The sequence below is a fragment of the Genypterus blacodes genome, unplaced genomic scaffold, assembly GCF_046128005.1.
Source record: "Genypterus blacodes isolate CSIRO-AG114 ecotype Tasmania unplaced genomic scaffold, CSIRO-AGI_Gbla_v1 ptg000061l_1, whole genome shotgun sequence".
NCBI lineage: Eukaryota > Metazoa > Chordata > Actinopteri > Ophidiiformes > Ophidiidae > Genypterus > Genypterus blacodes.
In genome coordinates this window covers 61-274,057 of record NW_027466873.1, presented here as the reverse complement: position 1 = coordinate 274,057, position 273,997 = coordinate 61, and the positions used below count along the sequence as shown (strand labels likewise).

General features: G+C 41.3%; 9 protein-coding genes, 1 long non-coding RNA gene and 1 other non-coding gene across 21 annotated transcripts; 7 read left to right on the top strand and 4 right to left on the bottom strand.

Annotated features, from left to right (window-relative positions):
* The first annotated feature begins 65,710 nt into the window (after window positions 1-65,710).
* Window positions 65,711-65,782, top strand: trnae-uuc (transfer RNA glutamic acid (anticodon UUC)). Its single transcript has one exon. It is a non-coding gene; the product is annotated as a tRNA-Glu (tRNA).
* A 16,344-nt stretch (window positions 65,783-82,126) lies between these two features.
* On the top strand, window positions 82,127-115,513 carry arhgef39 (Rho guanine nucleotide exchange factor (GEF) 39). The gene is made up of 12 exons (XM_076154075.1): window positions 82,127-82,209; window positions 83,704-83,882; window positions 85,583-85,677; window positions 89,704-89,824; window positions 90,631-90,749; window positions 99,443-99,513; window positions 104,363-104,491; window positions 107,187-107,416; window positions 111,051-111,139; window positions 113,563-113,677; window positions 114,022-114,119; window positions 114,543-115,513. Exons 2-12 carry the CDS (start codon window positions 83,733-83,735, stop codon window positions 114,577-114,579), a joined length of 1,254 nt encoding a protein of 417 aa, XP_076010190.1. The 5' UTR covers window positions 82,127-82,209; window positions 83,704-83,732; the 3' UTR covers window positions 114,580-115,513.
* Window positions 115,514-117,909: 2,396 nt separating this feature from the next.
* il17ra1a (interleukin 17 receptor A1a) lies at window positions 117,910-124,835 on the top strand. The gene is made up of 11 exons (XM_076154261.1): window positions 117,910-118,131; window positions 118,588-118,612; window positions 119,124-119,270; window positions 119,377-119,498; window positions 119,629-119,755; window positions 120,212-120,259; window positions 120,627-120,763; window positions 121,567-121,644; window positions 121,737-121,806; window positions 122,074-122,181; window positions 122,340-124,835. The coding sequence occupies exons 1-11, from the start codon at window positions 118,021-118,023 to the stop codon at window positions 123,785-123,787; spliced, it is 2,421 nt and encodes an 806-aa protein (XP_076010376.1). The 5' UTR covers window positions 117,910-118,020; the 3' UTR covers window positions 123,788-124,835.
* A 2,586-nt stretch (window positions 124,836-127,421) lies between these two features.
* Window positions 127,422-128,600, bottom strand: tmem121b (transmembrane protein 121B). The gene has a single exon (XM_076153999.1). It carries the CDS (start codon window positions 128,598-128,600, stop codon window positions 127,422-127,424), a length of 1,179 nt encoding a protein of 392 aa, XP_076010114.1.
* Window positions 128,601-129,199: 599 nt separating this feature from the next.
* mkrn1 (makorin, ring finger protein, 1) lies at window positions 129,200-139,816 on the bottom strand. Of its 2 annotated transcripts, XM_076154269.1 has the most exons (8): window positions 139,728-139,816; window positions 139,023-139,154; window positions 135,327-135,511; window positions 133,672-133,895; window positions 133,304-133,518; window positions 133,103-133,213; window positions 132,349-132,493; window positions 129,200-131,468 (listed from the first exon to the last, which is right to left on the bottom strand). In XM_076154269.1, the coding sequence occupies exons 1-8, from the start codon at window positions 139,799-139,801 to the stop codon at window positions 131,256-131,258; spliced, it is 1,299 nt and encodes a 432-aa protein (XP_076010384.1). In that variant the 5' UTR covers window positions 139,802-139,816; the 3' UTR covers window positions 129,200-131,255. The 2 variants fall into 2 exon arrangements, with proteins under 2 accessions (XP_076010384.1, XP_076010385.1); XM_076154270.1 differs by lacking the exons at window positions 129,200-131,468; window positions 132,349-132,493; window positions 133,103-133,213 and having other exon boundaries at window positions 133,300-133,518.
* A 2,818-nt stretch (window positions 139,817-142,634) lies between these two features.
* LOC143003408 (uncharacterized) lies at window positions 142,635-145,847 on the bottom strand. 3 transcript variants are annotated; one of them, XR_012963863.1, is made up of 6 exons: window positions 145,756-145,847; window positions 145,443-145,533; window positions 144,654-144,767; window positions 144,137-144,250; window positions 143,484-143,770; window positions 142,640-143,080 (listed from the first exon to the last, which is right to left on the bottom strand). It is a non-coding gene; the product is annotated as an uncharacterized LOC143003408 (long non-coding RNA). The 3 variants fall into 3 exon arrangements; XR_012963862.1 differs by having other exon boundaries at window positions 142,636-143,770; XR_012963864.1 differs by lacking the exon at window positions 144,654-144,767 and having other exon boundaries at window positions 142,635-143,770.
* A 691-nt stretch (window positions 145,848-146,538) lies between these two features.
* cnot4b (CCR4-NOT transcription complex, subunit 4b) lies at window positions 146,539-161,928 on the top strand. Its single transcript, XM_076154182.1, has 14 exons — window positions 146,539-146,784; window positions 150,169-150,357; window positions 150,861-151,048; window positions 151,173-151,370; window positions 152,262-152,348; window positions 152,431-152,532; window positions 152,859-152,984; window positions 153,177-153,301; window positions 153,413-153,616; window positions 153,896-153,953; window positions 154,339-154,594; window positions 154,775-155,407; window positions 158,437-158,652; window positions 159,327-161,928. The coding sequence occupies exons 3-14, from the start codon at window positions 150,875-150,877 to the stop codon at window positions 159,608-159,610; spliced, it is 2,463 nt and encodes an 820-aa protein (XP_076010297.1). The 5' UTR covers window positions 146,539-146,784; window positions 150,169-150,357; window positions 150,861-150,874; the 3' UTR covers window positions 159,611-161,928.
* Window positions 161,929-167,043: 5,115 nt separating this feature from the next.
* On the bottom strand, window positions 167,044-215,328 carry tmem178bb (transmembrane protein 178Bb). Its single transcript, XM_076154295.1, has 4 exons — window positions 214,947-215,328; window positions 186,956-187,069; window positions 168,203-168,340; window positions 167,044-167,294 (listed from the first exon to the last, which is right to left on the bottom strand). Exons 1-4 carry the CDS (start codon window positions 215,326-215,328, stop codon window positions 167,044-167,046), a joined length of 885 nt encoding a protein of 294 aa, XP_076010410.1.
* Window positions 215,329-218,445: 3,117 nt separating this feature from the next.
* mrps33 (mitochondrial ribosomal protein S33) lies at window positions 218,446-220,567 on the top strand. Of its 2 annotated transcripts, none has more exons than XM_076153995.1 (3): window positions 218,446-218,503; window positions 219,260-219,476; window positions 220,011-220,567. In XM_076153995.1, the coding sequence occupies exons 2-3, from the start codon at window positions 219,262-219,264 to the stop codon at window positions 220,114-220,116; spliced, it is 321 nt and encodes a 106-aa protein (XP_076010110.1). In that variant the 5' UTR covers window positions 218,446-218,503; window positions 219,260-219,261; the 3' UTR covers window positions 220,117-220,567. The 2 variants fall into 2 exon arrangements, with proteins under 2 accessions (XP_076010110.1, XP_076010108.1); XM_076153993.1 differs by having other exon boundaries at window positions 218,446-218,620.
* A 1,947-nt stretch (window positions 220,568-222,514) lies between these two features.
* braf (B-Raf proto-oncogene, serine/threonine kinase) lies at window positions 222,515-243,878 on the top strand. Of its 7 annotated transcripts, none has more exons than XM_076154109.1 (20): window positions 222,515-222,670; window positions 226,552-226,653; window positions 226,731-227,015; window positions 228,315-228,418; window positions 229,211-229,313; window positions 229,464-229,612; window positions 230,445-230,564; window positions 231,077-231,236; window positions 231,401-231,440; window positions 232,150-232,269; window positions 233,247-233,383; window positions 233,468-233,585; window positions 233,736-233,820; window positions 234,533-234,709; window positions 234,904-234,950; window positions 235,155-235,273; window positions 236,106-236,237; window positions 236,565-236,699; window positions 237,227-237,380; window positions 239,231-243,878. In XM_076154109.1, the coding sequence occupies exons 1-20, from the start codon at window positions 222,515-222,517 to the stop codon at window positions 239,251-239,253; spliced, it is 2,466 nt and encodes an 821-aa protein (XP_076010224.1). In that variant the 3' UTR covers window positions 239,254-243,878. The 7 variants fall into 7 exon arrangements, with proteins under 7 accessions (XP_076010224.1, XP_076010223.1, XP_076010227.1 ...); XM_076154108.1 differs by having other exon boundaries at window positions 233,465-233,585; XM_076154112.1 differs by lacking the exon at window positions 232,150-232,269.
* A 9,030-nt stretch (window positions 243,879-252,908) lies between these two features.
* LOC143003381 (xylosyl- and glucuronyltransferase LARGE1-like) lies at window positions 252,909-273,584 on the top strand. Its single transcript, XM_076153998.1, has 3 exons — window positions 252,909-253,426; window positions 267,009-267,195; window positions 273,253-273,584. The coding sequence occupies exons 2-3, from the start codon at window positions 267,090-267,092 to the stop codon at window positions 273,582-273,584; spliced, it is 438 nt and encodes a 145-aa protein (XP_076010113.1). The 5' UTR covers window positions 252,909-253,426; window positions 267,009-267,089.
* Window positions 273,585-273,997: the final 413 nt, after the last annotated feature.

The following is a 273,997-nucleotide window of genomic DNA, read 5'->3' as shown; positions in this document are numbered from 1 at the left end:
AGTTGGTCCATAGTCGGTAACAAGTGTGTCAGGAAGTCCATGCACTGCACTAGTTCCAGTTTGTGGTTGTGGTTGTGGAGGTTGTAATATTGTTCATGACATGGGCTTCTATCCACTGAGTGTGCTGTCACCATTATAAAGAACACCTGCCTGACGAAAAGTCCAGATGTAGATCCATTTTCTTTTTCGAGTACAGAGTACTTGACCTTGCTCTTTATATCATGGTCCATATTTGGTCACAAAACAGAAGACTGTGCCAGTGTTTTTATGCCCGATATACCTGGATGGGCCTCATGAACTTCCACAATCAGTGATCGGCCGGGAGGAGGCACAATGGACCAAGACCCCCAGAGAATGCAGCCATCCTGTCTAACTACACTATGTCACATTTAACATCTATCCTTTGTGGGAAGGAGAGTGTTTACCAAAATGTTACCTTTGTTCATTGAAGCACCTCTTTAGTTTTAGATGTTATGATTAAGAACAATATATACAGGAGCATAATGTTGTGATAACCACAAGTCTTTACCTGCAGACCCAAAAGAGTATGTTTTCTGGACACAGTCTTGAGCACAATGTCCTTAAAAGGAAAGCCAGAATGACTGACAACAACATGCAATTACACAAGGCAGGGAGCAACAACAGAAACAGACCCTGGTACATAATGCCAGTAATTGCACTTGTTGTTGCGGAACCACCTCCCAATGGGTAAATTGTTGGAATGTTCTTATCAGACCACAACGCAGCAGTGAGGGGCCAGTGGTCTGTCTCTCTCCATTCACCCAGCGAGGATGCCTCCTGCTTGTGAGCATTGCGGGTAAGACCAGTTTTCTGGGGTCCACCAGAGTTGGTTGACAGAGCTTGGTTGGGTTGGGCTCAGTTTGAGATCTCAGAAGGTCTTTGAGGTTGGTAATTCAGGTTTACAGTTACAGGAAATAAAATTATTCCACAAAATAATTATGAAAGGTACTCCCGCTGGCCGATCAAAACTAGAAAAAATATGGTGCATTATTATTATTATACATTTGTTACAAAACTAGCTTGGACATGTATAGGAGAGGAACAGAAGGGAGTTTATTAATTCTTCAGGAATTTGATAAAATGTATGAAGTTGTCACTGTGGAGAATTTGTACTATTTTTGGATGAAGGCCATGAGTATGCCTTCCTGGCCTCTGGACCAACCTGCTCTATTCCCTCTCGAGTTTACGATGATGGATCCTGCAAACTGAGACTATTTCTCTCCTAACTGACTGTAGACCGTAGTAGTGGTATTGTTAATATTGGTATGGCACAATTTGAGACTTTTTGATACATTTAACAACCCTATTACAGTTCTACTTCTCCATCTTGAACAAACCCATCAAACCCACAAGATACCTTTTGTTTTCTTGTATTGTGCTGTTGAAATTATATCACAGGGTTCCACAAGGCTACCTTCCAAGGCCTTTCTAGAATGCTGCAACTTACATACAGCAGACATAAATTATCTGAAAATCACGACATTTTGAAATGAATATTACTTTAACCTGAGAATGACTGGTATTGCTCACTTGCTGTTATTGTTCTTAATGGCATGTTCATTCATAAATACGGAAATCATACTGTACATGTTGGGCATATAAATAAAATGAACTTGAAAATCTTCTTCAATATGTCTTCAAAAACCATATTTTAGGGATATTTTAGGGAATTTATATGATAAATTCCATATCATACAGGCCTCAGAAGTACTGTGCCACTTGAATGTGAAACCCATATTTAAAATACACTAATGAAACTATTTTTTTTTGTTTGCATAATAACACTCATGTAGCGTTCACTAATAAGGAGAGATTAAAGAGGATATAACGTCCAATTTTCCAAACCTTTTGCACACTGAGTATTTAATTTGTGTTAAATGTTGACATCATCATGTCACATACCAATAGAAATGAGGATTTCAGTAGCATTGAGTTTGTCCTACTGGATGCATTTCGCTGGGCATCAACCTCAACTTCCGCCTTTGCAATGGGTCTTAGCCCCACCCATTAAAGACACAAGACAAAGATGACAGGAAAAGACAATTTGGGGACAATTGTCACACTATATTACATGTAGTAGAGTAAAGTTTTCACTGTAGGTTGGGGCAATATAAGAACAGTTAAATTATTCATATAAATTATTGAATTATTCTTTTTTTTTTAATTATATATATTTACTCTTCATTCATCCACATAACCATAACGTCACCATCATCATCCCACTTTTACAAGATAAAGAATGTCCCCTTAGTGCTTAAAATGAGGTGCGTGTCTTTGTCTTTCTTAGTCCTCACATTTTGTGACAAACAACACCGAGGATACAATGCTGAAAGACTTTATTGCTTTTCGAGATCAGAGCTCGAGAAATGAAGACAGTAAGGATGAGAGGTCTTTGCTCCGGTCTGGTAAGCTGATGTCACATGTGCAAATGCTGCAACACACAAGAAAACATCTTCAGATATCACTTGGCTTGTGGTGCGTTCAGTGTCTAAAGTAAATGTTTTTATACTTACTGGATGGACCAGAATTTGCTCCATATTTATCCACGACCATATATGCACATATACATCAATTTCAGATACTTCGGACTTCTGTCACAATGCCGAGGTTTTCCCAGAGTGTTGATGTTGACGTCCACCTCACAGTGTCTCTTGTTGACACAAGACCTGGGGAGGTTTTCAAAGAAATGGTAATAGCTTTTGACTGGCAAACATTACAAGAATCATAATCTGCTGCTGAGTAGAATAGAACTCCCCAGTTGTAATCAAATTCAGTAGTAACTAAATTGACCTGCAAAATTCTGAAGACCCAGTGCTTACTTGTATATCTGGCTCATGCTGCTGCTGAGTAGAATAGAATTCCTCAGTTGTAATCAAATTCTCACATTTTTTTCTGACAACATTAGTAACTAAATTGACCTGCAAAATTCTGAAGACCCAATGTTTACCTGTATATCTGGCTGTTACGAGCCCTGCAGAAGGTCGCGTATGATTTTCTTTTGGTGCAGGTGTGTTGGTCAAGACGTCCATAGTTGGCCTTGAGGATTGTGATCCTTTTGTTATTTCCTGGCAGTGAAACAGACATAGAGTGATTGAAAGGGGTGATTAGAAAGGAGTGTTAGTTATCCTACTTAGTTAGTTCTTTAGTGGTATTTGGATTGGCCAATTTTGTCATGCATATACTTCAGTACAAATACAACCTCAGATATGGGTGACATGTTCAACTTGTGTGCCCACTTTTATCTCACGAATGTCCCATGCACTGCCTGGGTGTGTGTTGCCAGGTAAACCAACATAACAGATTGAAAGGCTGATCAAATGCTAGGCTTTTGGGCAGTTCAGGACATATGGGCTTGTTGAACTGTGAGCATTTCTGTAGGGATCAGCCTCATATTGTGACACTTATATTCAATCAAAAGATTAACAATTAGATTCATATGGATACTTACGACAGCTAAGCTTTGCTTTCTGTCCATCACAAGTGGAAATGTATTTTATGCCTGTGAGAACATTAAAAGATAAAGATACTCAGTGTATTAGCAGTATCAAACTAGTATCTGTACACAATTTGTTGCATATGTAGAAAACAAGCACAAGGCATCTCTCTCACCTGCATATTTTTTGGTACACTTGTATTTGAATTGAATGAAGGTTTTCTTCATATCAGGCTTAGCTCTACACTTAAACATGCCTCTAGTAGGCCTGAGCAGCCGGCAGTAATAAAAGTTTTTTACTTAGAGGTTTTACTTATGAAATGACTAAAATGAGTAATTAAATCTGTTTTAGAATGATGCACTTCAAGTCAGGATGAAATGCTAATGATGTGTTTATAATTATAGATAGTTTTTTATGTTTATTTCATATGTTAGTTATATCCTATTGTCTGATAAAAGAACTAAATGTTTTATTGATATTTGGAAATAACAATCTCAAAGCCAAGCCTGATTCGTATGGGGATTTTGTCCAAATATAATATTTCATAAAAATGTTAAATTAAATATATAATGTGCATAAAAAGAAGGTTTTATCATTTTATTTCTATTCAAACTGAACTCTTTTTTGAAGAATAAGTAAAAATGATCTTGTGTTGTGGCTGTGGTTGTAGAGTTTTACGAATCACTAAGTCCTGTGTGTGGTTCTGTGTTCCTGGACATTCTTTTTATAGCATCCGCAACTGTCACAGGCATGCTCTGTGCGTGTCTCACACACCCTTCGGTTGACAACGCCACTTGAATTAGGGCTGAGGAGACGTGTCGACATAATCGACATAATCGACATAATCGACATAATCGATCATGGAAAAATGTGGATTTGCATGAACGTGCGTTGATGCATCGCAATGACGTGAGCACCAGGTAAAAACATGGAATCAACCTGAGAAGCATCTAAACTAGTGTGGAGTATTTTAGATAGACACCAAATAATATAGTGCTCTGTAAGTTCTGCAAAATGGAAATGTCTCATCGCAGCAGTACAACTGCTATGCTAAAACACCTTAAGCCAAAGCATCCCGGGGCACCGTAAAGACGGCACCGTAACACCTGTTTACTTTTTGTCCCCACCCTCCAGGCGGGAAATATTTGAATAATGAACACACTGAACATGCTTCTGTTTGTCGTCACTGTTTATATTCTCTGTTGACTTTAATATAGAGAGAGAGAAACAGTGTAACACAAGCTGCCTGTCTCTATCTCATACTAACATGCAGACTCATTCAGCAGCACGAGTCTGAATAATATTTCTGCAGGGCTTTAATGAAAACCTTGAGCTGTGCAGTGCTGGTAACTGCTACATAATATCTATCGATTCCATCTGCAGCGATTTCCTTCAGTAGCTCGGCCTGAAATTACTTGTGTGTTCAGAACGGAGCATTTCAAACAGGCCACTGTATACCTCAGCAGCAATCAATCAGCTTTAATCCAAAACCAATTTACTCTGCCTGAAGAGGAAAATATCTTTTAATCTCTTGCTGACAATCCCTGATTGCAGTGCGAGCATCAGTTGACAGTCAAACTGTGCTGCTCAGAACGGGATATTTATATTGGATTTGTGGTTACCGTTTTAACAAACACATGAATGAACAGGGTTTAATACCTGTGAGTACACTTTTCCTTCACTGATGATAGAATATTATTTTCACCAACATCATTTTCATAATCGTTTCCTGTTGCTTTTTTAAACAAACCAAGAAAAAGACAAAAGGTCATGAGAGCTTTTACATGTTTGCCAATAAAACCAACCTCACCGGGGCTTATCCTCATTCTGCCTGTCTCTTAGCAGACCAAAGGCGATGTTTAATTCAATGAAACTTTATTTATACAGTGCCAAATCTAAACAAACGTTATCTCAAGGCCCTTTCCATATAGAGACGTACAGCTCCCAAAATGTTCTCCTTTTCTGTACAATTCAAATTGTGTTTTACTTTATATTCAAGCAGCAATTCAGCAATCTTCCAGCAACAAAAAGAGAATGACATTTTCTAAACAAGTGAATGAAATCATAACTTTATTAGACATTATTCTGTATATACAGTATATTATTATACATTAATAAAACTAATCTATTTTCTCCCAATTATCTTGGTCTGGCTTACAGAAGCACCATGCTACCGCAAAGTAGCCCAGATGTCCCTCAACCTTGCCACATTCTCTAGCTCTTTCTGGGGCATCCCAGGATGTTCTCAGGCCCAAGTTACAATCCACAGTAACGTACAATCACAAGGGGGTCCGGTGCATGTTGTGAAAAATGACATTGTTTTGTTTAGGTTTTGCTGTAGCCATGAAAAAAAGACATTCCAGGTTTCCTTTAAGTGACGGAATAACTTTATTTAAGGAAAATATTTGGCCCAGAGCCACTGTGTGCCGACTTGTACATTAGGTTTTTAAAACTTACTGCAGCAATATTACAGCATTTCCAGCACAATGGTTTCCTCTGTATTCACAGCATTAATGAGAGGACAATACCAAGTCATAATCTCCGCTGGCTATAAACAATAATGTGTCAGTACATTTTCTACCACAGCCTTTACACGAAAATAGTATAATGCTCTGTAAGTTCTGCAAAATGTCTCATCGCAGCAGTACAACTGCTATGCTCAAACACCTGAAGCCAAAGCATCCCGGGGCACTTTGTCAAGACGCCAGCAAGACAGCACCATAACTCCTGTTTACTTTTTGTCCCCACCCTCCAGGCGGGATATATGTCAATATTGAACTTCTTCTTTGAAATTCTCTGACTTTAACTGTCATGTATGAGTGAGCTGAATGCCGAACTATGTTCTTACTCTGGACACATGGAGACCCCTGGCCTAAGAGAGAAAGAAGGGGAGAGAGGAAGAGGGAGAAAGAGAGACATTGTGTGTATGTGCTTTTATTGAGATTTTAATCAGATTGAAAGTTTTAGTTCTTCACACAGTGAAGTATTCTTGTGTTACTCAAATTGCTCTAGTTTTCACAGCAAGATGATTTTATGTTTAGCTGCTAAACTTGAGGTTATTCCTTTTTTTCTATACAGTCCCCGACTAAACAAACTAATTGAGGGCCATATGTAAGCTAGTAGTCCTTGCTTTAGAGCTGCACAGGGAGGGAGTCTTACAAATGAGCCCCCCTGGAGGGAAACACAGCTGAGCCGCGGTTATGACAACAGCATGGGGAACAGCACACAGTGAGGACAACAACACATAGAACAGCACAAAGTGAGAGCAATAACACATAGAACAGCATAGCAAAACATTAGAACATAGACCAGCACAGAGCAGGCAGAGCAATAGCACCTAGAAGAACAACAAGAGAGCAGAACAATAACAAGTAGACCATCCTGACTGTTCCATTGTGGTTTCAGGAGTGATGGGACTAGAAGATATGCTCACCTCCTCTATATGGAGATTTCTATCTTGATTTAAGAAATGATTTGTATTGTCCACAAGTGGCTTACCTCCTTTTGGTAAATTGAGAGCTATGTGATTAACTGTGTGCTGTTTTGAATGATTGCTCATTTGATATGCTTCCCATTGTATGCATTATTAGAGGTCCAAGCACAAAGTGCAACACAACACATTTGGAGTGTAGGTAAAGGGATGAGATCTCGCCAATTCTGAATTATGGCACTTGGCAAAAATGAGGCCAAACTGTAATGAAGTAAAACGAGTAATGTTTAATAATTTCACAACTGTGGTGCACCTATTTAGAAAAGATATATCAGCGGGTATGGTCCATTTCTACCAAATTTTCTGTCTGTCCGTCTGCCTGTCTCTATCTGTCTCTATCTGCCTGGTATATACAGTATACTAAATATACTGCACAGTATACTAAACTACTGTATATACCAGGGGTGCCCAATACATAGATCAGGTAGTGCGGGTAGATTGCTATCATCTTTCCTCTCTATGGCTTTTGCCACTTGATTGATGTACAGGGCGGCTTCGGCCAGTCTTCTCTTCTAACACACGGGTCACCCCGCACAAAGCGTGCAAACTTCCGAAACCTTGCGTCAGAGCTGGAGAACGCGAAAATGTAATCTGAATAAAAATATAAGTAAACAAACATGTTGTACTTTTAGTAACCTTCCACGAGTCATGGAGTGAATAGATATGTGCTCAAAAACCTACTGTTGAGATCTGTACCAAAATAGATCTTAATAGGTAAAAGGAAAACTATTTTTTTGAGCCATTTGCTAGAAAGTATCCTGTGTGATTGCACACACTAGTGTATATGCGGGTACAATAGTAAAAGTGCACCCGCACCCGCAAAACACACACACACACACGCACCCGCAAACATACACACACACACACACACGCACACGTGCACACGCGCACACGCACACACGCACACGCGCACGCACACACACACACACACACACACACACACACACACACACACACACACACACACACACACACAGAGAGCTATGTCCGGGCTGATTGATGTTGCTTCCAGTTTAGATTACGTGACAGCGCCCCCAGCTTGGTGGTGATCGTTTCAGGACATTACAAGCTTTTAAATACCAGGTGAGTTTGCAAATGTAGTCCATGAGATGGAGTTATGGCTGGACAGCTGATGTCAGGGCTCTAGTTGGCTGCTCTGTGGTTGTGTGAACTTCTGAGCTAAATTGCTGAACACTTTGCTGTTGGGAAATATCACGTCCCGACACTTTAATGGCAGTTTTAGGGAAGTTTGTTTGTGTGTTGTCATAGCGTGTTATTTGTTCTTTTAAAGAAATCCAAGGCAGGTAGGACATTGCAACTTGTGCGTGTTTGTGGCATTTATTTGCTCGTCTCGAAAGCATTCATTCCATGTGGCTGTGGTTATTATGGATTATTTGAAATTAATATTAATGTGGGTAATGCATGTTTTATTTTCTTCACAAAACACAACGCTACTGAAGACAGTTATGTCTCTATAAAACCAAGTATTCAAGATTGCCTTACATGCCAAAAAAGATTCTCCTCTCTTCCCTTACAACTTGGCCCATGCGAACATGCCATGGTTTATGGATTGTGTCAGGATGCTTGGACCCCTTCATACTAGCTTGCTGGTCTAGTTTTTTTCTTCCACCAGAATTGCCCTTAAAATGATACTGCAGCCCAAGCGGTGCAACATGGAAATGTGAAATTTAGAGGGTAGTTAAAGGATTATGACATGTAGCCATATGTAGAAATTGACAATAGGGAACCATGTGGGGGAGCTATAATGAAGCAAAACACCTAATGGTTAATAACTTGGTAGTTGTGAGGCTCCTACATAAATAATTTATATCAGTAGAGCTGCATCTGTTGGCTTAGGCCAAGTTCATTTCTGACAAATGGTTTTTTTCCTCAAATGTGCAGAATCTGGAGAAGTCCTTTATCGAACTAGTCCCTGGATGTTTGACTTAGAGACAAACAATTGTTGAAATGTCCTGCTAAAAAGTTATCAAAAATGTTACACTAATACAAGTCAGGATTTTTAAAAATCTGATTTATTTCATCACAGACCAATCTAAGGATGACGAGCCATTGTCTCCTGGATCTACTGATGATTGAAAGAAATGTTAAGAATTCCTTGGATTGCCTGTGAACTTCACCTACTGCCGGAGTGTAGGTAGTCTGAATTGCTATTTTGTGGTTGGGCCTAAAGATTTCCCTTTTATTGTAATTTTCCTTTTCTGAATCTGTAAATACTGAATCAATGTTCTTGTTCAATTTATGTATTAAACTGAGTGCATTCTGTTTGATCTATTTGCTCATCCATTCCTGCTCCAGGCGAACTAAATAACTAGTCCTAATGTCCCAACAAAAAACTGTAGTCCCAAATTCATTCATTTGAAAAAGGTGGTATAAATGCCCCTAAAATATGATATCATTTGCGTTTTTGAAATTGAACTGCTATTCTAGTTGAACTAGTTTCATTCAGTAAAAAGCGTTAGTTAGAAAGTTAGTTACAGTTAGTTTGTCTGTGTGTAAGATTCAATATTGAGTAGGTGTCCATGTGTTTTAATTTGTGTACTTCACATGTTAGCTCTACATTCCCAGTGAGCAAACATGAACTCATATCCTTTCTGATCTCACTTTAGGGTGCTTGGACTTCTTCATACTTGCTTGTAAGTCCAGTTTTGTCACAATTTGTTATTTTGTCTTGAGTGGTTGTGCAGGGGTGATACCCTGGTAGATTTTGTGGAAATATGAACAAAGCCAATGTTTCACTTTTTCTAAAGTTGGGATCACTCTCTGAAAAATCATCAAATTTAGACATCGTGGCAGGTAATTTCTGACCCTCAAGACAACACAAGGCTGACACAAGAAACATTACTTCAGTCAGATGTGAGGTGTTTGCATCGTATAAAAATATACTGTAAATATGTTTGCGTTCCAGAGGCACTCCAAGACAGCACATCCTCTTTTTTGAAAACCATAGTTACCATAGATTGAAATTCATGGCATTTAGAGTAAATTTATTGGACAGATTTTGTATCGCTATGGCATTAACCATCCTTTTCTGCTGTAATGTAACTATAGCAAAGTCACCTACATCTCAGTCCTTGTCACGCAATGTGCCCTAATTCAGCCTACAGGTGACATTATTCTGGCTAGAGAAAGCACTGGAACGTATATTTGCTTAGTTATAGTTATTAGCTTTCCTATAGTATATTTTCAAATCACAATTTTATCAGACAGCTTCAACACTGATTATTAGGACCTGGAATACGGAATACAAAGAACTTTCGATTTTCAGATAATTTGTTCTTGCAAAAGACTTCTTCAATTATTGCAGCACACTTTCCATTAATGCTAATTGAGACACCAGGTCAATGTGTTGACTTTGACATCAGTCGATCTCAACAGAAAGAACATTTACATCCATTCATTGGATGATTACATGACCTGGGCTGATCCCAAAAGAAATTACATGACATCCTTTACTCTGTGACCCTCCCACATTCTTTCTGTTTTTCAGCTTGCAAGTGTTGGACTTGTGAATGAAAAAGAGACAGTGGGTGGCTGTTTTGCTCCCTATCGATTTTCAGAGCACAACTTTCCATCATGCAGAGAAGGCTGGGGCCAAAGACGACAGCTAATTAAGATGGCTAATCACTTAATTTCACAATGGCTGCAGGCACTGTCACTCTTCTTCGGTGATGTGATAAACACACACAAGACATTTCTAACATTTCTGATCTGCACTAATGTGGAGAAAATCGGGGTTGAGTGTCTAAAGGAGTGCTGAGGGATCTTCTATTTTGACCATCAACAATGACTTCAACATCTTTCTGAGCCATGTATGAAGAATTTGTGTTTTCAAGCATTAAATATGTAATTCTTGCAAAGATACCTTTAAAATAACAATCTGGAAAATATGGTGGACATAAAATGCAATCAAATGTTGCCATGCTGTAGTTTTGAGCTTTTTTGTAATTTCTCAAAGCTAAATGAGGTTATCTTAGATCCAAGGCCAAAAGATACTCAGATAAAATTGATTTAAAATGTATTCCACACATCAACCACTTGACCAAAATCGTCTTTTTCCACCTTGGAAGCTATGTCAGCTCCGGCAAGGTTAGACTACCGCAATACCATTTTTTTGAATACTTTTTTTATTGAAGAATGCATTTGTCATGACAATGAGCATGCAGTTATGATGTGGATTGTTTTTTATCCACAGATAGGGGAAGAAAAAAAATAGTTTCACTTAATTTTACCAAAAACATCTTCCATTCACTTGTTAAAAGTTATGGAGGTTATAGCATTTCATTCCATTTATTGGGATAATGATTAACACTAAACATGAGCTTAATCAGGGGTGGTTAGAAAATGAAGATCCCCAAGGCAAGAATCTCTGAACATGTGAACACACCTGATTTAGTTCAAGTGTGTAGAGCAGAGAGAGATGAGAAACATGCAATGCTTAAGTACTCTAGGACCTGGATGACTACTACAGACTGAGTAAACAGTAGCAAAGCAGCGACACTTTCTGGCCTCTCGTGTACAGATGGGCAAGGATTTGATGAGGATCCAATGCGGTGTCAGACTATATATGAGACGTGTGGCTCCGGCTGCTTTGGCGTTCAAAGCCCCCTGGGATGGAAAAGATTTTTACTACCTGGTTTGCACACAGCAGAAGATGACATTCTTGATGTACAAGAAAATTATCTTTACATCTCACCTCTTTATCTGCTTCTTCTTCTTCTTCTTCTTCTTCTTCTTTTACTTTCACAGACTGTTTCCATCATTCTCTGTAATGTTTTAATTGGCTGCTCTCTGAGAGTGTCCAGGCACCCAGAACAGTCTGCTAATCCCCTGGTGATGAAAGCACCTCTACCCATCCTCCAAGGACAACATAAAAAAATCCTGCTTGATCCTGCTTACTTACATCTGCATGTCATTTATGGCGCCATCTTCCATGGCATACTTCTCAGGCATACTTTTGGAAGGGGATGCATGTGTTGCTCTGCCGTGATACAGTCTGCATCCTGGAGGAGAGTCACTTCCTTTTCAAAATCACTCACCGTGAGGTATTGGCTGCTGCTCTTTATGTCAAGAGGAGTTATTTTAATTCTTGAGAAAAAAGAGAGTTAAACACTGCTGAGCCTTAAAGCGTTAGAGGATGGGTCAGGCTGTTTATGCATGGTAGCTGAAAATCACCTCTTGGTCCCATTTTTCAGTGCAGCCACACGCTTTGCTTCTTTGAAATGATATTGATAACTAGGAGCTCTATCTGGAAAGCTGACCGGATTGGATAGAGAGATTGGCTTGGCCTCAGCGTCATTCTGATCATTTATATGCTCTTTTGACCATTTTGAAAAGTGATTTGTGCACCAAAGTAAACACAGTGGAGCTGAGCTGCGATAAAAGGAAAACATTTGGAAATGATTTCCCATCAGGATTCAGCCCGGATAAGCAGTTTTAAACTGTTGACTGCATTACTGAGTCTGTGTGTGAGGCCGCAATATTACATTGCTCCTTCACTGTCTGATGTGGGAATGCCACTGCGGCACAGCTTAACTGTAAGAAAAAAAGCGTAAAGAAAGACTGTGAGAAGTGGAGTTAAATCATGCCAAGTTGTACAACATACAAACTTAGTGAGAGTTTATAGCTAGAGTCACTTCACAAAAGGCAGATTCACCAGGGAGGTAATGGAGACAGGAGAAACAGGACAAGCTGTTTCATTGGGGGGACTGATATGAAGGAAAAAGGACATCATACTTAGAGATCTACACATTGGGCTAGTTATCATCTGTAGCCATGTTCCTCCTTTCAGCTTGGCTAAGGGCTGTTTTCATTTCACTCTGCTCATCAGTGAGTGGGAGAATAAACAACGGAATCTCGCATGTTAGGAAATCCAAAACAGTTAACTGAAAAAAGCTGAATTTCGTATTTAATGTCCTCACATGTTGATGGTGTTAGCTGTCAACACACTGTAACTGTCAGTGAATAGGAATTTATTTTAGTCAGACACAACTAACATGCATTTATATGCTGTTGGATTATATATGGTGCTGATGCTGGATTATGTTAAGAAGAACTGACATGAAAAAGGAAATTGCAATTACAAGTAAAAATCATCCATTACAATTTTAAATTCAGTTTCCGCATTATTATTATTAGAGAAAGTAGAGTTTCAATCATTTTTGGTCACAGGTCTGCAATAAGTTAGAACTTGTCAAAGATAAAGGTCATCAATAATTCTTGAATTTTGAACGGTAAATTCTTAGTTTCTCAGAGTTTAACAGACTTAAAAAAAGAAAAGAAAAAGTACAATGTAGGTTTTGGAGCTTCCAAGTCAGTTTTTCGTTTAGTTTGTATTTCCTCATAAAGTTATGGCCATTTGCCATTGGTTACTTTGAACATCATCTGACACACATAACAAATATCTGTTTAGAGACATGTTCTACACAGTGAAATGTTTCTCCCTTGTAGGGGTGGTGTTTTATGGAGCTAACTCAAAGCAGCATCAATAATTTATCCAACAACAAGTAGAGCCTATGCTAATTTAAAAGCTGAAAGAGGCCAGTAATAGACATTCATGAATAAGGTATTAACATGGCGGAGACACTACTAACTCTAATGTACTTACATTTTCTAGATTGTGCATCTTTCTGATCAACTGACATAACAGCAGAACAGAAATGTGCAGTGAAGAAAGGAATGGGGGGAGAAAAGGTCAAATAAGAAGGAATAAAGAGAATAAAGCAAGGCGTATTTTCTGATCAAATGAGTAAGGAAATTAAGGAAATAACTGGAAAAGGGGCAAGGTTAAGACATAAGAGGAAGATTTGAAGAAAGAAACATGGAGTAGCAACAGAGGGATGAAAAAAGTGAAAAAATGTCAAAAGGAGAGGTGCTGTTAGTAGTTCTGAGAAAGATGTTTTAAGGAAATTCATGTAATTATAAATGCAATGTGTGAATCTGCAGACTAACTCCAGCTGCCCAATAAACTATAAAACTTGTGGAAATAATTTGTACTTTCTTTCTTTTCTCCTCAGACTGTGAGGCTGAAAGGCTCTGAGGACACAGGATAATTGGACTCGTATGGACGAGAAAACTGCAGAATGCTGCAAATCTGAGCTATGAGCCCTGTGTCAGGATGTATTAAATGGAGCTGGGTCATCTGTAATTATGCCTCTGTTGCAAGGAGGAGGACATATGATCATTGTGTCTGAGTTTTGGGAGCTTTTCAATCTCCATTTTGATGTGAAGGGTTCGGCCTGGTGCTGACTCAGGCCTGATCTGCTGCTCCTCTTTCAGTCTTTTCCCACTCTGAGATCTGATTGGGACGTTTTATCAGCTGACGCCTGTTCACACACAATCTTGGAGGATGACTTTCTTACCTTCTCCTTCTTTATTGGTCTCAGAACAACAGCAAAGGGAAGTTTGCAGATGCCCTTCAGCCATCCTCAAAAGCAACCCGCAACAACCTCTACGATCCCTGTCTGAGGAACATCTGAATAATTACATCAAACGAATGAGCTCTTAAAGGTCCATTAGACAAGTGCTGTCCTCATCAAATGGTGTGTGATACGTAGGGTCACATAGAGGGCTGCTGTATGAAACAGATGGGGCAATCATGACAATGACAATCAAAGCACAATCATCACCCGCTTTATAGCATTTACACATTAAAACAAGATCTGTATCCAGATAGGTTTTCCAGAAAATCACTAATGCAAGGTGTTATTGCTCACTGGAGGCATTGTGGTCTGATCTGATGGACCACATAGGCTATGTTTACACTGCCAGGTTCATGTGACATGTCACTGTGTGTGTTATTTCTCATTTGGCATAAATCAAATCTGCATGGGGAATGTAACCAGGAATAAAATAATCCTTTAATCCTTTATTTGTCCCACAACAGGGAAATTTACAAAGCACATCGGTTACACTAGTTACACGAGTTTACATTAAACTCGATTACTAGGTTACACTAGTCTCATCATGTCACTTCTATAATCAGAATTTGAAAATCTGATGAAAAATCTGATTGAAAAGGAAGTGAATCTGAACTTCCAATCTCATCAGGCCAGCTTGGCCATAGTTCGACTATATTTCATGTGACTTATAGAAGATATATATATATATATATATAAATATATATATATATAAATCTCAGTCACAACTATCCACATCTTTACAACTGGGACGCCTTCACGTGATAAGTTAAAAACCTCACCTATATCATCCTCCTCTCATTAATAAAGTTATTTTGAATCAGGATGTTGACTCATTGTAAATGTGTATGCTGACAGCAGTTACATTACATTGAAAGGTTTTTGTCTTTTTGTTTTTTAAAGGATGATCATTGTTATCTCCCAGGTAGGCGGAAGAAGTTTGTCACAAGACGTGCCAGCTCCACCATGCTACAGAGAGATTTTGTGTGTGTGTGTGTGTGTGGATATGTGTGTTAAATGCCCCCATTTGTGTTTTTATAGAATAGTTTAATAGAAGGGACTTGCCACATACACATACACACTGTGTTCTTCAGAGGGTTGAACCATGCTTCTGACTATTTTTTGACTCATTAAATAATTAAGCACCCTTCGTTCTTGCTTTGGCTGTATGTTGCCTCATCTTTTGCTCTCAAGGCAGAAACAGTGCCTCGGTGGATCGCCACATTGTGAATATTTAAAGAAAGCACCCTGAATAAATCAATGACCCACAACTGGATGTACTTATCAGCAGCCAGAGCCTCTGACTGATGGCAGGAGAACGCCCAAACATCTTCTGCAGCCCATATACAACACAGGGCCCTCTCTGCAGAAATCCTGCCAAAGGGTACCTGCATATTAATGCAACTTTTTACAAGCTGGTTTTATTGGGGGCACTGAATCTTGGCTGGTCTTCTTCCTGTATGCTGAGCCTGAGTTTTTGTGATTGTATCACAAATATGGTACAGTAGGAACAGAGGCACAGTAGGCTGGTTCTCAACTTGTTGCTGCATGTGTTTAGATTTAGGAAAGTAAACTTTAGCATTTTTCACTTTTAGTTTAACTCCCTTTTATTGACCTTCACTAAGTGGGTTTTAGAGCGATAATCATGTGATTTCACAAAATTAAGAATTAAATATTAGCATTTTTCCAAAATCATGTATGATGGAGAAACTCATTCTTCATGGAGCAGACTGGCGTATATTATTGATCCCAGGGTAGTTCTTTTCAAAACCCACCCTTCAAGCTCTACGATTGGCCAGGCCCATGCTTGCGTGAGGCAGTGTAAGGGTGTTGTTAAGCACCGGTCAATCATAGCACAATGCGGTGTAGACGGGTCTCTCGGGTCATTCCAGTTTATCGTATTTTTCCACACATTTAGCATATTTCAAACATTTGAAAGTGATTGTAGGATCACGTTTGGGCCAAAGAGTCGGCCATTGTCAGTCAAGATAACTAACTTATCAAACTAGAATACCATAGTCTAAAGTACTGAGACACTGCAGATCTGTACCCAAATATTGATCGATGCCCGTGTTTACTGCTTCAGTCAAGCACTCATTCAGTTGGCGTGTTCTCTTCCTCTCCCTCTTTCTCAGCCTCTCTCTCTTTCTCTCTCACACATACAGCCAGAACAATTGACAGCAACAACATGGCCCTTGATTGAACAATTGATTGAAATGTAATTGTTTGTTGTCTTCGCCAAAAGACATTGGAGCAGTGAACATTTTGTTGAGCATGATCGATGTTAACATTAATATTAACTGTGCGTGTAAAAGTGTGTTGCTTTTTGAGCAACATTTCTATTCTATTGTGAATTCTCTCCAGTTTTCCTAATGGAAGATCTGGCTTTAATGCCTAAGCAGAGACGAGACCTGATTTAAAGTGGAAACTTTGGTAAAGCATCAGAATCGTGTATGACTTGACTTATGACTTGCTTGACCTGAACAATGACTTGAAGATTAAGACTCGAGACTTGCTTGACTCCCATCTCTCCTTACCAGATCCATCGTCTGTAGAATGGATCCATGGAAAACAGGAAAAAAGCTCCATTTGCTTCAATCAAGCATGGTGGGATCTGTTTTTAGGGACAGTAGTTTGCAAAAACATTGGCACCAAATTTAACTGGTGCTTATGAACACAGCTCATAAATCTGTTGGTTCAATTACATGTCTTAGACAGAATATTGACTTTAGCTGGACTATTGTGTGCATGTAAACATACGCACAGTTATAGCCTAAAGTCGTTACTGCCTGCCTGAATATCTCTTAACAATCTAATGATAGAATGGCCGCAGACTAGGCCCCTCAGACTCTATAGTTCAATATAGTTCGCCATTCGACTGCCTTTGCCTCTGCGAATTGGATAGCTCTGCCTCCACTGACTGTCTACCCGTGTACCGACCTTATAAGTTATTAAAGACTGATTTCTGGAAACCTGGTTCCATGTGTGAGTCCTGCATTTGAGTCCAACCTGTTCCCAGTCAATACACAAGGACACATTTTCAATTTTAGTTTGATTCATTAAAAAGCACTACATTACAGTAACTCTATTAATGCTGTCAGAATGAATGCAATTTAATGATGGTGAAAAGTTGCACAGAGCATAATTTACCTCACGGCTGCCACAAGAGGGTAAACAGAAAAGATGCAGCACAAACAACAAAATGAATCAGTCATACAAAATAGCGAACAAAGTAAAAACTTCCATACATGTGTGTATGTGCGCTGGATGGGGATCTAATAAGGAAGGAAGCTCAACCAGCACCAGCGCTGCTCCCTCCCAAGCCACCAGTATCAATCCAGTCAATCAGAGCTTATTCCACAGGCTAGGCTAGGACACCAGGACCTTATTTCCACATAGAGGCATGGCATTATCATTCATATTAAACAATAACCCAATGGCACTGATTTTCACAGAACAATATCAGCGGTCAATCAATAATGCATCCAAGGTTCAATTTGAAATTGATATTCTGCTTGCAGTTAATATGATGTGGCTGCTGGGCTGCGGCTCAGTGTCTATGACAGAATTACCTGGCTAAATAATCAAATGCTGCGGTGTGAGTGGCTGCTACACAGCAGATATTTATCTCCTGGGAGGACGGCTTAATATCGTAGGAAACATTAATATAAGAAGAGTATAAGCAAATACTTGTGGAGATAAGATGACTGCTATCAAGCAGCTAAACGATTTTAGACGACCACATGTCATAATGGGAGAGCTTATGCATTTGTAAAAGTTCTGCTTTATTGCCGATTTACATAGAAATTGCCTTATTTTAGGCTAAATAAGGACTTCTTTCATTCATTTATTATATCTCTTTATCCGAGGTGTGGAATAGGATATGGTATTGATTGAGAGTGCTTCTATGCTTGTGCACTGCACTGATGGAGCAATTTTCATCACTTAAAGAAGCTTTCCACTCAGCTACTTAAGTACATTTCCTTAATACTGACACTATACTTTCTACTTTTTCTCCATTACATTTTACAATGGAATCTACTTTTTTACTTCGGTAATTTCCCTCGGGACAATATTCTTTTATGTTATCTTATCTTACTTCACTGCATTTACTGTCTGCAAAGCATATAGTTGCTGGTTATGTTGCAGAACTCACATATGAAACGTGCAATACATACATGTTGAGATCATACAACATTATGCAATAAATTGTACTGGCTTCAAAAATTATGTACAAGCAGCATACCAAACAGGTGAAAATCACATTTGAACAAAAATTCACTGCAGAGTGACAGGTGGCTAACTTCATCTTTGAGCTGCTTGAAGTTTGAATGAGCCTTATGACAGATTGGAGCTCACTCTAAAAAAGTGAAATGGCATTCTGCAAACCTGCTGACAAGAAAAAGGCCCCTATTACATTCTAAAATGTGATCTCAATGGTTATACATTATGTGGATAATGAAATCTAATGTCAGGAGTTGCATTTATAGTACGTGTCACATTAAAAAGCATGATCATAATCTGGACTGGTTTGTGATTAGATCTCTATCCGTGGGTTTTGAGGTTGTTTGTGTCAGCTTCAAGTCCAATCTTCATCTATTTGTAAAACTAGCTGCATATACCCATACTTTGCACAGGTATTTACAAACTGCCATTCCCTTTTTAATATTCATTAGTTGACACGGGCCAGTCCCATGTTCATTGTTCTTGTAAATGCAACTAAAATGTTGACTGAGGAAAATTTGCATTTAACATTAAATGTACTGAGAAATGTGATTATTCTATGAGACCAGTGTGCTTGATTTACAATGAAACATTAAAACACCATTGTCACACCAAACCCCTGTGTTTCCTTCTGTTGTAAAAATGTGTTTTAAGGTATTTTGAGTCTGATTACCTTCAGACACCACAGTGAACAACAACCAACCTGTATTCTAACATGGTCCATCATAAAGCTGAGGTAATGAGTCCATGTCAGAGATATTCCTGTAAACAGTGAGGCATGACTTACAGCTGCCTTCACACCACACACACGATTACCGGTGGAAACATGAGGCTGGGTTCTGCTCTCCCCCGGTGCCTTACTGTTAACACACAAAGACCCGAAGAATAATTATTATTTCAGGAGAACAAATATTACCCCTTGGGCTCCAATTATTTTCATGCTTTGGCTCCTTCAGTGTCTGACGAGATTCTTTTTTATGCTTAAAAATATGTTGTGCTTGCACGTGATGCATAATAAAGCGTGCTCATGGTATAAGCTGTTGTCTATATGACTTATACAGCTGGATTCACGTGAAGCGGTAATGAATGTGGAGTCACTGTGGTTCCATTGGTTTGAGGTTTGGAACACCATACCTTTTATTTGACACTCAGTGCATAATAGGAATCTGTTTTTAAAGCTTGTTCAGTGGGGTTCTCAGCTGTATCAGACCTGGGATGTTTTTGTCCCCTCAGCTGATTTTGACACCTACCTCCGATTAACTAACTAATGCAATAACTAAATTGCTTTCTAGCTAGACATACATGTTGCTGGTTACAACCTCATGGCTGATGGTGATTATTGATTATAATATGAATGCATACATGTTTTTAAAAAATCTGAAGCTAATTATTGCTTAGTAGTCTTTTATAATATGATAAACTAAATACAGGCAGATTTTCCCCCAAAGGCATAAAAAGTCCCCAACTTGGACCGAACTCCAGGAGTCGAACAGGGGAGGCAATGAGGTGACTGCTGCAGGCGTCGGGACAGAGGCTGAGGCAGGCAACCAGGCGAATGTTGGTGCTGCCGGAACAGGAAAAGATGTAGGTGTGGACGGCAACTGCTGCTACTGGCCAAAACAGGAACTGATGCGGGCACCGAATGGGATGACTTGGAGACTGTGGCAGGTTTAGCTGACCTGGAGGCTGGGGCAGCTCCTGCAGATTTGGAGGCTGGAGCAGCTCCTGCAGATTTGGAGGCTGGAGCCAGTTCTGCAGATTTGGAGGCTGGAGCCGGTTCTGGAGACTTGGAGGCTGGAGCAACAACTGCAGACTTGAGTACCGTGCTTACTGGAGCCACATGGCCAGAGACCAAACAGCAAGGAATACTGTTGATTATCCTGCTGTCCGTGGAATTAGGACTGGATTGTTGATGGGCAGGAAGTTGAACGGCTGAAGGTAGCCCACAGGAGACAGCCACCGGGAATAGGCAAGCTGCCTACCCACCATTGACCCACTGAGTCCATTCTGGCCAGTTTGTTCTCTCATGAGTTACTTAGGAGGGGTAAGGTGAGGACTCAAATGCAGGCCACAGAAACAAATAAAGTTCATGAGTAGTCTTTTATGAAATAAACTCAATAATTCAATAAATGTTTGCATACGATGGGGAGAAAAGTAAAGGAAGAGAAACTAAAACTAAAACCAAAGAGAACCAGGCTGTGTAATGTTCATGTGAATTAAGACTTTTTCAAGATCCACAAATGAAATGTCACTTTGGTCACCTGACCATCAAAAAAAACAGTCAGACTCAAAGGTAACCCCAAGGTTGCGGGGCTCTTTTTGAAACCAGGTTTCGCTTGGCCACAGTGCACTCAGTCTGGCAGTCTCCACTTTCTCTGAGTGTAGCGACTCACAGAACTAAGTTGAAATAAACAGAGTAGCTGAGTTTACTTCTATATCAATGAACTAGGAACAGAGGATTTTTCTGTGAATGTTTGTTGCAGTTGGATCACAGCCAGTGAATCTTAGTGAAGTTGTGCCAGTAGCCATTTGCTAGCCTTGCAGCCAGACCTTTTGCGGTGGCCCCCTTTATCACAACTTCGTTGGTGGGACACTTCACGGTGCTTCCGCGTGGCCCCGGCGTTACACCCAGAGGAAGCAACAACTGTGACACCAAAAATAAACAAAGTTGAGGACCGAAAATTTGCAAACACAAACATACCATGTCAGAAAACATGACTACTGAAGACAGTTATGTCTCTATGAAACCAAGTATTTAAGATTGACTTACTAATTTCCTTCGCAGTGAGAACATACAAGGAAAGTTCTCCTGGTCACCTGAAATGCCTACAACTGCCCCCAGACCATGGTTTACCATTCACATCAGGGGGCTTGGGCCCCTTTCAAAGTTGCTTGCAAGTCTAGTTTAAACTTGCTTTAGCTTGCTTGCCCCAGTTTATAACTTTGTAGTGTTACTCTTTGCAACTGCAAATAAATTACTTTCAATAAATTATAAATTCAGTAAACCTTCTTTTAAGTAAAACAAAAGATGTGTGACCTTATTGGGTTACTGGGTGAAACTGGCGTCTGTTCCCTCCACATTTCTTGCTCTCGATGGTATTTTTTATCTCAATAGAAGTTGATTTGTAATAAATACATTTAAAATTAATGTACTGTGAAATTATATATTTCTCTGGTAAGTAGCCATATAATAAGCAGGGGAATGTATTGTCAGCAGGAGGTTACAAAAAGGGACAAACCCTGAGAGAGCAATCAGGACAATTCATTTGATGATTGTCTGATGTTTGGAGCTATTTACTCATAAGATAATATTACATTTACTGATCCCCAGAGAGGAAATCCAGGTGTTACAGAGGCATAAGAGACAGACCAAGAGGAACAGTATGTAGTAGGGTGACAAGATTTAGACAATATACATGTCTTGACCAGCCATCTGTCAAGTAATAAGTGACAAAGTAACATAGAATATGTGCACATAACTACAGGACATACATCAATACAATATAACATACAATATAGTGAGTAAGAAGTAAATAATTATGGATTTAGTTGATCATCCACATGATCCCTTTGTAGCTTTCAGGGCATTAGGGTTCTCACAGCTAAATGAGTTATTGACCCATTTTATATGAAAGTGACCAAATGCAGCACAGGAGACTCTAGCCAAAGGCTGATATCATCAAAGACACAGTAAAGTTTATTCCAACTAATTGGCAACAACATAAAAGGGAGATTGAGCAGCAAAACACCAAATCTTTTTTTTATGTGTCTAACTGATTTCTTTCATACTGCAAAAACAAAGCATTTGCTCGTTAATGATGAAAGAGTTCCATAACTCCCATGTTGATTGACGATCACTGAGATGTATGACACCTCTCAACTTGTCATAGAGGAGTTATTTGTACTCTGCTGCGATCCATTCTGTGAGGAAAGACCAGATGTCCCGTCTTAATTAGGCCGGCAGTGATGTTTTTAATGACTTCTAGCCCATTACAGGAGACGGAGAGTTTTCAGATCTTCCTCCTGTCACTCCTGTGGGCCTGCTGCTCTTTGTTTCAGGCTCCAATGTGAATTTTGACACATTTAAATCCTCCAAAGACAGTCAGAGAGAGAGCGGACGTGTGTATGTGTGCGTGTGAGTTGTTGCATCTCGTGGAAGAATGAGAGCGACTTTCCCTAATGTCTGCAATGTTGTTCGTTTATAATTCACACTTCGTTTATGGAAATATGCGCACGTATTGTAAAATATATTTAATTCATAGTATATAAAGTTGAAAAAGTAGGCCATCACAGTTGATGCAGGATGTGCTGTGTGTGCTCCTTAAATAATAGTGCAATGGAAGGAAAAAAGTGTCCTCAGAGGAATGCGTGTAGTTCTCTCTCTAAGGTTTTGATTCAGACAACACCTTCTTTTTCCTTCCTTCCCTCCCCCACTGTTTTCTTCTGTTTGGTTATTCTGTACTTCTGTTTCTCACTTCAGTCTCTCCATCTTTTTTTCACTGTGATATTGTCAGGGAATGTCTTCCCTCTCATCCATTTTATCTGGATCATTGCTCAAAAACAGCCCCAATGAAATAAGCATCAGAAATGACGGCTGATTGTAGAGCCAGAGATGAAATATGAATATAGTCTATTTGAAATGAAATCCCTCCCTGTGATGTGTCGATGAGCTACATCTGCTCCACTGTGTTTGAGGATGATGAGGTGAACAGTCACACCACCTTAATGGTTCAGCTCATGAACCACCTCAAGGTAAAGACAGAAGTAAGTTTCTGAACAAATGTTATTGCTTGCCGTAATGAGGGTATAAAATGTTATTAATATTTTAGAACAAGCCCTATTTTTCATTTCTGAAACCCACTGTGGGGCTTCTTTTCAAAGGGTTTCAGTCAAAACCCAATGGGAGATTCAATTGACTTTAATCTTGCATTCGTTTGAAAATTTGAGCCCATTAGTTAACTTTGCCTTCTCTGTGCAGTTTTCATTGCATTTCAATGAAGCCGCTTTCCTGTGGTGTTAAAACACTAATAGTCGCTTCAAATGAGAGAGAGGGAATAAGAGCATAAGAGAGAATAAGAGAGGGAGGAAAATGGAGAAAGAGGGAGAGGAGAAGATGGTTAAGACCGTCAAAAACATAAAATATCTATATTTTCAATTCGAACATTCTATGTGACCTTGGGCGTTGAAGAAATCCAATCGGTGCTGTAAGGTTCAGTTATTAAAAATGTATGCAGTGAGTGAATCATTTGCAGATTGAGACACAACATTAGGTATTCAGTGCCACCTCTCATCCTCTGACAACACATCAGCTGCATCCACACAGCAAAACTAATTGGTGAAACACATTGTGGCTACAGCGATGAGAGGTCAGAACGGCCGTAATCAAATAAAGGAACGACGCTGAGACCTGAATTATTCTCTTTGATGTCAGGTGAACCTCAGAAGTGGGACTCTCTAATTGCCGTGGCTCAGTACCATTCCTCTCAGACAGCGTTCACTCCTCTCTTTCACCTGCTGTCACCGCACTCAGCCTGAGCCAAACTTTTGAGATCCCTCCACATCGGGCAAGCTCATCTCCACTCAGTATGATGGATGTGAATGCTCTTCTTACAATATATCCCCTTTAGACTTTAAGTTCCAAGCATCTCGGAAATTGCCTTTTTGTGGATTCATGAGCGAGGGCTTTGAAAGTCTCCCAGCAGTGCTTTCACCAAACATTTTTCAAAAGGTGTTTGTGTCACCTGTCTTCAGGCCTCACCCAGTCACACTAAAGTGAAGCACCCATGAGGGTCAGTGGATGGAATGGATGAACTGCCCACTGCCTTTAACCAGTAAATGATGTCATTATGCTTTTCATCAGCTACCTTTTCACTGAGAATCCTCATTAATGAAAGGTAGGCCAAGTGCAGATCTCCAAAAGGAATGCCAAACTCTCCTACTCCAACCACCAGCTCAACCTAGTGAAAAACCGTGCAGAGGCAACCATTTCCACCCATTTGTCACACTTCTCAGCTTGCACTGGCTCATGTTAATATATGTACACATCTAAGGAAATGATGAGAATGGCTATTTCACCAGTGTTAGCCGCATTGTTACATTACTTAAATGCTTCTCCTGCTGCTGAAGCAACATGAGTCAACAGATCTTGTGGAAATGTATCCAATGGATTGGATGGAGTGCGTACTTCAGGGACCCTGCTACCTTAGCGCAGTCACCTCACAGAAGAGAGCAGGGGTTGTTGTTTCTACTTTCTCTGTTTAATCAAGAATTCCCATCCCGCCACCCGGCATCATCACAAGCTACTGACACAATGCCCGACTAATCCTACACCCAGCTCTGGGATATGGCACCCACACAGTCAAATGAGCAAACAAAGCAGCTTAAGTCCTCTATACTGGATTAAAGAGGTATAGGAAGAATGGTGGGCCATGGATACTCTCGTCAGTGAGCATGGCTGCTGTGGATGCTAACTCCAGGCACCCAGCCAGGCCGAGCGTGTATCTCAGACAGTCTGAGCCCAGATGAGCTGAACCCATCTGTCATGACCCTAAATGCAACTTCAACAACATGCACTGCTTACTTCCTTAACAGGAAGCTTGAGAAGGATGGCCTCTGCTGTGTGTCCACACAGGACTTCAGTGTGACAGCGTGTGTAAACACATCTGCTTAACCAACTGGAAACCATTCAAATTAAATGTCACATCGATTAGGGTTTAGACAACACACTCACCAACACACCAGCGGTATTAGATGGTGCAAAATTGTGATCAGTGCCAATCATTTTTAGCGTTTTATGCAAAAAATATCCTAACACAGTATCATCACAGTATAAATAAAAGTAATACAATGATTGTATTGAATTCTTGAAAATGATGTCTTAATTAGATCAATCTTTTTTTATTTTTGGTATTTACTTACCGAGTTCATGGACCCGTATGGATTCATGCAACACAAAGTTGAAAGGTCTAAATTAAGTTAAGTTTGATACAAATATGTTCACTGATGTCTCAGAAAGGTTCCTATTATATTCAATGTCTCTTAAATACCTCACCAAGCAGCAGTCTGTAATGATAAAGATGAAGGGTGTGGAATTCAAGAACGTCCTCCCCCTACCTACCTGCTGCACCCGAGTCCTGCCTTCTCAACTCCTCCCACCAGAGGGGTTTTATACATTACATAGATAAAGACAAGGTCACATGACAGGCGAATCACATGCTTAGACTAAATGAACAGTGCATTGATGAGATATGATGAATATTCAGGTTACAGTGACACAATGCTATGCTGACGTACTTAAAGATTGTATAAGAACCTGGTGACCAGTCAGTATTACATGGTATATTCGATACAGCCATCAGATGGTCATGAAACAGTAAATCTGGATGGAGCATGGAATAATCAATCCAGCATCAAGGAGGGATTTAAACATTGGTTTAATGGCCTCAGCTGCTTCTTCCTTTAGTAGATATTGTTTTTTGTGAAATCTATCAATTTACACTCTGTTTCTGGAAGGAGCTCAACACTTCTGACTGTATTTATCTTTTTTTGCAGTGCATCTTATAAACCAGGGATCAAAATCAATGTTAGGATCCGTTTTCTTTTCTCTCTCATAGCATCATAACTTGTTTAAGTCAGCTGCCTTCTCTTCTCTTTGCTTTGCTGTTTTCTGTGTAGACTCAATTTGTTCAATTGCTTCTGAAGTTCTTTGTTCATGTTATGTGTGTGTTTTGGTGGTCTCGCGTGTTTGAAGTGTAGGTTGACCTCTTGTCTGTCGCTGCATCAAAACCAGAACAATCCTTCACTGTCCTCGGCTCTTCTGCTCGTCAATCAGCCTGTGGGGTTCCACTCTCAGAGGACACTCTCTTGCTCAATGTCATCGTTTTGCCACACAAAAGTCTTTGACCTTTCTCTGCCTCCTCCTCGACCTTCACGTCGACCTGAGCCTGGTGAGATATCCATAAACAGTCTCATCTCTTCGTAGAACATGGTGGCGATTCGGTTGCTGATCTGGATCCAGCCACATCAGCTTTTCCCATTCTGCCACTGAGGTCTGTAAAGAATAATGTATACCTTGGTGGTTTACATTACTTTGATAGAACACATCTGTTCAAGATAGACCAATCACATAGCGCTTAGACTAACTGAACAGTACATTGTTGAGATAGATATGATAAATATTCAGTCAGGTTTCAGTGACACAATGCTATGCTGACGTACTTGATTGTATAAGAACCTGGTGACTGGTCAGTTTTACATGGTGTACTAGATTCAGCTATCAGATGGTCACAAAACAGTCACAACAAAGAAGGATGTGTCCTGTCAGTAAGTAAAAGTAAAGATTATTCCATTACAAAGATTTTTTAATGACAAAATGACACAATTTAGTGATAAAACTCAATGTTAATTTTGTAATAAAATCATGCAATCACCGTACTCCCCCTGTAATCAGATCACAAGCAAAGTTGTTCTCTTTCTTTCATTGATTCATTTTGTCATTTGTGTTACTATTTAGCATTCATGTAATATTAAACACTGCTGGTGTGTTCATATTGCTTTAAAAGAATGTTCAGGAACAAGCAGCTGGTCAACAAAGTGGAATATCCAATAGATTATGGAGCAGGTGGGTTTTGACCTGAACTGACTGACCTATTCAAAGCTGGTGTACATATTTCTAACAGCATATGTGCTGATGTGTATGATGCTTTGTGGTGTGTGTGTGTGTGTGTGTGTGTGTGTGTGTGTGTGTGTGTGTGTGTGTGTGTGTGTGTGTGTGTGTGTGTGTGTGTGTGTGCATTTCTGTGTTGATGTATATAAATAAATATATAAATATATGTTTGTAAATGTGTGTGTATCTATGAGTGTTTAAAGGCTCAGTCACTAGACCTGAGAAAGGAAAATGAAGGAAATGGCACAGGGCAAAGTTGCTGCTTGGTGGTCTCTATCGAACCACAGCCATCTACCCACGATCCCTGCTGCATCCAATTTCAGCACGAACGCTTCCTGTTAAACCCCATCAAACAGACACACAGCGGCACAAAGGAAAACCTCATCTCCACAGGAAACTAATCCGCCGGTGTGCGCTGTAAGCCTGTCAGTTTTTTTTTTTATTGAAAGAAGTCATCACTCATTTTGCCAAAGATTAAAAGTATGGCTAAATTGAGAAAATCCGCTTAGGAATTCCTGAATTTAAATAGTGAGTTGGAGGGGCAGCGAGGAGAGATGCCAAGGCTTGTGGGGAGCACAGACAGGTATGGGAGGTGAGATAAATTGAAAATATACATATTTGTTTTTGTAGTTGGATTTCCCAAAACCATCAGGCTGTTTTTCATTTCTGAATGAAAGCAGAGGGTGGAGGGCAGAGCAGGCCTCCACATCCACACATTGCAGCTGTAAGAGTCAACTAACCTCAAAGGCAGCCTCCTTATTGGAGATTTCAGCTGCACACACACGCATGTAAAATGAGCTCCTGTGACTTTAATTGCTTCGCCATTGGCAACAAGGTGTTTCAGCAGGAAAATGCCAATTGCTTACCGGTTTGGTCACAGAGGGCGGGTCAGTATACCGACTCTGAGGGAAGCACTGTATTTACTGAGGGAAAAGACAGAGAGGGAAATAATCAGACACTTTTGATCAGGAAATAAACACCTTTCAGACTGAGCTCTGTCATGGATAACAGTCTTAATCTAACCGTAATTTTACTTTATCAGTCGAGGGAAGTGGTGATCTATAGAAGGTATACATGCTGAATGTTCTGGATGTTTTGACTGAAAGATCCCTCTACTATCTGGATACAATTTTTGTTTATACCTTGCATTGAAGTGTTCTTGTTAACTGGATTCTGCTGCATTTTAATTGGATCTCAGTAGGTGAGGAGTTAGGTGGTTAAAAATATTTAATAACTTTTATTACCTTAACCCTTTATACTCCACTTACAGTGGCACTGGCATTGACTTAACCTGCATTAATCTTGTTATACTACACTCATTTTGTCTACTCTGTCTACTTTAGGAGAACTTGGACTTTCATGGTAGTGCAATTCTGTGCATAAGTGGGATTTAATACCAAATTTGCGCTCTCCCGTAATCCAACCTCAGACTTACCGGAGGATTTGAGCATCTCTCAGGTGCGTTATGCGAATGGGGTGCAGTTTCCCATAAAAGGGGAGTGTCTGCTGCCATCCAGGATTCAGACTTGGGACTATATACGATCTATAAACAAACTGCATATACATATAGGTGTTTTTATATACACCAATATTTTTGGTGTGTGGCTCATTGTCTGTCTGCTCAAAATGTGCCCAACAATATCCATACAGGTGTTCGTGTGCAATCATACGCAGATCGAAACCATTTACCAGCCTCAACTTGATGTAACATTGCTTATAGATGCATACATAATAGTGAGACTACCAGCAGACCATATCCTATCATGGTATTTGGTGTGATTATAGTGTTTATCCCACCATTTTCTCCTTATGAATAAAACAGACAGCATATTGCACATTAAAAAATGCCTATTAGTTAATCAGTGTTTTTCTTATGGTACAGGTTTTGGAAAGATTACAGGCAGGTCTCATTGCAACGATCGCTGGCAGGTATCCTAAGATGACATGACAATACATTTTTAGGAAAATAAAATGTCAATCCCAGGTTCTAGCTTGACTTTTCAAAATGATAAACATTATTACATTTTACATCGACCTTTCCAAACCTTTGGGATACTTCATACATTTCCAGGCCTAAAAAACACATTTTGAAATTGCACTTAAAATGTTCACAACATAAGTCAAATCAATATTATTCACCAGTAATGGTGAATGAGTGTAAATGCAATCCATTGTTTTTCCATTTTTCCAGTCATGCTGATCCCTGATATGAAACTTTTAAACTTAATGTTTTGATGATACAGTATCTGAGTGTGTCATTAAATGTAACACATCTAACTAGAAGCCTTGCCCATGACATGTCATATTACTGAACCATGCTTTCCAAACAGTGATATGGCTGTATGATCTATGTATCAGATGTGCCTCGGCTGTTATTGTTATTTCATGCGCTGGCCTGAGAGCTCATGTCTTTTCTGATAATTATGTCAGCTCTCACACCAAATGATGTATTATTTATTTAGCTCCCTTTCCCTCTAACTGCTGGCTGAGCTGTGGGCCCCTGGAGTGGTCATTAATCTGATATCTGGCCGGCCTGGGCACGGCCCCAATGATCCTGACCCAATCTCAGATCCTTATCCAAGGAGGAAGAGGGCTGCGGGCCAGGATTTGGAGGCCCCAGCTATCTCTCTCTATATAATTGATAGGTTTTAGGCGATTATACGCTTCACGTGATTACGATCTATAACGTGGTATTGATTGGACTGTACCAGGATTCAACCTGGCTGCTTTTCACGCAGGAGACACCTATACCTCCTCTCCATCAGCTAGTATTGGCTGCTGAACGTTATGGTTTGGAGTTATTTTAGACTTTGAAAGAAGAAGGACAGGCACTGATATTGGGTAAGATATCATACACACAACTTTCATGAACACATTACACACAGGAGCGATCATTTTGAATAGGGCTAACCCAATTAAGAGGCTCATATTGACATTTTATGCAGTGTGAATTTAAGGTGGTGAGTGTGCTGATATGATGGAGGTTTCAGCAGAGCACACATGACATTTATCACCAAACACTGTGACAGTGATCTGCGTTAAAGCTCTGTGATACAGCAGCAGGCCCCTGGCCAAAATATTGAAGTGCAGTTTACCTGCCAATAGTAATGTGTTGGGTTTTTGTTGCAGTTAAACAATGCATTAACAGAAGGAGATAATCCTACTGTTGAATACATATTCATATATATATATATATAAACAATTTTTTTTTATAACATTGCAACATGATTTTGTTAGAGATATTACATTACGTAACATATTTAAGCCATGTTGATTGGGGTTAGAGCTGGCTTTACACAGACAGAGAGACAATTGCATTGGTGGGCCAAATAAATATACATATATATATACATACTGTATATAAATATAGCGATTTTGGACATGCTTTTCTTGATTTATATCTCCCAAATAGAAGAACCAGACCACCTTTTCAGTTGCTAGCTGCTAGTAAGCTATAAATAGGATGTTAGCTCGTGGTCAAATCCATTTATCTAAGATTTGTAAGCAAACAACTTCCATTGGATTTTACTTTGATCTACAATTGCAACTTTAACAGTTTAACGTGTTTCACATCTACATGATCTAATCCAGTTCCTCTGTACATTAGAGGAAAGTGCTGTTGGAAGAATGTAGGTTCTCTTTAAAAGCGCTTTGTGAAAAGTGCCTTGAGATAACTATTGGGGGAAAAAAGTTGTTTGTTTGTGTGAAGTTGCAAGGAGAACCATTCTCTACAATCGCAACTTGTTTTTTATTCGCATTAATTAACCATAGTGGGAGACATGAAAGGAACCATTCTAGCACGCCAGATAATGATGTCATGAATGATGTCACAGTTGACATGAATATAGCCATCCTTGAAACCCCCTAACACACATGTTGAGAACACATTGGAATACAGCTCTTAAGTGAAAAAACATTCTTTTCCAAAGATGAAGCATTTGCAGCATGCTGAAGAAGAAGCCACTGTCACTGACGGCAGAGCGTGTGCATGTTTGTTTGTCGTTTGTTTGTGCATGTGGCAACAAGGTGCAGGATAGGTTGCTTTTTATTTAATTGACATACAATTAGTAATTCTTACTTGCATTAACCTTATAGTAGTCGGAGACATAAATGGAGCCACTCAACAATATTTAATTAGTTGCTTAGATCATAAACTACAACAATATTTGATTAGTTGTTTAGATCGTAAACTTCTTCCACTTTTGACAATTTTCACATTTCTGCCCAATATGCATGGTGCCCGGGTGTGATTAGTGTTGATTGGGATAACTCCATGATCTCTATCTGCTGATCAACAACCATGAGCTTCACAAACATGAGGAACAGCTGACGGTGTGGGAGACCCAATGTTACATCATGGAATGTATTTAAAAAAGGAATTAAGGTTTCGTTTTGTGCCTGGTGACTAAGACAAACTTTATTCTTGAAAAGAAGGAACTGGCCTGTTTTAACATGTACTACAACTTGACAGGCACAACACTAAGGAAGGCAACTGGGGACTCAAGAGTGCTCTGCTAACCCTGCTTCTCTCCCTCATGTTTAGTCCAAATATTGTAACTGTGTCAATAACAGACTTTAACTGAGACTGTTTGATAAGGATGTAAACATCTTATAAAGCACATTTTATTCTTCAATAAATCATGCACACAAAAATTTGCCAAAATATGATTTTGACAAATGTATGTGAAATTTACGTTTTTAGATCCTTCAGAAATTGTCTAAACAATTGGTGTCACTTAGCGCTGATTAATTGGATAGAAGCTCTTCTAGCTCGGTGATGATAAATTCATAACTGTGTTCAAGTTTTTTCTGATTAATTAATCAATTCCTTTCAATCATTAACCGTTGCTGATTCATAATGAAATTCATTAAGCTGCCTTAAATTCATGTTTTGATACACTTTAATTTAATTTTGCATTCATTCAGATGGTAGTCTATTTACTTAACAATAAAAAATAATTTATTATGTTATGAAATTAACTTCAGATGTTTATGATTGTATATTTGGGTTTGTTTGTTTTTCTGTTGAGGGGCAGTGGCAAGTTTGAAATGTATGTGTGACCCAATGTACTGTATTTACTGTTTATTGTGTGCTGAGTGAGAGAGTGAGCTCAATATAACAAGATTTAGTCCAGGCACCAGTGATCATAGCAGAAAAACATAAAGGAAACCTATAATATCTCATTCAAAAAACCTCTCGAATGAACTCCAGAGCTGGGATATAGAAAAACATCTACTCTGTTTGTTGTTCTCTTTGTTTCCCATAAAAGTGTGACATTTTACAAATCTAAATCTTGAGAGTGAAATCTGTGTTGAGGAAAGTCAGGAACACCTGCACTTTGAAATATCCCTTAGTGAGGGATGTTAATGTTTAATGAGGAATATTCTGTTTCGGAGTAAGAAGCACCAGCGCTCCTTCCAGTAGCATTTAGACAGTACAAACATGACTGCCATTGACCTTTGAGTCAGTGAGGAATGTTGGTGATGCTCACAGTGATTAGATTTCCTGTTTGAAGTGAATAAATGGTTATAATGAAGGGTAAAATGAATGTGTGTTGTGCTGCAGTGAGCAGTGGCACTGCTGGTGGCTTCTCCTCCCAGAATCCATCTCTTTCAGCAGCAAGCCATGTGGGGAGAAAGAGAGGGAATTAAAGAAAAGCAGACAGAAGCACTTCTAGCTCATTCCAGCATTATGGCACATTTCCATTTTTCGCCTCGGTCTTAATCTCCATTGAGTGACTGTCATCACCCTGCGGCAGTAATTAGGTATGGACTTTGGACAACAACAGACGAGCCAGTCTAGCTCGTCTTGAGAAGCAAATTACCTTTAGCTTATGGTAAGCAATATTCCGTGCCAGGCAACTTTTACTGCTGATTAGCAATTAGCCCAAACTAGCGGCAGCCGAAGCGCTAATGTTTAATTTGCTCCTCTAATGATATACGGTGCGGGGGTGCGGGCGGGCAGGGACGGGAGGAGGGTTGGAAACGTATGGATTTCTACTTAATTCCTTTTCATTTACGACCTGACAGGCCCGCAGGTAGGAAAGGGAGGAAATTTCTTAGCGATTAGTAATGGCTGCTCCTCAAAGGGAAGGCAGCAGGCGAATGCTAAGAAGGAGCACGCACACACACGCACGCTTGCACGCACGCACGCACACACAGACACACACACAAACACACACAGACACACACACTCATTTCTTCCCAGCACATTCACTTGCTCAATTATTCACAGTGAAGTTTGAATAATAACAACGTTTTCTCAGGGAAAACAGAGTGATTACTGTCTGTGTCTCCTCCTTCTGTTCGAAGGAGACGCAGTTGTTGCGAATATGAGCTAAACGTACCTGGAGAGTTATTACAGAGACCCCTCTAGTAAATGGATTGCAGCATGCTGTCTCTGTGATAATGTTGTTTCAGCTATGAAGCCTGCTGAAAAATCAGGAAATGACATTAATGTGTATCATCAACATCTTAATGAAATGATGAGGTTGGTCCTGCTGTATATGTGTTTGATCACTGGATTCAGTTAATTACTTTTTCTGCAAAGAGGCTATGTTTTTGTACGTCTGATTATTAGCAGGATAACTCAAAAAGTTGTGAACCAATTTTCAAGAAATTTGGTGGTCAGATTGGACATGATCCAGGAAAGAACCCATGACATTTTGGTCAGGTTGCTCAGCCTGACGGTGGCTTTGTCATTACCACTTTTACATTTTGACCTCTAACTTTTGATCTATGAGTCTTAGAATCGGATTTCTTCTGGTCTATCCACATCCATATATTTGATTTTCCAACATTATTTTAATTTTCCACTGCATTTCTTTGTTCATGTACATACAGTATAGTGTACTATGTCACATGTAGAATGTCTGGACAAAAGTTTTTATTCCTGTTTTTTGATTTTCCTTACTGATTTGCTAGAATTGTCAGGAAAACTTGAGACCTCTAAAAGTGCTGTACCACAAGAACAAATCAGTCTATGTTACCAATCTTGTCCCTCTTGTTCCCTCACTACTTATACAAAAACAAATTAACATCAATCAACCTAACGGTTAAATTTTGTCAATAACATTGGAACCACAATCCACAATCAAAAATGTGTTGGTTAGTGGGACGGGGTGATCATGGTCTACTCTAGACAATAACCATTGAGAGACATAATTGGAGGCCTGTTGGGCCTTGGCAGAGGTATGGGCTCTAATGAGTGCCCCTGTAGTTTTAGTCTGAGGTCCATGTTGGGTGTTTTTGGTCAAATTACTGTGTACTGAATGAGGCTCTTTACCTCCTAATGCCTTATTGAGTACACAGACAGACTCCAGCCTTGTTTGCAAACACAAGCAGGCGGTGTGAGAGAGGATCCAGGAGCTCCCATAGGACCTCCATAATCTGGGGCGGGTTCCTGTTTATACTAAAATGTGCTAGTGGGCTGGACTTGACAAATCAGGTGGACTCGTCAACTCTCTGGTGGGCTGTGTCTGGAACAGGGGCTTGTTAAAAAGTGCAATGGGCACTGTGGGAATAGCACCTCTCCCCCCGGGGTTAGGGACTCCTCCACTCTAATGAAGCTGGAGGATGAGGCTCGTTATGGGCTGCTTCTACCCGTTATTCTTTCTCAGCCTCAGCCTCGTTTTCTTTCCCACTGGCTGTAGTGTAGTGACTGCAGTGTGGAACCAATTGGACAAAGCATTTCAGTTTCACACTGCACACTAGATGCTTCAGAGAGGAGTGATTTAGAGAAGTGTTGAGACAAATGGAGGCAGTCAGGACGGCTGGCGAACGTTCACAATTTGGACAGCAGTACTGTGTGGATGGTGATGATAACAATAAGATGAGATGAGTGGCTCATTAGAGGGCTAACAGTGATGATCATTCACACACTGGAGCTGTAGATCTGTGGGAGGGCGTCACAGGACACACATTTCCCATATATTTGAGACATTTTCATTCATTTTCTACCATGTCCACAGACAATACTTGATCATTGGCAAAAGGGTGAGGATTATTTTCAGCTAAGCACAACGTTCTGATGTAGACTCTACACTAACATACATTTTAAGACATATTTGCTACGTGTTGTATGAAATAAATATTTTCAATTAATTCTCACTGGTATAAATTAATAAATAACTTAAAAAATTAGTTAAACTGATCATAAATATGTTCACAAGATTTAGATGTCACAGAAATTTCCTTTAGGTCTGTTCTCCACTAAGCTTAATGTATATGTTGTTTTACCGTGTTTAATAGCATTTCTCATACTGTTGCCTGTTGTTGCGGCTGAATGCGTTACTTCAGCTTTTTATATGTTTAACTTTTCATATTAAAAGTGAAGAATGCAATGTTGAAAGAATGGGTGGAGGAACGTGCCTGTCCTCTCTGACTGTGTGCTTCACTCTCAGCTTTTACTTCACATTTCCTATCCCCATGCAGACTGTGCTGAGATGGGGCTGTTGTTGTGTATGTTGGTGATGTGAAAGTTGAAAAGCAAGGTAGGTTTTCTCTTTCCCCTTTTAAAGTCCACAACTTTTCAACTTTCCTCAAACCCATGCAGGAGCTTGGCCCAGGCTCTGGGGAGAGGTAGCATGGAGGAGGAACAGCGAGCTCTCACTCATCTCCTCACACAAAAACACAGAAAAGACTGACAGGTAACTGGTTCAAAGCTCCTCTCCTCTCTCTCTCCTCTGGTGCAGAATTTCAATGCTGCATTTTTGTTTTTTTACCTCCACAAAAGCTGTTCTTTCAATGATCCTCTGTCAGTCCCTCAAAGCCCCCCTGCTCATTGATGAATTAAGATAAACATCAAAACTACTGCAGCACTGCGCCCTAAGAATCGCATTGCAAACAGAAAACCATTTCCTTTGTTCTGTCCTTAGAAAACACATGCAAATGATCTTCATATACTCACTACACACCAGGGAATTACAGCCTACAAGCAAAACAAAAGGATCATTTCCAATCATCGTTTTCATGTTAAACAAACATACTGTATGCATAGCAGCAGCTTCAGGCTTACCAGGCCGCGCAACATGGTGTCACAACAATATGCAACAATGTACATGTGGTACTTTCACATCATCATTACATACAAATACTCTATGTGCACGCTGTCTAAGAATTAGATATGCAGTCACAGTGAGGACACACACACAAACCCTGTTAGTCATCACCAAAAGCTGTTAATTTATATCCACAATAGTCATTAGACACAAGTTATTAGACACAAATTTAAATTTTTTCCTGCAGCTAAAATTTGAACAATATTTGGCCCATTTTTATTCAATTGCATAATTGGAGCATAATTGTTGATACCAGTTATGTTGTTTTATAATGCTGCAGTGAGGTCAGTGCTGTCTGTGTGGTTGCAGCTATGGGGTGATGACAATTCTCTGGCCCTACAACTGTAGTGGGGTCGACAAAGGTGCCATTGAGCAAGGCACCGAACCCCAACCTGCTCCACGGGCGCTGCCTGCTGTGCCTACTCTGGTGCATGTGTTAGTAGGAGGGGGGCACAATTTCAAATTGCATTGTGTGTTGTGTATACTGCATGAAATGTAACAAAATGCATGTGTCTGAAAAATGTCATTTCTCAACTGCTGGGATCAATAAAGGTTCTTCTTCTTCTTCTTTTTCTTAAATATTCCAGTCATTTCATGTTCATGTGCATAGTTAAATGACAAACCCATTATAAGTCATGAAAACATCTTAAATTTAATCTATGAGCTGCTTTCGCCCCTGTAAAAAAGCTGTAGGTTCAGTCCTTGTTCCATTTCTCCACCCGATCAGTGCTGTGTCAGTGTTTTTCTTTATGAGTTAATCTCATCAGCCATGTGAATAATTATCTTGTAACCAAAAAGGGTATTATGCATTTTGTGTATTATTCAAGAAGTTATTCAATAAATCATTTAAGTTCAAGAATACTTGTGCCTTCTTCACATTCAATACATTTCACTGAAATGTCTCAGATAAAAGACACACTCTGGTAGTAGATTTTCTTTTCTCCATAAACAACCTAGAAAGTCTCCTACACACTCCCCCCACTCTCTGGCACACTAATTAGGAATTAATCACCCATTTATTTATGACAGGATTTATATGGAAGGAAATAGAGTTGTCGTTCAGAATTAAGTATAAACATAGACTGATTATGAGGGTCTAAAAATGATCCGTCATTGGATACAATATGAACACTAGTGCCATTCAAACTTCTTCATGAACTCCAGGCGGTCTAAACGTCAAGGTCTCATCTTTTCAGTCGATCCGGAGGTTTGATGGACCTGCGGGTAGGGGGTGGTGTCACAGCTCTGGGCCAGCTTTGTTATCAGTCCTTCACTAGCCCATGGCTGCACCAAAAGGATGCCCTGGCTAAGGGTCCTCAGCTCTCCACCGCACTGATAAGGAAAGATCAGCTCACTGCCGGAGGCTTGGCAGACAATCCAACAGAGGCTCCAGCATGTGATGATACTCTCCATTTTCAGATTGCCCGTGCGTATAGTTGCATTTTGACAGTTGTGTGACAGAAAGTGCCTGGTTCAATGTCAACACTAATTACCGTTTATCTCCCTTTTCCACTTGATGATCTTCATCCATTCATTATTGCATCAACGGATGAAGAAATTACTATTTTCATGGGCTGTTACTTTTTCATGCTCCATGTGCAGATACACAGTTATGTTGCTATTGCCCTGGACTGCTGGGGGACTTCCTGCAGAAGTCTTGCAGAATTAACCCTCCACACCTTCCTGCTAGGGCTCATCCCTAAGCAGTTGCATCAGCATGTTCGCAATGGCTCGATCCCTTTGCTGAGGTAGTGCTCTCCACACAACAGAAGGCCCCCAATCACAGGTCACATTGGTCGACTACTCCAACAACAAGTACACACCGAGTTGAGAGCCCACCTCAGCTTCAGAGACGACAGCCACCAACCAGGTGCCCACCCCAGCTGACTGACTTCTCCTACTGGTGCAACAAGCCTGCAACTGCCCTGCATCAGCACCGAACACCAGCGCCTCCACAGTCGGGTGAGGAATGGACATCTCTCGCCCGGCCCAAGCCAACGTTGGAGTGCACCAACCTGGCTGGGGGCAGCTGGTGGGGCTCCACTAGGACTAACTGTGGCCTTACCGCTGCCCCCTTGTCCCACTTGCTGCTGGGTACAGGAGGGAGTGAATGAACTAGCCGTCCACTGTTGATTTTTCTACGTGTGAATATACCTTTATATCAATCAGACGCTGCTCAATAGTGGAGGAATTATGAGAAAGTGTAGTATTTAGAATGTGGTCAGACATTCACTGTCCAGTGTTAGTCCATTGCTGCCACTCACCAAACCAATGGAGATTATTTTATGTTTTCCCGATTACGTTTACCCAGCACCCACAGACATAAACCAATATGTCTTCCCATTCCGCAACCCCTCCCTCCCTCACACACTGTGTTATTCCTGATTAACCGTAAATGAGCAAATATTTTCCCAGTGTTCTCCAGGTTAGATCCCCATTTAATTAAACTGGCTCATTATGTCGCTCTCTGATTAGTGGAGGAGAATCAATTATTCAATTCACAAATATGGGCCGCAGGAGCTGGAGGTGCACAACGAGCTGCTCATTTAATTCCAAGGACACTAATTAGCTACAAAGCAAGCAGTAACTTTCCTCGTCTTTCTTCCTCCCCTGCCTTCTCTTCTAATTAACGCACACGCAGGACACTGAAATTTAGCTAGCAGAGGAGGAAGGAATCACAGGATGGGGCTATGGGGTTGTGTTTGAAGGAGGTGTTCTCAGAGCTGGGATGGGAGGAGGAGGGATGGGTCATTCTTTGCCTTATTTAGCCTGATTCTCCTCTAGTTAGTGAGGTCAGGAAGGAGATGGAGGCAGAATGGAGGCGTATTTGCTGATATGTAGATCACAAAGCCGAAGCGTTCAGGAAACGACCCCTGGGATTTGCAGATGTGTTGAGTCGTGGCCGCTTACTTTTGTTCTCTGCAATCAAACAGCAGGCAATTATCTGAATTATTGACAGCAGATTTCTCATTTCAACTGCAAATTAAGGCTATCAATACAGCTTTCTGATGCAAAAGTGACTAATTAACCAACGGAGTGAAGCTCTGAAGCCTTGATATAAATAAAAAAAACATTGCACGTTGTGGAAACACAGGGGAACTAATTAGTTTAATTATCAAAACAGCTAATTAAAATTACACAGTTGCCTAATTAGTTCTGTGCTTCTTGCTGTCTCCTCTCCCCATTTCTTTTTTCTGAGTTGCCCTCTCACTCTATAATTGACAGGTTGTAGTTAAATATAAAATAAGAGAAAAGAGAGCTCTGGTGTATGTGTGTGTTTAGATGTATGCGCATGTATGTGTGTGTGCGTGTGTGTTTGAGGAGGGAGGCAGAAGCAGCTCATGCTGTCGAGGTATAAGAACAGTATAATAGATGACTCATGGCTTGGCCAAATGTTCCTCCCATTAATTAGTTCTCAGTGTAGCAACAGGTGGGATGGCTGAGAAACGAGGGGTCAAAGCTGACAGATGCCCTGCCAACCTACCAAGGCTTTGTATTTACCATCCCATTCAATAGGAAAACAACACAAATCAGCTGAGAAAACACAAAACATCAAGCTGTTAAAGCTACATGCGTACATACATCAAGATTAAAACATTTTCCATATTTCATACTTTTAAACCTGACCAGTACCAGGTCTGAAAGGAGGTTCTGTGAAATACTATAAAAAACTATAACCCAGATTGTCCACTGAGGGATACTGTAGCAATGGGCAATTGGAAGGGATAGTTACTGTCCTTCCCAAGAGTAGGTACCTCCCTGCAACATTACTGAAAACACATACACACACACAATCACACTCTCAAATACACTGCAACTCTCCCCGTAGGTAACGGGTAATTTAAACACCTACATCACAATGCTACACTGTTTTTCCCAAGATATTGAAATTGCAATATTGCATTTGAAGACTATTTGCTATGATTCTATGATGAAGTCAATGATTTGTGACTAATTCGGCCATGTCTTGTTTTGTTGTGACCTTACGGTGCGTTTTTAGGATAATAAATTAGTGTGTTTGTTTCTGAAATCATACCGTAATTCTTATGGAATACACAGCAGAAAGACATTTCCGCACATTTATCAAATCATGAGCAGCTTGTAAAGCAACCACTTCAAAATTGCTCTCATAATAGCTTCTCCAACACTGTCATAATGAATAAAGTTAGGTAAAAAGAAAATGTCCCATGAGAACTCTAGACTAAAAACATAGATTTGTCTAGTGCGGTAGTACATTACATTACATTACGATCATTTGGCAGACGCTTTTATCCAACGCGACTTACATTACATCATATTACCACCCTTCGCAGAGGGGGGAGCAATTGAGGGTTCGGTGCCTTGCTCAGGGGCACCTCAGCAGGGACTCGAACCGGCAACCCTCCGGTTCTTAAGCGGAAGCTCTACCCACTCGACTACTGCCTCACACACAGTGGACTCATATGACATTGCGACACAAGTGATAATACTTTATTCATGTTGTAAAAGACATCATTGAGACTTCCAATGTCAACAACAACTTCAACAGCAACTTCACAAGTAGTCAGGTAATGTGTTGTTTTGAGAGTTCCTGCAGCAGTTGAACCCTTTATTCACTTACTTCAAGTATGCTTTTCTGTTGTGGATTACATTTTGGCACAAAAGTTGCCCTTCATCACCTCACGGAAAAACCCTATTTCATCCTATTTACGTGTGCATGTTGACACGTGTGTACCTCATACAGTCAGTGAATGCGGTGTGGACAGGATTTATGTTATAAGTCCAGCGTGGCTAAAAACCAGACAGCAGCATCTGCTCAAGGCCACCACAGGAACAAAGTCAGAGTCATTAATAAATTGACAGAATAATTCATTGGAAGAAAACCAAAGCCTCAAAACAAAGTTCATCATGATTCTAACAAACAGTACAGGAAAAACATGTCAGTATGTGAGTTACTGCAAACCACTGACTGGGATAAAATACATTCCTTCAACATGAATAATAATGTACATATAGTATTCACACATTTTGTGTGTGTGTGTGTGTGTGTGTGTGTGTGTGTGTGTGTGTGTGTGTGTGTGTGTATCCACAAATTGATGCCATTGACTGATCAAACCATTCTCACTTCTTTCATTCGATGTATAGAATGTGGATCACAAGAGCAGTATAAAAAAAGCTACCTGGTGTGAAATAGCTGATGTCCTTGATACACTACATTATTTATGTTCAGACAAAATCTGTGGAAAAATCGAACATTAGCAAGGAAGCAAGCAAATTTCAATGAATTCAGTAGTGAGGACAGAGGATTGTAGAAACAAACATTGATGTGATCTGACAGTCCTGTTTCGCAGGCACAGTCACCATTTTTTGGTGGCCGGTCCACAGCTGCAATTGTGATTGGTTCACACTTTGGTGGATTGGTTCACGTTGTGATGTGAAAGCCCTACCAGTGAGGATTCGTTAACATTGCAATTTTGCTGTCGAGTCACTTACCAAGTGTGGAACTAACGTAAGACTTGCACATTGGGAAAGACAACAGAGCTCACAAGTGTCAGAGTAAATATGAGTGAAATTTGCGACAGACAGATCAACAACATAAGACACCTAGAGTTATGAAAGACCAATCAGGAAAATTTTTTGTCATTCTGAGAACATTTAAACACCTATTCCAACAACATCACCACTCTGAATAAATCAATATGTACTAGGTTTATTATTAGATTCTTCCATGTTACACAACACAGCAGAGAATTCCTGGACACTAATTACTGTGAAGATGGCAAATGAAATGAGGGTGCTGATAAATAGACTCCCAGGATGCAAATGGTCAGGGAGTGAGCACAGCGAAGCCGGTGTCTGTTCAGCCGTGGGTTTTTTAGCCGCACTAATCAGGGAGCTTATTATTTCTCAGGTTCAGAGGAACTTTGAACTCCAGGCTCTCCTGGCCTAAAAGATTCATGAAGGAGAGGATATCAGGGGACCTCCTCGAGACCAGAGAGGCCAAAGGTTGGCGTTATCCCTACGGCAACCGCAGAAAAACAAATTACACGTGTTAAGGGTGTACTGGTTGTACATTTATATGTTTAATGTACTGTACTGTGGGTGTATCTGATTTCTATCTGGATTGGCATGCTGCAATATAAAGCCAGCCTTGCTCCCAGACCCAATGAACTAAAGCTAAGCACTATAAGAAGAGAAACACAGAGATATCTTCAATTATGGTCTAGTGTAGTGTGATGTTGATGATGAAGAAGAGAGCAGATTGCCACCCAAAATGATGGACCTCACACCTCACATCTTTGTGACAGGTTGAGGTCTTGAGACCAGTCTTCTGGTGAAACAGTTAGCGGAGGAAATTACTGTAGTGTCCCTACTGATTACATAACAAAAATAATGACTGAGCTATTATATAATGGATGTGATTGGATGTCATTTTAGTGCTGAATGAGTGTGGAAATAGTTTTTGTTTTCCATGAATAGTCCAAGGACAGACAACCATAACCCATACACACACTGTATGTGCAGTATAATTGCTCAAGCTAATACAGTTCCAAGATATGATGTGGCATCTTTAAATGTAAAGGCAAAGCTCTACTCTCACTCTTTTCCCTCCTGAAAATTACAAAGCCTCCTTGGCATCAAAGGCCTTCTTGGAAATCAACTTAATTACTGTCAGTCTCTTAGATTTCCATTTTACACAGGAGTTTTCAGATGGCTTTCACAATCTGTGTGAGTTAGTGTGGATGCACTTGTAAATCTCTGCACCTTATTAGATTGGGAGTGAATGCAATGGCCTTGGAAAGGAAAGCCTTTTGTATATAAAATGCAATCTAGCTGGGGCCAGCCGGTGAGGGAAGCATGTAGATTACAGGGTGAATTGCCTGCAAAGCACTGTTCGATTTGAATTGTCAATGTGGCTCCTCCATTTGACTCATACAGAGACCATTTTGACTCAGATAGAGCAAAGACAGATTCCATCAGGTCCTTATCTGTTACAAGTTGCATTGCTTGCAATTGGATTCAATAGGTACCAATAATGGTGTTATTTTTTAAACATTACGATCCCCGATTTTCTGCACTGGTCAGCACTGGGCAATATGAGTATGAGAAAACCATATACAACACACCCAGCGTCTGCCTCCACCCCCTCCCTGCTGTCCCACACCATGAATGGTGTATTATTCCTATCATTTTTCTGACTTTCTGCAGCAAAAAAGTAATTTTATCTTGTAAAGCAATGTATTTTTTCCCGTCCGTCGAGTGGTGTGTATTGTTCCGGGATGAAGAAGTCTCGCTGCTGCACTGATACATCATCGCAGCCAACCACAATCACTGTCTGTAGACTGTCAGGAAAGACCAATTTGGGCCACAGACACTCTGACCATGACATTTAAGGAAAATTAATCCCACTCTAAGCCTTCGAGGAGAATTAACTCCCCCACAAAAAAAGGCTATCATCAAACCTCTACAGATATGTGGGGTCTTATCATTCTGCAATTCACGTGTGCTGATCAATAGAAGTGAAACCATCTGACAGCTGTTGGGCAGGTTGGCTGATTCTTTTGTTGTAGTGGATGGCGGCAACAGAGGCATTTCTTCCCCCGATGTAGATGTACCAAAACATCTGAGTGTGATGACAGACCGAATGTTGAGTGAGAAACTCTGAGTAACCATTTAGTGAGCTGTCAGTCGCAAAACTGACATTGCTGTTTTCCGAGTGTTGATAAAGTGAGATCAAGGTGGCGGAAAATTGTACGACCTACGAAAAGCACTGAAGATTCTCCTTTCAAAGAGAGAATCCCAACAGCAATGCGAAGCTTTCATCAAGCTCGTGAGGGACGCGCCTCTTCCCTCAGTACAATTCATGAGGAGCAAAAGCATTTGGATAATAGCCATGTCTCCTGCGTGATAGAGACTGAAAAGATGAAGGCTTTTTACCCATTAAGGCTGCAGCTAGCACTCACAGATACACAATCTTGGGTTATTAGTGGGCCTGAGCACTCAGAAGAAAGCAACCAACATGACAGTGAGACAAATCGCTTCACTCACACGCAAACATACAATGAGCATCACATGTTGTGTCATAACTTTAAAGCCAGTCAGACAGCAGGAGGCAGTAGCCACTTCTGCGTCACTGCTACAAACACAAAGCCTGACTTTTTGTACACAAACACAAGACAATTCCTAATATTCCTTTTTCTTCATAATCAGAAATTGCATTTCCCTGCCTCTATCAGGCCAAACAGCGTATGTATGTGTTTCCACACTATGAATTAGATTAGTAAAAACTCTCTATGTAAAGGCCCTTTGATTGCTTTGCATGCTGTGCTTTGCAGTGGAACAGAATAAGCTGCCGACTCCATCTTATTTACATTTCCCTTTTCATAACCCTTCTGTTCCAGTGAGAGCGAGGAGAAGGCAGCGGAGGAAGGCAGGAAGGAGGGAAAGAATGGAAAACAGACAAGAAAAAGAGAGTGTGTTTCAATGCCAAGGTGCCTGGGCCTCTTTTAAGCTGTAAATGTTCTGACGGGGAGAAGAGAAGGCGATAATGAGAGCAGAACTCCCTTCCAAGACAGTCGCATTGTTTTAATTGTTAAGAACGGCGAACGCAGGGAAAAAGAAGCCGAGTCTGTTTTCTCTGAGCCAATGTTAAAAAAAGAACAAACCTGGCTTTTTCCCGGCAATGTGTTCGAGCAATTATGTACAAACCCACTAATTATGCATATCTTTTGGAAACATGTAAAAGCTGTATGGAAATGAGACTAGGCTGCTTTAACGCTGTGCGGCATGCCCCCCACGGCTCTGCATTGTTTGATATTTTAGGCAGTTTGGCAAAGTAATGGGGAGTTTAAGACACAGTTCTGTTTCTCCTGTGTATGTTTGTTCATGAAACTGTGTCTATGTGAAACCAAGGTGGGAGGATGCCCCCCCCCCCCCACCACCACCCCCCCACTGCCACACACACACACACACACACACACACACACACACACACACACACCTCCCCCGCCTTCCGCCAACCCTCTCTCCTTTCTCTTCCCCCTCTCCTTCCCTTCGCTCTGCATGTGCTGGGTCCCACCCTTAATTAAGTCTGCTGGGGTTTAAAGTGTTGAAGCTTGTTTAAAGCCCATCTCAGCACATTTAAAAGGACTGTGAGAGCGTGCATGGTAATCAGGACATCCATAGCCGTTTGGCCACTGAGAGCCTGATTTCAGACTTGATTCCTTCAGTGTATTTTTTTTCCCCTGCATGTATTCTTGGAAGGGAGGGAGAGGGTGTGATTATTCCCGACTGTCATACAGTATGTTTCTTTTGTATGGGCTCAAGGCTCCTGCTGCTCACAATTACTACAAGTTAATCTTATCAGAGGAAAATTCAATTACTTTTATCAAGGTTATTTCCAGGCTACAGATGTAGCCCTTGCAGACCCCATTCTGGTGGCCATTGTGTGACTTTGCAGTGTTTCTATACCAATAATGGACCTCTGCTTTTACCAGAACGGTTTGTCCCACGTAGCAACAATTCAACATGTAACAGCTCTGTGAGAAACCAATCATGGAGGCATTACCGCAGTTCAGCGTGGGCCGAGCACCTGTTACAGCTTCTCCATCCTGAGCTCCCACTGACATTTAAAATGGACACTTCGGCCTTGATAACAGGTTAGTGGCAGGTTGTGAGCCTGGAGTCTGATGAAGGCTATTTAAATGCTCGCAAAGTAGCAAGATTAAAATCGAATAACTGCAGCTTTTTCCCTCCCTTTTCTGCTTGACTTATCTGGATTCGTTCCCCCAGACCCTCGCAGCAGTGGATTCTGGGTAATTCTCCCCCCTACACACCAATTACCCCTGGATGGATTTTTTTTAGTGAAGCCGGATAATTGTGTAATTATCTGGGTGAAATGGGAAGTCTAATGTGTTAAAGTGGGATTTTTTTTTATCTGCTGTGAGGTGGTGCAGAGTGGAAGTGGCATTGGCAGGACTGTAAGCACTGGTGAAGTTGCATCACCGCCCGAGAACAGAACAGATGGACAAATACTGTATATGATGGTGAGGAAGGTAAACGCCTGGCAGACTATGCAGGGCTGACATCACCTGGCCGCAGTACATGCGCATAGCCTGCAGGGGTCTCATGAAAGGCAAGGCAAGGCAATTTTTATTATATAGCACATTTCAGCATCAAGGCAATTCAAAGCTCTCAAGCGTTGCACTAAAATATTAAAAGCATCAGGAAAAGAAAAGGACACCTACATACAATTAAAAATAGAAAAAAAAACTAAAGAAAAAAAGGACATCTGAAGCTTTGCGCACACTTTTTGGGGCCTTGTAGTGGCAAGTGTATCAGGTGAATACCTCAAAAAGTCAGTCGAAAAATAATCATTGCATTGTTGTATCCATGTTGTCATGTCTCGCCATGTTATAGTTTAGTTTTGTGTTTAATGTTATGTCCTTAAATCATAGTCACGCCATGTTACAGTTTAGTTCATGTTCAGTGTTTAATGTCTCGTCCTTGTCTCACGTTGTGTTGAGTACTGTCACTCATGTCTTGTGATCGTCTACCCCACCCTTGATTATTGTCACCTGTGTCTCATTACCTCATGTTATAAGTAGTCCATGTCTCCCCTTGTCCTGTGCCAGTTTGTCTTGTAACGTCTTGTCAAGTTGAGTGTTCAAGTCCAAGTATAAGTCTAGTTTTTGGCCTCATGCATATTTCTTGTAAAGCCTTGTTTATTAAGAGTAAAGGATTTTGTTATTTGAACCCCTTTGCGAGTCGTGCATTTGGATCCTGCTTTTTGTGCTGAGGTTCCTGACACATTTTGTATTTCTCGCACAAGTTTGAAGAACTTATTGTTTACTGTTGCTACCTATTATACCAGTTTCAACGTTTTGGGAAAGTGGGTCAATCCAACCAGCTTTCATTCAATTTGCACTCTCCCTTACTTCTTGTGAGTTTAGCAGTAGTTGTTAATGATCAGTGAGGGTTAAGGGGTGCTTTTGAGGCCGCACATGCACATGCGGTGCATAAGTGTAATTTAAGGTGGTGGTCTTCATTGAAATGAGAAAAGAGGGAAGAAAATCTATGAAGAGCATGGAGGTTTTTTTCCCCAAAAGAACACATTGACCCTAATCCAAATCCACTCAGAAACCAGGCAATTTCTCACTGCCAGTCTTTAGGCCGCACATGGGCGGTAAACACTCACTTGTGAAAAGGGGGAAGGCGAGGCGGGGACACAAAATGAAAATTCAAGGAAAGGGAACATAAGATATGTTGTCTGCTTTTAGCGGTTGTTAGAAAATAAATTGCTTTTGAAAGTCGAAATGTTTACCTCAATTGAGAAGCATTTTCTGCCCTTGACGGGAAATTATTTCACAGCTTCTCTAGCAGTTGCTCTTTCCAATGGTTATGTTTCCTTAACCCCACCAAATAGCTTGGCCTTCGCATTCAGCTACAGTATAAATAGCTTCCTTCTTCCGTGTTTGGAGGCCTTTCTCAATACATTCCCCAACTCATTTCTCTCCTCTATGGAGCAGTCTGAGGAGCTGAATAGAGGGGGGAATGCTGTTCTAGTATCGACCCACCACTGGATGGAATCTGTAGGAAAACAATGATCAGATATGGAATGTTGTCTCAAACTGGTTCGATGAACATGACAATAGGTTCAGTGTTCTTCAATGGCCTCCTGAATTTCCAGATCTGATTTGGGATGTGGCAGACCGGGAGATTGGCGGCGTAAATGTGCAACGATTATGTGATGCAATCATGTAGACAATCTTAAAGAACCGTTTCCAATTCCACACACATACATGGAATTCATGCCTCCAATAATTGAGGCTGCTCTGAGAGCAAAGAGGGGACCCCCATATTAAAATGGTGCTCTTGATAAAGTGGGTGTGATTGTACTTATTTTCACAGGTAAGATATTGAAAAAAATCAGTAGTGTGTAAATATCCATCCTCATTATTCAACCACAGTGTGAAGTGCAACCAGGCAGAGAGAACCCAAACAAAAATTTAATTAAAACATTTTCAGGAGAACGTGATGTGGGCTAGGCAGACCTTTCTCTTTTGTGCTAGCAGAGATTCTGACATTGTAATAGATGCCATTTGAAACCGACTGTAAGCACTGCTAAGTTCAACAAACCCTCATTTTTCTTGGTTTTGACGTGTGAGGTCCCATGTACATCTTGACTTAGAATGTGATCTGATATTTTACGTGGATAAAACCAAAGCTACTTTTACACTGCAATGACCAATCCACATGCTTTGTAATGAGTTTAATAGCTGCAGTCTAGACTTGACTAGACAACACACATTAGCGAAGTAGAGGCAGCAGAGACAAATAAGACTGAAATACTGTATGTCGTTACTCTGTTAAGCTCTCGAGATCCACATCGACTTAATGGAAGGTGGAGGAGACATTATCGCATTATATGAGGCATGAGCAAGAATATAAGAAAATTGTGATGTTTAGGTGGCTCCGTGACTCCATGCAGATCTAGTCTATAACTGTTTACATATCTGATACGTGTGACACGTGAGTCAAACATCACAATTGTGTCATATGAACCCGGAGGCGTGAGTGTGGACCAAAACATGCTGCACATCTCTGTATTAATTTAGTCCTTTTCATCATTCCAACCACCTGTGCTTTTATGACGAGTGGTGACAGAATCAAAACTGATGTGATTTCTCTTGATTAGACTCCACATTCTAATTTAAAACTTCAGCAGGAAGTTTTGAAGGCATATTACAGCACGGTTATTTCAGAGCCCAGGAAAGGCAACAATAATGATGATTGAATAGTGATGACTACTGTCATAAAGCTATGCTTGTCTGCTCAAGTTAGTTCACCAAGACTAACGACTGCAACAACACAGAAGAATTGACGATGACTAATTAGCAGATCCATAATGTTTCCCTCCTTTAAGCATCTCCCTTGAGGCTGTTTTGAATCATTATGCAAATTATGTTGTCAAATGTCAATTAACGTGAGGAGAAATCCTGTGATTTATTATTTTGAGGACTTTGTTTGGAGGAGGAAACTTTATTCTCCAAGTCATTAAAAGTGTGTTGAAGATAAGACGACAGAAAGGGAATATAGAGACGACACTTTACCTGCAGCTCCATCACTGACCACAGGGATTCTGAACTGAAGTTTCTTGATAGAACATGCAAATATATACGAGAAATTTGAGAGGAAATGGACACCTAAAATCAGGAACTAATTGGATAGTCAAATAATGCAGTGAGTAATCTACAACACATGTAGTATCGAGACTGGTGATTCAGTCTCTTCAATTGTTCTTCGCTACCTCTGATACCTCTACACAAAAAGATGAAATGCTTCACTTAAATGCACATACGCCATTCAAAAATACAGATATAGATTTTTCAAACGTTATGAATGGTTTATTGCAATAATTCAATTGAGTAGCGATGACTCAAGGAGTTGTTTGCAGTCATTTTGTACTTAGTCATCCTCATCCTGTTGGAAGTATAATCAAGGCTTCAGAGTCAGAGTGAGCCCAGTGCTAGTCACAAAATCAACAACAGTCTTGACATCATACATGACCACTAAAGCATATTAATCTAGTCTACTTCCTGCTCAGGTTTTCTTCAAGTTAAAGAGCTTTCTGCTGTATCTAGGGCATAAACCAGAATCATACCAAAGTACAGATGATAGTGTTTGACTCAGTTTCTTACTTGAGTAAATTTATCCATTAAATTACTTTGCAAATACAACATAATAGACAGAGGACTATTTTACAATACAACTTAATTTTCACATAATTCTGATTAAATTTGTTACCATTTTGGCGTGTTTGCAGAACGTATGTTACAGTAGTGACACTTCAGGGCTTCAAAGGATTTAGAAACCATCAAAAGAAAAAGATGAAGAGGTGGCACAGCCCAGCAAAGCACTCACCGTCCAAGCAAAACACTTACAACATGCAACAACTGCAATTAAACTTGATGACAGCTTTGTTCAATCCGTTGTTTGGAGTCTGATGAGAGCCTTGTGACTACGAGTCGCACTCCAACACAAAAGGGTGAAGTGGCATTTTTAGAGTAGCACAATTAACCAATAAATCAACCTATAAAAGACAACACAGGGTGTCAATTAGCTTGTGTAATTGAATAATGACTGGCCAGAGCGCCGAGGCACAGTGACTGCAAAGCTCTGCTCCAAATGTCAAAAAGCAATTGAAATAAATTACATAGCACTTAAACTACTCAAATCATTAAGATTGCCCCCCCAACCCACACCCCCATATCCACGTATATACAATCCCAGACAGAAATACGGCCAGATACATATTTATTAATTTATCTGCCTCTATGACACATATGTAGGTCTGGTTTATATTTTTTTCTGTTAACTCTGCATGCGCTTTCAGAACATCCCTGATTGGATTTGTCTTCACACAGTAAAAGGTACAATCACTTCCGAGACTTCTAAACAAACGCCACACTCTTGCAAACTGTTTTGTGATTGGTCAGAATTGAACAAGAAGTTTCCTTCGGCCCGGCATTGAAAATGGAGCATCAGCAGCGCGTGAGCCCAATTGCTGTACTTGCTATCGTCTCATTAATTTATCAGTGTGATGTACAATATATCGACAATACTCACATTTTGAGTGTGAATCAAGGCTACGATTGGAATACAATTTGTTGTTGCATTTAATTAGAAGATGCACTCATTGTTAGTTACCGTATATGTGGTAAACTGAAACTGTTGCAGGTTTGTTTGGGAAACAGATACAACTCACTTGCTACACTAAATATGCAATGCATGATGGGAAACTTTCACATTGAATAACCGGCAGCACATTCAGCTTACTGCATATACAGTAGCTAATGCAGTTGCAATAAGTTGTGTGCAAACGTGCAACGTGGTACAATGCCTCGTAGAGATTTGGGCAGATGGACATATTGCTCAGATGCTGGAGAACACACACACACATTGAGTTATTTTGTAATGAATATGTTCAATAGTTTAATAAAGAATATCAGATCTCAAGTGGACCTCCTCCGTTTCTTATTAGAATGTATTATTATGTATTATTTGGCTTTTTATATTACGCTCCATCCCTAGAAAGAAACAGTACGTAATCAAAGTTTTGTTTTTAGCCAACACACATTGCAGTTATAGATCTTTTTTTTTTGAAGACAAAACCAAAGAATACATTCAAAATAATTTGTCCTCCAAAAACCAAAGTTATTAAAACTTTGAATGCATGTACTTTTGTGATTTTAAAATTTTAAAATAAGATTTGCTTCTGGTCCCCAAGTCTGTATGTGTATGTTCTGTTACTGTTACTGTTAATTTAAACTCCTTCATTGTAACATATGTGATGTGACAGAATGCATACAAATATCCCTCACAGGCCTGAACAGCACTGATTGGTCAAACAAGCAAGCAGGCAACCTCCATTTTTATAGACTTGTTTTTGTACAAAGCAAATCATAATCTAGCTCCTTTTTCAACACTGTGACTCATTACTCATAACATGGAGGAAGTTCAGAGAAAGAAATCAATAAAACAAACAATGATCACACTGATCAAAGCAGCTTTGACAAATAGCAGTGAGCAGTACAACACAATTAATTCTTTTCTCAGACAGTGACCAACACAATCTAAGAAAGAGGGACATTTTGGTGTTTGTGTTGTGGGAATGACACAGTTGTAGCATTGGAGCCTTATGCCATCATGCAGGATTGAATACTATCCACAAGCTATTGATATTTAAGATGGAATGTCTGGCTTCAAAGCTTCCTTCTGCCCCTGTATGTTATGACATCAACAACAGCATATGTTTTAATATATTTGTGGCAATTAAATTCTTCAGTACATCTAGTTGAGCAGGCAAAAGTGAAACTGAAAAGTAAAGTGGAAAAAAAACTTATTTATATCACAAGTTCACACTCAAAAAATACACAAATTAAATGGTGATGTCAGAGTAGAGCAGAAGAGCTCTAGGGCTGTTTAGCACTCTTCCACTCAGTTCATGAAGTGCTATTTGTTAGTAAGGACCACTTGATAGTCAGTGGAAGCTTCAGCGTCTCCATGACGGCAGAGCGAAATAAAGACAAACGCACAACTCAAATTAAACTCAGTATTCCCTTCATGTCATATCAACTTTGTATTAGGTGTGTCCTGATACTTAATATACATTTTAAACTGTCAGTTGGAGTTTGATGGAATCATGACCACACAATGATTTTCTCTACTCATGAACCAAATCACATCAGGGTTGGTAGGTGAATGGTTTATTCATTATCCAGAGGTTCATTTCATGGGCTGACTCATTTAGACCCTCATTATCAAACTTTGCAACAGATCATATTATCCTGCAGTTTTGATCTTTTTGAAGGACGTCAATGTAAAGAAAGGATAAGAGAGCCGAGCTCAGATCTGAGCTTTGATTAAACATTGAAGCATTGCCTCTCACAAAGTCCAGCGTCGTCTCTCTCCTCTCTGTCTCCATGGAGTCCCATGAGTCTCCTGGCCTCTGCTACAGTTCAAGCTTCAGCTCGGCCTTCCGCCTGAATTCAGATCGCCTCTTAGGCCACACCAACCTTTGATCATGCTGCACAACAACAGTGTTTGTGCTATTCAGTCTTAATCTGGTATCAAAGTTAGGATGATAATGAGCAAACATGGGTGATTTTGATTGGCAGGATAAACCATAGACATGGGGTATCAAGGTCATTCTTAATCAGATGCTGTTGATTCATGTTTGTCATGATTCCACCGGGTCTACAGAGATGATGTCCCATGATAGTATGCACTCAGATTTGGAAGAAAATGGGATAAAAATATGAATAAAACAATGAGAGACAGACGCAAAGCTTTGCTTCATGGGTAATTTAGTATTTGTCCGTGTTCAATTTGTTTGATATGCATAATCATGTCACCAAACTCGGAGGAAGAAACGACTGACAGACTTGCAAAACTGAGAAATGAAATGAGTGAAAATGGGGTGGCAGATATTAATGAATGTATCAGAGAACCTACAATGTACAACGCTGTATTGAGACTGAAGGGCGAGGGTGGTGGAGAACAGAACAAACGGATCTAACAGCGCCAGAATTACAACTATAGGGTCGAAATTAAGGATTAAAAGCAGCCAAGCCAATTCCTCAATACCATCCACATTTTCCCATGCTGTGTTTATAGAAATAAAGTCCTGTTTACTTAGCAGCTCCTCTGGTTGCATCAGGTCTTTAGGTATGAGGAATCAATCAGCATTTACTATAAGAAAGAGGAGTGTGTTTGAGATGGAGGCTGTGTTGACAAGTTCTTTCTCCTCTAATTTCCAATCAAAGTGTCGGAAAGATCACTGGTTTCCCAAATTAAACATCACTCACTGCTGAGTTATTCAAGAGATTCCAATTAGCTGGAAAGTGGTTCTCCATGATTGTGTTTTCCCACTACCACCCCCTTCCCATTCAAACACTTTGTGGGAAGCCTTAAAGGAGAGCCCCCAACCCCCCCCCCCCCCCTTTATCCGGTGTGTGCCTCTGCTAGTGAGCTCTATCAAGTGGTATAAATCTTTAATTTTAGAGATCAGCATTAATGGTCGAAACAGCCTCAGATCTGCCCCGCTCCCTGCTTTCATCCTCTCGGCTGGAGGAATTCCGGGGTGGGGGTGGGTACGGCACTCGATCGTTTGCTCCCATAAGTACACAAAATTAGCTGCTTATCTGTTGATCTCTGTACATGATCCTTCAGAAATCTTTTTCCGTGCATCCAAAGGCTGTTGCCTCATGTCCCTGTCGGCCTCAGAGAGAGTGGAGGAGCTCTAATTAAATTGCTTTTCAGAGACAATAAGGCCACAGCGTCTTCCTCTTCCTGAACTTCCGCAGTCAACAGCTTCAGGCTTTTAACTCGCACCTCTTCAGGGAGAGGAAAATTGAATTGTCATTAATCTGTTTTAGTTTCCTGTATCGCCAATTTTATCAAAATTCAGCGAGTTAAAATAAACAGTGTGAGAGGTGCATACACTGCGTAGAGGGAAAGACAGTCTGAGGGAAGGAGAGACGGAGGGAGGAATACAGAGTTGTGAGCTGCTGTTGTTTTGATGTATCCCCTCATTTGTTAACTCGGCTTTTTCCTAATAAATCAAGCACCATACATCGTTTTGCTCATCTATTCTGACTTCTTTAGCCGAATATGAGCATTGGTTATTCTCCAGGCTGCTTCATGATGTTGCTGTTGCTCTGTATTTCTCCACATTAATGAGTGCAGCCTTTAGAATTAGGTTGGTCGCTGCCTGTTAATGGGGCCTGTGAAAGCTGGAGAGTGGCTGCAGCTCTCGTTAGCCAAGCTGGCTGCTATTGATTGCAGTGGGCCACTGGGGGCTCCCTACCTGCGGTTGACTTTGTACTTCTGCAGGAGTTGTAAGGGTCTGCTGAACAACAGGGACCACGCACATCTCAAACAAGGTCTATGAAAAGCCTATCAATTAGGCTTTGAAGGTCAAGCAACCCCCCACCCCCCGCGCTCCATCTCTGTCTCCCCACTCCTGCCTGGTCTTGAGCCGCCGGTATCTCCTCTGCTCTCTCGCCTGGTTCTCTCCAAAATACATCTGAAGACTCCATTCAATTAAATATCTCTCGGCTCCAGCTGCTCCCTAAGTGAAAGGTCAACTAAGTCCAGGAGGCTAAAAGAGAAAGGCATGGCTTCTTCACAGCCCCTCCCCACAACAAAGCTTCCCTCGAGCAGGAGCCCTCTCTCTTAATGATACCCACTGGTCAATCCCTAACTAGCAGTGACAGTTACCCCCAGAAGCACCACTACAGACCAGAGACAATCGATCAGGTGAAAAAAAAAAAATACATATAATGATAACCTGCAGACATAATGTCAGGCGCTTGCACTGTCCCAAATGGTTGACATTCAGGTAGATAGTGGGGAGAGAGAGCTGGCCAGACATCAAAAGGGAGGTGCAGCAGTGTGCTGTCTTGCTCTCTTGCGCCCACTGAGGTGGGTTAACCCTCTCACATGAACTCTAATTATCCACACTGTGGCCTCGGGGAGTCCCTCAGGGACAGCCAAAGAGCCCAGTGACACACACTCAATAACCATCGACACAAACACCACCTAATTGAGTCAAATTGGGCCTCATTACTTAGCTTTACTTTCAACGTGGCTGCGCTAAAGCTTAAGTGTGTGTGTGTGTGTGTGTGTGTGTGTGTGTGTGTGTGTGTGTGTGTGTGTGTGCGCGCAAGTTGGCCAGGAATGTTGCACACCTACAGTACAAGGATTAAAAAACAGATAAACTGCAGCAGTAAATTTGGAAATTAAAAGGCCTCAGAGAAGCTAAATCGGATTTGACCAAGATAACATTTGTTATCATCACAGCTTATTGTTTGTTGCTCTGTAACATACAGTGACAGCACACTACTGTTGGTTAATTTTTTAAGAGCTGCCGGCAGTCCTAGCTAGCTACAAGCTAGCGTTGCTGCTATAAACAATGCCCTGTCAGTGTTTATTCTGACATAATCATCTGATGACAATACATTCTCTCTCAGCGAAAGAATGTGCACGATTTTCCCGTCTGACAAAGTTTCCAATGGCTGCACATAGAAATGCTTTTCTGGCTTATCGCTCTTAAAAAACAACTAAATTACCACATAATGCTAACTTTAACAATAGTACATGTTGTTCACTGGGAATGACACTGGTTAAAACTCTCCATGTTAAAGCTTGTGTTATTCTTTGAAAAATCTGTTTATTGATTTAATCAAACATCATACAGTATCAACAGAATAATCTGATTGCTATTAGCATAATTACCGGTAAGCTTACTCTGAGTAAGTATGTATCTACTTATTTAGTTTGTGAGTTTGATTTATTGTTTAGGTCAGGGTTGTCTATCAAAATGTCCTCGGGCCAATACATCAAGGATCCTGCAGGTACTGTGACGCTAATTTCCAAGTGAGTTGATTGGTCAAGAGGTCTTGATTTAGATGTCACCCTTCTAAACACCAACAAATTCTGCTGCGGACCAGGATAGCCATGGAGCATAAGTTACCATGGTGACAGAGTGAGCTCAGAAGTGAGTCGGTTTCATGATAAAAGTCAGACATGAGCTTCAACAGAGCCGACTAAGCCCTTAATAGCGCCTCGTAGTACAGGCTCATAGTCTGTTTGTGTCAAGCACCAACACCTAAATGATTGCAAGACACAACTTACAAGGTGCTGATTTATGCACAGAGAAGGAGGGATGGAAAGAAGGAAAAAAGGGTTGCTGCTCCATTCCGCTCCCCACATACAGGCTCGATTGGCTTTTTTATCATGACAAAGAATATTTGCAAGTCACACTTTTGTGCCTAACCATAAATATTATCTGTGACTAAAATTTGTCTCAAATTGCGACTAATACAAGGATGATATTCTTTAAGGAGGATTATGTTTATTTTGTATATTTTTACCCAATATGATTGATTATAATGGATTTTAATGTGTCAGAATGATGAAGTGGAATCCCCACCTTAAAAACCAATGCATCATGATTCATTGATTATACCTTTACACCCATTGTGGCCTCCAAATAGTTTGTGTGATCAGTAATAAAGCGTAAAAACTCTTATTATTATTGTGGAATCATACATCTGCACCACTATAAAAGCTGATCAACCTGATTTAAAACCCCTTTCCAATGTTTCCACTTAGAGTTAAGGACATAGCCCTTCTGCATTACTTCTCAGATTTAAGACTTGCCATTCCATTTTTGGATCTGAACTGGACAGGCGGTGTGACTCCAGTGGCAGATGAGAAAGTGCTGGGCTGGGCCGCCCAAAGTCCCATCAATAGGCTGTGGAGTGGCAGCCAAGCAGCATTAAGACAGGATGGCTGTCGCTGCTTCACTGATTAGAAGAGCAGACTGCAGGATCCCTTACACACCATGTGTCGTCTCTCTCTCTCTCGCTCCCTCTCATTCCTCTAACTCTCTTCCCTAAATGAAAAAGCGCAGACTAAAGGGGATCAGATTTCCCATATTATCAATACTATCTGCCCTGTCGCCCCACTGTGATCCAGTCGCCCATGGCTTTGTAACCTTCTTCTACAGTCTCCGTCCTTCTCAAATAGTTCACTTTCCTTACTGGAAGCACTAGTGCCACTGCAAGTGGAGAATTATTAGACTTGCATCAGACTGTGTGATATATTGTTTCAGGATAAACATTGCAATTTACACACATATGATAAATGATTCAAGTGATTTAAGGCAAACTAGGTATGACTTGGTACACAACAGAGTATGAACCACCAAACTGCTCAATAGAAAGACACCAAAACATTCGAAGAAAATACATTAACATCAACAAATATATCAACAAAAGTCAAGAGAACACTTGCTCATGACATTGGTCAAAAATGTCTGGCCGGAATTACAACATCTAACAAAGACGGAGCTGGGATCATTTCCCAGGGGTAGCTATGATTGACCTTCTGATGGCTGAACAAGAGAATGGAGCTTATATTGAAAACATGAAACCACATGCTTATTTGATAAAGATGGAGTTTGTTTCATGTTAATCACACATTACCCTCTCTGGTTTTGGATCAAAAGATTGTCTTGTCATTCTATTATTCTTGGTATGTCGCTTACCAAATCCAAGATCAAGTGAGTTATAATGGGTCTCCTACTTGTACTAATTTATTTAATCAATAACTTGGAAAAAAGGTGCTCCTCAAAGTGGTCTCAGTGTGATTTAGTTTTGCAGACGAGTGTGATTGCTTGATCAGGTCGGGTCAATTTTATCTGTATACCATATACTTTACAGACCCACAACATCAGGAAAATTCCAACCCCCGCCCAAAGCTATCGAGGAAGACGAGAAAAAACTCCAGAGAAAACCTTAATGTATAAGGAAAAAAGGGAAGAAACCTCAGGAGAGAGGCAGATCCAAGAGAGATTCCCTCTCCATGAATGGCTGGGTGTGCAATAGGAACTTCCAGTGGGACAAAAAAAGGCATGCAAGAAAGTACATACAACCAGTCATGCTATAGGAAATAACATGCAAGACAGAGACGAGGGAGAGAGAGAAATAAAGGGAGGGAGATAAAGAGAATGATAAAGGCACAGTACAGTGCAGTCCTATTATTGAGCGTCTCTCCTGGGGCAGCAGTTCATGCAGGTAGTTGGGGGAGCAGTCCAGGTATGCAGGTAAGCTGACGATTTTGCAGATGGTGCAGAGGTTAGTTGGGGGTGAGAAGAATGGTAGGATGGGAAGGATGTGGCGGTGAGGGGTCTGTCATGGAGGATGGGATTGGGGGAGGCAGTAGATGGCAGAAGGAGCCGGAGAGTCCTGAAGGTGGAGCACCCCGCCGTCCCTCTGGGAATGAAGCTGTCTATCGCTGAAACAGCTCAGGAGCGACACAGCTGAAAGACAGCTGACCTGTGGACCCCACACTCAAGGGTGTGGGGCCCACGGGCCAGTGAAGTTAAGTTAAAATGAGCGGATTAAGGAAGGACGGGGAGATGGAGAGTTCAGATCTTCACAAGCAGCCCGTACCAAGGTGGGGGGAACCCTAATCCATTTGAATTTAACCCAATCACATAGGTGGGCCTTCACTGACTAACATATATCAATCTGGTGTAATGAAATTTGATTTGCTGGTTTTGTACGCACTGTTCACATGATGAATGGACATTCATGAGCAAACTCTCTCTGAGTCCTTTTGCATACAGAAAAGAATGGCTAACAGGGGTTTTCAGTTGTATTAGATATTCCCTTGATGGCTCATGTGAATCTAAGTCAGAACAAAAACCATGTAATCATAGCCTCAACAATTCATCTCAGCAGATTCAATGCTCATATTTATCCTTTTGAGCATCATCTTAATCTTTTCTTTGGTCCTTTCCATTGCACACTTGGTTCTATGTTTCATAGTGGCTTTTCTTGGCTGTTCTGAAAACTGTTGCTCACTTTAAGAACTCATAATCAGACAATGAGAGTTTATTTGTTCACTTATGGCACACAATATTTACTTCCAGGCTGTTCAGCATTAAATCTTAAAACTTCTTTAAGAAATCATCTGAGAAAAGTTTCGCTTCAGGTTTGCTGGATGTGGGTGAAACTGAGATGGAAACTCTAGTCCCGGGGTTGTGCAGTTTTTTGTTTTTCCTGCAGTCACTCAGAACTTCTGAGAGTTCGGGCAAAAGTTCAGTTCAAAATTGTATCAGACTTGAGATTGAGATTGAATTGCATAGGACAATAACTAATTTATTGCATATTCCCAATTGTTTTGCCACCATTAACAGTTTAATAATTGGAAAGCAGAAAACACAAAAGGGAAAATATTAAAAGCAACAATATTTGTATTTCTATCGATTTGGGATGATTATGCCCTCAATGTCAAAGACTAAACAAACGATGTTGAGCACTTTGATTTCTCATCATATTCATGTCTCCACAGTTCTCCAATCGATACCTTCTGTTCTCAATGTATTGCCATAGACAATGATTAGCTATTGACTCTGCCTCTTCTGGGAATGCTTAATATGACAAAGGGTCTGTTCACATATTCAAATATCCTGTAAGCATCTCATTTCAGTAAACACTAAATCTATAGCTGGCTTTGTATTTCTACTGCTCTGGGAGAACTGAGAATATCCGAATATTACTGTATCATATGACAGATTAATGCTGCAGGAGTGGCTTGTGCTAGACTTGCTTATTATATGACAGTGCTGACCAATTTTCTGGAAGCATGAAAGACTTTTCATTGATTAAACATTTCAGCGGTTTTTGGTTTTGGACACAAATAAAACATTTTCTGTCATTTAGAGTCAGTGCTTTCATAGATCCTTTTTTTTCATATACAGAATCCCCTTTTATTCCAATTTCTGTACACTTGGAAAAAAATGTGTTCCTACACTGTGACATTTTCATACATGTTCTGATGTATTTGTCACGCTTGAATGATGAATAATGCTTTAAACAAACAAGACACCATGTTAAATGTGGAAGCACCATTAAATCAAACACAAATTATAATTTCCTCTTTGCTCACTGCACTGCGACTCAAATTCTGAACTTAATTTAACCTCCTTTTTGTTGAATATTTTTATTGATGAAAGCATTTGACATGACAATGAGCATACAGTTATGGCGGTGAAGGGATGTTTTAAAAATTGTTAGAGGAAAAGTGTCTGATTTGGAGATACAAAAACGGTTAAAACCACCATCTGAATACAGAGCAAGGAGACATTGTATGCCTTTGTGAAACGTTACTGCGAAGGAAGAGTCCAAGAATGAGGGAGGGAACAGGTGGTTGTCGCAGACTAGATCTAGGGGTCATAGATCATTTTACGGCCCAAAAGGACAAAGTGGTTCCACTTTCTTCTCATAACCCTACTTTCATTTTCTTCTAGCAGAGTCGAATATTAAAAGTCCTAAAGAGACCTAAAAGTGAAACAGGCTGATTAAATTCTCATTCCTCTGTAAGCATTTCACCTTCTGCTCCTGCATCCATTTCTACAGGTGCTGCACTAAGACTCTTTCATTTCCTTCAGCTCCTTCTTCTCGCCTTTATTCTGAAAGTACTACTTGCTCGCTTTGATTGAACTCAATGGGATTACAACAGAGTTAATCACTCCTGGGTTTGTCCACTTATTATCATGTGAACTCCCCCCTTGGTTCCCATTGTTTCCAGGCCTTCCATAAAGATTACCTGCTCTTGCTGCAGAATTGCTCTATTGTCTCCTCTGGAGCGTGGGCTCCAAATGAAAGGTGAATGGCAGATAGTACAATAGAAAGGGCCACTGTGGCAAGAGGTGGTTGTATATTCACTAATGAAAGTATAGGCACAGCTTTTAAAAATAGAAATGCTGCCAGCTCTCAGATTGAGCTGTTAGACCCCAGTGATTCGACATGCTATTTACCAGCAGGTAAAAAAAAAAGAAAGAAAGAAAAATCAGGAAAAAAGTGACTATAAAATAACTCCTGGTACCTCAGGCCGTGTCTTTCTATGTGTGAAAAAACACGATCCGTGATGCATTTCACAGGTTATTGTCTGGACTTCCTTCTCTGTTCAAGGCATTTCATCCTGGTTGCGCAATATGTGGATGTAGTTCACCAATTAGATAAAAAAAGGGAGTTGCCCAAGTAGGAAAATGCAATTTGCATTCTTTTGCGTAGCGCTACCTTGTGGCAAAATTTTGATTTCAGTGAGGTGAGTAACAAAATTTCTCAGGTGGTCTCATCGATCTATGGGCCACATCATTTTCAGAATTTCACATGTTGGCAAATTGGTTAACACATCACAGCCTTTCTCCGATAATCTCCAAATAATTGAAAGGCCAGATTGTGCAACGGTGTCGAGAACTTTGCTGTAGCCTTGACGCTGGAGGTGCTGCCACTGTAAGCATTTGCAGTTTTTTTGCTGGTGTGCCTGCGTAGCTCTCCAACTACCTGGCCAAAACATTAATTGGCAGTAACAAAGCGGAAGGTGCACTCCTGTATTTACATACAGGGTAGTAAAGGAGGAATTGGAACTGAGCGAGTCTTGGAGTTAGACTACAAAAAAAACAAAAAAACAAACGTTTACACTATCTACATATTTCTAGCAGCCTTGTCCAGAGCAGAGCAGACCTCCACTCTATTTACCAATCTTCTTCTTTCCATCTGTTCATGCTGGCTGTGAAGCTCTACTTTAAGGCGTTAAGGAGCTTTAATAGAGATTGACTAGGTCATGAGACGCATGTGGTATTGGGTGACCACTGTGTGGAAAAGGATGAAGTCGTTGAAAGTTGCTGGATGTCTGGGAAAGATGAGTAACATCTCTGGATGACCAGATGATGAGAATTTCTCTCAGGAATTGTATTGTATGAGCCTACACGGAGCCCCACACTATACCAGAGAAGTGACACATGGATGCAGTATGCATGGCCTCTGGTTGAATGAAGAGAGGGATGAGAGAATGATAGTATTAGTAGGGAAAAGATGGATGATGGATGGTCGGGTAGGTGGCTGAAGGAAACCGAGACATACAGAGGAGGATTGGTGGCAGGTTGATGTAAGCTGGACAGGTGATTAGAGGTATGGCTTGGGTGTGGTTACTGCTCTCAAACATAAGTTAACCTATTACCTTAATTAGTATTCCCCTTACATTAAGACCTCAAGCCCTGATAAGCATGTCTTCTCTTTGTTATTACAAAATAAGCTCCCTGCTGGTGATATATATTCAGCTCACAGTTTAAGCAGCTTAAGGGACAGCAGCCTAAAGGGTAAATGTAAAGTGTAAATAGTACACATGGCCTTTAAAACCATGTTAAGGTGAGGGCCGTGCTGCTCCTCAAGGCCACGGCACTAAAGGTTGAACACCTCTGAGTTGGCAGAACCTCATAGTTCTGACAGTCGCTCAACACCCGCTTTCCCAGTGGCAAGGCAAAACGCTGCAAAGGCTTTGGTGAAGAGGTCCGTATGACCTTTTCGCATCATCTCAAATGTGTGTGTGAGTGTGTGTCAGTGGAGGGGGTTGGGGGGTCATAACTACAGGTTTAAGGGTGAACGGCGCTTCGAGGTGAGGCTATGTTGGCACCGTTTGGGTGTGTTGACACTGGGGGTTAATTACCAATAGTTGCTGGCTGACCTTCTCACAGGTCTACGTGTGCAATGCTGAAGATGTTTGAAAAGCACCAGCACCAAGTGGAATGATGTCATGCTTCACCAGCCACAAGTTAGCACCATTTCCCAGGGCTGGTCCATAAGAACACTGTAGAACACCAAGGTTCGGAATTAAATTAAGAACTACTTACCCAGGATATGAATTACAGTATGTTGTGCGTTCATCCAGGTTTCACCGTGTTTCTCTCTGTAGCTTAATGTGCAGAAAGAAAAGAGATTTTACTTTATCAAAACTCACATGTCAGGCCAACTTGTCTGCTCAATATAGTTTCCAGCTGCAATATAGCAAATAAAGCAATACAGTTCCACTCTTCCTCATGTACCCGTTACCGTAACGCGCTTAATCATCAATAACCTATAATAGAACAAACAGGGAAAACATAAAAATTTAAATGTAGGGATACTACAATCTACCATCTTGTTGGGATACAACAAGATGGCCTCACCAACATTGTTGTATAGGAATAAAATGGAAAGAAGGCCTTAATGTATACTGAAACACGTTTTTTCAGACACTGAACCTGTGAAGTTGTTGAGTGAAGTCATATCCTTGCCTCTGACAAATCCGAAAATACAAATTGGCCAAGTGATTTTTATTTATTGGTTAATAACAGTAACCTCATACATCAGTTTAAGTGGAGTTGTTCCAGCCAGGCTACTGGTTCGTTTGTAAGAGGAGCTGCATACAAAGTTCAGTCCCATCTGTCTCCAGTGGAGGTAAGAGTCGATGTTGGTGCCACAAACATTCATCCATGACATTTGTAGTCGGCTCTGAGACACAAATCATCCAGCAGGGAGCTTTATAATTAGGAGTGTTTTGCATGATTTAATCGATCAACAGAAAAAAAAAAGAGTAATATCCACAAGGTATTAATTAAGGTTCTCCACAATTTTTTGCTGCCATATCCACAATTCACACAAGAGGGACACAGTTCTGCTCAGTGTCTCCCTCCACAATGAAACATGAATGAGCATCCAGGGTGGTCCCTGCTTCTAACTATGCCCTGAGCCAATGCCATAGGCAAGGCTCGTTTCTATACAACATCCCTCCAGCCAAGAAGCAGCGCCTTTTCAAGTGTGTTACACAAAGTGGAAATGTTGAATACGAGGAGGAAGGAGGACTGCACACACACAGATACATGAATCAAAGGCCTGTTGGCATCAGGGGAGGGGAATACACACACCTTAATCAAGACAAGCTTGTATATTTTATTTATTGCCTATTTATTATTGAGTATATATCGCTGTTAAATAATTCAGAAACTTCTCCTTTCTTACCCGTAACTTGGGTCTCGGTGCACAATTCCTAGCGGGTACATTTTCACATTCTTTTTTCCAAAGTATCACTGCTACCATTAGATCTCAACTTTCTGTTACTACCCTCGGGGCGCTTTGGATTCATAAGTCAATCATTAATTCCTTCAAGGTGACAGAGGACTTCCACCAGTCTGGGTTTAGCTTTGGTAATGTAATTAGCCATTAAACAGACAGTGAGACGTTTTAAAGGAGACATGATCCATCTATGTCAAACTTCATCACATCCACCCTTAAGGCTCACAATCAAATGAGGATATGTCCAACTGGAATTATACAGATTACCAGTGTAATCACAACGGGTGAGATGGTGGCAGGACTGTCAATCTGCAGGCTGCTGTAAAGGGGGTCATGAGGTAGTCATTGTGTTCTGGAGTTGCTCCCGGAGAATGTGAGAAGTGAATAAACAGAGCGGATGGGCAAGCAGGCTGCCAAAGACACTTTAATTAAAACTGTGACATTGTATCATAAAAAAACAGAAACCTAATCGTGATGGAATAAGTATAATGTAATTATCAGCCAGGTTATAAATAGCTTTAATTTCATGCTTTGCAGAAAATGAAATGGAAATGTTTTTGAGGGGAGGATCATGTGTGTGTGTGTGTGTGTGTGTGTGTGTGTGTGTGTGTGTGTGTTTGTGTGTGTGTGTGTGTGTGTGTGTGTGTGTGTGTGTGCGCTTGCGCGCATGTGTGTATGTGTAGTTTACAGAGCTTGTTGCCACCCTCTGCCAGCACCAGAGACAGGAGCCAAATCCAATTCAATTCAGGTCACATGTCTGTCCACTCAAGTATTCTTCAAAGTTCTCTCTTTGTCTGTCACCCTCATCATCATCATCCTCACACACAACATTATCCAGTGTGACTCAGAGGGGAGGAAGTCACCTGCCAAGCTACAAATATCACTTTGTTCTCTCTCTCAGTGCAAACTGAAACTAAATCCTGAGGAATTACCTGAACTTCACAAAGTGAATGTAATAAAGTGACAGAACTTTCAACAACCTAATGAATGCATAATTACCATTGAAATGCTTTTTCGGGATTTTTAATCACTTTATCCCAGGAATTCACTCCACTCACTAAACCAAGAAGTTCCTCTTTATCTAGAGAGAATGTCTGTCAAAAATATTTGGACCTGTAATACAAACCTGTGGACGATCTGCCTGAGCCCAACGTGCATAAATGAATTTTCCTACAACAGAGAAAAAAATTAAGAGAACACTTAGTCATCAGGGATATCAATTGTCATTTTAGGAAGCATAAATGCTTGTGAATCAATGTCACCTGCTTTGGTACAAATGAAAGTGACAACAGATGCAACAAAGAGGCAAAAAGCAAGACAACCCCTAAAAAGAGAATGGAGTGGATGTGATGAAGGCATTGATGCCATCAAATTGAGCCCCTATTAGACGTCATGTATTGGTCATCAATCGGTTCTTCATCATCATATGCATCCCATATGGTCTAGCGGTTAGGATTCCTGGTTTTCACCCAGGTGGCCCGGGTTCGACTCCCGGTATGGGAACATGGATCCGGTCTATTCCAATCTATTAACCCCGATACATCTGGGCTCACAATATGAGTTCCTGTGATGTAATCGACCCAAGTTGGATGACCTGTGATTTCCTATTTTTAGTTTGATCTTCAGTGTGAATTTGAATCCATCCCTCAATCTGCTGATTTTGGTTTCGATTATCCATTAGATCATTTTGTTCCTACACGTGCATCAGTAAAGGTTTTCAACTTGAATAATTAATTCATCAAGAACCGATATGCGATTTAAGTGTTCCCTTATATAGTTGTGTTAGGTTAACACTGTATGCCTTTAAAGTAGTCCATGTTTTCAGTGTTTTATGGGCAGTTACACCACCGCAGCAAAATATTAAAATTGCACAAATAAAAGAAAATTGCTTGTGGCCATTTTAAGTAGCTCCTGGCCTGGAAAAGGTTAGTGATCCCTGCTCGAAGATTACCAGGCCCCACAACAACCCATTTTACGCCTGTAGCTCTTTGATTTAAATGGCATAAGCGTGAATATTAGGTCAAAAGACGCCTCAAGCGTGGACCTCAGGATCATTTAAATCTGATTATCCACATGCTACTTAATCCCTAAAATACCACACATAAAACACACAAACTCAAACAAGACCAAACTCAAAGTATTTGTGCATCACAAAAGTTCAAATGTGGCCTTTGTCTCAGATTTTGTTCCTCATTATGTCAATAATGGTGACAAATGAGGTGTTTCTGTGTTTTTGTGTCACTGTTTGTAAAATCTGGGGTTAAACTGTATTTCAATTCTGAATTCTCAAAGCAAAGGAAGAAATTAGAAGCAAATGTGGGTAGGCCTTCTCCAGCCCAGAAGGTTCATTGTAAATTGAATGCATGAGATTAAAGTATATAACCTGATTTAATGTGTCACATAGAGGAAACATGTTGAAGCAGTTTTGTGTCTTAGTGGAAATAATTATTTTTGAAGAATCTAGAATCTGCGACAGCTTAACACGTTTTAATGTAATTCCATACAATGTTTCCCCCATATTTTTTACACTTTCAATACACACTGAATTTCCTTCTGACAAAATAAAATATTGTTGGGACATCAATGGTCAAAGTTTAAAAAAATAGAAAAAAAGGTCTGTTTTTTGTTCAATCAATATCCAATTGTAGGAGACAGAGAGGGAAGCAGCACAAAGAGCATTGCTGATTTGCTTGTTTGAGGCAGGGAAGGTAAAATTTATGAAGGAGGTTCACAGGTGTGAGAGGTGAAACCGCCTGAGAGCCTAATGATCTGAGGGGGCCATGAAGCACTCCTCAGGGAGCCCCAATAAAGGCAAGAGAGAGAACGACCACACCAAGGAAAGACACGGTGGTCTCACTGTGCCGAGTGGAGAGTTTCCCTTTCAATAATGCAACAGCTGATGAGGTTTGATCATCCGAAGAAGCCTGAATGTTATCAGCCAGCACAGAAACAAACGTGATCTGATTTAACTATTTCATATCTTTTCACATGTTTCTATGATGGCATCATCACGACATACATTAAGTGATTGTAGTGATTATATCTGTGCAAATACATCCGGTCTAAGTGCTTTGCTAAATGTCCAATCTGCCACATTGTGTCAAAATTGTGTTTATAAAAAAAGTGAGAAACTATTCAGAATGTGTCAAAGTGTAATTAAAATCCAGAGCCCAGGTCAGTCATTCAATTCATCAGTAGATACAGTCTTTGAAAGAACACGGTGGACGTGAAGGTCTGAGCATCGGTGGCAGTATTTAATAGAAAAGCTTCAAATTAACACCAAGCAGATAGAAGGCTACACTAAAGGAATAATACTGAGCTTTTACAAGCCTCCGCTATAAAGGACCAAATGAAAGGTGAGTCTTAATTCTACCTGCAGTAATGGCCCACATATAGTGACGAGTGAATGAGCTCAGACCACACATCACACCAAAGGACAAAGTCGTTTGTTCCAGTGTGTCATAAAATTAAATTCCCAGTGTTCATTAAACTGAACCTGCTCATTACCCCAGTTGCCATAAGCTCACTGATTATTAGAATGCCTTTAAAATCTGCAATTCCCTGTTTATGTTTATTTCAGCATAAACCTTTGAGGGTTATTTATGCTTTTATTTGCCCCTTCTGTTGGTCTGCATTTTGCTTTTTATTGTGTCGTTTTAATTTCCCCCTGAGGTGACATCCAGATAGGAGCAGAATAGATGGAAATACATGATTGTCCCGGCAAAATTCATCATGAAAAATGCATCTGACACCTGTGTAATTTGCCTAATCATCTCTTCCTAATAAGCTCCCTCCATTAATTATGCAATACTTCCACAATGCAATCAAGATAAAAGTAAATCTGATGACTTAATACCCTTCAAAATAATTACCCTCTCCTACCCCTTCACAAAGCCCGAACCCGCACCCCCTCTCTGGGACAGCTCATCTTCATTGTTCCTCCCTTTTTCTACAGGATTTTAATTGGGATTAAAGGGAACAGGCCAAATGTGGGTTGTTGTCAGGGTGAGAGTGAAGCTGACTGTAATGTTGCTGTGAGAAAAGGATCCAAACCCCAACATACACAAAGTTTTACCAGTTGAGCCAATTCTTCATTTTCTTTGTGCTCTCGATTTATTAAAGGCACTTTGATTGACGTCTTTGTACTTGGGGCATACCGTGTATCACAGATACGACTTCTGTGCCAGAAAATGCACAATAAGTATCACCTTACTACATTTTGCCATAGAGCCATTTGTATATTGTCCACAGACATGTATAGAGAGGACTTTGTTGCATGCACAAAAGTTATTTTTATACACCGTAGTAACGTTTCATTTCATCAATGAAAGGCAGAACATAATCTTTATTTTGTGAATGGCACATAACGTCATTTTGTTGAAGGAATACAATGAATTTCATTTCATTCCTTTCATCCACATCGATGTTAATTTATTTACCAATACTTAATATTGTGGACGGCAGTTCTTGCTTCATTCATGCCAGGTCAGGTCATGCAATGCATGTCAGGTGGATTGACTCTTGCAGTACAGAGTTATTTCATCACAACAGAATCAAAATACATGCATACATACTGCATTTGTCTTTTGTGTGGCCTAAACGTAAATGTTATTCAATATTTTTTTAATAAGGTGTAGCAGTGGCTCACACCACTCTATGATTAGTGTAAAGGCAGAAGGAAAGAAGATTTTCTGTAGGAGAAGAGTCTGCTGTTTAACTATATTGAATTTAACTGCCCACCCTACTCACCCATCCATTGGTGCTGGTGTTGCACCCCATAGTTTCCAGTGTAAGCATGATTACATTACAGTCATTTAGCAGATGCTTTTATCCAAAGCAACTTCCAATAAGTGCGTTCAACATAGGTAGGCAATGATGACAGACACAGAATAACTGCTGCTCCCTTTTCCTGTAAATGCACAGCCAGTGTCGACCCTACACACTTTGTCAACATGCAACTAACATGGTTTGGCTAAAACCGATTTTGATGTAAGAAATAAAAACACTCTAAGAATGATTCACTTAAAAGCATTAAACATATCAATCTCTATTCAGGAGGTGTAGGCAAATATGATGCAAGAGAACAAATTCATCTAAAGAATAGAGTAAAAATTAGAGGAGAAAAGAAAATATGCCTAAGAGTAATGTTTGTTTATCATTTTGGTGTCTCTGTAGATGCACTTCTGAGTTCATTGACAAATTTAACGATGCTTAGTACACAGCGATTCTACTGTATGTCTCCATTCCATTTCAAGGATTTTTCTCTGGATCTGAGTTTTCTTTCACATCTTCACACCTTGTCATGTTTTGCACTGTTCTGCATCCGCTGTACTGTCATGCAGAAGGCTTTGTGATATTCACTTTCAGGTTCAGTAACACTCAAGCAAAGTCAGATCACTTCGACATGAGTATGATGTTTGTCTGGTGTCTTGTCACAGGTAAGGCAAGTGTTGTTGAGGCTGGCTGTGGTACTTACAGTAGCTGGCCTAATGAGAGTGAACCTTTGTTGGTTTGGTGTCATGCAAATGACCTATCCAGGCTCTGTGTGACTTGAAATACTTTGAGCAGCTAAAAATGTGACAGCGAAGGGCAAACAGCTGAGGTGTGACAGACAGTCAAAGCATCTGTATGTCTCCATTGGTGCTTTTAACAAGCATTCAGTCACATCAATGGCCCTCTAGTTACTGCTTTCTGAGGCTCATCTTTATTTTCTAAGTTGCTAAAGCACACCATAATTAAATCCCTCCTCCTTTTTGGATTTCAGCAAATCCTACTATTCCTGATTAATCCCACATTCCACCTTTGATCAGCTGGTGCAGTCTCGGCGTGAGATGCCGGCTAATGGGAGGTAATGTTTCTCTCCCAGGTGTTACCTGCAGTGCTCTGTGCTTAGCTCACATCAATGGCCATTAGGCTGCCAGAACCCACACAGAGATCTTCTTTTATTACCTCCATAACTCTGAGATATCAGCTCACACAAGCTCCTGTCCTTTTTGTTTCAGAGTGGTTCTTTAAATTGTGCCATAGCTCGAAAAAATGGTTGTGATCCTTCTTACCTTGTTTGACTTGAAATGGGTCCAAACATAAAGAAAATGAGATCAGGCTTTATAGGTACACACAACAACTTTGTTATATAGTGCCCAAATCCAAGGAGGCCAAGATTTTAAGTTAGCAGCTAAACAAACTAAACAAACTGTGACACTGTGTCACAGTGCTAAATTTTGAAACAAACTGGACAATAACTCACTCTTTTATTGTCCTGCAATCCATAGTGCCAAGAATTCAGACCCCTGTCCAAGAAATATAGCATTTTGGAATTCCCAATTTGAAACTAAGCAACATCCACTTGGCCTGATTCATCTGACTGACAACAATATGGAAGTAACACATTTCCCTTTGCATCATTTTGAAGTTGCTGTACTTTACAATTCTACCTCAATTAATTTAATTGTAGTGTAATGTGGTACTCAGGTGTTACTACTGCATATTGAGACAATGGAAGTTGTGTGTTCTTGATTGGAAGACAGGATCAGAATATCGAACTCAGAAAAGAATGAAAAGTCAGAATTCCTATTACTAGGTTCAGACCTATGTGGACAGGGTTTCTCAGGGGTTCATATATGAAAATCATTTTCACATGGATCCTCGTGTGCATCTGGAAGACAGAATATCAATGGTGCTTGAAGCACAGTGGAGTTGTATTCAAGGAACTTGCTGGAGGAACTGTGTAGTTCTTATTCACGACAAAGCTTAAACCTAATTTAGTTAGGAACGTTTGATCTGAAAGTGTGAGAGCATCTTAGTAATTGACACAGGAGTAATGTCAGATTGTGTCAACTTTATAGAATGTTGTCAAATTGAAAATATCTATTTAGGAAATACTGTCATATTGTTAACGTTTCCATATGAAATGCAGTCATATTGTAAATATTTATTAGAGAAAATCTTTTAATGTCTAGAAATTAGACGGCACTAACCAATCAAACTGTCTCTGCTCTAATGGTAGCATTCCTAATTTAACACCTGCACATCACAAGTGATGCACTGCTGCTTTAAGTAGCTGTTTATGGGAGCTTTTACTTCATTAATTTGGCTACCGCTGAAGTGTTAATCAGTGCTGTTGCTGTAGCAACTGAACACACAGCAAACCTGACTGCCGTGTTAATTGTGTTTCATTGTTTCTAACACATGCAAAAGGAAAGCAGAGCATACATGCAGACAGAACTGTGATACTTGAACTGGTAGTATCTAGTATTTAAACATAAAATATTCATTAGCAAAATCATTGTCTGAGGATTGAAAAATATAATAAAAATCATACATTTAGAAAGAAAATAACAATTGACAAATCTGACCTGAGATGGGAACCATGATGGTATCATAAGTGGGTAGGTATTAATTCAACCCTTGCAATGGTGCCACAACAAATTGGTGGAAATGAGGGCCGATGGAAACAGATAGCACCTTGGTTCCACAGACACTGATGGTTCCACATGAAGACCTTTTATTTGGAAAAGTGGCCTGACTGAACAGAAGAAACTCTCTGAAATAATGAGAGAAAGTGTGATGTGTGGGGAACCATCACAGCTATACCCAATATTGTGGAGCTAATAGCTAACTACAAGTCGTATAGCTACTAACTCAACTACTTGGAGAAAAAAGTTTTTTTTGTGAAAAACTTCTGATCTATAAAAGAGGGGCACATTAACATGTTCACATTAACGAGCAAATGCAACAAAATCTGTAAATTATGTTAGATTAATGATGGATTTGATTTTGTTACCAGCTCTGTATTCACCAAAACAGGTGCCAACAACAGTGCTGCAGTGAGATAAAATGTAATTTCTTTAGAATATGAAAAATGCTATAAGCTGTAAAAAGTTGTCTGTGGAAAAAATCAATAGGAAGTTTTAATGGGTTTTAGGTTGGTAATGATAGAGGAGGTTAAGAGGCGAGGGCGCAGGTTAATGGCACTATCAGGACACAGACCAAGTTAAGTGCAAAGGAAAGGTCTACCACTAGAGGTTAATTAACCTTTCTAAACCCAAGGTGTCGGAACGCACATACATATTGAATGGAAGCTGCCACAAAAAGCCTGTAGGTCACGGCTAATACATTCTGCAAGTTACAATTAAAACATCATCAGACCAACGGCTGATCTCCTTTTAAGAGCCATTTATGAAGCCGCGATTCAGGAGGCAATTTATTACAGTCAAAAGCCATCTGAATGGGGGCAGGCAGGTTAGCAGATATGTAATTTCACTCAATGCAAAAGCAATGGATGGGAAGGAAAGGCCAGTGATGCAGGTGCTGAAGCATTTACTGCATTCTCCTCCCCTTCTTCTCTTTTTATGGTTTCTGAATATAATAGAGAGAGAAAGAGAGAGAACATAGAAATTACTTCCTCTAAAGAAAAAGAAAGAAAGGTCTTCTGGTTCATTACTGGTGAATGTTGGATTATTCTGCATTAAGAGAACACGTGCAAAAGATGCATACATGTATATGTGGAAGGAAAATATACACTGGAAATATAATTAAAAGATGAATTAATATTAAGTCACAATTGTATCAAATTTGATTTAAAATTATATCTTAACATTTTATGACAATTGACAGCTGACTACTGAATATCAAATCCACAAAATCTGTCTACTTAATAAGAGCAGCTAGATAGATATCTGGCCTCAGATCATTGCCCTTAGACATGACCAAAGGATAGTCCAGATGAACTACCGGAGGTGTGAGGTCAAATATGATATTTACAAAACTGATTTATTTGAGTCCATGTAGTTATAGCTGTAGTTGGAAATGGAGGCTGTCAAAATGAGATGCGCCCACATGCCCAAAGTAACTTTATCAAAGACAGCATCCACTTTGAACCAGCTAGCACAGCAGCTTCTGTCATTCCCTCAGTGACTGCTATCCCTGTTGAAGCCTCCATCTTCTAGACTTCCTTAAAGGCAAACATTTCCAAAGGGAATGAACATCGGAAGCAGTTTCCTGCATCCTGTTTCTAAGAAGCTTTCTTGAAAAGGTGCAACATCGAACAGAGGGTTGGTGTGAGGTGGGATGGATGTCTATGATGTCAAAGTTGCTACTGAGCACTTCTTTTCTCTAACTTAGGTCTCTCTCTCTCTCTCTCTCTCTCTCTCTCTCTCACACACACACCTACACACACACACACACACATACACACACACACACACACACACAAATCTGCACTGAATGATGCGCACACACAGGACATTTATCTCCCCTCATCTTCCCATGAGTCTGTCAATCTCTAAACAAAAGACAACAAAGCAATCCCCACTGGAGAGCGGCCATTCCTGCATACATGCACCCTACTTCTTGCTTCCCCATACTCACACACACCCACACACACACACACACACACACACACACACACACACACACATACACACACACACACACACACACACACACACACACACACACAAATCTGCACTGAATGATGTAATGAACCTGCAAGGCTTCTTCTCCCAATGCTCTCCAATTTTTTGTCAGCTCCACTTTTGATTCACTTTTAGGGGTAAAGTTTTTAAGAGTGTGCCTCACCCCTCTCCTTGTAACCCAGCTTACCCTCCTCCACCCTACTTTAACTATTTAAACCCAACGTTGGAGTTGGATTTGCCGCACCCAGTCTCTGGATGAGGTCTATTCCCTGGGCTCACGCTTTCCGAGTAATTGCCCTGTTTTTCAGCAAAGTACCAATTCTTGTGCCACACCGATGCAGAGCTTTAATTTGTGGGTAAATAGGCTTTCTGCTGAGTTTAAAGGCGCAGCGCCCATTGGGGGATTCAGCTTTGGGGAGATACTCCGAGGCTGAGGGAAATCATTAAGCGAGGGTGGGGGTGCACTTCTTTCCTTGAGCGTCAAAAGCCTGGGAGCAAAACAGGAACACTGTGGATCAACTTCCTCATGCTAAGCAGCAGTCGGCACTGACAAGAAATATTAACCTGATAAGCAGATGATGTAAACCATATAAACATTTAGCCTAGTGTATAAAGGTTTATCATTTAGACATTGGGTATCAATGGATGGATGGATGGATGGATGGATGGATGGATGGATGGATGGATGGATAGATGGATTGTGGATGGAGAACATTTTATTCATACAACACTATGCATCACATTTCTTTCTGCATTGCCACTGAATGATGTCACACCATGTCTTGGTTTTGTTGTGTGTGTTTATGAGGCTATAAATGTTCTTACTCCCTGTCAGTGATAATACAGGTGAGCTTGAAATCATGGCACATGCATGTGTATAATAGAACTGTGACAAACACCATCTATCACAGTGAAAAGCTGGGGGAGTTTTGGCTAATGTACAGAACTGTAAACTTGTTTCATACAAGCATTCTACCATCTACATACCACCTTTTTTTAACACAAGCCAGCCCTGAAGTGCATCAGACCCACACGTATTAAATATGAAAGCTCTTGTAATATTCATTTACATTTGTCTCATAGGTAAAAACTAAAACAATGTGTAATATGACCTGAGGCTCAACGTTTGTGTCTGTTAAGTCACAGTCAAACATTTCTAATCTGGCACAAAGGCCCTTTGCTTGTCGTTATGACTCATTGAGTCAGAGCCTTTATGAGACCTGATCTATCCTGACCCAGTCTTGGAGAGTGGTGGCCGGTCAATAGCTGTGACACATGCCATGTCCTTTCTTGACAGAGGGAAGACATGATTGCTCCCAAATACATCACTAAAATACATGTGTTTATTTTTAACCAAGAAAACATCACAAGAGATGTAATTCAGAGTGTAGTTGCTTGTCAAAATACATGAACTACATTTGGTTCTCCCTCAATCAGTTCACCAGGCTCTCTTCTGTTCTCTGTTGGGATGGTTGGGAGGAGGCTAGCAAACATCCACAATTAATCAATTACGAAATTCGGAATCAAACTTCCATGCATTCCAACTCACTGTAGTAGAAATGGCAGGGGTCTTAAATTTTGTGCACCTTGACTGCTGAAGATGATACATTTAACACACAGTTTAGTCTGACTGGAATATCTCTGATATTGTGAAAGGAGAACAAGCAACAAACCTGACCTTGACATTTTTTCAGAAATAGAGTACAAAGAGAGAGGAAGACCATTTACTGTCACTTTTCAGTGTTTGTGCTACACAACTAGGCAATCGGTAGCTGGATACAATCAAGCTAATTCATGTTTCATTTTTCCTTCCTCCTCTTTCACAAGACTGCACTGGATGTTCCATGGGCTCTGACTAGATTAAAGGATGAAAACACCATGTAACTGTTTCCAAGGCCTACATTGGGTGATGAGGGAAGCTACAGGTGGTGTGTGGCAGAAGAATATTTAGAATTATTCCCCAAATGCACATTATATCCAGCCAACTTAAAACCTTATTATGCAGCAGTTGACCTCTCACACCTTAAATGTCAGCTAGTGGTTGTGGTGAAGCAGTAAATCGTACAGTGTGCAATAAATATTATTAAGTGGGCAATTGCCAACTGATGTACCAGTAAGATTCATCCCATCAACACCTGGAACTGCAAGAATCCTGGAGCATCTCAGAGGCCCCCGACAATATCAAACATCATCACAGATATTGTCACAAAGAGATGAACTGGTCCTCTAGATTAGGTTCTCTAACAAGTCCTGAGAAACAACTGTGCAACTTCCTCCTGGCTCTTTTTTGGCTCCATATGGAACTTTTGGGTGTGAGGTTTCCAAAGACACGACTTCAGATGTCGATGATCTCCTCCCAGGTGACTGGTGGCTGAGATTGCTTGTCTAGTTTGAGCATCAAAAGATTGTGAATACATCAGATTACAGGATTTCTCAAGGGAGGAATCAGAGATTTTGATAGGTGTTAACATGATGTGGATGATGCTCCTAAACTATTTCAATCCAATAATGTGTCATATCATAAATACTGAATGGACGAAGATAAGATACATGCTGCTCATAACAAAAACAAGCCTATATCATGCAAAAAAGCTGAGTTCTCTTACCATACCATCTTTCCTCTTTGATTTGACTATCAAACAATAAGGTTTATATTGCATGTAATAATTAACACACAAAATCTGGCCCCATAGATTTAGGGGATTATATTGGGATGATTTTTATTCAATTACAAGACCCTTTGTGTACTGGGAAAAGACTTCACTCACTATTAACTTGGCAGGTTCTGAGTAGGCACCGAAGTGCCACAAACACTGTTCCTCAGTATGGGGCCTACGCTAAAGAGACTTTTCTTTGATTTCACTCACAAATCTTCTGATAAATAATTTCACGCTCATTTAAGTTTCTGAGTCTCCATGATAGATCAAAGAATGATACAGTATGGCTGCTTTTCATTTTACACGACTCCAGACAAGGACTTGTAATTGTTTAGGAAATTAGGATCAGATCCAAATGTATTTCTTGTCCTGTGACATGCAACTGGCCAACTTGCCCCAACAAGTCAGTAATTACTCTTCTGTGGAGAGTCTGCTTCTAGCTGTTATTGACAATGATTAGAACTGGGATAATGCTACCCACCACACTGAAACCATTGAAATGACACAGCGCATGACGATTTTCAAGGGAAAATGGTTCAGGTTAGAAGTTGGGACCCTTGCGATGTCTGTTCATAGCCCAAGGGTCATAATGCGCAATTTCACTCCACCAGTCAGCTGTCCACCAAAAACACAGTTCCCTTTGCTCCAGTGAAGAACAAGGGTTTTGCTGTGGAAACACTCTAAATTATGTTGCGTTTCTCCACCACCCATATTCCAACAAGAAGGATGTGATTGGTGACAGTAAAATGTTGCTTTCTTTCGTTTTACATGAACATGGCTGTATAGTGTGAGATCAGGCTACTGATGAACAAGAAGTTGGACTGCCCAACTTCTTGTTGGAATATGAGAAGTAAAAAAATTATTCACATGGACGTCTCTTTTTGAAAAAAAAATTGTTGCAAGGTTGTTTTTCCAGTGGTTGTAATAAAATATATACACTGTTTTTAATACTGTAAGAAGAATGAGACTGTATGTGGCATCAAAGCTATCTGGTGCTGATTTGAGGGAAGGTTGGGGGTGCGGCTTCAACAGTACAGCTTTATATCCTGCAGCAATTCAGCAGCCCCCAAAACTCGTCTAGCTGACAATTCAGTAAGATCCATTTTGTAGTTTGACAGTTGAGCGACAGCCTTTGAGTGAGTTAGTGTCCCTGACCATCAATTAGGAGCAGACCTCATTGACACAAATAAAAATGCTGCCATCCAGTGCTTTCAGTAATTGCGGGCGTGACAGTTAATCATTATCCATGAGAAGCGGTGGGTTTTGCAAACATGCTGCTGTTTGGATGGTCCTCCATCACTAGAGTGTCACTCAGTTTTGTTCGGGTGTTTGTGATTATTATTTTCTCTCCCAAGGCCAAATGGTCATTTCATTTTAATGAGCTCACTATTGTACAAAACACAAAACAGCATGGGGTGTGGAGTACCAGGCAGCAAAGGCCGACTCGCAGTTTTAATCAAGGATTCTAAAGGTAGACAATGGCCAATTACAGCTAATTGCTTCTCATAAGCATACAATTGTCATTTGTGTTTGTTGTCACCATATTTTTATTTTATTTGTTCATGCAAACAATTTGGGTTTTAATATCCAACATGGCTTTGCACATGCTGCAAGCAAGCAAACTGACCCCAAACTCAAACACTCACTAATGGATATCCACCGGCAGCTGTTTCATATTGTAGTGTGCAAAACATAAACCAAAGACAGTTTCAAACGATGATATCTGGTCTCACAATGGTCTGAGGGTCTGTCTCAACTTCATGGATAAGTCGCTCTTCATCTGGAATGGTGTCAGCTGTCATCACGTGGTGGGGCAGGATGTGAGCATGGTTTGGTCAGCCAATGGCATTAATTTAGAGGCAGATACTGACATGACAAATGTTGACCAGGTGAGCTATTTATGGTACCACAGTGACATTATGCTAATAGTTTGCTGTTACATGCAACTCCAAAGTGTGTTTTCTGTTAATTTTGTCTTTTGCTCTGTGGCACAGCGTCCTGTGTGGAAAGAATGTTGGCTTTTAGAAAATAATGAACTCTACAAACAAACCTACAAAGCAGAGTTTGTCCTTCTGATGACAGCTGAGACTTCTGCCAGGAGTGTTCCCAAACAATTACTAAAATACCAAACACAGCCAAATTTTGTGACTTAATACTAACCGATTGAATTTTAAACAAACAGTACTTGTCAACACTCACGAGCCCAACTCAAGTGTCAACACTTGACGCCATGATTATCATTTGACAAAAAAATTGTTAATTACAACTCTGAAGTTAAGTGAAGAGCCTGGCTGAAGCATTTAAAACATAAATTAAGCCCTTACAAAGGTCGATAATGGGATTCCACATCAAAAAACACTTTCTTCACATTGAGTGCCAACACCCTAGAAAAAAACGGTCTATTTGACAGTACCGTTTCCTCTGTGTTCACTCAGGAGATTTATGTCTAACACAGCTACTATTTATTTTGATGGGATTTTTATTTGTTGTATTTTTTTCCTTTTATAGCCGAATCATTTCATATCACTTGGTCTTGCAACCTTGTTTCCTATCACATCTTCAAGCTAAGGTAGCCTTGCCTCATATGAGTTGAATAATTCATGATTTACAATCCAATACTATTGGATTGGAGAGAGGAGGACTCAAAAGTTGAATTACAAAACATCATATTCTTTCATCTCATGAAGTTTTTTTGTAAAGTGCAGGGGTCAATTATAAGTCCTCTGGCAATAGCTGCTATGAATAATGCACCGATGGGCTACAAACCTTGGGAGAGTTACACTCCTCGTGTAGATTATTGACGCTTAGACTTTTTTCCTTCCTGTCCTCAGGTAAAAAAAATGGACTCTTTGTCTGTGGTCTCCTGCACTGCTCTGCTCTACATCGCCTGAAGGCAAAAGATGTCTAATTTGCACCTGTTTTGGGGCCAATTATAATAATACCAAATGTACTGGAAACACAATCAATTTGAAAACAATAAAGAGTTGACGTGCTAATATCATACATTTTAATAATCCTCTAATTAAAGATGCATTTTATCTGGTCAAAAATTAGGCGTGGTTGTGTTACACATTACCTGCAATGTCACGCAACTGCCACGTGACACAACTTACATGGGAAAAATAACTGCTGTTTTCTCTGTGTTTTGCCTCTACTTTGAATGAAAAGCATATATGATCTTGTGAAATTAGATAAAACAATATCTACTGCGTTGTGTGTTGTGTATAAATACTCTCTGGACACAGAATTTCACATCGGAGGCAGTTTATTCTGTACAAGGAAGAGCACAGTGGCACTCATTAATACAGGACATCTCTCAACAACCTCCTCTCTCAGCATCTCAGAACAGACTGAGCTCCTTTTAATTCATACTTTGTGTTTGCCAAAGAAACACCTTCAAATTATCCATGAAAGTTCATCTCAGGCAACTGGATTTGCTGTTAAGGGCTTGAAGACGTTTAACCTCTTATCCGAAAGGCTTCGTCAGTTCTGGTAGACATGTGGGGATTCCCTGGTTTTAACCTCTGCAGAGTTGTCGTCAGGGTTGTTGATACTCCTGATTACTCATAACCAGGGTAGTTGATATTCCTGATTGTTAGAGTGATCTGAGTCCACTGTGGCGAGGATGTGGATAATCAGTCGTTGGGGTTTCCTTTCTCCTGTAACAATGTTCATTAGAGGCTGAATGATTGTTTTTACGTTGGTGATAGGTGGTGTCCTAGACCTACTCCTCTGTTAAGAGATGGTTTCTCTATCTTTACGAGATAGTTTTACCCCCCTTAAAATCATCTGTCTTCCCTGTCCAGGATATGTACGTTGTCGTCCTCAAAGGAGTGTCCCTTGTCCTCTTCAGGAGTCCCAGGATTTCCTATTCCCCAGTTTTCTTTCCAAAGATGCATAGCCCATCATGGGAATTTACACCCTCATTCAAGTGTAATGATCAACCTCATCTCATAAGCGATCTGGTTTATGTTACAGTGCAAAATTCATTAAAAATAATAGGATTTGTTGGATATATGATTGTCCACATTAACATTTTATTTTTAATATCAATTAAAAAAAAAGGCACTTTCATTTTTATTCCCAAAATATGACCAAATTTGTGAGCCAGGATTTCTTATTTTTTCATGGTCTTTGAACTAGACTAAGTTTGTTTACTTTTCAATTGTCACTCTCCCGGATCACATTCAACAGATAAAACCTTTCAATCTCCGAGTACCCACTAGTCAAACGTTTTCGCTGTGTTTCATTGAACTGGGCAGTTTTGTTGTTTTTGGTTACCTATGATGATCCAAGAATGGATTTTCTGCCATGCCTAGAAAGGGGCAATGTAAAAACTAACAATTTAAGTAAGGAAAGGTAGAATACAGCCTTTTTTAGAGGAAAGAGAGAGATTTTGAAATTAACTGCAGGAGGGCCGCATCATGTCCAAACTTTAATTTCTGTCACCATACATTTGTTATATTAAAATCTCGCTCCTTTACCAGGAAATGGGAAGCAGAGACATGGAGAACAACAATTCCATTTTTAAAGGTAACAAAAGTAATGTTTTGTCTGTCCAGCTTGTGTCCTTTTCTGCAGGATGTGGCCTCTATCAGCACTAGGTGTCAGTGTTCTCGTTGCTCTGTGGGGCTGCTGCACCATCAGTTGGAGACGAGGACATGCTCAACAAAAATGCATCCAGTTTAGTTACTACATTACTTTCAAGGTTGTTGTTTTTTTTTACATTGCCCATTTCCAAAAACTCATCCATCTTTATTTTGGAATGACTCACACACATGGATGACCTTTTTTTTTGTGTATTTTTTTTAGTAATTTCTATGTTGCTTGTTCAAATAGATGTATTAATAAAGTATTTTGCAGGGGTAGAGATGTTGCATGGTACCTCTGCATACTTAGGGCCTGGAGTTGGAAATCACTATGAAGGGCTTAGTCGGCTCTGTTTAAGCTCAAGTCAGACTTTTCCATATCACAATGCTGACTCAGTTCTGATCTCACTCTGTCGCCATGGTAACTTATGCTTCACCAATCCTGGTATAACCTTGCTTGGAAATGAGCATCACGGTATCTGCAGGGTGCCTTTGATGTTTTTTCAGGGGGTTTCCCTGTACGTGTGCATATTTAGATAGCAGCTAAATATGTCACATGTGATATTCAATCAACAACAAACCGTAATGACACTGAAGACAACTTGTAATTTGCAAGTGAAGTCAGATCAAATACAGCTTTATTTGAAGTGCAGTTGAACGTGAATGGTTCAATACATTATAAAAGGATACAAAAAATGGTACAATACACACACACAAGGGTGGCATTAAGAAATCCTGCTGATTAGAGCCGTTGTGGTAACGATTGTGGGGTTTTGGATTTTGTCTAGCCAGTTTAGGCAAACAAGGCGGAGTTCAGTTGACCTTGCTTTGACCCTTACTATTTGGTTTAATGTATGTTTGGTGTTTTTTTTTATATACATTTATAGTTTTTTTTTTTATTGAAGAAAGCATTTGACATTACAATGAACATACAGTAATGGGTCATTTTGGAGATCATGTTTGGTTTTCAATAAAGGATAACAAAACATTTCAGGCTGAATCTGTAGAACAAAATGTCACCTTCATTTACATGATGAGCTTCTGTAACACACAACAGAATAAGACATTGAAAATCAATCACGTAAAACACAAACAAACAACAGATAAGAGACAGATTTCAAAATGTGACGTAAGAGCTGCAAAATCTACGAACGCGGAAGTGTGAAGCAGCCAATCAGCGTGCGTGTCAACACCACAACCCAGAACACGGAAGCTGGTTCGGAAAAGACCGCCTTGATTTAAACTTTCAACAGAGACGTTGAGTGAAGGTATGTCATTTTACACGGATTTGTATAACATATAGCGACAGTTTATTTCGATATAACAAAGATACAAACACGAAGACGTTTTGGGGTGAATAAGGAACGATGTCCGTTTCCTGTAAAAGTGGCTAGAGTTACCCAATGGTTTCCTCGTTGTGTCGTGTTCAGTTATTGAATGTTCAGTGGAATTGAACAGATAAAAGACATCGGCAAATTTACAGTGGTGTGTATATAATGTAAATCTTCCGTTGTATAGTCCTTAAATACACTTAGTATATAAGGACATTTATGTATTTACAGTCAGAAAATCGCCACCTTAGTTAACGGAAAGCAGAGGAATGCAGTGAAAAGTGAATTAATCAGGGAATCTACACTCACAAGACAAGAATATATTACAGCTATATTACTTTTTAGACCTTACAAATATTTTAACGGATGATGCAACTGTAGGTAAGTGTAATATGTGCAGTTTTGCAGGCCTTACTGTAGCATTAGAATGTGCACTGTGGGTGTCCACTGTTCATTAGCTACTCTCATTTGGTCATCTCTAAGTGCAACTCGGAAAACCTAAACTTAAAGATATAATCCCTATTGGTGCTTACTGGGTGTTTTTTTTTAATATAAAGCGCCGAATAGCAGCATCCCAAATAGCTGCACGCTGTTTTGAAAGAAACAGTAAAGCTATCCCAGTTTTCCCCATGACGTCAGAAACATGTGAACCTTTTACCTTGGACTTTTCTCTAAAGCATCTCTCTCATTAGTCTGACCTTCCTGTCGTAGTCCAACCAGTAATGGTATTTAATGCCTGGTTAGCTGAGGAACACAGTGAACACTTCTCCGAGCATGTACAGGTCCACAGTGCGCTGCAAGGATGTTTGATTGGTTGAACTGCTTCTTTAGTTTGACTCATCAGCTAGTCACATGAGGCCACTGTGGGAGAACTGGACCTTGGTTAGCATTGATCGGGTCCTCTTGTTTACAGCGCAGGACCCCTCGGGGACCGTACTGAGGTTAATTGCTGCTAAAATGCTGCTCTTGCCTTCACTAATACAGAGGAGATGACACTAATGAGGGAATACAGGGAGGACACTCGCTGTCCATTGCTGTACGAGAGGTGGGGGTCGGGTTGGCTCCCAAGTGGCTCTTGGGAGAGAACATTTTTACAAGACAGATTCCCACTATATATGTTTATTTTTCACTGCTTGGGTGTGTGTGTTTTCTTTTTCATTCATCACTGAGGCTTTTACCAAGAAGGATTATTTGTCCATTGAAAATTGCTATATTGTATTGGTAATATTCACATTATATCACAAGCCAACACGTGTATTAGACACAACAATTAAAGAAATTAACTGAACATGGTCATGGTCTTATTATTATTAATATTATTATTATTGTAGCAATTCTCTTTACTTCCCATTCTCAGGTGTGCATTCAAACAGGTTGGAAGCTGCAGCAGGTTTAACCTTTCACCTTCCCTGTTTGCTTTTCTCTCTGAAGCCTGCTCCTACCCCCTTTGCCCTATAGCCATGAGTTTTTCTCCCGGTCCCTCCAGCCCCCTTGTGTTCAGGGGCATCCAGGATCAGGGGGAGCGGTGGGAGAGGAAACGATGCCGAACAGCCAAAGAGTTGGTGCAGACGGAACAGCTGTACTGCCAGCAACTGGAGTTGGTCAACACTGTACGTATAAAACAATCTACAATCCTAACCTTACAAAAACACAGTGAAGAGCTGTGGAGGTCCTTAAACCTTTCACGTTGACACACATTTTTTAAATGCTCTGTATGTAAAGTGCCTTGAGATAAGTTAAGTTAAGTTAAGATAAGATGAGTTTGTTGTGATTTGGCACTATACAAATAAAGTTGAATTGAATTGAACTTCCCTACTATATTTAAAGTTATGAGTTGTGCATGAAGGTAACACTCACTCACTCAGTGAACAGATTTACATCACAATTACTCACCCCCACAGTACAATTAGGAGTCAATTTAGGCCTAATGCACATTCAATTTACTAATCCAATTTTCACTTTAAATGACTTGTGACCAGCACAGCTGTTGCTTTATTGTGAGTGTGGTGGTACAACAACATCTCTCTGTACTTGAGGTTCATATGAGCCATGTGCATACTGTTAACTGTTTACTATGTTGCTACTAGTATGGCTAAACCCCACCAACCAGTCATTCCATGTACTTTATAGCTGTGTGTGTCTTGTGCAGTTTGCTATGTTTCTCTTTGGTGTCACAGTTGCCCTCTGTGTTGAGAGAGTAATTGAAATGTCAGTAGCACAAGCACTTCCTTATCAAAAAATTACATTTCCCTTCAAAGGTATCCAGTCAGAGCTGACAGCGCTGTCACACATAAGGACAAGTGTCAAGGGGTAATTTTTGAGCAAGAGTATTAATTTCAGACTGACTCAGAGAATTTAAGAAAAAGAAAGGATGAGCAGGCAATCATTTGTTTCCGCAATGGTTTATTGCAGCATAACAAACTAGGATGTACAACCAGACTTGCAGCTTCCACACAAGCATTTGAAGTCCTACGTCTACGTCATTTTGCATCGTCAAACTTATTTTGAGAAATGTTTATTCCACTGCTTTTTTGGCTCCACTTCCCTACACCAGGGAGCCCCTCGGTTCGGATCTTGGTTCATCTACCTCCCCATCACCCAAATATGGCAACCAAATTCCCCCGTACACTATGATATCCTGCCAACACTCCTGCAGCTGGGGTTCAGCATGACAGGTCGTGTTTTCCTAACCTTCCTCATGCTGACAGATCCCAGCTCTAAACAACCCAACACATCAATAAGGCTCTATTACTGTGATAGAGACTGCTCCTTGACTTAGAAGATACTTTGCCCATCACTGGTCTTCTTACTCCCTGAGGCCTTGAGATGCTGCAAACCTCCAGCATTCCCTCCCGTTGTTGCCCAACAGGTATCAACCTAACCTTCAAACCTACGTCCCCTAGTTATTGAACCTCTTTGCATTCCAGGTGTGACATCATTGCATTACTCCTTACTGACACAAGTAATACTCATGTAGGCATCAGCGGTCCACTCCAGAGCTGTACTAGATCCCAATGTACCCCTTTCATCAGTGCTAAAGTGACAGTTAAGCATGCTGTTAAGTGCCATGTATGGTTAATTGACTCCTCCAACATGCTTGGTTGCCCCAATGTTGCCCCAATGGGTTTGAACCTGGTAATGGTGCGAACGGTTACACATGTACTCTGTATGTGCTCCTGTGCCTTTGATTATGTGTGTGTTTCACTGCAGTATGAGACTGTTGTTCTGTTACTAAGATTGATATAGACCTTACCTGCTTTATTAATGGAAAGTCTGACAAAATGTTAAATTCGTGTCTTCCTTCTTTCAGTACTTTGTGGAGATTTTGAAGGCCAAAGGAACCCTGAGGCAGGACATCAGAGAAAGCATCTTCAGTTCAATTAAATCTATTCTTTCAGTAAACCAGTAAGTATCCTCTCAATGATTAAATGAATATCCATATTTTATAGTGTGATTAAAAGCTTTTTAATGAAGGGTGGTTGAGAGATAAACTCCTAGTTTACTAAGCATCGTCCTTATCTTCACCCTTAGTAGAAATCAATGATGTGTTCTTCTAACACCATGTTAAATTATTGCATATCCAGTGTAATTACCTGGTGATATCACAAATGTACGTCATTATCATTAGCATACATTATTTATGAATGCTTGGTTCCTGCTTGACCTTTTGTTTCCTGAGAAAACTGCTGTGCAAGACACTTGGAAGTGAAGTTCATAATAGCTTATCTTACCAAAATGTAGATTTGTGATTGATTTCCCTCAAGTTATTGCAAAACATGTTTTGTCACATGATCAAGTTTATATACTGAGAAACCAGAGTCGGCTCCGTAACCAATGTACGCACATCTTCAGTCATGAATTGAACTGAATTTTAAACTGTGGTTTCGCGTGCAGGAATTGCTTTTTGGAAATGACATAATGTCCCAAACGTTTCAGAAAAGTTAAGGAAATTCTTAATAATGATTTTAAACTTGTATATCTTCATATCTTGCAATGGCACAATTATGGTTTTACTAACATTTTCTACCTACAACAACAACAAATAAACAAATAAATCTATAAATGAATATACTAATATAACTAAACACATCACTGACACGATGTAGGGCTGTTGTAATTGTCTTTTCTGGTTTAAAAGGTTTTAGAGTAGCTTACTTGATTGGTAATATGTAAGGAATGACTTGGGAAAAGCACAAACTTGTGATTTGGTACGATTTAATTCACGCATGTCTGAAAGCAGACTCAAATAGAGCAAATGTCTGATCTTAATGCTACAAGGGAAATGTCTGAGTGAGCCCAGAGCAAGGAGCTGCATAGTATTTTATCTATTGCATACAGGCGAAGTCACGTCTGTCTTTGACAGATAGACAAGTCAAATAATGCTTAGACTAAATTAAAAACACATCAATGGGATATGGCGATTATCCAGACCGGTTTCTATAAGAAAATGCTTATGCTGTCATACCCTGAGATCATATAGGAGCCTTGTGATCAATCAGTAATGCATGTTGTAAAAAAAATACAGACATCAGAGGGTACAAACATGGTCACAGCGAGGCCAGATGCACCCTGGGAAGAGAGAAATGAGGTTTTCCCAGTACATTCCCTTATATGTGGAATCTTCTTCTCTTAACTGTAGCTGTGTGGACATCAAAGGAGAACTGCACCCTCACATGTTGGATTTGAAAATAGATTTTATAAAGCACAACAGAACAACAATGTATAGCGTATAATACACCATCTTATCAAATAATAGTATCTGAGCTGTTAATCATATTTTCTTAATTGATTACATTCATAACAGCGATGAACCAATAATTGATAAATCATTAACTTCCCCAATCACAACAACATGGTTCAGTATGACACTATGCAGCATGTTAAACAGTGCGGTGAATAGTTGGGCTACCTTTGATTGGTTATTCCATTCCAAGTCTCAATAATGAGTCATGTGGGTTCCCCCCTGGGCCCTCATCCTCTACACACTGACAGGCTTTCTTGTTGAGAGTGCTTCAATGAAGATTGAAGTATGAATTACACAGTCTGATGTATTGGATAAATGGCTCCACAGTTGCCATACATCTTCATTATGAGACCCTTATTGAACCAATGGTTGAAACATAATGACAAGCACTCAATTAAAAAAATGGTCCATAGAGAGAGAGAGTCTGTTAGTGGTGACTGTTTTACAACTGCTTTGGAAGTGATTGATTATACATTTTCTTGTATTCTTTTCAGTTTATTTTCTATCATTTGGTGGAGAGTGTCACACATATTTGATGTGTGTCAGGTGTTTGATGGTAAGCTCTCATAGAAGAACCTTCCTGGTGGACACACATCAGGGCACAGGGATGGAAAAGGGAATAGCTGCTTCGGTCAGTGCAACTGTGACATTAAAAAACAACAACACATTGATGGTTGAGGTCAAAGGTCATGTTTGGAATCATTCATTAAATTGACAACTAAGGAAGTTACGCAATTAAATTAACACTTGATTGAAATTCCTGGACCATCCTTACACAGTCAGTTAACAGGTAACTCATATTTGAGAAAAGTATTCATCCAGTGCTACAAATAACTTTCTATTTGCAAGGTACAAGGAAAACCACTTGATCTGTTCTTGACAAGCCAACATATTTGCTCTGTCTTTCTGAAAGGATTTGAGGTTCTACTGTGTCAAAGGCGACATTAAGATCCAGTGTTACCTGAACTGTAAGATATTTGGAATCCAAATTGAATCTAATGAAATATACTTCCCTTTCTGCCGTTGCTGTGCTTTGGTGAGCCCTCAAACTAAATTGACAAAGTTATATAAAAAAGGAGACATTTCCATATATTGAAATGCCGTGCTGTTCATCTTGACTATTTGTTCGCCTATGTGAGCCTATGTGACTCAAGGAGCAACCCAATTATCCCCACCTGTTTACACTACAAACAGGAATAAGCAACTTGAAAGATCTGTAGCTGAATCCAGTAAGTGGTATTGTAAACCGTCAGTGTCTTTGAAAGTCAAAGGTATTAAGTCCTAATAGGGTTCATGTGAATGTATTTTGGAAATTAATCGGGCGCAGACTGCACAAGTCCACAGTTAAGGTAAACCCAGAATAAGCTAAACTGTGCAGTCTGGCTATTTGTGGTTGTGTTCATTTGTTAAATTATTTGCACATTTATGTTTAGCAAATGCTTATAATGTGCTGCTGCAATTAGTATTCCTCTGTTTGAGCATTCCCCAAATGAAGCCGCCTTGCCTGCATTGTTTGGTCTAGGTTGTATCCACCCCAGATGTCACAACTGCTCAGAATTAATGTGGTTTAACATGATGCCTGATGAATGCTAATGTTATCTTCGTCCTGCTCCTGATGACCAGATAATTTAATTGCTATGGAAAAAAGTATAAAAAATGTAATTCATAATTTCAAATTTATCATAATAGCCTCTGGCAATGGGGGGGGTTGCTGTTTTTCCCACCCTTTGCCCTTGTTTAGAACTCTTTTGCCTGCTTGGCATCTCCTGATTATGAACAGAGAATACCTTGGTGCGCAACTTCATTAAAATCTATTTAAATCAACTTCAGCGGCAGAGTGCTCCTTCTCCGAGCATGTACCAACAAAAGTCTCCGGGAACATCATTAGTGCTGTGAAGTGTGTGTGTGTGTGTGTGTGTGGTGGGGGGGCACTTCCTTTAAGTTTGGATAACAAGCTACTTCATAAGTGTCAACACCCCCATCCTATTGCATCCATGTTACTGTAATGTGCCTGACAGGCTGAACGACTGCTTTGCAGCCTCCTTGATCCAGTTGTTTTGTTCCCAGGTTCAGCAGCCGTGTTCTCACTACAAAGTGGCCCTCTCTGCCATGAAGGTAGTCCCGCCGTCTGGGTCTTAGTAAATATGCCACCCACACAGAGAGGCCTTCAAATAACTCTCCAGAGTTTAGCCTGCTAAACTTCCCATTAACTGGGGAGCATTTCTCTGAACTCAGCTGTGAACCCCTGCACTTTTTCCAAACATGTGTGCCTTTGCTCAAATTGATGCTTCAGATCTGATCTTGCTTTATTCCAGCTGCTTCTTGTGCTCTGATGCAGAGCAGCAGTGCATTCTCAGGCACTCGTATGCACTAACTCAAAGTCCAATGTGGTTTGACTGAAGGCTAAATGCTCACTGGGGGTTGGGGTGTGTGTGTATGTGTGTGGGGCGGGGGTGCACTTTGAAATGAATGTGTCACAAGTCCATGACACACAAATGATGTGCAACAATAGTTACTTCCACCATGTTCTCTATTTGAGTTTTGGATGGGTTTGTGACCTAAAAGTTATTTGTGCCCACTTTGCAGGTCACATTCCCAAAAACATTGGAATGTGACCTGATGAATTATTATCTTTAAACAGAATATTCACGTAGACTTCTAAATTCACCGTTGTGTCCTTTTTGCAGGTCTCTGCTGGTCCATTTGGAGAATGACTACTTTGGCCGGGGTTTGGACCAGTTCTGTCCTCAGCTACACCACTACAACACATATGTGGACAACATCTACAACGCCAACAAAATGATAAAGGTATGCAAATAGACTATAATTGAATTTGATTGAACACGCATTAAGACATTTGGGGAATTGTAGCCATTACTGGTCAATGCCATTGACATCAGTATTGCTGGTATTGCTTTGGAAATGAGTGACTTTAACTTTCAACATTTAACGTTAGAACTTTTGAATCACAAGTCATTGAATAAAGAGTGTATAAATAAACAAAGCCCATACATGAACATTGCTTGAGGTTTATAATTGCTGCAGGTACATTCTACCCCGTGTGTCGGTATTCTTGATTGGCCTGCCGGGAGTGACCAGTAGTGATGGCTTGATGCTGGCTACTCTCTATTCTTACTTATCAATGCTGCAAAGATAAAATTGTGTTAATTAAGACAGAAGATGTGTTGGTAGAACATTGACCGGTTGCATTGATTATGGGCTGAGCCATGCAAGTGAGCATTGATCCTTCCTCCAAGTCCCCATGCATCTAATGGGCTGAAGGGAAGTGTGCTATTGTGACAGGCAAGCTTGTTTACTCAGGTAAAATTCTTTACGTTGTTTTCAAACTTATGTGCGAATACAAAAGATGAAACTGAAATATGTAGGGAGCAGGAATTTCCTTTAAGTTGGAGGAGCAACATGTTGAGATAGGACATTATGTTGCAGCTTCTACTTGCCCTCCCCAGACTGCAACAAGTTGATACTGTAATTAGCCTGTGTAGCGATTAGGCTGGATATTAAGTTCCCTTTACTTAATTGTTGCCTGAATGCTTACATCCAACGTTTAAATCAATGTTGAAGTTATCAGTGTCTCGCCGTTTGTGTTGTCTCAGATCCAGTTGAAGAAGAACAAAGCATTCAGGCGTTTCAAGAAGCTGCAGGAATCCAGACCTGAGTTCATCAACCAGACACTGGAGGACTTACTGCAGCTCCCTGTCACCAGGATCCAACAGTAAGACCTGTGTTTCTGTTTCCATGAAGGATAGTAACTCTCCTTTGTGTGTTGTTTTGTTTCATTGTGCCTCCCAGGTTGCGTAGTTCTTCTTTAGCCACAATGAAATGTTTTGGCGCATCCAAATTGAAAACTTCATCAATGCGCAACTTACATAAAACGTTTGTACTTTTGGAGGAAACATTCCAGTGTTTGTGGATGTGGTTGAGCTGTTTCACACTGCAGCAGACCGGTCACACGTTTCATGCTTGAGTTCTTTTTAGCTGTTTTGTTTGTTTTTCTTTTCACTAGTCACCAACTGCATTTCTAAATGTAAAGGCTGTGTGACAGATGTAATAATTATTATTGGATGGATTGCCCATGTAAGTACTCAGACTATCCTGAAACTGTCAGAATCTCTTTTGTTAAGCAGCAGCATTTGTTGGCTGTAATTTCATGCGGTCTTGATCTCGCTTGTTAATTAGTTGAACAAGAGGATGAAATGGGCTGAAGTATGCTTTCCGATGCTACAGATCACATGACACTGGTTTATCAAGCTGCCAGCTTGTATCTTAATTAGGCCCTTCTCATCTCTCCAGATGTATAATACAACCAGCACTCGATATGTTACATCCATCCATCATATACCGGAGAAGTTGTCTTTGAGATGTGCCGACTCTTCGTCTGAACATCTGAGACACTTCCACTGTTTTTCATTTATGTTCACTGTTCTGCAGCAAATGCTTACCTCTCTTTTATTAATCCTTTATCCCGGCGTCCAATACATCCTGGTAAACCTTGAATAATAATGGAGTTTTTCATTATTTTGAGAAGAAAGTAATCTTTTTCTTTACTGCATGTATTGTTTACAGTCCGTGGCATGTAGAGGGGAATTGGCAGAATCCTCCTGATGTTGAAGGAGCTGAATCTTACTATGACCAACATGCAGTCGGCCTTCTCTCGGCTGTCTCTTTTTTAGCTTTTCTCTTTGCACTTCCCATCATCATCATTGATTTGTGTGTCATTCTCTGTGAAACTCAGGAGACTCGAGGGACGTGTCTAATTGTATGATGATTTTAAGTGGCGACCAGATAATCATCCAGGGCTGGCGCCTTACCTTGCTCTGACTCCACCGCTGGGAATAGCAGGAAATTGTTGTCACTTATCACCATTCAGTGATGATGGATGGTGAGCAGGGGCCTTGAGTGTAGATACTTATGTTGCTGCTGGGAGAGGAATAAAATCATTGCCTTTATTAAGTGGCATTCACTAGAAGTGGATGGAGCAGTCATCACCATCCTCCCCACTGAGCTCACCATTATGACAGTGATGGGGTCTGGGGTTGATTGTGGCGGTGAATAACAGCCCTGTCTGTATTGTTCGTGTTTGTGTCGATAATAGAGATGTGGCTCTCACAGACATGGCTGCAGTCAGAGGCCTTGGGATAAATCTGTTCCAAGCTGAGCACCATTTAGTGGAACAAGGGATTGGTCCAGTGTTCGGCTCATTGTAGTGAGTGCATGCATCATATAAAGGACAAACAACTCAGGAGGTTTTGGGGTCATTGCCATGCTGACAAGTGTGGAACCCTGTGCTCTTCTGGCCATGCTGGATTTTTTTTTTTAATTAACTGCTTTATGTGCAGAGACTGATGAAGTTTCTTTATTTCCAAAAGATGAGTCCTCCAACACAAGGCCATAGTTTCTCTATAAATGTATTTTGTAGAGTTTTGAAAGGTGCAGACCAGACCGACCTAAAGTAGCTTCTGTCTGTGGCCTGCTGGTACTAGGATGTAGGCTATTTCACTTAACAAGTTGTCTTACTACCAAAGTGCGGGCCATGAAGGTACTTTTAAATTAACGTCAAACATTTCAAATGAAAAAAAAAAAGTTTAAATTATCAGTTTTTTAATTGAGTTGAAAATGTCCATAAAATACTTATGGTTAAAATGGAGCGATGGCTATCAAGTGACCAAAGCAAAGCTGTTAATGGAGACTCAATGTCAACAAGGTTTGGGTGGGCTTCAATAAAATTCAATTAGCGCTTCCTTTGTATAATATTTAAGCAGATGAGATTTATTTAATCAGATATGGTAGATACCTTCTTTGTGCATACCTTACGAAGTGAAATGGTTTGCTCTGAATCCAAGTCATCACCATATCACCGTTTGTGATTGTGATGTACCAAGTCTACTCAAATCTCTTGCTGCACTGAACTCAAGCCCCTATCCACACTAATGCAGATACATTTCAAATCACATTGTTTTTTAATCCATTTAGGCCTTCCTTCCACACTAAAACTGTATTTTCAATCCCTGAAAATTGAGCTTTTCAACCAAACTCTTCAGAGTGAATACATCTGAAGACACCTGCTCATTGTTTTAACGTGGACAGGGAAGACATCAAGCAATTCACGCTCTGTCTGTCACATAACAGTGGCGGATGAGTGCGTCGGGCTGTTTTTCCTCTTCACTCTCTATCTTGATTGCTTGTTTGCTGTTAAATTTAGCTTATTGTAAGACAAAGTGCTTTACAAGCGAGCTGCTGTGGTGCGGATTGCAATGAGCTCAGTGCCGTTTAGAGCCACACAAAGCAGTGATTTTAGACCTGGTCTAGAAGTGCCTGTACCTGCCTTTGGACTGCACACGAGCTATAGGGAGTTTGGGTTTTCAGGAGTTGTTGTGTGGATGGCCGGCTTTTCTACTGCGCTGTGAAAGTGCGAGCATGGGCGAGATCGTTTTCACTCCAAAACTGAGTCTTCAAAAGTTTCCAGATTACTGTGGCGGTAGACTCACACGCTTTTTCACTTGCAGTCACTATCTTGCAAGAACGTAGTGTTTCGTGGCGGGGCTCTACCCTATGATCTCATACCTGGACTCACAAGACTATGCAGAGTCGTTTAGAGATCACTAGCAACACAACAATGAGTTGAGAATAGCCGAGAAAGAGCCTCACCCTGTGTTTACAAAACTTGCCAGATAAAGATAGCAGTAAACGATGTTGCTAAATTCCCCATCATCATTGTTTGGTGTGGCTCTGTCATGTCTTGTAATATTTTTTGGAACTCTGTAAAGTTTGCTTAGAGAACCTGTAATCAAATCAAATCATTGTTGATTTGACCTCGTCATAGAATTAGTTGATAACAGGGAAAAGATAAAATGCCAGCAGCCTTCTCCCTCCCTTTGTAACCAAGCTTCTGTGGGTTTACAGACTGATCCACTGGCTGCTGTTCGACTGAATGTTTCCTAAGTATCCACACTTATTGCAAGTTGAATTTCTCAGTCCCAGTTACTCACCCTTGTAGAGTAAGATAAGACACCCATCACAATCACTCCTCATTATTGCGTTTTAATTGCACACGTTTTTAAAGCTGGAGTATCTCTCGTCTTTCAGGCTGGATCTGCATTCCTTTCCTTTAAAGCTATTAAAGTGGAGTAATTAGCCAGCAGCCTATGCCTGTTCATTACAGCATGCAGGAGCCTGCCAACTCCTCTTGTCTCTTAATTAGAAATTTGAATCATTAATGCGTGTATGTAAAGAAAAATAATTAGACAGATATTTCCTCCATCTCTCCTTTTTCTGTGACATGTGAGCAAATGCCCGTATGACCCAACATGTTCACCAGGGGAGAGTGAGAGGAAGGATGGCATATCAGATGCATATTACAAAGGAATTAGTAACTCCAGCTGTGATTTCTTTCTGCTGAATTCTTCATTAGAATATCTGAACTGTTATAGATACGGTTCAGATTATGTTATTGTCTCATTATCTTGTCTTTGCTCTGCTGCTAATGAGCAGGACAGAGCAGCTAAACGAGCGAGTTCCGTTTACATTATTTGGAATGTGTCGTAATAATGCTCATTAGAGTCTTCCCTTTATGTTACACACCCGCCTTAATTAGATTTTCCTCTGCACTCCTTAAGAACAACAGCATCCACTGCTAATAATGCCTGTAATGTATTTGTTATAACAAGATGAGACAAACGGAGAAAGACGCTGTGATGTTTTTTTCTTCTTCTGTGTAAGCATTAAGTGTACAAGGCTTAATTGGAGCTTGCTCGACTTCAGTTTATTCAAACACAAGATCATTTGGAAAAGTAGTACGGCCCTGCTCTCTTGTTCAGTTACCTTCTGTTCTGTATTAGGAGAAAGTGTGTCTAATAAATAACATTACAGATTGTAAATATATACTGTAAGTTTTGTATAATACATAGTGAAAAAAATTATAATTTTGATTAAATAAGTTGCTTTTATCACTGCTTCATAGTATGAAATAAAATATTCCATAGGGAGTTCAATTTAACAATAAAACATTGGCATAACAGGACGGAGCATTACTTGACCCAAATTAAGTTTTTCACAGTATAAATGATAATTGATGAACGCAAATATTTTAGTTGAAGCAATGAACAAATCCAATAAGAGCCTGCTTGGTGAACAGAGCTGTGTGCGAGTGTGTGCAAAGTAAGTTTGTTGAAGCCGTTTTCATTCTCCGGCAATGCTCCCCCTCATTTAAAATGCTTGACTAGAAACGGACCTCTTAATATTTTTCGAGCAGGATGTCGGTCTCTAAACTAAGTTGGTGAGAGTACCTTGGCTGTGTGAACTCGTAGCTGTAGCTTCTCCTTGTTTTCAAGGTGTGTTTTTGCATGTGTTTGAGTAACCAACACTCAACCAAGCAACACCACCTTGAAAATTACAAAATACAGGTTCCATTAGGTTCTTTTAAATGTAAGAAAGACAGACGGGATTCAAACTCAAGAGGATCACTTTATTCAAACGGTTTAGAAAAATGTATAGCTGCAAGTTTCCCTGGGGAGGAGCTGTCACTTTGATAAATAAATGGGGTTGAGAAGGAAACTTAGAAAGACTAATTGTTGATTAATTCAATCATGACCATGACCACAATCATGACCACATCCAGCACACTGCTGCGCGCACCATACTACAAGTACATCCAACTCAAACAGGAAGGAAGGGAGTGAAGTGAGAGCCTGGGGCAAACAGGAAGTCAGGTGAGCGGTAGAACAATAGGTGCAGACATGTTATATAGGGTCATAGGTGATCACTAATGGAACACAAGGAGAGAAATGCCACATCCCTCTGCAAGTTGAAGTCAATAGTGGGCTGTCCTACCTATTACAATGAGAGATTCCATGAGAATATGAACTATTTGGATTATATTTAAGACTAATTGAAGATTGACTCATTGCTTTAGAGATCATTAGACTAATGTCTGTGGTCTGTGTGGGCTCTACCACTGATCAAGAAAACCAACACACAAGCAAAAATAAAATGAAAATAAAAATCAATTGGGATACTTTGATTATATTTTCTAGGTTTATTATTAAAATGGTTGTTTCAGACCTCCCAGAGCAGACGGCAGATCATCTAATCCCTTTACATAAATGTTCTCTACTAAATCTGTTTGGGGGACACTAATAATGAAGTAGCAAAGTCCATATTCAAGAATCACCTTTTCATTCTCTATCTACTTGCATGGACACAAACCTTCACAAACCTCTCGCCTACTCATTCGTCTAACTATGTTTCTAGAGTGTTGCAGCCAGCTAACAACGTCCCACCATCTACGGTCACCCCCACCTTCCCCAGTGGCACCACTGTGTCTCAAAAACAAGCCCAGATTGCACAAACGGGGAGCTGGAAAGGTCGAGACAGACACAGTGGAAATCAATGTCAACTGTCAATGCATTTCAAGGTCATGTCTTCACTGGGAACAGGATAAAGATTTCTGAGCAAGGTATTACTCTTCACATCTGCCACTGTAGATGGAGAGTGAAATTCGGGATGATTTGTTACTTAGTTGTCCCACCAGATTAGAGGAGATATATTGAAAATGTAGAATGTAGGTATAATTAAAAATCCAAATCTGCTATCTAAAGTTTTTAGGGTGAACTTCTTTTTGGTTCATTAACTGATGGCTGTTTCAGGAGGAATTGTCATTAAATAGATTCAGTATGAAAATGTGTCAATTATTGCCTGTACCATATTGATAGAATTAAGACGAAGACACTACAACTGTGATTACAGTCTAGAACATGTAGTGTGCCACATGAAATGGTTTTAAGTGAAACAAACTTCACTGTAGTCCACCACCAATGGCAAATTTACAATTCTCAAAGTAGTGTGATGTCATTAACAACGTGAGATCATTTGAGATGGTGTCATCCATTATTGTCTCCCATCTCTCACTATAATAATGCATAATTGGATTATTTTAGATTAAACCAAAAAGTATATAAATTACTTGAAAAGCGTGTCATGTAATATGTATTAATATTTTTTACTTCATTGATTTCAGCATCACTGAATTTAGATTTTCCTAACTTGTTGAGGGATCCACGATGGACAGGTTCCACCGATGCAAACTCTCACATGTCAAATGCACTTAGTGGGCGGGTACATTAACTGATTGCGTAATTAGCTGCAACCTTAATAAATTAGACATTCATCTCTGCTAATTGCAAACACTCCTCAACACTCTCATATAGCTGCAATTTGCACACTGTGTTTCATGTACGTGCATCTGGCCCCGTCTCTTTCTTTTTCTTCTCCAGTTTCTTCTCAGGCCATGCCTTTAGAGGTGCTGCACGAAATTCCTGTTAGCTTGATGTGTTATGTTTCAAAGTCTAGGTGCTCATAAACAAGAAGAGCACAGTATCACAGACCGGGCGTATCTGATAATTAAACTAACAACAAGCATACTAATAAATAAAATGGTTCATGCAGATAGACGAGTACTATGACTTAAGTTACTGGTGCCAATAGTTGGAACATGAAATCTATCCTCTTGTCATAAGGAGTGATACGCAAAACCCTTCAATAATCGGCAAAAATCTTCGATTATTATTCCCTTCACTCATAGCCAGTCTGACAAACTGACTTTGAAATTATCGCACAAGCTTGGATTTAAAAAAAGAAATGTTATGGTCTTGATGTGAACGCAATATGTGTTCCTTTCAAAATGGCGTTGCACATTTCTTTGAATTATTACTGTTTAATTCAAATCAGCCCCAACGTGAACAGACCTTTAGTCTGCATTAGGAGAAACTCTCCAAAGGCGGAATGATATATCAGATCAGCACTGAACAAGCCCCAGATGTGATAAAGTGCTCTCCTTTTTTTCAAGCTGTGCTTTTCAAGAATGCGTTTGAGTTATAGTTGACTGAGCTCATCCTCATATTTTTTAATTTTAATGATGTAGACCAAGGGGGCCATTTCCTGAATGGTTGGTCTCTCATCCTGGTGCAGTCAGTCATTTTTAACAGTAATAGTCAATATTTCATTTGTTCCCTGCCAAGCAATCTATCTGAAGAGGACTCATGTAAAACCACTGCAGAGATTCATTCTGTCATGTGACAGCTGTATCTGTCAGAGGTTGTCACCACCATCACAACTTGAAAGCAAAACCTGCTTTCTCCATCTGCATCACTTAGAAGCAGAAATCAAACTTTAAAATTCTACTTACTGTATAATTTCTACATGTTGTTCCTTGTTTGAATCGGTCACAGTTGCCAGTTTCCTGTGTGTAATGTTCAATGACGGCACAGACACTCTTACTGTCCAGTGTTTCCCCTATGTTGATGCTTCATTTGGTGCATTTTAGGGCTATTTAGGGGTTAGAGATACAGATAGCTCAGCCCTTTCAGACATTGTATGTGATATTGGACTAAACACAGAAACTTGACTTGAATCATAATGTAAGCAATTCATCCTTTTTAACTAAAACTATTAACTATTATTGACTTCCTGTGCTTGCTGGTTCCTCTTGATGACTGTGGTGAAGGCTTCAGCAGTCGTGATGATAGATGTTTTCTTTATTTCATGACATTTCATTGAGATTATAAAACAATCATGGGTAGAGAAAGCAGTCACGGTCACTGTGAAACCACATGAGTGAAAGCGGGGTGCTCAGCATTTCACCAGGAATGATGTAGGGAAAACCCAGGCATAGTCCAAGCGCTGCCAAAACATTGTGGTAACGCTTTCAATATCAACTCCACCAAACGCTGGTAGATATCATTTGGTAGCTTGCGATGAAATGAGGTGCAAAACTGGCAGGAACGATAATTGAGGCTGTTCCCATTGCATTTGCATGGCATGTGATAGCCTGGGCTGTTTATATTTACATAATGAAAAGCAACATTCTGGCCAAGCGCCGCCCCTACTGGTTAAGCGACTGCCGCACTACGGAGTAGAAGGGGAGACACTGGCGCATGATCTGATAGCGTCACGTGGCTCCACAGCAGAAGGACTACATGAATAATGTTTGATGAAAATGGCAAGATCAGTCTGAGGAACATATAGCCAGGGCTGCAGAGTGACACACTGATACACATGCAACAGAGTGAGGGGGATGGGACAGTGGCTTCTTTGACCGTGTGTTTGATTCTAATGCAGTACATTGAATTCATTGTGAAAATGCATGGGAGTTGAGCAAATGTTTCCATCCTGTGCTTATTAACCACAGTGGAGAGGAGCCACTTGTACCCGTTGCAGGTATAGAACCATGCTTAGCTTCTATCTGCCGCAGCTTACAAACAACTGTCAGCTCGACATTCCGGTGCCGGTTCCAGTGCATTCACATACTTTTGTCACTGTTGTTTGTTGTTCCACTTTGATTTTAAAGCTGTTATATATTATTTTTAGATGGTCTGCACAATCCCACCTCATTTATTTCCTCTTTTCTCACAGGTATGAGCATTTTCTACAGGACCTGACTGCCAACACAACTCCGGACAACCCAGAGTTTCAACAGCTTTCAAGTGAGAATCTTTGTCACTAATCACTGTGTTGTGATTTGCCTTAAATGCTTTTATTGTCCAGTGACGTGTCTGGAGCTGCACACACTCATACTGTATGTGTGCACGTGTGAAGCTGAGGCTTTGTTTTGATTAGTACATTTCCCTCTTTCCATTCATTCAAGGTTGTTGTTGTTGTTTTTTAGCAGAAGAGCAAGTCATTATGTGCTCTTTTTCAGATTTTTGGCAAACCACTCTTTCTACTTTTGGCTAACACATGACAGTTAAACAAATCTCTGCATTTACAACATCGAATACTGTTCCAAACAAACACAAACTCCTGCTTCCTTCCAGTTGCGCAGCGTCATTGTGAAAGACAGCCCTCATTATCTTCATTTGAGGATCAAAGGGAAATGCTCTTTCCTTTTCATCACTCATTTGTTGTTATTGATGTAGCCGTGTTTGGCAAGCAGTGGTTAGCGAAATGTAAGTCAGGCGAAGCTCAATATGAGTAACTTCTTAGTTTGATGTGGATTTTGACATAATTAATTGGGACTGGATCAGAGGGTGTTAAGCGGGAGCTATATTAATAAATAAAATCTTCAGCATCAGCAGCAAATCTCGATAATGACTAATTTCATTCGTCAAATAAACAGTGAATCTGACTCAAGTGTGAATTTACACAAGGAATTATTTATGTGTATCAATTAAAATGGCATTGCTTGTGTGCTGCCTTTGCTTACAAATTAAAATACTGCCTGACTCTAAGATGAAGGTACATATCTAAATGTGCTGCTCCATCGCCTCTTCCTCCTCACCAGAGATCCTTTTTTTAAACTCCTCAGCTTTTATATTTGCGTGTGTGTGTGCGCGCTTGTGTCTCAAAACTTCCTCGATGTATTGAGAAGGGAATTATTAAAAAAAATGCAGACAAATCACACTGTATGTAATTATGGAAAGCAGCGGATAGAATCACAGAAAGCTTTTGTTGTTGTTGTCCTACTTCTGTTTGATTCTCCCCCCTTTGTTTTTTTGTCTTTTTACAATTTTAACCCCCAGCTTTCCTTCAATCTGGATTTAGTTGTTAGAATGTTTGCGTCCCTGCATTAATATGACACTGACTACCCGTTACCAACCAACCTTAAACAATTGTCCATCACTAAAATGAAACGTGTCTTTGTCTCCTGGTCAGATTCTATCTAAATAGGAATAAATAAATGGACTGAAGCACCGTCTTCCGAATGTCTAATGAGCTTGATGTATTATTAATGTCTTAGACAGAGCTGAGAGCAACAATACTGCAATTAGCATTTGTTGTTTTTACAAAGCAGGCAATGGAAAATATTCCAAACACATACAACAAAGGGAAAAATTCGACAAGAATGCCTTGTGTGGTTTACATTGTAATTGTTGTGAAGTTAAGCGAGCCAATTAGGCTGTGATTATTTTAGTGTAGACGAGCCACCCTGAGGATCAACTTCAGCCTCTAAGTTTCAGTGTTGAGAACAAAAGCAGCAAAGTTGAACTTGAAATTAGAATCCATCTGTTTGTTGTTATTTTGGATGTGTTAATGATGTAGGCCTAAATGTCTGCAGTGGTTATTATGGCTGGCACACAGTAATTGGATGCCTCTGTCTGTGCTGATGAGTTGCCCATTCTAGGGCAAAGACAATGAGGTGTAGTGCAGAATAGCGAGGCAGTTTTAAAGATTCTTTCCATGTCAGTCAGATGTAGAATAATGCAGTGTTGACACTATGGGCTCTATTTTAACCACACCATCCTGCAGAGCACTGTGCTTTTTGCCCAGAAATATTATGTTTTATTATATATATATTTTAAAAATGCTTTAAGGGGGCATCGAGGCACGCAAAGAAAGCCTTTGACAACCTTTGACGGATAGCAACCTCCTCTTCTTTCCTCACAAAACACGCTATGCTTCTATAAGTATCTTTTAATTGTTTACAGGCAATCCGGTGATAAAACACAAGATGTGGAAAACCACTAATTCGCAAGATCAATTTCAATTACAGTTTTCAGAATTAGGTCTTTATTGGCGCGTTACAAAGTCTCAATGGACGGTAAAAACTTTGTTTGCAATATTTGAGGGTTTTTGTAACTCATCACTATAAACAGGCATAACTGAGGTGGAACAAAGCAACTGATGTTTATCTTGTTGGCATCTCCATGTTAGTTTAGCATTTGAGCTCAGTGCAAACACCTTCATTATAATCGCATACAACTTTCTTTCTTTTTTTTATGTCAATGTCCAAATGTTTGCAAATAGAAAACACTTTTCACAAAAATACACTAACTCATTTGATTGGACCATTTGTCTTTCTATACCTCTCTTAGTCTTAGGCAGAGGTATTCAAATAAATTATAAGTGACAAATCGTAAACATGCAGGTATTGTATGGGAGCAGAGGTATGATGTTCATGTAAACAGTGGAGGAAATGGGTTTATTTAACCAAATGAAGCATGCATATCGGTGTATGCATACAATTACAGACTGACAGCTCAGCTGATATGCAGGGGGTAGGGGTGGGGGGGCAAAGCATTCTGGGCTTCAAGGGCCCCATGTGGTGGAGACTAGTCTCTCTAATTAATTTGGCCATTTTAAATCCTCCCTCCACACACAACACAGGGCCCATCCTGACCCACTCAGCAGACCATCCAGCCCAATCAGGAGTGTTTTGATGTTTTAATTTGCACACCATGGTTAAATGCTCTGCAAGAGGTCCATGATGAAATCAAACAAAATCAGGCAGAACTGGCAAGAGAGCCTCAAAAACAAAAAGACAGAGCCATCAGCCTCAACGTGCCTGTAAACAATCACTGTACATTTACCTGAATGAGCATGTGAAAGTTGAAGGTGAGTGTATATCAAATTCCTGCCTCAGACTCTCAGGAGTTTGGGAGATGTGTGTATTGTTGCTAATCGCAGCATTGCACTTTTCTGGACTGAGAGGTCCTTTTGTTTTTCCTGGTAGGTCTTGGAGCCACTCTCCCAAACTGTGTGTCACAAATGGGACGGCCCCCACCACTGCTGGGACCACTTTGGCTTTCACTCCTCACATCTGCTTTAGTTCCTCTCTCTGTCCTTTCTAGTGTTTTTCCAGCTTCTTGTATTCCCACAGGATCTTAGCTGTCACTCTCTACCAACCTTTATGGTGTCTCCTTTTGGACCTGGAACCTCCAGACTGTACCAAGTGCAGATGTCCCTTTACGCTAGCCTGGCAACCAGATTGTTCAGCTTAGTATTTAATGTTCCTTCCTGCATTTTGCATTACTGCCGCTAGCTGTGGGCCTCCGGGGTCTCTTTGTGGACCCTGGGTCTTCCCTGGTATGGAACCCTGCATCTATTGGCGTGATGACTGATAGAATAGTAGGAGACATCCAGATATTGTCTAATGGTACATCCAGAGCAGAGGCCTTGACACTCTCACACTTCTTACCAGCCAGCTTACAGTCTCTGAGTAGTGGACATTAGAATCTTGCATGCATTTTGGGGAGTGAGTAGTTTTGTAGTGTTTTGTTGTCAGCTTCTCTTATTGGTCAGCTCATTATACTGGCCGGCTACCTAATGATCAGTAGACTGTAGATGTTGTTTGGATCTTATTTCTTCCTTTGAGCTGACTCTTGTAGCTTGCTACCTGTATTACTCTCTGCTATGTTTCTTGCTTTGTCACCATGTACAGTATTCAGTATGTAGCTGTCCTCTGATATCAGAACGTATGCCATGTAAGTTCTGTTAGTTAAGAGTTTGCATGGTGTCCTCCCCTCCCCTCTTTACCTTCTCTGATAAGCAAACAGTCCTTGCATACTGACAGACTTGTTTACTTGTTATGAGTCTGGACAGTTCCTTCACTTTAGTATCAATTCTCCAGAGACACTGAATTATTTGCCGACACTTGTCTGTATGAAGTGTGTGATTGTTTTTTTTTCTAGTCTTCTGCATGCTGTGTGTTTTTCTCCTTGGACAAGTGATGAACGCCGTCTCCCTGAGTAAAACAAAATGGTCTGAAGTTTTATTCAAGATGTCCCAAGTTGAACACACGTGCTGTTGTCCTGGCATGTTGTTTGTAGCACATCAACTTCCAGTCGCTGTAGCAGCTCCTTTTGGACAATGTGGATTATAATGAATATATTTATAAAGCAAGCAAAGCAATCATGCACACTTCACACCGATACTGTTATACAGCATTACAGTTAACAATAACAATGGGTGAAAATGTGAACGGCTAGAGCGCGGCCTGAGGATCTTACGTTGCGCAAAGGATGAGACGCAATCAAAAGCTCTAAATGAGGATTGTGTTTTACACCCAATACTTTGTTTCCGTTTTCGCCAAATTGTCTCTTCTTACCTTGTATCGTAACCGAATGCCCATTGTTATGTTGGATGCTTTTTCAATTTAGCATAAAAAGAAGTTCTACATGATATCCCTATGAGATGTGGTTGTGATAATGGGCTGCCACTGAGGGACAGAGCTCAACCTCCATTCATAACTTATCAGGAGCCGTATTTCTCTTTGTTGGACCGTCTCTCTTTTTCACGCCTGTCTCTTTATGTTCTGTTATTGATTTTGTTTGCATCCACTCTGCCTGTTATTTGTGTTCACCTTCATGTTCTCAAAAGAAGCAGTTGTTCCAAAATCCTGATAACATGGTATATTTGTAAACAGCTAAATGTAATTTTGTCCATATCAACATTTTGGATCAGAAGTAAGGTGTATGATAGTTAATAGCACAAAATGATAATCATGTAGCCATGGAGGTTGACATCTTGTTTTGGGTGATTCACCAACTTAGGAAAACGTCTCAGCTAAAACGCCAATAAAGTAAATGACTTTGTCTTAACAATGCCATTCTGCAGGGGCAGTGACTGCAGTGTGTGAGGTGTCCCAGCGCATCCAGCACAACACCCAGTGTCACGAGAACCAGCTGCACCTCTGCCGGGTGCAGAAACTACTGAAGGGCCGGAAGACAAAGGTTCTGGCTGCAGGTTAGAGCCTCTGATCATATATTTCTCTCTGTCTCTCTCTGTCTCTCTCTTTCTCCCCCGCCCCTGTCCCTCTCCCTCATTTTGTGTGGACTACTTTTGCACATCAATCTGGACTTGGAGCTTTTCACTGAACTGTAAGAGAGTGAATGTGCTTTGTACCTTATTGCAGCCCCCCCGCCCCCCCCGCCCATTTATTCCTCCATTACCATTCCCAGTCTCTCCACTTGCGAAGCGGTGGCCCTGCCACTCCCCCTCCTGTTGTTTTCTCCAGAGAGTCACAGCTCCTCGAAGCTCCTCTCGGACTGCCGGTCTCCCCCAGGACCAATTAGAGGCCAGCCTCATCTCATGGTCGAGCAGATAAAAACGAAGCTTAAAGTGTGCTCCTGTGTGTGTTTTCTGGATTTGAGTGAATGCATGTGTGCACAAAGTCATGAATCTGTTTGTTTGCAGGCAGGCTTGGATGCAAGCTTGTTTTATGTGTGTATTTGCGGATGTGGCAGTGTAGGTTGGAAGCGAGAGCCGACAAGCAGCTCATCTCTCTAATGCCAATGTGGGAAGTTTCAAAAGCTTCCTCTCATCCAAGTTCTCAGGCCCTTGCAACTCAGCTGGCTTCCTTTCCAGCAAATAAAGCTCCAGTCCCAGCAGGCATACTTCAGAGAAGCAGCAGCACCACTCCAACCTGCAACCCCATGTCGACCCGTTCTCCTTCCTCTACACCAACACTACATCTATGTGGGTAAAAGAAAAGCTCTGCCTTTTTACAGATGGGAAGTGCCGGAGCCCCTCAAACATATTAAGTAGCCCATGTAGGAGACGAGGGCGGGGTGATGGTGAGAAACAAAGCCTGAATCAATGGGACATCGATACAGCAGTCAGCCTGTTTCCCTGGGAGGCAGCAGCCATGTCTGTCTGACTGTCCCTTCACTTTCAAACATATCTCACTTCTTTTGGCATGTATAAGACTGATTGTTATAATTTAATTCCCATTTTGTTGCCGACCGTTTTATTTTATCATGATATATATTCACTGCATGTCTTTTTTTTCTCAGGGGCCTAGAGAACAACCAGAGTAACTGATGGAATACAGAATTCATGTTAAAATGGAGTGAAAATGACAAGATGGGAATATAAAGATCTATTTTAGGGCTCTAAAAATGATTTTAGGCTTTTCACAGGTCTGTTTTGTGTTCAGGACCTGTGATGAGAGCCCGACCTGTTGGGATTCACATTGGCACGTTTGAGCTGTGGCTGGCTCTCATTTTCAATATTGGTGTCGGCTCAGTGATGGGATACATATTTAACAATGGAGTGTCTGTGTATGACGCCAGCTCACATGCCCACAAATGAACTTTCAGAAGAGCTTAGTAGACTCAGTAGACTGACCTTTAGGAATGATGTGACCGTAACAAATGCTGTCATAATGACTCTCTCCACATAAATGTTTGTTTACATAAATGCCCTAAACAGCATTTTATTCATATTCTTACCAGAATGATGACAAGCAATGTCCCAAACTCCATACAACGCCTGACAGAGTCATGGCTTCACTTCACTGTTTTTCCATTTGAGACCCATGGCATTTTAAAAGCAATTTGACCCCCGCCTGGCCCATTCACTTAATCACAGTGGGCTTGTCTGTAGCTGAAAATGTCCTTTGTGGGCCCAGAGGCACAGCGCCAGACACTCTGGCTACTGCAATCACAGCCTACTAGCTGGAGCAATTACAAAAAAATGGACCCAGGCTGAATGTACATCTTATCAATCCAAATGTCAGTTTCCTCCTTATTAGCGTCACCATGCTACTGGCAATCACAATCGTAGATGCGTGTTTCATTCCCTGATATGCCCACTCAGTTGGTTTTGTATTTTCACTTAACTTTCCTCTCTCTTTTTTTGTGCAGTTTGATGCAGTCTTCATACTGACAGAAATACCATCAGAAAATCAACTTTTATCAACCACAAAATTATGTTAAAGCGCTGCCATATAGGTCTGATAAGGTGGAAGTTACCTGAATTTCCTAATTGGAATTCAGAGTTGAATTACCATCCGAATGCTTTTGTCTTTTGGGGGTCAACGTGTTGTGAGTTGGAGATCCTAGCACAATGGATTGCAGGCTCACAAGCTTCAGTAACTACTTAATTTAAACTGATATAATCTGTTAATATGCATTTGTCTAATCGTGAATCAATCTGCAGCATCAAGAGATGTCGTGTTTATCTGAGCAGGTCATTTCTTAACCACTTATACTGACCAATAAATTAAGCATTTATTACTGCAATTCAAATTCTTGCAGTTAGGAATGTGAAATTGTTGATATTGCAGGGTGATTTCCTTTTTTTGTTTTTAGATCAGTGGCATTGTTACTATTTGACAGGTGTGTCATGGCCCGCTGAAGAACCCATTGCATTTAGAATCCTTCTGGTTGAGGGTCAAATCTTGTGCTGACTTTCTGTGTAAAGTTTCCATGTTTTCCCTCATTCCAGAAGCATGAAGTTGAATCTTTGAATCTCTGACTCTTTGTTCTGTTCTCTGATGAAACAGTAAATTGTTTGCCATATTGATGCCAGATGTATCCCCAAATCTCTGTCCATGCTGGGATAGGCATCATCCTTCCTGTCACCCTGAAAAGGATCAGCTAGTCACACAAAATCACTACGAGTCACTGTGTGTTTCACTTTGTCTCGTCTCTATCAGGGAGGTGGTACATCCGTGAGGGCTGGCTGAAGGTGGTGCCTCACAAAGGTGCAGAGGCTAAACCAAAGATGTTCTTCCTGTTCTCTGACATGCTGCTCCAAGCCAGGCGCTGTGGCCCGCTGCATCCCACCAACGGAGACAAGTTAGAAGGCCAGCATGCCTATCCCCTGCAGGACTGCAGTGTGGAGAAGGTGTTTGGCCACACCAGGAGTCGGGGAGGTCTGCTCAGTGTGAGTGTCAACCATCAGCAAATGATTATCAGTAGAAAAGCATCAACAATGTGTTCAATGTCAAGATATTCCTACAAAAGTGATGGGATGTGAAAATGTTGTTTCTGGACCTGGAATGATTTATTTTAGTCAATTATGAAATATACCAAAACTTTGTGAAAAGTCATGCAATTGTTTTAATAACAACCTGTATCCTTTTAGGGAACCAGACAGTAATGGTTGCTATGAGACTTCTTGCGATTCCCTATTTTCTCTTGATCTTGCCAAGGTTTGCGAGACTAGAGCCAGCTGGCAGCAACTTGCTGAAGTTGTTGTCAAAACGCTGACAAATGTGGTTTTAATAATACCTGGTTATCTGCCTGCAAAATATGAAATATGGCAAAAAAAAAAAAGTTTAGAACACAGAACGTGCTGAGTGTAAGCTATGTGTTCCTAACTTTGATATTGGTATTGATATGGTAATATAAGTGAAACAGTCCTGGTCAGCCATGCAAGGGGGAGAAAAGCATTGGACAACAAAAAGGTTGCCATAGAAATGAGAAGCTTTGCCAACTTTTTCCACCTTACATTGATTTGAGAGGTCAGCACAGGGGGAAGTGGAGAAAAGTTGAATGTTGACAGAAAAAGAATACTTTTAGAGTATTCAGTGGCAGCAGGTGTGGAGACATCTGTTCATCGGTTTGCATACACACATGAGTGAGTCCTTAGCAAGACATAATTGAATTTACATTTTTGATGTATGTTGGTTTGATTTGTCTCACTTATAGCTTTGATGGTTTGTGTTGGATCATCTGTCAGAATGATGCTTCCCCCATTTAGCCCCTTATAGTACCGAGCTCCCACTCATGAACGTGTCATTTTGGTCAGCCTGTCAAATGAGACCCTTTCTCCCTCAAATTACTCCAAATCCTGGTTGAAGGAGCCCAAAGTTGAACTTTTTAATGTTTTTCCTCTGTCCCAGGTCTCAGTACAGCTGCTGGCTGACAAATTGACAAATTGCTGTCATGAAACATTCAAAGGAATGAGTCGCGCGTCATTGAGCAAATAAGCAAAGCGTTTATGCAGAGAGTGTTTAGTGCTGCATGTGTTTACTGCCGCTCAAAGAGCCTTCATGTTCTGCTGCTAATATGCTTCCTGCTATGTAGAGCACTTGTGCTGAGGTCAGATTACTGCTCAGAAAGCTCCTATACACAGTATTAACACCTTATGGCACTAAAGCCTTACACAGACAGGCCCCTCAGCTTCTTTATCGTTTCTCTTAATTATTGAGCTGAAATGATGACTCAATTAGTTGATCAACAGGGAAGGTTTCTTGTTTCTCCTGCAATTCCAGCGATCAGGGACGGAGAAATGTGAGGGCTGCAGTGAAAATTATTAATAGATCTAATAGGACTTTTGGCATAATAGGGGCAAATGACACAATTCCCCCGACGTCCTACATTTTACCCCTACAACCTCAAATAAGGGTACAGAATATTCTTTCTTAAGCTCACTGTAATGTCATCAATCTATGATTGGATCACTGTAAAGGAATGCCTTCTAAAAAATATCTGATATGGAGCTGAATATGAAATATAATAATGTTTCAAAGTCAAAAAATGTAACACAGAAATATTTCAGTTATTTTTGAGAAGATGAATACCTCACAGTCAATTCCGTTACATTTGTAATCTTAAAGCTGTTTAGATCAATGAGTCGTTATTCTGATGTAAATACTTGTATATATTAGTGCCCCCAAATTTTGGTCCGTTAGATCAAGAATTTACCTTTTACATTTGAGTGAATGGTACACAGAAACACAATCCCTACACACACAGCAGCTGTGAGAGTAAGTTCCTAAATAACATGAGGTCGCCTAGTAATGCACCTTGATCTAAAGTTTGCATTGACTGTCCAGCATTTGTCTCACAGTATGATTCTGTTGACGGGCTCATTGACATATTTGTGTAAATGAAAAGCATCCCTCAAGTGACTAATGAAAAGCCTGCTGATGGAGAGGTCCTGTATTATTTGGTGTGAGTGTGTGTGGTGTGTCAGCTGCCTGCTGTAACAGAATCTCCAGCTTGCTGGATCAGATTAGGCTGCAGATCCATCTATTCCGGCCCTCCAGTAAATATATCTTCTTCAGGCCTGTCGCCTCTCTCCGCCCAGCCGCTCCACATTATCTAATGGCAGAAATGGCATTTCATTAGCCTCTTATCCCACCGAGGCCCAAATGCATACTCAATAGCATTACACGTAATTTCTCATAAGGACACATTATTGATCCTGGGCCCCTACCTGAGCTCAAGGAAAGGGCTGTCAGCACTCCAGGGCCCTCCTCATCCAGGGCCATGAAGAATTAAAGCCAAATTAAATTTGACAGCTGTAAATGCCATGGCAATCTATATGCAAAGTTTAAAAAAAAAAAAGAAGAAGCTTTTATTAAAATTTCCGGTGTGTTTTTTTTTTGGTTGTTTTTTTTCATCACGTTTCGAAAGAGTTGGCTTTTATTTGTGGTTGCTCCATTTCTCTTTTTTCTCTCTGGTCTGTCTCTCTTCTTTACTGTCTCCTCTCTGGCTGTCTGCAGTCTGAGATCCCCCTCACTACTTGAATATTTTCCCACATCCCTGACACATTCTCTTTGATGTATAAATAATCAAGCTAAATTATGTGTAGCGATGAGGCTCCGTGCTCCAATGGTCTTATTAGACAAAGTAATTTCTACCTAAGAGGGTCAGATTTCCTGACAAATCCCTGATTACCGCATTGCAATAGAAGTGGAATCTATTTGTGCATAAATCAACTGCCTTCCCCCCCAAGTGGTGAGCGAATAATATAATGTGCCACTCTGCTCGGCCCTGCTCTCACAACTCTATAATTAGATAATACTTTTGATGATGGTACATTTGAAATCTTAATCTACGGTATTTAATGTATAAGAAGAAATTCCCCATCGTTATGAGGACGGAGGTATTTGCTTCCAGAACGATCTGTCCAAATACAGATGGAAATGATCGATATGGCATTGCTGAACACGGTCGTTTGGTGTGTCGAGACTCAGCCTCAGGTAAATGTGAAAGGTCATTTAATATGGCGGAGGCATAATTTTGATCATGTGTAATAGCTTTCCCAGTGTAATTATGCTGCTCTAAAAGCCTCTTTTGTTTAGGCTTGGCCAGCTCCCATTGGTTTGTTTGACGAGCGAGTGCAATCTGAGGCAATAAGCAAAGTGAAAGAGAGAGCTGATTAGAGACTCGGAGGAAGAGGAACTGCAGACGGACACAACAGGACAGACATAGTTTAAGGCCACAAAACAGGGAGACGTCGTCTTTTTGTGCTGTTGATTAATTTGCTTTTTTCTCTCGTTTTACTTTAATTCTCTGTACATATGGTGTGAAAGGCTGCAGGCGCTTTCCAGTGTCGACCTGATAGAAACAGAGTTCTTAACTTGATCTGGCCTGCCCTCTACTGTTCATGTAATGTTACTGCAATTGCTGTTCTACTTTACTGATAATCTGCTAATGACGAACACCTGCTGAGGCAACTAAGATAAAATTAATTTCTCAGGCATTGTTCGAAACCTATAATGATGTAATGATTTCCAATGAAGCCAACAAACAATCCAACCACTCTCCTCCTCCTCCTCCTTCAGCTCAGTTTTCCGAAAGCCAAAATCCTGCTGATGTCTGAAAACCAGCAGGATCTCAATGACTGGTACCAGAGCCTGAGCTCAGCAATCAGGTAGATAAACATACTACACACACATACACACACACACTGTATATTCTGTCATCCTTAAGAATCTGTTTAATTATTAATTTGCAGGTAGTAACATTTAGCTGACCTCATGGCTAATTGACAGCTCTGATCAGCTTCATAATCAATTTCAGGTTTTCAAGTTCAGAGTAATCTTTTTGTTTTATAGCAGAAAGACTCTTGAGTGCTTCCAAAACCCTCCATAAACTCTTCCAAATCCTTTCTAAACCCTCAGAAACCTCAGCACGTAGTAATGTAACACAGTGGATTAACGGGTGACTTGTTAGTCTCCATCTCCTTTCAGCAGATAGCAGAGAGCTGCTCCATCACTAAATACGGAACCCCATCGTGTTTACACTGATCTCCCATTATGATGCTGCTACATACTCAGCTTTGACCAAACTTTAAATGAAAAATTGGGATTTTCTTTTACAACACCAATTCCAAAAAGTTGGCCCGCTTTATAAAATGTAAATAAAAATAGAATGCAATTATTTGGAAATCTCATAAACCCATATTTTATTCACCATAGAACATAGAAAACACATCAAATGTTTAAATAGAGACATTTTAGTATTTCATGGAAGAAAGCAGCAACAAGTCTCGGGACGGGGGCAACAAAAGGCTGGAAGAGTAAGTGGTACGAAAAAGAAACAGCCGGAGGAGCATTTTGCAACTAATTGGCAACAGGTCAGACACATGGTTGGGTATAAAAAAATGAGCATCTTAGAGAGGCAGAGTCTCTCGGAAGTAAAGATGGGCAGAGGTTCACCAATCTGGGAAAAACTACATCAACAAATTGTGGATCAATTTCAGAATAATGTTTCTCAACCTAAAATTGTGAAGACTTGGAATATCTCATCATCTACAGTACGTAATATAATCAAAAGGTTCAGAGAATCTGGAGAAATCTCTGTGCACAAGGGACAAGGCCAAAAATCAATATTGGATGCCTGTGATCTTCGGGCCCTCAGGCAGCGCTGCATTAAAAACAGGCATGATTCTGTAATGGAAATCACTGCACGGGCTCAGGACCACTTCCAGAAATCATTGTCTGTTAACACAGTTGGCCTTGCCATCCACAAATGCAGGTTAAAGCTCTACCATGCAATGAAGATCTCGAAATGCTGGCCTCTTTTCTTCTCTGAAGTCTGTCCATTCATCAACTCCGATCATTTCTGACTGAGAACAACTGATGACAATGGCTGTTTAAACTACCAAACTCTCTCTCCGCTCTTAAATAACCCCGTTCCCATATTTCTGCATTCATAAGTTTGTCAGACAGCCTCTCAGCATTGATCAGTAACTCATCTCCCAGCCCACCTGGCCCCAACTCCCTAAAGGAGGGACCAGGTCAACTACGCCATGCACCGGGGCTAGTTGTGTTGCGGGTCCCGACCCCGTTGTGTCCGGCCAGGCTAATTACTTCATCAGCTTGTCAGAGAGGAGAGAGGCGGAGCTGTCGGAGAACTCAGACCACCAAGCAGAGGGACTGCGGGCTGACGGCTCTGAACTCTAGGGAGTGTAATTATCTGTGGTGGACGACAGAAGCGAGGACGGGCTGAGAGGACCAGAGGTCACCAGCTCTCACTCCACGAGCGAGGAGTGTGAGGCTGAAGGGTGTCTGTATATGTGCAAAGATTAACTGAATTATTGATTCAACAAACTCGGGTTCTCAGGGTTTCTATGGTCTTGAAAATATAGGAAAATGTGTTTTCCATGCCTGGAAATGATTCGGAAACTAGAAATTATCCAGTTGTTGGTAAAGTTGTTGAAATTTCAACAAGGGAAAACCTTGTATCATCTTAGAAAATCAGCCAGCCAGAGTCGGTGGTTGCTGTAAGGTTCTGCCTTGCTTCTATATCTGCACTAGGGTTTAAATAATCTGCTGAACATATTGAACAAAAAGGTCACCATCGAAACAAGCAAGGACGGATAAATCCACAGGAATTGCCCGTGACCTTCAAGTTTAACTTCCATTCCAGATTCTAATTGCCATTCCTCGATTTTTAGGTCTGCAATGATGTTACATTTTGCCGTTTTTTTCAGGAACTGAATCTTGCTTGCTTATAAAGTTGTGTCTATAAACATGCATCTCGGCAAGTTCAAAAACTGAGATGTGGACAAACACTGCAGGCAATTCCCTGCCACAAAGTACCATTATATAGTTTATGTGGGTTATTGAAGTTATTGATTCACATTGATTATTTGCAGTTGTACAATCCTACAAATCCAGTTGTTTAACCGTGGAAATACTGCTGAACTAACCGACATATTATGAAGCAAAATGACTGTGGCTTTTGCTATAGTTTGCCACCCTCATGCCAAACTATCTCCACAAATGCTGAGCCTCTAAGGGTCATTTAAAAAAATCAAGAAACCTCACTGTGTTTATTGTGTTGTTGCAGGAAGCTGCAGGCCAAGCAGACAGCAGTCTTCCGTCAGTCAGATGAGCCGAACCACAGACCCCCCCGCTCCAACGCTCAGACCAGCAGCAACACCCCCGGCAGGAAGAGGAACATGGTGAGATGTGCTCTGACTTCATATATATTATGTTAGCTTTATGTCTTATCTGCATTATTCAAGTACGCTCTCAGTACCACCAGTTTCATTTTTCAATGGACGGAATGCCACAATGAAAGTTTAATTTAAAATCATGGAAATTAATTTGTCAAACCTTCTACGAAACATGTTTTGATTGGATTTATATGTGGACAAATGTGGGGTGTTTATTGTATGTAGGTTAAGCTCTTGTGCCACAGAGGACAGGAGGAATCTGTATTTCTATGCAGAATACAGTGGCTCTTCAAGAAGGCGGACAGTCTGTAGAACATTTACACTTGCTGTGCTGTCCTCTCTCCCCTCAGGTGGTAGCTGAGACCAGTGAGCATGTTCAGACACCGCCAGCTCAACCAGAGTGCAGCCCATCCAAGAGGATGAAGCAGTCCAATGTTCCAGGACAGAGGTGCGACTCACACTGTCTAATCCCCTGTGAACAAGTGTGTCCACATGTAGAAAATTATGACAAATATGTAGAAAATTGTAGAATGTAGAAAATGATGACAAATATGGATGATAAGGACACTGTAAAGGAGTAACTGTTAATATTGCTATATTGTTGGAGTTGGAGCTGGAGCTGGAGCTGCCTCTCTCTCTTTTTCCCCCTCTTTCTATATAAAAAAAACAATCTCTAAAATGTCCCATAATAACTGTACGCTCACTGTCATGTCAAATACTTTCCTCTTTAAAAATATATTAAAAAAAAGAAAAGAAAGGGGTCCGGGCACTGAACCTTGAGGTACCCCTGTGGACAAGTCGATCAATCTAGAGACATCTCATTCTGATGCTAGATGGCAGTGTGTAACTGTGCCGTTTGTCTGTCCAACAGTGAGGAGGCTTCCAGCTCCAGCTGTGTCATCCTCTGATGGATTTCAGTCTGATGTCACGGCGGATACAAGAGACCCTCTGAGGGCTTCGCTTCAGATGACCTTTTTGTCCAATTTTATCAAATATTATAACAAATGTATCAGTGTATATTGATCAACTTTATTTTTTGTGTGCCTTTTAGAAGTGTCAGTTTAATGACAAGAGGGATGTAGATGATACTAACAGCAGATCTAAGCTCTAACTGCTCACCCTGTGCAATATAGTCTAACCTAAATGTGCTGCTTTGAAGGCCACACATGTGATGCAACATGTTACCAAAGTCTGCTGCTCATAGATCTGAATTGTTGTGGTGGTTAGTGTTTATGTTACATTTGGGATATGTAGTTTATGAGTCAAAAGAAGGGATTTGATAGTCATGATACAAATACATTTGTGTATTTCCTGCATTTCTTCTCATCACCACAGGGATGCAGTATAATCATGTACAATCTGTGTTTGTTAAAACTGGGTAAGCCTGTCCAGTCAGCCAACAGGATTCCTCCGTGCAGTTCGCAACATCTTACAGCCGCCACAAACACTCCATAAAATACACTCCTGATTTCTCCTGCCGCGCTTTTCCTCTGATCAGCTGAAAGGATTTAATCGCTGTCTGATTTGTTTGCCTGCATGATATAGTTTGCATTATTATTCATTATGTCACTCATTATTCGAAGTACCATATCTCCAGTATTTACTAAGCGCACCTTGGTGAAATGTTCTCTTCAGGGTTTTGCATCATATTTGACTCCATAAATGAATCAATGTGTTTATTCTGTGTGTGAAAGTGATTTTGTATCAAATCAACGTGGGAGAATTTCTACAGCATATTTTATTGTTATTAATTTCCACATTTTTATTGCCAATATAATGACCTGAAAACTGTTAAACTGCTTACAAATCATATCTAGAAATTCATTTCCCAATAAAACTCAAAAGGAATTTGAGGTAATGATGTTGTTCCTCTCTTTTCAGCTTTTGAGTTATTTTGTGCAGTCACTCCCTCATTGTGGATGGAGAACATTCACCAGATGCTCCACCACATTCCATTATGGGATTGCCTAACTAAGTAAATCACTATGGCATGACTCACTATGGCCAGAACTGGGACAGCCTTCGTGTCGTGCTTATGATGACTTAAGGTGCTGTTTGTGTGAAACCAACTTCCTTACTGACAAACACATCTGAGCAAAGTGGAGGTTGATCTTCATTTTTTTCTGTCCAGCATTAGACCAAGTATTCAGCTATTGTCGCAACAGGCCAGTCAATTTACCACATTCCAATTTAGTTTATTATTATTTATTATTATTGAATATCAAAGTCAGCTTGGAAATGTTTTGACATACCAGTAGTGTGAGACTGTCCTGAGAATGTGCAGTTGCTTCTTGAATATTGAGTTGAGACTTTTTTGGGTTGTACAGCTTAACAATGTTTATGATCATAGCTCCACCGTACAACCACAAGATGGAGACATACAGAACAATTTAACCATCCATAATTTCACCTCATAACTTCTCCACTCCAGAGGCTGTTAACATTGAGCAGTTGCAGCTACAAACACTTTTATTTATGCATTTAAAAGGTTGAAAAACACTGCTCTAGGCTGTAAACCAGGAGTTAGTTCCAGGGGGCTTCACTGTGGCCGTCCACTGCTCCTCATAGTTAAGACGGTTTAAAAGCTGAGAACAACTTGTACTTAAGACAGTGACAGTAAAGGTGTCTTCATCTTCTTTTTTTGGGGCCTCTAGCCTTCTTTATTCTTTTCTTAGCTATGTGGTGATAGTAGATAAATACATTTTCCATATACCATTCATCATCCAGCCTGTCCAGTGTGCGGTTAGTTGTGTTGGCTGTCCTGACGCTTAATCCCACACACACTCCCACACTGTCCACATCCTCACTTTCCCTTGAAAAGAATCTTAACCTTATCTTTGGCAGTCTAATCTGTGAGCATCATTCACTGAAGGTAGACCTTGTCAAACACAGCAACCACGCATCACTTCTGCAGCTTGCGTGTAAACACACGCTGATCCATGACGGTTACTGGCTGTCATTCTGGTTTGTTTCGGCTGCAGTACTTCACTGTAGTGCTGTGGGCTTCAGCCATGTGCTGTAGGGTAAACTTATTACACCTGAAACTATTTACTCAAATAAACAGGGAGCTTGGACATATTAGGAACTGCAAATAAAGAATCAGATCACAAACTACAGCTGTACATAGCAGATTAGACAACACAGCTCAGTCTGGCCTTTCCTGCTATCTAGTGGTGTATTTGTGAACTGCAACTGAACACATCACAGAGACGACGCTGATCACTGTGAGAGCACAAAGCATACTTCTGTCTTTTAGATAACTACAGTCATTTATGGATTATGATACTTTTAACTAAACCAGATGTAATGTTTAGACGGTTAGGGCTGTGTCCTCGTGTACAGGAAGTTTTCACATCTTTGCTTCAATTCTTCTTGTGCATAATCTTCTGCTATACACTACTCCTGTATCTAACTACGTCGTCATCATGTTATCAAGCATCTGTATATATATATATATACAATAAACAAAGACGTTCTCCAGGATCACTTGCAGAAATTCCAAATAATGCGTAGGGAATCTCTCTTTGAATTGCCTCTCCCAAGGTTTTTGTGAGTTTTTCTTTGTCTTCCTAGAGAGTTTGGGGCATGCGAAGCTCTTTTAGACGTTATATATGATATTGGGCAGCATTTTCCCAACAAGTAATTCTAGAAACAATGTCGTCTTTAGAGAGTAATGTGGCGCTGCACTGTCTATGTGACAAGAACGAGGAAGAAACCGCAGACACTGATGTTGCTTCCACAGACTAGAAGAAAAGTAGTAAATGTCACCACCCCTCTTTGATAAAGATAATAAGTGCCAGGAAACACCCATAAGCCAAATTGTAAATTGCATGTGTAATGTATTACTAAGTGAAAGGCGCGGATTTGTCAAAAACAAAACAAAACACATTTTATTTATAGCATTTTTTACGAGTACATTCCCTATTGGTTGTATTTACTTTAAATGTAGTTCATTAGTTGTTTAAGGTAGAGCAATAATAGCCTTTGAACAAAAACATCCTGGAAACGTTTTTGTGTGGCATTTGTGTGTGTTATGGGATATTTTCATATTTATTTATGCTGGTGTACTGATTGCTTATCATAATCAAATGAATCGCAAGGTGTTTCTGAGCTTTGATGTCTTACGTATTGTATTTAATACATGAACGAAAGAAACTCTTAACGCTCCTTTTGCTGTCCAGGCGCCAGCGTCTTCATCAGCATCTCTGTATACTCCTACGCGCCCTGAACGCAGCCTGAGGTACGCTAATCAGTGTTTTCACAGCGAACAGGAAGTTTGACACTTTACCTCACACGCGTTTCTGTGTGGAACTCAGTCAACCAAGAAAAAACGACGAGACGCTGTAATAATGTCCCAAGTTTATAAAATGCAGTTTGTAGCCGTTTTAATGTCCGTGTCGGTGTCTCTGAGTTCCGCCATTTGGACACTAAAGTTACCCACGCCGAGCTGCGCTCAACAGGTGAGACAACAAGGAACTTCAAGGCACTTTCACTTTTGGCCCTATATACTTCAGTCTGATTCCAGTTGTCTGTTAAAATTGTGTTCCATTCTATTGTGACAAATGTATTGTACTACAAGTTGTTCCTTTGACTTATTCATTATGTCTCATTTAATCCACAATTAGGAGCTAACAAAGACCTTAAATACTTTCTTTTTGATTCAGCATTAGAACAAGCGAGTTATCTACACGTGAACTCAATCAAAGTTAAATTAGTATTATATGTCATGAAACTTTTTGGATAATCACCAGAATTAAAACATTATACTGTTTATTATGTCAGTTTTGAAGTGTTTCTCTATCAATTAGGGCCTAATACCTGTGGCCTGGTCCCCTGTTTGTCTTTATGGTGTAGTCGTGTTTAGGTTTAGTTTATTGTATAAAACTAATTTATCCTTTTTCTTTTCCCTGCTGAAGGGTTTGAACTGTACAGTCACCACTAGTAAGTGCACTCTTCCTTCATTCTTCTTATTTATTTCCTTGTTCCTCTTTTGTCTAAGGTTTGGCTATGGTTTTGGATTTTGTAAGGGTTGATTGAACATCATTTCAATCACAGTACAAACATTTACAACTTGCACTACCATCTTATTATCTGGATTACAACATCACAGGTAAATGCAGGTGTAAAACGGTCTGTCGAATTTAACAGTGGCTGGTCTGCAGGATGATTTGTTACCATGGGAATCGGGGGGGGGGACTTTCATGACCATGGAGACTTATGTGGGTAATGACAGTAAATATTCCCCAGTGCTACATCATCACTCTGTTGACAGTCTGGATTATTGTCTTTATCTCAGGGAACCTGGAAATCCCCTTAATCCCCTTCCTTAAACAGTTGCAGGGTAAAAAGAGGTTAAACTCATGTAATTCCTAGCTCAAACTATTCCAGTGCTAAGGAACCTCCACACAAACCAGCAGTGTCCATTCAAAGGGAATCTGTCTTACGTGTCCAGGTAACTGCATGGACACAGGGTGGCTGGTCGCTACGTCCTACACGCCCAGTGAGCCACACTCTCTGCAGGTGGTGGTGGACACCAGACAGGATGAGGCAGGACATCTGCACCCTGTGCTGAGAGCAGGCTGGATCATTAAAGATGATGGTATGATGTCAACTGTCACATGATGCTTATCTGCAGCTGCTTTAAGAGTTTTACTTCAATACCCTTTAGATTGTTTCATAAGGTAAATGTTTGTGTTTCCCCTCAGGAAGTATCCGCTACCTGAAAGCCACTGAACTGAATGTTCTGGTGATAGCCACCAATGAAAATCTGTGCGTTCGATATTCTTTCAGTCACAAACTACTGATGAGAAATCCATTCGGGAAGAAGGTGGGTTGTGAGCATAAATCACTGCTGTTTCAGTGTCATAATGTCCGATGTAAATATAAGAACAAAGTTGTTGTTTTTAAAAGCCTCTATTCTCATTTGATCTTCTAATGTGATGATGTTGTGGTTTCAGTGGTCGTTCTCATCAGACATGGTAGTTGTGAACCCTGGCCAGATATACAGAGTTTCTGCCTTCAACATTCCCAGACCGGAGCCTGAGCACAGCAGCTACGACGTCAGCACAGAAGTCAGAGTTCCTGGTCAGTTCATCTCAAGCTTCACAGCTCACCGACACATTAACGCTTTAAAAACAACCAAATGTCTCAAACCCAGATCTGTATTGTACAGTGTTGTTTTGATTTAGTCAGGCTTTATTTGGATGTTACTATAAAGAAATTTCACTATTGTTTTTGCTTGATTTTTGCAATCAAAATCACTACTTATTTCCTGAATTTAGTGGCAAACTTGACATTTTTTTCCACTAATCACAATTTTTACACTTTTTGTTTATTATATTCCCAAAGATTAAATAGACAAAAAACATCTACATTCTAATCATCATCTAATATCAACATTAGGTAGTTTATTGGTAAAACAATGTTTACAAAAGCCAGATACAATTTACCGTCTATTGTTTGGTATGCATTGAATTTGGTGATGGCCAAAGTTCAAAACTTTGGAGGGACTGTATAAAGCTGCTGTTTTACTTTTCTCAGATTGTCAAGATCCCAGGATGCAGAGGACCTACCTCTGTATACAGAGTGGTAATTCACTGCTAATCATACATGTCCCTCCTTCTAGAAACTATACCCATGGAGTTATACAAACTTTCCCCTGAGTTCTTTACACACAAATTTAGAAACTCTTCCCACAGATTAATACTTTGTACCCACGAATATGTAAACCATTTCCTCAATTCATAAATTGTAACCATTCCATTGTAATGAAGCACATGGCAATAGATCACTTTAATTAAATCAGTTTAATTGAGTTTTGTTATGAACTGGAAAAAGAATAAAGGACAAATCATTTGTTTGAAAGGACAAAAGTTGCAAAGACATGAAGTCGAGTTAATATTTAAATTTAGGACAATACAAATCATTTATCAAAGTACTTGTTTATTTACTGCAGGGAGTTTTTGGCAGCCTGATATCAGCGTGACTCACATCAGAACTTCACTGACTGTCAGCTTCAACACTCACCCACTCTGTGACGAATACATCCTACTGGTGAGCTGCTCTCAGCAACACGCACAGAGTGTGTACAAGGTAAGGTCATAGCATGTTCAGCTGTTTCTACTTCTGAAGATAATGACTTGACCCAGATCTTCTCTGTACCCACTTTTTATACGCCAGCCTAGTTTGCGTCATATGTTTCCAAACAGGAAACGCAGCATCCTGTGTTCTGGTGATCAGAGAAAAAGCTGCTCATTATATTTCCTTACATGCTTGTGGGAGAAACTAAATTCAGACGCATATTTAATGGCCTCATGTGTGGGTGTTGTGCTTAATGTTGAAACCTTATATAACACACATGTAGCCCCTGTGTGTCCTTTTCCTCTCTGAAGGCCCTTGTATTTCAAATTAAAAAAAGAAGAACATTCAACAAAAAAAGACATCTTACAAAGATATGGTGATTCAGGCTCTTTGGTTGAACCTTTGTCTTGTCTATTTCTGAAGTTGCCCCCTGCCTGTGATCAGCATTATGTTTCAAAAAGAAGGAGGGCAGTCCAGAAGGAGAACAAGCCTAGTTCTACACATTTACACATTTTCGTGTAATTATTATGGTTAGGGGTGGGGTTATGTAGGCTCAACTTACAACTATAAGACCTTGTTTGTCCGAAACTGAGAAAGAAGTACAATGTTGGTGTCATGTTGGTGTTGGTGTCATGTGATAGCGAGTGACCAATCCTATTCTTGTTGTCGCACCTTAGGTTCTCCCCATTCTCAAATTATTAGACAACGCTAGTCATTAGTTTACTGACCCTTCATTGGAGTGGCTTGTACCCTGTACTTTTTATTTCTTGTTTGTGCTCTTTGATGAATTTAATAAAGAAATCTTTACCCTCCAGGACATAAATAATACTTCCTTGAATGTAACATTTGATGCTGGAAAATGGCCAAGATCCTGCTGCCAGTTCGTCGTTGAGGTAAAAACATCCCATCATTGTCCTCTTGCTTGGAGTTTGTGTACTGATAGGATGATGATAGTTATGTTTTCACCTTTTTTGTGTCAATGCAGATAAAGCCTCTTTTCCCACAATGTGGCCAGGACTGTGTTCGGCAAAGAAAAACTCTGGATCTATGCCCAGGTATCACATGCTAAATTTCATGTCCGGCTAGCCAAAGGGCCTATACCTGCTCAGAAGTGTAGTGGAGTTCATGGCTCCACTCACATCTTCGAACCAGATCTGGAAACAAGTCTGTGGACAGGTCTGAATTGTATGCAGTCTAAATGGGACCTGGGGTCTCGGGTCTGTGTGTCAGTTGATTGATAGAAAATCACAGTAACGACACAATGTGTGCCGTAATCATAACCCTGAAAATGTGTAAATCTTTGTCTGCTATGATTTCCTCAGCAAAGCCAACAGAGGCGCCTGCTTTCGCATTTATTGCAACGGGAGTGACGATTCTGTGTGCAGCCATGGTGGCAGTTGCTCTGTACATTTTCTGCAAGAGAACACCAGGTTAGTCAAAACGATTACATGTCCAATTTCTGTTCAATTCTTATTTTATAATACACCATTACTCCATCTATACAAAGAAACGTTAATTTTGATGCCATGTTTTTATAGAATCTCTTGATACTATCTTGAATTATTTTCTGTGACATTTTGACTCTCAGATAAAGATTTACCACTTAGAGGAGTTGAGACCCAGAAACAGCCCTTGCCTACACATCCACCTAAAGTGCTGGTCATCTACTCCCAAGACCATCGCCTCTACAGGGACATTGTGCTGAAACTCTGTGCCTTCCTCCGAGCCAAGTGTGGTACCCATGTGCTGATAGACCTGCTGGACTCCACCGGGATCAGCGCGGTGGGTCCGTTGCGTTGGCTGGAGTGGCAGCGGCAGCAACTGAATCATCCTTCTGACAAAATCCTCCTGCTGTGCTCGCGAGGGGTTCAGGCTAAGTGGCGGGCAATGATCGGTCAAGGCCCGGTATTGCTGAGAGAAGATGTTCTGTCCTCTACAGACGACATACTCATTCCTTTCCTCAACCTCTTCCTACCAGACATGCAGCAGGCAGGCATGCTGGGCAAGTACATGGTGGCATACTTTGATGATGTAAGCACCATACAAGACGTGCCGTCGGCTTTCGACATTGCAGTTAAGTACAAGCTGATGAAGCATTTCGAGGAGCTGTACTTCCGCCTTCTGGACATTGAGAAGTACCAACCAGGTCAGATCAACCTCATCGAGGGTATTGGTTGTAATGAATACTTTAAGTGTCCTTCGGGTAAAGACCTGATGAATGCCATTGAAACCTTCAAGGCATATCAGTTGGAGAACCCAAATTGGTTTGAGATGGAGTGTGTGGGCAGTGAGGAGGAGGTCATTGCTGAAGCCGGCCTCCTTAATGAACATCTGCAGGTCCCTCCAGTCCTCGAGTGTGTTCCTCTCATAGTCAGAGATGGGCCTCCTGTCTACACTCGTGAAGTAGAAATCAATGAAAGGGATGACAGTGTACATGTTCTGACACCTGGTCTCAACCCACTCTCTAATCTGACATCAGTGACTGAACTTACCCCAATGGTGAACCCTCTTCACTATCTTCACCAGAACTATCTGTATCCACACCTGGATGAAGGGTTACCAGAACATCTGAATCCTTACAGACGTGGAACAAAAGCTTTCTGCGTGAGTCAACCACCACCACCCACAGGGAGCCATCACCTTCTGGAGGAGGAGAACATGGGTCCAGTTCCAACTGAGGATGAGGAAGAGGATCCCCTACTGCCATTTCACCAATCCTCAATTCAGACAGACCAGACAATCTCAACTCTACAAAACTCTCTGGACTCTAATGATCCTGAGGTACCAGCTTCAGGCATGTGGGGCAAATATTTCTCTCCACTTGAAATTAGCCACCCCCAGCCTGTTGAGATTGAAGAGGGGGAGGTTCTGGAGCCGGGAGTTGTAAAGGGTCATAGTAGTGGCTCTGATCAAGGTTACATGTCAAAGATGTCCTCCCAGCCTGATTACCCTGCTGAAAAGGATCAAAGGGAGGCTTTGGAAGAGCTGTTTCTGCAAACCTACATGAACAGCAACACAGAACCTGAAGGGAACTGATTCTCTCCTAGAAATCACACCCACCAAACTGTTTCAATAGCTAACATCTTCATGGCCGGTTGAACACACAGTCACACTTATGTCAACTTTAAACAAACAGAAATCACTTGTCTTGGTCTGAGTGACACCTGGAACACTTTGCTGCAGGTGAAAAGACGTTTTATTGCGGTCTGGGGCAAATTGATGAAGGAAGTTCACTATGGATTAAATGTATTTCATACTGGAAATATGAAAAATGTAATAATAATAATAGATTTGGTGCACTACAACCAAATCAATTAATAAAGCTTCTCTGTAACAAAAGATCGAATTCTGGCAAATAATGAGCGCCGTTGTTTTTATGAGACCAAACCATGATATTGATGTTTTACATTTTTTGTTAGTTTAGTTTGTTTGTTTGTTTTACACTGTAAATATTTGAAGGTGTTGTGTGTTAATCTGCTTTTAAACTTGTATTCATGTGAATAATGTTTAGCTCAGTTATATATAAACCAGGTCACCATCATTGTTTGTTGTCGGCTGATTTTGGCGTATGTGTTTATGTTACAGGTCTGTAGTCCATAGAATGCACACATCATTTAATTATATCCACAAATTTGAACTGCTTATAATCAATTTGATTGTTTTGCACATGTAGCAGATACTTAATCTACTTAATGCAATGAAGTTCCATCTTTGCTTCTTTCTATGTCTTGTCTATCTTAAAAGGATCGACTGAACATGATTACATAGAACACAACAGAAGCCTCTAAAAGCTCCTATACATGAAGTTATCTTTTTCTTCACCATTACACAACAATCCCTTTGTTCTGCTATTTCCTCAATTTTATTTAAGTTTTCAATCACATAATACTCTGTTGTACATTGATTTGATTACATCAGCACAGTTATACACAACATAATATTACACGTTGAAATTCCTCTGTAAACAAATGTTCTTTTCCTTGTAAACAAGTTTGGGTGAAAGGAAAGAGGGGAGTGTTAACATTGCACACGTGCTCAGGTTGTTGTCGCGGCCGTAGCTGAAGTAAAAGAACAGTTGAATCTCTGTGACTCTGAATTTCTGTGTGTAAGACAGCAGTGAACTCTGGTGGTTTGACTGTGATGATGCACTGTGCTTGAATCAGGTTAAAGGCTCAGTCAACCAACAGAACATGGAGATCAACAGCCCTGCTTGTGATGTATGTGCAAAACAAATATCCAGTTGCATAAGGTTACATATACAAAGGCTATATTACTGGCACAATGAGTTGATGTGAAATAGTGTTCAACCTTACAATACTTTGGCAAGATATGATACAACACATGTAAAAGGGTTTTTGTTATGTTTGTGGACAGAAATGTTGATATAAATGTCATGGTGCAGAATGTACCCTGATGTCAGAACTTCTATTCAAAGATTTTGTTAAACTAGAACTGTTTTTCAAGGCCTAAGTACAAAATGTAGGGATATGTGCTAATTCATGACTTTGGCTTGTGTGACAGATCATGTGTTTGGGTCAGTGTGAGTAGAATCTGTGTAGAATGGACATTAAGTCACCTGTAGTTGAAATATCAGTTATAATAATTCATCTATTCCAAATTTAGAATCTTGTGCAGCTGGCTTGACTGATCCCTTGGAATGCTCCGGTCACGGCTGACCTTTGGCCAGCTCACACCACTTGATGGTGGATGAAAGATGTTTCTGCTGCATTTAAGTTAAATGAATGATTTCCTGTGAGCTGGGTGGTCATGCAAGTCAGCTGTCATTGGAGCATGGAGAAGGAGGAGGGGTTGTACATTAACATTAACATTTCCGTAAAATGGGTCTTGTAAAGCTTGTTGTGTGTGTGTGTGCGTGTGTGCTGGCCTTCAGCAAGTCAACATACATACATAAATATACAGTATTTATATTGAAAGGCAATTCATCAGAAACATCCTGCCACTTTACTGGCCTTTAAAGAACCAGACCACATCTGTTGTGTTTGAACCATTTACTTATTTATGCTGCTTTAGCTTACTGCTGACCATTTCCTAAGCACAGATGTGCCTTTTATGTCTTATGGGTGTCACACACTGAGTACCTTTGTCTGCTGTGTGCTGAAGGAAACATTTTAAGATCTACATATACGTATCTCCATATTGGAAGATGGTCAGTAGTCATTTAAACATCACATGGATTGCAGTGAATAAGCTTAAATGTATAGAAACACTCTTCAGTCAGTCCTCATTGTCTTCAGTCCACCGAGGTCATTGTCCTCTCAGTCATGGCACAAATTGAAGAAAATGCACTCAGTGTGATTAAATTCACCAAATGAACCATTCCACTGAAAAATAATAGGCACTAAGAATCATTTCAGACCCTCATGACCCATATAGACCTCACTCACAAAAATAATCTCAAATACTTTGATTGACAGCCATGTTCATCACAACGTTACATGTCAATCTAATAAATTATGAGACCCTAGGTTGTTAGATGGATGCAGATTGTCTCCCAGTTTCATTCAACAGTGTATTAGACTTTAGTTGCCCCCCAAACATGTTCCTTGTATACAGGTGATCCAATTCTGATGTTTAGGTCACAAATAACAAATCAGATATGTGCTTGAACATGTAAACTGAAAAAAACAAAAGAAGCTGATAGACTAGAGGTAATGAAAGTGTTTCGTTTGAGACTTAACAAAGGCCCCATTTAGATCTCTATCCAGATACGTTATCCAGACAAGAAGAAACATGGTGATGCAAGGCGTAAATGTGCACATTGTGATCTGAATGAAATCTGATCAGCCAGATCACACACAAGCATGATCTGACTCACACTGTGATCAGATTTCAGTCACAATTACAGAATCTTACTGCTGGTACACATTCATTTCATTTAAAAAAAATCACCCTACCTCATCGTCCTGCACTTGTCATTAATAAAGCTATTTTGAATCAAGAAAATGACATAATTTGCACCTGCACCTGGAAAGTAGATGAGTGCAGGTGCCTACCACAATATCAGAACCTATCCAGATTACAACTTTCACAACTTTCAAGCGCAGAGTTGTACAAACTGGGTCTCATCTTACATCATGTAAAGTGAATGATTTTCCTGGAGCGCTCAGACTTGGATGATCCATCCAAAAAACCCTGACAAAGGTAGTAAAGGAATTGCACACTGATAATACCATTAAAACCTTAAACCTGTTTTGGTGTGGCACTGTTGGATCTTTACACACTGCAATAGATCACAGACGTCTACTCTATATCCATTACCCAACAAAGCCAGCAGACAACACCTCGATCCATACAAAACACTAATGTACAGTCAAAGTTCAGGTTTTTGGGGTTTACGATTCCTCAAATTGCACGTCAACGCTGCACACGAAGCAGCTGCTCTGTCCGAGTGATTTCCATTCAAAGTGCAGCGGTTCCAAAGCAGACCGAGAGGCTATTGCACGCGTTAACTTTACATGTAGCACCTGTTGATGGTCTGAAAAGGGGAAGCATTGGACTCTTTCTTTCTTCTTCTTTTTTTTTAAAGAATTACTGGAAATTAAAATTAATCACCAAATAATAAACAATAATAGGCTGTATTTCGTATTTTCAGGTGGGCCATAAATGCATCATGCCTCCCCGGAGCCTCCTCGCGGGGCCTCGAGCTTCTTTATGACTGCGTGACAGCCAAAGTGTTCACGTAGCCGTGCGGACACATGTCGTTTTCGGACACGCAGTGGGAGAACTGAGCCGTGTTGCCGCCGCCGGTTAGCCTCCGGACCCCGCGCACCGTTACGCACTGTTCCACCAGCTCCACAAACTTACACACCAGAAAGAAGATATTTTTAAACATGAACGCCGACACGGGCATTTTGTAAACGTACACCTGGAAACACCGGACCACCAGGAGAGGAGCGTTGACCACCAGGCCCGAGGCGAACCGCGCCCACAGCCACCGACAGCGAAGCTCCGCCGCCGTTAGCTCGTACAGCCAGACCACCGGGACAGCCAGGGCCACGAAGTACACCGAAATGACGGTGTACTTCAGGTACACCACGGGAATCTCATTTCTCAGCAGCATCTCCACCAGCGTGAAGCAGTCCAGCAGATCCAAACAGGTGCTCATGAAGCAGCTGTGGGAGTGGTGCCGCGTCGCCCCGTTTAGATCCTCGATGATGGAGTTGATGAGACAGAAGAGCAGAGGCGCCGAGAGCAGCATGATGATTTTGAATCCCGTCACTCCACACGGGACCTTCAGCGCGATCAGGTCCAGGATGGAAGTCTCCATGATTAGCACCACTTTCGGCGTGCAGGCGATGACATAGATGAGCCAGGCCAGGTAGGCGTAGGTGAACTCCCCAAGGTTGCAGCCGAAGATGGAGCTCTTCTGGTGGAAGCCGCAGGCCCGCTCTCGCTTGCTTCTCGCGTTCTTCATGAAGAAGATGCCCCAGCCGGAGATCACCACCAGATCTGTGGCAATCCATGAGCACCAGTACAGATCCGTGAAGATGATGAGGTAGAAGTCCAGAATTCCGCCCTGGAAGATGAGGATGAGGAAGCAGAGCGCCTTGTACAGCAGGCTCCTCTTAGATTTGTGCGCCAGCAGCGGAGCAGTCTGCATGAATTCACCCGATGTCATGATGCAGGCGGCGGGGGAGACGAGAGGCTGGATGCTGCCGCTCTCCTCCGGGATGATGCTGCCGCTCGTGAGCTGCGTGCCCCGTCTCCTGCTCAGCACTCGCACGGCTTCCGGGGAAGAGGAGACGGGGGAATCCGGGTAGATGGCCGCTGGTGATCGGAGATTGTCCGCTTTAGTAGGATTGTGGTTAGTTGGTTCTTCTGAGATCATTGTATTTCAGCGGTCACCTCCCTTTCTGCCTCCGCTTCATTTCCGAGGATCTTAAAGGTGGAGAGGGGCACGAGCAAACCAAGAAGTGGAGTTCTAATGGAGCGGACTGTGGCTGCTTTAATGCGTCTTTGGTTTGCGTTGCGTAAAGCATCGATGATTATTTTCACGTTTATGAAAAAGTTAAAGAAATAAAATGAATTTATCTTATTAATATCATTAGTCATATTTGCATTATTATTATTATTGTTGTTGTTGCTGCTGCTGTGCCTCATCTCTTTCTCTCTAAACCCAACAGGTCAATACAGATGGCCACCCACCTACAGTAGATCCTGGTTCGGCCTGAGGTTTCTTCCCGTTACGTGTGGAAATGTGGTATGATGGAACTATCATTCATTTAATCTTAATATATCATGTCATCTTACATTATGTAACCGTCTCCCAGAAAGAATGAAACACTCCAGTGAAATTAAGATAATTGATATGTTAGTGAGTTACCCATACTCATCAAGGCTGAAAGGTCTTGTGTCATGTAATCTGTCCCCCCGTTAAACATTTCAACAATTTCAAGGTAGTGGCAGAAGGAATTTCCTTTGACAGAATAGGGTTTGATAATAAACTTTAATTCAAGTTAAGGTGGATAGCTGTGGAACATAGAAAACACACATTTCAGTATAAACATATGCATTCTAATGGAGTTCAACAGGTTGTGACCAGCTATCAGGACTCTGAAGGGCATCTTCTCAGCCTGGCTTAATATGCAAACACTGATACTGGATCTACACTTCACACAAATATTATGGGGGAAAACATCTCAGCATTTTGATTTCCTGCACATTTACATTTGCTGAAGTAAAGAATCCAAATAACTTTTAAATCTCAAGCTTGGTTCTGAACAAGGATTTGCCTTTCCAGGGGTTCCTGGTTATTCAGGACACAGGGTGGGGGGAAAGTACAAAAAAAGAGTTCACTTTTTGTTATCAACTTTCTAGGAGGAAACGAGAGAAGTAACATTGAGACTGAAATGAATGCGATTGCTTTTTCCACCTCGTTCATTTTTCTTCAGTGCAATAAAAAGCTGTACAATCCCGCTGGACTGATGTAGCAGTTTGCTGATGTATGGGGCTGATATCTGCTTCTTATGCATCACCACAGGTGAGCAAAGAGACTAGCATGCCATTTGACTTTGTTAAGTATTAACTCTGAATTAATTCCACTTTAAAATGCTATTTTCCCGACCATTGAAGTAACTGTGGGTCACCTGGCAGCTGCAATAACATCTGGATCTAGCACCACCAACTTACTGTGTTGAGAACAGCACAATTTACACTAAATGATTATACCAGAGCAAAAACAGAGAAATAAGTCGTCAAAAAACTTGTATAAAACTATAGCGCAACTTCTTCTGGGTAGTTTTGTAGAAGTTATTTGAAATTGATTTTACTTCATGTCCTTTTAGCTAGATATGGATTTGCATGTTGGACATCATGAAGAACAACATGTAGTATTATGCCTGGCAACTCATGGAGGATTGATCTTAGTCTTTGTGTTCACAATTGCACACTAGCACAAGGCAGGTAGTTCTTCCAACATGTCAGTGGTGATGAGGGCAAGCCACACACCACCATGCTGTCTAACAATCAGCAAGTCCATCACTATGAGCAAAATACTGCAAATATGATGGATCAGTACTTTATGAGGACAGAATAAAACTACTGGTACCATTTTTTTGTTTTCTATTCTAAAAGTCCTACAACTGAGAGTGAAATAAGTTAAATTCTCTCTGTATATTGCCTTGAGTGATTTCATTTTGACGTAAACATGAAAAATGTAGCATCCAGCCAATGAGTTTCTACGCTGAACCATACAAATGAGAGCTACACATCGTTTTGTGAACACAACACCTCACATAGTTCTGGATGGTTCCTGTCCTTCCTGTTTCACTTAAAGCAGAGTGTGAGCCCAAATAGCCCTGTGTGGCTGCGCTCAGATGAAGCTTCGCCTTAATGACAGTCTCCCATAATGGTGCAAGAGGTGCGTTAGGGAATTTTTTTAAGCAAAAATTACTTTGGCACAGTAAACACTTTTCTTTTAAACGTGAAAATTACAATAGGCAATAATTTCGGTATATCAGCTCAATATATCAGCTATCAGCAGATTCAGTGATAGAAAAACATTTCAGCCTTCCAGACCCGTATTGAAACCGTACGACACGCTCATCACGACTACAGTAAGTGGAGCCAAGTTATAACTTGATGCATCTGCAGTGTTAGAAATATGTACAAACACCTGGGTAGAGAAGTCAAACCCACACCCACAAATAAACTTGATAATCCTCATTAGCAATATTTGAAGTTATAACTTTTTGTTAATTATATTGTTCTTTTTTTACCATGAACCACACGAGGAGAGATTCACAAGGATAAATTTCTAGAAAAATGTTTAGCACAAGCGCACCGACCTTTTTTTTTTGTTTTTTTTCTAAAATTTTATAAGTTCATTTATTAATGGCCTGCATAAAGGCACTGCCACAGTACAGGGGGCGGGGCAAAAGCTACTGTCCACCACTCGCACAAGACAGTCCATTCTAGTGTCTAGTATACATGGGGGGGTGGGAAATGGGCTTCGGAGGAAACACGGGTTAAGGGGGCGGGGGTGCTATAGGTAAATCTCATAGAAATCGTCCAACTCCTCGTGAAATAAGTCCCATTCGTCCTCGGAATCTGTCACGTCGTCGTCAGTTCCCGCGGCGAGAAGCATGAGCAGCATCTCGCTCAGCTCAAACGTCACCATCGCCTCGTCCTCGTTGTCAAAGGAATCTGTGCTTTCCCTCTCATCAAAGATGTCCCAAAGTGGCGTCCTCCTCGAATTCTGTCGGGAGAAAGCAAACCAAACGTTATAACTTGGGATTTTGATAGTGGAGTACGTGGTTCAGCAAACAAAACTGTTCAATTTAGAATCAATCATGATCCAATACTCTAGCAGTGGTAGTGCCAAGGCCGACATGTTTGATTCCACCTCATCAGTTGATAGTGATACCTTAGATGACTCAAGTTGTTTAAACCAATCCATTTAACATCTTTGCTAGCTAGCTAGGTCTGCTTCTACAGTGGGATGGAATCGTTGGGAACGTGGCCGATGTTACACTACTGCAGCAAAGTGACGCTTAATGACTTAGCTCTAAGAAATCAATCCTTCTAATTTACTCTTAATGTTGTGAAGTTCACTACAGGTGTTTTTAAAAAGAGGTTGTGCCGTCTTATGGTGACACTTATATTTAATGTGATGCATAAATATCAGGTATGAAAAAAATGTTGCTTTAAACTAAATTTTATGAAAACGATGGTGATGAAATTTTGAACTATAATTAAGGGGAAAAACTTCATTTTTACCAAAATGTGAAAAAAGTCCAATGGCATGACGAACACAAAAATTAAGAATTTAATTTAATTAACACTGCCTGATATCACAGGATTCAGGTTGCCCTTTAGTAGTGAGGAGCAACTGTTCAGTGTTTTTATTGCACATTGTCTCTACTTTCCCAAGCCAGCAGAGGGAGTCACAGCTGAGGAATAATCTTGTATTCCCTGTTAAAAAACATTTATTCCTTGGATGACCTGTTTGGTCTTATTGCTCTTTGGGGCTGCGACTGATAATTAAGAATAAATTCATGCTGATGGAAAGTGACAATAGATGGATTGGATGGATGGCTATACGTCAATTCAGTAATGTGTGTGGTGTAAACCTTTACCCGGTTCCTGCCGTTAGAGCCGGTCTGCCTTCGCTGGGGCTGAGCTTCTTCCAGCCGTCCATCAGGGAAGGCATGTTTGTAGAAGCAGTTTGATCCAAAAGGGCATGTTCCACGACCCTCGTCAAAATATCGGCATTGTTTAGTCCTGGAAATATTACAAGGAGGAGATTGGGCAATGAGCTCAGCGGGTCAGATCAGGTCAGCTATGCTAATCTCGTTCTCAGTGATTTACAACATCACAGATACAAGGAAACAAGAAAGTTGTAGATGCATTCATTCATTAAGTGTTTCACCAAAGAGTCTGTACTGCAAGTGCCCTGATGTTTCTTAAAGTAATGATAAAACATTAATCATACATGATATCGTCAGCACCACAAAGCCTATTCTTATTTATTAAATGAAACTGTGCTGAAGACCTCTAATAGCACATTTGTGTGCAAACCAAAGTTCTATTTGGAAATGTAGAAGATATGTTGAGCTGCTATTATTATTGCATGAACAACTATTTTTGTGCTCTTGAAGTAGCAGCCACGTGAACCCATTAGGATCCTTTCAAAGCCCTAAGGACCTGGCTGTTCCAACTTCCAATAAACATTTTTCAATGACCTAGTTCAGACAGAATTTCCTAGTAAATCATTACATTTTGTGAAATCATTGGAGAATCACTTTAAGATTGTCTGATATGACTTGGATGATGATCACACCACATTGGATGACTGTACACATGTCAGAATGTCAGTGAAGAGCTCTGTACCCCATGCCATCCTTGTACTTCTGGATGAGTTTCTGCTTGTCGTCTTTATCTTCCACCCAGTATTCACTCGGGATGACAAAGTTCGATGTGATCCGACACTCTGGGCAAGACCTGCGATAAGAAAAATGGTAGGGGTTAATACTTGTAAGCAGTCACTTGTTTACTGCTGACATGTAAACAACTTAAGATTCTTATATTCACTTGATGATTTTGCTCTCAAACTGCTTGGCGCTCCTCCATTTGCGAATGCACTTCAGGCAGTAGCAGTGGCTGCAGTTGGAGAGGATGCCAAAGCGACGCTCGCTTGGGTTGGCCTTCTCAAACACCACCTCCATACACACACCGCACATCATGTCCTTGCTGCGTTGGATGGCAAAAGAAATTTCCATGTCTTTCTCGTGAGCCTCGATGCAAGCCTACAGGAGGGCACAAACAAGATGGACCATCAGTGCATTTTCAACGCACCTCTAAAAGAAGCGGGAGTATTTCACGAAAAAGGGAACACCAAAGAAGTTCTGGGGTCCAAGATAATGTGGCTCCTACATCAGACAAGAGCATGGAACCGTTACCTTGGTGTGCTCGGAGCGCTGGCCGTTGTCGGACGGATGGAGCACCTGGAGACCACACATGTCGCACACGTCACCATGGAGATAAGCACAGTTGAGTCCATAGCGGCACTCTCCCATTGCAGCATACGGACACAACTGCTTCCTCAGCTCTTTGTTCTGTGGCGCCGGGTCGCTGTCTAACTCCTCAATGACTGGGTCAGAATCGTCGCCCTTCACAGGCTCAGCTGGAAAACAAAAACCCAGAACGACACAATAACGTAAGGAACGGACTTCACAGAATTATTAAACCATTGTGTTTTCTGTGCTGCTCTCCAAACTGTGGAAATGGGCTCAAACTTCACACTGAAAAATACAACTCCAGTCCTGCTTCATTTTCAGACCATACGAAGATAGCATCAAGTTGTACCACCACTCATGTTTATACCAACATGGAGCTCAAATGCATGACAAAAAGGGAGACCACGCAGATGTAAAGCCGGTTGAAATAACAATTTATTGAAATATTCACCAACAGAATCAAACTAAAGTATTTCTAGTGTGAATATGTGGTTGTGTGTGTTGTGTTGCAGTTGAAAGGAATGACCGAAATGAGCCAAACAAACAAAATGCAAACTGGCTTGGTAAATGAACTTTAACTCCTCCCAACTCTACACCTCTGAGGTACCAGTGAGGCATGAGAAAAGTCCACAGGTGGAGACAGTAAAGGCAGGCCTCACTCAGAGAGGCCCGTTTCTGTTACTCCCCCTGTGTTTTGACCCTATTGGGTCATTCCGACATAACCTTTGATGGCAGTGGCTATCTGCTGTCGCTCTGTTTGTCATCCCATTATCTTAATTAACATGAACATAACACAGCCTGGTGTCCTATATTTTAGTTCTCTTCTTTCTCTCCGCCTAAATTTAGTTTTTATATATATTATTTTTCTTAATAGTAATTAGAGAAAAAGTCTGCTTGAAACATCGCTACAATCTAATTATTTAGTCTCACTTTTAGGGGTGTCAATAATTTTGTCCAGTCTGTTTTAATTTATTTTTAAAATAATGGTGTGTTAAAAGTCAAAAGCAAATTGTCAGTTATCAAATATGGACTACAGAATGGTGGATGGCGATTACTTTTGTCAGTTTCAGAGAAAATTGTGTGTTTTATCTTACGGATACACTTTTAGCCACACCACTTTTTGCCACACCTTTACTAAACCATACCTGTAAGAACATATTCTTAAGTGCATACATTAATGTGTACATCTATCTACTGTATGTACAAGCAAACTAAAGCAGGTTGTTCCAGAGAGCCTTATGCTGCAGCCTTTCAAGTAAGACTTCAAAGTTCACCAGATGTATTGTGCGCAACACACCCATATTTTTCAGCTACCAGAAGGGTGCCAAACATGGGAGACATCCTACTCCTCTCTGTAAGGGTGGCCTGATCAATTTTGTGTACATACTTATTGAGGGAAATGAGAAGACAGAGAAGAAGGAGAAGGAGCGTAAAAAAGTGTTTTCAAAAGGATGTTATCAGGAAGCTATAATTGAACTTAACCATTCACAGATGATTAACTAATACCTCTATGAGATGACTCGGACTGAAAGCTAACAGACCAGAGTGTAATGACATTCTTAGACAGATGCTACCCTTCCAGAGGTACTGTCACTCACCCCGTCCACAGTAAGGCTGTCCTGGAACAAACTCAGCGGCGTTGGCCCAATCTTGTGCCCCTGGACTAGGTGATGGTGCACTGGGCTCTGGGTCCAACGGGCCGGCCAATGAGACAGAGGGCAGCGGCAGCGTCTGAGTGGTGGTGGGCAGCTCCTCTTGCTTTGTAGGTTTACAGTGGTCAAACCTGAAGAGATAACAACTTCAGTCTCAGCAATGCGGAGGAAGAACCTAACAGCTTATGTCTTGCTACACCACTAAGATCATCCAAGTTCAGTGGGACTAGACTTTGTGCTTTGTCCAGGGTGAAGAAAAAAAAGAAAAAATGCTGCTGATGGTAATCTGATACATTAACGTAAATAAAACAACAGGGCAGTTTAAAAAGAACAAAAAGTATATTTTGGAATGATCAAGAGTTCTCCCACCACAGCCTATGGTGCCATCTGTAGCTGTCTGCACTGCTGTATGATGTCATCAGTGATGCAAAAAGTCCATCAATCTGGAGCATCTACCAGTTATTATACTATATTGGTTTTGCCTCTTCTTTTTTTTTTAAACAAGGAAGCGTTTTCATTGGTAAACCCATCAACATCTTTTCAATCTGCAGAACAAAGACGCTTCTCAGTTTGACCTTTAGTGGGTTCAGTAGGTGGAAAAGACAAATATAGTCCTATAGGAAAGTCATTGATTCACTCGGGGGTTTGTTTTAGGACAGATGTACTTCAACAGGACAATAACACTTCATGTTACCAAAAAACGGAACACAACAAAGAACATCCCATTTGTGGCAGCTCAGGTGAGAAAAGCATATCTCCTCTTCTTCTAATGATATTGACCCAAATGTCATAAAACACGTAAACCCCTCTACAAACCACACTTTGCCTTAACTTCCTTATTGTGAAATTATTGTGGCTTGGTTTTCTTTACTGCACATGAATGCTCCTCCTGTTAGCACTGCTAGCACTCTCACACACACTTGCTCTAGAAAATAACCTATTCTCTTTTCTCTGCAATAGCTACTAAAGACTAAACAATTCCAAAAACGCACAACGTCTACATAAGATAAGGTAATGCTGTTTTCATCTGATGACAGAATTCATACATACATATTAGTTTAATTTTGGAAACAAATACATGTTTTTATGTAGAGTACAACTGAAGCTCAACGCGCATGTAGACGTACTGCCGGATATGATTTCTTCAAGTATGAGCATTAATATCCAGGCCAGTTGGCTATCAGTAAGTTGTGAGTACATGCTGCAGCCTCAGCAGGGAAAACAAAGACGCTTCCACTTCCAATACACTGTGGTAACGAAAAGACTACAGCATGGAAGCGCAGCCATATAAACAGTAGATATGCCCATGTCCGTCCTACAGCCTTCACCGAGACGGCCAACTATGCCAGATCCCACTAGCAAACAGGTCTGTTCCCAGAAAGCCACTGGGCGGCTGAGGAAGGGAGGGGGAGCTAGAGCTATGCATGAATATATATGCGAGAGGAGGGTGCTGCAGCAGAATGGCAGAGTGAACTGGGTGAACCCAGCAACAGCAGAAGAGGAAGGGGGGGCGAGCTGAGAAAAAAAGGAACAGAAGGGAGACACAGAGCGTTATGCAATTGCCATGCAGGCTGCGGTGCACTGTCTGCAGGAGAGAGAGAGAGAGAGACAGAGAGATGGAGCGGGCGAGCGAGACAGAGCACATCACAATAGACCGAGCCCAGGGAATTCAACCATAATAAACCCCCACAACCATAATAAACCCCCACAGGGAGAGCCTTTCTCTGCAGTCTAGAGGGTACCGAGCCCTGTGGGTTCACAGCAATAATAAAGACGGGCTCCTCGCTACAACTCCATCACACACACGGAGGAATGGGACTCATCAACAACACAAAACAACAACGGATCAGTGCTACATACCCTAGACGAAAGGTTTCCTATAGGCAATAGGCTTGTTATTGAAGAGAAGTTTGCAAGTATCTAAGTAACAGAGGTCCTGTTGGGGGAGACCTCTGGTTGCCTTGGTAGCTACGGGGATCCTCTTGAAACCAGACATCAAGCAGACACTGTCTGTACAGGCTGCTGCTGCAGCCGTCTGGATACACCGAGCTCCACAACAAACAGGAAGCCTAATCCGCTTCAAAAGAACAATACCAGTGCACACTTTGGCTCAGTGATACTAAGGAGCTACAATGCCGACATTTCTTGAAAGCAGGCAGTTTGACATTGACATCTTTGTGTTTTCCTTCCTTCCAGACAGCCACTGGGTCACATTCACTTCTGTTCAGTATAAATATCAAACTGCTGATGTGTCTACAGAACACACTTACTATGAGTTTCTCCTAAAACTGTAGCATTTATGATATGGAATTCGCCAGTGTTTTGAACATTGGAACATTGTTGGGCTTTAATAGATGGAAGAAATAACACAATGCTAAACACATCATCCATTTATATTTAGTATGGATTTAAAGATTGTATTAATATTAAACATTTTGATTGTTAATTTGAATGTAATAGAAGTAAAAACAACAATTAATTCCAAATTTACAGAATATCCATCAAACTTGATTTAATGCACATGCTTGATGGAAAGGCAGAGAACCTCTGGGAAAACTGGAGCATAGGGAGTTGTTTCCAGTTGTCTTTCATCTATTTCAATGAGATTACGGGTGCAACCAGGGTCTAAGTGTAAGAATCCCAAATTCCACAGGAAACTGCAACAAATGGCAAACTGGGAGGTAGAAACAACGTTGGAAAAGACCAGCAGTAATGTAAAGCAAGGCTCTAATGTAACCACAATGCAAAGACATTCATGGTGAAAACGCATGAATCCACCTCAGCTCATGACCCGGACACATACAACACAACGTCCCTCAACTCTGTTCTGGAATATTCCTGAAGGTAAGGTGTCATCCTGTAAAAACTGTACCTATGAGATCATAGTACCAACAACACTGATGTCATCCAGAACTCTGCGTCCACACTACTGTGCCATATCTACACAACGTTCAGCGGCCGCGGCGATGAACCAGGGAATCACTACTACTCAGTCTCACTCCACAAGTACCAAGGCACTACAGACGTTTACATCTTTCTCTCATCGACACACACACGGTTAACTACTGTATACCCGGAGTGTTTAATAAATCATCTGGAAGGCACCAAGTCTTAATCAGGTGAATTGATTTAACCAATCAGGACACAGGGATTTGGGATTGGAACAATGTAGTGCTGTGGTAGGAATAATCAGCGTCAGATTCAACTGCCAGATTTCCCATCTGAACAAAGGTCGATGATGACTCACAGATTGAACCATCTTCCAAAGAGACAACGATAACAGTTCAAGCTGCTGATGTGATGCGGAGGACACAATGTAGTTTAAATACAAGCCTAACAATCCAATTTAAAAATTATTGACGGTTGACTGAGTGTACTTAGTTGGTGCAGAACGGCAGCCATCAAAGACACATAGAGCAAAAACATGTTGACATTAAGACGCGGCAGCCTCAGGTGTCAAATGCACTCGAGGGGCAGGCTGTTACATTTCTGAGAAGTCCTATGAGCAAAGCGGGAAGTTGTCACAGAACTCAACTGACCACTGGAAGAACACTAGGTTGAGCAAGCACTGAATTATGTTCACCATTAACCGCCTTGGCTAGCCGGTGATAGTCACATAAGTTACATCCCAGCTGTTCTTACCTGCAACGGTCCCCAAACACACAGTTTCCCTTCTGAAAGAACTTGCAAATCATGGCTGCAGGTTGGCTGTTAGTCAGATCGTGGGAGTATCGACAGTTTTCTCCTTCTTTGCACAGCCCATGCATGAAATATCTGCAAATACAAAAACGTAATAAAATTGTGTCATGAAAATGTAGAATTTAAGCAGAAACCTAATGAACACAACCGTCATCATATTTTTCAGTTAGTGTAAATATATATTTAGCCGCGACATTACCAAACAACGTAACTATGTGTTTTCGTTCACTCTGGTAATATAAAGAAAAATAACGCTAATGTACGTCAATGATTCCTCAGCAACAAACAAAGTACCTCGACTGGAGTGACATCATTGTTTTCCAAGCTTTACACGGAAATATCGAATGTTTGTCTTTGTAAAAAGAGCGAAGTAAGGCCAGACCACATCACCGCCATTTACGACAGCGGCATGTTATTAAAGTCTGAGCGCTGTCTGGCGAATTTAAATTCCAGGGGAAGTGTCCGTGGATCTGCAGAGCCACAGAGGAACACAAACACAGAGGTCTGCTAGCTAGAGCCTGCACCTGAACACAACGCTCGTCGCTGTTGTCAGCCGCTCGCCCCCGCCGTACCGCCGATATTTTTTCAAAGAAACGACTAACAACATCTTAATATTCGACATGTTCATACTTTTTAGTATTGTCTTACCTGCAGGTTACGTGTTTGGTCCAACCTCCCGACACTGCTGGAGCCGCGGTAGACGCTGCTGCTGCCTCCGCCATTGCTGTTTATGTTGAGAGAGCACAGCCGGATGTTCCGGAAAACTCCGCTCCAGCTCGATTTGTTTCGGTTATGTCCGCTCCTATTCGTGGATCGCCGAAGGTCCTCACGCAATACTGTCCGCCAGAGACAGATAATTACATTATTACGCAATTAATATAACAACTATTTCCCCCAAAATAAATATCGTACTTGTGTCTTTAATTTTTCTTTATTTTATTCAATCATCTTTTCTTGAAAACAAACAAATGTAACAAAACAAAGTATGCACTGCATTATTCCAAAGCAAGTAATAGTTCGGTTTTGACTGATAATCTCTGTTATTTGACTTTTTTGACTTTGACTTTTCTGTCTGCTTTTCCACCCTGTTTAGAGATTGGTGATCTACAACACCAGCTGTAATAGCGGAAATAGGTTAGAATTTGTTTGTTTTTTTAATTTGATCACATTGTTATTTACAGAGCCCCTAAAGAGATAGTAGCGACAATATTTGTACAAGTTTGATTTACAAACTGTTGTAATTTTGAAATTCTTAGGATTAGTGGGTACAGAGAATTGATGATGGATGGGTGTTAAGATTTAGAAAACGTGAGCTGCGCGCCTTCAGTTAGACTTTACTGTATGATTCATTCATTCCCTCACTTAGCTGGTCCAATGTTGTTCATCCTTTGTCACAACCGTGTGCGTTGGTGGCCATAAAAGTTATCATAACATAATAATATTTAACCGATTCTTTTTAACAGATATACTGTATGTTATGTTAAAAAGTAACCACTAGTAATTATAATTATTCTGTAATGCAAATATTGCAGACGAAACACATCAAGTCAGTGGACAGAAACATGAGGTTCAAACGAGAGGATGTAAAGAACAACAGCTTGGTCCCTTTGGACTGTGGAGAACACATGTATCAGATTATCTGGTGCTCACCCAATAGAACACAGATTGCACGCGAGCAATTTAACCGATAAATTAACAAATATCATTTTCTGGCCAATTAAGGGGCTCAATAAATATCAATCTCTGATAAAGTAACGTAAAACTAATTAAGAGTTACAAATGATTTCTTAATTTTATTGTTGTGACATGTCTTACTTCCTCTTCAACGTGGACGTTAGCTTCAAACGCAGACTTCTTTTGAACGTTTTATTCCAAAACAGAAAATTTAGGTCAAACGTGTTGCTTCCAATTTTGTCTATAACGCTGTCAAATAGTCTTAGGCTGAGTGACGTCATCCAAACTAACAGCGTTATATCATTGACGCAATACTTGTGTTATTTTTTTGGGTTTGATGACGTCCCTTTGTTAATTTCACATATTATGTTGGTGCTGGCGTCACAATAGTATATAAAAAGAGTGACTTGTTTCGACAAGATCCAGATCCGTACTCTTGACACCTCAGGCGAACACGAAACGGGTAAAATAGACGAATCTATCTTAATTAATCGCTTATTTAATAACAGATGAATTGGGAAGAGCCACAAGGGATCTTTAGATAGTATGATGTGTATCTATATGAACTAATCTGTGATATTTGTTATTTTTTTGGTAATAACAAGCACATCTCTCGGTGAAACCTGCTTGAATCCGTGACTTATGCACCCAATTCTTTGTCTGGACCGCTATTATAAGTGTATTCGAGGAGTGAGGTGTAATAAAAGGTTGCATATTTTGATGTTTGATATTTGATATTTAAAGGAGAGACTGAGACGAGACTGACCACAGAGCAGAGATTCAAACGCATAAGCATGAAGCCAATCGCATTCCTGCTGCTTGCGTTTTGCTGCGTCCGATGTGATCCAGTCCATCAAAACCGGGACGCATTGACTCCATGTCTGATACCAGACACCGATCACCCCCTCGCCGATCTGACACACACTCAGCCAGAAGGGGTAAAGGAAATGACGCAAGAGGTGTCAGAAAGAAGAATTGCGCTCCTGGAGATGAGGATGGCGATGCTTGAGGTTAAGAAGACCCTACTGATCCTTCAGTGGGTTCAGACTGTATTTCAGACCTCTGTCAAGTAAAAATTAAAACTTCTGTTACTATAGTTACAAGCTAACTGTTGATTCCACTGTAAGGATTTACTTTGATGTAACTGAAACTGTCTAATGTTGCTGTTTTTTTGTTTTTATCATATTTAGGTGTGTAATAATATTAAGCTTTATAAATGCAACACTGGCAATGCTTTATCTCTGATAATATGAGTGTAAAATCCCACAAAACAGTATCTTTACAGTAATCAGTTACTTATATGACACTGAAAGAAATATTGAGACCCTTCACTTTATAAATGATGATGCTGTGTCCTTAATAACTTTGGCATTTTTCTGTTTTTATTTAGTCCGTCTATTGTTTGTTTGGTTTACAAAAAAACAAAACATTTCAACTGACGAAAAAGTAGAGTTCTGAATATTATCCCTCTGTATAATGATGCAGTGTGTAAAAAGCTTGGAAACCCTTTTGAGTTGTGCCACAGTTATGTTTTGTATTGCACCAAAGTAAGCTCTCATTTAAATAAAATGATTTAAAATAGAAACATTTGTACATATTTGATTGACAAACTGTCATAATTGTGAAATTGCGCGAAAAACCTGATCTATAAAAAGGGGGGCGCGAAGAAAAAAGTTTGGGAACCACTGCTCTGAGGTTTATGCCAGTTGACACTATGACAAGTCAGTGTTGATCATCTGAGCACAGTGCCCGTTGAATTGTTTGGACAGCTCTCAGAAACTTACAAATCCTGTAGTACACAGACTTGAGATCTATTTTCCCTCCTGCAACACCGCCACCTAGAGGAGGACCGAGTCACACATGGACTGTGATCATTTTTCTCAAATATTTTATTCAGAAATAAGCTAAAACTTCAATCTTCACAATTTCAAACCAACTGCATCGACGTTCCTCTGCTGACAAAACGTCAGGAGGTACGGAGGAAAGGAAGAAAATCTTTGCTAAAAAGCGCCGACTCCACAGTAAAACATATCAGTGTTTGCAGGTGAACCTCTGACTTCAAAGACTACAGGGAGTTTAACCCATACAGTTCATTTATTCATACAGCACAGTTCAATCATAAAACGCAATTCAAAGTGCTTTACACAAGATAAATATGTATTCAAGCATTTAAGAGACAAGAACAAAAAAATGTTTAAAAATTAGTCAAATAAGAGAAAATATAAATGTAGAATAATCATAAAATGCAGATATTTCATTTGGTATAATTAAAAGCAGCGGTGATAAAATGGAATGTTTTAAAACTGAGCGTTCTACTTCTCCTTCACCTTCATCCACAAACACACACACACACACACACACACACACACAGCAGCAGTGGAGAGACGTCTCCTTTCCTCTGGACGCCCTCCCAAGGTCACGACAGGACATGACCATGTGAGTCTCAACACTGGCTACCCATTACCTGTGTGTGTGTGTGTGTGTCCTACAGATCACACAGAGTCACTGAGGAATCAAACCAACAGACCCCAAATCCAGCATAGAGAGTGTGAGTGAATGTGGTGGTGAAGGTGTGGAGGTGCATCAGTGTGTCAGAGACGCTGTAGAAGGACAGAGTGCCAGCAGGACAGTCCACATATACTCCTACTCTGTGAGGGACAGAAGAGAACACGGGGGCATGGAGGGGCGTTTCTCGTGACAGACAGAGTAACTACCATCATTATCAGAGGCCAGACTCCAGGACTGATTATTTTTTCCAAACTTGGAGTCATAACTGTCTCCTTTCCTCTTGATTTCTCTGTAACACACTGATATTTTAACATATCCTTCCCACCCCACCTCCCAGTAACAGCGACCAGTCAGACCATTTGTACACAGCAGCTGAGGCCAGAGATCGAATCTCTCTGGATGATCAGGATGTGGCTGCTCCTCTCTCACATATGTTACCTTCCTGTTGTTGTCAGACAGTTTGAGGTCTCTGCTCACTGTGTTTGGGTCCAGTTCCAGTTCACAAACATCTGATGGACAGAAAAAGACACAAACAGCAGCAGTTTATCACCAAACACAGCTGCTTTACAAACACACACAGACAGGTTGTCAAGGTGACGTCTGTCTATCTGTCTGTCTGACACAACAGGAAAGACAAGTGATTTTCACTGAAAATGCTGCTGTCTGCTGGTTCCACAAAGCCTGTCAGAGCCCTCAGAGGATCCTGGAATCATTATTCAGCACACCAGGTCTTAAACAACCAACTTAAGAGACCCTCTTCAAAACACTCAGGTTGACAGAGATGTGTCCTTCTTTAAAGTAGTCTTGTGTTTTGTGAAACCTTCTGCTACGAGGATACAATGATAACATCAAAGTGATCTGGTTTAACCTCTGACCTTTCATCAGCAGGCGTCTGTTCATCAGTGAATTGAATAGGTTCAAGCATGGACCTGTGGCTCTTCATGTACACACAGCTGGGTACAGGAGAGTCTGCCCTCTGCTGGTGAACTCTATAAACACAGCATTGACAACACAACAGCAGATGGAAGCAGAAGGTCACTAGGTAAAATGTAGCTAAAGCAGCTGTACACCCCACCGCTGTCAGCTTCACATATTTGATAATCACAATCGTTCATTTTTAGGGTGGAAATTAATCTAAATGAAATCAAAGTCACAGGAAGCACATCCATTCATTCTAATGGGAAAATGTGCTGTGTTTGACTAAATATTGCTTTAAACTACACACATATTCAGCTGAAGTCTGTGCAGAAATTATGAAACTCGTAAGTTTAGAAACACACACAGACAGGTTGACAGAGATGCGTACTTCATTCAAGTAGACTTGTGTTATGTGAATCCTTCTGCTACAAGGATACAATGATAACATCAAAGTGATCTAGTTTAACCTCTGACCTTTCATCAGCAGGCTTCTGCCCATCAGTGAATTGAATAGGTTGAAGCATGGACCTGTCGCTCTTCGTGTACACACAGCTGGGTAGAGGAGAGTCTGCCCTCTGCTGGTGAACTCTATAAACACAGCATTGACAACAGAACAGCAGATTGAAGCAGAAGGTCATTAGGTGAAATGTAGCTGAAGCAGCTGTACACCCCACCTCATCTGATTGAGATCACATCATTGGAATTTCCTGCTTTTAAGTGTTAATGCTAATTATTCTGATTCCTATAGTCCAAAAAAAACAACTTACAATCTGACATACGAAATCTACGTTTTCAAAGATTTGCCGATTTGTGCTACATCTGGTCCCTCAACTGGATCGATCAGGATTCAAGATGAAGCTGCATAAAAAGCTATACCTGAGCAATGTTTTTGAAATTAAAGTTTGTATCCTTCATCTGCATTACCAGTCACGAGTCGTTTGCATAAAGAAACGTCTCATTTAACCATTTCAGGACTATATCGATATACTTTGATTAATTCAATGTCAAAGAAAGAGATTCTACAAGAAGCAGCAACTGCCATGAAGAAGAAAATGTCTCCAGCTTTGAGAATGAAATGCACAGGTGCAGACGAACCCGGGAAAGTGGATGGAAATAGATCAAAATGAAGAATTGTAATCCAATGTGATATAATGGAAAGCTGGAGGTGATGGTGCTGATTTAAGCCGATACACTCAGTAATTCCTGGACACCTTCATGAGCGGTGAGTCACGGTGAGGCCCCTGGTGTGATGGGTGGTCTTACTTTGTGTGTGAGGGTCCTTGTCCATGACTGGAGTCTGGAGGGCCCCCTTTGGATCTGTGCTCCTCTTCATCACCACAAACATTTATCTTTACTACACTGCAGAGAGGAAAATATACACACACGTAACCACAAAGACAAGCATACACACGTAGACAAACATGCACACACGCACACACAAACACATGTACAAAGATAAGCAAACACACACAATCATAGATACAAACACACACGCAAGTAGCGACACACAGACTCACGTAAAAACCACTGTTACTCAAACATTGAACATTAACTATGAGCTGTAAAGGAAATTAACCTCAAACTCACTGCGTCAGGCTCCTTCTGCTGCTCTTCTTCTTCTGATTATAACTTGCATAACCTGTCTGACAGTATTCCTTGGAGTTTGTTTGTGTGCATGAAAGCAGATGAAAACAGAAATAGAAGAATCACGTAGGCTCTATCAAAATTGACACTGAATTGCATGCAACTTCACCACATTAAAGGTCTGAAATAAAACATTTCACCTAACCTCTGGAACCTCCACACACCCTGCTTAGTAAAGGTTTACCTCGGTGCCATTTGCAGCAAATGTTTGGTGACCTCATCTGTTCTCTCCATCATACAGTCCAACATTGACAGTGTGATTAGAAGCTGTATGTGGGTTATTGTGGCAGTGAGATCAGTCAGTCAGACTAATTTCCTTATTCATCGCATATATACTATATATCATTTGTCACCACAGCTCTCCTGAAGCCTAGCTGTCTGTTTGTTCAAATCTAAGTAATGTGGAAGTGGAGATGTGTAGCCTGTGTTGAATTCAGTGTAAAACAGAAGTGAACAAATCTTATTGTTGTTTAGTTTGATTTCACTTCATTTAAAAGTTGGTAACATAAATATTTGTAGAAACAATGAATGTGAAACAAGGAGTGGCAAATAATAGACGTTGACGTGTAATTTATTTCGTTTTGTTTCTTTATTTTCACATTAAATACCCAGCAACCCTTTGGTGACGTCGTTGTTTCGTGTCCTTCGGTGGTTCTCCTGTCTTTGGACTACAATACCCATAATGCTAAGCGCCCAACATCCGAACCTTTGGCGCAGACTCTATGAGTTGTGTTTTTGCCCCTTCTCGCTTGCTTCACTGTAAGATGGTGGTTTGTGGTGTATGAAGGTAGCCCTTAGCCTCACACACGGACAGAAAAGGGCCGTTTGTCTCCATAAAAGTAGATGCGAGAGAGTTCCACAGACATCAGCAGCAGCAGTGACTGTGTGTGTCGGTGTTCATGGCTCACAGACGGACTTCTCCCTGCACATCCCGGAGAGGAACCCCCCACCCATAGGCACGGTGAGTCTCCCACTGAGTTGTAAACCAAAGAGCCACCCATCCTTTCAGAGGATGACATGACTGAAAGCTTCGACCCGTTTATCTGCCCGCTGCCCGCCTCGCATAGCTGTCGTCCCGGCGGCTTCGGTCATGTCCGGTCGGTGTTTCGGATGTCGGGCTTCACCGGTGGAGGGCAGGCCGCTCAAAGTCCTCTCCTCTACAGCCTTCATGTCAGGAACACAACTTACCAACAATATGTTTGTGTAGTGAAGGAATTGTAGCCGTCTTGTCGTAACTCTTATTAGTTGTGGGTTTTGCAACGCAGAACCTTGTTGGTTCTACCTGGAGGAGAAGCTCGGTGGCTGTCCCGCCTCAGAGACGCCAGAAAGGGGGACTGGTAGGCGCTAGCGGCATTCCAGGGTTGCGGCAAGCCGGTTAGCATATCCGCTTAAAGCTTAGTCGGTCAGAAATGCGGCGTTCATGAACCATCTATAAAACAAGAAGCATTAACTTGTAATATCCGACTTTATTGAAATAATACGTGTTTGTCTAGAATCCGAGGCCGTGTCAGCCGCCTGTAAACATGACGTGTACGTTACATTTCCTCCCACTCTATTTGTAATTCATAGATACATTTGGTCACGTTTAAAAACATCCGAGTACATATAGACTCAACAAAGTGTAGGTTGTGTAAAGCTACACAATATCACCAACTACAGATATTGACATGCAACAGGTACTACAAGCTTCAACTAATGACGATTTAAACAATCAGTGTCTAAACTTTAATGTTTCTCTCTGCTGTGGAGGCTCAACTGGCTCAGTCACTCAGACGCAGACTTTATATAGGATTTGTTTGTGCAAAATGTAACCCTTAAATACATCTTAACAGTAACAAACACGTTCTCTTAGGTAGGGAAGACTTCTTAAAGCCCTGTAGGGTGTGTAGGTACTCTGCAGGTCTGTGTGTAGATGGATAGATACTACTTGCCACTATTCCCATGGACTTCGTATTCATATTGAAGATCAGATGATTTAAACATACAAAGTTAAGGATCACAACAAGCCAAACTATAAGGCGATATAAAGTGAACAACCCAAAAATGGAGATCCCACTCACCGTCTGTGTGATAGAGCCATGCAGATGAACACGTGCTTAAATTAGCTATGAATCTATCACTGCCTGTACCCATGTGACCCACATCACTGTGATTACGCAATTCCAAATGACATAACGACACCATAACAATCCAATTAACTTCAGATTAATTCCAAATACATCAGTGGCTCAAAATCCAATTGGAGTGCACACAGTGGGGTCCAAAAGACTGAGATTTGTTTTGCCAACTTTGTTTCCTCAGGCTTCTTTGACGAGCCCGCGTCTCCTCTAAATTCCTTTCTCATGCATTTTGCCATTTTGCTGCAAATCTAAATCCAAAACGGGTTGTTTTTCTGTTTCTCTGCTCGCTATTTTCATTTGACACACTATAAAACCACAAAGCTTCACATAAATATACCCTAACCTAAGAATGCTTTGATGCATTTCATTCCATCTCCCCAGTCTGATGTCTGGCCTTACGAGTTCTTGTTTGTGTTTCTTTATTTAGAGCATTTCTCAGTGAACTGTGGTCTTCATGTGAATCCCCGAATTTATTTACCCTGCCCCCTGCCAAGTGGTGTTAATGTTAGCAAATCCACCCTCATTCTCCGCCTCCCCCTCCTGCCCCGCCCTTTAAAACTTTCTACCTTTTCTTGCCGACGCTCCCGGAACATCTTCCTCCTAACCCCGGCCTCTTCTGCCCCTTTCTCTGTTAACCATAGAGACTTCACTTAAAAGCCACTCCCATAACATGTGCTGTGACATGTTTCATGATTCTCAGTAGTGTGTGTGTGTGTGTGTGTGTGTGTCAATGACGTCTTTAACACCTGTGACATCATTTACGATGACGCCATTCTTCCTGTCTCCCATCTCCCATTACTATTATTTGCCTAATTTGTTTATTGCAAAAAGAAATGTAAATGAAATAAAAGCATCTTATTCATACGCCAGACCCCTGAACAATGTGTCAGCTTAGTTTAGAGGCACTCTGTGGGAACGGTGCCTGTTGCAGCCCAGGATAAACAGCTGAACAGACACAGGGATAGGATAAGAGAGAGGATACAGCTTGCACAGACGTCTTGACAGAGAGATGGTCTTGCTGATTCTTATTTCAGAATCCGATTCCTGCGTGAACGCCACTGATTAAATCTATTTGATCAGATGGAGCAAACAAAATACAGCAAATACTGACTATTCTACACAATTATTTAACCATGAAGGGTCCAACACAAAGCTGTAATGACAACTTTTGGGTTCTCTTGCAGGTTTCTGTGTTTCTTTCTGAAAATGCTCCATTGTTCCAATAAAAAGCCCGGAGCAGAGGCAGTTTATTAAATGAAATAAATCCAGAAGCCTTTTTTCCAAGAGGATATAAGTAGAATAAAGTCAGTGACTGTTATTTCACTGTTTTATATACACATTCTTACAAGAACTTATTACAGAATGAGTGCAACAAGGGAGCACAATTGTCTTTGCATGATAACTTCAGGAACTAAGCTGGTATTAAAAAGTAGTGACATAATTACATTCTGTTAAATGTTTTCTTGCCCGGTTAAATTTGTAATAATAGTTCAAAGCTAACCAGTTATTCAGAAACACCCCTGGTAACCATGGTAGCGTATACACGGAATAATCCCTACCAGTTTGCCAGAGTCACCAATTAATCCACATCAAGGGAGCTGTCCAGTTCTGAATTTCAATGACACAGTCAGTAGGATTTGTGGAATATGTTTTTGTGAGCAACTTGAGGCACCCAGCAGTTTATTTAATGAGAAATAAGGCTTTAAAACACTACTTACTCAAAGTGGATCAGGTCTGAGCGGAATCTGCATGCAAGGGATGCAAGTCAATCTTTCAAACGTCTCCTCTTGGACTCACGGCTGCAGGGGCGGGACGACAGATGAAATATGTTTGAAGCATTGCTGAATATTTTAATCCATAATGAATAAAAATTCCACAACGGTTGTCTTCTTGACTGGGACATTCGCAACAGTACAGTTCTGTTATGTGTTAACTGAAGTTCCCTGTGAAGGAGGATTTACTGCATAGTGTCTTTGCCCCTTTACTGAGGAGATGCATGACAGGACTGCATTCTGAGAACTCTTGTGGATGACCTCTTTGAATTTGATTTTGTGGGCGCTTTGAAAACTTCCTTTTTCTGTCCTTTATCACCTGTTGTAATTGTTAACATTAGCTTGCTTGGAGACCTGAGAGCGTATAAGCTCAGTGATGTCTTCAGCAAATCCAGGAGCTGTGTATGATTGTTGAGAATGCTGATCTTTACACTGTTTTTACTCGTTTCATAGCATCTGCAAAACATTTAGCAACGGGGAAGCCAGCCTGTAGAGAGCGTCGCTGTGCTGAGGAAGCACCCATGACCTTTCACGTGTACCAGGGAGGAGTGGAGAGGCTGCTGAAGAGCTGCTGATGCCTGTCTGGATTCCCCTTCAAAGAGAGAAGCTGAGGCTGACCCCACCCTGTCCGCACTCAGGAAGGTATTATTACTTTCAGTTATTCAGATACATGTTTTTAATACAACAATATGTCTTGTCCTGTCAATCATAAAGCCCTTTTTCGTTTTAGTGACAGTGCTGTATTTGATTTTATTTGGGTGTACTGGTTTATCTAAAGTGGTGTGTGTGTGTGTGTGTGTGTGTGTGTGTGTGTGTGTGTGTGTGTGTGTGTGTGTGTGTGTGTGTGTGTGTGTGTGTGTGTGTGTGTGTGTGTGTGTGTGTGTGTGTGTGTGTGTGTGTGTGTGTGTGTGTGTGTGTGTGTGTGTGTGTGTGTGTGTGTGTGTGTGTGTACGCGCGCACGGCTGTGTGTGTTTGTCTATTACATTTAATGGGCCGTGAGAGTTTTGTTACCTTTCATGAATGTTAAGTTGTTATAGTTGTACTTAAAATGCTGAACAGTTGTGACCGTTTCTGCTTTCACTAGAATTCCAGGCCTCTCCTGTCCGTGTCCTCTAACAGCTGCTCTGTGTTGTTCTGTGTGATAGTGTGGTTTTGTAGGATGTCCCAGAGCCCTGCGGTGAAGGACGGCACAATGGAGTGCCCGCTGTGTATGGAACCTCTTGAGATCGATGACGTCAACTTCTTCCCCTGCACCTGCGGATACCAGATCTGCCGCTTTTGTTGGCATCGCATCAGAACAGATGAGAATGGTCTCTGTCCTGCCTGCAGGAAGGTCAGACTACAGTCTTCTCCTAATTCAGTTTAGTTAAGCACACTTGTTTGCTTATGTGTTCTCATTTGTTCACTAAACATGACATATTTATGATTCTGCGTCTGTGTGTGTGTTTTTGCTGCAGCCTTACCCAGAAGACCCAGCGGTGTACAAGCCGCTGACACAGGAGGAGCTGCAGACGATAAAGAACGAGAAGAAGCAGAAACAGAACGAGAAGAAGCAGAAGATCACAGAGAACCGCAAGCAACTATCCAGCGTCCGCGTGGTCCAGAGGAACCTGGTGTTTGTAGTGGGGCTGGCTCACAGGCTAGCTGACCCTGAGGTGATGGAACACACACACACACACACACACATTTGATGACTCCACCACTATATGATTTGTAATTCACTGTTCCGGCAATGATTTTGAACTCTCAACACCCAGAGGCAGAAACGCAGCTTTAAACCACAGTGACTCCATGTTTCACAGCAAACTTGAGGTTTTGATGTTTGTGGTGTTTCCGCTAGAAAGATCCATTATTTTTGTCTCATCTGTCCACAGAACATTGTTCCAGGAGGCTTGTAACATCCTTTTTGGTCTTATGGAAATGTGACTTGTACAGCAGTGGTGTTATATGGAGAGCAGTGGTTTCCTCCATTCCTTCCTTCAATGAACACACACACAGGCTCCTCACTCACTTGCATCGTCCTCTTCCTTGCCTTGCAGCACATAAGACACACACTCGCTCACCACCTGGCACTGTTTAGTGCCAGTTTCTCCGCTTCCTTCAGGCTGATGTTGGCCTCTTTCACTTCACCCATGTTGGTCCTTCCTGGTTATTTCGGGTTTGCCTGACACTCCAGTGGGTTCTAAATGCGTCTGCCGTTCTAGAACTTCACTTCTCCACCTTTGTGATCGTATAGGTTGTGCTCTTGCTGTGATCCTTGCAGGGACGTCCGCTCCTACGAAGAGCAGCACCTCCCATAGCATCTTACTGATTGTAATACTGCACTTACTTGTAAAACCCAGACTTTGTGAATACTTAGATGGGGTATTCACATCAGATTGGCCAAACAGATTGGTCACATTTCACAATCCTACCATAGAAGGAGTTGTTTGTTTCGACTAAGCCTTGCTATCCACTCCAGAATCACGTGTTGTGAGGAATAAAACCTTACTGAATAGCACAAGAATCACATTTTCTTACTTATTAATGATCTTTTCTCCAAACAGGTTCTAAAGAGGCAAGAATATTTTGGGAAATTTGGGAAGATTCACAAAGTTGTTATCAACAACAGCACAGCATATGCTGGCTCACAGGTGAGCTGATCAGCAGTTATCGGTCACAGTCGGCTGTAAAGATGGATCTTCTTTTTTAATGTTTGCCTTTTCCTCTTTCCAGGGGCCGAGTGCCAGTGCCTATGTCACTTATCTTCGTTCTGAAGACGCCCTCAGAGCAATACAGTGTGTCAACAACGTGGTGGTCGATGGCAGAACACTTAAGGTAAGCTTTGAAGAATAGAAGTCATGTATTCAGTCTGAACAATCTCTGGTGTGATGTGTTTCACCATAGCAGTGTAGTTCTGGGTCATCTGTAGACCATGGAGTGGTATTGTTTACAGAATGTATGAAGAAAAATATGCAGTTTTGCACAATTAAGTATGAATTTAAATACCAGGCAAATGTTTTTTTTTTTACTAAAATGGGACAATACACATCCTTATTACCGAAATGGAAAAAATCCATGTGGGAAGGAAATAATATAATAAAATAAATAAGTTGTGTTAATGCTCTTAGCTATCATTCAGCCGTTTGTTTTGTGTTTTCCAGGCTTCTTTAGGAACAACAAAATACTGTAGTCATTTTCTAAAGAGCATGCTGTGCCCCAAACCAGACTGCATGTATCTACATGAGCTCGGGGATGAAGCTGCTAGTTTTACAAAAGAGGAGATGCAGGTAAGATAAACCTGTGTAACAATGTAGACCTCTGGTTCCTATTTGGTCAGGTTGAGAATAACTGGTGTAGAATATTGTTGTTGAATTTGTTTTCCTATACCGCATTAAAGGATTTGTATTTTACCCCATTTGTTGGCACATCTGAATGCATGTATTCCAGCTCCTGCTAAGGTTTGTATTTTCCACTTACAGGCAGGAAAGCACCAAGAGTACGAGCAGAAGTTATTACAAGATCTCCACAAATCCAACCCTGTGTCTCTACCGAGCTCAGGTGTGGCGGGGGAAAGACCAAAGGGCAAATCCAACTCTTTACAAAGGTAGGCTGCCCCACTTCATCGACATCAACATTAGATAACATTAGATAATTAGGGATTTTAGATTGATGTCTTATCATTCCTTGCTTGGCCATCTCTTATATGTCTTCATAGATCCAACAGCTCCAGTAAAGATGGCTGGCCATCATTACTGGCGTCAGGGAAAACAGCCAATGGTCTGTCACAAGACCACCGGAGGAGTCCGCCGTTGGATGGCTCAGAATCTGAACACATGACCCCTGAGGGGCCTGAACCCGAATTTAGCCATTGTCCTGTTCCAGCTCTGTCCCCTTTATCCTCAAACTGTGACCTTGCCAGGTAATCTGCCCATACTGACTTGATTGAAGTTATAAAAAGCCTTTGACACGTGACAAACTCAGTCGCTAACAAACATGAACTTGGGGAGATCATACAGTTGTAGACCCAAATGACATAACTCATGGATGAAAGAACTTTGGTGCAGTGACTCTTTCACTGTTGCGTGTGTGTGTGTGTGTGTGTGCATGTGCAGGTTTTAAGCCACTCTAAGCTCCTTATATTAATGTGTTTTAACCTCAATAATCTGTATGTGATGTCATTGTCCTTTAATTTTTTCAGCCCCAGCTACAAACTGCCAGACATCATAAGTATAAGCAACAGCGAAGCCTCACAATTGGTAAGTAGCTGATTTAACAAGAATTTCAAACAAGGATAGTTTTCTTATAAGAGCTAGTGGCAGGATTGTGTTAAAAGTTGAATTTATGCTTCAACCTTTACTCAATTTAGAGCCCAAGAGTCTGCCAAGTTAGTAAATACATTCGGGGCCATAGAAGCCTGTTTAATAACATTTACATACTTTAATAGATTGATTTATATTCACATAATGTAGGTCTGTTACATATAGTAAACTGAAGTCAATCTGATTGTGGAGTTTATATGAAACTTCTTGCCTAAATCCAGGGTGCAATTGAAGTATTACTGTGCATGTTTATGTACTGAATAAAACTCCTGATTGAATAAAGCATAAATGGAATAATAACCTCCATGTTTCTCTCCTGCAGCTTCCAGGTAGTGACTCTCCATCTCCCCCTCCTGGTCTAAGTAAACCTGGCCTGGTGGTTCCCATCAGTGTTGCAGGAGAAACGACACGTTCACCGTTTGAGGGAGCTGCTGCAGAGTCCCAGTCTCTCTTCTCAGACAATAGTAACTTCCGGCACCCCAACCCCGTTCCCAGTGGGCTAACTGGCCTCCCCAACTCTTCACACGGCAACGCTGACTGGCCCACAGCACCAGAGCCACAGAGCCTCTTCACCTCAGGTATATGATGGATATATATATGGGTACTGTTCATACTCCAAGCTTAAGAATTACTTAATGTGGAACCTTTGGCAGATTTCCTTCTTTATTAAATGAAGAATGGGTGGAAGGGACATCATATTCTGTGAAAAGCTCTGTGGAACCTGCAAACCTTTTGACCGACCCTCTTTCTTTGTGCAGAAACCATCCCAGTGTCATCGTCCACAGACTGGCAGGCAGCATTCGGTTTTGGCTCAACTCGGGAGCAGCCGCAGCAGCAGCAGCCGCCGCAGCCGCAGGAGGACGACTTAGGCTTTGACCCCTTCGACATCACCCGGAAGGCACTGGCTGACCTCATAGAGACGGAGCTTTCTGTTCAGGACAGCTTCTGCTCTCCTCTCTCACCTGACTCCTTCCCCCACAGGCCCCACGGAACCCTGCTCGGTTCCCTGCCTACCAAAGGACTCAGCCCACCAGAGGGCCTCCCACCCCCGAGCCACCTCCTTCCCACGTCCTACCCACATGCCACCCACCGATTCCCCCAGCATCAACACCCTCACCATGCTGCCTACAGTTCCTTCAGCTTTCCCTGTCATCCTTCGTCTTCTGTATCCTCCCACTCCTCCACCGCCACCTCTTCTTCCTTGTCATCGTCATCACCCTCAGCTTCCCACCAGTCATGGATGGATGGTATCTCACCCTCCTCACGTAGTAACTTGGGGCATTTGAATCACACAGTCAACCCAGCAGCCTCCAGCTCACAAGGCGGCTTCCTGGACTTGACTTTGCTGCCGCGTCATCGCAGTACTGGGCTGGGAGGAATTCCTATATCAGGTAGGGCCGGATCACATCTGCACCATTAATCATCTTATCGCCCCTCCTTTTGGGGGGGAAGAGGATATAGTGTGTGTGTGTGTGTGTGTGTGTGTGTGTGTGTGTGTGTGTGTGTGTGTGTGTGTGTGTGTGTGTGTGTGTGTGTGTGTGTGTGTGTGTGTGTGTGTGTGTGTGTGTGTGTGTGTGTGTGTGTGTGTGTGTGTGTGTGTGTGTGTGTGTGTGTGTGTGTGTGTGTGTGTGTGTGTGTGTGTGTGTGTGTGTGTGTGTGTGTCCGTGCACATAACTCAGAAAGATCAGATTGGCTTGATACTTTTACAGTAGAAGGGGAGTGTCCATGGCTCGGTCCTCCTCAGAGATGATCCGGAGACACACCCGGACTCCATTGTGAGTTAGGGCTGTTTGCGCCATCTTGCCCTCTGTCTATTTGTTACCTGGGTAAAAGTCCGTGAGCACCGTAGTTTTAAAAGAGGTTGGTTAGCCGAGTCAATAAAGTGCCAGACGCTGCATCACAGAGTCGCTGTTTCCACTCCAGTGCTTCTATTACTGAGTGGAATATAGGGGCTTTAGTCCAGGCTCTGTCTAGTCTGACTTTCATTTGTGTAAACTATGTTGTTTCTGCTGGTTGCAAAGTTCACATGTTGGTGAAACTTGTTGGTGAAGAGTTGCAGTCCTATGACAATACAAATCTGCCAGGGAGCGCTGTTTGTCGCACACTTTAGCACGACCGGGCAGTAACACAGCAGACACGCTACGGCCGGCACTTCATGGCCATAAACTCAAGCAGCAGCATTTTGGAGACCACAATAACTTTGTTGATGTGAACACACAAGCTGGAGTCTCATTACGTTTAGTCGTTTAGTCGTTTAGTCATTTGGCAGATGCTTTTATCCAAAGCCACTTGCATAGGAGATTTGAATACAACACAAGCAAAGATCTAGAACTGAGAGAACAACAAGAGGAAGTGCAAAGAACATAAGTAAATGGACTTGAAATCAAATAATCTAGGTCTGTTCCTTGGAGGATACCAACGTTTATGATCTGATCTCAGTCTGACAGTGGTAGAGTAGTAGAGGTTTTCTCTGGAGTTCTTCCTAGTCTTCCTCGTGAGCTTTGGGCGGGGTTGGGAATTGGCTAGAGAGTCTCTTTCATTCCTTTACATTTCTCCAGCAGCTCTGAGTGTCCCTGACCTCCTGTAGACTCAGGTTTACACTGGTTATTAACACCAGAGAGAGGTGGAATAGCAGCTGTCAGCTGTTTTGTCAGGCTCAGCAGAGCCACCAATGCTGATTTAATTTAGCATGGTCCCCTCCATCTTTATTCAGCCTTCTCCTTGACCTCAACTCATTGTCAGGCAAAGGTCAGACAGCCAGCCATGTTTCTGCTGTAAACATGGAGCCATATCAAAATGGTGTATGTGGCATCAGTTGACAGCAATTGGTGTGTTGGAAGTAGAAAGGAAATTACTTAGTAGCTTCTTCTTTCATGTTTGAATCGTCCAGCATCTGTAACGTGCTATTATGGGATTAGTTATTACTCTAATGAAGATATCCTAATCAAAACACAAGCTATTTGATGTCAAATGAAAGCAGTTGAGGAAGATGAGGCCGTACTAGAAGACGATTTGATCTCATCCTAAAAGTCCTGAGCCTAATTCTGAGCTAAATGATTCCTCCCTCTTGAGTAATGGCATTTTAAAACTTAGTTGAAATTGATTTTAAAGCCATCTCTCTCTCTCTCTCTCTCTCTCATGAATTAAACATGGCGGCACTTGTTTATCTGTGGATGCAAATGGCAACATAGGTGATGATGTTAATGGCAGCCATGCTTCCTGTCTGACAGGGCTGATTAAAATAAATGGAGGCTGGGTGAGGTCTGAGGCAGGATCATGGGGAACTGCTCACGGGAGACAAGTTAGTTAGTCAGTCATGTTTTTGGTTCTGTGTCTTTATTTAATCATAACCCCAATACAATTAATGGAATCACCTGAAATGAGTTGCAAAAAAATGATAATTCCTAGCATGTCCCTAGTTTTCTTCTTATCCATCCTCGGAGAAACTAGCTGCGGGGGTTAATGAGTAAGTAGACTCACCATCATCCGGTCAATTAGTTATTTAGTATTCATAGCGCCATGGTAACTGGAAGACTGTGTTCCTCATGAGGCCTGCATGGTGTCGGCAGCAGCGTCTCATTAGGCGGAGCTGCAAACGAGCCCAGCACAGCCACACACACTGCTGCTGCTGCTGCTGGGCTGAAACACAAAACATGGCCTCTAAATAATTAGGCTCCTCACATTCAGAGCTTTACTGCCTTCACTGCATTCTCATCCCTGTCATGGAAGCTTGATAGGACATCTGATCACATCATATGACCGTAACGTCCGCCAAGGAGGTTCTGCTTTTACTTGGATCCACCCGTGTTTGTCTGTTTTACCAGGATCCCTCAAAAGGTTCTGATTTTAAATGAGTATCACTGTTTACTCGGTGTTGTTTATGCCTAATCACGACCGTATTACTGAAAACGTGGGAGGAGGGGATGGAGATTAATTCAAATACACGGTGAAAGTGATTAATCACTGCTGCAGCGGAGGAAACAGCCTTTTTTTTTTTTTTTGCTTTGGAGTTTTAACTTTATGGTGCTGGTTGAACACAGATTGATTGGGCAGAAAGAGAGGAAAGCAAAGGGCGATAACTCAACTTTTATTGGGATGGATCATCTGGAAGACATGACAGCAGCAATATGGCATTTAATTAAATATGATACGCTTCACATAATCTCCTTCTTACTAATATTTGTCCATAAATGTCTTGTAAGTTATTTTTTTAATCAATTCACAGTGGGGATCTTTAAATGTTAAACATTGGAATGAAGTGAAATCTCCCAGATTGACCTTTTATTTTGTTGTTCAGTGCAGAGCAAACTTAAATTAATATCTATCTTAAATAAAGTATTAGGCCTGTGTGTTGTGTTTCAGCTCATAATTAGTAGATGTCCTATGGTCACTGACTTCATGTCTTGATGTGTGTGTGCAGAAAGCAGCAGCAGCACTGGAGAGAGTACAAATGTGAAGGAGTGGCAGGACGGCCTCAGAGCACTCTTACCAAACATCAACATCAACTTCAGAGGACAGCCCAACTCATCCTCTTCTTCGTCCAGTATCAACCACAGAGGGGGGCCTGGGGGCTCTGGGTCTCAACACTTCGGCTGGGACGGTCCAGCCAGCTGGATGGACCCGGCCATCATCACAGGTAGGACACGCCACCCCAAATGATACCTGAAAGATTTGGTACCAATTTAGGAAACACTTTAAAGTTGCGAACACATCTCCTGTTGGGCCGATCCGCAAGAACCACCTGTTCCCTCCCTCAGTATTGGACTCTTCCTCCCCAGTGTGGCATCACAAAGGCTATTGATGTTTCCTTGATTTGAAGAATTTTCAAAAATTCCCTTCCTCATCTACCAACGAGGGAGGACCTGCTTACGTTCAGGACTCCACCAAGAGGAACTATCTCTGAGATTTATCACCGCCTTCTGGATCTAGGGCACCGGTCTAACTCTAAAATTAGGGCCACCTGGGAGGGAGAGCTTGGACTCCAACTCGAGACAGACTTCTGGGAGGAAGTTGTCCGCGAACTAACTAGTCCTGTGCTCGTCTCGCACTCATCCAGTCTAAGGTTATACACAGGGTCTGAAATGTACCCAGAGGTAGAGGACAGATGTGATAGATGTTTTGAGCCCACACTGCAACCTAAGCAACATGTTTTACTTCTGCCCCAGGTTACACAATTACTGGTCTGGTTACTTTAACACAATGTCCGCCATATTGGGAATGCAGTTTCAACCTTCATCTTCACACACAACCTTCCACCACATCTTATTCTACATTGACGGTTGTTCTGTAATGTGACTTGTGTCTCTGCAGGGATCCCAGCCTCCAGTGGAAACAGTCTGGACTCTGTTCCGGATGACAATCCTCCACACTGGCTCAAGTCCCTTCAGGCACTCACAGAGATTGATCCACCGTCCATCTCTGCCTCAAACAGCGCCCCCTTCGGGACACAGCTACCACCCAAAGCCAGCTGGGCGCCTTACCCAGCCCCCACCAACCTTTTTCACACCCCTCCGCCAGGTTTCCATACTGTCTTCAGACCCCCAGCTCAGACACAGACAGACCTGCTGCAGAGTGCCGCCGTCAACCGTCACTAGTGACTGTCTACGTTCTCCCACACAAACACTTCCAACTGTGAAGAGATGCTCGGATCAAACCGACTGCGGTACAGATAATTACTAACAAATAATTGGAGAAAATACTGTTTTATTTCTTTCTCATCTTCTTAGCTCTTCTGTTTCCAACCCTGTTTTCTGATTGATTGTTGGAGTTGCTCTTGTCATGATACCCCAGCCTCACCTCCTAAAATTGTTTAACAGCACCAGGTCCCACTTTGTTGATAAGAATCATCACAGAGTTTCGTCCAAGTGTTTGGAACTACATGATTATAATCTAAAAACCGTGGTGACAGATGCTTTGGAATGGTTACAGTTGGTCAGGGGGTTCAGAGACCATGAGAGAAGCTTTCTGAACCCCTGTGGCAAAGCTCTGAACCTATAAACCAGGAATTTAATGTTCTTGATCAGAAAGGAATTTCATGCTCATGGCTTTAAAGATGGCAGACCGCTAACCCACATACAGTCCAGTCAGAAGTAAGGAGCAACAAACAGAAACCCAGCCGCCTTGGTCAGTGTCATTTAGATGGTGCAGGTGTTGTGTGTGTGTGTGTCCATATATCTTACACCCAAGTGGACCGTAATTGCCAGCAAGGAAAACAAGCTTCTTGAGGTGAGACGAAGATTGCAAACTGAAGTGCAGGGAGAATGTAGGAGCAAGAAGAAGAATAGTTTCTCATTGATTGGCTATTTGGTTCAACACGGTTTTAAATGGTCTATTTTGTGAAGAACTCTGAAGTTATCTCCCACACTGTAACTCCACATCTTGGCTCCTGTTGTCTTTAAGGGGAGTTGTAAAACGTTTGTAGCTTTCTTGCATAGAAAGAATCCAAGAATCCATGTCAACCAACTGAATTCAGGCTAAACTAAACTGCTGTTCTCCACAATGAGGGAAACTACATCGTGTTTACAATTCACCTCAGAGGAGGATCGTTAGTGCAGGATGCTGTAGAGTTTGGGTCAGTTTTAATTTGAACTTCATCTCTATGGAAGTACAAGCACCTAACTTCCACCTAAGGTCCCTTACACCTTTGAACCTCACAGCTGAGGTACTTGGCCAAAGAAAAAACACTCAAAGAATCTTTCCTGCTGAGGCTGAATGTATCTAGCAGTGCTGGAAAGTGGAAGGAACAGTTTGCATTGTAAAAGGAGTTTTGAGGAGAAACAGGGGTTAACTCTTTAAACATTCATAGGATGTGTTGGTCAAACCTCTGTATCAGAGGGTGAAGCAAGATACACAGGCTCTGCATTCTAACGCTCTCAGCACAGGAAGCGCCACTATGTGGTGCTCGTTGTCAGCTGACATCACGCCGCTGCGGTCCCACATTTCTATGACGGCTTAAAGCCTCAACACATTTTCAACGACGTGGTTCTGGTGCTCGGCTTGCTTCTTGGAACCGATCTGTGTTTCCACTCATGGCAAACAACCTCACCAACAAACCAGTTCCTCGGGCAACACATAACTCACTCCTGCTTTTATTTTACATCTTCCAGAACCGCTTTTGCTGAAACCCCTCATGTAATTCCTGTGCTCCAGATTCATGAGCCTGTTTATTGCACCGGCTTTCTCCAGCTGAAACCGAATTCCCTCTGTGCTTTTCTTTGCAAAGTCTCCAACTTATTTTCAAGCTCCTGACTGCACCAATTTGCCAGGAGTGTGTTGGTGCTTTCAACAGGACCACCGCGTTGTTTTGTTCCCCGCTCTTGTGAAAATGCTGCTTCTTGCTGCTGCTGGTTGTTTCATAACGCCGTTTCATGTATTAACCCCCTCCAACCAAACCAGAACATTTTTTAGTTGCCAAAAAACCAGCACAGGAAATGTTTTCAGCTGAGAACTGTTTTTGCTGCGGAATCACTGAATGGGGCTCAATTTGTCTCCATCCCCGTGGAAAAGAGGTATGAGAGGTGAACATTGCAGTGTGGAGAGGAGAAGGTACAGTAGGACCTTCAGACAGGAGAAGCACCTAGGGTTGGTTTGTTTTTCTCATTGGTTTCGAACCTTAAAATCAGAAGAAAGCACTCTTAATCACAGTATTAGAGTAAATGGAATTGTTTCTCATGAGGCCAGTTGAATCTGGCGGCCGTGTGTTGAGGTCAAAGTGCTTCAGTGCAATTCAAACTCACATTAGGGACACAGCTTCTACCTTCATTTTCCCAAAACTCCTGACTCCGGTCCTGACAGCTATCAGTACTCCTCAGTATTCTCACCATGAAGAGACCGAATCCGTCCAATCTGAGGTTTTACATGGAGCTAAAATGAAGAGCATAGAGAAATAAAAGGAAACAATTTCTCTACTGAATGCTGACTTTGTGTCTTATTTTGTGTGTCTGCCCTACACTTACACTTTTATTTATGACTCCTAGTTTGAGCTCTCTGGAGTTAACAACCTTACAGTTATGAATCAGATATTTCACCGTTGGACACTTCATAAAGATTAGCAAAGCAAAGCACTTATCTGTATGTACCTGCGTTTGTCACTGACTCTCTCTCTGTCTCTCTGTCTCTCTGTCTCTCTCTCTCTCTCTCTGTCTCTCTATCTCTTACCATTAGGCATTTTGTTGGTTTAATTTGATGATGAGAATAAACACAATAGGTTATTAATGCCTTTAAAATTATAATGAGAAGAGGAACCCAAGGCAAGATTAATGACCGTTGTAGTTGATCATTTCTTTGTGAGTCGATTGTTAAACGCATCCATGGGGGAGGAGATTTCAGGGGGAGGAGCTTTGGCGATTCTTCATGCCAGTGGACGTTTAAGGCTGATTATGTTTCATCTATGATGCAATGTCCACACTGGGATGCAGGGCGTTTGTATGTGTGTCTTTGTTTTGGTAATCTGTGTTTCTGCTCTTCACATGGTTCACGCAATCCCAAGTGGACACACAGTTCAGTACGTAACCATGACCGACAATCTCCTGCTTAACTGAGACTAAACTGAAGTTATTGTACTTCAACACACCTTGGGAATGCATTATCTAATGATGTAGCTAGCTGTGGAGGACATTAGCCTGTCCTCCAGTGCCACTATAAGGAATCTAGGAGTTATATCTCTGATCTGGATCAAGAAATACATTTGTCAGTGATTCCAAATCAGTATATATCACAGGACTTAACATTCATCACATTCAGACGACATTCCTGCCTCCCGTGTCTTTACTCCACCCCCATATTGCTGACTACATTTACTAACCACAAGAGCTTTGATACACTTTCCTTGCCAGTAGACAATTTAATTATAGCAATAATTAACACTATAACAAAATTGTACTCTTTGTAGTCTATTTCAAAACATGGCCTTTGTTGATTGTAGCGTTAAATGACACAGTGTTGTATATGTTAATCACATCTCTTTATAATTTATACGTTAACGATCCCAAACCTAGGCTAGTGGGAAGAAAAAGAAACTTTCTGGCTTCAAATAAGCCGTTATATAAATAGCTATATAAATAGCTTTGCTTACCTGAGACACATGCCTAGGCTCTTCTGGGGGCTTAACGTCTTAAATCGAGCAGGTGATAAAACTAAGTGGTCCACAATCTGAAAGAGCCCCTGAAGCTCTCATCCAGCCTCAGTTCTTGAATTGGCAGATGAACCTCTCCTATGGGATGAACTGGCGCTTCTTAAAATGAGCATATAAGACACTATTATGTGTAGGCTTAGGCCTCCAATACTGACTTTAATATCCCAGCAATTACCATGGCAACGGTTCGGTGTCAACTGTCATCAGCAACAGCTCATGGTGTCAAAAGGTAGATGGCTTTTCTACCGTCAACCTGTGAATCCAGCATTAGAGTTGGACACATTGGCTTTTGGGAAGCACTAACATAATGGATACGTTCCCTGAAAGTAATTTCTTCTCTCATGTACCCCAGACAGTCCAAGAAAGTCCTATCTAAACACTTTTTGGCTGAGCCTTTGCAACACAACGTGTGTTCAGGTGTAATGCAGCATGTTGTGTCACATCACCACTTTCCCGTTACTGGACTGCTCTTGAATGCCGGAATGGGTGTGAACGCAATCACAGAAGGTCCGGCATTGTGAATAAATCAAATCCTGCAGTGCCCTGACAGAAGCCCCCAGTAACTTTTCTGCCAATAGTGTGCAACTGCTGCATGAAAGAGGCTTATGTGTCTTATACACGAGTGGATCCCATGTGATCAAGGAATTTATGCACATTGGCTTCAGGTAGTTGTGCCACAGGTTTGTTGTGAAGTGGGAAACATCTTCTGTTATAAGTACGTCAAAACATAATCTTACATGAGGCTGTATGTGCTTTTCTTTATGTCTTCATCTTGATTTTCTGGATTTTCCCAGCAAACACGTAACCACACCAAGTGTTCATGTAATCTTTGTACGATACATTCTAGATTTTTAATTGACTTATACTTTGAGTGATTCCATATTAGAGATTTTTCACTTGAGGTAAATATTGGACTTTAAACTCTTGGTGTAATGACACCAGGGGCATTCTGTCCTGATCCTTCTTTATAAAATAGGTTTGTAGGCAGTCATCAGTTCTTACCAGAAATGATTTGGAAAGTAAATAGTGATGTAGAGTGAAGCAGACACATTGTCAGTACAGTTACCTAAAGTTTCAAATAACATGAATGATTGATTGAATAATTTAGAACGGTGGTTAAATTATGAATGAGAGCTATATTTAAGGTGAGCTGATCTATGATCCACTCACACTCACTGGCAGACACAGAATGTGCCTGGATGTAGAAATATAGCTTACATTACATGGACTTTCTCTGCACCTGAAAGCGCAAATTAGCCCACGGACTGTGGGCTGTGGGAAGTCACGGAAGTGTTACTAAGAAGAAAAAGGGTAAAAGCGATGATGTTGTACTGTTTCCACACTCAGCTGTTCTCTGATTAAACCCCGGGGCACATTTTGTTTCCTCTCCTGTGATCTGATGAACATGCAGGTTAGGTGAGGAGGAAACTAGGTGAGGTTGTGTGTTCTGTCTGTGATCGCCCTGTCAACGCTCTTTCCACTGAATAATGCTGTTGCCATGACATCAACCATTTGCGTTCTCTTTGCCCTTCAACTGTTGTTTCAATTCTGACTTTATTGAATGCAACTTGAGTCAGACTTCAGAGTTTTGTTAAATACATATCATCGTATCTTGCAGAGAGTTGTTTCTAATGTAGTGTGTCTCATTTCATAAGGTATATTTAGCAGTGAATGGTTCATGTACAACATACTGTAGACAGTACATTGTGCCACTGCCTGCCAATGAGACAGAATTTTATCTAGCAGCAGTTTTTAGTTTAGAGGCATTTTCCAGACTGTGAAATGATTCTTCTTTGTATTCGTCCTATGGAGCTCTTCTATGCAGGTACACTAAGTCTAGGCACTTCCATTGGTCATGCTGTTGCCAGATAGGAGGCTCTGTTCTGAGATCATGACGCCAAGTGTTGGTATCCTCATGTGATAGACCAGGAAATGTAGTGTTTAGCAACATATGTAATATATTCAATTGTGGGAAGCCATCAAATCTTTCTGAATGAAATCTGTCAAACATATAGAAATATCACTAAGCTTGAAATAGGTCACTAATTGTTTGATATGACATGTGATTTCATTCTCTCATTATACAGCATGTATTGAATCTCTACTGACTCCAGGCTGACAGAAATACCACAGGATGATCTCACTCACACACACACTGTGATGACCTGCCACAGATTTGTTTCCATAGAAACCTCTCATTTCTTCCCGTATCTACATACACACACAGATGAATGTTTTAGCTTTCATTCAGTGGAGAATCTGCCACACTACTTTCAGGCATCGCTCTCCACTTACACTTTATCTCTGACAGAAATAATAACACAGCAACTCTTAACACACACAGATCATTGATTTCAATCAGAGCCGATCAGAAGTTTCTGTTCCAGTCTGTTTTATTTTCACAGCACAGGGTGACAACTAATGATTATTTTATACTATACACTATAGATCTATTGATGCTTTTTAATGATTAATCCATTATTCATATGCATGTATAAAATGTCAAAAAATAGTGACAAATGCTCATGACAAGTTCCCAGACGTGACATCATCATCAAATTGCTTATGTTGTTTATGATGATATGAACAGCAGTACACCCTTAGCTGGAACCAGCAAATATATTGACATGGTTTATGATTATCCTCCCATTCTTCCAAAGGTCCATGGGAATATTCAAGCTTGATTATTGTGGTGTTTTGTGTTTTCACCTCTGCTATGGCCTTGATCCATCTTGCAGACATGTGTAACATGGCACCTTGTTAGCCTGATCATTGATATTGTTCAGTTTTTCCCTGGAGCGCGGCAGAGATGATGAATAAGAGCTGGGAGGAGAAACCGTGTGGAGTGTGCTCTTGTCAAATGAAACAAAGCTGAGAGCAGACAGAGTTCACAGGCGTGTTCCATCTGTAGGCCAAAAGCAGGATTGAACAGGACACATTTCCTCTCTTTGGGCTCCTCTTCTGCCGTTCAGATCATCTTTCTGGACTTGCAAATCAACCTCACACAAACTTGCACTCGTTTTCACATTTAGCTCCTATGATGAAAAAAATTGAATACTGAACAATCAGTATATAAAAAGGAAACACACTGAGTGAAAGAGGGCTGAGAGGATGAAACGCTGGATGGCAGGATGGGCTCGGCAGAAGGGGCGGACCGCTCTGACGCCTGAATGAAAATGGTCCCACGTGACATTTCCTGGTTGCCACTTCTCTTTATTATACTGTACAATAATGTACAACAGTGGAGATTGTGGATCTCTATGGTGACTAAAGGTGCTGGCTCATCCACAGCCACCTGCTCGTCCCAAGTAACTGGAGGGACCTCAGGAGCCGGAATACTGAGAGTCAACATGATCCCAGTATTTTTTTGTCTGTTTTGGCAAATCCTATCACATCAGGACTGGTCTTTTCCCCTGCTTCTGGAATAATCCTACACGCTGCTCCATAAGGAAACGGCCATGAGAACTCGCTGTATCCTGACCATTTCCTCTCCCATGCTGGCCATTCATTGATTTCTCCACAATTACAGTAAACCACTTAATGGGAGCTGTGGCCCAGCCTGATTGATGACCACTTTAAAGCCATACTCTTCAGCTATGACCACCTCATTATCCCACATATAGTCATTTAGTGTCTCCACTTAGTTCTTGTGCAATCCATTTAGTATATCCATTATAGAATCTCTGTTCCAAAACAACAAAACAAGCACAAGTTTTTGATAATATTTCTCAGTTTTTTTTCTATGATTTTCAACATAGCAGATCATCAACACACCCATTTTTAACACACCCACAATAATAAAAAAAATCTGCAACCAGAAGAAATTGGAGATGAATGGAAGGATGAACACATGGTACAGTGTTGTTTCAGTTGTTTTTGAATCCTCTTGAATCTTTAGCAGACAGTGCCATTCTCCTGTCGGGACTTGGGGCAGGTGGATCGGGGTATCGGCTGGACGGAGGGCGCCAAGGTGCAGAAGAAGCCGGCGATGAGTGTGAGGCCAAGGCCGCCCCAGGCACAGAACATGGACCAGCCGTAGCCGTGGCCGATGTCATCAGGCAGACCGTACAAGTCCCGCGGGTAACGGGAAAGCTCAAAGTTTATGCCAGCAACGCACGTACACAGAGAGATAATACAGAAGGTACCTGCAACAACAGGAAACATGTTAAGGGATAAATACATGACCAGGCAGATCACAATGCACAAATATTATTATTATTTCGTTAATAATAGTAATTTAACTATTATAGCCATTTCTTCTCTATAGGCCAGCATGGTGGAACAGTGGTTGTGGGTTCAATTGCATGAGCAGTGGACACATTTTGCGGGGTTTTAAAAAAAGCAAACAAGTTATACAACGGCTTGTTTGGCCTTGGCAGAGGTATGAGGTCTAGTGAAAGCTCAGGTCCATCCAAATGTTGGCAATGCCTCAGGAGACATCCAGCTGACAATCATGAAAACTTGTGCTTCTTCTTTAACACTAAATGATAATAATATTCTTTTTGAGCTCCGGTAGAACCGGTTGACAGGTTCTATGTTAGCTGTCTGACCCTGTGACCTGTTGCTCTGATTTGGCTGCTGTAAACTGACCCATCTTACTTCCTGTGCCATTATTGCCGAGCAACATAATTGGCTTTTTAATTGCTTGTTAATTAGGCGACTGTAGGTCAAAGCACTAATCCAAGGCCTGTTATAATTGAGTGTGCTGTTGGCTCCTGCCAAGTGCGAGCTGGGCACTACACGACACGTCAGCAAGTGTGAACTCTCCGCACACAAGAGCGCAGAGAACCATAGAGACACGGCAGGATCAGGATACATTTACACGCTGCATTGAAATGTGAGAGGTATTGAGATAAGGAGAAATGTGTGTTATTGCAATGCGTCATTCGTGCCGAAGACATTCTATCGGACAATTCAGAGCAAATAGGAATGTGGCATGATTTGCATTTTGATCAGTTTCAACTATTCTATCAATTTGTGGGCAACTTATTGAGACAAACTTGATTTATGTATGAAACAGGAGCATTTGAATAGAAACTGAATTTTGACAAACCTCCCATTAGGAAGAGAAGGCCGGCCACATACTGCATGAGGCCACGGTCCCAGCAGCAGCCCAGCACGCCGATGATCCAGCCAAATAGGATGATGGCCACCGCCATGCCCATGAAACCTGCCGTCATCCGCCGCAAGTCTAAAGGAGACACGGAGAGAGGATTTCAAACATCAAGGTATCCACTAACACGGCCATTACAGGAGGAACTATACACTTTACATACAGAAGTTAAGATACATAGGACAGTCATAGAATGTATCTCCCTTTATATACAAATTAGACTGAAATCAATGATATAAAACTGTGATGTTCCAGGAGAATCCATCAGCCGCAGATTAAAATACACATATGAGTTATTTGGTTGTGTGATTGTGTCACAGTCAGCAGTGTTGTTGTATTCCTGCATGTGCTGGATGTGTTTCCTGTTTCCTTTTTTTAGCTGAATAATTTTATTGACTAAAATATCACACATAACAATGAGCATGTGGTTATGCAACATTTTGTAGATTGTTTTCATAAACAGAGAGGGGGGAAAGACAAAGAAATTAGAAACAAAGAAAACAATAATGCAAACATGGATTTGTGATACACATATCAGTTTTAGTGAGATGATATAGTAGGTGCAACTTTTGCAGAAAGACAGCATTCCTTCATTCCACTACCGGAACCGGTCCGTGGGTCATTTGGTACCAGGCCGTAAAGAAAGACTGATAATCAAAAAAATGTTGAGTAAATCTGATAGATGTTTTATTTTGAAAAATGACCGGAACCACCCACCTGTGCGTCAAAATGATGGCTCTTTAAATAAACGTCTTTGAAGAGCCGTCATTCCCCGGGCCGGTGTACGGTCACCTGTCTTTGCTTTTAAAAGAGTGAATCAAGCCTGTCCGTGCCAGAAGATCAACCGCTGGAGATTGCAAATGACGGTGGCTTTAAGTCAATTTCAGACAACAACTCTGCCGGTGTTCTGGATTAAAATCAAGGTAGAATATCCTGAGATCGCCAGATAAAAGCACAGAAAACCCTGCTTCCATTTCCAACATCCTGCATCTGCAGTGACAGCGACCAAAACAAACTGACTGGACATTAGGAACACACTTCGGGTGTCGTTGTCTCCCATTACCCCTTCATTGGACCGGCTCGTTGCAGAGAGACACAAACTCCGGGCTCCCATTAATTCAGCGTAATTGTGAGTTGTATTTTTAATGCACTTTGTTTTTATACCAGCATTGTATTTTTTTCTATCCCCCCCACACTCTATCTATCTATCTATCTATCTATCTATCTATCTATCTATCTATCTATCTATCTATCTATCTATCTATCTATCTATCTATCTATCTATCTATCTATCTATCTATCTATCTATCTATCTATCTATCTATCTATCTATCTATCCCAAGTGTGTTTTCTAACAGACTGCCACCACAAAAGAAACACAGGGGGGAAACCATGTGTCAATAACCATTATAACAATGTTGCCCTTCCTGTTCCACCTCTCTGGTTGCTTTGCTTTACCTTTGTTGGGAGTTTTGTGAGATTGATCTTCCATGTATGTTATCAGTCAGTCTGCCAACTTTGTATCTATGTGGGTTGAACCTTATCGATTTCTGTATGTAGTGAGTGACTGTGGAGAGGCTCTGGGTCAGGATGAGGCGGGGATGCGAGCCTCTGTATGTTTAGTTTGTTTAGTTGTCAGAGCAGGCAGTCAGGTGTAGGGGGCCTGGACTATTATGCACCATTAAGGGCTTAGTCGGCTCTGTCGAAGCTCAAGTCGGACTTTTCCATATCGCTAAGCTGACTCACTTCTGATCTCACTCTGTCGCCACAGCAACTTGTGCTCCGAGCGGATTCCACCACATTAGCTTCTAACAGGAAAATGACATTGTGATGGAGCCTCCATTACCAGAATCTGACTGCATTTAGACGGAAACACATTTCATCATGACACAATCTACTTTTGAGGTCTACTCTATCATATACCATGACAACAGTTATACTACCTTGGTATTTACAAACCTAAAGGCTCTCAACACAAGGAGCAGAGACAGAAGCAAGAAAAAAAAGGCCTGGCACTGCCACGATGACACAAGTCTGCACTGCAGGATGCTAATGACACCGGGAGCGGCTGGAAACAGGCCGCTGGCAGCAGCGAGGTCGTAGAATACAAGCAGGAGGAGAGGCGATGCTCCAACTTACACCCCCCACCATGTATGTGTTAATGTCAAGAGTCAGCTGCTCTGCCAGGGGGAGGAAGGAGGCCAGGGCTTGGCACCATGTGGCGAGCAGAAAGGTCAAAACATTTAGCCTGAGAGCATTGATGGAGAACAATAAAAGACAAGCAGGCTCATATGTAGAACACACTTAAAGGTGAGCTCTTCACTGTGTGTTTACTTCTAATATTAATATGAAGAGCCTGCCTTGCTCACATAATGGAAGTTAGTTGAAAAAATGATAATGTGCTTTTGAACGTTTTTAATTTGACGTTTTATTTTGTTCAGCACTGGAAAGAGACTGGCAGTTTGAGTTTTCCTTGTTAGTGGAGAGCATCAGCTTCAACCCAAACAGCTACAATTTATCATCAAAATGTCCATCTGGATACTCAGGCTGCCTTTAGTCGGAATATGGCTGACTGAGCATGGTCAGAGCTCGGCTCCTTTACAAGCAGCAGCACATTTGGAAAATATGATTGTTTGGAAACGACTGATAGATTTGATGGATTGGACTTGTATGCTGTGAGACTGACTTGAGACTCAGTAAGAAAACACAAGCTGTGTATTCCATTATTCAGCCTATAATAATCCACGAGGGGGGGGGGGGGGGGGGGGGGGGGGTCGGGGGGACCATGTTCCTGGGGGGCCCCATGACAAACCGAAGCATACATCATTTATCAATTAAATGTCTTATATATCCTTTGATTAGAATGGGATTATGGAAGCATTTATAATGGTGAAATCCTTGCATCTTACATCTTATTAAATAGATTTGATTCATCGAAACATGGAATAGAACACACTGTACTCAAAACCTTCATTCCCCTATTCACTGTAATCCAACTTTATTTGGGAAATTAGTTACAATACGGGCCAAGTTGAAGCAAATTTCATTGAAATAATATCAACATCATGTCAGCCTACCAAATGCTTGTCCAGATAATTAGATTTGAGACTCAGACATCAGCTGGTTTGTGAAAAGGGTCACTACAAGCCTACAAACAATAAATAACGTAAACACTGATACTTCCAAGACGAATGTGTGCTTGCTTCATACATTTTATTACAGGAGTGTGGAGCAGCTGATAGCGGTAGAGCTCAGGGTGAGTTTGACATTTTCATTCACTCCACATCCTGACAGCCATCTGTTTGCTGTTATTACCTCTCATCATGTCTGCATGCAGAGCAGTGAGCAGCCACATCCTGCAGGTCACTGTGAGCTGGTGGAGCATTTTATGCATAGGAGGGGAAAAGGACAGAGCAGGAAATGCAATTGCAAATGTTGCTACAAGGAATATGCCAGTTTGCCATCAGGCCCAGAGTCAAATGAGAAGATGGGTATCAGTTTCCTCTGTATGGACAAGATGATCTACTCCTTACTGCTGACTCTAGTTGCTCTGGTTCCATTTTGTTTCATTAAATGACACCAACTTACCTCTCTACCTCTAAAGTTTGGCATACCAAAGGGTTCTGTACTGGGCTCAATGCTCTTTTCAATTTACATGCCTCGACTTGGAAATCAGTTTTGGCATAGATTTCTATTCTTATGTGGTCTGTCTGTCTGTCTGTCTGTCTGTCTGTCTGTCTGTCTGTCTCCATAAACCAAATAAGCAATTTCCAAATTAAGAACAATTTTTTTATACTAAAAAAAACTTCAGCAATGTTATGTGATTTTGCACTCAAAGCACGAAATTGTAATATATAGTACGTATATCCACAGAGACTGGCTACAGTTAGACACAGGCAATGGAAAGGATAGATTTTAGGGCTTCTGGGTTTCCAGAGACTAGTGTCAGCACTCCTCTGACATGCTGACAGACTTACACATGAGGAGGAAAGACAGAATGACAGCAGCTCTGCCTGGGCTGTCAGTCAGTGACTGAGAGGCGAGCCAGCGGGCTTTAACTGAATTCACTTTGTGTGGACAAGTGATGTGCTGACACAGTTTTATACAAATGATCTGAGGATAAATGTGCTCAGTGAAAAGCCAGTTATAGCATCTGCAACTGTAGTCACATCCATTCTTGCATGGAATACATACCCTGAGACATGATTTCTTAATGAAGGCAGGGTGGGAGCAGTAAACACCATGTTATTAGAAATGAATCAATTTGAAGATGCATGTATTTAAGAGAGAGGGGGAGAGAGGGATGAAAGATGAAAGACCCCTTGCGTTTGAGGTTAACTTGGTGGTACTACATCAAGCAGTAGTTAAGTGAAGTTATTGACCATATTTTCCCACAAAAAAATCCCCAAAATTAAGTACCTTCTAGTAATCTTCTAATGCCAAGCTAAATTTTGTTGTAGTACAGAAAACGTGGTGTTTGTAGTGAAATTTACAGCAAATAGTTGAAGACAAGATATTTTTTCTCAACTTTTTTCACCAGTGTACTTTTCCCATGGTCCCTAAATATGGCACAGTCCGCAGAGAGCAATGTGATTTCCCAGCCCGGCAGACAAGTAGATCGTTCCGAGGAAAATAAAGTTGTAACCTACTTTAGTGCCGATGTCAGCACGATGTGGGAAATAGCTTGAGTTTGAGTGTTTGGGGTGTATTCCTCTGGCGAAGTTGAGCAGTGTTGTATGCGTGCTAACGGTGCACAAGGGAGTGTGTCCCGATGTCCCATGGGGTCGAGAGAGAGTGGAATCTTTGCATCGCACACACGTACACAATTGCACGCCGCCCCCCTCCAGAGAAGCATTTGTCTAAGTTGCTGCCCTTGGAGTAATACTAGTAGTTGAAAGTTCTTGATACCTAGGAAATGACACTGCTACGACAGTGGAACCAGCTGTCAATCATATCGCATTTGTCTACTCTCTTATTAAAATTATAGTACTTGTTACCATTCTGTGTTCCTATTAGAAGTTCTGGAACTAAAAACTAAAAATAAATCCCTTTAACAATGAACACAGTTGAACAATCAATGTGCTTAATGTAGAAGGGAAAAAACATCAACAAAGCTTCCAGTGCATCTCTGTGATTGCTGATGGGGCACAGTGAATAACTGTGTTTAATAACTGTGTTGGTTTGTTTACTCTATCAGCATGTGACAGACTGCTCTCTGTCTGCTCTCCTGTCTTGGTTAATAGGTTCCATTGTTCAGCTCTGTGCCACAATTCCCTTTTAATTATGTTCCCTGCTCCAAGACCAATGAAATGTCGTTTTCTTATTGTACCTCTACTTCATTTTCTGCACAGCTGTACATCATCGCTCTGTGGCTCTGAGTAGAATTACGGAGAGCCGATTGAGCTTGTGCATACATTCCTTAAAACCTATATCTATAGCATTTCAAAAGTGGTAATCTCCTGATTATCCAAACTTTTACTAAAAAAGTAAAGATAGAGTATTGTTAAGATATTCGACATTCACGTAATTTCTTGGTTTATATGAGGACTGAACCGTTACAATGAGCACACCAAGGAACAAGCGTGTGTGTGTGTGTGTGTGTGTGCGTGCGTGCGTGTGTGTGAGAGCAAAATAAAGCTGTTGAATCTTTAATCTGTCGATTCTGTGCTTTCAGAAAAACTGAAATGCGAAACTATTCATGACGACTCAAGTAAAACGCCTCACAGTCTCAAGACCACATAGACATGAATAAATACATAATAACTCCCAATCTGCTGAGTATTTTAGGCACGTTTGTGATTTATAGTGTTAATAACCAGTAAGAGCTCTCAGCAGCTAAATGAACGGAGACTGATCAGTATCACAAGGTTTGGTGTGATGGAACTAATTCAACACTCTATTGCTCAGTCCTATAGTCCATGAAATCACAGAATGATTAAGCATTTCTGTTAAGAGGTGGTGAATGAAGGAGGATAGGGGGTTTTGCTGCTTTTGCTGCTGTAAGCATGTGGCCCTGTCATAGAGGCCGCCTGCAGCCATAGCTCACTTGGGGAGCAAAGAGCTTAATTTCATTACCTCATGTCAGCTGCCACCAGGGGGAAAACAATGGAGTGGGAAAATCAAATTATGCAAGATAGCAGGGAGGAGAGGGAGACAGTGAGTGTGACGAAGACGCTCTGGCAGCAGCTCAGGCAGACTTTAATTTTTTAAACATATGCGCTATTCGCACAAAAAGCCCTCACAACAACCTCCTGTGGCTTTCGTGGCATCATTGCCTTGAAGTTTCCTCTGGGGTTGGGGGCCATATGGGTGAGTTCATGGTGCGTCAGTCAGCAGCAGTGTAAGCACTCCTGTCGCCTGATTCAAGAGCCTATAGGAGTGCTTAGAGAGATACAGAGGGAGGCAGCGTTGTCACTCACAGTCATCTCCTGCTGACCTTCGGACACATCGGTCCCTGCAGGCTCTGCTGTACAGAGCTGGCTGGCAGAAGGATGTTGAAGTGAGATGATAGCAAGGATCTCAGGCTTCCACCAGAGACCCAAGATGGAGCAATATCAATCAATCTCTCGTCTCTGGGTGGCAGGTGCTTAGCATAAATGGTGAACAAATAGCTGACATATGGAAGCTTAACCGCAATGACATGCTCTTATCAGCTGTCCATCAGTGAGTCCACAGCAGCAAGAGGCCAGCGAACCGAAATAGACCTCTGATGTAACTCATAAACATCAACACGGGACCATGACGCATCCCTGAGTAATGATCAGCGGTGAGTCTAATCATGGAAAGGGTTTCATTTTAATCCAAAGCTTGATTTTTCAAATGAATCTACCCATTAATTTAAGTGATATCAGACATTCTGGTGCAGAGAGAAAACTGCAGACAAGGGAAAAGGGAAGCGACCATTTTTATCCAATATGGAAGCCATGTTCCTCCCATGCCACGCTGCCTGGCATATTCCTTGAGTCATATACCACATATAATTCTAAAGTCTGTGGAGCTCAGAGCCGAAGGAACACTGCAGATGGAGCAGGGTACAGAAAAACAATCACAGCAGAGCATCATTAAAGCTCTGGTTTTACATTGCGCCATTTCAATGGCTTTCACTCGTCCCTGTGACTGTCTTTCCTCTACGCTGGCACTGGGGGATAGAACCAGACGGTGTAACTCAGCATTTCTTAGATTTCGCTAATCTTTCCAGGACAGATGCCCAACTGTCGTGCCAGCAACATTCCAGACCCAATAGAAGCTTGAATGATTCAAAAGCAGAGTGGGAAGTAGGAAAAAGAAAAACTAAAAGCTGTAAGCCTTAAAGATCTGCAGCTCCACACATATTGAAATGAAAGTGTGGCACATTCAGAGTTGACGTGGCGAGCTAAAAGGTTTGAGCTGAGATCAGGAAGGGGGAGGGCGAGGAAATGTTATTAGGGGTCCAAGCTTGAAGAAAAAACCTTTCTGGTTTGTTATCTCTCTGCCTTTCAGTGCTGTTCCTGTGTCTAACTTCCTGCACGAAGAAGAAAGACCAGAGGTAGAAAAGATGGGTGCTTATTGGGATCCAACAGTCTGCAGGTAGCACAGCAGCATTTGTTGTGAAAACAGCAGCAGCTATTCTTCCTTGAACTCAAACTCACATCAGGCCAATTTCACTTGATTCTCATATCAATTACATCTTTGTCATTCATCCAGAGGTAATTTGTTTACAGCGCCTAATTTATGACAGCTTGGTCTTTGATTCTATCTGTGCTCTCAGAAGTCTAACTCAAAATCAACATCATCATTCTGGGTGTCTCATAAATTGCGGGAACAAAAGTCAAAATAATAAATGAGTGGCCAATCATTCAATTATGCTGCTATGCCTTCGATGGCCATCAAGGCCCTGGGGTGCCCTTCTGTTTTGTAGCCGGTGACTTCATGGTAAATTAACTGACATGATTGGAGCAGTGTGGGTTGGATGGACATGTTTGCTCTGTTGAATTTTTGCTGTAATTTTCACAGCTTAGACGGAAACATCCAGTAGGAAAATTTGGCTTTGCTAAACAAACTAAGCTGAGGAACGAGCAGCCTGTTGGTCAACCAGAGGCCTTCTCTTGTACCTCCAAGATCCATTGACCCTCTTTGGATAAATGTAACCCTTGTGAACATTTTGCAGGCCTTTGTGGAGTTTTGATATCATGAGCATGGAGTTGACAATTTGTCCTGAGATAATGTAAGAGGAAAGCAAGTTTGGTGCAATCTGGAGGACTGATGGGTGCCTTTCTTTGCTGAGACACCACAATAACAATATTTGACTAAGTCAAAACAGTAAGATCATTCATGCTGTCACTCAAAATGACGAAGCAGACAGCAAAGAAGAAATGTGAGCAAAGGAAAACAGTCATGAAAGCGATAACTGCACAGTAAAGGTGGTTGTCCCATTGGATGTGTTAAGTGTATTGATATTTATGCCAATATTTGATTCAATGGCGCAGTGTTGTGCATCAACACACTCTCATCTGGAGAACTTAAACTATTCCCCATTCAGTCAGGGTGCCTGCAGGTCAACCTTTGTACTCCAGCACGATTCTAGGCTGCAGCTTTTGTTCATGTAATGGAAAATTACACCTGTTATATTTTTTTCTCAGTATTGTTCTTTTTCTGTAGCTGTGAAATTCACAGTTCTCACATAGGAATGCACAAGTGTTACCACAACATAGATAACTCCCTATACAGTCACGACACATCTAGAGACACTTCTGTGATGCTGACATCTCCTAATCCTTCCACATCGGCCATTGTAATTGTTATGTATTTAGGAGTTGAATATGATCTGGAGCATGGAATAAAAATGAGACTTTACAATTCCATAAAAATGGCAGTTGTTATTAAGTTAACCCTTTAATTAGGTTGTCGTAGGTGTTGATGTGAGGTCTTGAAATCCTAACTATATCTCTCCTACCTGTTATATACAGTATATATCTATGCTTGAAATATGACACATTGTTTACTGTTGATAAGGTCATGAGAACCACAGAGAGCAGGAAAACTTGCAACAATGTCAAATCAGGAACATTTTGGATTGCTATTGAACCAAATTCAAACTTAAATGGAAAGTTTCCTCTGACATGACAGAGAGGGAGGTGGAGAACACACAGAACCCCACTGTGAAATGTTACGTGACAGTTCTTCCTTCTTTCTTTTTTGGCAAAGAGAAATGACTCCCTGGGGATTTGGGACTAGTGGAAGCAGAATGTCTATGATGTGACTAACTGGATTATCTTGGATTTATTTGGGGTGTGGACACATTGGTTCGTCACTGGATCCTGTACGAAGAATGCAGGGGTGGATGCGGACGCATTCAGAAGTATTAAGCAGCTATTTTTGTTCTTTATCTGTTAAGTTATTCTACATTTTCTAACAAGATTATTATTATTATTAAACACATTGTTTAGTTATTTGACGTCTGTCTGTCTGTCTGTCTGTCTGTCCATCTGTCCATCTGTCCGTCTGTCTATCTGTCTGTCTGTCTGTCTGTCTGTCTGTCTGTCTGTCTGTCTGTCTGTCTGTCTGTCTGTCTGTCTGTCTGCTTACTACCACACTACATATGTTTAAGAAAAACAGTCCTTGCACAATTTCTCAAGCAAATTACTCTTAAACTTTATCCTTGTTGACAAAGCCTGTTTTGATCTAGACATCATGTGTAATCATATCGGCTAATTGCAGTAAAATCTGAGGTACAATTACGCAGAATTATATGTACAATAATTTCTATAATTACCACCTGACCAGCCCACATTTTGGACTTTTCCCATGAGATCAGTAAATAGTTCCACATTAATATTGCAGTTTTGAGCTGGAAACAAATATGAGTACAACAGCCCCTCTGGAGAACATCTGTGTGGAAATTGCATCCGTCTGATTTGTCTGGATGGCTCTGACAATATGAACTGGACGCTCTAATGAATGAATGAAAAATCAATCAATATTATGGGAGAATAGAGCAATGTTCCTTTTCCTCCAAACAAACCCTAATATACTCAGTGTAGTCTCTCTTACTAACACTCTTTAATACGTTGTAATGCTTTATGTTTTATTATTAATGTCTTGGGCACAGAATGATCTCAAGCAGCTCACTTCACTAGCATGTGAGTCACTTTGGCAAAACCTGTGAAATTTACAGAGATATCCGGTGTGTGGGTGTGTTTACTATTCTTGTCAGCTGCTGGGTGTAGACTGTGCACTCCTGTCTCCTACAGACGCTCCAGTTACACCCGCACACGCTGATGCTCCTGGATTAAAGATAGCACAGATGATGGGACTGTATTGCAATGTTTGTCACGTAATCTTAATCATAATCTTAATCCTATGCAAATATGCAGCTCTGTGCCATTTAGGCAGTCCGGGTGGAGGAGGGAAGAAAAAAGTGCTTTTCAAACAGAGGAAGGAGAAAACATTGAGGAGAGATTTGGTGTAACCGATCACTGAAGATGCATTACTTTGAAGTCTTGAAAGTTCAAAATTTCGGGTTAAATGACAGAGCACACGAGTTTACAAAGCACAGAGAATGGAGCAAATTGATGTCGGAGAATAACTTGATTTATGCTCAAGATTACAGTATTTGTACTGACAAAAGGTGAATAATAATTTTGTTTAGCGATTGTTCCCTAAGAGTTGCTGTTGTAAGAACGTTTGGGTCAGTTTGATTTTATTTTGTCAGAGTGGTTTCAGCTTTGGAACCTCGCTCTGTGCCTGTGTGAGTTGGACTCAGACAGCACCCGAGCAGACTTACACGTTCTGGTCTTGTTCGATAAATCTATTTAGGATATGTGAATGTCCACAGATGAACTCAGCAACTCTATCTTCAAAAGGAGAAAAGGTAGAATAGAGAATGAAACAATCAAAAGTGGAGCTCTGCCATCTGGCCATTCGCTGGTGACATAGGCAGCAGAGTGATATTTGGACCAATCACAGACAGGGGGAGGTATCAAAAAGTGTGAGATGCACAAAGATCAACCAAAGAGATTGAATCGCTGTGTTTGCAAGACACCATGGGGTATACAGGTGCTTGGAGATGTGTAGATTCAAGAAACCTATTTTTACTCAGGTTGTATATGAACTCTACTAAGCTACTGCCACTAGAATCATCATTAATCATCTGCTACTAGAGGAGAATTAAGGCCGCTAACATATTTCAGCGTCCTTTGCATCTATATTGGTATTAGGTTATCTGATCTAAAGAAACAATGGATTGCAGATTTACCCAGGGGTCCTATCAGTCCACGCCTGATAATATCCTGTGCAAACTGCTATTTTTCGAAAAGTTTGTTTCAATGGAAGGAGCAAAGCATCCGGCACTGGCTCTCTGGCTTCAGCTACCAGCAGCTGCTACTATACAAACTGTCCACACAGAGAAACTGTCAGAGTATTTGATTCTCTTTGCCTGTTCACATTTGATAATCAGCCAGGCTAGTATTGCGGTCAGATGACACTGTTTATCACAGTGAGCAGCACACACTGCAAACGTTTTAATTATATTCACTGTAAATGAGTCATCTCCTCTGCCATCAGAGATAATCATGGTCCAGGTTTTCAAATTTAGATTATGGACATGATAGATGTACTAAAAAGCAGTTCATGTCCCACTGTAAACACCATGAACGTCCTGTGTGTCTGAGAGAAGTTTGATTGTTTGAGCTTGACAGTGAAAGTAACTTGGCAGAAGCTTTATTGTCGGTAGAAAAAGGAGTCCAGTCTGGCTCCACTCCAGGCCGGCTCCTGCAAACATCCGCTCTAGCTAGGCTTTCTTAACCATTATTTATCCAGGAAAGCACCACTCTGCACATTCACACAGGCTCAATCACTGTGAAGCTTTGTCACTGGCGCCCCAATCAATAATCAATAAATGAGCACAGTGTGGTGTGGCTCCATTTCATGCAGGTCACTGTGGTTTGAACTGTGGTCTATTTCTGTATTGTGTTCATACAAACAAGCACTTCCTGTTTGTGTTGCTTTGAGCTCAATAAGGTTTTCACTGAATGTTTTATTGTGGCAGGACAGGAAATGTAGCGTTAACAGCACTGTGATGATCACATTTTTGTAGTGTTGAGTTTCAGTGTGTCGGTGTCAGGAGCTTATTGTATTTAGGTGCAGAGACCCAGACAACCCAACATAACACAATAACATAATTACAGCACAGCACAGCACAACACAACACACACTCATGAATCACACATGTGCGTAAACTAAGGATCAGTTTGTCTTTCCCGTCAAGGAACACCCAGCACAGCAGTAAGGTGTGCCCTGTAAAAACATGGAGCATGAGGTCAAACTGCGACCTGTAGCAGGCATCATCAGTGTTTGTCACAGGAATGAGGTTAGGCTGTGTCTGACCTTGATTCTTGCCAAACCATACAGCCCATCGCTAAAGCCTCTGTCCTTGAAGGCAAAGGGCAGATTCACCTCACTGACTCTACCTCATTACATTCAAAATCCTCTGATGTGGCTTCCTGCTCCCTCTCATTCCATTAACATTTAATAGAAGTCAGTTAAAAATACACCAGTTGACGTTGTGTCCATTAACTATAACTATAATTGTGAAATGTTGTGCCAGTTCACTGGTGATGTGCACCGTACACAGACTCGTTTTTGGGGGATTAGCTAGCTAATTAGCTCAGCTCCTAACTCAGCTACATTCAAAACAACATAGGTTTTTCCATAACATTACAATGACCACAAGTAACTGTGCAGCCTGGTAAAAGCTACACCACTACTTGTAAAGGGGGACTGAATGAGGAGTGTTGCTAGAAATCTTCCCAAACTTCATTGGAAACACAAACATTAACACTTCTGAACACGCCACTAGCAGCAGCACTACTCCAACATATCCCAACATGCATCACTCTTGCATGTCACCTTTTTGTAAATACTACAGTAATTGTTAAGGTATAGATTGCAGAAAGAAATTATTTTTTATGTTACTTAAGACAACTTGGATAATAGAAGTAGTTTGAGTGTAGTTGCTTTTCTCAGGACCTTGTAATGTAGCTAACTACTTTAAGAGAGTGGCTTGACTAAAAGCTCAATTATTGCTAGACAAACTAAGCTGAGGAACGAGCAGCCTGTTGGTCAACCAGAGGCCTCCTCTTGTACCTCCAAGATCCATTGACCCTCTTTGGATAAATGTAACCCTTGTGAACATTTTGCAGGCCTTTGTGGAGTTTTGATATCATGAGCATGGAGTTGACAATTTGTCCTGAGATAATGTAAGAGGAAAGCAAGTTTGGTGCAATCTGGAGGACTGATGGGTGCCTTTCTTTGCTGAGACACCACAATAACAATATTTGACTAAGTCAAAACAGTAAGATCATTCATGCTGTCACTCAAAATGACAGGGAAGCAAACAGCAAAGAAGAAATGTGAGCAAAGGAAAACAGTCATGAAAGCGATAACTGCACAGCAAAGGTGGTTGTCCCATTGGATGTGTTAAGTGTATTGATATTTATGCCAATATTTGATTCAGTGGTGCAGTGTTGTGCATCAACACACTCCCATCTGGAGAACTTAAACTATTCCCCATTCAGTCAAGGTGCCTGCAGGTCAACCTTTGTACTCCAGCACGATTCTAGGCTGCAGCTTTTGTTCATGTAATGGAAAATTACACCTGTCATATTTCTTTCTCAGTATTGTTCTTTTTCTGTAGCTGTGAGATTCACAGTTCTCACATAGGAATGCACAAGTGTTACCACAACATAGATAACTTCCTATACAGTCACGACACATGTTTTTTTTTATGTTACTTAAGACAACTTGGATAATAGAAGTAGTTTGAGTGTAGTTGCTTTTCTCAGGACCTTGTAATGTAGCTAACTACTTTAAGAGAGTGGCTTGACTAAAAGCTCAATTACGTTAAATTATGTGCAGCTTGTAGCTTGAAAAGTTAAATAGCTTCCTCAACATAGGTAATTAATGATGCATAGAGATGATCTAACGCATGAACATAATGGATGATCATGTAATCACATCATGTATCAGAGTGTCTAATTACATGCTTTTGAAACACAGAGCTGAGATGATTTCAGGTATAATGATTGTTTATAAATGCAAAGGCAATGAAATCCTTCACGGAGCTACTCTGGTACAGACTGTGTGACTTCACTCACCCTCTTCTTTCTCTTCCTCCTCCATTCCTGCTCTATCTGATTTTTTTTTAGAAAAAGAGAAATTTCTCTGTGTAAAGGTTTTCAGAGAGTAAGTGTGCCTCTTCCAGACAAATCCTCTAACCCATCTGGCAGAGTGCTGTGAGGCAACCTTGACTCACACTCTTGACAGTGTGTTTGTGGAAGAGAAGAGGCACAATTCTTCTGCTTTCCACTTTCAATAGGAGTGGGGAAAGGGGAATGTGCTATTTTCAGCAGCAGAAGCTCACATGCAGGCAAAAGGATTATGGGCATGGACACGAATATAGAGCAGCACAGAGTGGATTAACATAACCATTATATCCTAAATGCATCGGCAAACATATAGCATTGACTCTTCAAAATCAGTTATTGAGAGCATTTACCTCTCAGAGGTCAGATGTACCTGTTTGCCCTTGTTCATCATGTAAAAGCACTGAACCCACATGAATCACAGATCCTTGTGTTTAATCTATTTGATCATCCCTAATGAATAAAAAGCTGTGACCCTACAAATCTTTGAAATAGCAGTCTATGTTTTTCCATCAGTTAATTCACATCATCCCCACACACATCCACTCACTGCAACTACCAACCACAGCCGCAACATGGGTGTCATGAGCTGCGTGGTGAACAATCAGCCTCAGCCACCACCTTTAGCTGTGACCTTGGCTGATATGCTTCCACAGATTGAACGTTTTTCCCCCAGATCACAATTTATGGTTCCTTTGAAGTAAGAAAATCACTAATCTGTATGAGAGAGCCTCCAGCCCTCCTGTCTCACTGTTGTCTGCAGCTGTGAGAGATACTGTGTTCTCTCCACTGCAGCTTTGGTGCTCAGCAGTAATGGAACTTTGCTTTCTTGGCTGCGGCTCGCCTCACAAGTCGCTGGCCATTTTTTGAGAGACAGAAACAAATGAGTATTATGTTCATCTCGGAGTGTTTGAAGAGGTGTCACCGTCACCCCATTGTTTCCTCTACAGAGTGGGAGTTGGGCCTGTATGAGCCTGACAGACGCTATTACAGTCGCACACGGTTGTCATTCTTACCTAAAATACCTTCATGGCTGAGGTGGTTGAGCTGAAGTGTGGAGGCACTCTTCTGTAAAATCAGTTCCAGGTGTATGGATGTGTCTTCAATTCTGCCCTAAATCTTTCTTTAGTATTAGATAGGAGGTGTAGTGTAGAGTACATAATTGGTTCTTTTGCCAATATGATGTAGGCGTACAATTCTTCAAATGACAGGAAGCAAACATCGACCAGTCCCTGTCATGTTACTGCCTTATTGTTTGCTTCTCCCTGTCCTCATTACAATTCATTCATTACAATTTCATTGTCCTTAACTGCCGATAAACAGGATGTGAACACTGTCTCTTTGTACAGGAGACTGATTAACTAGCTCAAGTTTAGTTTAGACACAGCTTAGCCTTAGTTGGTCAGGGGTAGTGTGTGTTTAGGCCAGAGGATGGGGCATAGCAGCTGATTCCATATTTATCTCACTACTCTCTCCTTCTCAACATGCTCTCTCTCCTGTGCTCCGGCCAACCATCTCTCCGGCTTGAGACCTGAGACCGGCTGCTTTTCATTTCTCCTGGTTGGCTCCTCACCCCAAGGATCCCCACCCCAGAACGCCGTCAAGTGTTTTGACCCACAGGGCTCCTTCCTCCTCCCATTAGACCATACTGTCATGCTGGGTTGGTAACCGTCTGCTGTTGTGGTGCCTGTAAAGCCCTTTGATACAGTGTATGACGTGATATTGGGCCATTAGGATATTGGGCTGTTGCCAATCACATGTTTTCTCTCAGTCCATTAGTCACACACATTAATTCTCAGCTGCAATCCTTTCCCACATTTACTCACATTAGACAGTCAGTATATCATGAGCCTTTTCCCCATTGTACTTGGAATTTCTCAGATCATGTCAGTCGTATTCCAGGGCTAACCTGCTTCACCTGTGTCCTTGTTTCTAGTTTGGACTTTGTGGTGGTCAGCTTATTTGTGTATATGACCTCTTCAAAGTTTTTCGGTGGTGTTTTATGTTGGATTTAAATGACAATTCCTCGTAATTTCATCCTAATTTCTTGTGTTTGTCTGCATTTTGAGTTTACATCTTGAACTCTCACTTTTTTTGGACATCTAGCTATCTTACTTACTACCTGCCCAAGCAAAATGCTAAATTTAATATATACAGTAAACAGCTTCTGGATCATTGTGGGAACATAATACATGGTTGAAGTATTGCATGTGGAGGTCCTTTTTTTCTGTTAGACCTACAGGCCCCCTAAAATTTTATATGGCAAAATTCATATGGCAGAAACAAACTCCAGTCATAATGAACAGGATGAACCCACATACAAAGCATAAGTATAAGTACAAGTTGGACAATGGTACACTGTACAAACGCATTTAAAATTTAAAATGGAAAGTGATGAAATATGGTCTCATTGTGGAAAAAGATCAAATGCTGAGGAAAAGCGCAAGGCTGAGCATGAAACAACGCCCCTAGTTCATTTGATCATAATGACGACATCACAAAGCCATTAAGGATGAATGCAAAACCAAAACAAACACGAGCCCAACAATCATCTGCATATATGAATATTTATAATGAACCTTTATCCAGAGAAAGAGAGATAAGATAAAGAAATTCATCAGAGCTGTATGTGAGTGTAATTCTTATCAGACTACAGAAATGCATGAACTCTCTGCTTTCTCTCAGGTGGAATTTGTCTTCGTTGGTAATTCATGAAGAATTACAGTAACTATTCAATGCAGTGCTTAATATGCACTCAAGCTCATTCATAATATTCAAATATATAATAGCTTCACTTACATTCATTAGTGTAACATTACCTACGGTACACATTGTTGTCAGGGGTTTCCTGATAAAAGCCTTTTAAAAAGCAGCATGGCGGTGAGCTGCTGTTTTCATATTCAGGTGCAACACATTATCCTGCTTCATCTCCCCTTTAGAGCTCAGTGCTTTAAAAGAGGTCTGTTTTATTAGCGTGGTGTGCTGAAATGTACCACTTGATTGAACCGGGGCAAAAGAGGAAATACTGTAATAAAGCCTGTACAGTACAGAACAGTCACATGCATTTATAAATGAGGGAACATAGATGCATGATGCAATACGCCCTTAACAACACGTTAAATCTAAGATGTGCATTAGAATCACACTGTGTGTTGTGTGCTGTCTGGCTGAACCATTGATCATGGGCTCAGATGTGGGCATAACTCAAAATTGTCCCTGAAACCATATTTAATGTGTCAGGACAGCTGTTGAGGTGATTTCAGATGAGCCCCAGCAGTCACATTGGGCTTACTGCCCCAAAGTTAAAGGCCCGCTTGTAAGGTGTAATTAGACGATGTTGGGTACCTATGTTGGGACCGTATCGATTTGGCAGCGAGCACTGATGCTGGCTTACCACATAGGCCTTTGTTATTTAGCCTTTTGCTATTTCTATATTTGTTTTCATGCCCAGACTGGAGTGATAGGCCATAAGTCAGGACAACGCTAAGATGGAGTGCGGATAGGCTCAGTAATAAGAACATTAAACATCTCTGACTGGGGAAGGGTGACCTTCCTATCATAAATATGAGCTATGTGTTCTACTGAGCCATCCAAGATAGTGAAGATTAAACACATCCAATGTCATGAGCACCTTTTCGTTCTTATGCATATGGGCAGATAGAGCAGCAGCAGGTCTTTTATTTAGGACCATAAATGTGATATGTTTTGTCCTTGGCTACCGCTAAATTACCTATCCGTAGGACACTACCTAGGGTCGATGATCTGGAGGAAACTAGCCCTGAATATGTTGAATGGAACACCATAAGCTGTCAAAACTTATGATGCAGCTCACTGATTTACCAATGGCCAGTTGCGCAGAGTGGCGAGCAAAAAGCAGACTAAAACATCAGATTTTTGCTCAGGCCTGTTTCATTGCAGGTAAGACACACTAGTCTGACATCCTGATACAACTCTCAAACATGGACTGACGAGTCCATCTCTGCATCTTTCAGTCACGTAATCATCTTCCTTTGACTGATATCTTAAACTACCAAACTAATACCACTGACATCCATCTGTCCATTTGCAGCATGCTAAGCAAAGTGGCCCAGTATTCCTCTCCTTGGCTATGATCTCCAGTTTCTCCCGAATCCCAAGACATTTCCAGGCCAACTATTCCACATGATGATCTCACTAATTGCAACTACAAATATTGCTGCTTGCATTTTTGAAACAGCAACATTCCTTCCATAAATTTCCATAAAATTCATAATCAGACATAAATCAGGGGTAATGAGCGGCAACAATGGAGTTTCTCTGCTTGTTATACAAATAGCAGACACTGGATCATTGTCATTAAATAACTAATTTGCTTTACAGAACCTCCTGGTTCCCGCAAAATATATTACAAGCACATCTCTAATAGTGAAGTGAAATTTGTAGCCAAAAATGTATGATATAACTTCAAATGGTACAGCATATTGTCTGTGAAAAAGAGAGAAAGCTTTTATGCAGCAAGCAGAAGCAGACTTACGGAGTGAGTGCCACTCGTCCTGCCTTATTGTCTTGGTGATGTTATAGGAGAGGTTTTTGGGTATTGTGGCCGAAGAGTAGTGGTACTTGATGTAGGAGCACCTTCCAATGGAGCCTAGAGAGAAAAATAGAAAGGAAGGACAGCACTGAGTCACAGGTCCTTACAAAGAAATCCAAACGTGAATGCAGGGTAAAGATAACATTGTTCAACACTTGTGCGATTCAGAGGAAAAGGTTATTTCTGCAGAAATTAATAAAATTCTCATTCTTTCATGAGACAACAGCACACCAATCTGCTGTGGCTACAATTGTGTCAGTACTGAAGAAACACACAGAGCATACATGTGTATTACCTACGACTCAATGCCACAATGCTTGTCAGAGAATTGATGTGTAATCATAGAAGCTTTTGAGTGTATAATTGTAAATGACTGTTGGAGTGCCCTGGGCTGATGAAGCGTGTGGGATTTCTACATGAACTGACAAAGATATGACCTGAGTTTGACTGGAAGGAACTTGTCAGAATTGCTGCAGACAAGTTGAACCACAAGTAGAGAAGAATGATGTCACACAAAGTTAAATTCTGAGTCAGTATACATGCATACTATCCTCCTATTTTATTCTTTAATGCCAGTAGAAATGAAAATGTGCTTAATCAGAGAAAAGCATATTTGAGGTTTGTGTGCAAGTATGTGCTGTGATGTGTGCCCTTATACTTAGTTTGATGAGGGGATTGGTCTGTAACTCATGTTTTGAATGTCATCAGTAGGAGCCATCAGAGATTTGAAAAGGTACACACACACACACACACACACACACACACACACACACACACACACACACACACACACACACACACACACACACACACAGGCACAGGCACAGGCACAGGCATTTACCCATTTATGACCATTTTTGTATCTGTGGTAAAGTCACCCACCAAAACACTTCACAACCGTCGGAGAAAATGGATACCTGTAATAAAAGAATGCTGAAGTGTCTCTACAATATACTTCCTTAAAAACAAATACTACTTTAAATAATAGAGGAGATGCTTTACATTTACAGTTACATTTTAACAAAGTTATACAACACAAACACATCTAGCCCGGAGAGAACAACAACAGTTAGTGCCAACAAGCTAAGTTCTCCAGGAACAACAGGACATAGGTGCCAAGAGGCAGAGCTTGGAGGAGGAGAATAGATGGAAAACATGTTTTAATGTAGGTAGACATCAGGTGTGAAGGTGTTCACGAAAAGTGTGGGGTCTTTAACATTTTTTTCAAGAGAGTGACTCAGTGGATTGAATGGGGTTTGGTAACTCATTCCACTACCTCGGGACCACAAAGGAGAAGTCTCTGACTAGTAATTTACCTCATTTTAGTGGTTGCACCAGGTGCTGTTTGTTGGCTGAGCAGAGAGAGCATGAGGCAGTATAAACTTGATTGAGGGAGTTCAGATAAGTGGGTGCCATATTGGATGCTGATTTGCAGGTGAACATCAAGGACATGTACTTGATGCTATGAACAGCAGAATGATGTGTGCTGACAAGCTGCTCCATTCTGCATCATTTTCTAAAGGTTTGAAGGCACATGCCAGTAGATCTGCCAGTCAGGCATCGCACTGGTCAAGGAGTGAGATGACAAGAGCCTGTATGAGGAGTTGGTCAGGCTTAGAGAATTGTTTATTGATGGCAGATACTTGATTGATACTTGATTGGAGAGTGGAGGGTTTAGAAGAATATGGCTTTCGAGTACAGTGGTGCTACTGTCTCTGTCCTGGTAGTATGTGTTCTTGTCTCTGAGGTGAAATATGATAGGAGGGATTGATATTCACAGAGAAGAGTCAGTGGAATCTCTGGATGTATGCCCATTCCTCTCAGCTGCTCAAACAAAGCCTATCAACAACCTAAGTCTGAGACAGAAACAAAGATTCAAACACAATTGCAGTCTAATTGCTATCTTCTAAGAGTCCCAGATCACAGCTTGGGCCTGTACTACAAAGGAAGCTCAATGATCTCTGCCTTGTTTACATAACCTGGCTGAACAAAATCGAAACACCACAATCAGGAATAATGATATCACAAAGCCGTTTATCAGCCAGATTTTTGCTGTATTTTTTGGGGAATTACTGCTGTGATATAAGGATACATGGAGATGCATGTAAATAGTGGTCAGGGTGTGTAAAAGGGGTTGTTTCTGTTTTCATCTTACCCTCTAATCCCTGCTCAGTGGCATCGTAATGCAACAGTGATTAATCAATAATGGTTAGGTGTAATCCATGCTCCTTAGTGATGACTTTCCTTGAGGCATCTCTCCTTACACCAGTGCTTCTTCCAGTGTGGACTGTTTCAAAGAGATTGCCCCTCTAACTCTGAGATCCCTTGGCTGGGAGTGTTCAGTCGTGGAGCTGGTATGGATTTTCCTGAAGCCTTTGGGACATAGAGGGGTTTCAAATTGGTCAATAAAACTGACAAGAGGCTCATCACAGCTATCTGCCAATGAGCTTCTATTACCTAACGAGCACTCATTAGAGCACATCTCACCATCTCTTCAATAACCCTCCATCCATACAACTCACAGTGACATCAAGAAGGCCACTGGAGGAGACTTTATGGTATAATTATAAGATGAGTTTAGAGGGTTGTTACTGTTACTAGGGCTGTTGCAATGTACAACATGTACAATTACAAATGGCCCATAGGTAATGCTCATTCAAATCTACACTTATCACTAAGGTAATCGATATTGCTGCACCCTTACTGTGCAATCTGTTACAGTTTTACACCCATCCTATTACAGGTGCTCCACTTGATGCATTTTTGAAGATCTACTTGGATTTAGAGGGTTGTGACTGAGCCAAGTGCTCAGAGTTAGTTTAAGTCGAGAGATTTTGTCCGAAGGAAAACACTACAGACAAAAGCATCCCTCTGTCAGTGGTACAAAAAGTGCTGAGTGAAGTGCTCCGGCATCTGGGAAATGCTTCTTAAAGACAAAAGATGAACGGATGAAAGGATAGACCAATATGTGTTCAATGGTCTGTTCTTTCGTTGTTCCTCCTTTCAGTATGTCTCACTCTGCATTATTGTTGGAGAGATGGACGGATGGGCCAAACACTTTTTGCTGCTGGCAGGAAAAAATGATAATGAATCAGTCTGAGTCAGAAACATGGCTGTGCCGTGATGGGAAGTCACCTTCATATATTTAGCCCCGCTGCGCTGTAGCTTTGGTGAGTAAGCATAAAGTGTGACAGTGGGATGGAGACTCCTTCATCACAAGGGCATTCACCTTTTTGTCTGGGAATGAAAGCAAAAATCTTCCAAGGTATTCAGCTCAAGTGGATATCACAATAAACCTGACATCCACCATATTTCCATATACAGTCTCCCAATTAATAAGTGACACTGATACAGAATTGTCGAAGAACGTGAGAGCGCCACTTTAACACTCTGGCAACACCAATGATAATGTGCTGATAATAATAAAGTGCTGTTTCCCTGTGAAGGTTCATAATAAATCAGAAGCTGAGGTTACCCAGTTTTAGAGGCTCCTGAGTACAGAAGAGAGACGAGGTAATTCTCAGACAGGACACTCTTGAGTCTCCCTCAACCCTCTGAGGAGCGGGCCAGTGTCAGATAGCATAGATACATGTGCATACATTATACTGAACAGAGAAGCTGTCAATAACTTGTCTGACAAGAGACAGTTCCTCCATGTTGCTCCAGTAGACATTACAGTGGAAAAAGTGATGCCACTATTGATTGTCTCGATTATCTGTGAGCTTGCTGTTCCGTCAAACAATGAACTGACACCATTTAACTTAAATCATCAGATAATTTAGCCATGGTATTCACGTTTTGGCTCCGTCCACCACAACTAATTCATTCCAGTGGAGACATTTTTATGGACAGCAGAGAACTGGGCTATGGGATAAGTTGATTGTATGAAATTGGACTTGGTTGTGAAAAGCTTGAAGATGTTCTTCCTGTCATTTGAGGGGCTTCTTCAGTTCAGAGTGAATACCCGAGATTTTAAAGTCTGTAGTTGTTGTGAACAGTCATCTTTCTGCTCTAATGTTATTTGTTAGAGGTGAAATGATTGCTTAATCTGTTCCCTACATGTTCCCTATCACTCTGTCATCCAAACCTTTGTATCCTCTCGGCAGCTTCAAACTCCTGATCTGCGTTCCTTCCTTTGTTCCTAATGTATATATACTCCCTGTTTTACTTTGTCCTTTGCCAGTAGAGAGAACTTCATGTTGAAAAGTTCAAATTAAAAGTCACAACTGGGAAAATCATTTAGCAAAAGTACTGTGTTGACTTTCATATATGAGTTCGTCAGCTGTTTTGTTTGACATTGAGGCCTTGGCTCTCGAATGATCATTTTTGTACCCACAGTGCGAGAACACATGTGCAGTAACGCATTTAACAGTGATCAATCTAGCCTCATTCGTCAAAAACTGTGACAGTCTGCTAATCACCATCTGCTTCCTCTGCCCGGGGATGAGCTGGAGCTCTGCTTCACTTCCACGCTCTGATTTCCTGGTGAGGGAGGCTGTATTAGTCACCATTACACCGCTGTACTGCTCATTTACTGTGGATAACTGCACTACAAGAAGCCGAATCTCAACTCTCAGACTTTCTTGCCTTTCTTGCACCAGGAGACACATCACATAACACGACATTACACCCCGTCATCAGGAGACTCTCCATCTGAATTTCTCATGTCATAATATTACAAGAATGAACTGTTAACATTTTGAGAAAAAAATACAAATTGTTAGAAGAATAAAGTTGCACTGTACATCCTCATCAAATCAAAATATTCAACATATACAGTAATATACAAATTTGAAGTGCTGTCCTTGGGCAGACGTTACAGAGTCATAAAAAGATGGACAAACTAAAAGACAAAAATAAGTTTTTATCCCAGAGCCATAGAATCTAGATGCAATGCAAATGAATGCCAGCAGAATGTGGGAATGTACTGTGTGTGGGGTGTTTATGTTGCACGATGCATGATTATTATTTATGTTAGAGGCTTAGAATATTTGTAAGCTTTTTTGCACAGAGAAGGATGGCACTGTCAATTTCAAAATTATATTCTACATTCTATAGAGCCTACAACAAAAGAACAAAACTTAAATAGATGTACTTCATCTCCTTCCACCTCTGAGCTATGGGGTCTTTCTATCTGAACCTGTGTTTATGTTTTTATGCATCGTTTACACGTGTTTGTTGCAAGTTTGAACCTATATTGTGTGGATGCACTTGTGTGTCTTCTGCAGATGATGACACATAGCTGGCAGGTTAAAACAGCCCGTTCAGATATTATGAGACGTTTGTCTGTTTTATCAAACCCATAGTAAGACGGGAAGATCAGTTCAATATTTGCTCTCTGGGTTCATTCCAAAGCTCTTGAATCTTCACCTCTCTGGCATCTTTTCTTGTCATAAATCAGCTGTAGTAGACCTGACCGTTCAAGGATAGATGTCCAAAGAACCTGTGCATCTGTCTGAAAAAACAAAAGGTCTGAGGTCTTCCTCGCTCGTGTCCTAAAAGATGGTGGACAATATCGATTTCCAGGTCAGGCACAAACAAACGTCTTTGGCCTGGATTAGCAGAATCACTTGAAACTACAAAGGAGTGTCAGATCGCTCAAAAGAGAAAACACACCCTCCAATAACCCAACAATGTCTGATTTAAATCATCGTAACACAGTTTACTCTATCTTACATAATTTGCATTATTGACCAATAGTGACATATAGCAATTTCAGAGCCTTCCAATCCATTCTGTAGCTGTGCAGGAGCCAACACCAACTTTCACAAACACGACTCTAAACACAATGTAAAGGCAATCAGCTGAGTCTGACATGAGGGAGCTTTACATGCTCCCTTACAAACAACTGTGGTCTACTGTCTTGTCATCCATTACAAACCTATTTCCTGTGTAATGGCGGAATGTCTGGCAGCAGGGCCAGCAGGGGCTTGACTGGAGCAGAGGGACATAATCAATCAGTCCTCTTTTACTCACATTTACAGCAGCGTCATCCATTTACAACACATCAGCAGCTAATCACTATTAAAACACAGACTGAGTATATTAATATGCACTCAATAGTATTTTAAATGCCAAAATGCAACTTACATGCATACTTACACAGAATCAAAGGGATCCTGAGGCGAATGAAATGCACCCAGACCGCAGCACACTCTGATAAAGACGCTTCTATGCCCAAATAAATCGATTTACAATTGCATAATGTATAAAAGGTCTTGTTCTTTGGAGTTAGCATACTACAGGGAACCGTGCTGATTTGAATAAATAAATAAATGCATGTAAATGTAGCGGGGGAAAGAGAATATTGAGCAAAAAGCCGAGAACAGCAGCTTTAACGCTGATTATTAGGGGTCCAAGCATGAAGTGCTGGAGCGTATTTTCAATATTTACACTACTTTTAGAACATTGATTTAAAACCCATTAATTGTATCCTGCTGTATTCTGCTGAATATTCAGTATTAGGAAAATATCTGATGGTAATCTTTAGCCAGCTGCCTTGACCTAGTTCATGCATGCCTGTGGCAGAGATTGGTCAGACGGCTCATTGCCAGATGGGAGGTCCCGCTAAGGTTCAAGCCTGTATGTCCTCATTTCTGCCTGACCCACTTCATGTTTCCTCAATATAGGGGTGGTGGGTAGGAATGGGGTGATGGGGGTGAAACTAGAGGAAAGCACCCGTAAAAATTCAAGCAAGGCAAACCAAAGAGCAAGTAATAATAACAACTACAAACATAAATAGATATACATACATTATAGGTTGGTCTCAGCGTGCTCCTCAGATGCAAGACCCTTTTTTCTGCCAGATAAACCAATTAGGAAAAGGGGAAGTTGAGATTTTGTAGAGGGTAGTGACAACATCAAGGGGATGGTCGGACATTTATTTATGTTATTTCCTTATTTGACTGGGGCAGTGCACATATATAACATTCCTATAAATGTGCAAGAGATATTTGAGGAGGCTTAACAGAGAGAGTAGTCATACCAGTCTGCAGGAGACATGGTGATGATGTCGTACTATGCTGCAGGCTTAACGCCACCTCATTTACTGCTGGATCATGGCAACCGTGAGTGGGCTGTCAGCTGTTAGTGTGAAAATCAGGTTGGTGTTGCTGAAAGTCTTCACAGTGGATTTATGTGACTGTGAACTGGTAATTACATACATTTACAGGATGTCCAACTGATACACGTTATACAAATGACACCTTCAGAACCTGTTGCCAGCGTGTTCACTGATGCCCTGGACACAGCCTAAAGTAAAAGGCAAAAATATTCCTCAAGTAATCCCCCATCCAATTTATCTGAGTAATTATCATTTCAAAGACTTTTACAGTAGGTGCGTCACCTTTGATATTTGAATGTGGAAAGAACCCTCTGGGTAGCAATGATGGGAGAGCCTGCTCTGATTCATAAAACATGTAGATTTCCATTTATCAGACAGACACAAACACAACTCCAGTGGGTTGCTAATGTTGTTAAGTATCTGCAGTAGTCTGTCAGTCGACAGCTGTCGCCAAAAACTGATTAATGCAGTGTCTGTAAAAAACAGAAGCAGTAGCTAAACAACTTGATATGAACAGAAGCTAACTGCAATGAAGGTGGCATTGAGGCTGTCTCTCATGTGTGGGTTTGTGTTAGCTACCTACAAAGATATTTGTGAAAATTAATTTCCTAAAGAAGAGTGCATCATTTAAGCTATTGTTTCAGCTCTGGTGTTACCTTTACACCAAAAGAAGGCAGATGAAGCCATCAGAGCGTGGTCCTGTCAGCCTCGGTCCTGTTTAGCTGGGCTAAGTCTGCCGCACACTGGGCTGTCAGACACACTTCATCAGTATAAAGCAATTAAAGAAAATAAATCCTGGTGTTTTCTCCTGTGTGGCCTAGTGGGATTCCATCATGCTCAAGTCTGAAGACTCAAGAAAGCACCAGTCCCAAGCGTATGACTGTATGATGACAGCTAGACTGCAGGGGGATACCAGTGGTTTCTTCATGCGTTTTGTACATCAAAACACAATTTACCTCTGTGATGTTCATCTGCATTCATCAAATCAGGCCTACCATCTATCACAGCTATTCTGCGTATTCTGAACACTGTTGCACTACAAGGAACCTTTCTGGAATTATGGAACCTTTGAACCTTTATCCCTATAGGAACCAGAACTATAACTCTTGAAGTAAGTAGTTTTTTGTTTGTTTGTTTTTTCCCAGTATCTACCTACTGGGGTGTGGACTACGAGGGAGGCTCAACTGACCTCGGCCTTGTTTGCGTAAACTGGCTTGACAAAATTAAAACCCTGCAATTAGGCTTAGGGCCTGTACTACATGCATGTTGGAGCCTCAAAACCTCAATGAAATATTGCCTTTACTCACTGTTCCCTAATAAAAGAACGAGAGAGTCTAAACATATCATAGTGCTTCAATAAAATCAAATGTGTTGGTGCTTGCAGCTTCACTGTTGGTCCTTGCTGAGGTTTGAGTTTTGCTTCCTTACTTCATTGACTGTGGCTATTTCCGAGCAGCAGCAGCAGCCAGCGGCTCAGCAGAATGCAATTTGGATTAATAGGTGTCACAGTTAGTTGGAATGAGGTGGTCCTCGGCTATTCAGCCACAGAAAGACAGATTTTAACATGAAAATGTTGCTTAGTTCAGCTTTAAAGTTTTGTCAATTACTTTGCAAGAGTAGTCAATTTTTTTCAGTGTTTGGTTCTTTTTGTGAAGTTGTGACAGTATTTTATAAGGTATTTGAGGCCCAGGGGACCTTTGGTCTGTCCTTTGGCATTGCTGTTACACTTAGCATGTTTTCCTAGAGTCTTCCTGTTAACACACTGGTTCTTATTTTAGTAAACATCTGAATGCGAGCTGACAGTATGGCTTGCTGGTCCAATAAAAATACTTTCCTAATCAAACACAGCATGTCCTACATGCAGCAGCGATGAAGGTGAGTTTAGAGACGACATAATGCAGCTCCTCATTACTGCATTTCTGATACGATTTCATAAACGCATAAATTCTGGCAATATGTGCTAAATTTACTTCAAATCCTGCAATTGGTCTGACAATGATTTCATTTGTTATGGATAAAATAAGAATCACAGGGCAGGAAAAACAGCAACAAGCCTTTGTCCTGAATCTGTGTGTTAACTTTATGCACCTGGTCGTCAAATTAATACGGCACTGGGGTGCAGTTCACAAATCACAAATAAACATTTTCATTGAATTTTGCAATGTGCTTCCTTAAAACTTTAACCTGTCAATTAGTATTGGGGAAATGTATCCACTTTCATGCATTTTGGAGCAGCGTACTCCAGGGTGTGTGTGTTCTCACAACAGGGAACAAGTTGTTTTTCAAACAAACCTGTTAAAAAAACAACTTAATGGAGTTTTTTAATGAACAAGGTTGACGATACAAAAGCAGAAATTGACAACCTCACTCCCACTAGACAGCACTTTCAGATCTTGTCAATCTGTCTAGTACCTTTAGTCTTTTTGAGACTGCTTCTTTGGCCATTATATCCAAGTTAGTTGCCTCCTCCAAGCCCACTTCTTGCTTTCTTGATCCTTTCCCTGCCAAAATTTGTGAAGGATCTGTGCCCAGCGCTCAGGGCATATTATAAATAAGTTTCACTCCACGGGGTTGTGCCTGCTGCTGAATAATTACAGACGGATATCCAATCTTCCTTTCCTTACCAAAATTCTTGACTGTCTAGTTGTGGATCAGCTCATGGACAACCATACGTCAAATTATTCACTTGAGCAGTATCAATCTGGTTTCAGGCCCATTCACAGTACTGAAACCAATCTGACTATAAAGTATCAAATGATTTACTTCTTCCTACTGATTCTGGCGTTATCTCGGGTCTCATCCTCCTTGATGTAAATGCAGCCTTTCACACTGTGGATCGGAAAAATCCCATTGGCATTCTTGGTCTCACACTTTCCTGATTTAGATCTTACTTAACAAATAGGTTCCACTTAGTTTCATTAAGTAATACCAATTCTACCCTGTAACGTTTGGTGTTCCACAGGGTTCTGTATTAGGCCCAATACTGTTTTCAGTTTATATGCTCACTTGGAAATGTAATTCGTCGATTTGGCAGAGATATTCATTCTTATGTGGACGATGCTCACGGTCCCATTCCGAGGCTCCACAGCAGCGAAGAATATGGGCGCAACATTTGACGAGGACCTAGCCTACTGCTTTGCATGCTTAATTGTGCTTTTGTGTAATCCCACTGGAAGTTCCTATTGCACACCCAGCCATTTGTGGAGGGGGAATCTCTCTTGGAATTACCTCTCCCAAAGTTTCTTCCTTTTTTCTTTATATATTATGGGTCAAACTCAGAAACTCGATTACACTGGTAAGGTGCTACAAAATCTTTGTCTCTGGATAATTAGCATTCACCAGCTTGGGGATGCAGAACTCCACCATCTGCTCTTCCTCCTCTGTTTGGAACAGTGCTTTCAGGGTTTAGTGCCAGGTTGAGACTCCAGGCTGGTTCAGAATCATCCCTCACTATTACACAATTCCACACATATAGCGAACAGCCAAAATTGCATGGCAAATAAATCCAGCAGTGCTTTCATATTGCGACATGCAAAGTGTAAACCAATCACAATCACAGCAAGCCACCAGAATGAGAACTATGTCCAAAAATGGGGATGTATCTCAACAATCCTCTGTCCTCACCATGTCATTCATTCAAGTTCGCAAGCTAGCTAACATTAGTTATTTCAACTGATTCTGTCTGGAAAAAAGTGCACTTGTATCAAGGGCATTAGTTGTTTTTTTTAATTATGTCCTTAATGTTTTGCACATATGTGAAACATATAATTGACAGTGTTTCATCCATCTGTTGTCATCACAGTGAGCATGAAGTGAGCATGGTTTCTTGGGTAAATGGCAATGCTTTGGAGCACCCAGAGTCAATAGGAAGGTATGAGGTTTGTATTTTTATATTATTGGTGTTACAAATTAATTATGAACGCGACAGAGAAGAGATGGGAGTGAGACAGAGTAGGAGAGAGAGGAGATGCTGAGACAATACTCGACAGATGCCTGCAGTAGGCCTACTGTATTAAGAACGATGTCCTCATTATTCAAATGCGATGTAAATAACATCCTTCCTGACGTTTACACAGTTTGCTGGAAATGAACCTGTGGAGAGGTCTGGCCAGAGTAGCTGGGAAAATAGGAGGTAGGCTTGAAAACCTCCAAGTGCTCTCTTATGTTGGAAACTGAAAAGTGACAAGACATATTTATTTTAACTCGATTCCATTCAATAAACTTGACATTTAGTTACACCAATGCCAACAATGAAATTCAAACCGTAAAACATAACAAGGACTTAATCCAGCTCCTCCCCATACACATACGCTGGTCTGTGACCTCACTGATGACATCAACAAATGACGGATGTGAGCTGTAGCTAAACTTAATGCAAACACAAACAAACCTAGGACAGTAATGTGTGAGCAGTTACTGGTGGAGTTGTGGCTAAAACAAACAAGCATGGTTAAATTAAGTATAACGGAAACTGCAAAATAGGACAAATGGAGTGCTCTCACTCATTTTGTTACAGAAACTTTGAACAATATGAGGGTGGTAAATAAAAAACATGAAAAGCCAATGAAGCCAATCAAAACAGAGCCAGTGACTCAGGGCGGCCTTATCTGAAAAACACAGCCAAAACATTTCTCGCTGACAAATTCACTTTCACTTCCAATTCCCCTCTCTCCCCTCTAATGCAATGTCGATTCTTGGTGCTGAAGGGCACTATAATTGGACTTGGCCATTCAAGCCTGAAAATCAATTCCATCAATATGTGAAATAACACTTCCATGCTTTAAATTATCCTCTCCCACTCTGCACTCTGCCTCACTCCACTGTCTCTTTCTGCACAAAGCCAAACCCACCCAACATACAGTTATGTAAACAATTCTACAATATACATGGGTTAAAAACATTTACATATCACATTTGCAAAATATTTGTTTTGCAGCTAAACCAGATTACTTGACCTTTTGAGTGTATTACCGCAGGTGATTTATGGTGTTACTGTTACTGCAATATCAGCGAACTATGGTTGGTCAGTCAGTCTTACCAGTTACTATGATGACTGCAAAGCAATTTTGCAAGATTGAAATTTATAATGGATATTTATGGTAGCCAGAGGATGACCTTTTTTATCTGGTGACCCCCGTTAAGACAAAGACTTTGTTCCATAACTGAAAAAAATGTGAGATTTCCAAGATTTCACCTGTGGATATTGACGGCTCTCGATTATTTTGTCATCTCCACCAACACCTGTGCAACATTTCTACTTGTACATTGGAAATATGAAAATCCAATGTGCACATTTCCTGTGGTCTAGTGCCACCCAAAGAACATTTTTAGCCTTTTACTACCAACTATATGAACCATAATATTAGTTTAGTCTGGTACTTATTATGGGGTGCAGAGTTTACGACGTAATTATGTAGCCATAATCACATAACATGGAAGGAACTAAGACTTGTTGTACACATAAACAGCTATAATAGCCATTTAATAGACTTTTTGGTTCCTTTCACAACATTATTATTATTATTATTTTAACACAGTGAGACAGGGCAGGATAGAAACCCACATAAAACATGGCAACACATAACATAATCTTGTGGTTCGACTGATCTTTAGTGTAGAAAAGTGTTGAGTGGTGGAGAGAGTATATAATTTAAAATCCTTAAAAAAAAAAAGAGGCACAGATTGCTGTATTTAACCACGTTTTCCCAGCTCAGTAGCTTGTGCTTGCACAGGATACTGCAGTGATGGAAGCTCTATGGCTTCTTATCTAGGGTCTTTATTGTTTGCTTGTACAGAGATACAAGGGGCTGGAGGCTTACCCCCAGCTTGTTAGACAGTATGTGAGATAGGGTAAAGAAAGGGGTGAAGCGTCCACAAAGCCATTTGATTAATTGCTTTCTAAAGGTACTTTCACAGCACAGGAACCATGAACCGGGAATCATTTTAATTAAGGGAAGTGGTTCCTGATCATTTTCAGTTCCGACTTCATGGTAGCCACTCTGCAATGGTTCACTAACTTCTGAATTAAGCTTATAAAATTTTATATGGCTGATTGGTCTACCAAGCATTATTTTGTTGCCCACCTCCCCACATTCTGATACAAATTGGTGCCAGTCATGAAGTCTGAATCTAATTTGGAGGAGGAACATGGAAGAACTACATCCCAGAAGTAAAGAAAACTTACAAATACTCAAAGTTTTTAGGTTTAAGGTTTGGGTAGGGTCATGTAGGCTGAACATACAACTATACAGCCCAATCAGTACGAAAACAGAGAAAAAAGGGACATAATGGGCCCCACTGTGTGACAACATCACTCTGAGTAAGGAGCTTCAGGCATGCTTGTGTCCCCACCGGGCCACTTAAATAAACTAAAATCTCACCACCAGAGACCCATGGAGGAAGCGAGGCGATGGGTGTGACAGACCGGTGGACCGTTAAATTACTGCATTAGTTGTGGTTAAGGGAGACAGTTGGCTTCCTGCACACAAGTTTGTCTCTTTATATGTCTGAGAACATTGTACTTTACATAATCCCAATCCCAAATCAATCAAATCCTGTAGCTATTATCATATGACCCCTGCTAAAGTAACCCAAGGCAGATTTGTCCCAGCTGAGGGAATTGTCACCTGACTAAGGCTGTGCTTCTTTATTTTCTTGTTATGACATCTGAGAATTTTTACAACATGTTTACAACATAAAAAAGAAAAATTTGTAATGGCCATTCAACTTGTCGCTTGTTCATTTGCGTCATTTGCGTTCTTTCGTCTTTTACAGGCTTTTTTCATGACACCATTTTTAAATTCTGTTGAGTATTTTCTTCTTATTAAATTACTGTACAGAGAGAGACTTAATAACCTCAAATTTAAATCATGATGTGTTCCTGACAACTGTACATATATGACCACTTCATTGGTAGCTATAACAATGAGCATATTTCAGTTTTATGCTACATTAATGGCAAAACTATAGCAGGGTGTATGTTACCATTATTGTGTAACTCGGTCTGTATCTTGACAATACAACTGATAGATTCCCCTTACTTCTCTACTTCCAGGATCAATTTTAACTTTAACAGTTTCTCACTGTTGTGATTTGTTGTCTCTGTCTTGCAATGCTGTTCCTTTGACTGACTTCCTGCATTTGCACACGGTGCACAAAGGAAGAGCAGACACAGAAAAGATAACACTCAGGGGAAACAGCAACTCTGACTACCGGCTAGACTGTGCAAGGGAAGTTCTCCTATTCACCTGAAATGCCATTCCCTTACAACTGGCCCCATGCTCACATGCCATGGCGTACAAATCACATCAGAGACTTGGACCCCTTTCAAACTTGCTTGCAAGTCTAATTGAACTATTGAACTTAAAAAACAACGTTTATAAAAAGTAGATACATTCAGTACATTGAAATGTACATTCAATGTATTGATTGTAAACAGTAAAGATATGGTGTATATTGAAACACTGACATAGTCTGGACATAGAAGTATGTTTGCACATATGCGGGTTTGCGCATGCATGGTCCAAATCAGATTTGCGTGATCCGAAAAAGTGACCAATCACTTTGCATGAATATGACTTTCTGATGAGTCTTTAAATTCAAATTCCATGAACTGATTCAGTCACAGATTTGTGTGCTGTAAGATGGATGTGAAGTTTCTTTTTTTCTAACACTGTCTCTGAGGTCATAGATACTGAGTGAAGCAGCACTGCAGCAGTCTCTTCAGGGTCACACTGTGAATTGTGGAGTGTAAGTCAACATTTTCCTGTGATTATTGGTGTTGTTTTTGTTGTGTTTTGTGTCCGAACACACAACTGATTACTCATTTGTTATTTCAAAGTTGAACACAGTGACAGTGTGACTATATCCAGGCGATGTGTTGGTTTCCTGACTCAGAGAGAACAGATTTCTGTCTTTGTCTGAGGCTCGCTGGAAGAGGAGTGGACAGGAATATCAATGTAGAGGAGAGAAAAAACCACATAAGAGCAGCTGCAGCTCATTGACGTCACACTGAAAGCTCACCCAGGTGAGTCTAGTCTTATCTGATACCAGGTCTGCAGGCAGATCTGACCATCCACTTATATGTTTAGCTTTTATAACATAAGATGTGGATGCTGACTGAAGAACAAGGTTCTAAAAAAACTATAAACACAAAACAGCTGACTCATTTTAAAATTAAATAATGATGCTTCAAGGATTTTCTGAATTCTACACTGCAAACTCAAACACTGCTCTACTCTGTAGAGCAAACAATCCTAATTAAAATACCTGTTAAATTAAAATAGTAATTTTATCAATAAAGGTGAGTTCCCCCGGATACTGATGCCCCGTAATGAAACAAGAATTGCAACATACATTAGGCTTCCTCCAGTGTCTGGCTTACCTGGGGATGTCATCCTCATGGCACACTCTGAGTACATTAACCTGGGGTAGATCCCACTGAACTGGTGAGATGTGTTCAAAAGCAAACCTAAAACTGCTGATGAATGGACATGTGAGCACATGGACATCTCCATGTGCTCACTGCCTGAGCACATGGAGAGAGTGCTCAGGCAGTGGGATGCATCTGGCCACAGGGGGATCCAGCTATTCACATACTACATACATAACTTATGTATGTCTGTATCTCTTTTGTTATGTAATTCCATTGAGTCGCGAAGTGAAGTGGAGGGAAAGATCAAGGGAAGTGTTCAATCAACACAGGTTCACATAGCAGATTTCAGACACAGCCATGCTTCCTGACATCTTCAAAAAATCTATGATGAAGATGCAAACTGAATGGCAAATTAGTATTATAAAGAGGAAGGTGGAACATTTATAAAGAGGAAGTTAAGACCTCACCTGGTTTGAGGACAACTACCTGGAAACGATTTTGACCTCAGGAAAAGGAAAGTGGTGGCAACTCTGGTTATGATCAACAGCCAGCAGAGCTCCCTCATATAAACATGTGAGCACAAATCACAAGGACTTGGACTGAAAAGAGAATGACAATGCTGTTTTGAAGAAAGTCCAACTGAGCATTCTAGCCAGTGTTCTGTGCAGTGTTATGTTGGAGAAACACCATCACAGCTGATGACAGAAGGAGAATTAAGAAATGTATTTAAAAGCCAGGTTTCAGCATTGGCTCGGCTGCCGATTCCCTTGAGGTTGTCACAGCAGAAAGACCAAATAGGAGGGTGCGGACCATAAAAACACTTTTTAATGTTTTTATTCAGTATCTTCTCCGTTGTGTATTGTGTGTGGCTGGTTCCTTGGGGATTTTGCTCATTTGGAGTGGCTCTTTTGTCCTGCATTTTTCTACGAGTGCTCATTGTATGGGTGACTAACATGGTTAATAAAGTTTATACTGTCCTATCCGGTTTGCTACTATGCATTCTTGTAAAACAGTGTATGTTTAGAGTTTAGAGCAAATTACACTATATTCCACTAATGGTTATGAGTCATTCGCATTTTTCACGAGTTGTTACAGGAAAACGCTTATCAGAGTACAGCTTATATTTTGTTGGTCAGACACACATTTGTTGATGTCGTCTCCTACAGTACAGAAACTGTGTGAGTATGCTATGATGTCCATTTAGCTTTGACATCAGAGGAAGACGAGTACAGGTTTGATCTGAGTATGAAGGTTCTGTTTGTGAAGCACATGTCATGAAATCACTAAGTTACAAAGGACATGTAAGACCGCTAGTTGATGCCATAGCAAGTGTCAGAGAGATTCTTATGAGCCAAACTATGAACTGATTTATAAACACCTATATTGTAAAACTAGCCTCAGCAAAACCTTTACTTTAAGTTTCAGTCAAACCTCAGTGAAATATGCTGACACATTCCACTGAACACCAAACAACAAAACTACCTAAGCTGTCTCAATTTGCATCGTTTTCATTCCTCGTGCCACATTATTACAATCCCATGCTCACTGCTGGGAATGGAATTCATGAGAGAGCTTCAAATAATGAAAAGGGTAAAGGTAGTGCCATTTGTTAGTGCTGTGTTTGTGCCGAACAAATAGAGGCAGCACAAACAATCATATTATCAGCACAAACATTGGACCAATAAATAGCACCATTTTGGTTAGAATCAAAGCTGATTTGACCTCAGCATGACCTTTATTACATTTTTTTATATCTCAAAAACAGCAGCCTAATCAACTTTTTCAGCACAAATGCAGCTCTAACAAATGGTACTATTTATTCATTATTTGAAGAATGTGGCTGAACCAACTTCACTCTCATAATGAAGTGAATGGACGAGGATCTGTGGTGTGCTGATTATGGTGCGACAGCGTCTTAAAACAACACTAATGTTTGGAGAGATGACGAGCATTCCTGATTGGCAGCGTTCACTCCTCAGTCCAAATTACAATCATTGCTCATTACAATTTTCCTACCAATAGATGTCTGTGTTGTGTTGATAAGCTTAATGACTGTGGATTGTCAAACAAAAACTATTAAAACCAAACCCCAGAGCCGCAGCGCTGCTTGACTGACACATTCCTTTACAATAGCGTGGTTCATTCTTCATCATTCCCTTGCTTGTATGAGAAGTGGCACAGGCACAACTGAGTGAAACTGAACTGCAGTATTGTGGATTAGCGAGTTATAAGTAGCTAAGCTACTAATGTAACTTTTTTGAGTAGCTCAGCTTTTTTCAAAATGATTAGCTTTTCCAGTAGCTTAATATCAACAAGTAGCTGAGTAGCTGTTGCCAAGCCAAGCAGTTACTCGACATGAGAGGGGGTCCTTTACTAATACCACTGGTCTCTGGTCTCTGATCTGTGTGTCCGTTTGTCTCATACTGGAGCAGATCTGATCAGATTAAGGCGTGACAGAGTGTGAACAGTAGTGCTGGAAATAGGGAGGAGTTCCTTGCCAACATGAGAAACACACTGAGAGAAAAGCAGCTTATAGCACAGGATGCAATGGAACGTGTGTGTGTGTGTGTGTGTGTGTGTGTGTGTGTGTGTGTGTGTGTGTGTGTGTGTGTGTGTGTGTGTGTGTGTGTGTGTGTGTGTGTGTGTGTGTGTGTGTGTGTGTGTGTGTGTGTGTGCAATTTATATTTTCATTTAAATTTTGGTCACTTGGTAGCTTCTATTTCAGACTAAAAACAATCATGAGTATATGAGAATTAGAAATGTATTAGAATGGTGTTTATTTATTGTTATATACATAATAAGAGCCTTTAAATGAAGCTGTAGAAGACTGCAATGCAATTATCACACATAGGATGCCCTCTCCACCTCTGAAGGAATAATTTCCAATTTACCTGTATGTCACAGAGAAAAGAAATATTCACCTTTTTTCTTACAAATCCTGCTCTCTTTACTTTTACTTTTGTCCCTGAGGTTCTGAATGAAGCCATAGATCTGCACTGTCCATCTACTACTGTGAGCTGTAGGAAGGTCATAGGATGTAACCATCTGTCTCATGTTCTTATCACAGCAGTGGGAGAGAGGAAGGTGCCCTGAGCAATGCAGACGAGGTAACAAGACCCACGAGCCGACTTGACACCAAGACACTGACACCACTTGGCCCAAGTCAGATTTAATGCATCTGCACTTGTATTTGCTCAATATGCGTAAATGTTTGCTTTGCTTTTAAGTGCATTTTTCTGTGTAGCCTTCATGCCAGACTTAACACTGGGAGGAAATCTCATCATGCAAAAGCAAGTCAAGACCTCTGATGATGGTTTGACCTCTTGTTGATTTTCCATCAGAGCCAACAGGAGAAATGGAGAGGTACTTATTGCTCTGAGCACTCAATTATTTCTCGAACGTTTGCCCTCAGTGTGATTCTGACCTTAACCCTTCCAGTAAACTGTGAGCTCAACTGTGTTTGCACGTGTCAGACAGACAGGAAGCGACAGAGTCCAACACCGAAAGGGAAAGATGTTTTACCGGAGGTGGAAATAAGAAAACTGTCTAGGAGGAAATCCAATTAGCCAGAGGGACGCATGAATATGAATGATCCCATTTTTATCAACCTCTCATTTCTCAAAACCAAAATGAGAGAGAGAGAGAGACAGACTTAAAAGCCACTGCTGGAAACCTCCAACGGCAACATGTCAAATAAGGATGTGAGGAAGAGTACAATTCAAACAACTTGGATTTCAAGTGAAAACTTTGGATGAAAAAATGCCAAGATAAGAAAGGCTGAAAGTTGTAAGAGAAAAAGAGAAAGGAAGCAAAGATAAAGAAGAGCAAATAGTAAATGATTTCCCTGTCCTTTACATTTCCCTTCATTTCTCCTTTTCCTTCCTTTCTGTGGAATATATCTTGTACCAGATCCAAGTAATGAATGCTAATGCTTCAAATAACGAATGACCACACGTCAAAAAAAGAGTTTGTGCTCATACTGTTGAACTTTGTGCAGAGTAATAGCAACAGAAATATTGTGTTCTCTGCCAAGGCTCGGAACTTTTTACAAATTCATTTAAAAGTAATACATTCTTTTAATACCAATATTCAAATGACATACTGTTCAGGCATCAGACATTAATTTGGCATCAATCACCAACAGGTAAGGGATGATAATGCAAAATGTAATCTTTGTACCCAGACAGCATTGTGGCTGCAGACAGGAACACAGAGAGCATGCGGTCATGGGAACGCAGTCTCTCTTTCCATGTCAAGCCATCATCCAGCATGTGAAGTGTTGTTGTGGAACCTCGAGACATTCAGAGATACTTCCTCATCCCCTCTGGGCATGCTAAGCTTGTTCCCTACTCAGCTGCGGATTGAATTCATGAATAACTCAATTCCATTCAACTTTATTTATATAGTGCCAAATCACAACAAAAGTTATCTCAGGGTACTTTTCACATGGAGAAGGTCTAGTCTGTATTCTTATCAACTATAACATCTGTCAACAGTTTTTCTTGACTAAAACAGATGATGGCATTGTAACATCACTTTCATTTGCTTTCAGTTTTAACCACTGGTTGCAAAGCGGTTATCGCTCATTAAAAGCAACTGTGATACAAGATAATGGACAAATCGAGAGCACAATGCCAGGATAACTACTGCCTTTTACTAATACCAAGTCTGGGTGGGCTGTGTGCACAATAATAGTGCCTTTATGAGGCATTAATCTTGCATTATGCACAAGTGCTGAGTGGTAAAAGGGCCTTTCTTCTAGATGAGGCAGCTGTGACCACAGAGCTCCCTTCATCTCCTCTCCCTCTAAACAACAAGCCAGTCTTTGGGCTGGAGAATAAGGATCTGATTGATGCTACCTCTTCCAACAGGCCCACAGCGATCTTTTGACTTGATGAGCTGATTAATCGTCCCGAGGAAGACGAGGCTGCCGCAGCGCTGGCAGGCAAGAGCTGTTTTCTAAAGAATGGAAACGGCTGTTGATGTGAAATCAAACCATTTTCATCCCGCAAAAGTGAGCCGTGTTGCAGGCCTTTGCCAAGTCTATTTGCATACAGGATAAATGATAAAGAAGTGTAGAACTGTGTTTCTATCACCTAATTCTAAGAATTATGTTATAACAGAATTGTAGAAGTATCATTGGAGGACTGATGGGCCTTGGCTCTAATGAAATGCCGTGTCCTGAAGTCATTTCTTCGGTTTAGAGCAGCATGCTGGCAGAGGATGACTCAGGCAACTGAAGAGTCGAATCACTTCAATAACTGTAAAGGGCAACTATCTAGTAAACACAAACAAAACAACTGTACTCTTGAAGCTGTGCGCAATATGATTCCCCCTGATGATCAAAATAATGTTTTCTGTTTTATCAACATCAACAAATCAACAATTAAAACAAGCAAATTAATTAATGGAAATAATGCAGAGTCGTGGAAATGGGATCTTTAAAATCAGCAAGAAGGTCAATTGTGGAATGTCCTACACATATCAACATACATTTGTATGGCAACCTGCCCGGTAACTGTAAAATGAGAGACAGAGGGTGTGTGTGTGTGTGTGTGTGTGTGTGTGTGTATATGTATATGTGCTGGCATACACGTGTGTGTGCCCCCAGGCGCTACATGCTGTTTGTATCCACCTTCCCACGTTTGTTTATTTCCATCTGTGAGGAGAAAACTTCCAACAACAGCATGACCTCATCAAACATTTATGGTGCTGTGAGGCTGCGAGGTAATAAACCTTATCACGCTTCTGCCTCCTCATCTTCCTCCTCATCGCTCTCTCTCACTGACTGTGTTTGACCTCTGCCTTTCAGAGGCCAAACCAAAAAGGTATGCGACCGTGAGACTGTTTGACCATACAGGCCATTTTTTCGTCCCTTGACCTTATCTTAATCTTGACCCTTGACCTTATCTTTGTTTAATCATCTATTTATTACTTTGTATTATTTTATTTTTACCGTCTTGACCACCATGAATACGTGTGTTGTTAAATGTTATGGCATCATTAATAAAGTGGCACATCACAATGTACTGAGCATTATTTACATACCAACAACATACTACTACATCATGTTCTGCACCACTGACACAAAACAAAAGTGTTGTGATGCAAATAATAATCCATGGCGTGTTTGGCTATTCACTCATGCATGATCTCTCTTCTGGTTGTGATCATGAATGCACTGAAAAGAGCTCAGGAATACAACATTATCCCCCCCTGGCAAAAAGTGCAAAATGTTTAGTTTCGGTGATTTTAAATCCCACTTCTATGAAATGTCTATGAGTCATTGTTGCATTGTAGAGCACCGTTTGTTTGACACAAAAGACATAGAAGTTGAGGGTAAATGCTCCACTTGTTTTTCTCCATGTCTGTTTGCCTCCAGGGCAAGACTACTGAAATGTTGGAAACAGATACTTGATTAATGTGTTTGCTATCCTAATGCAGCTTGCCTTGACTGGGACAAGGAAACATAAACAGAGCCCTTTGTCCCTCTGAGTTGGAAGCACATATTTTAACCTCCATGTTGTAGGAAATCCAATACTACCCAGAAAATGACAACACTGAAAACTGCACTGACTATGGCTTATTGTCATGGCTACAGCTCCTTCCATCAAGCTTATCATCCAACAGTCTTTTACCAGTCTCTTACCAGATAGTACAGTCAAATATGGTGACCAAAACTAACTTTGTATCTGAAAGGAACTGGCCTGTACATAATCTTGACAGGCACATCACTAAAGAAAGCGACTGGGGACTGGGACGAGCCGTACCGGAATGTGATAATGGACCATTATCTCCTCGCCATAATAAAAAACTTAAACTCATCCCTGGACAGAATCTATCTGAACTTCCTTTCACCTCCATCGTGCCAAGAGACCTGGATTTACGACAACTTTGCAGACATTTTTCCAATCAAGGATAATCAGGATTCAACAGTCTAACCTACATGTGTATCACATATCCTTGTTCTCCTTAGTGTTTCTTTCTTTTTTCTCTTATTTTTCTTTTCTCTGACAGCAAACAGACTTTGGCCAGGGGAAAGAAAAGTATTTCAGTTTTTCTGTTAAAATGTGATTTGTATCGGATGGGAAAAGCTCTCTTCCACTTTTCTGCATATTTGGTCTGGAATTGTTTATATTTCGGCTACTCCTTTGTACTGGACATTGATTATGGAACATCATCAAACTGTCTGGATGATTATATTTCTACGCCCCATTCCAGGATGCAAAGAGCTGGCATTGTAGAAATAAATCGACTTCTCTGATCAATACACTGTGGCGGCATCATTTTTGCATCAAACACAGTTGAAATTATACTAATGCAGCCATAAGGACTCCATAGATGGTTTACTATTGATTTGTCTGTGCAGAACACAGCTGAGGCATCAGATCGATTACAGCATTGTACAGAACAGTTCTTTCTTCTATTCGTGCTATGATGCATCGCCAAATGAGACGGTGCAGCTCCCATTTGAAAAGAAGGTTTGAACTAGAAAGCAATCAGAGAGCACGTTTGCCTAAGACACACACGCCTGTCCATTCATAATTATATGGTTTGTATTGCAACAATAGCAAATGTTTAGAATCTTTAACTATCAGTTTAGACATTCAAGTGTAATAGCTGCAGATCCCATAAGTTATTCATGAGAACAGACAAAAGGTTATTTGCGTACATGCTTTGGAAGATGCAGCGGTCCGGGTGCCATATTATCCCTGTCACCTTATACGTATTGAACAGAAGTAAAAACCACTAAATGAAAAAAATGTGTTTAGTTTATTTATGGATGTGGGACAGAATGTCATCTATTGCTGATCTAAAGCAATCTCTCCTCTCCACGGGACACATTTATAATGGGACATGGATGTCTCCTTCAGCATCAGTATATCTTATAAACATTGGAGGGGTACCATCGCAGCTTTTACTCTTTCAGCAACGCGTTGATTGCCAATCACGTCTCTCCATTTGTATATGAAATTCACTTTTAAAATGAAGCTGATTGAAATTCCATCAGGCATTGTGTCGGTGTCTGCTCTCTCCTCCTCGCTGTGCAATTTTATTTAACTTTATGATTTTCTTGATTATATGGAAAGTGGGGGTTGTAAAGACGGTATACAGCTCTAAGATCCCAGTTGCCACATTCATTTGTGCACTTGTGTGGATTTAAGTAGTGTGGGAGTGAAGTGGACACAGTGATGTCACACAGGTGTAAATGTACAGACAGTGCTCTAGACATCGCCTCTATCTTCCAATCTGACTGCAGTCTGTTAGCTATGATGTGAGTTCGTCAGACATTGCATAAGCAACATATTAGGAGATGAAGTCAGTGAGAAATTGTTGCAGGTGGCACATATGACAAATGTTGTCCGCATGTGTAAATGTGTAAATGGCTGCAGCTGCCAGGGGAACATGCAGGCGGTTAGTTTCCCTCCGCCGTGCTGCAAAGACACTAATGAGCTACGAGTTCTGCCACATGCACCTGAATAATTTAAGTGTTTCCAGGAGGAACAGAGGAGCCTGCTACTGTGGGCACAAAGCCTCCTCACATGGGAACAAACCTCCAATTACACAGAATACAACTTAACATACACAAATCACCTTTATACACACAAACTCGTCTGATTTATAGGCAGACTTACTGAGAAGACACAAGCAGGCATAGGTATAGGTGCAAAAGAGCAAAAGATAGGTCAGGACAGAAAATGGTGTGTCCTTTTATGGTTGACAGTTTAAGGACATCATTTAGTTTAAGATGTAGTTCATGCTCACTCAACTTGTTTCACATACAACCATTTGTACAGATAGCTAAGATTACACGTTATTATGCTGTATTAATACTGAAACTGCCAATAAAATGTTGTAGCATACTTTTTAGGATTCCCACAAGAAACTTTCCTTTATTCAAATAAATATCTGGAAACTTGACTCAGAGATCAGGGATGTTCTGTCCATTTTGCATCACATCCTATCACATTCTTCTTCTACTTTATTCTCTGGCACTTGGCAAAGCAGTTTTTAGATGCCACCCATCAGGTTGGACACTTTTATGTGGAATGTTAAAGTGAGACCATGGCTGTTGCAGTAATTATCCTGCACTTGTTTGTGCTGTGTAAGGGGAAGTCAGGGAACATTCCTGCAGCTTCAGCCTCCTGCAGTGTCCAATTTGACCCACAACATGATACAGGATCCCTAGGGAGTGGAATGGTAATCCAAATTGAAGCTCCTCCCTATGCTCTCTGGTTGGACAGAGCTTTGAGTGTCTTGATCAGGACCTGAAAGCCTTTATTACTCACAGAGCAATGACAGATGGTGAAAGATGAGCCTCCCCTACACACACGAGCATATGTAATCCTGTCTTCACTCCTAACTCACATCACCATCTCCGCTACTATCCTCTATCCTTTCTCCTCTGTTTGTCTTTCTTTCTTTCCATTCTCACATTCTCTTTCTATTACTAACACAAAGCAAAATTCCTGCACAAATTTAATTTAAAACTCCTGGATAGTTATTAAAACTGTTGATATGCTGCTAACAGACTTAAGACCCAAAGCAATCTAATCCTAGAAGCAGTAACAGTATAGTATAGTATAGTATAGTATAGTATAGTAGTGGTGGCGTAGTTGCAGTGGTCATTTTAGTAGTAGTGGTAGCATTGGCAATAATATAAGGAGGGACAGCAGCACCAGTGGTAACACAATTGTCAGTGGTTGTAGCAGAACTATTGGTGCCAGAAGTAATAATGCAAATGGTGGTAGGAGCAGCAGCGGTAGGACTAGCTGTAGTGATAATGGTAGTAGGAGTAGGAGTGGTAACAGCAGTACTGTTGGTGCTAGTATTTGCAGCTGAGGCAGTGATGCCGGTTGCAGGAGGAGTCATGTAAACAGAAGTAGCAGTAGAGGTGGTGGTTAAGACAGTCAATCAAGCTTTTAATTAATCAGTGAGATTACTAAGAGGGGAATTCATAGTGAGACTATTAAAACAGTGTGAGTGTCTCTACAGAGGGAATGGCCCCTTATGTGGAGGGTCACTGACAACTGGAATGCCCTGACCTGCATCAAGCGCTTCCCCAGGCTGAGAAAATTCCTCTCTACATCTCTATCTTCTATCCTCTTCTTCCCCCGCTGCATCTGCTGTCACTCAGCCCAGCTGTGCGCCCCAAGCTCATTCGCCATTAAAAAAAGCAACTCCATCCAAGCTGACAGCAACCCTGAAAACAATCATCTAGTTTATCTCTGTTCTGAGCGTGACTACCAGCTGTGCCGTCTCCCTTCTTTCTGAATGTGCCTGTGTGTCTTCACATTCTCCTGTCAACATGGTCGCCAAAAGGATAAAACGCTTGTTGTCCTCAGCACCAACGCCCATAACTGCACAGAAAATGACCGGTTTGCGCTCTTGTGGTCGAGATCTGAATCTGTTTTGGATTATGTGTAGGTACACTGTGAAAAGGTATCAGTGATGTCAGTAAAATGACCAATAACAATGTGTTAAAATGCTCTAATTAAAACTGTGAAACGGTAATAACAGTATTTATGCTCATAGAACAAATGTTTCACAGTTAACACAGTAAAACATGAAACAATATATTACTGTCACATTCATAGTATATTAATGTTAATTTGTATGTAATATGTTATTTGGTAAAAACAGTAAACATTATTCTATGTAGGTGCACAGTGAGAGGAAACTCCCAGCATGCCTTGCAGCAAAAGACTCAACATTTTGGCAGTTCTAATGTTTAACAGTTAATAGTTAATTCAATATGATAGTTGTACTACGGGATGTAATTCTAGGTCAGTGATGCTTAAACTAAACTTGAAGTGCTAAGAAATTGTTGTAATTTGAGTAAATAAGAGAATGGACCTGAGCCAACACCAGAACCACTGCCCCACCATGCTGTCTAGTTGATGACCTGTCTATGATTTGGTTTGCTGGGCTGATCAGCTGAATGTGCTGCTCCTGGATCAGAAGGAGCACTACATGTCCATAGAGATACAGTAAACACACTGTTGGCCTCTGTGGCTCCTCACTGACCCGTCAATGTGTGCGGTGCATCACAGTGTTGCTGAAAGCTCCATCAGACCGCACTATGGGAGCATTCATCTCATCGCTGACCACACTAACTGCTGACTGCCCATTACTGCAGATGGTGAGCCATCGACGCTATTCAGATGTCCTCAAAGGAAGGCACAGCTGCAACAAATACACACACAGGATGGGGACAGGAAAAGGAGTGCTCACATCCTGTCCTCTCTCTGCTTGTACACAGACCAACATCCTCCATCAGGAGCCTTAACCTTTAACACCCTCTAACACACAACCTTGTATCCTTATCAACTGGCATAAAAGCAGACTGGAGACATGTGTTTGATTAACCCAGCTGGTTGTCACTTGATTTATTGATTGGCTGTGGCTGTGGTCAATTTACTTCGTGAACTGTAACAAATGAATGGCACTGGTTCATTCTGACAAGGCTGTATGATCACAAAGATCGATTAACCTAAGCCTAAAGTCACACTGCTAAATTGCTTGTTTCATTCAACCAACACCCCAGACACACAAAGGCATGTACACCTTACAATATTGCCAAAATGATGATTATCTTCACATTTGCATGATGTAACCCGTGTGAATTTGCCTTTTTTAGTTATCAAATCATTTTTAAATAGACATAACTTTACTTTCCTTAATCTACTTTACAATTTACTTCATAATGCATCAATATCAAAACTGACATTTATCATCCATTGGTGATCTAATGTGTTGTTTCAGCTGTAGGGACTCCAGCAAGCTTGTAAATGAAGTGAGAAAACCTCGTACTGCATTTCATATTTATGTCAACATGGTCGTGTGTTAAATTCATGAAGAGCTAAACTGCTGTGATGTGATGGATCCCAGGAGCGTTGACTGCAAAAAATTGCTCCTTCTGTGTGAACAGTGTGAACATTTGTAGAGGCCAAGTCTCGCTAGAAGATTTGGTCCTATAAAGAACCAGATCTGAGTTTACTCCCCACCCCCACCCTTCCCTGCCTATACTGAGTGGTTGAGGTGGCAAGCCAGAGTCTAAAGTGATTATGTCATTATTTGCGCTGCAGGGTCAGGCAAGCACCACTTAACTACAAGAGAGGTACTAAGGGCTTAAATCAGACCTGAGGAGAGGGGGAACACGCAGGCATTGGGATTCAGCATCACAATTCACACGTTTCCATATTCTGAAAAATAGCATAACAACAAGCGGTCTGCTGCCACAGGCCACCCATACCCAGTGACAGACTGAGACATGCCTGTACACACACACACACACACACACACACACACACACACACACACACACACACACACACACACATATCTACAGGGCTATATGAATTAACAACGCACACAAAGTAGGCCTATACATTCATTCATTCCCATGTGTCAATCATCCACATCGGTTTGCATGTAGGAGCTGTTTCAAACAACTCGGCCTAAATGTCTATACGGGATGTTTGTTCCATTCTTACCTGCCCGAATGAGATTCTCTATTTCTTGGTCGAAGCCTTGCCGATGACATCTCCTCCACAAGCCCATGTTGGTTGAATTGTACTGCCTGCTGCACTCGTCCGCGGCGCTCATGGCGAACAGCTGCCGCTTGTTCCGGGCGAGCAGCAGCTTCTCTTCCCAGCGGGGCAGGCTACTCCGGCTGGCCCGCAGCGGCAGGCTATTGTTGGGGATGTAGATGAAACCTGGGTCCTTGCGGCGGCTGGAAAAGCTTCGGCATCGCTCCCTGTACCTCCTGGCGTCCGTTTCGTACCAATGGTCGGAGCACATAGCCACAGCCAGCATGCCCAAGGCGCAGAGAGAGAGAGAGAGTCCGGCATACAGCAGTAACTTCCCGGCAGCCATACTCGGTTGTCACAGCCGCATCAGCACCTCGACACACGGACAGCTCCTCTGCGGTGTCCCGCTATCGGCTCAGCTCACATCACCTCTGGAGGCCAGCGACAGGACCATTATCCGCGGAGGCGATGAGCAGAGTGAAGGAGAAACCCCCCTCCCCACCCCGGAAAAGCAATACTGGATCCCCGAATCCTGCCTCGGCTGCAGAGTACGACGTCTTTCCTGCGTGTGCGGCGCTGCAGCAGCTCGGTGAAGAGAGAGGGAGAGGGAGAGAGAGAGAGAGGACGCTTATCTCATCTCATCCTCAACATCCATCTGTCTGAGGGGCGACACCAACACCAAGCACAAACCTGATCAGCAGAGGTTTAGAGTCAACTGGCAAAACCCCACTGACGTATCACTGACTGACTCATTGTCTTTACATTGAGTCTTTCTAAGATTATCTACTCAGACATAACAAACAATGCTCTTTTCATTCTAGTAAACAACAACGGGAAACACGAAGCTACTAAGATGGAGGTCTAATAGTGTCTCCATTAAAGGGTTTTACCTGTAATCCAAAGCCCAGACCGCAGTCCATCAGCAGACAGCGTACACCGGAATCAGCAGCAAGTCTGATGGGATGACGGCAGCTGCTGTACAGCTCAGGCCTGCTCGTGGGCCAATCAGCATTCATCCTGCCTGTAGGCGCACCAGGTTAGCCACAGGATCATTTCTTTGACAAAAACTACATTATCTTATTGTCATTTGACGATCCAGAGTCGGCCCATTATCAGTGCCATCAGTGCCGTTGTTACCACTTTCCAACTATTGTTATTATCTAATGTATGCAAGTAACTACAGTGACCTCAAGCAAGAGGCTTCACCCCACCACACTTTCACTCACTGTCGAGGTCACCAGTGCACAATACTGAACAAATCACTGAAACAAAACAATACATTACATTTAGTCAGGTGCTTTTATTCAAACGGCATAGCAGAGATTTGAATGCAACACAAGTAAAGACCTAGTCTGGACTCTGGACAGGACAACAAGAGTAACCGTCAAGGAATTAAGTGGAACAACAGGACATAGGTGCCTGAGCAGAGCCTGGAGGAGGTATAGATAAAAAGAGGTTGTTTTTTTTAATTAGTAGTGAAGGCGTTCACAAAAGAGTTGGAGCTTTTGGAAGACAGATTGGAACTTAACAGCTCAAATTGAGTTTGTTAACTCATTCCACCAGCTCTGGGCCACCATGGAGAAGTGTCTGGCTAGAGATTTATGGTCTCATAAGGGCAACATAAGGGTACCGACACACTCTTAGTACTGCAATACTTGTCATCACAACCTGGATTGCCTGCAAACCACTTCAAACACTTTGTTTCTAACAATTTTGAGAACTACCCTTCACCCCTTCTCAACTAATATGGGAGGATCTATTTACAAGACACCACTACGAAGGATTGTTTATGAGATTTATCATTGCATCCTTGATCTAAGCCAGGGGATCAAGCCAACTCCAAAACAAAGGCTGCCTGGGAAGATGAGCTTGGACTCCAACTGAATGTGGACTAGTAGGGGGTTGTTGTAGGTAAACTACATTCTGTCTCGTCCTGTGCTCGTCTCACATTCATTCAGTTTTGTTATTACTGATGTTATTATTTGTTAAATTATTTTCAACTGCAATTTACTATATAACTCTATTTATATTTGTTTTGAGTGTTTTTTGTTTTCTTGTTGCTTGCTGGTTAGTCTTTATTACAAAGCAATGTCAATCAGCGTCAGTCTTTCATGATTAAAGGTCAATTGCCTGTGGCTTTACAACAAAAGTGATGCAGTTTGCAGCCTTTTATGCTCATTTAATTTAATTCAATAAAGTGTGTTCAGCTCTAGAATTCAATCAAAGCTTTATTAATGTCCATGGATTATCATTTTGATCAACATATGAGGTATAGCGCAAATGATTTTCTTGGTTAAACGACCAACAAGCTTCCTGCAAACTGGTGTAATAAAAAAGATTTTTAATTTTAATTTTAATTATTTGTCATCAAGAGAGGAACAAAGTATGTTCTTGAATATTTCAGCACAATGGAGAGAGACATTCAAGGAGGGGACATTAATATCAATGATTCACGATGTATTCATGGTCCTGCAAAATACAAGTGATGATTAAGAAATACCAGTTGCAGCTTTATTAATTCATTTGTGTTGATTTGATGCATGTTTCTCAACAGTCTTTGGGAAGGATATCATCAAACTGATTTAAACGGTAAATTATTACGTAGAGTGAATTCTATCGATAATTATATCATTATAAATGATAATGTGTATCAATATGTAATCATATCTACTGTATATACCAAAGTTGTAGGGGAAAAATGCTCAATGAATTTCTTCGTATCTGGCGCCCTCTTCTGGTATTAAGGTAAAAAGGCATCGCTGAAATAAAACAGGTGCAGAGAAAACTGTCACCCTATAAGAAATTTCCCACAGCAGGGAACACAGGATGACTTTGGACAAATGATCACATGCTGGTTGGGATTCCTCCTCTAATGTGGGATATAATATGCGGGAATTTTGATGTACCGTGGGGGCATAAGGTCATGCAGGAAAAATTAGGAATGTACAGAAAAAGAAAAGACAACAAAAACAAGTAGCATAAAAGTTGGCGAACAGTGAAAATGCTAATGAATTTCGTTATAACAAAGATACTACTCAAATAGCGATTCACTTTCTATTTAACATCAAGGAACTGCAGCAAAGCCATACAATTGAACAGAAAACGTATACCATTATTATTATTATTATTATTATTATTATTATTATTATTATTATTATTATTATTGCTGTTGTTGTTGTATCTCGAGTGACATACCCTCCAAATCAACGGAACCATGTGCAAAAAAAACTATCGGAGAGACGGACTAACTTCCTGTCAGCACCAGATGAAATAAAGCATACAAAACTATACAAAAAAGATAGAGAAATAACGAGACTGACTGAGCGTCGGAGTCAAAATGTATTGAGAAGATTCATGGGGATGTTAATACATCTCAACAAAAAATAAATAATGTGTCTATTTTGAATATTACTTTCATGATAAAACAGGAAGTAACAGCGACGGACCAATTCCTTTTCCGAAAATTGCGTCACGTGCTCGAAAGCCTGTGCGCGGACCAAACATCACTGTATCGTTTCAAGGTTAGACTTTTTGTTGCTCCAAGATACATTTAGATATGTTCCCGGCATCAATTGGCGTAAACAACGTTCGATTCTGAGATTGAAAGGTTGCTTCGCATTGACCCGTTACAGTCTGAGGTAAGACAACTCTCCTCATTCAGCACAAAACAGCTCGAAACACATCGTTCACATGGAATACATACAGACAGACAAACATACATCTACTAGAATTCCAAGTGGTCATCCTCCATTTAAACTTGCCTCCTTAGATATGTAATGTTCTTTTCAGCTGTGTTTCATTTGTCCTTCATCCCTTAATCAGGTAATTCAGTGACAGTAACGACATTTATGCAGACGAAGTGACTGTAATGACATTTATCTGTAATCAATAACAGTATTTAGTAGTATACAGTAAACAGTATGTAATTCCAGGTACACCTAACCTCTTAATGACATTCTGACACTATATGCATCAAATACAAAGTTAAATATACTATTGATAATGTGTAAATGGTTGCTTGTACCATGTCAGTACCATGGGATAGATAGAGAACCTGCTGGGCAGTGGAAGGATTGGGTTGGAGACTGGAGGTGCTGGTTTAGAAAACAGAACATAACATTGATCTAATCATGTTTATTTAATGATGCAAGTCAAAGGGGGTGATCCCAGTGTGGGCCACTTGTTCCATATACTGTTTATACTGCATGTTCCACTTCCTAACTGCTCCGCCTCAGTCCGTATGACCACCACCTCTTTCTTTCTGCTTTATTGTCCAGTCATGGCCGGTCCGTCCAACTATGCAGTCCGCATGGCCAGGCTCAGTGCACAGATCTTTCGGGAAGTTGTGAGTCCGACAGACACCAAGTCCATGAAGGTGGTCCAGCTGTTCAAAGAGCCTCCCATGGCCCAGAGGAAAGAGGTGTACGACTGGTACCCACAGCATAAGATCTACTATGCTATGACCCAGAAGCTGAGGTTCATGGGATTGTTTAGGTATTCCAAAAATTGTTGTCCTTGTTATCCTATGTGAAGTCTAAGCTCAAAGTTAACAAACCTGTAGGACCTATTTTAAGTAGCGTGACACCTAAACGGACTTAATGGAGACTTGTAGAGGCTCGCTCTGCAGACAGTCCCCTGTTTTGATCATCTACATATGGAGTGTTGTTTTGTTCTGCACTATTGACAGGCTCAAGGAGGAAGGAGGGCTCACTCACACAGTTTAGTTTAATTATTTAGTTTATATTATTATATATTATATAATATTATATAATCATAATTTCGACAATTTAATATGGATGAGTTGCGAGCTAGAAATAATGTGTATGTTCATGATATAAGTAAATATGATATTAATAATATATTTGTGCTTGTACTGTATACTTTGGAGCACTTATCACACATAAGTATGTGGTATATTTTATTGTATTGTTTCAATTCAATTTAGTAATTTCAGTCCTGAAACTCTTAAAATTGTGGACATTTCTCAGTGACCATGGTATCAAGATGATGTTTTCTCTTCCTACTCAGAGACGAGCACCAAGACTTTAAGGAGGAGATGCGTCGACTAAAGAACCTGAGGGGCAAAGGAAAACCAAAAAAGGGCGAAGGAAAGCGAGCAACAAAGAAAAAATAATCTGGATAACATTTCTGCTGCGTTACAAAGGACTCACACACTGTGTCTGTGTTATGAACATGAAGAGTCTGTCTTATGGAGTCAGATACTGTCACATGAATGAAGCATTGCTGCTTCAAGCCTCCGCCTCTTTCAAATAGTATGAAGTGGTTGTATGGTTTTGTTCTGCTTATCTCCATTTCAGACACTAAACCCTTGTTTTATGCACATGGGTTGTTTGAAGTCTAAACTCTGTAAACACAGGTATTGGCATTGAAATGTTTGGAGCAGAGATCATGTAAAGGGTTAGTTTTGGAGGAAGAATAAAGCAACATTTACACTAAATGTTGTTTTATTCTTCCTCCAAGATGTCATCACTCAATGTTTTGAGTCCATAGTACATTTTGGAGCTCAGGTTTGCTGTGATTTAAGTGTACCTTTTGTCCTGAAAAATAAATGAAATCATACGTCACACAGTGTCGTGTGACCCTTTTTTTGCACTGAAGAAACAAGCTGAAGAAGCTCTCATGCTGTTAGATGGTACCATCAATAAGTATTTACAGGGTTTCTAAATTAATATATAGTGCACTATGGCTGTTGATTGGATCGGCTTTGACTGTGTTTGGAATTACTTCCGTCACAGAGGTTCTGTCTTTGCTGTAGATACCAGATAGCAGCTACATCTACCCAGGCCTAGATGGATGCAGAGTAGTGCTACAAATATGGAACAACCACAGATACTAGTCTGAACAGATCGCACTCCTGAAGTGACCTGCATGCACAAAAGAATATCTTAACATCGCATACTCGCCCACATTTAAACAACACTCGTATGCCACAGCGCCCTGGAGCTTTCAAGCTCCAAAAGTCCATAAATCCAACAGCCTGGATCCCGAAAACAGGCCCATTGCTCCCAAATACACACTCTGGGGGTGTTGGAGTTCAGTGACTGCCGATTTCACATATTGCTCTTTTATTAATGAATTAGCATTACTCTCACAAATACTTGTTCCTCCAACGAAATGTCCAACGACCGCGAATTTCAGATGTATCCAATGCAAGTCATTAAACAAACTGTGATTCTGTGCTCAAATATCAGTCACAAGCAAGATTTCAAGATTGTATTTGTCAGAGTTATACAATTTATAATATGCAGTGACAAACTTTGGTAGAATTTCAGATTGTGCAAGGAGCAAAAGTCCAGTAAAACATCTTTAAAAATGTGTGGTAAAGTGAGAGTGTGCAGTAAATTCCAGAAGCGGCGTGCAAAATACTATGAAACTTAGAGTATAAGTTCAAAACATCACCCCAGCTCTTCTTCCTGCTCACTCAAGTTGCTATATGTTGAATCAGGGGTTGTGAATTGCCTGCACTTGTGACAGCCCACTCATTTTGCATAGTTAGATACCTATTTGTCCTAGATTTGTCATCTACGGAGCAACGTCCACCTAACAACCACACATACTGAGATCAAATCACAATACAGCAGAGTAAAGGTAACAGACATATTTCTTATGCAAAGTGGACAGTGTTTTGTTGACCACCAGACAAGCCCAGTGGGCCACTGAACCAACAGGGTGCATCACAGATCCTTAAATGTCTGAAGGTTTTCTTACAATTTCTGTTATATGATGCCACAGGAGCACACATGACAGACTTGCTGGTCATGGGTGATGACAGGCATCTTCTTGTGTCCCAAATGTGTGTTCAATGGACCACAACAATTTAAAAACAGTTGTAGGGATCACCATGTGTTGATGTTTTGGATGTAAGAAACTAATCCAACACACAAGAACACATGCACATGTTTTCACTCACACACTCACAACATGGCTCACATATTGCCTTCACAAGCACTCTTGGAATCTCACAATTACAGTTGAGAAGTTGTCATTTCTGCATGTGATGCATTCAGGTGCTCATGGTCAGAATACATAAAAGGAAGTACAGTGGAAAAATATGTTATTCTTGATACTAAATTATTTGCACCAATGTGTTCTTACATGTTGTACAGAGGCACTGTGGCATATATTGTTGGCCATTATGTAAAATATGGTTGTTTAAGTCTAGTATTATACCACAATTGTCTGTATTGGATATTATTATCCAAAAGGTGTAAAATGGGCCTACAGTGATGTCACAAAAGGTACCAAACACTTGATGGAAAACAAATTCAATAATGAATAATCCAGACTTCTTAATCACCATTTGCCACCATAAAATATTTGCTTTTCATATAAGATTAGTTTGGAAGGGATGATCATGATTACTTCTATTACTAATACCAATACTAATGGTGCCTTTTTTTAAAGGTTTTGGAGCTCCACGGTGCGTTTTTTACTCCATGTCTCCCCCTACCGTCCGTCCTCCAGCCTGCGCTTCCCTCTATTATTTTCCACTCAGTTTCTCGCAGTTTAAAATGGCGGCGTTGAGCAGCGCCGAGTCCCCACCGCCCGTCTTCAACGGAGACACCGCGGAACGGGAGCCGGCCACGGAGCGGGGCCTGGACGAGCCGGGAGCCGGGTTGGACGCCTCTTGTCCGCCGGTGATACCCGAAGGTCCGCAGGATGAGGAGGTAGGCGTTACGGCGGCGGGGAGCGGGGCTAAAACTGGGCATGGGACACAGGTTCCGAACGGAGGTAATTGGATGTAAATCTCCAGGAAACGCCGGCTGTAACATGGGTCGTGGTAGGTGCAATGCAGGGGGCAAGACGATGCACAAAACGTTGACGGTTGATAGGAGCGCGGAGGGTTTGTTATACCCGGGCTATGGTGAAGGGAAAACGGGTCTGCGACAGAGAGCTGAGTGCGGGAGGAGAAGGGTTTATTCAGAAGAGCCTGTGTTTATTTCAGGCCTGCTTTATTCCACTCCGCTCCTGGCTGCTTTTTCCAGCCTCACTGCAGCTGCAGTCTGGTGCGCGGCACACACACACACACACACACACACACACACACACACACACACACACACACACACACACACACACACGAAACTACATTGCACACTCAGGGATTCTACTGAATTCTAATGTGTGTGTGTGTGTGTGTGTGTGTGTGTGAAGTTGTGTGTTTTCGCCTCTTTCTTTGCCTCAGAGGGATGGAGATGGTGGCTGTGATGCTAATGATGGTGATTGTGGTCAACTCAAGTCGTGTGTGTGTGTGTGTGTGTGTGTGTGTGTGTGTGTGTTTCTATATAGTCCCCGCCCATTGCACATGAACACGCATGTAGCATCAGTCCAGTCAGGTAAAGCTCCGGCCTGAGAGCCAGTCTGCTGCTTGCTCAGCCTGCAGGTCAGAGGCCTCATCCTGGACCACCACAGGAGAAGGAACTACAAGAGGAATAATGGACTGAATATGAAAGGCACATAGAAATAATGATAGTATTGTTATAATAATACTGACAATATTTATTTATTTTCTTGCATTGGACAGAATGTAAAATCTCTTGGGTTACCCAGAGAGGTCTAATGACTAATCAGGGATGGTAGCTTGTCTATAATGTGTGTAATATTGGTGTTCAATATACCATACACTCAAAGTAATGCTGCCAAACCCTTAAAGATGTTATTTCCCTTAAGGTTTCGGTTTTATTTTTCAGCCATCCAGTTATGAGGATGGAGGAGTCGGCCTTCCACATCATTGTTGTGCAATTTCTGACCACATACAGCAAATGTATTAAAGAGAAGTTGACTAAGGTATGGTTCACGTGTGTAGGTCTGAACTAGTGGAGCAGGATAACGTTTGAGGTCTTCGTTTGAGGTAGTTGCTCATCAGATACAGTATTTGCTATGCCAAGAAATGAATATGGATAAATGTAATCCCAAAATTAGCTATACATATTTATTATATGAATTATGACAGATGGAGATTGTTGTACACACATATGAGATGATTTCATGTCTACATGGGACAGATATCTGACTAATGGTCTCGTTCTCTTTAGAATTTTGTGACCCATCATATCATTTTAGCTCCCAGAATTATGTGGAATTCAGCATTTACAAGAGTTTTCATGTAATTTGACATACTTTACTGTTCTACTTGGACGAACCTGAGGAAATGAGTAATGTATTAAATTTTGCTTTGATAGATTTGCAAATGTATCAGGGTTCAGGCTGCCGTGTTATCTCCCTTATTCTCTTTAACTGTACATTGAATCAAATCTCCAGCCACCTTTCACCTGTAAGCTTGAGATGGCAAACATTAGAAGAAAAAAAATCAGAGATTACAAATGTCTCAAAATGTTTTGCGCCATTGGTATGTTGATGTTGGTGCACAGCCTAGTGGTGGGATGTTGTACTGCAGCTATTATAAACGAAGTAAAAACGTGAACGAATCATTATGGTTTGAAGAGGAACATAACTAGAACCTTTCTGGGGTTATTGCGTCATTTTGAATACTCTTTCTTTCTGCTTTTATTGGTAAAGTTATTCTTGGTGTTTTAAAGTTTTGCTAAGTCAACTTCTCAAACCTACATGTACTTTCAATCCAACATGATATCATTCTACCCTTATAGTGTTAATGGACCCATGCTACTGTACTCCATTGGATGCTGAGGAGGTGGAATATTTTGCTTGTGCTTCCAGATTTGGCAGCTACGTTCTTTGTGCAGACTCCATAATTTGCTTTGAATTCATTTTCGAATCACAAACCATCTCCATACCACAAAGTGTGTGTTTTTTTTCTTTGGCCCTACTTCTACATTGGCTCTTGCTGCACCTGTCCCATACCCCATCCACACTTAGACGGACAGATTTGAAAACACATCTTTTAAAAATCCGTTCTGGCTTTCCTCTGAGTTTTCAGCCCTGTTGATGTAAAGCATTTAGATTTATTCATTTGGTTTTAATGTAGACAGAGAAGGCGGAACCTTTCTAAATCCGCTGTCAGAACTGGCTGTCACAAGCAAACGGAGGTGGATGAGCATGTTGGACTGTACTGGACTTGGTCTGGTTACATCGCTTGTTTGGCATAACACTTTGAGTGATGTAACATAGAAGCAGAAAAGGCAAAACGCTTTACAATTGCTGCTGTGCTGCGGATTGCAACAAGCTCAGTGGTGTTACCAGCCGTACAAAGAGCAGCGATTTGAGACCATGTCTGGATGGACCAGTGTCTGTCTGTCTGTCTGTACCCCACTGCCACCTGTCACCAGCAGCAGGGAGACGATGTGGTTGCCGTGTGGATGGACGGTTCTCAAAACATGGATGAACGTAATTTCTCGTCTCCAGCAAAATCATCACAAATATTTAGTTAATAATCCATATGTCACCAAGCCCAATTACCATGCAACCATGACAATCAAAATGGGCGGACATGACGCTCACTGCCATCGATTACTGAACTTAACCAATCGATGGAAACCAGGATATAAAAATGATGTATCTTTCGTATTCCCTCTCCTGCTGATGGTGTTGCATATGTAGTCTATATTTCTAACAATTGCTCAAAAGAAGAAAAAGAGGTAATTTGGTCAGTCCTTCATTTGTAATTCTGAACTATTCTGGACCCCCTTGCAGCATGGAGAGGCATATTAAGAAGTGCAGTTCTTCAGGACTGTACTGCATACAGTTTTCAAGGACATGGTCACCGGCCAGTTCTGCTGTCGCTCGGTCTTGCGTCTCTTGAAGTTTATCACCACCGTTATTCAATATTCAGCGGAATAGAAGTTGGGGAAGTTGCCTGGATGAAACTGTCACATTTGTCATGTCTTCCCCCATGTTGTGGTTTGTTTCTGTAATTTCCCACCCCACACACGGAAGAGAAGAAAATCAATGAGATGAGACAACATAATGCTCATTTCAACTTGTTTCAGTTCAGTGTTGTGTGAGCATTCTATGGACACTGGAGTGAGCTTGTCCCAGAATCTCCAGGTGTAAACGGGGCTCCTGCATGTGAGGAAACACTGGATGTGTCTGTTGTAACATCCCTGTTACCCATGGACATTTTTTGTTTTTGTGGCGAGAAGATGTTTTGCGCAAGTTCCTCTTGCAGTAATTGTGGTTCCTGCATAGCGTGTTTGACTTTTTCTTAGAAATCCAAAATATTTCAGCTCTCTGAAGCTCTGTCTGTAGATGTTGCTGTGTTTCTTTTAATTCAAATTGTGAGGAGATTCATTCTAAATATAAACCTTTTTGGCTTTCTTGTTTGAGACTTGACCATTTGATGTAGGAATGCTGTCACCATTCAAAAGGCATTTGGGGTTCGAGAAATAAATAAATCTATATAAACTTGGCATCCACATAGAAGCCAGCATGGAAGTTCCTCCAACCACACCAATGGTTCCCAGATGCCGTCTTTCTCTAATTTCCCTACCGTCTTAGCACTGATCCATTTCAGATGGCTCTTTGATTGACAGGTGTCTCAGCCAGAGTCAGCCATAACAACCCCCCCTTTTTACTTCTTGAGGGTTTCTTGCTGTAGGTCTGCTTTCTCAGTTTTATTTGTTTTCTGCAGATATGGAATATCAAGCAGATGATCAAGCTAACACAAGAACACTTGGAGGCCCTGCTGGACAAGTTCGGAGGAGAGCACAACCCTCCTTCCATCTATTTGGAGGTACGGAAAAAGTAATTTCAGTTATTGAAACAGAATTTGTGCTTCCTGATGTAGACTCACCCATTGTCTCTGTGCAGGCCTATGAGGAGTACACCAGTAAACTCGATGCGCTTCAGCAGAGGGAGCAGCAGTTGCTGGAGGCCATGGGCAATGGGACAGACTTCTCCCGCTCTTCTCCCTTGCCAGCCCTTATGGAGGTCAAGATGGGAGGCTGTGGGGTCGGCGGGGGGGCTCAGGCCCTCCCCTCAGCCCCCAACACCTTGGCTGTCCTGCAGACCCCTACTGATGCTAGCCGAGCCAACCCTCGCTCACCCCAGAAGCCCATCGTCAGGGTCTTCCTGCCTAACAAACAGAGGACTGTGGTATGTCTGCCTGATATTAGGATGGCGCTGTTAACCACTGCTTAAAATGTGTGGCCAATGAATGTTATTGAATGTTTTACACAATTGAGACCGGGGTAAGTGGGTTAGATCTATCAAGGTTAACTAAACTCACCGGGGCCGAAGTGAGTTCTCTGGTCAACCTAGATTGCCTCTAAATGCTCCAAAGTTGCTGAGATAACGGCTTACTTTACCTGTATGTTGACCAACAATCCAGAGTTTCAAACTGACTGCATTCAAGCTGTAGTTATTGAACTGTAGAGATAAAAATTTTCTTACCAGGACTTTATCCTCAAACAGGCGACAGACCATCAGGAAACTGGGGCAGCTCCCATGAGGGCTGCACGAGTCACCAAAATAAAAAATCTAATTCCGATTATGGCAACTCATATTGCAATTACAAGTTCAACTGGTTATTTTCTCATAATACTTTGGTTGGGTGGCCCTTGCCATAGTGGAAAAATTCGATGACAAACTATTCACCTGCTTGAAGGACTGCTCATTCACCACTATTCACAACTCATTCCCTAACTGCAGCAGGCAGGTTACCAAACTGTCCTGATATCAGTTCAGTGCTTTTACTATGTCAGCAGAGGTGAGATGAAAATACTCAAACTGATGCTGATCCAATTGTCTTCTGTAAAACAAAATTTCCTGTTTTACGTTTGGCTCACACACCTGCATATTGTTGTCGCGTTCTTTGCGCGACACATCTGTGATCTCTTCAAGCAAAACAAGCTGCATTTTTGGAGCAACTGACTTCCTAATGAGCCCTCAGAGGGCAGAGGTAGGATTACCATAATTACTCCAGGCCACCACAGGCACACTACCATCATTTGGACCGCTCCTAACACTATTATATATTTAAATAAATTGCAGCTTCTTGTGATTCAGTGATTTCATGTGGCCAAATTGCAATTTCAATTTGATTAATTGGGCAGCCCACGATTACAGATTTTACAATCTAATCAATACATGATGGACAATGGCAAAAGAATCGTGTGTAGAATGTGACGAACACATTAACTCTGCCTTTGTCTGTTGAGAGCAAAAATCTTGTATTTGAGAAAAGTGAGAAATGAGGGAATGGGTGTAGGTGTCACATTTCACTCTGAGCTTCACAGAGCAAAGCTGGTGCCTGGGCACAGCAGATGTGAACTGTGTGTACAAATGAGAAGCTCCTTCCAACTATGCTTTTGCAAGTTCTGTCATACTGACCACTTCCTTGATGCTCTGTCATGGCGCTTTAAACAGCTGTGAGTGTTGCTGTGCTTGTCTCAGGTCCCTGCCCGCTGTGGGATGACGGTCAGAGACTCGCTGAAGAAAGCTTTGATGATGAGAGGCCTCATTCCTGAATGTTGTGCAGTTTACAGGATACAGGATGGGTACGTCGCACTTCACTACACACAATTTGTATTTGATAGTGTTCATGGGAGGGATTTATTGTCATTTTTGCAATAATATTGCAATTGACCCCAGTGTTTGGGAAACAAGATTTCCTTCGTTTGCTCCTGCGACCTTCATTACATTAACACTACATTATGTTATTCCTTCTGAAAGTGACATGAATTTTACTTTGTCCCATTTATTTTTTGTTGTTACACTGCTAAATGCAGTTTGCACTCAATCAGTTGTACTTGAATAGAATACACACCTGCTTTAATTTTATTTTGGAGAGATTTTATGTTGGACTGTATAACGGAGATCATCAGTTAAGACCCGGCTATTTTTTGTTGTGGAATTATGCAGTGCACACTTAGTTTTGTTAGATTGTTAGTTACAGCCCTTCACAATGTGCAAGACTAGTTTCTAGCAACTTGCTTATTTATTATCACCAGATTACATCCACAAATTAGGACCTCAAAATTCCCCTTTGTGCTCAATACCAGGCGGACATGGTCAGCAATGATTGTCCTGTAATGAGCCGATAAGAGGTAGGATGTAAGGTATTGCAGTAATCTATTGTAGTCAAGTATACTGGAATGTGTAGGTGGACCTTAATTTCATATGTAGACCTTAAGAAATGTATACCTCCTCTAGACATGCCCTTTGTGAATTGAATCTCTTTGTCAGGTTGTGCTTGTTTCCTGCTTTCAAGTTTGATTGAATGTCGACACACTGATTTAAGTGTGAGGTGTTGAATGCACCATTTGCAAATTCTCCACTTCCTGTTACAGAGAGAAGAAGCCCATTGGTTGGGACACAGATATCTCTTGGCTGACTGGGGAGGAGTTGCATGTCGAAGTGTTGGAGAATGTTCCGCTGACAACACACAATTTTGTAAGTATTAGTTTACTATTGTGTATTCCATTAGCATTGATTGTGTAATACCTAACAAACTGAATCTGACTGAATGTACAACCATTTATAAGGGCTGCTCTGTATTCAAATACTGCCTGGTCCTGATCCTGTGTTTTACGTGTTTGACAGGTGAGGAAGACCTTTTTCACACTGGCCTTCTGTGACTTCTGCAGAAAGCTGCTGTTCCAGGGTTTCCGCTGTCAGACATGCGGCTATAAGTTCCACCAGCGCTGCAGCACTGAGGTTCCTCTCATGTGTGTCAACTACGACCAGTTAGAGTAAGTGGAGCACATGGGCCCAGGACACCATTTGGGATGTGACGATGATGTGAAGTGTCATTTTGTGAGAATTCCAACTGTGATTCCTGACTAGATGCGGTTTCCAAAAGCCAGACTGCATTGTTTATACAGCTCCATGTTTTTCTGATCGTCATCTAATTCACAATAACAGAGAAACTAAGAACACACAAAGTAGCACTTCATGTTATCAATCCGTAGCCACATTTACATGCACAGTAGGTCATGTCAGTAGTCTGTCTAAGACACTAGACCGAACCAAGATGTTTACATGAGCAGTTATGAGCCTTGTAACATGTTTTCTCATGTCTTATATCCATTTCAATTGACTCAACCTGTCCTCGTGCATGAAGCAGCCCCTGAAACACTCCAGATCAATGCCCTTAATCTGTAGTGTTTCCATTCCGGCATTTGCATCCATCTAAGTATTTCATATCCATTCCGTTGTAAATCTATATTGTGAGCAGGTTCTCATAAATTGCGCCATCTTGGGTTTGCCCATGTCCGATGAGTTAAGCTACTACTAAAGCTTTGGGTACCCATGGTATCAGAAAGTGCCAGAAATTGTTGTGAAAAGTGATTGTGAGTACAGGGTGATTCAAATGTTTATTGTTTGTTTGTCCATGTACAGCCGGAATAGCCTAGCTAACAAACCCTGATCCTCCTCTTTAAGCCAGACTAAGCTTAAGCCCCATCCACACATGCAGTATATGCCATCATAATGCTGTGATGGGGTTTGAGTGGGCACATGACTGATATGCAGGTATGAAGTGGTTCAGGAAGGCCAAATGTATGAATTCTGTCTGTTTTGCAGTTTGTTGCTGGTGTCCAAGTTTTTCGAGCATCACCCACTCACCCAGGAGGAGGTCTCCTCAGAGGGAACCACCCCTGTGTCCGAGGTCTGTCCATCACTCCCCCCATCTAACTCCACTGGGTGAGTCCACTGCTTCCACCCGCATCAGCAAAAATGCAAAATTTGCTACGTTTGCCTCCAACATGCAAGCACCCCGACGTGACCCAGAATCCATGGGTGACCAGCACGGGACCAACCTGAAGGAAAGCGCGTTGCCTAGGAACAGGACAATCACCACTTGCACATTTTCAAGTTGGAGTAAACTCAGACAGCATATCACCGTGCCAACCACCTGGACCGGCTGCATGCTCTATCCACAAGGGCTGCAGAGTCTGAGTCCACGCCAAAACTTAAAGATGTGAACGGTCTCCTATTTGGAGCGCTGTTCTGTCATTGTGGAAACATTAAATACATTAAAAAAAAAATCACAATTAATTTAACACTGGAAACCTCAACTACACTTTCAGGACAATGACCTGCAGTTTGGCAGCATCCAAACATGTATATAAGCAAATAGACAAATCTTAAGTTTTATTTTAACTGGCAAACATTTGTGGAAACCTTGAATAACCCAGCTGTCCTGATTCTTTCAGGTCCTTCTGCCACGCCACTGTGTCCCCGTCCAAGTCCATACCAATCCCACAGAGTTTCCGAACCAGCGAGGAGGAACACCGCAACCAGTTTGGTCAGCGGGACCGCTCATCCTCCGCCCCCAATGTCCATATCAACACCATCGAGCCCGTAAACATCGATGTGAGTTTTTTTTTTCCCTTTTGTTGCACTGTGGAAGACCTACTGGCCTTCGATCGTTGAGATTCGGCAGATTTTCTTTCTTTGACTGAACCTCTCCCTTTGATTCATCTTTGGTAGTTGGTTCATTTGTTTATGACCTCTTCATCTCCCTCCCTTCATTTCAGGACCTGATTCGAGACCAAGGCCTGCAGAGGTCAGATGGAGGTAAGGATTAAAGCGGAGGACTTCAGCTCATTTTGTGGCCTTTTCCCACCATCCTACGTCTGCGTGCTCTTGTTCTTTTTTGTGGTCTGTGAGGTCTGTGAAGCTCAGACCTCAAGAGTTGAGTTAGTTCAGTTTAGTCCTTCTCCACGTCGGCATCCTCCCAGCCAGCAAACAGCAGGTGAGGACACACACATTTATATAGCTCTGTGGCTCAGCAGTCTTTCAAAGAATAGAAGCTCTTTCCACAAGAGCTCTGCTAAAGAAGCCCAAACAGTGAAAAAGTCATATAGTTGAGTTATGCATACATTAAGTCGGACATTTAGTTTCACTGTTGGTCCTTATGATGTAAATTAGTAAGTAATTGTGATGTGTGTGTGTGTGTAAATAGGGTAAAACATCATAACATATGTATATCCAGTATAGATATAGATAGATAGATATTCCAACCATAACATTTCAGAACACTTGAGTATTCTTATTTTCTAATAGTCTGTCACTAAGGAGATATTCCACAGATAGATATTGGGTGGAGGATTTGAAACGTGCTGGTATCCTGATAAGGAGCTCAGACTCCCGACATGAGGCCACTGCAGTGTGGTAGGACACTGTGTCAGGAGCTCTGCTTTAAAAGCCTTGGACATCACTTAAAGAGTAAGCGGGGGAAGGGCGAGTAGCAGTGATGGTCTGTCTGTCTCTCTCTGCCCTGCAGCCCCCCCGACCCACCCTGCCCGCTGCTTGAGGAAGCACCGAACCCGGACCTCAAGCTCCCTCCTATACTCCTACCCCAATGACATAGTGTTTGATTTTGAGCCCGAGCCTGTTTTCCGAGGTAGTTAGGCCTCTGTGTGTGTGTGTGTGTGTGTGTGTGTGTGTGTGTGTGTGTTACTGTGTCCCTCACCCACCAACACCCCTCCCCACCTGTTTCACAACCACCTTTGTGTCAGTGTTGTACCTCTTTTTCCCTTGATGTTGTCACATGCTCTCTGCCACACACACACACTGAGTTGGACTTTGACATTCATACTTTGATTCGACTCTAATTAAAGGCAATGCATGCATAATTTTCACTAACATCATGGAAACACCATAATGGAATAGCAAGGTTTACTATGTTAAGGAGTAAGTGGTGGGGTCTAAAGGAGCACTACATGGCAGAAAAGCCACTCTTGTCACATTTTAACAATAACAAAACACGCTGAAGACAAGATATTTACTCAGTTGTACACGACTGATAAAAACAAGGTTTCTCATTGTTCAATTAAACTGCAGTATTAACATCTGTACATCTTCCTGATTGGCCAACGTCTTCCTGATTGGCCAAGTGAATATGGCAGAGTATAACTGTTCCTCTAAAAGATCAGAGAAACAATTAACGACCCAAATAAACCTGATTTTGATGATTTCAATTATCCCAAATTTTACAATGATCCAAGAAATGCTTTACCTCAGAAGGTGTAGAATCATTTTCTCTTGCCATTTTCAAAAACGCTAATCACCTCAGTTGAGGCACCATTTTGGACGTTAAAGATAATTAAATGGTTTATTGCCGCTCAGTCACGCACTTCTTCACTTCTCCTCTGCATGGTGTGTACAGCCTCTCCTCACCAATCACACACACAACAACCACAGAGCTCCTCTGTCTTGACTCTCTGCTCCTCCCTCTCTCTCTCTCTCTCTCTCCTGTCACCCTCTGTTTGACCCGTGCTCCTTGTCAACCTCACATTTCTGATTTTATTGTGTCTCTACTTTTTCTTCTTTTTTTTTTTTTTACTTCATCCCAATCCTCCTCCCTCCTCTTCCACCCAGGGTCCACAGCAGGTTTATCAGCTACGCCCCCTGCCTCCTTACCTGGCTCTCTGACCAATGTAAAGGTTGCACAGAAGTCACCCTGCCAACAGAGGGAGCGCAAGTCCTCGTCCTCGTCTGAGGATCGCAATAAGATGGTAGGATGAAGATGTTGGTATTTGTGTGTATGCCGTGGTTATGTTGTGTCAGGTTGGAGTTGACTTAATGTGTCTGTGAAGCAGAAAACCCTGGGCAGAAGAGACTCCAGTGATGACTGGGAAATCCCAGAGGGTCAGATCACTCTTGGCCAAAGGATAGGTTCTGGATCCTTTGGAACTGTTTTCAAGGGGAAGTGGCACGGTAAGTCAAACACTGGGGCCGTATTCACCTGCCTACCTGGTACAAAAATGTGAAGTGCGCAGAAACGTAATGAATGTGAGCATGTAAACCCTTCAGTCTGAGTGCTTGACTGTTGTGTAGAAGTGTAACAGCACTGACTTCTCTTCACAGGCGATGTGGCAGTGAAGATGTTGAATGTCACTGCTCCCACACCACAACAACTCCAGGCCTTCAAAAATGAAGTGGGAGTCCTCAGGTATGTTCCGCCCCTCTCTTTTATTCAATAATGCCAAGTAATTATTGGAATGCTGCTTTGTACACAATCTATATAGCTTGGTGTTGTCTCTTGCTAAAGATCAGATGTCTAGTTAGTGTTGTCCAGCCCTGGGTCATACTGACATTTGACATACTGTAGGTACAGCACATAAAAATGGAATTTAGTTTTTTCAATCTTTTCAATCTGTTCTTTCAGTAACTTTAAAAGTAATTTATCCCTTTTTTAAGTAGTACTAATATAAAATGATCATGCTTACTGGGCTGTATGAAAGTTTTCGCTTGTTAAAGTGAGTCTTGGTTCAATGGCGACTGAACGTTGCATCCTGAACCACAATAGCGTTAGAGTGACGCTGTATAACAACAAGTTGTGCTGTTAAATCTATCCCATTTATTTTGTTTTATTTTTGAGATATCAAAGCAGGGTTGGAATTTGTTGTTGAATTGACACTTAAATGGTCTCATGATGTGTTATTCTACATCAAATTGAAATAATCACAATCATTCATGTCTGCGGCATTTTGAAAATCAATGGTATGTGGTTGTTGACATGGTTTGGAGTCCTCAGCGGTAGTCATGGTGTAATGTATTTATGTGATTGGAATAAATGAGCAAAGAAATAAAAATACCACATGTCAATGGGTCTGAAATGGAAAAGCATTTGTGTAAAGCGTCCATGTGTTTGTGTGAACCAGGAAAACGCGTCATGTGAACATCCTGCTGTTCATGGGTTACACCACCAAGCCTCAGCTGGCCATCGTGACCCAGTGGTGCGAAGGCTCAAGTCTCTACCACCACCTGCACATTATCGAGACCAAGTTTGAGATGATCAAACTGATTGACATCGCCCGGCAGACAGCTCAGGGCATGGAGTGAGTACATTTGACTTGCAACTTGAATTGGATTTTTTTTTGTCAATGTAATGTTTTTATTTAAAATGTTTTCACAGCAGTATTTGTAGCATTTTGCTGCTGCTGGATGAGTGCAATGTTTCTGAATTAATAGATAACTACTTTGTATGGAAAAGAAAACTGATTGTAGTTTGTGTGTGCATCCTCTTCCCCAGTTACCTGCACGCCAAATCAATCATCCACAGAGACCTGAAGAGCAACAGTATCCTTCTTAAACACCTCAGTCTATTCAATGTGACGTTTGTGTCCATATACTTTGTATGAGTCCAGGGAATGTCATGGAAATTAATTTGTTAAAATCTTTAAGAACCGTGATTATCTCAACAGTGAATCAGGTGTGTGTGTGTTTACAACGTACAGACCTCTTACAGGGTTAAGAGTGTTTTCCCTAACTGCCACCTTACAGATATTTTTCTCCATGAAGACCTTACAGTGAAGATTGGGGACTTTGGCCTGGCCACAGTCAAATCCCGCTGGAGTGGCTCCCACCAGTTTGAACAGCTCTCTGGTTCTATATTATGGATGGTGAGTGGAGTTGACCAATGACTGGACAACATTTCAGCCGTTGTTCTTTCATGTCTGTATGCATCACACAGATTCGTGCAACCTAGACAAGCAGAGTCAATTGTAGGCTGCGGCTGCACGAGTCATTTCATGCAACTTCTGGAGTCGTTTATTGAAAATCTGATGAATATCTGAGTTCATCAGGCAAGATTGGGTAGCGGTTACACTATGACAGTTCAATGCGACCTGTGCCATCAGATAAACCCTCGGTTACACTATGACATGTCATGAAGCCTGCCGTAATCAGTTTCTAGATAACAGATGCATGCCACATGAGATGGCACAGAGTAACCGCAGCCTCACATTCTAAGGGTAAGATGATATTTATTTTAAACGGTGAATGAGGCCTAACATTCTTTTATAGTGGTATGTTCTCTTTCGCTGCCACACACTCACACAACCATAACAACATGGCCCATTTACATTTTGTTGCGCATGTTCGACATTAATATGAAAATTAACTGTGATAAAAAATATTTTACTTGAATAGTTTGACAAAGGTTTTATGGTTTAATGTAATGATTAGTAATCTCAGTAATATTTACATTTGGCTATCCCACTTTCTTTTAACTGAACTATTTGAGGAAACTTTTGTAGATCATCAGAATTTTGTTTGACTTGACTTTAGAGTTGCTTGACTTAAAGCAGGTACTGACTCAACTTCTTTGACCTGTAGGATGGATTGACTTGTCTTGCTTGAGACGTGAAGGTTAAGACTTGTGACTTGCATGTGTGACGTCCTCCCACCTCTGCTAATGAGAGGCTTATTCTGATTGTGCCATTTCCCCTCCAGGCACCAGAGGTTATCCGGCTCCAGGACAAGAATCCCTATAGCTTCCAATCGGATGTGTATGCTTTTGGCGTCGTGCTGTATGAGTTGATGTCGGGAGTGCTGCCCTACTCCAACATCAACAACAGAGATCAGGTGAGAGACTTCAGCCAAAACATGACCTGCTGTCAGACATAATGGTTTCAGGTTCAGAATCAAATCCATGCTGGACCAAACTTTCCCTTAGATCAAAGGATTGGTTATGATTCACAGTTTCAGGCCCCTTTCAAGCTCTACCACTCTATTTAGTTGCCCTATTCTTCACCTTACAAAAAACTGTATCAGTGACCTTTCCAGACATAAATTGCCTGAAAATCATAACAATTTTGTAACTTCACTTTAATGGTAATATCTGCAGCCCAATCAAGCACACAAAGTTTCTCCAGTTGCTTTGCGCTGATTGACCAGCTCTCTCCCCTGTAGATCATATTCATGGTGGGCCGAGGTTACTTGTCCCCCGACCTAAGCAAAGTGCGGAGCAACTGTCCGAAGGCCATGAAGAGACTGATGGCTGACTGTATGAAGAAAAAGAGAGAAGAACGCCCCCTCTTCCCTCAGGTATCACACAGAGACATTTAGTTTGTTTCAGATGATGGAAGCTTTGTCACATTAGAAACTGACTGGATGAATGCAGAGGAAAGCGTTGGGGAGACTCATTGTGTACCTGTAGTTTTTACATTAAATCTCCTTTTAACATTAGAATTGTCTTTCCATGCTGCCACATTTCTTTCTGTCATCTGTGAGTTTCACATTATCATGCTGATGTCGTTTCTGCATGAAGTGGCAACATTGGCTTTTGCCAGCAGATGGCCTCAGAGTTGCAGCTGGAGAGTGAAGCAGCACATCATTGATAACACGCCTCATCAGTGTACACACATGCTTCCAAAAACACTTAGCTTGAATTTAGGAAACATTTATGCTGTGTAAATTCCTTTTGCACATCAGCCAGAAATATTGGCTGATACAATTAATTTTATGATACAATTATATCATATTGGCCCCTTATGTAGGCTATTTTCTTCAGCTGACTTATTTGTGTAGTTTTCTTGCGATTGTGGATTGATTTTGAATGTTCTAATACACAGATCTTGGCATCCATCGAACTGCTGGCTCGCTCATTACCCAAAATCCACCGGAGCGCCTCTGAGCCTTCTTTAAACAGAGCTGGCTTTCAGACAGAAGACTTCAGCTTGTACGCCTGCGCCTCCCCAAAAACCCCCATCCAGGCTGGAGGCTATGGTGAGCACACATACATAAGCACACACACACACACAATCTTACTTTACAAATCTGCAGGTTGTACCAGATAGATATCAGTGCTGTTAGCCATAGACGGACTCCGATGCGTCACAGAAGATGTGATGGCATTCATGTATAGCTCTGATAGGAAGTAGATCCGGGGATGGCTGACTGTTGGGAGCTGGCGGGGCGCTCTCCTTTTTCCATGTTGTCCAGGCTTGCAGGAGGTCTGCAGGTAGAAGTGGGTCATCCCAGTCGCGGTCTTTTGCCTGCAGTCTATGGACCAGGACCTTTGCTCTCATGGTAAAGGGCAGGATGTAACCTAGGGGGTTGTACTGGCTTGCTAATATTCTAGATATTTTGCATGGTTGTCTGGCTTGGGGCAGCAGGTCAATGTCTGTAGTAGAGTGTGTCCTCCAGCTGAGGCCTAGTGTGAACTGCCAGCTGAGGCTGGGTGTACTTTCCTGGGCTTCGCCATGTGCTTCTGAAACCCATCTTTCACTGCTTTCCAAGCCAGCATCCAGCAAAGACAAACTTCAGCAGCACTCTGCTATATCCATTGGGCTGGTCTAGGTAGTGAGTCTCTGCTGTGGAAGTGATGGTGGGCCTATTATCTCTCCTCTGACCTCATGTAGAACAGAGAGGTGTTTGCACTTACAAATCCGACTGGCTTCTTCAGGTCGCAGGCAGAGGCTATGTGAGAACGACCGCATCTCCAGCACCTTCTCTTGGCTTTGACCTGCAAAGCTCTCACACTGGCTGAGGTAATGGTTTGACTCTCCATAAAGGCAGTATATCTTACCCTTACCCTGGGTCTGGACCAGGGGAGCTGGAGACTCTAAAGAGAGAGAGAGCGACATATCACCGGTGTCGAACTGTTGAAGCTCTCTAGCATGTTGTCTGATGTTGACGTTGTTAGTAGAGAAACCTCGCAATGATGGGATGTGGTCGCTCACTGGATCTTGGCCTCAGCTTGGTGGTTCTGTGAGCCCAGTCTAACAGAGGCTCTTTGTCTGGAACACACCCTTAAGCAACACCGCTACAGCCTCGGCACTAATGGCCATCTCCTCTGGTCTCCCCCCTATCTTCAACTCGGTAAAATCATCTGACTGGGCAGAGAACGAATCCTCTAATTCCCCCACGGCCTCTTCGACTTTATAGCTCATGGCTTCATAGCTTGTAGCTCAGCTTTGATTGAGGCCAAATCATCCTTTAGTGCTGCTCAGGCAATATCCAGCAGCTTAAATTTGAGGGCCAGTTACTCCTGCTTCAATTTACTCCTATCGATAAACTGCGGCTCTGCCTCCAGCGAGGTAGATCCATGTGGTGGAGACGTGGTGGCCTTCATCACCGCCCACAGGGTTAGTTTCAGTTTGGTCACGGCTGGAGTATAGTTATTCCTTTTTGTTGGACATTTTGATTCACCAACACTAACCTAATAGTGAGCACGGACTGTGAGGAGAAGCGCCAATAAATAGCAATTGTGATTGGATTTTGCGAGAGACTCTACACATCGTCTAACCCCGGGGCCACACTGGACACAGAAGGGGTGTTCAGTTGACGCCAGAGCAAATTTCTCGGCACAATTCAGTTCACATTTCAGCTGATCTCTATCACGGGTAAGTAAATAACCTCATAAATGTATAATGTGGTGTGTTCCTGCTAACTTTATGGCCACAGTAAAGAGAAAGACACCAGATCTAAGTTTGCCTACAGTTTGGCAACCAATAACAGAAAAGAACAGAATCTAATCCAAGTATGTTAATCCAAATATGTTATGAACTGTATCTAATCTGTAGGACGTCTTCCTGTACATCCATTGATTTACGCCTTATTTCTGCTGTTTTCAGGGGAGTTTTCAGCATTTAAGTAAGATGCCACCAGTTCATCCCTCGTCACTTCTCGTGTCCCTGCGGTGGATTCATCCATTACTGAATAGAACACCTCGTCTGAAAGAACGCGCTGTTTTCTTTCCCTGTCATCCTGAAGGAGGCAGCCACAAATCCCACTGACAAAAAAGCTGGTCAGCAGGTGATCGGAACAACGTCACGCAAAAATTTATTAAGGAAAAAAAAAAAAACATCCAAACCAAACGAGTTTCGAGGAGGAAAACGCCAAACTCCACCGATTGACCAAGCACAACACCCTGTCTCCTGAAGGGGATGAACGAACATACAAGGAAGGAAGGTCTGGAGAAGGGCGGTGGGGAGCTTTGGGCAACACTTCCTGCCTCCCCATTTCCTCTGTGGGTAAAGATGGAGGCTTGTTAGTCAGACAGGCTACAGGTACAGCACTGCGACTGACGGCTGAAGATTCCTGTGGAAGAAGGAAGTGGCTTTTTTTTTTTTGTTTGATTGAGCAGGAAGTCCAGGCTTTGGCACGTCCCCAACATGAGCCGGAAAGGAAGACGACTTGAAAGATAGATTTATTTTTTATTTTTCCGTTTCTTAGATAGTCATAGGTGAGATTTTGGCTGATGAGAGTTTTTGGGGTCTTTATAGACGCATTAAAGCTGTTTGGGGCAGAGGAGTGAACATTTTGGAGGTTTTACTCTTTTCCTTTACAGGCTCCATGCAAACCAAGCTCTACAGTACTGTACTTTAAAGCCGTCTTGTTTGCCGTCAGCCGAAAAACCCCCACACCCACCCGCAAGATATTCTATATATGAAACTACCCCAATACGCCTCCGCTCACATTCATTTCAAAGTTCGGGGCGTGGAACTGTTGACCACCTGCCAAATGGAGGTGCTGTTCTTTGCTTTGTTTGGTGATGGTGTCACAGAAGTGAGGTTCATCATCATGTTAGTGTAAAGAGCCTGGTGCGAGCGAGGCTGCTGCCCGGGCCGGCGGGGTTTACATACATCTATGCTGTAAGTAGTGTGTACTTGTGGCTTCTTTAAGCTTTTGACACAGCAGCTTTGATCATTATCACTGAACAGAGCTTTTCCTTTGCTTTCCCTGATTTATTTCCATAAATTCAAAGCTTATTTTTTGGTGACAACAGTGCATGCGGTCTCATAATTTCTTTTCTTTTCTTTCCTTTTTCTTTGAAGTCATGTGGCTTTAATATTGCACTCAGTTTAAAATGAGAAAGTTACTTGTTGCAACTGTACCTGCTTTAAAAATGGTGATCCTCCGAAAAATAATTTAGGTCAGTGGTTAGAAAAATGTCCCGTTTCCCTTGGATACACTCACGCACCTGTACTTTCTCATTCCAGCGTCCAGTGTGTTGAGGGATGTAGGTGTTATTACAGGTTACTTTTGTTTTGTTCTCGTTTGCCTTATTCTGTACAGGCAGGCCTGCAGATATTGACTTATTTATGTGATTTGTTTTTGTTTAGTTGTCATGGAATTATTTTCAGAAATGCTTTATTTTGAAGCTCTCAATCTTTTTTTTTTCAATGCTTGTTTTAGTCTTTGTGTCTCATGTACTTGCACTTTGTAGAGATGGTTTTGAAGCAACTGACCGACTTGCCTTTTTGTTTTTGTTTTTTTTTAATTGAGGAAATAAATTGTGACACCGAGTCAACGACCCCAAAATTGAATTTCCATTAGAGTTGTTATCTGCATGGGCTCAGCTCTGAACATTAGGCCAAACGCTGTAGTCAGCTAAGCATCCCTTTTTGATGAAGTGTCCATTTAAACTCAACATTCATCACATAAACTACAAGGGCACTCATTACAGTGCATACCTCCCTCAAAGCCCAACAGTCCCAACAGTTATGACTCTTTATCTTTATGATGATATTTCACAGTTTTACAGAGTGAGTGCACGTTTGGGTACAACAGACTCAGTCATTCATGGAGCTACAGCACTTTTTGATGAATGAGCCAAACCTCCTCACTGCAACATCTTCACACTACATGGCTGCATACTGTTTCAGGAACACCGGCCTTTTGCTGGATATCATTTTCCATCAAAGTCAAAGATGTATCGGTTTCATCTGTGAGCATCCACGACATCTAGCGTAGTTTATCACAGAGACCGGAAACAAAGGAAAGCTTCTACAACATAGACTTGTATCTGTACTAGAGGCTCAGATAGGAAGTATGGATCTTATCATCTGACTATATAGGTCAATTCTCCTATGGACTGTGCTGTGCCACTTATGGCCAATTGGATTCTGTTCTGGTCAAAGCCTGTAACTTAATTGTGACTTTCTCACCTGAAGCCCCAAAGCTCAACCCTCTTCACTACAGGTTGAGCTTTTGTTGCGCTGTATCTTTGTCACTTGGTTTGGTTGGTTTCACATTGCACCAAACCTTGACATGTATGATGTGGCTGATTGGTCGAGCCTATCGGAGAAATGTCTCGTCAAGATCACTGCCTTGTGCCGTTCATTGCTCCTTTTTTTGGCATTACTGATGGTAATGCAGCAGCTGTAGAACATCTGTATAGATTTGTTTTTTCCGTCGCTCACACTACCAATTTTCTGTAGGGCTTCCCCGTCTCCGCTTCTTAACCTATGCAGCGTTGTTCCTTGGTTCTCTGAAAGCCTTTCTCGCTCATTCTCAGTGTCAGTTGGTCTTTAATCAAACTTAAAACCATGCAGTCTGACCGATAACTGCTGGAATTGTATTAAACCGTCTCACACAGCGTAACATGCAGTGAATTTACGAGATTGCTGTATTTACACTTTGGTTTAATGCAGCAAACAAGTATTTCCTAGACGCAGTGACTAAACCCAAATCTCTGAAGCCTGACATATACTGGTGTAAGCAGGATATTAAACTATCTCTGCTATCGGTTGTCTATTGGTGCCGGGTGATGTCACTCTCTGTAGACTTTGCGCTCACTTCTACAAAGGAGGAGAGGGGACTCCCTTGTTAATGATAATTTGTGGCTACGAATTATAATGCGACCGATACAAGATGATTAACATGAGAGAACAGGAGGTGTAGGAGTTGATAAGGATAAATTAGGGCAGCTTAATTTCTTGCAAGTGTTGGCAAAGACATTGCAATGGCTTTACACTTTGGCTTAGCCACGTTAGGTCCCAGTATATCCCAGAAGACATGAGGCGAACGTCCCCGTCCGAGGACATGTTAAGAACGGTCCGTTTTGCTTCTGATGCTTCTCTCTGGTTGTATCCTTGAATATCACATGACTTGCTCTATGATGTGAGGAGACAGCCAACAGATTTCAGCCAGCTATGTGATATTTGGAACATATTTGCAATCTGGAGTATGCATCAAAAGTCTAAAAGACAAAGTTGTTGTTTGGGGTCCTGCTCGAACAAAACCTAAAGAAGCTGAATTACTAAACCTTCAGCCTTCAACAAGTCTTGTTGTTCTGAACCTTCTACTTGCTAGGGAGTATATTGGGGCCTTTTTGTGTGTGTGTGTGTGTGTGTGTGTGTGTGTGTGTGTGTGTGTGTGTGTGTGTGTGTGTGTGTGTGTGTGTGTGTGTGTGTGTGTGTGTGTGTGTGTGTGTGTGTGTGTGTGTGTGTGTGTGTGTGTGTGTGTGTGTGTGGGTGTGTGGGTCGTACAGTACATTTATCTTGACCATAAGACATTCAGCATTATGACACAAGCGAGTCCAGTCACCTGTCCAGTGTTTGACTTCTTATTTTGGGGGATTTGGATCGGGGTTCGATTACTCATTAAAATCTGTTTCCGCGGTGATGGGCGGGATCTAAGGCTTTGACTCGGATTGTGATGTCATATGGTCAGACTTATACATGATGAACAATGGCAGCTTTTCATTATGAATATATCAAGTCGAATCTGAAAGGATGAAGGTTCTTTCCTTATCACAGATGTAGAAAAACAAATGAGCTGAAATTTTATCTTTCAAAAAAGCAGAGAAACGCTCAATTATTGATGTATCATATGGGTGAGAACAACCAGAATATTAGAATTCTGGCTTACACTCACAATTCAGGTGATGGGTGCAAAGTTTTTGATTTGAGTGGTGAGAATTTGCAAAATGAAGCTGGAACACGCATTATTAAGATGATTGGACCTGAGGAAGTCTTTCAGAGTGCTGTATTTATTTTTCCCTTTGAAATGTTTGTTTTCCATGAGAATATTATCATAGAAAATGCTACTACAGGACTCATTGACCTTCATCACACATCCTACTTCCCTCGCCTCATCCTCTAAATAGTTGTGTTAAACCTTTCTAACCTTTTTTTCTTCCCCCTCTTCATCCCCCCTCCTCTTCCTCCCTGCCTGCACCTTAAACCCAACAATCCCCCTTTCACCTGAAAATCTCATGGAAATCTTTCGGGAGATCTGTTTTGTTTTCTCACATGTAAATAGTTGTATAAAGGAAATAATGTCAGTTTGCTAGGAGGCATGGAGACAACACATGTAACAAATTATAAAATGTTCAAAATAAAGAGACAAAGATTAAAAAGACGTTTTGATAAGCAGACTTTGAGAAAAAAGGTTGAGTGTAAAAATATTTAAGAGTGTATCATAAGGAGAAAGAGCTTAATGTATTTGTTGTGAATATGAAAAACTGATATATTAAAGAAGTGCATGGAAACAGTCCTTTGGTTTGTGTGTGTTCATTTGTAGAACTGTGAAAGTGCTCGTGTCCACATGGGGGCAGTATCTCCCACGATAATGTTAAACTAAAAGTGCTGAGGGATGTGCAGCACACACAATGGACCTGAAGAATGCACGTAGTAAGTATTCATTCTACTCTTTTGGTCTTAATTGGACAATGGATTACAATCGAATCAGATACCAGATCTGTAGGCCTTCGATTGGATCCTCAGTATCCTGCGTCCTTAGAGAACCCGAACTTCCGGTTTTCACATTTCTGCTACTGGAAAATTGTTATATCCTTCCTATATAATACTTCCTGTACCATAAAATAAAGGTTCTTCTCTGGATCCCGTCCAACCTTCCCACTATGTTTCATTGAAAGTCATCAATAGCTGTTTGAGATCTCCAACAAGAAACAAACATGACTGAAAACACAACCTCATTGGTGCCACTTGTCGCTTTTCGGCTTGTAACTTTTGAACCATAAAAATTGGAATAAACAATCTTTTTTTATATTCGAGCCCATCTACATCCGCTCATATATCCACTCCATCTGTTTGACCATTTATGCCCAAATAATTTAGATTTTCTACCATTTTCTGTTTGTATCTCCTCCTTTATTACAACATTTTACTTCTACGTCTGGACCAGTGATGGCTTGTTTGCAATTTCTTTCTTCATAAAATCAATATTTATTAGATTGAGTGGTACAATCAAAGTTTAGATGAACACCTTTATCACTGAATCTATGAGATCCTTATTTACATTTAAATGTACCATTTTTCATTCAAGACAGAGCCGTAAAAAGAGCAGTAACTGAGGGGAAGTCACCTTTTGAGTTGTGAATCAGAGGTACAGCATCAAAGCAGTAAATACAAACAGTCATACATTGGTAAAAAAAAAAACATGCAAGACAGAGACGAGGGAGAGAGAGAATGATATAAACACAGTACAGTGCAGTCCTTTTATTGACAGTCTCTCTCCTGGGGCAGAAGGTCATGCAGGTCGTTGGGGGAGCAGTCCAGGTCTGCAGGAAAGCTGATGATGTTGCAGAAGGGTCAGCTTGGCCAAGCAGATGGTGGGAGCTTAGTTGGGGATGAGAAGAATTACAGGGTGGGAATGAGATGGCACAGAGGGGTCTGTCATGGAAGATGGGACAGGGGGTGGGGGCAGATGGCAGATGGCAGGGGGAGCCGCAGAGCCCTGTAGGTGGACACACCCCGCCCTCCCGCTGGGCAAGAAGCCGTCAACCTTTGAGACAGCTCAGGAGCCACGGAGCTGAAAAACAACTGACCTGTGGACCCCAAACTATGCTATACCATGCTATAACATGCTATAAGCTATGATTTCACAGTTAAGGTTTGGTGTAGTAGTTTTGCGACACTAACTGACAATACTGACAATAACACAATACTGGAGGGAAAAGTTTTCATAGTGCTGCTTTAATGTAAATGTCTGAATACAATCACTTCATCCCCTTCAGCATTCTCCACTCTTCTTGAATCTTTCACGTGTATCTTTCCTTTGTCATCCTTGTTTCCCTGTGTCACACTCATGTGTCCTCTCCTCATCTGTTATTCCATCCACATTGCTTTTGTCTCTGGTCGGGACCTCAGGGGTTGCATCTCCAGAGTGATTTATTGTGTTTGCAATCTTCTCTGAATGTTACTAGCTCCTCCATCTACCTCCCATCACTCCTGACAGGGGAAAGGAGTAGAAAGAAAGAAACATCTATCACTGGGCTTTCATTGTACTCTGTGAGCACATAAAATCAAAAGTCATTGTACACTTTGGTGAGCTGATGGAAGCTTTCTGCCACATACTGCAGTACTCCTGCAGCATGTGGAAGCCACACATTTGTGTTTTTTCGAGAAGTTGGACGCGGTTAAATGCCATTAGAACTCAGAAGGAAACAACATTTAGTAACATACAAGGTGACACCTACAAGGACACAATAATAACCATTTCATTGATTCTTAACCCAGGAAGGATCTGGTCTGGAGGGACTACAATTTATACTGGTGATGTGTTCCCTGCTCCTTTCACCCTGCTGATCATCTTAGTGATTAGAAAAAGAAGAAGAGGGGCATAGAGATAAATGTTTGATGTTAGATAGATTAATTGATACAATGCATTATGGATATGTGTCTGATGTGTCAGACGGTTCAAAAGATCCAGATTGTGGGAAAGTAGGAGCTTCTTTACAAAGGACGAGAGTCTGAGGTTCAAAACAAACGATGAATAACTGATCTATATAAGTTCTGGTTGGAATCACAGTGGTGTGAGACCAATAGAAGCAGTATTGTACTCTTATATTCTGCTTTAAAGAGCCTGCAATCATTCAGCTCCAGTAGAGAAGCTGCAGTCTCTTTATAGAATAATGGGATCCATGGGATGAGTGGCCACTTTTCTATAGGGTCATGCTCATATTGGTGAATTGCTTAACAAAAGAAGAATAACAGTAGAAGGCAGAAAAAGTGGGGCTTACAAAATCAAGGAGACATCTTTATCATACCAAAGGAGGAGGGGAAGACACGAAATTGGAAAAAGTTGTAGAAAAGAAGTAATGTTTACTGGACTAAGGATGAGGTGTTTGCATTAAACAGCACTTGTATCTGTTGCATCACACTCTATTGCTGCTACACAAAGCAGGCTGGACTCTTGAAAATGTGCTCTTTGACTTTGAGCGGCAGCCTCTGCAGGTAAGTGACTCATCCACAATCTTGTGTATCACTGACTATCTGACAGACAGACCTCAGTATGTACGGCTACCTTTCATCACCAAGACAAAGGAGAAGATGGTCGACTTCGGGAGAGTAAGAACACAGTCGAACACACACATCAAAAGCCAATGATCATCCGGGGAGTTCAGGGACAGGGACATAGAAGCTCGGCTACTTTAATGTATTCATCAAGATGCTGCAAATCTTTGTTCAGTCTGTTTCTGGCAGGTACACTTCTCTATGCTTCTCCCTTGCTGATTCAGGATTGAACCCAGCTGCTGCTACTCATGCATTATCATGTCACATTATTTTTTTTTTTAACTAAATCAGGCTTCTGTCTGTCTGCCTGTCTGTGTCCATCAAGAACACCCCGATGGAAAATGTCAGAATTGTGGTCAGGAAGCAACTGTGTGGGTTTTGACTACAGGGACCAGAGAGAAAATTAGGTTCCTTTGAGCCGAAATGAAATCGTATGTAGAGTCATATCATCTTAAATGTGAGTGTGTGTGTTTGTTTGTGTCTTTATCTATTGGTCTGGAGTTTTAACTAGCACCATTCCTCCAATCGCCGCCCCCCACACTTGGCAGAAACATTGTTCAGGGTCCGGCATGGGTCTAGGGTGCTTTACATTTAATTTACATTTTTATTGTATCTTTTATTTGCATTAAGAATTTATAGAAGTAGGACATGATGTCACAGTGGTCAATAACAGGAGGATGCTGGGGTTTGGGGGGAAGGGAGGGAAATATCGAGAAGAAGATGTTGGGAGAAATAAACCTGACTTGACTTTAACATAATGTGTATTGGAATATGTTTTATATCGTTGACTGAACATTTCCGTTTGTTACTTGAGGTACGGCCATTTGCCTGAGAGATTGAGGAGTTTTACTGCTCTCTTACATGTAAAATTAATAGTGTGTTTCTCTATTCCCAAACCACAGAGAGGCCATCCAGTTAATGGAAGATGCTCAGCTGGCAAATTATCCTCCTTCATATGGAGACAGGAAAAGCCAGAATGGCCCTTAGATTGATTCTGCAGGCTAAACGGTGCAACATGCAATTATAAACATTGACGTTTAACAGTGATGACGCAACCACGAGAGGGTGCTATAATGAAGCAAGAGAGAGAGAGAGAACTGCTTAAATGGTTTGAGCAGGAGGGAACAGCTAGAAGAGTCCCCTGACAGACTGTGCAGTGATCTCTAGCTCAACGCACAACGCACAATTGATGGCCGAGTGGAGGTCGACGTTGTGGCCCTTATAAAGCACCTATAAGTCCAATCAAGAAAAACACTCTAATGATTATGGATTGGTGCATGATGATCCCACACATTACTCTCAAACATTCCACCTTACACAAAATAGTACTGTAATTGATTTCAGTTTAGCATTTTTCAGTGTTCCACTACATCCTGACTGTCTGTTCACATTTACAGCAAAGGGGTGCAATAAACGATAACAGCTGAACGTTTAGAGCAATGTTTTACAATATGTACAGTAGATGATGTACCAATTTGTAGCTTTACCAAAGAACAGTGTGAAAAAGACTGTGTTACACGGCTAACAGCACTAGCAAAAGGAGGACACAGGGTGAACAAAGATAAACTACAATTCTATGAGAAAGTTGAGCATTTGGGCCGACAGCTTTATGGAGACAAAAGATTGATAGCTCCATCACCGGTAGAGGCTATTATCAGAGCCCCCAGATCACAAACGGGTGGGGCAGATGATTTCCTTCTGGGCATGGCAGGATACAGCTGACCGTGGATCTGCGATTATGCCCTCAAAACGCCGACCGAGCCCTAATCAGAGCAGCGAGACAAGGTATTAATAGGGCCACAGCTGCAGTGGACAGAGGAAGCAGAGGAGGCCTCTCGGGCGTTAAAAGGGGGACATGCAGTCACCACCAGCACTTTTCACTTGTATGTTAAAGAAAGAGCAGGATTTTCTAACTCGGTCCTGATGCAAGATAGTACAATAGACAACAAGTGTGTAAAGGACACTGATGTTTTTCTGCCTGCAACAGAAAATGTGCACTGCCAACAAATTCCTTCAGATCTCACACTGTTTGTTGATGGCACTTGTTTCAGGGGATGTCACTGGCACCGTTTGAATACAAAAGATGACTCGTTCACAGAAATCCAAACAACAGAGGTTTCTCAGTCATGCCCTGCCCAACTCACGGAAATCAAAACATTTACTGCCACGTTTGGAAACAGAGAGGCTTCAGATGAGACAATTAACACAACTATAACACACAGGGAGCAAATCTACCATTTGTTTGAAGCAATGCACCTTCCCACTGCTTAAGTCATTATCAAATGTCCTGCACACCAGAAAACTAACACCCTCGTAGCCAGAGGGAATAATTTGGCAGATGAAGCAACGCGATTTGGAGCTATTTATTCTTAACCCAGCACCCTCTAAGGCAGGAAACCAATTTTCCTTTTGTACTGTAGTCATCTACTGTCCTCCCAGATGAATTCTCTACTTTTATCACAGACATGGAGACTCATGTGGACAATATCATAATACCAGGAGACTTTAATATTCATTTCGAGAATCAAAATGATCCACTTATAACTGCTTTCTCCACACTCATTGACTCAGTGGGTTTCTCCTCATACTGGCACGCGGTCTAGGCGTGACCATTTCCCTTTGTGGAAACGTTATCACTCTATGCTCAGCGTGGTCTTTGGCCCTGGCATGAGCTTCCTGGAGACGCTCTTGGTGCAGCGCGAGCCACTCACATGCCTAGCATGGGTAGGTTGTGGCATTTTAGCCAGTTCGCACCTTTGACATCCCTTCCACATTTGTGTACATGCCTACCCATAAGCACCTCTGTTAAGGTTCATCCAAGGTGCACTCTATTCCCTGGTGTCCCATTTGGTTGTGAACACTCTTTTTCCACACCCGTTCCTTTAAGCAAGAGTGCAGAAGCCACTGGTTACACACATTTACATCTTGATATACACAAAATTGCAATCCATCTCTTTCTGTGACTCTTTTCCACTGATTAACAGTTTTTCTTTGTTGCTTTAGTACATCTCTCAGATCAATATTGAACTTCTCAAAACTACTTGTTCAACCTCAAGGACAGAGGAGTTAGCCTTGGACCTTTATTTACACATTTGGGCAATGAGTACGGCATCCAGATTGCCTATTAAACATCCAAAACTTGTTTGAGAGATAGATGTTTTTACTTCATAGTTTTCATTGCCCCTCTGGCGTTGAAGGAACAAATTCAACCACCTACTCATGAGATCTTGGATCATTATGGCTGTGACTTGCATACGCTCAGTCTGATCACATCCTCTGCAGGGGAAGGTTGCATAAATGAGCTGACTCTGAAGCCTTAGTTTGTGCTGAGACCGTGTGTTTGTGTGCTGTGAACTCACAACCAACATCTATGCCCATGGAAAATATCAGAGAAGGGGTCAGGGATTGAGAGTTGTTCTGCTTGCTTATATGTCAATATCAGAGAATGTTGGTGCTGTGTGATGAATGACAATATAACTCTTTATCTATTCCTGCACTATTCTTTGTTTTCTTCACTGCTACTCTGTTATTGACAAATGGAAAATGCATCCGAGACGGAATGATGCACACGTCTGATTTTTCAGCATGGATCTGACACTGGAATAATTTGAAAGCCATCAGAGTAATGAGGTGACACGGAGGCTCAACCCTTCTTCATCTGTCTCTATTTGTGTGTGTTGCGACAGTCACCAGCCCAAGCTTTTCATTTCATGTCCTGACATGATTGTTAATTTCCAGTCTGCTGCACCGCCATGACAAAAAAGGCCTTCTCCATTCCTCTGCAAAATAATTCATATATATTACTTTTTCGCCTCCCTTTTTTTTGTATTAGTATCGATTTGTGTTGAATGTTCCATGCTGATGCTTTTTGGCTATCCCATGTTGGCAGCTAGATCGAAAATAAAGCTGATTTAAAAAGCTTTAGTGTAACACTTTCCTCACACTTGGACCCACACTTGCCTGTTGTCATGTGATTGGGTGGAAAAAACAAAAGCGTACCTACTTTGCCAACTCCACTGGCTCTTTACCTGATTCATCCCTTAGCAAGTTTATTCACACAGTGTTGGCTGCTATGAATAAGTCTATGCACTCTCTCCTGAGGAGGCTGTGATGTAAGTTAAGGGAGCCTGAGGGAAGCCTCCTTCTCCATAATAAAGGGGCTGGGCAGTGTGAGTCCCTGCCTCCATCAGCTCTTTGCACAATCAGGGCTTTGACCCACCAGCAAGGAGCACTCTGAATGGAAATGAGAGCGAGAGTGAGAGAGAGAGACTAATGCTTCTAGACAATGAGGAAGCACTTTTACAGGGAGGAGGCACTTTTACTCTCTCTTTGGTCACATTACTTTTTAGGTGTTTGCAGTTTGGATGAAGGCCTCTGCTTACGTGATAGCAGTGGAGGGTCACATCGTAAGGAGTGGACTTTACTCTGCATCCATACTAATGTAGCAGCCAGCAGCCAGCAGCCAGCGGGGAATTCTTAATCACGCTGCAGGACATCTTTCTTGTCCCTGTAGAGGGATAACAGGCAAATCTCTGAAGGTCACAATACTCACTCGCTGGGACTCGCTGGGATTCTCATGTCACATCAGTGCCAATTCATAAAACTCCTGACTCAAAACAGTTATATAGTTTCTCAGGGGGAGAAACTATATAACTGGAAGCATTTTATGAGCTGAATAATGAATATTTCAGGGCAGGAACACAGAGATGGGAGGCTAATAAATACTTACACACTAAAGACGCATGCTGAACACCAATGCCATTACATGAGTGCAGAAGCTTTCAGCCACTCCTTCCACTGACTGGTGTCCTTTCAAAACGTGCATTGGGCTCTAAAATGTTTGTTTGTGAGTAAATATGGGGTTATCTTTGCCTAAATGATTTTGAGTTGTTTTTTTAAAGATGTTATGATTTTGGAGATTTAATACACTGAGGGGAAGAAAGGGAAAAAAAAACAAGAACAAGAACAAGAACATCAGGACAATATGAGGGAAGTAGTATCCAGAGGTTTAATAAGCACTCCAAAACAGACACGCAGTTTACCGGGACAGGAATGCAGGAGAACAGAGCAGCACACAGGGAGAGACAGGAGCTGCGGCTGTAGACACCCGGAAGCTGAAGCTGCGACTGTTGAAAGGAAGGATGAAGTTGCGACAGTGAACACAGAGACTGGAGCAGCGGCTGGTGACAGGCAGGCTGGACGTGGACTGAGGTGAGAGGATCTGGAAATCTAGGACAACGAGGAACATGAGATCTGTTCACAAGGTGTCGCTCAACCATTGCTTACCTCAAGGATTTAAATATCATGTGCTTATGCCCCGGACATGATGAAGAACACGGCAAATGATCAGAAATGTATAGAAAAGATATACAGTGAAATGTATTCTAGAATACAAGATAGTATTCATTAAAGGCAGGTCAAAGCAGAGGGCCTCAAATGTATAGTTTCCAGATATGGGAAGCAGGCACCAAACTTCAAAGTGTTTGCTTTGCATTGCTCATAGCATTGTGAAAGTTGAAACATCATTCACTGATGGTGAGCTCTTTTCTTCCTCTGCTCTCTAGCAGAGATATTTTGTTTGATGGATTACCAAACAAAGGGACAATGCAGTCTACAATTAAAGACACCGTATCCCCATGTCAGCCAGAAATGTTGAATGACTCATCAAAGCAATGACAAAAAAGTGAGTAAATAGCTGGTTTGAAAGCCTGCCTGGTATTTAGCATTGTGCTTGACAAGAGCGTGGATGTGAATGATGGTATGATACTGTGTTTCGCCCGGAATAGAGGAACACATTGGCATAAAGTCAATCCCACTCACCCAATCCCACTGACTGGTAGGAATGTGTTTATTTGTGGTAGGCTACACTTTGTTTTGTATACAGAGGGCTTTCCCTGATATGACATTTGCTTCAGATCTAACATGAATGTTCCCTGAAGACATACTGTTTATTTTGAAATTGAGACTGTGTGTATCGCCTGTAGAAGTGTTAATAAATTTGTATGTTCTTATACATTTGAATGATAAACACAGTGAACAGTTGGTGTGGGTGGGAAGTTGGTGTTGTTCAAATGATAATTGTAATGTTTTGAACTGTCCATGTAGACTGTATGGATTTAAATAAAATTCCAGGTCTGTTAAATATTTTTAAGTGACTAAATATCATTTTAGAATCCCAATCCCAGCTCACTGAAATCCGTTGCTTGTTTTCCAGAGTCCCTCTCCGTGTGCAGCTCTGTGATTGGTCGCTGTGTACTTGTCAGGAAGAAAGAGCTGCTGTGTTGAGGCCGAGAACTCCAGACTCAAGCAGGGATCATGCAGCGCGATGAGACATTGCAATGGAGCGGATTTATACATAACGGGACACATGGACGCCGGTTTTTAATCAGAGGAGCTCCGACAGGCGCCCGCTGATTCCCCGGCTCCACGCTGTACAAGCCGCCGCCGTTGTGTTTTCGTTTTCGCTGCTTGTTTCTCATTGATCCAGACTTGCTGCTCGCTGGTAACGAGACTGAGCGGAGAGTAGAGAAGCTGCTATGAGGCGACGCGGCCAAAATCCTGTCTGAGATGTCAGTGTTTATCCAGGCCTGAGGGGACATAGTGGGGGATCTGTTTCTGCGGTTAGCCGAGGCTGCTAAGAACACTTCAGTGGCGGGGCGTCATGTAATGTTTTAAGGAGAATATCCGTTATGAAGGACCTGGTTGAACCGCGGGCTGGACGGCTGATGGATTCAAATTAAATTCCAGCCTTCTTGATAACATCACTTTAAATCCTGCCTGCATCAGGTGAGTGTTATCACCGATTATTCATGGCCGAGCAGTTTTGTGATGCGCTTTCTTTGTGACTGTGTGAGTCTTTGAGCAGTTTATTTTTTGGTTGTCTTTGTGTTTTTTTTTCTCACTTGTGGTAACCTTAAAAAGTCCTTGTCCGTAAATTGTCATGTGAGTGCACGCAGCGCGTGTGCGCTCTGACACAGATGATGTCTTAAACATCAGAACCTGCAGAAAATCCAGTGAGTGTTCCATCTGAATCAGGCACACAGTATCCGACTTGGTTTGAATGTGTCACTGATTGCTTCTGGTGAAAATAAAAATATATTATTATCAGTAGGAGTAACTGTAAATCTTAATTTGGTATTGATACAAAGTTAAGGCGATGCCATTCAGTTACATTTGCTATGAAGATGGTTATTTTATTTACAGCTTTTGCGGTTGATTAATCTTAATGTATAACAAGACTTGCAAGCAAGTTTGAAGGGGGTCTTAGCCCCCTGACACCTGACAATCGTAAATCATGGCACGTCGGCATGGGGCCAGTTAGTGAATGGCATTTCAGGTGAACAGCACAACCAATCTTAAATTCTTGGTTTTACTGAGAGTCATGTCGGGCCTCTGACTTACCTCTGAAACCACGCTGACCTTATTTGCAAGAACGAAGGAAAGCCATTGACTCAGTTTGCCAGGATCCTCCACTGTTTCACAATCAGGTGTGAAACCACCCTCAGATCTCCTTTTCAATAATTTATTGATCGAGTGTTACCACCGACCTGTGATGTCATCCAGCCCATAGAACCGGTGGGAACTGTTCGAATCAGCCTATAGTAGGAGACCCTCGCTCTCTGTGCGACGTTTTGATGCTGCTGCGAGGAGATCCTCTCTCCTGGACAATGGCCAAAGTCCGGCATCTTCTAACTTCATCTTTTGGCAAGTAAAAGAGACAAAGACTTTGTTACAGTGAACACAGACCTTCAAAATCTGTTTGCTCGTTGCTTTCTTAATTTCCCCATCCTTGACGTCACATTGTGCACCGAGAATGCGACCAGCTTCCCTTCTCCTCCCCCACACCACGTCTGCTTCAAGCTTACCCATCTATGCCTGAATGTTGTTGGATCCATCCTCTGCCACGCCTATCTTCAGTGAACTGATCTCTGGGTGTTGTAAACCCAACAGTAATTAGATTACTGTTGAATATGGACCCCATTCATTTTCTGAGTTTCCTTTTTATTTCAATCCCCCGCTATCCTTTCCTCTTGTAAAAACTTCAATTTGATTTAAGTTATTATTTAATATTGGATAGCGAAATTGATCTCAATAACCCGTTGCACCTGCACTCTTCAAACTTCAACTTCACTAAACCATTAAAATCTTCTGTGCGTATCCCATAATTTTGTCTTGCATATACAAATATAACACTGAATATATTATTAGATAAAACTGACGATCATATTTATTAGGGTTATTTATAACATAAGACTATGAAGGGTGTACGCAAGAGAGTATGATGGTGTCAGAGTATGTATGATGGTGGATGTGCGCGAGTTAGATAGTGTGTGTGAGAGCAGGTATGAATCATTTCTCAAGGGGCCTCCCATACTACCTCACTGCTATCAAGCCTCAGGCTTCAAGGAGTCATTAATTCAAGTTGGCGTGACATTTCTTCCATTTTCCCCTTAATATAATGAATTGTGTTGTGATTGAATTCATTCAAGATGTTCCTTTTATTTTAATCAAATCCTTGCACAATGAAAAATACAAAGCACATAACGTTATGGTATTATTGATGCGTCCACTACAAAATTCAGTGCTCCACTAGGAATCAATATGCACAGCAATATCTCTATTATTATTTTTATATTTACATGTCTGTTACATTTTTATACATTATTTATATTGACATTACTTAACATGACTGTATTCAATAGATTTTTACCACGAATTTGAAATATAAACCGTTAAGATACCGGTGTATATTGAAAAGTCGAATCTCATGCATTTCCTGCCCAGTTATCAAGATTAATGCATTTGATTTATAAAATGAATTACACTATTATGCGGATGTGTGATTCGCATTCTGTTGCCTGGCGGAGCGGTAAAGCTGCCAAACACATGGCCAATCGTAGGGCTTGAAGGTCATGTTATGGGAGGCCGGGGGTCCATAGTAACGCGGTCGCGACAATGTGGAAGCGGGGTGTGTTCCTTCTTTCTGGGGGATTGGGCTGTGAACCAATCAGAAACTGAGATTTTAAGATTACTTCCGTCTGAAACCACTGAAACACTCGCAAGTTCACCATCAAACTCTCCCACGTTCACCACCAAACTCTCACACATGCACCATCAAACTCTCGCATGAGTGAGACAAGAGCAAGTATGAATAATGTCATAGCTTCCCATACATAAGAGAAAGTAAAATGGAAAAAGGAAAGGAAATGTTAACTCTAGTAGCACAGAAGAGGAGGGAATTTGGTGGTTTGGATATGATTCAAACAGCTCTCATCCAGCATGTAGTTATCATTGTCAGCTTCTTCATTGTCTGACTCTCAGCATGGCTGGTTGTGGGATGGAGCATTCATTGAACTGTTGCTGTTGTCGCTGGCATCATCGGTGGCTTTCTCAGGCTTTTAGGCAGCACTTTTTCCAACCGTTTGTCATCATCTGAGCCCGATGGCCAATTCTTTAACACTCACACTTTCCCTTAGACACAGTGTTAGTCACAGTCAAAAATCTGCTTTGCTGCTTTTGCTTCTTCAGTTAAGTAACGCCATCAGAGGATGTCTCAGCTGCATTCATTATCAGCCGTTGTAACATTACATTACATTACGATCATTTGGCAGACGCTTTTATCCAAAGCGACGTACATTACATTACCACCCTTCGCAGAGAGGGGAGCAATTGAGGGTTCGGTGCCTTGCTCAGGGGCACCTCGGCAGGGGCTCGAACTGGCGACGCTCCGGTTCCCAAGCGGAAGCACTACCCACTGAGCCACTGCCTAACACTGGATGACATTGCTGTACTTTCATTAGTACAGGTTTGAAGTACTGGACCTTTATCTCACTCCATTTTGAAGGCCTGCACTTTTCCATTTGAGAAATATTTAACCTTTATGTTCTCTGCATTTATCAGATGAAGGAGATTACTTGTTGTTTTGCAGAACCGAAAACAAACACAAGCTTATCAGTTAATTGTTTTGGTCATTGAAGTAAAAGTTATTTGTTGGTTCTAGCTCTTGCAATTCTTACCGACTTTGAATGTCTTTCCTTTTGTAATTGTTGAAGATGTTACTTGGGGCTCTGAGACCCTGCGCTGAGAGACCATGTCTGTTTCAGCTACTGGAGCTTAGACGAATCTATGTGATTTGCTCCATCAGCAAAATATGTCTTCTTACTGTGATTTATTAAAAATGGGCAGATGTCGATGGGTTTTCAGTGGATTTGAATATGATTGTGATGTTTACGTTTATGTCAAAGGCTTTTGTAAAGGTTTAATGATAAGATAATATAACACATTTAAAGAATTTCTCAACTGCTTTTTGTAGATATGTGACGTTTGCTTTGTAATAATCATATATCATTTTGCTAAGAATAAATTGCAAATAACTTGATTGCTGACTTGTTCACCTGTATTTGATGTGTAATCTGCAAGAAGTTGAGCTCAGTCCAGAGAATTAAGATGTGTTACAGTTTCACCAAACGACTACATAACCTTTTAGATGGTCAAAGACAGTCGATTGCGCTAGCTGTCCGTGTATGTATACGGTATCAGTATTGTATGTGTTTGTCCAGGAATAATGAGTGTGGAAGCAGAGTCTCAGTAGGATGGATGGAGGAACAGCAAACAAGCCCGTTCTGTCCACCACTTAATAGATCTCTGCGGTCAGACCCAGCAGCTTTAAACAGGCCCATCTCAGGTGTACACTCCTCACTATGTATATTTAGGGACCGAAGGCTTTTCCGCTGAAGATGTGCTCAGACTGGGAATCTGCTATTGGTGTAATGATGCCAGGGGGAAACCTTTTGGCCTCTGAGGAGCTCAAATCCATCGCTCCTCACTAATGGACATGATGTGAACATGATGTCTCTATCCAGTGAGAAAGCAGGTGAATCATTCCCCAGCTTTTTTTTGTGATTCCACAATTGTGGGGAATTTTATGCAAATTCAACAAAATGCTGCATAATTTCCTATTTTGCTGCATATTCACTGCATAATTTCTCCATTCTACCAAAGTTGTGTTAGAGGAGGCGGAGAAACCAATTTCTGACGGAGCAGAGTGCCAGATTTGCGGCTGCTGCTGCTGAAATGCATTCTGTAATTCAAGTTACCCCAGGAGTCCACTACATAACGGAGTTGGCATTCAAATCTATGTCACAGTGGAAGTGGTGATGCTTTGATTACAACGTCAAACAGAAGTGAGGAAATCATGGTGTTTAGTTTCATTTCACTTCATTTAAAAGTTGTAAACATAAATATGTGTACAAACAATGAATATGAAACACGTTAAAGGCAAAAGAATAAGAAACGACACATTAATCTTCAGTTTATTCTTGTTTTGTTATTTTCATATTGCATACAGGGAGATTGGCGTGGATAGCAGCTGTGTCATTACATTACATTACGATCATTTGGCAGACACTTTTATCCAAAGCGACTTACATTACATTACCACCCTTCGCAGAGGGGGGAGCAACTGAGGGTTCAGTGCCTTGCTCAGGGGCACCTCGGCAGGGGCTCGAACCGGCGACCCTCCGGTTCCCAAGCGGAAGCACTACCCACTGAGCCACTGCCTCCCCATTACATTACTGTCATTACTGCGCGCTCGTCTCCGGAGCTGTCTTAAAGCAACAGTGGCACATATACTGTAGCTTTTCCACTTTCTTTTCCACCATAACTCTTGTTGTTGTAGTAAAGCACTGAGAGAAATTGTCCATGGTTATTTCAGAGCAGGATACAAGGATCAATTTGTCATGAGTAATCCTACAAAGGGCAATTGCCAGAACAGGCAGTACAGCAGGGGGCTAAGGACGCAACCTGAGGGTCTTGTCCGTCAGTCTAGTCACTAGTGGGAACTAAAGTGAATGAAAAATCAAGTAACCACAATTCCATAGAGCCTCCTCTCCTCTTGTTAAGGTGGCAGAGGGTGGTCTGTAATACCCGGGGGAGTGAATCGTCCATATACTGTATGTATTAGGGCTGTATGCAAGCTGTTGTATACGTCAAAAGTGCCAGGAAGAGCAGATCTAATCCTTAAATATAGCCACAAGCGGCAGTTGGTGGGAGAATTTCACAAACAATGTGGGCGGTGGTGAGGATGTGGATAGATGCATTGCAGTCCAAATAAAACTTCTATGATCTACGGTTGATAAGAACAATCATAGTCATGTGGTAATGGGTTGTCCAATTTTGATGGTGGTGATGGTTGATCTTCAAAATAAGCATTATACAAATATCTGATGCAAGTGTGAGGAACACAGTAAAGGAAGGTCAGGACCGCCTATTATTTTGAAAATGTAACGCATCATAATATATAAAAAGTTAAACTTTTGTGCTTATGAAGTAACAGTAGATTTGTAATTAATGATGCGGAGCAGTTCTCTGTGCTTGGATGCATATTAAATGCTTGGTTTCCTAATGCTAAGTGTGAACGTTAATGGAATCATTGGAAATCATTGTGCATGAATATTATGAAGATGATTTCCCAAACTTTACTTAACAGCGTTGCTATCTGGTTGCTATTTATTTATTTTTAAACGTCATTTGTGTGTAGATTTCACACCTTTGACAGGAATCACTGATGCAGAAATTCCCTTTTTACTGAAATATGGCTTCCTGATGCATGCTTATATCCTGAAGTAGTGAAGGGACCACAGCTGCAGGCGGCACAGCCAGGAGCCAGTGAAGAGCATGAAGTGGTGCACAAAGGGAGGCGTGAGGACTTGACTGGTCCATGAGTGTGTTCTGATCATGATTGGAGAATGCATTGTGGAGTCATGGCCCACCTATTAATGTCTGTGATACACACAGCCTGCTTCTTCTCCTATCCAAGAATCACAGTCCTCTGTTCTACATCCAACATTGGACACGAGTAGATATGACAACAATCTTGGTTGTCGTGCATGAATAATATGAAGATCATCCTACATTGATATTTAATAAATACATTCTCTCTAAATAGGATGCTCTTATCTTATCTTAATAGAACTGACATGTTGCTTTTTGATTGTGCACAGCCTTTGTTTTTACTTGAATGCTATTCTACCTTTTTAAGATTGAATACTACTTAATTTTTCATTTGATTTTCATAATTTCCTACTTATTTTCAAAATGCACAACTCATTGCTGTGGGTTATGCAGTAATTGTGAGTAGGTGCTGATGCTTTGAAATGTAAATATATCTTATTTAATATGGATAAGACCATGCCTAGATGAAAAGATGAAGAGGTTATGGCTCTGTGTGTGTGTTTGTTTAGCTTTAATTGTTCCTACATTCTTTTGTATAGGCACACTGGAACATTACTCGCCACACTAGGGTGTAACAGTAGAGTAAAAGACATCTGCAGATTGGCCTCTGTGATGGTAATGACACTGCTGATTTGCTTTTACTCTCAGGCCAGCAGATCCATGACATTGTTGTGATGAATGCAACATCAACATTAGCATGCTGCAAATGATGCAACGCTACATTAGGGGGGGAACTATTGTGGGATTCTGCAACCCCATTTTTCTCCAGCGCTCCTGTTAGATTGATGATTTAGTCATCACAGAGAAGGAAGGTGGGGTAACATGGACAGAAATTGATGCTTGACCATAGGAATATTTGTCTGGTGTCAACAATGATGAATGTGTTTTTGGTGCAATTTAATGCAAATTGAATATGATGTTATGCAGAGCAGTGTGCATATGTAGGGTATCCTCCAGGTGTCTAGTTAAGGCTGGGTGACATATATATACACATATATACACACACACACACACATATATTTACTGAATAAAGTGGAAGAAATGCTATTATTATGGTAATATGCTCATATACAGTTTTGGTCTTGGCTTTTAAAAGGGCAAGATGAGAAGAAGAAGCAATTTGCTAATAAAGAATATAAGTTACTAAGTGCAAGATACAAAAGAGTTGAATGTTTCATCTAGTTACTGGGAAATGTGCTCTAAATAGAGAAAAATAGAAAGCCACAGAGCGGAAGAGACCCAGTACACAGAACTGAATGTGATGGGGGGGCAATTTGGAGAGAAATGTTGAGTCTCTGTGGAGCTCTGTGCTGTCAGAGTGCTTTCTTGTTCACACATACAGTATGCAGTATTTTCTAAGTGTTCTCACTGCAAACCAGTGACATATGAAAGTCCTGTTTGCAGCCCTTAGCAGTTTTTCAGTAGAACAAACTGGAGGTTTCTGTTCTGCCTCTGGCTCCGCATTGACCCTCTTTCATTATTGATACTTTCTATTGATAAGCCTATTTCGAGAGGAAGGATGGCTGCTAGATGGTGAAGGAGGAAAAAAAGCTTTACTTCTGTATTTGCGCTCGTTGTTGGGGCACCACCTCCAAATGGGTAAATTAATTGATTAATTTAGGAGGAAATTAATCAAAGCTAATTCTATTCAATTAAGACAATTCAGGTCAGCAGATCTCTCTCTTTCTCTCTCTGTCTCTGTCTCTGTCTCTGTCTCTCTCTCTCTCTCTCTCTCTCTCTCTCTCTCTCTCTCTCTCTCTCTCTTGTTCTCTCTCTGTCTCTCTCTTACTACACCCAGGAAGGATGATTCTTGTACTGAGCGTAGACCCACAGGATAGCTTTTCGGTGGACTTTCCCCACTGATCTGGGGACCACCAGAGTTGATTTAGAGAGCTTGGTTGTTTAACCAATGTGACACGGTTCCTGTGAGCACGGTCAGTCTGAGATTGCTTTAAGGGTCTTAAAGGGATTGTGAAGTTGCCGTTGATCAGGCTCTGAGTTGCAGATGGTTTGACATGAAACAGGCAGTGTGGAGCTATGGGAAGTTTTTCATACATTTCTTAAAATCAAATTTTGGTCTTTCTGTTTATGTTAACTTCTTGTTACAAACTGAGATTGAACATGTTAGGGAGAGGCAGATTAAAAGATAGTGTTTCAGGGATGTGCCAGATTTTTTACGATGTCCGAGATTTCCTGTGGAGTCGGTGATGGGAAATACTTTGGGAAGGTGTGTGTGTGTGTGTGTGTGTGTGTGTGTGTGTGTGTGTGTGTGTGTGTGTGTGTGTGTGTGTGTGTGTGTGTGTGTGTGTGTGTGTGTGTGTGTGTGTGTGTGTGTGTGTGTGTGTGTGTGTGTGTGTGTGTGTGTGTGTGTGTGTGTGTGTGTGTGTGTGTGTGTGTGTGTGTGTGTGTGTGTGTGTGTGTGTGTGTGTGTGTGTGTGTGTGTGTGTACAGCCCAAAATAAAAAGGAGAACATAAAATAGCATGAGTGTTCTCATAAGTGGCCTTATTGAAATAATTTGATGACACCACTTTGTCCCAAGGCTTTTGTGTTAATTTGTAATTGCACAATGTTAAACTTGGTGCACTTTTAAATGTATTTGAACGTGTATAATGATAGACACCTTAACTGCAGTCTGCGAGCTGCAGTTGAGCGAGGATGCACTTTGATAATTAGCGTGTGGAGCTCATCTCCTGCTCTTCTTAACTCGTGTGTATAGTGTAATACCTTGAAGCTTTGTGTTATCTGCTCTCAGAACTCATGAATGGAGGATTACAGGTTATGATTGGCATCCACTTCATTGCTGTCAAGACTACTAAAGATTCATTTGTGGGAGAGTCAGATGTGGTGAAGCATGCTCTTTGCAACTTTTGTTGTTTTCAGATATGAAAAACAAAATAACCTTTTAATGGAACAATCAGGTCATGTACTATTTTGTTAGTATTCACAAGATGCTTCAGAGGAGCCACTTATGAGCAACAACAAGGACTCAAAGAGCCACAGAGACTGTAAATATCATCCAGATTGCTTTTAAGGATATCTGCAAAGACAGTTAGTGTGTGTGCAGTAAAACACAGTAGTAGCAGCCGTTTACTTCAAATCTCAAACTTCACACACACAGTACTTTTATAATATGTACCTCTATTTATTTTCAACATGGGTCTTCATATTGTTTTGGAATCTTCCCTGTCATCTGTCTGTTTTGCCCCCACATTTGCACAGGATAAACATATTTACAGATACATATCACAAAGAGAATGTTGCTGAACAGTTTTGGTCCAGAGAGATGTGTTGATTATGTGTTCTCTGATCAGCTGTTCTAAAAAGGATTCTAGAGACAAACTGTACCTTTTTTAATTCACAAATATTCAACATTCATCGAGCCCTGAAGCATGTTCTTACAAGTGTGGGAGTTTTGAAATGGAGCTGAAACTCAGTAGCAGCTTTTGACACCAACAAAGAACTCCAGCCAGAGAGCTCGATGAGAGTGACCATGAATGTTTCAGTCAGATGTTTTTTATTCTACTGCTTAGCCCCTAGCTTAGTGTTGGCCATGATGAATTGCTTCATCAGGCACTAAAGGTCTGTGTCTCTCCCAGCCAAACGGTACTTAATCTTGGAGCTGTTGTGTTAATGTATAGGGGAAGTTCATGTGAAAGGGAGCGGATAAGTGTAGTGCTTGGAGATTTCGTTGAACAGAAACTTATAACCAACCGCATAATTCTTTGAAAAGCACATCACAACTGTGAGATTTAAAGAACATTTTCCTTGAAGGTGGCGGTAGAGGAGACACTGTGGCCCCTTTTACACCTCCCCTTAAAGTAGGATCTCTGTATCTGATATGTAGGACAACGGATGATGCAACAATAATTCCGTGTCGCCATGAAGGTCAAAAGAAATCATCAGTTTCAAATCTCAGGCGAGCCAGGATAGGTGTGTGTGTGTGTGTGTGTGTGTGTGTGTGTGTGTGTGTGGGGGGGGGGGGGGGGGGGGGGGGGGGGGTTGTGTGGCTGCTGGGTGGGAGGGGAGGAGTTTGGGTGAGATTTCTCCCCTTTTTGTTTTGTGTCTAACAGAACTGTGACAATTTGGCTTCACTATTATCGCTCTGATACAGATGCAGGAGAATACCTCTGTATTTACACTCATTGCTGGGGCATCAACCTCCCAATGGGTAAATTCATTGATTCATTTGGGTGGAAAATAATCAAACCTAGCTAACGTTGTGAATAGATTTGCAACCTGCCCCTTATAATTAGGAATTGTCCCATATTGGAACAATTGAAAAACACTAAATCAGTGATGTGGTGCAAAGCAGATGCAGGCTCTTTGTGTTGCTGTGTGAGATTGCACATCAGCGTCATTGTTTCCATGGTAACAGAGGCCGAGGCACCCTATGTTTTTGGAAAATTCACCTCTTTATCTACCAACTATGAAAATTTATACACAAGTTGCAGACAAGTATACTGTATGTCTGAACGGGAAACAGAATACAAGTGGGTGAGATTTGTCCCTGGCAATCAACACTGAGCAAACTGTGCAGTTAGTAGTAGAGCTGTTTGGCTGTCTGACCTGAAACAGCATGCAAAGGGTGAAAACCATGTGAGCAGCCAAAGAGTCACTCAGTTCCTTTTACCCCAGAAAACTGTAATATAGTGTGTAAAAAATGGGTCATGATGGATCATTGGTCTGTATTGTGACACAAACACAATTTAGAGAGAGGGTGATTCGATGCTTGGTTGGGTGGGATGGTAACAGGAGCTTCTGTGTTCAGAAAGCTCATTTGCCTGTGCCTGTTCTGAGTTGTGCTCTACTTCTTGCTTCTTGCCACTGAAGATGCTGCACTGTAGCTGCAGTCACATAAATACATCCATTCCCATGCCCCCTACTACTAATACTAATGAGTCGAGGGAAGGTATCATAACAAAATGTAAAGTAACTCCCCCCCAAAATCAATATTTCCTTCTGTCTGTGTGTACGACGGGGGCCATTTGGTCCAGAGTGTCCGCTGTGTTCCTGTCAGGGTAATGTGTATTATTTTGACCTGTAACCACTCTTGCTTATCATGCATAGAGTGAGACTCCCTTCACGGCTGGCCTCTGTGAAGACGAAGAGGCAGGTCTTCTTCATCCCTCTGCCTGACTGAATGGCTGTTATATCAGTTACTCATAATGTGTTCTTATGGCTTCCACTGTGCTGACTTTAGTACTGATGGAGAGTACGCTACCTTTCTTTCCTCTCAAATTGGATGTCTGGGCAGAGTTGATGGTGAAGGCTACCGTCTGCCTTGGCTGTCACCACTTCAAAAGTACCAGAGGCTCCTGGAGCTCAGTGTTTCAGCAATTCTGTCATACTGGCAGCAGTGGAGCACCTCATGTTGTGTGTGTGTGGAGCTGACAGCAGCCTTTGCTCCATTTGCGGTGGAATAAACGTCTCATCGGTTGCATCCATGCATTGTGAGTAAATAATCAGCACCTCTGTAATGTGACGACCAATATTTGATGTTGCTATGACGCTCATTTACATCCACTTGGTTTTTTGGTAGCTTTCAATATCGTGACACATATCATGTACTAACAATTTGAGCAATGTGTAGCACAGGTAGTTGTTTCTATTTAGTGGAATTCTTAATGGGAATTAAGCGATAATAGTTCGTATCATCCTTAGTTTTTTAGATCAATCATCCGACTAAGTATACGTTGTGATGTGATTGCCGGCTCCTTCTGCAATGTGTTTCAGTAAAGTGCTGATGGCAGAGATCATTGTGGAGAATAATCATGATCTGTCTCTACATGAGACTGGAGTTTTCCTCTTTCGCCAGATCCACTATCAATTTGTTTGTCTGTGTCATGAATCCTCATCACTTGGCTGCCACCCACTAGCTGTACATCCTCTGATACAATCCTGGTGAGGTTTTGCTTGAATGTCGGTGGTGACAAACAAACAATTGGTTTGATAGTTTGACTTCTAATTAAGGCCTTAATACTCAAAGAATGAGCAAAAACTCACAACATGAAATGTCAGCGGCATGGGAATAGAAGCGGTTTTTCATCAGCAGTGGATTTTGCCACAACCACAAAACAAAGTTCAAAGAGAAACTGGTTTGTGAAATAAGTTTCACAGCGAACAATCGTTGCTTTAATGCCGGAGCAATTACAGTTCAGAAATGGATTTGACCCGACACTGGAAAGCACTTGGTCCTGTTTTGACCTAGATTTTGGATTTCATCTCCGTCATACTGATGGTGATACACTTTCTCATCTCATAAAACTCGTGAACTCTAGTCCAATGCCCTCAGAGATCAGTTCCATCTAAACACTCTTAACATTGCCTTTTTAAACAGGTAATTCCTCCTGTGATCATCACTCACAGTGTCAACGCTGCAGTTTACTATTGATCAGTCGTTATAAAATCATATTTCTATTAACGGACTGTCACGCCATGAAGGACGGCTCATTGTTGAAATCTGTAGCAGCGACTATAAATTGGATATCACATCATTTCTCTTTCTATTGTGCAGGATGATAAAGAAATGAATGTGATTTGTAGCTCGGCACTCACTGGGTTTATCAGCTGCTTGTGGAATATTGAAAGAATTGGGGGGGCTGTTATGAGGCCAATTAAATTTCGACCATGAGATAAAATAAATATGAGGTTGTTCTCAATTTGATGACTGATCCTGCCTGAATTGTTCAAGAGTTGATTGACTGTTTCTCTTCAGCAAAACTAAGCCAGGATTTAGAGATCCTGAATTTGTTCTGTAGGGTTTTTCTACTGTTTGCATAATCAAGTAAGAAAGAAAGAGTAAGAAAGTTCTCTGTATCACCTTCTCTGTGAGGTTGTTCCTTCTCTCCCTCATCGTCTGCATGATTTGGTCTGCTTACTCTTTGGTCTTACATCTTTCTTGAATATGGTGCAGCATTTTCTTGTATTCGTATTTGTATCGATCATGGGATTACAAAAAGCTGGCTGGTCTGTTAACTGCTGACAATGAAAGTGGAAAAAGGGGGGCACTTGAACAGATCATTTAGATTATGTGAGTTATGGATTTTGAGGAATTTCATTGTTGTGGTCATGCGTTTGAAGGGGAAGATGTCAACACCAGACTCCTGTTCAGTTTGGTGATGGGCAGAAATTTGAAAGCGGGACATCCCAACATCAAGTAAAGCATGAAAAAGATGAAAAGGAACTGGTGATTTTCCACACATTGCCCTTTAAGTTTAAGTCGGCTTCTGCTTGCATGATTTGTTGAAATGGACTTATTCTATCCCAGTTCCATTTGTGTTTTGTGCTTTCTAGCTGTCCTTTTTCCCAGTTTTGATTATCATTCCGGTGTTAAACCAAACTGAGTGGAGATGTAATTGCAGCATTTATTTTCTTGTATATTTTGATTGAAGCAAGCATTTGACATGAATTGCTTCAATTATTGCAGCGATTAGTCCAGTTTCATCAAGCTCAGGCTCCCCATCTGTATTTATCTACTATTGCCTTTTACAGCCACTGACTGAATTTCAATCTTAAGCGAATGGTTGATGTGTGGATGGAATAGAAGCTGTAACATGGCTTTAATCATGTCTGAACAGGATGAGAAATGTTCTTTCCCTAATCCACTTTTTGTTTCTTCTCCCTTCTCCATCTTAGGGCCATGAATCCTCGTGGACAACAGCTGCTTCCCACATAGAGGTCACTTCATCTCTCTTCTTACTCGCTTTGGTTTAGACAATGCTGGGAATGTGTCGCGGGCGCAGGAAGTTCCTGGCAGCCTCCCTCGTCCTGCTCTTCATCCCGGCACTGACGTGGCTTTACTTATCAGTCGGAGGTTTTCAAGGTAAGCAAACATACCTTTTTTTTCATAATAATCAAGCAGTAATCAAATAAGTTTATAGTGATGTATTCACCTGATTAAGAAGTTAATGGGATGCACTTTCACAACCATTGTTTGGAACGATATGGGTCCCAAAGTTGCTTGCTTGCATTTTTCTCATTCTGCAAGTACCATGTAAAGATTAAAGCAAGTGATGTCTACATTGTTATAGCCACATCATTTATCATTACCATCATTAACAATGAAATGAAGCATGTTAAAGGCAAAGGAGTGAGAAATAACACACGTTAACGTTTAGTTTGTCTTTGTTTCTTCCTTTTCATATCAGAAAAAAAGAGATTGAAGTGGAAAGCAGCGGCATCATTACTCCAACTGGGTGTAAATGGCCTTAAAGCAACAGGGCTGCTGTTTGAAATTCTGTGTAAAGGTTATGAAGAAATGAAATTAACCACAAAATCTCAGTCCTGACCTCAGTCTGTCACAAATAAGGCACACAAGGTTGTCAAAGGTCAGGAGATTATACTTCTGAATGATGTTACAATGATGATAACTTGATGACTTTTTTCTAAGTGCCTTGAGTGTTTCAGTGTTTGCAGTGGAGCAGACGTTGTTCCTCCAGCTTGTGATGCTGTGTGGGATGTGTGATAACTTAATTGAACAAACCTGCTGTGTGTTTCTTGAAAGGACAACTGTGAGTCAATAAGAGTTCCCAGATATCTAAAATGCCACATAGATAAATCTTTTTCACCTTTCACCAGAATGCCTGATTTCCATTTTTTGTTATATAAAAGTGCATACAAGTTGTCTTACTCAAGTTAAGTGTCCCTCTCCCTGGTTCTGCTTGCAGTGGATCTTTGTTCATTTACTAATGTTCTTACATATTTAAATTTGCAGTTTCCTTTTCCCTCTTTGATAATATCCATGCAAAAGTTGGCCTTTGCCTTTCTAAATCCATTACCTACTTACAGACTTGCGTAGGTCTAACTAATCTTTCATCAAATCCAACAGTTGCTCATTAACCCAAGGTAGGTTACTCTTAATGTGTCCGTCCTCAAACGTTTGGGTGAATTCTTCTTTAATTCTATTAATTGTCCCCACAAAGGAATCACATGAGGCCTCTAGGTCATCGCTGAATAGAAGGTCACTCCATTGTCCTAGTTCTTCCTCACTTCTATTTATGTCCTTTTATGGTATTCTGTGGGAGTCTTTCTTTATATTTTGTCGATTTGTTTCCTCGCAATACTTGTAAAACTGTGTTCTGACAACCCAGTCAGAAGATTAGAGAGATTGTGTGATTCTCTCAGGCTTATTGCTGAAGATGATTTGTATTCTGGAAGAATTTCTGATCTAGTGAGTCCATCTATTAACTTTGTTTATTTAAAGTTAGTTCAAACTGATTTCTAAGGGTTGAGCTTCATTCTAGTTGTTTATCCCCAAGAACTAAAATGAAGTCTTTGTATCTCGTTCCTTAAGCAGTTTTCTAACATGTTTATAAAGCATTGTGTCGGATGTTGGGGGTCTATACACACCAATCACATTAAATGACATCTGCTATGTGACGCAGGTGTGCAATATGAATTTCCAGCGGGATTAACCTGGCAATGTGGACGGCAGGAGAGTAATCAGGGCACGCTTACATGGCATTTGATTTATTGCCTTCAGTCCAAGTTTTAAAGCATGTCAACGTACTTATTGATCGTGTCTCACACTTTTGAGGCCTCACCTGCAGCTGATGCCCCTAAAGCCATTCCCAACCGTTCACACTCCCAGTAACTCCTTACTGCCATCAATTCATGGACAAATCTAATAATTACCTTGTAGACCCAAGTGGCTATTGATCATGGAAGCTTACTCACGTACACACTCTCCAGTGACCTCAAGTCAAAATTGTCAATTTATCATTAATAATAATGGTCAGCTGCAGATTTTCAATTCTTCAAGACACAGTCATTAAAATGGCTCCAAGACAGTCTGCACTGCATTGTCTTGATTAATGAACTTTGGACACACCTCAGTAATCCATTAATATTCCACCTCCCGGATTGGAAGGGTGACCTTGTGTACTGTAGACTTTAGGGGTAAGTCTATGCAAATGTGTGTGCATCATGCACAAAGGCATCCACAGTGTGTACATTTCAAGAGGACCGTTCATACCGAGTCTAAGACACATAAACAATACTCCGCAGCAGTTCACAAGTTGGAAGCAATTTTTTGCTGTTTTCTGAGGAAATTAACCCTGCAACAGCATGGACATACTGCACACTCACTCCCAGTCCCTCATGTCCTCATTAAAACATTGTCTTTTTGCCACTAATACAGGTGACCTTTCTAGTATTCCCTCATCCTTACCACTTTTTGGGCTCATTACTGCGCTATGGTACCTTACAGCTTTTGGGTTTCAAAGTATAGGCGCTCATAAACAGGAAGAGCATGAATTTAACAAACAATAAGAATGTCAATAAATCAAACAGTTCATACAGTTAGAGCCAATTGCTCTATCCATGGTCACCGCAAAACTGTTATTTAATTTAACTGAAAGTCTCATGGCAAACGCTAAATCAGGAAGAGAGAGCTTGTGACCAACAAGGCAGGGTTTTATGGTGTGAAAGCCCCGGGCCCAGGCGATGATCAGCACTACGCCTCCCAGGTTAACTGCAGGATCATAAGAACAAATGACCGTCACAAGGTGAAAGATTAGACTGTAGTTTGAGTCATACAGGTCAGTTTCAGGCTTCTTAAGTACTGCTGTAATTTTCTGGTAACAGCTGGTTACTGTCTTTCTCAGTTCTACTCCAGCCTGCTTACCCAAGCTGTAAGACAAAATGATGGCTGTCTGGTGGACCACTGTGCAGGTGGTTCAAGCTGTCTGCCAGGTGAACAGATGCTATCACATGATGGATGTTCTGCCATTGCCCAGCTTGAGAGCTGGAGCGAAACTATGGACCATTACAGCTGACTACAATTAAATCTGACATACATGAATGCACAGGGAGCATTGCATCCAAACAGCCATCCATCATGCTCAGCAATAGGTACAAGTCACCCAATTTCTCCAAAGAGAAATGAGCTAATTACACTCACAATGCACTCATTTCTGAATTTAAGTCCTTCACTTCAGTTTTAGTAGTCAATGCTTTCAGTTATAGTAGATCATAGTATATGTAGCTCACTTCGTTCAAAGCTGGGTGCAGTTACAAATCTCAGAAGCAATCCCTCTTATGGTGCCCTGAACGTAAGCAGACCCTCCCACATTAGTTGAGGAAGAGGAGGGCAGGGGAAGTTTTGAAAATTGTTGGAAACAAAGTGTCCGATTTGAAGGTACCTCAATAATTGGTTTGCCTTTATGATGCCAGGAGGAAGGGAGGGAACGAGGTGGTTGTTGTGGCCTGGACCTAGGGGAGATGCCTTTGCAATGTTGAAGTGTTGGTACCAAATCTTTTGGGAAGCACTGGGTTTTTGGTGAACTTTGAGATCTTTGTAAAAAAGAAGTATATCTGTGACCGAAGATGAAGTGCAGCAATATGGCCTTCAAGCCTGCACCAGGCTATATCAGGGGAATCAATCCAGTATAGCAATTTATTGGTGTGTATTGCCCAGTGATAGGATTAGAGATTTGGTAAGGCGAAACCATAGTGATTTGCGGATCCTTAGAGGCTTGGCACCCCATGGCACCCAATTAAAGAGAGCAATAGTTTGTTCCTTCGCAGAAAGTCAGACTTCAGTCTCATGGTAAGTGCAGAAAAGTTGGTAGGCAAAGGCCTGAAGATGTGCATGTCACATTGATGCCAAGATAGTTCAACCCCGAGCTATTGAGATAAAAGGGGGAGTCCACTTGGCAGAGCTGAAAACTTTGTGTTAATGGGGCAACATTCACTCTTCCAAAGGTTTATTTTATACCAAGATGCTTGAAGAATATTGCTGAAAGTGTCGGGAGACTACATACAGTATAGGGTCAGTTAAGAAGAGCAACAAATCGTCTGTGTACAGCATCAATTGATACCTAACACCATTGCGAATAACACCTTTGAAGAGTGCGGGAAACTGTTATGAATGACTTCTCTCAAAAGCCAAAGCAAAGAGGAGTTGCAGCAAGGGGCATCTCTGGCTTGTCCCCCGCTGTAGTGTGAAGTATACTGAACGAATATCGACACTGGCCTGTGGTGATAAGTATAATAATCTCTCCCAGCTGATGAATTTGTTTCTGAAGCCTTTGGTGGGGAAAACTGGGCCGACTGATGCCATCGCAATACTCAGAGATGTGAGCCTCAGTTGAAGCTTTGTACCTTTTTAGACTTGATCATGATGATATCCTACTACTGCCTAATAGTGCAGAATTGTTAGGGAATCTTTAGTCAGACAAGGTGTCTGAAAAATCCCCTAAATCAGGTTTCAACAATTGGTTTTAACACAGTCAATAGCTGCTGCATCTTCCAGGTCCTAAGGTAACATTAAGGCAGGAAGTATCATTACCCTCTTGTTGATGATTTGGCTGTTCTTAATTATATTAACCGTAGGTGTCAATAATTTACCCAAACTCATTAACACAAATGTGATATGCTTGGCAGTGAAATACAACTGCTATTAGATGAGGCTAGTGCATAATTGTAAATGTTCCTCCCGTGGTCACTGAGGCCACAACCAGATGTTGCCAGTTCACTCTCACGTAGGGAACATTTCAATTCATGTGCCCGTCTAGATGTCTGTGGCTGCTGAGCTTCATGACAGATGAATTGGCTGGACCACATAAAGGACCAGGTGCATCTGCTGCCCTGCTAAAGCCATATGCAATCTGTGAGCGGCTCAAGCAAATGGCCATTCAGTCCAGTTCAATGGGATTAGACCCAGCAAATCCACTTTGCAAATTAATTACAGCAGGGCTGAAATGGAGGCTGAAAGGTTCTTTGATTCTATGGATAAGTGCTTAGTGGACCCCAATTGTTAAAAAGAGCAATTTGCCGTATATGTTGCCGCTGTTATACTTTATATTACACCTGTTTCAACGCTCCCTGGCTTTATTGAACTTTGGGACACAATCTCTGAGTTCCATTTTCTGTGGTGGTAGTTTGGACAGACTGCCTAAACATTTATCCATGTGTGGACAGGGCACAGGTTGTTCAGACTTGGATCACACTCGATGTCCTACAGGAAGGCCCCATAACAGCCGTTTATCAATGTAACTTGAACTCTAACTCCCTTGATTCTCTGCCATGCTGTTTGTGTATAGGTCACTTCTGTTTCTTCTGGGGTGATAAATTGAAAAGGCTTCTTATTCGTCCGATCTGGGACTCGAGGGTTTTAAGAGGTAAACGGAGAGAGGGCTTCATCTTCTTTGTGAAGATTCGTCTCCATCTGAAGAAACCTGAGCTGCTTGTTAATATGTGTAGCAGGCGAGGAAGAGGAAAGGAGAGGAAATCACTCCTGACAGATCAGATACACAACAGACAGTGTTGATCAAACAATATCTGTGCACTTTGTCTTCAGTGTGTAACATTGTGATTTGAATCCTAATTTGAAAGCCTTTAAGCCTTCTCTTTGTGTCAGAAATCCTGCTTCAAACACTCTGGGACCTTGTGGATTATTTATATATGAACATTGGAAGGTTTTCAGCAAATAAATTAATGTCAAAGCATGCAATTCATTCATTCATTCTCCCTGGGCCCTGATCCTCGTAGGGTTGTGGAGGCGCTAAAGCCGATCCCAGCAGTCATTTGATGAGAGGCAGGATACACCATGGATAGATTGCCAGCATATCTCAGTGTACACACACACACGGAAACAAGGACACAAAGACACACAGACAACTCAGTCACACTCCCATTCACACCTAAGGGCACTTTAGAGTTTCACCTAAGCTGCATGTCTTTGGAGGTGGGAGGAAACCCACGCAAACACTGGGAGAACTTGCAAACTCCACACAGAAGGGACCTGGCCGGGAATCGAGCCAAGAACCTTCTTGCTATGATGCCAGAGTGCTAGCCGCGTGTAATTTTAGTGTTTTAAATGTTGTATTCTGTTATAAATTTGGTCTGAACTTGTTTTTCTCTGTCCTCACCCTCACAGTGAAGCCCCTCCCCCTGTCACCTTTGGAGGTACAATCATCCACACTGCTGGGCGGAGCTGGTGAGCGGCAGGCGTTGGAGCTCAGAGTGCGGGCAGTGGAGGAGGAGAACCGAGCGCTGCGGCGAGAGCTTAGCCACCCACCCAGAAGCCCCTCGGCACGCCTTCCAAACAGAAGTCACCATGGCAACCAAAACCGAAGCCATTCAGAGGAGGGCACCGGTGACAATGAGGGTCAAAAAGCTGCTGCAGTGGGAAACGGCTCGGACTGTGTGCAGCAGCCAGTAGTGGATAAGTGTGAGGTGAGACGTGTTTCATATAAACAAGGCTTGTGATGGAAAAAATGTGAATGTCATTAAACTGTTTAAAATGTTCCACAAGCCCTGATATGCAGAGATATTCTGTACCAGCTTTATCCCGTCTGTGCTGATGTGCAGGTTGTATGGATGAGTGGATGTGAGGTAAATGTAAAGCGCTTTGGAGAAAAGTACAGTCCAGTCCAGTCCATTAGCACATTTGAAAGAAATGTCTTACCATATTATAACTGGCTTCAAGTCAAGTCAAATGTATTCCAATAGCCCAATATCACATACAATGTCTGAAATGGCTGTACAGGCTGACAACAACAGGGAATTCCTGTCAGAGCCCTAAACTCTCTAGGAAGATGAAAAAAAACTCCAGAGAATACCTTGATATATAAGGACAGAAAGGAAGAAACCTCGGGGGAGGCAATTCCAAGAGAGATTCC

Excerpts from the sequence above, each read along its gene's own strand:
- il17ra1a (XM_076154261.1), top strand. The coding sequence starts at position 118,021 with ATGTCCCAAGTTTATAAAATGCAGTTTGTAGCCGTTTTAATGTCCGTG. Across the intron at positions 121,645-121,736 it reads GCTGCCAGTTCGTCGTTGAG|ATAAAGCCTCTTTTCCCACA; the intron begins GTAAAAACATCC and ends GTGTCAATGCAG. Across the intron at positions 122,182-122,339 it reads TTTCTGCAAGAGAACACCAG|ATAAAGATTTACCACTTAGA; the intron begins GTTAGTCAAAAC and ends TTTGACTCTCAG.
- cnot4b (XM_076154182.1), top strand. The coding sequence starts at position 150,875 with ATGTCCCAGAGCCCTGCGGTGAAGGACGGCACAATGGAGTGCCCGCTG. Across the intron at positions 151,049-151,172 it reads TCTGTCCTGCCTGCAGGAAG|CCTTACCCAGAAGACCCAGC; the intron begins GTCAGACTACAG and ends TTTTTGCTGCAG. Across the intron at positions 154,595-154,774 it reads ACAGAGCCTCTTCACCTCAG|AAACCATCCCAGTGTCATCG; the intron begins GTATATGATGGA and ends TTCTTTGTGCAG.
- tmem178bb (XM_076154295.1), bottom strand. The coding sequence starts at position 215,328 with ATGGCTGCCGGGAAGTTACTGCTGTATGCCGGACTCTCTCTCTCTCTC. Across the intron at positions 168,341-186,955 it reads GGACGAGTGGCACTCACTCC|ACTTGCGGCGGATGACGGCA; the intron begins GTAAGTCTGCTT and ends TGTCTCCTTTAG. Across the intron at positions 167,295-168,202 it reads CCTTCTCTTCCTAATGGGAG|GTACCTTCTGTATTATCTCT; the intron begins GTTTGTCAAAAT and ends CTGTTGTTGCAG.
- LOC143003381 (XM_076153998.1), top strand. The coding sequence starts at position 267,090 with ATGCTGGGAATGTGTCGCGGGCGCAGGAAGTTCCTGGCAGCCTCCCTC. Across the intron at positions 267,196-273,252 it reads ATCAGTCGGAGGTTTTCAAG|TGAAGCCCCTCCCCCTGTCA; the intron begins GTAAGCAAACAT and ends TCACCCTCACAG.
- mrps33 (XM_076153995.1), top strand. The coding sequence starts at position 219,262 with ATGGCCGGTCCGTCCAACTATGCAGTCCGCATGGCCAGGCTCAGTGCA. Across the intron at positions 219,477-220,010 it reads AGGTTCATGGGATTGTTTAG|AGACGAGCACCAAGACTTTA; the intron begins GTATTCCAAAAA and ends CTTCCTACTCAG.
- arhgef39 (XM_076154075.1), top strand. The coding sequence starts at position 83,733 with ATGAGTTTTTCTCCCGGTCCCTCCAGCCCCCTTGTGTTCAGGGGCATC. Across the intron at positions 111,140-113,562 it reads AGCCTGAGCTCAGCAATCAG|GAAGCTGCAGGCCAAGCAGA; the intron begins GTAGATAAACAT and ends GTGTTGTTGCAG. Across the intron at positions 113,678-114,021 it reads CCGGCAGGAAGAGGAACATG|GTGGTAGCTGAGACCAGTGA; the intron begins GTGAGATGTGCT and ends CTCTCCCCTCAG.
- mkrn1 (XM_076154269.1), bottom strand. The coding sequence starts at position 139,801 with ATGGCGGAGGCAGCAGCAGCGTCTACCGCGGCTCCAGCAGTGTCGGGA. Across the intron at positions 133,896-135,326 it reads ACAGCCTTACTGTGGACGGG|CTGAGCCTGTGAAGGGCGAC; the intron begins GTGAGTGACAGT and ends TTTGTTTTCCAG. Across the intron at positions 131,469-132,348 it reads GCTCTAACGGCAGGAACCGG|AATTCGAGGAGGACGCCACT; the intron begins GTAAAGGTTTAC and ends TTCTCCCGACAG.
- braf (XM_076154106.1), top strand. The coding sequence starts at position 222,515 with ATGGCGGCGTTGAGCAGCGCCGAGTCCCCACCGCCCGTCTTCAACGGA. Across the intron at positions 234,951-235,154 it reads CAGAGACCTGAAGAGCAACA|ATATTTTTCTCCATGAAGAC; the intron begins GTATCCTTCTTA and ends GCCACCTTACAG. Across the intron at positions 236,238-236,564 it reads ACATCAACAACAGAGATCAG|ATCATATTCATGGTGGGCCG; the intron begins GTGAGAGACTTC and ends TCTCCCCTGTAG.
- tmem121b (XM_076153999.1), bottom strand. The coding sequence starts at position 128,600 with ATGATCTCAGAAGAACCAACTAACCACAATCCTACTAAAGCGGACAAT.